Source organism: Equus quagga, chromosome 11 (genome assembly GCF_021613505.1).
Source record: "Equus quagga isolate Etosha38 chromosome 11, UCLA_HA_Equagga_1.0, whole genome shotgun sequence".
Taxonomy (NCBI): Eukaryota; Metazoa; Chordata; class Mammalia; order Perissodactyla; family Equidae; genus Equus; species Equus quagga.
Genome location: NC_060277.1, coordinates 114,374,178 through 114,649,533, shown reverse-complemented (window position 1 = coordinate 114,649,533; position 275,356 = coordinate 114,374,178). Strand labels below are relative to the sequence as shown.

Sequence of the window (275,356 nt, the reverse complement as noted above, 5' to 3'; positions counted from 1 at the left end):
TGGGCAGCCCCTCAGGGAAGGAACAAGAATGTTCCTGCCCAGAATCCAGGCAGACCTCTGGGACTTTGTTGTCAGAACTGCAGGGAGCAGGAGGGACCAGCAACAGTGCTTTGCTTTCTGACCACAGACTGCTCCTCTTTCTGGGTCCCATGACTGGTAGGTGTCGCCAGCAGTCCCAGCTAGAGCAGCAAGCTGGGCCACCAGTGGGCCACCCTCAGTGTTGGCTACTGCTCGCAGCAAACGGGTCAGGTCTGCCCTGGACGCAACCCTGCCTGCAGGGCTCCCATTCTAGAGTGAGGCCACCAAGCCAACTGGGCGCAAAGGAGCTGGGCCAAGGCCATGTCGGCCTCCACCGAGCGAGGAGGGAACCCCAGTGGAGCTGAGTCCTCAGTGAATTCAGAGGCCCTTGCCTGAGGGCCAAGACAGGCGAACGGCATGGAGCCGCACATGATGAGTTCTACGCGATGACTGGCTGTAGAGGTGGCGGAAGTTGTCTTTGCTGCACCCCATGCCAACTTTGTCGAACTCCCTTCTATAAATGTAGTCTTGAAGATGAAGTGAGTTGGGGGAGGCCAGAGGAGCAGGGATGAAGGCCGCGGAGGTCGGAAGGGAGTCTGACATGGAGTGCGGGCTGGCCCTGTGTGAGATGTGAGACGTGGGGACTCCATCTGCCCCAGTGGATTGGAGATTGAAAGGACGCAGGAGACAGCGCCTGGGGGGACAGTTCTGGAAGGGCTGGAGTGGGTGTGCCCAGCGAAGATACGGGAAGCTCTAGCCGACAAGCTGTCAAGGGTCCGAGTGGAGGGCAGGAGGGTCGGGAAGAGAAGTCTGCCCAGGAAGGCTGGGTGCGCCAGCCGGGTGGCAATACGTGGCTGGGCAGTGGAGACTGCACAGCTGTGCTCGGGGGGCTCCTAGGAAGCCCGCTTCCCTGGCTCACCCCTTCCTCCCGTGGGCCCTCGAGCTATCTGGGAGCCTCCCGTCACCCCAGCAGGGGCAGGGGGGTCGTGTCACCAGTTTCTGGACCTTAATTCCAGTGGTTCCCGTGAGATGTGACTCTGCCCAGCAGGACAGAGCCCTTGATAGCGGCCAGCTTCCCCTCTTCACTGAGGCGGACGCTCACGTCTGAGATGTGATGCTCTCCGCATGGGGGGAGTCAGGCTAATTGTGGAGTCGTGTTCACTTGAGGAAAAGGGAGTGCAGACCTCGGCTCCTGGCAGGGGGCTCTGGACGCCAGGGGCTGGGTGGGCCCAAGGACAGTGTGCCCTCCAGGTCCCTGGGAGGATGCTCTTTGGAGCACAGTCCCCATGCACCCGGCAGGTGGCGTTCAGGGCAGTGGGCACTGAGGGCACTCCCCGGTGTCGCGGGGCCTGCCTGTGCCCGTGTGTGTTGGGAGGGGCGGTGCTGCACCCCTAACCTTATTCTCAGGACAAGCGGGGAGGGGGGTGTGGCACTAGGGAGGCTGGGAGCTGTGGCCCGGAGGGGCTTGCACTGACTCCGAAGGAGGCTGTGGAATGGTGAGCAGCCAGCCCACGCGGGGAGGGGAGCCTGCAGCTTTGGCCAGCCTCACTGGCTTCCTAAACCAAAACCCCTCTTGGCTCACACCTCTCTTCACTGCCTTAGTCTAGAAGAGCATGCCTGGGTATGGGATTCCTCGCAGAGCGGATCTCTGCCTCACGGTGTCGCTGTTGTCTCTGGTACATTCTGTCAACTGAGATACATCTAGATGCTCCATTGGATTGAGATGACATACTGGTGAAAATGCTTTAAAAAGTGAGAATCAGGAGGCAGCCTGTTGCCAAGGCCCACGCCCCGTCAGCTTCTGCAGGGAGAGGCCAGGCCCACGCACACTACGTACCACAAAAGAGGGATCCCGCGTGATCTGCTGCCATCTTTATTGTTGATTCACGTCTTTATTGTTGGTTCACGGCATCTTATTCTAATACAGAAAACCGCTTCCTCTTTGCCTTGGGCTCAGCCTACACATTGAGGTCCTTTTAGCCCTAAGAACGTTAGATGTTTGCCCCTTGGGACCGTCAGGACAAGGTGCCTGGCTCTGCACCCTTGGGCAGCAAATGGATGTCAAGCACAGTCCTCCTCCTTCCTAATGGCCTCCCTTCTGGGTCTTCTTGGCCTGAAAGAGAAAATATTTTATCTGAATGTGTTGTTTCCAAGTTAGATGGGGCTCTGGAAAGAAGACTACCACACTAAATGCCATCTTCTAGCAAATACCTTACAAAGAGCCCCGCCCCGGGCCAGGGGCGTGTGGCAGGGGCCCGGCTGGCTGGAGCATGGGGCCCTGGGCCTGGGTCTCTGCTTCAGCCTCCACAGGCCCAGGGGCTTGATCTGCTCCATGACACTGAGGACAGGCCTCAAACCCACGCCCGCCCACACCAGGCACTGTGCAGGCGCACCCTCAGGCAACACGTTCAGTCCTCATGAGGTGGCAGGAGCCCCTTCTTACAAAGGAAACTGCGGTCACAGATGCTGAGACCCATGCTTAGGGTCAGGGCTCACAGGGACAGAGCTGGAATTGGAGCCCAAGGCCCCTTCTGCTTCCTTATGCGGCCCCCACAAGTGCCTTGGATTACAGGCAGAATAGGCAGAACCGGGTTCATCGGCATGTTTCCTCGTGGTGAGAAACACTCCGGTACCCTAGTCCTGAGCTCCCATTCCCTGGGCCTGCAGCCAGGCTGTCTCAGCGAAGAAAGATGGCAGGCAGGGCAGGCGCTGCGGGATCGTCTCTACGTGATGGAGACAAAGGAGTGGAAGCACGTCTGACACGACCAGAGACCTACAGCAGCTGCTGACCAGCCCAACAGGTGGAGGGAAACCCAGGGTGTCACACATGCAAAGTCTTCCAACCAGGAGCCACAGGGTGGAGGTTTGTCTCGTCCCTTCCTCCCCTCGGGGAGGGCTGTACAGCAGGGAAGCTGCCACTGGGCAAGACACAAGTCCAAGGGACACGTGCACCCTCAGGTGAACAGCCCCATCACATCTGAGGTCAGTGACAAGAGCCAATGGCGGGGGCGGGGGTGAGGCCTGTGTGTCCGGGGCAGAATAATGGCAAAGATTAGGTGCGGGGCTGGTCTGGTGGCACAGTGGTTATGTTCACACGTTCCGCTTCTCAGAGGCCCAGGGTTTGCCGGCCTGGATCCCGGGTGCAGACATGGCACCACTTGGCAAAAGCCATGCTGTGGTAGGTGTCCCACATATAAAGTAAAGGAAGATGGGCACGGATGTTAGCTCAGGGCCCGGCTTCCTCAGCAAAAAGAGAAGGACTGGCAGTAGTTAGCTCAGGGCTAGTCTTCCTCAAAAAAAAAAAAAAGATTAGGCGCAAGTTCTCTGAGCCTTCTGGGAAAGGAGTGTGTGAACTATCTTCCTAAACTAAAGAAGCAGATATTCCTGTCCCGTGTACTCGCAGACGTCCTGCCTAGGAGGATCCCGGAACATCAGGAAACTCCACCTCGGGTTCCCTGAATTTGTCGGAGCTGCCCCAACTGCCCTCTCTCTGGTCCAGTTCTCTAGGTCAGCAGCTCCGGGGAACAGAGCTGGTCTCTGGCATCATGGCCCACCCCAGACCCATCAAATCAGGGGCACCAAGGGTGGTGACACCTTGGGCACCAGCCGAAGACCTTTGTCATTAAAGCCTCCTGGCGGGCAGCGCCTCCTCGCGCGCTCTGGAACTCCCGCTGCGGCCAGCTTCTCCCACTTCCCGTCACGTCTGCATCTCCTCCAACCCTATGTTCTCCGAGTCCTTTATGAAAACGTGCGACCCCGACACTCTAATTGTTGACTCGGGTACAGTGCTTGGCGATTTTCATAAGACTTTCACTGGCACAGCGTCTGATCAGACGAGGACCACAAGACGCCCCAGCTCAGAAACAGAAGGGACTTGCTGCTCAGGGTCAGAGGCAGAATGGAGTCCAGAGAGCAGACTGCTGCCACTACAGCCCAGTTCCGCCAGTGAGAGGCGGCCAGCGCACTGCGCTGGAGGACTTAGCCTGTCAACCTCGGTGATAAGGGCGCACCTCGGATCCGTGACCTACAGACTCCCCTCCCGCAGAAAGGGGGCTGCAGCGCGGGGAGATCGGGGTGCGTGGCGGCCGCCGTCGTAACCTCCTACGCATAGCACACGGCGCTCCAGAACGCCAGCGAGGCTGAGACGCGGCGGGTGCGGGGTGCCAGCTACCTGGGTCCCGGGTTGGGGTTCGTTTGGGCAGCACCGCCCAGCGACAGTACCACGTAGAGCGACAAAGCGGTTTCGCGCACACACCGCCACCACCGTCACCCCCACGGTGAGGCTGGTGCCCCACTTGACGGACGCGGCACACGGCGGCGGGGGTGGAGCGCGCGTCGGAAGCACCCACAGGCGCGGGCTCGTGGGGTCCTCCCCCGGGTCCCCCTTCCAGGCGGGCGGCGCCCACCTACCGCGGCGAGGAAGCAGCTCCGCAGGGCCTCGAACTCCTGCGCACAGAGGTCCTTCCTCAGGCGGCCGCCCGGGGCCGTGGACGCCTGCACGCACCGGCCGTAGGCCGCGGCCTGGGGATAGGGAGAGGACCGGGCCAGATGAGGGTCGCGGCGGCCCCGACTCCCGCCGGACCCCCGGAGAAGGCCCCGCCCCGCCCCCCCCCCGCCGCTGTCAGCGCCCCGCCCCGCCGCCCGCCGCCCTCCGCGCGGCCCTTCTTGCCTCGCAGGCGGTTCCCCGCCCGGTGCTCCTCACCTCGGCCCCACAGGCTGACAGGCGTTCGGGGAAGGCGCGGAGGCGGCTCCGCACCCGCCCCCACACCGCTGCGTTCCCCGACATGAGGGGTTCTTCCCGGCACCTGTGGGCGCCGCCATCTTAGGTCCGTCCTCTTCCGGCACCCAACAGCTGGATAGGTCGGCGCTTCGGCCCATAAACTTCTCCGCGCTTTTTAGTTGGCCAGGCTTCGGCTCTCGTCTCTGCCTCTCTCCGAACCGCTCCTGGTCTCCCAGAGCCCTGCAATTGGCTCGTTGCCTTGTCTGTCTTTAGTCTGGGACTTCGGATTGGCTCAGGCTCAAATTGTTTCCCCAATAGGCCTCAGGGCCCGCCCCACACGAGCGATTGGCCAGCGGGGCCAGACTCGAGCGGTGATTGGAGGGGGACCGGGGCCTGGCGGAAGCGGGGCGGGGCCGGGAGGTGACCGGCATCATGGCGGGCACGCCGCCGCTGCGCGACCGCCTGAGTTTCCTGCACCGGGTGAGTGCGGGCGGTCTCGGCCCTGCTGCGCGCCGCCTCCCCGGCTCGCCCTGAGCCAGAGCCGCCTACCTCCCTGGACCCGCTCGGCCCCCGCCAGGTCACCGCGCTCCGGCCCCTCCGGCTTCTCCTGGGCTCGGTGTCCCCTCCGGCCCCTCCATCCTCGCCTGGCCTCCTCTGGTCCCTCCGACCCACCCCCACTTCTCCCCCCTTCAGCCCCTCCCAAGGTTGGGGGACCTCACCTTATGTACGTGGCCAGGACCCCAGGTCCACTGGGGTCACTCAGGCCCCTTGAACAGAACCCGAATTGGGAAAGATAGCGGTGGGACCCGAATTTGCTTTCTTTCCCAATTTAAAGTAGCTTTACAGGAAAAGAAACATAGTGAGCCCCGAACTGTGTCCGAGGTCAACTCAGCCAGACGCTAGTTTGGGAATCGGGGTCACCGTTTTACTGGGTAACTCTGACAGTAGGGAAAGCTCTGAGCTCCACTCGGATTTGTGCTGAGAAGACTGGCGTTTTAAAGGGAAAACAGGGGAGAGTGGGGCCCAGTTGAGAAATGTTGAGGGGCTGAGCAGCGCCCATGGATTCAGCCGGCTGTGTCTGCTAGCTGGCAGTTATGGAAGATAGGGTCCTATCGCCCCGGAGGGACGGGGAGACAGGCCCTGTCCTTCCTGATGGCTGCAGTTTGAAGAATGGCCCTCACGTCCTTGAGAGAGACGTTCCTGAGTTGTAGGAAACCCATGTTCACCATTGTGAGCCCTTTTTAGTACAGTCACGTGTTGCTTAACGATGGGGATGGTCCTGGGAAACGCGTCATTAGGCGACATGAACACAGCGTGTGCTTACGCAAACCTAGGTGGCATAGCCTGCTACACACCTGGACTGTATGGTGCTAACCTTACGGGACCACCTTCGTATATGCGGTCTGTCGTTGACCGAAACATTATGTGGCGCATGACTGTAAATGCTCCAAGAAAGGGAGGTCGGAAGGTCAAGGAAGGTCAAGGCCTGTTGCCAGGTGTTGGCCAGCATGAACCATAAATTCTCCCGGCGCCTTGAACCTTCTCAGGCAGGCGCTGTAGGGGGCTGAGAGCATCCTCGTGCTGTTAGAAGCCCCTAGTCAGTCCTCTCAGTGCACCTGCCGAGAGTTCGGGCCTCTCCAGCTCGCCTCTGGGTCTTGGTGGACAAGTAGTGTAAGTAGCGGGTGCATAGGCTCACGTGACACTAGACAGCTGCCGTTCAAATTCTAGTCTGTGGCCAGCTCCTGACGGAATTGTTCTCAGTACCCCAAGGTCTTCTATCCTGTCTGCCCCGAGGCTCACGCCCCCACCTGCTGAATGTGGGATCAGTGGGTTTCTGGTTGTCATGTCTGGAGGCCCTCTGTCTCTGTGCTAACGAGTCAGCACATAAACTAAAATGTGTTTGTGCTACAAATAAACATGAGACACAACATGAGTCGGTCATTCTCCCTGTGGGTTGTTTCCACGGGGTCTGTCCCCAGAAGTGGAGCTGTGGGTCGGTTGGGCCAAGTGGTTATGTCACACTGCCAATCAGTGCTCTGGAAATACGAAACATCCCCAGTCCCCTGCGTGGGGGGGCTCACCTCACGCCTTCTCTTTTTTGCCAGTCCATAAGTAGGTACCTTAGGGACGCCTTGAAGTCATCTTGCATGTCTACAAATGTAGAGGCCTTGGGGCCATGCCACATCCTGACCCAAACATACCGGCCCGTCACCACGGAGACCACTACTGAGTGTCTCTTCCTGGGCCTCCATCCCCACTGGTCCAGAATGGAGGCTCCTGCAGGCTCCCTGTGGCCAGTGGGACCATTGCCGTGCCCTCTGGCCCCCTCACCAGGCAGGCTGCCAGCAGCGAGATGCGTGCACAGTGGCTCCCTCAGGCACCCGGAGAGCTAGGGCTCCCACAGCCACTCTTGGGAATGGGTGGCCCTTTGTGCAACTGTCACTCATCATGGCCCGGGGCTCTCGCTCACTTTCAGCTCCCGATTCTCCTGAAGGGAACATCAGATGATGACGTCCCATGCCCCGGCTACCTGTTTGAGGAGATTGCCAGTATCCTTCCTTGTTGTCCACACATGGGGCCTGGAGCAGCATGCGGGTCTCCTGGGGCCTTCCTGTCCTGAGGGGCCCCCAGTATCTTTAGCATAGTACCAGGCGTGGGTGGGGTCTAAAAGCCACATTACCAGTGACACAGGGCCCAGGAGACCCAAGGAGCCCGACGCTCCTGAAACCAGGGCCCAGGGTGGTACCTGCAGGGAGGATGCAGCGAGAGGTCCAGTGGCAGCGAGGCCTGATTTCCCTCCACGGCCACCGAGTGCAGCCCGGGGTCAGCTCACTCCTTCCCTAACCCAGTCACCTCCCAGAAATCTCCCACGAGTCCCTGGGCAGCAGCCAGTGCCTCCTGGAGTACCTTCTGAACCGTCTGCACAGTGGCTCCGGCCGTGTGAAGCTCAAGGTGAGTCCAGCAGCAGCCCTGCAGCCCCTGCCCGGGGAACAGGTCAGGGACGGGCAAGGTGGGAGGGGAGGGACACAGGCTGAGGATGGCAGGTGGCGCGGTGCCGGGTGGGTTGCCCTCTGGCTCAGCTTGCCCCACATGGCTTGTCCCCCCAGGTGCTGAAGATCATGCTCCACCTGTGCAGTCACGGCTCCCCGTCCTTCCTGCTCATCCTCAAGCGGAACTCCACCTTCATCCAGGAAGCCGCAGGTGCTGGGCCAGCACAGCTCCGAGAGAGGGCTGTGGGGGGAGGCTGGCCAGCGCACGGTCAGCCCGACACTCGCGGTGCCCCTCGCTCTGTGCCCCGGCACGCAGTTCCCCAGCCCGGCACCGCCCTTTCCTCCCCCGTGTCTTCGCCAGTGGCGCCGTGCACATCCTTGGGTGTGATTCCTCATTCCGACTGCGGCCCTGTTGGGCCTTTGCAGGCGCAGTGGGTGCACCGCCCTCCCCTGCCACCAGCTCTCTCTTCTCCCCAGGGCTGCTCCTCAGGGCCCGAGACAGAGGGAGCGCTTGTGAGCCTCCCGCCCTCAGAGGTGTGGGAGGACGGGGCTGGTGAGGCCGTCGGGAGAGGTGGGGCTCTGCCTGTCATGGTCCAGGCCACAGGTGGGTCTGGGTGGGGCCCCATCCCCTCATCCCCCCACAACCAGGGGCCATCGTGCATCTCTTGCTAACAAGGACTTGTGGGGACGTGGCCTGAGATCCTCGGGTGGGGCGGCAGTCCTGGCTGGGGTCGGTCTCGGGGGCAGGCTGTCCCAGACCCCAACAAATCTTTGGAAGGGTTCGGCCTTCCGGCAGGAATACACCCACCCGAGCTGTTGCTAAAGGAGCCCCGCCAGTTAGGGGACTGCGTCACTCTTGGCCACCACTTGCTTGTAGGACCTCCTCAGCAGTTGGTGAGCTTGCCCCGTCCGCCAGGCACTGGGGCTCACCCCCCACACTCCAAAACTGCTGTCTCCCTTCCCGAAGGCGGGGCGGAGGCCCGGGCTGCCGTGCCCACACCTTGGAGGTGCAGAACTCACTCTAGACGCCCAGAGGTGTCAGGGTGACTCGTGGTCACGAGCATCGTCACAGCTGAGTGCCCGAAGCTGTGGAGCGAGGCAGCTTGGCCCGGTTCTTCTCCCCAGCCGTCCCCTCATCCTCCTCCTCGGGGAGGGCAGGTAGCATGGCTCGGGGTGCAGCAGGCCGTGGGCTCTGTGGCATGGAAATCTCTGCTGCCGCACACAGTTACACTTATCCCTGTGGCCCCTTGTGCTCTGGGCTTGTCCCCCAGGGTGACAGGTGCCCCAACAGGTTTGCAGGGCCATGGGGACAAGGGTATGAGAGAAAGTGCTGCTGGGGACAATGGGGGCTATGCAGAGAGGATGGCCTGGGCACATGCAGTGGAGGGGGCTGTGCGTCTGGGGCCTGGCAGGTGGGTCCCAGTGGGGAAGGTGAAAGCTGTGGTGGGAACAGCAGGGAGGCACACGCAGCCGTTCGTCCACTCATTTGGCTTCTGGCTGCCAGCCCTGGCTGGGTGTGGGGTCCTATATCTGCACCATGGGACTGGCTGCCAGGTGGAGATGGCACTGAAGGGATGAAAAGTGAGATACATTTGTGATAGAGGAAACAGGGAGGCGGCTGCTCTCGCTCTCAAATGGAGTCCTGAAAGAGGAGGCAGAGTGAGGCACATGCAGCAGATGGGGGAGGGGTACTCTCCAGCATGTGCAAAGGTCCTGAGGCAGGGAGAGCCTGGGCGATGACTTAATGCCATGTAAGAAAACCTGATTTGCCACAACTGAAGCTTTCTGAGCCAGGAGCCTGGCACGGCTGAGGTTGAGGTGGGGCAGCAAGGGGACTTTTTGGGCCAATGTGAGGAACTTGGGTTTTATCAACAAGGCCCTAGGAAGTGGACAAGACCCGAGTCATGTGGCTTCTGGGTGGAGAATGGGCTGAGGGAGGCAGTTAGGTGGCTGATGCGGGAACACAGGTGAGAGACTGCCGTGGGGCTGGAGAGAGGAGCACCATGGAGATGTTCTGGACGTTGATTCACAGGTCTTGCCTGGGGGCATCGGGCTAGGGGAGCCAAGGGGCTGTGCGGGCAGCAGGCTCACCTCTCAGAAACCGCATAGGGTGGCGGGCCCTTCGGGCTTTGTCCAAGGAGCAGAGGCCCCAGGCTTGGCGGCGCGGGAGGGGGTGGCTCACGGGCCGTGGTAGCGACTTGACCTGGAAGTGATGTCACCCCAGGGCGTTTGAGGTCAGACCTGTGTTTTGGAAAGCTCACCCTGACTCTGGGGGTGCCGGGGAGTGGAGTGGACTGCTGGGGGCCCATGGGGGCCCAGCCACAAGGGTGGGGCCAGGGTGGGCTGAGGCCAGCGACCCTGGGGGAGCAGACTGACCGCAGTACCCCACGGGTGGTTGGCAGCACCCAGCTCAGCTCCGCTCCCCTCTGCCTCTGTCCTGCAGTTTTCGCGGGGCCCCCAGATCCTCTCCATGGGAACAGCTTGTCCCGGAAGGTGCGGGCGGCCGCCCAGGTGAGCCCAGGACCCAGGTCCCTCCCCAGGACAGCCCAGGAGCCCAGCTCCACTCTTGCTGGGTGACCACAGCTCCTGGGTCTGGCCCTCCGAGGAGAAGCGTTGGCGGGCGCCGGCGCAGAGCTGGCCTGGGGGCAGGGGAGGACTGCGGCCGAATGTGCCGCAGCCCTGAGCGACCCCCGCCCCCCGGCTCTTGTCTAGGACTTGGGGACGGCCTTGTTCTCTGACACCTCGTCCCCTCCACCTCCCTCCCAGCCTCCCAGGGCCTTGCCTCCAGCAGGTAGGCAACCACATCCAGCCCCATCGTTGGGTCTCCGTTCTGGGGAGGGCTCAGGGCCTCCTCCCTCCGCGGGTCCTGGGCGAGCGAGCTGCCCTGCCCGGGGCTGACGTGGGTCCTCCCCGCAGGCATGGGCTCCCAGTCCAGGCCCCAGGGCACCCTCCAGGGCTTCGGCTACAGCCAGGAACCGGGCCATACAGGTGAGCGCTGCATGGCCTCTCGGAGTGCAGGGACGAGGGCCGCTGCTCTGGTCAGCCGAGGGGTGTAGAGGGCGGGCGGGCGGTGTGCCCACGTGTTGACTCCTCTCTGCCTTTGTGGTCTTGTTCCGCTGCCGTCTTCTCTGCACCGTCCTGCGGGAGAGCATGGCAGGCAGCCGGGCCTGCTCAACAAAGCTGAGGTCAGCCCCGTGCTCGGGCCCCTGCCCCTGGCTCCTTCGAGGGCTGAGAGCAGAGGACAGTGGTCCTGGCTGTGACCGAGGTGACAGAGCAGGAACGATGCTGGTCGTTTCAAGTGGAAACAACAGGCCCCGTTGGCTGGAGCGCGGCAGGCCCGCAGCAGGGCCCCGTGGGCCTCGTGTGGGCTTCGGGCCTTGTCCCTCTGTAGCACTGCCCATCCTCGTCACAGCTCTCGGGCCCCCTGGCACTTCTGAGGCGCTGCTTCCTCAAGCAGGTCTGCCTCAGGCCTCGTCTGCTCTTCACTGGGGGGTGACGGCTGGTCCACCCTTCCATGGGGTGCTCACGTAGGGAAGGGCACCCCCAGCGCTGGACGCGAGTAGCTCTTGAGAGGCCATGGAGGTCAAATTCTCAGGACAAGCTCCTTAGGAGGCCTTTTGCTCCGAGGTGGGGACCGTGGGAACCCAGGGACAGAGCTCTACTGTAAGGTGCAGAGCGTCCCGGCTCCATCGGGCCTGGGAACATAGTCATTGGGGAAGCTTCTGGAAGGGCCTGGGTTCTGTCGCGCAGCCTGTGCTCTGTAACTGCAGCTCGTGTCCCGACCTCCTGAGCCCTGGGCAGGGAGCAGCCATGGGAGAATGTGGGGGACGGGACCGAGGGAGGCCAGCGCCATCTCCCTTCTCCCTCTGCGCAGGCTCTGCGGGGGAGGCCTTCCTCTCCACCATCCAGAAGGCAGCAGAGGTGGTAGCCAATGCTGTGCGCCCTGGGTCTGAGAGCCCCAGTACCAGGAGGCCCCCGCCTCGGGGTGATGCCTACCAGCCTGCCATGGCGCCTTCAGCCAGCCATGCCCACCCAAGTCCCGGGAATCTGCTCCCCGGAGCCGTCCCGGGTGCCCGAGGTAATGAGGTGCCACTCCTTCCTTGAGGGGCTTTCCCTTCCTACGGTCTGGGTCCGGGCAAGCAAGCTCCTTCTTGTCGTCTGCTGGGCCCACGGGTGGAGCACATGACAAGACCTCCATACCAGCAGGGGCTGCAGGGTGCCAGCTCAGGCTGCGAGCAGACATAGGAGGAAGCAAGCAGCACACCCATCGGGGTTTTGTGAGCCTTGCTCTGCTGGTCTTGTCACACCTCTCAAAGGCCAAGTGCCGTCAGTTACTGGATGGGCCATGTGGGAACCCCGCAGAGCCAGCCGCCGACGCAACGTGCGTTCTCCACGGCCTCTGCAGTGGCTTCGCACAGACCCATCCTGCCTCATGGACCAGTGTCCACACACTGTCTAGATGCCTCTGCTAGCTATGCCAAGTGGGAGCGGGATGTTACGGCCCCGAGAGGGCCAGGGTGTACCCGAGAGTCCCCGCTCCTCCTGTGCAGAACCAGCATTTGAGCTGGGACAGGGGCCCCAGCTCCAGCTTTTGTCCCATCATCCCATCACTCAGTGCATCTGGGCGGCTCTACGGCCCATGGGGCATTGGCAGCAACACCCTCGGGCACGGGCGGGCCTCCACGGTGCCTTCCTCCCAGGGGGAGGAGCAGCCAGTCAGTGATGCTCGGTTACAGAGCCACCCACGTACGTGTTTAGAGAGGAAGGTGGAATAGGTGTCGGGTGGACCTCCACTTCCGCCTCTACCAGAAGCTTCTATCACAGTCACGTGGCTCATAAGATTTGAGAGCTGCTGTGCTGGCTCTGCCCCATCCCAGCCTGGCCGCCTCGCACGTCTGCCACGGTCCGGTGCCCCCTGGCTTCTGGTGCCTGGTGCTGCTGTGTCCCCCTGACCCGAATCTCAGGCCGGCTGTGTCCCACCTCAACCCCTGTTTGAGGGGGTGCTCCCTCGGCCCTGCCCTCCTCTGCTGCTGGTTTCTGGAGCTGGAGCTTGGGACCCAGCCCCTCTGGCCCTTCCCTGGGTCTCTGGTCCAGGGGTCTCAGGGAGGTGGGCATGAGGCCGGTCTGAGGCCCCCAGGTCTTACCTCGGTCACTGGTTCTTCCAGCCCTGAGACACCAGCCCGGGCAGGCCGGCGGGGGCTGGGACGAGCCAGACAGCAGCCCCAGCTCTCAGAATTCATCCCAGGAGAACGGCAACCTGGGCAAGACCTCAGACTCGGGTAGTCGGTCAGGCAGCGACAGCCCCTCCGGGGCCAGCTGGGCCCCCAGCGACCTGGCGGAAAGGTGAGCCCGCGCCTCAGGGCATGCCTCCCCACCCCTCCTGGGCCCCACCTGGCAAGGGAGGCCTGACCTGGAGGACCTTGCCCCTCTTGGTGGCGGTGGAGCCACCCTCTGCTCTGACCCACCATGCCCCCCACAGGGCCGAGGCCATGACTCTGAGTGACTGCCAGCAGGAGCTGAGCCTGGTCCAGACCGTGACATGGGGGTCGCGTGCCTTCCTGAGCAGAGAGGAGACCCAGCACTTCGTCAAAGAGTGAGCCCTCCCCCGAACTCCCAGACCCCCACCCCCCTGTCCTCCGGCCCCTCACCCTGGCCCTGCGCCCCCCAGCCTTGCCCGGGTGAGGGGGTGAGGGGAATGGCCTCGCTGCCCCTGCCCCGACCCCCTGCCCAGAGCCCCCTCGTGCAGGTGTGGACTGCTCAACTGCGAGGCGGTGCTGGAGCTGCTGATCTGCCACCTGGGTGGGACCAGCGAGTGTGTGCAGATGGTGAGGGCCGGGCCGTGAGTGCGGGCGAGTGCGTGCCTGTGCCAGGGGAGCAGGCGGGGGTGGCACGGTGGCCTCCTCAGTGGTGGTCTGCCTGGGGGAGGCAAGTGGGAGCGGGCAGTGAGCGCAGGATCCTGGTGGGGCTGCTGCAGGGGCTTACTGGGGCTCAGACTGGGCCTCAGTGAGCAGGGAGGGAGCTGGCCAGACAGGCCTTCCTCCTGGGTGGACCTGCCGACCTCCTCTCTGCCCTGCAGAGAGCCCTGGGTGCCATCGCCTCTCTCGGGTGCACTGACCTGCTCCCCCAGGAGCACATCCTGCTCCTCACCCGGCCACGGCTGCAGGAGCTCAGCGCGGGCAGCCCCGGACCTGTAACCAACAAGGCCACCAAGGTGGGCAGCAGCCGTGGCCCAGAGAAGCCGGCACAGGGACACCTCCAGTCCTACACCCTGTCCCACCGTCCTTTCCCAGACACACACTTGTGCCTGTCCCTTGCTGCCCAGGACAAGTCATGCCCTGAGAACTGCAGTCGGGGTCCTCGCCTCTCACTGGCTCATGGCCCTCGAGGCTCACTGGTTGCTGGAATACCCCCAAGCTTGCCCACCTTACTGCTCAGCAACCCTGCTTCCACGTGGCTCAGCTCACATGGAGCTTCCTGCAGGAAGCCCTCCTTGACTGCTTGGAGAGATTTATCCCACTGTTCTCCACCCCACAGTTCACGGGTCCATGCTTGGCTCCTGGAGGGCAGAAATGTTTCCTTCATCTGAGTCCCGTTCCCACATAGGCTTGAATTGTGTGGAGGCCACCGGGAGTCTGTCACTGGGGGACCTCTGGGCAGCGCCTCTGGGCTGCTGGCCTCTCTGCAGCTGAGCCCTGGTGCCTTCACTGCCTGTTGGCATCCTCTGGCTTCTTCCCTTTTTCTCTGGGGCCACTGAAAATTCAAATTCTCTTTGGTCAAAGTGTCAGTGACTCTGTGATACACAAGACACACATGGTGGCACGTCATGGGGGTATTCCTAAGGACAGGAACACTGGGAGAACCCAGGTGTCCGGCAGGTGGGAATGACTGGATGGGCTAAGGCACCTTTTTTTCTCTCAGTCTATGTCTGGTGGTTGCATGGTGCCCGACAAGGGGCCACCTCTCCCTGTGCTGGCTCGTCTCGCAGCCAGGTTCAGTGACAGGGAAAACGTCCGTGTGTAACAGCAGGTGTGGGGCAGGACACATGGCCGCAGGTTGGGCGTGGACAGTGGGCCCCGGTGTTAAAGCAGCCAACACTGGTCGGTGGGATAGCAGCGAGGAGGCACTGGGAGGGGCAGGCCAGTCCCCATGATTCCCGGAGAGCGTGGAACACTCACTGAGTCCCCTTTCCTTCCGTTGTCCAGATCCTGAGGCACTTTGAAGCTTCCTGCCGACAGCGGCCCCCTGCCCAGAGGCCCCCGGCCGAGCCAGGCACTGCAACTACCCACGCGGGCCCCTCCGACCTGCTGACCGACACTGTGCCTTTCGCCGGGGGCCAGGCATTCCTGCAGCCTCTGAATTCAGCCCTGTTCTCACCCAAGGGCCCTGCACAGCCCCCTCCCCTGCAGGGTTCCCCACTTGCTGGGCCCGGGGACACCAGGGAGGCTGAGACCGGACTGGCAGGTTCCAGGGAGCAGGGGCCTGCATCTGAGCCGGGCCCTTCAGGCACGGATACCACAGAGGGAGTGCCAGAGCTCGGGCCAGGCCCCAGCGGCTGCCCGTGGAGCCCAGTGGCCAGTGGTGGCTGCAGCTCCTTGTTTGCCGGCATGGAGCTGGTAGCCTGTCCCCGCCTGCTGGGGGCTGGGACTGCTGCAGGGGAGCCTCCCTCGGCCCCCCAGGCCCCTTGGACGTTGTCACAGAGTGCGGCAGCAAGAGAGCCTCCTGGCTCAGAGCCATCAGCTTTTGCATTCTTAAACTCGTGACCGTGTCAGGTGGGCCTCGTGTGGAGTCTCCACATCCCTGGCCCACGATTCCCAGAACCCCCTGACTTCGTGCTGTCCCCTCAGCCCACAGCCCCTCATGTCCCACCAAAGAGTGGTTCCCCTCGGGTGTCTGTGGTTGGCCTCAATCTCTCTCTGGCCTCTTCCACTCACCCACTGAGGCCTTGGTGCAGGCAGCTGCCTCGCTGGGCAAGCTCAGAGTGGATGACGACCCATCCAGTGAAGAGAACAGCCAGCAATAAACTCTGGGTGATGCTTCAGGAGTCCAGGAGCCAGCCAGAACCAGCACGGCACTGCAGAAAGGAGTGGTCTTTGCCCACAGGGCTCAGCTCCCCAGCAAGGCAGGTTCCCTGTTTTCCTGCTGGAGGAGGCAGGACCCCCCCCTCCCCCCCCCAACACAGGCTCTTTTTGTGGGTGTGGTGGCTGTGGGAGCAGCTCATCTGAGCAGCCCACAGGACTTGCAGGGGCCCCAGGATGGGGCAGAGCTGTGCCGGTTTCTAGGCAGAATTAGGAACTGAGCTGCTTGGTAAGACTGACGGCTGCTGGGCCTGGCTGCCGGGTCTCCTGCCTCACAGCCATCTGGTCAGATGGGCTGACACACGCACATTGGGTCCTGTCTGCAAAGACTGTCAGGCCCCTCTCCCCATGGCCAAAGGCATGGGAGGGGAAGCAGTGGCGGGGGGGTGTTACACGGCCTCTCTGGAGGGGATGAGAGAGGAGGCATGGCGACCTCTGGAGCTGTCCAGAGTCCCCGGGCTCCTCAGGCACAGCAGAGCAGGGCGCCCTCCTCTGAGGGGCCAGTCAGGAGGAGACAGGTCACACCCATGCCTCTCGGCTGAGCTGCCACAGTTGCCAAGTGACGACCTGAGAGGAGGGCTCCAGGCCACCTCGGCCCCCTGTCTCCTTTGCCAGAGGCTGGCCAGGTGGACTGGAATGCTTACAGCAGCGGGCAGGCATGCAGCAGGGCCTCAGAGATGCTGACCCTGGGGTCCTCTGGGGAAACGCTGCCTGCCTTGCCCTCAGAAACAAGGTTTTTTGTGTGGATTTGGAACCAGTGCTTGGGGCTTACTTTGTTTTTGAGCTCAAATTCCTCCCTCAGTGTGGGGTTGGAAGCAGCCATGCGTCTCCTCATCCATCAGAGTGGGCCTGTGCTGTCCGGCCTGGAGCTGTTTCCAGTGTCGGATCCCTGTGTGACAGTTCTGTGCCCTCGACGCTGGCCTCCCAGCGAAGCCTCTGGGCCTGCAGAACCGCAGAAGGTGCAAGGGTCAGCTTCCCAAATAAACACCTTTTGCACAAAGCTGCACCCTTTTTTTCCTTTTCTTTCCTTCCTGTATGTGTGTGTGTTTTAATGAGATTAGCATTACTAAAGGGCACGCTGAGAGAACTTCTTTTCTAAAAGTAGGGACAGCATTATTTCTCCCTTGCATGTTTGGGAGAACTTCCCAGTGGAACTGTCTGGTCCTGCAATTTTCTTAATTGCAAGGTTTTTAACTGAAATTCAATTTCTTGGGTAGATAAAGGACTATTTGAGTCATCTATTTCTTTATAAATGAGTTTTAGTAGTTTGTATCTTTCAAGGAATTCATCCATTTCGTGTAAGTTGTCAAGCATGGCCACAAAGTTGTTTTTGTAGCACACCTGTAGTATCCTTTCAATTTCTGCAGGGTCTGTAATGCTATTCTGTCTTTCATTTCTGATATTGATAAATTTTTCCTCTCTTGGTTAGTCTGATTAGAAGTTTATTAATATTAGGGGCTGCCCCGGTGGCGCAGAGGTTAAGTGTGCACGTTCCACTTATGCAGCCTGGGGGTTGAGGGTTTCGATCCCAGGTGCAGACATGGCACCACTTGGCACGCCATGCTGTGGTAGGCGTCCCACGTATAAAGTAGAGGAAGATGGGCATGGATGTTAGCTCAGGGCCAGTCTTCCTCAGCAAAAAGAGGAGGATTGGCGGCAGATGTTAGCTCAGGGCCAATCTTCCTCAAAAAAAAAAAAAAGTTCATTAATATTATTAATCTTTCCAAAACCTAACTTTTGGTTTTATTTTTTCCACTTTTATGTTTTCTTTTTCATTGATTTCTGCTCTTTATTATTTCCTTCTTTCTGCTTTGGGTTTATTTTTCTTCTTTTTCTGTTTTCTTTAAGGTGGAAGCTCAGATTATTGATTTAAGACCTTTCTTTTCTAATATAGTCATTTTTAGTGCTATAAGTTTTCCTCTAGACACTGCTTTGGCTGCATCCTATGAATTTTTATATGTTTTTATTCAGTTCAAAATATTTTCTAATTTCCCTTGAGGCTTCCTTTTTTCCAATGGGCTATTTAAAGGTGTGTTTCTCTGTTATTTCTATTTTAACTCTGACATAGTAAGAGAACCTATTGTGTATTACTTCAATTATATTTTTAAAGATGTCACACTCTTAAAGTTTGTTTTATGGCCCAGAATATAGCCTGCTGTGGTGAATGTTCCATGTGCACTTGGTCTAAGAACTACAGAATATCCTTCATGAATAGGAATGAAAAAATCCTCAACAAAATATAGCAAAATTAATCAAGCAATATATAAAAAGGGCAATACATCACAATCAGTGGAGTTTATCCTGGGGGTGTGAGGCTGGTTCAACATCTGAAGTTCAGTGTAATTCACCATATTAACAAACCGTAGAGGAAAATCACATTATCCTTTTATGCAGAAAAAGCAAGACACAAAATTCATTGTTCATTCCCAAAAACTCTCAGCAAACTAGAAATATAACAATTTCTTTCACCTGGTAAAGAGCATCTACAAAAACCCCGCAGCTAACATACTTGATGAAGGACTGAATACTTTCCCCCAAAGACGGGACAAGGCAGAGCTAAGCAGTCTGACCACTTCTGTTCAGCATTGTACCAGAAGCCCTGGCCAGTCATTAAAGCAAGAAAACAATAAAAAGCAAACACACTGGAGAAGAAGAAATAAAACTGTGACTATTCACAGACAACATTATTGTCTATGTAGAAAAATCCCACAGAACCTACAAAAATTCCTAAAACTTACAAGTGAGTTCAGCAAGGTCACAGGCTACAGGATAAATTATACGATCAATTGTATTTTTGTATATTAGCAATAAACAATTGGAAATTGAAATTTTCAAACCATCATTATTTATGATAGCACCCAGAAATTAAATATAAAAATAAATATAGGCGGAGCAAAATGGCGGGGTGAGCTGACCCGGGATTCTCTCCCCTCCAAAATACAACAAAAGATTGGAAGAACTGAATTTCAGAGAATAAACATAATGCCAGATAGTTAGAGACCTACAATACCAAGAAGGCAGAGATCATAAACCTTGCTTACACCCTCGGAGGCGCTGGAACTGTAGGAGAGGACATCACTCCCTCCCCTAGAGTCTGCGATCGCTGTGGCGCCGGTCGGGAAGGAGCGGGAGAGGGGCCGCGTGACCCGGGGATCATCCAGGACTCCTGCCGCTGATTCAGTGGAGACCCGCTGACAGGGGGGAAAGCTTCCCTCCGTGGGGACCCCATAAATCAACGGCCTTGGGAGACCAGAAAACAGAACTGATCTGAACCCAGACCAGCGGGTGTAACAGCCCCTCCCCCCTAACAAAGCCAGTGGGCGCAGCCATCTTGCCCCGAAGGTGGAGAGCTAACATGCCGCTCTCGACCCCCATCTAGTGGCGACAGGCTGTAACTGCAACTGAATTCTACCACCATGAGAAAAAACCGCTCCACTACCATCCAGCAATTTATAAAAGCCCCAGACCAGAAGCAAAACAATAAAAACACAGAATTAAGTCCTGAGGACTTGGAATTAGGTAAACTAAGTGATAATGAGTTCAGAGCAGCTATAATCAAAAAACTCAATGAGGTAGAGAGAAAGATAGAGAAACAAGCCGAGTTCTGGAGTTACTTCACAAAAGAGATTGAAATCATAAAGAAAAATCAAACAGAATTACTTGAGATGAAAAACACAATGGACCAGATAAAACAGAATACGGATTCCCTGAATGCCTGTGTAGACAACATAGAGGAGCAAATCAGCATAATCGAGGACAGACAGGCTGAATGGCGCCAGACAGAGGAAGAAAGAGAACTAAGAATTTTAAAAAATGAGGAAAATCTCCGAGAGATAATGGATTCAATGAGGAGTAAGAACATAAGGATCATAGGAATTCCTGAGAATATGGAAAAGGAAAATGGAGCAGAAAGTGTGCTTAACGAAATTGTTGAAGAGAACTTCCCAAATCTAGGGATCAACGGAGAAATGTGTGTAGAGGAGGGTTTTAGATCTCCTAGATTTGTCAGTGTAAAAAGAGCTACCCCAAGGCACATAGTAGTAAAGTTGGCAAATAGGAATGATAAGGAGAGAATACTCAGGGAAGTAAGGAAAAAAAAGAGAGTAACCTATAAAGGAGCCCCTATCAGACTGTCAGCGGATTTCTCTACAGAAACCCTACAAGCTAGGAGAGAATGGAGTGATATATTCAAAGCTTTAAAGGAGAAAAATCTTCAGCCAAGAATACTCTATCCAGCAAGAATTTCCTTCAGATATGAGGGAGAAATTAAATCTTTTCCAGACAAACAAAAGTTAAGGCAATTTGTAACTAAAAGCCCTCCATTACAAGAAATCCTCAAGAAGGCTCTCATACCTGAAAAAAGAAAAAAGGGAGAAAGGGGACACAAGCCACAGACTAGGGAGACCGATGGATAGAACCACAACAGGATAGCAAATATTCAACTATAGCATTAGGGTAAAAATAAGGAAACTACCAAAACGAGGACGATCTTAGCACTCTAACTACAAATTAATAAGACGAGTTGGAATAAAAAATGAAAGTAATTATTTAGGAGGGGAAGAGCAAAGGGTCTATATCAGTATTGGTAAAGCAGGTAAGAGACCACCAGAGAATGGACTATATTATACACGAGATTCTAAATACAAACTTCAAGGTAGACACTAAAATAAAGTACAGAACAGAGTCACAAATCATAAATAAGGAAAAATCTAAGAAACCCAGCATAAGAAATTGCAGTATTAAATGGGTAGTCTAAAGCAAACAGGAAAAGAAATGCAGGCAAACAAGATAATGAGTGACAGATTGACAGCACTAAGTCCACATGCATCAATAATCACTCTCAATGTGAACGGATCGAACTCTCCAATAAAAAGACACAGAGTGGCAAAAAGGATTAAAGAACATGATCCAACAATTTGTTGCCTCCAGGAAACACACCTCAGCCCCAAGGACAAACACAGACTCAGGGTGAAGGGGTGGAGGACAATACTTCAAGCAAATAGCAAGGAAAAAAAGGCAGGTTTTGCAATTCTCATATCAGACCAAGTGGATTTCAAAATAAGACAGGTAAAGAGAGACACAGAGGGACAACATATAATGATCAAAGGGACACTTCATCAAGAAGAAATAACGCTTATAAATATCTATGCACCCAACACAGGAGCACCAAGATTCATAAAGCAACTATTAACAGACCTAAAGGAAGATGTTAAAAACAACACAATAATAGTAGGGGACCTCAACACCCCACTCACATCAATGGACAGATCATCCAGACAGAAAATCAGCAAGGAAATAGTGGAGCTAAATGAAAAACTAAAACAATTGGACTTAATAGACATATATAGATCACTCCACCCTGAAAGAGCTGAATACACATTCTTCTCAAGTGCACATGGAACATTCTCTAGGATAGACCATATGTTGGGAAACAAGGCAAGCCTCTACAAATTTAAAAAAATTGAAATAATAACAAGCATCTTCTCAGATCATAGTGCTATAAGGCTAGAAATTAATTACAAGAAAAAAGCTGAGAAAGGCACAAAGATGTGGAGACTAAACAACACACTACTGAACAAGCAATGGATTGTTGAAGAAATTAAAGAAGAAATAAAAAAATACCTGGAAACAAATGAAAATGATAACATGCCATACCAACTCATATGGAATACAGCAAAAGCTGTATTAAGAGGAAAATTCATCGCAATACAGGCACATCTTAACAAACAAGAAAAATCCCAAATAAGCAACCTTAAAGCACACCTAACTGAACTAGAGAAAAAAGAACAAATGAAGCCCAAAGTCAGCAGAAGGAGAGAAATAATAAAAATCAGAGCAGAAATAAGTACTATTGAAACGAAAAAGGCAGTAGAAAGGATCAATGAGACAAAGAGCTGGTTTTTTGAGAAGATAAATAAAATTGACAAACCACTAGCCAGACTTACAAAGAAAAAAAGGGAGAAAGCTCAAATAAACAAAATCAGAAATGAGCGAGGAGAAATAACAACAGACTGTGCAGAAATACAACAGATTATAAGAGAATACTACAAAAAACTATATGCCAACAGAATGGATAACCTAGAGGAAATGGATAAATTCTTGGACTCCTACAATCTCCCAAAGCTCACTCAAGAAGAGGCAGACAATTTGAACAGACCAATCACAAGGAAAGAGATTGAAACAGCAATCAAAAACATACCAAAGAATAAAACCCCAGGACCAGATGGCTTTCCTGGGGAATTCTACCAAACTTTCAGAGAGGATTTAATACCTATCCTTTTCAAGCTATTCCAAAAAATTAGGGAAGATGGAACACTTCCTAACACATTCTATGAGGCCAACATCACGCTGATACCAAAACCTGACAAGGACACCACGAAAAAAGAGAACTACAGGCCAATATCACTGATGAACATAGATGCAAAAATTCTAAACAAAATTTTGGCAACCAGAATTCAGCAATTCATCAAAAGAATCACACATCATGATCAACTGGGATTCATACCAGGAACACAGGGATGGTTCAACATCCGCAAATCAATCAACGTGATACACCACATCAACAAACTGAGGAATAAAAACCACATGATCATCTCAACAGATGCAGAGAAGGCATTTGACAAGATCCAACAGCCATTTATGATAAAAACTCTGAACAAAATGGGCATAGAAGGAAACTACCTCAACATAATAAAGGCCATATACGACAAACCCATAGCCAACATCATACTCAGTGGGCAAAAACTGAACCCCATCCCCCTGAAAACAGGAACGAGACAAGGATGCCCTCTATCACCACTCTTATTTAACATAGTACTGGAGGTCCTGGCCAGAGCAATCAGGCAAGAAAAAGGAATAAAAGGAATCCAAATAGGGAGGGAAGAAGTGAAACTCTCGCTGTTTGCAGACGACATGATCTTATATATAGAAAACCCCAAAGAGTCCATTGGAAAACTCTTAGAAGTAATCAACAACTACAGCAAAGTTGCAGGGTATAAAATCAATTTGCATAAATCAGTAGCATTTCTATACTCCAGTAATGAACCAACAGAAAAAGAACTCAAGAATATAATACCATTCAGAATCGCAACAAAAAGAATAAAATACCTTGGGGTAAACTTAACTAAGGAAGTGAAGGACCTATATAATGAAAATTACAAGGCCTTTCTGAGAGAATTGGATGACGACATAAGGAGATGGAAAGACATTCCATGTACATGGATTGGAAGAATAAACATAGTTAAAATGTCCGTTCTACCTAAAGCAATCTACAGATTCAACGCCATCCCAATCAGAATCCCAATGACATTCTTTACAGAATTAGAACAAAGAATCCTAAAATTCATATGGGGCAACAAAAGACCCCGAATTTCTAAAGCAATCCTGAGAAAAAAGAACAAAACGGGAGGCATCACAATCCCTGACTTCAAAACATACTACAAAGCTACAGTAATCAAAACAGCATGGTGCTGGTACAAAAACAGGTGCACAGATCAATGGAACAGAATTGAAAGCCCAGAAATAAAACCACACATCTATGGACAGCTAATCTTCGACAAAGGAGCTGAGGGCATACAATGGAGAAAAGAAAGTCTTTTCAACAAATGGTGCTGGGAAAACTGGAAAGCCACATGTAAAAGAATTAAAATTGACCATTCTTTTTCACCATTCACCAAAATAAACTCAAAATGGATTAAAGACCTAAAGGTGAGATCTGAAACCATAAGGCTTCTGGAAGAAAACGTAGGCAGTACACTCTTTGACATCAGTATTAAAAGGCTCTTTTCGGACACCATGCCTTCTCAGAGAAGGGAAACAATAGAAATAATAAACAAATGGGACTTCATCAGATTAAAGAGCTTCTTCAAGGCAAATGAAAACAGGATTGAAACAAAAAAACAACCCACTAACTGGGAAAAAATATTTGCAAGTCATATATCTGACAAAGGCTTAATATCCATAATATATAAAGAACTCTCACAACTCAACAACAAAACATCAAACAACCCAATCAAAAAATGGGCAGGAGACATGAACAGACATTTCTCCAAAGAAGATATACTGATGGCCAATAGGCACATGAAAAGATGTTCATCATCGCTGATCATCAGGGAAACGAAAATCAAAACTACACTAAAATATCACCTTACACCCGTTAGAATGACAAAAATATCTAAAACTAATAGCAACAAATGTTGGAGAGGTTGCAGAGAAAAAGGAACCCTATACACTGCTGGTGGGAATGCAAACTGGTGCAGCCACTATGGAAAACAGTATGGAGATTCCTCAAAAAATTAAAAATAGAACTACCATACGATCCAGCCATCCCACTACTGGGTATCTATCCAAAGAGCCTGAAGTCAGCAATCCCAAAAGTCCTGTGCACCCCAATGTTTATTGCAGCACTGTTTACAATAGCCAAGACGTGGAAGCAACCTAAGTGTCCAGCAACAGACAAATGGATAAAGAAGATGTGGTACATATATACAATGGAATACTACTCAGCTGCAAAACAGAACAAAATCATTCCATTTGCAATAACATGGATGGACCTTGAGAGAATTATGTTAAGTGAAATAAGCCAGCGAGAGAAGGATAATCTGTGTATGACTCCACTCATATGAGGAATTTAAAATTATGGACTAAGAACAATTTAGTGGATACTAGGGGAAAGGTGGGGTGGGGGGTGGGCACAAAGGGTGAAGTGGTGCACCTACAACATGACTGACAAACATTAATGTATAACTGAAATTTCACAAGATTGTAACCTATCAATAACTCAATAAAAATAAATAAATAAATATAAAAAATATACGTAGGATCTGTAAGTTGAAAAATAGAAAAGACCAGTGAAAGAAATCAATGAAGACCTAAATAAATAGAGAGATATACCATGCTCATGGATTGGATGACTTGACATTATTAAGACATCAATTCTCCCCAAATTGATGTACAGATATAATCCCCATCAAAATTCCAGCTGGACTTTTTTTTGCAGATGGTGACATGACAAGCCGATACTAAAATTTATAGGAAAAGTCAAATCAGAACAGCCAGCGTAATTTTGAAAAGGAACAAAGAGGACTCATTGTACTTTGTTTGAAGACAATGTCAAGCAGCGCCAATCAAGACAGCATGGAGGAGGCTGGCCCCATGGCCGAGTGGTTAAGTCTGCTTTGGCAACCCAGTGTTTCGAGATTTGGATCCTGGGCACTGACCTACACAACACTCATTAAGCCATGCTATGGTGGCATACCAGCTAGAAGAACTAGAATGACTTATAAAGAGGATCTACGACCATGCGCTGGGGCTTTGGGGAAAGAAAAAAAAAGAGGAAGACTGGAAACAGATGTTAGCTCAGGGCCAATCTTCCTCACCAAAAAAAAAAGAAAGTGAGGGATCTGTGAAAGGTCAGGCACGGATCAAGGCACCAGTACAGACAGTTCAGAAATAGACCCACAGAAACATGGTTAATTGATTTTCCACAAAGGTGTCAAGGTAATTCAATGGAGAAAGGATAGCCTTTCAACAGATGGTACTGGAACAACTGGACATCCGTGTACAAAAAAGAAAAAGAAAAAACTTCAGCCCACACCTCATGCTTTACACAAAATTGAAAGTGAGCCATAGGCCTAGGTGTGAAACCTAAACTATAAAAGTTCTACAAGAACCTATGAGAAAATGTTCTGTCATTGCATTAGGCAACGGTTTTGATCTGAGATACAAAAAGCACAAAGCGTAATAGAAAAAATTGTCCTTTGTCAAAGTTTAAGAACTTCTCTTTGAACGACACAGTTAAGAGAAGGGGAAGACAAGCCACAGAGTGGCAGAAAATATTTGCAAGCCATATATCTCATGAAGGACTTTCATCAAGAACACAAAAGGAACGCTCAAAATTTAACAATAAAACAACCCAGTTTACAAAGTGGGCAAAAGATTTGGACAGACCCTTCACCGAAGAAGCTGTATGAATAGATGGGAAATAAGCACATGAACAGATTCTCCACATCATTAGTCATTGGGGAAATGCAGTTTAAAACTGTATGTGATGCCACTAAACACCTATTAGAATTACTTTAAAAAACCCTGACAATACAAGAGCTGCAGGCGCTGAGGAGCGACCGGAACTGGCACGCTGCTGGGGGAGTGCAACATGGCACAGCTCCTCTGGAAAGCATTTCTTATTTTGGCCATTTCTTATAAAGTTAAACACATACCTACCATATGACCCAGAAGTCCCACTCCCAAGTCTTTATTTACCCCAGCGAAATGAAAAGTCCTAAAAGTGAACGTTTACAGCAATTTCATTCACAGTTGCCCCAAACCGGAAACAACCCCAAGTCCTTCAGTTGATGACCCGTAAATGAAGGGTGGTTCACCCGGCCCCTGGAATACCCCTCAGCAGGTGGAGAGGAATGCGGATGAATCTCAAAATGCCAAGTGAAGGAAGGCTACATACTGTACAATTCCATTTCCATGACATTCTGGAAAAGGCAACCCCATAGCGAAGAGAACAGATTAGTGGCAGCCAGGGGTAAAGGGTGGGAGAGGGTGCGCCTACAAAGGGGAAGCCCAGGGGTTTTGGAGAGGGGAGAAGGTCCTGTACCTTGTTCATGGTGGAGGCCACACAAGTGCATGCATTTGTCAAAGCTCAAAGAACTGTACCCTCAAAAGTGTGAATTTTATTGTATATAAATTTAGCATTTTTAAATTTAGACACATTTTAAGAAGTGGGGCGAAGACCAGCAATGTGCTGTTATTTTAAGGGGAAAGATGACTTTTGTTGGGGAGATCAGAGGCTTCATGGAGGAGAGGGCATCTGAGGTGGATCTCAGGGGAACGCAGCATCGGGGCTTTCCAGGTAAATGGAGCACAGCCAAGTGACATCCGGGCCGAGGAGCGCGGGGGTGCTGGGCGCACCGATTGCACCTGCAGCGCCAGGGCCGACGGCGTAGTGCCCGCCTTGGGACACGCAGGACACCCAGGAGGGGAGGCCCTGCCCGTGGGGCCCGTGGTCTGCACATGCTTTACTAGTGAAAACAACCCAAGGAAGAGACGGCGCGGGGATGGGGGTGGGGGCTTACAACTTTGGAGAAGGAGGCGGAAAAAAAAGAGTGAAGGAATGGAGAGGAGAGTCAAAACGGGGCGCACACCACCGCGCGGTCTCGGGAGATGAAAAGGGTTAGGGGGCTTTGGGTGGGGGTCGGTGTCCGGGTCCCGGGAGCAGGGCTGCCTGAGGAAGGCCCCAGCGCGGCCTCCGGGGAAATGCAGGTCTGGGCCCCGAAACAGAGCTTTGCAGTGGGGTAGGCGGCGGGGCTCCTGTGTCCAGACGGGCACAGGAGGGATCCTGGGGACGGCGTAGGGGCCCGGGATGGCGTGGGAGCCCGGGACGGCGGGGGAGCCCAGGAACAGAGTGGGAGCCAGGGATGGCGTGGGATCCCGGGACGGCGTGGGAACCCGGGGACCGCGTGAAGGCCCGGGACGGCGTGGCATCCAGACGACTGCCTGGTTACCGACGCAGACCGGCCAGGTCCGGGAAAAGGAGACACGCGGAGCCGCCCGCGCGCCCCGCCCTAGTCTTTTGCCCACGCCCCGCGCCCCCGCCTCGCCCCACGCCCCAACCCCCGTTCCCACCAAGGCCCCGCCCCACGCCAGACTAGGCCCCGCCCTCTTTAGTCGGATCCAATCGGCAGCCCGCTGCCGCCGCGCGGCCCAGGCTCTCGGCGGCTCCTCCCACGCTTGAACTTCTGAAGGACAGCCGAGTGGCCCAATGAGTTTCCGGAACTGCTGGAGCCGGCGGCAGCAGGGCCAATCCGGGAACGGCGCCGGCAGGAAAGGCGGGCCTCCGTGACGGACACGGGAGGAGGTGCTAGGTTGGTTGCTGGTTGCTAGCTGCCGCCGCCGCTGCTAGTCCAGCCGCCTGGCCGCTTCATTGTCACCTGGGCCCGGCACTCAGGGCCAGGGGCGCGAGGTTGCCGGCCCGAAGCCTGGGCCTCGCGCGTCCCAGCTCGGCAAACCCCGCACGACCGCCGCCGGCTGACGCCGCAGGCCCGGCGCCCCAGGCCCGGCCCGCGCAGGTGAGGGGGTCCCCGCGCAGATGAGAGGGGTCCCCGCGCGGGTGAGGGGGGTCCCCGCGCAGGTGAGGGGGTCCCCGCGCGGGTGAGGGCGTCCCCGCGCGGGTGAGGGGGTCCCCGCGCGGGTGAGGGCGTCCCCGCGCGGGTGAGGGGGTCCCCGCGCAGGTGAGGGGGTCCCCGCACCGGTCAGGGGGTCCTCGCGCAGGTCAGGGGGGCCGCGCAAAGGTAAGGGGTGGTCTCCATGCAAGTGAGGGAGTCCCTGTGCAGGTGAGCCGTGGTCTCCACGCAGGTGAGGGGGTCCCTGCTGGTGAGAGGGGTCCCCGCGCAGGTGAGGGGGGTCCTCTCACAGGTCAAAGGGTCCCCGCACAGGTGATGGGGTCCTTGCGCAGGTGAGGGGTGGTCTCCATGCAAGTGAGGGGGTCCTTGTGCAGGTGAGCGGTGGTCTCCAAATAGGTGAGGGGGGGGGGTCCCTGCAGGTGAGAGGGATCCCTGCACAAGTGAGGGGGATCCCTGCACAGATGAGGGGGTCCCCGCACAGGTGAAGAAGGGGTCCCTGCAGGTGCCAGGGGCCCTGCCCCCTCCACAAGTGAGGAAGGGCTTGTGCCCCAGGCAGGGCTGGTGACCTCCTCTGGCCTTCCCTGGAGGAGTTCAGAGTCCAGTCAGCAGTCTCAGGTCCCACCACCTTGAGCCAAACCCCAGGGAGATGGGGAGCTGCTGGTGAAGAAGCGGCTGGGGGTCCTGGGTTAACCCATCCTGAGGGGTCCACCTTCGGGTCTGGGAGGGACGTCTCTACGCAGATGAAGTCTGGCCTAGAGGTTTCCACGGAGAGGCTGTGTTTACCATCCCAGAGCCCTGCACGCTGCTGCTGCTGCTGCTGCCTCTCCCGAGACTGGGAAAGGGGGCCAGCCTGGGGCCAGCTGGGAGTGGCCGGTGCCCCGAGGAGAGGAGAGTGTTAAGTTTCACCCACACAACCGGAAATGCATAACTGAGGACAGGAGCCCGTGCAGAGCCTCTGTGCTCCGCTCTAGAGAAGAGAGGCCTGCAGCACCCTGGCTGGAGGAGGCCGCAGCATTGACCTTCGATGACGATGGGTGTGCCTGCTGGCCCACCAGAGTCCTCGGAGGTGGGGAGGGCCATGCCCATTCCTCCATGGTCATTTCTGATCATCCTGGCTCATCCATTCCTGTTACCTGAGTGCCAGCCACTCGCCAGGTGCCAGGGCTATGTGGTCCCTGTCCTCGTGGAGCTTATGTCTTATCAGGGGGTCAGACGGTGCACTGGGCAGCCTGTGTGGCCAGGGGAAGGAACAGAAAGCAGGATGAAGGGACGAAGGGTGATAGTGAGACGGGCTGCGTGACATCCGGGGAAGGGGCTTCTGGCAGAGGGGCCCGCAATGCAAAGGCTCACCTGGAAACAGGCTGGCCAGGTGTGAGGGCCAGCAGGAAGGCCGGTTTGGCTAAAGCAGAGTGAGAGGGCGCAGGGTGGCAGGGAGGAGTCACAGAGACAGCAGGGTCAGACCCGAGGAGTGTCAGGTGGCCGGACTTCATTCTCGGTGCCGGGGGAGCCTTCGGAGGGTTTTCAGTAGGGCCCAGGGTACTCTGAGACTCGGTTCACAGAGACCTGCCCTGGCCCCCTGCGGGCAGGGGCAGGGGGGGTCCCCCAGACGGGGCGGAAGAGGGGCTGCTGCATTTGTCCCCTAGTGAGGAGATGGTGGCTTGGGCCTGGGTTGTGGAGGGAAGGGATGGACGGGGCAAGGGCCCCCGCTGAGTTGCTGAGGGAGCAGGTGTGGAGGTGAGGGGGAGGCTGTCAGGATGAGGCCTGGGTCCTTGGCTGGAGCCAGTTACAGAGAATGTCCACTGGGGAGGGCCAGCTGGGGGTGGAAGGCAGGGCTCTACTCTGGCCTCGTGGGGTCTGAGGTGCCAGGTGCGCAGTCGTAACCTGAGTCTGGAGGTGCGTGTATGGGAACCGGCAGCCTGTGGACGTGTTTGATCCAGGAGGCCAGAGGCAGTCCCCCAGGTGAGAGGGTGGATGGAGGAGAGAGACCCGGGGCTGAGCCTGGGGGCCCTCGGACTTCAGGGGTCGGGAAGAGGAAGGGCCAGCAAGGGACACCTCGAATGGCAGCCACCGCCAGGAGGGGTAGGAGGGGACCCCGAAGCCAGGGAGCAGATGCATCCCAGAATCTCATGGATGTTCCAGGTGTTTCTGAGGAAATGGAGGGGGTTCCGCGGCCAGATAAGTGTGGGGACCCTGGGTCGGGCAGCGTTAATCAGAGCGAATCCTGGTTTGAGCATTGCCTGTGGAGTGCTCGCCTCATGCTGGCCTCACGGCTGCTTGTCTAAACCTCATGAGGACCCCGGGGAGAGGCACCTGTTAATGCCCACTTTCACAGATGGAGAAAGTGAGGCTCAGACAGCTGGAGTCCCTGTCACAGGGGTGGGGGGTGAATGGCAGAGCCAACTCACACCCACGACTGTCTGCTGCCCTGGGCCACCCTTGGGCGGGGTCCCTCCAGGGAGCTGTCCTTGTCCCCAGGAGGACTTGTCTGTGCTGTTCATCACTCGGAGTCCTGCTCCGCCACTCACCTGGTTTTCCTGATGAGGAGACCGACACCTGGCGAGGGCAGCTGGGTGGTCGCGGGCTTCTCGGGGGAGCGTGGCAGCAAGCAGACCCGGGTGCCCTGGGCCCCTTGAGGCCTGGCGGAGGTGGCATGTGTGGGGGAGCTGGTTGCTTGGAGGGCGTCTCATTGCATCTCTTCCTGCTGCTCAGAGCCTCCTCATCCGCCATGAAAGGCTCCCGGACTCTTGCCGGCCCCCCTGAGGGCAGCCCGGAACGTGTGGACCTGAGTCTCACAGGCTTCCCTCCGCCCGTGTCCCGGCGCCCCAACAGCGCCTCTGCCGCCAAGCCCGTCACCCGCTCCATCTCCGTGGTCACGGGCAGTGAGCCGAGGAGGAAGGCGCTGGTGAGTGGTCGAGCTGGGGCGTCTGGGCCCCCACCTCCTGGGGAGTCACCATCAGGGTGGCATCTGACTGCCCCACCACAGCAGCCACCTTCACGTCTGCCGTCCGTCTGTCCCTGTGGCCGACCCGGGGACAGGAGGGCCTTCATCTCACAGACCAGGGAGCTACCTCACAAAGAGGTCAAGGTCAGGACCGGCTGGCCCGAGGCAGAGCCTAGATCCTGCCGCGCCAAGCGCTCTGTCCCTCTTGCGCCACCAACATTTGGATTCATTTGAATCCTCCAGAAACGGGGTTGACCTGTGGGCAAGGAGATGAGCCCCTAGTGGCCTGGAGAAACCCGCATGGGCAGGTGGGCAGGTGGGCGGCTGACAGTGGGAGCCGCGGGGCGAGAGCTGCAGTGGGGCTGGGGGAGCAGCCGGCCAGGCTCGTTGGTTAACGAACGAGAAGGGGGACCAGCAGCCTTTGCTGCGACTCCCGGGCCAGGCCTCGCGCCCTTCCTCTCGGACCTTCACCTGCCAGGGGTGAAGGCTCTCGCTTCTTAGGAGGAAGCGGGGGTCATAGAGGTCAAGGACCAGCTCCCGCTCAGCGGGCCTTGCCCACCTGTCCTCATGCCGCCTTGGGGCTTTGCTTCACCCGGGAACCAGGAGACCCTTCTGGCCCCACCCCCCCGAACTGTTCTCAAAGGCCTGGCCTGGCGCCGGGCAAACTGGCGGGCGTCTGAAACCTTCGCCAGGCGATTGGCCGTTTCCTCCCCTGCGGCAGGAAGCCACAGGGCCTGGAGGCTCCCGGGCTATCAACAACTTGCGAAGGTCTAACAGCACCACGCAAGTCCACCAGCCGCAGGCCAGCCAGGCGTGGACCAGCCCCTTCAGGTAACCCCAGAGCCCTCCTCTCCTCCCTGCCTCCATCAGCCCTTCTAGCCTCTGCTCCATGCACTCTGGTCGGGCAGTGGGGCCTGAAGTGACCTTCACATGGGGCCAGCGCAGGCCAGGCCGGCAGGCAGGTCTTGACCTGATGTACACGCGAGTAGAGATGTGGGCCTGGAGGCTGACGTCGCCTGCCTGCTCCTCTCCCTTTCCTTGCTGAGCTTTTCCGGTGGGTGTTGGGGTGGCCACAGAACGGAGTGTGAAGACCTCTTCTAGGCGTGGCTGCCAGATCAAGCTAGGAAACATTATTTTAAGCCTCAGGCTCGGGAACAGAATTCCCTGCTGACTGGCCAGCCCCTCCCATGTCCTTGTAAGATATCCCCCGTCTGTTCCTGGAGTCGGCCTCCCCAGGCCAGGTGACTGTCCCTGCTTGCCATCCCCTCTCCGACACAGGCCAGTGGAGACCCCCGACTTCCTGAAGCTCTTTGAGGACAGCCCCAGTGGGAGAAAGAGGCTGGCCAGTCTGAGCAAAGCTTCCAGCGAGAAGGGAGCCACATGGAATGTCCTGGTAAGGGCTGGGGGCTGAGTCTGAGCGGGCGGGACATCAAGCGGCTCCTGTCCTGTGGAGGGTGACATGGTTCCTCCTTCGTTCTCCCTGCCCCTGCAGGAGGGGCTGGCGGTGGGGAGGGCATGCGTCAGTGTGAGTTAGCCAGCCTTGACCACAGCATTGCAGCGTGAGGAGGAGCCCTCTGGGCCATCCCATCGCCCCTGTTTGTGGGTGAGGCAGTGGGGGACAGGGAGGGCCTGGTGTCAGTGGTATGTGCTGGCGGGGTCATGGCTGAGATGGTGTCTAATGTGGTAACAGGCTGACCAGCCCAGGGCCTTCACCTTGCCACCTGATGACGCCCGGAGTCCCAGCACCCTCGACGTGCCAGTGGGCCCACGGAGGAGAGAGTGCACTGTACCCTTGGCACCCAGCTTCACTGCCAACAACAGGTGCGACCCGATGCAGGTGCCTGGCCTGGGCACTGTCTTGCAGTTCCTGTCTTGCTCGTGGCTGGACCAGGGTGCTTTGGAAAGAATAAATGAATGAGTGAATGAATGGCTGGCTTTCTCCACCCAAGGGCCGAGGGAGGAGACTGCAGGGTGGTGTCTTGCACACGAGGAGCTCTGCTCTGGCCTAGGAGAGCTCAGACGGAGGAGGTGCCTGCAGGCCTCTGCCCGCTGTCTCCTCCCACCCCTGACCTGAGATGCCTGGCTTTGCTCTTGGAAAGATCGGCCCGGGTGAGGCTCACGCAGGGTTGCGAGCAACTTTTTAAGACTCGTCAGAGGATCTTGAGCTTCGAGGCTCAGCCTCTGTGTCAGGAGGGGAGGAGCACGTTGTCTCGGGCCATCCCTGCTTGCCATCTGCAAGAGCTGGGCTGCCTCGGTCACCTCTCAGCCGTGCCACCCACGACGTGGCAGAAGCCAGCAGGTCCAGAGCGACGGCCAGGATGGTGGGGTCTGCAGAGGGCCCCAGGCAGGCTGTGGCCTTGGCGGACGAGGCGGGTGGCCAGGAGTCATCTGGGTGGGCATTCAGAAGAAAGCAGGCTTGGGACCACCACCCTGGGCTGCAGAGAAAGCTTGTCCTCCTTGCTCTCGGCCTCAGTGAGGACCCGGGGGCAGAGAGACAAGGGGACACATCTGCCTCAGCACCAGGAAGAACTCCCCGACGTTTAGAGCCGTTTAGCAAAGGACTGGTCTTTGAGGGGGTTTCACACAATCGTTGGCCAGAGTCGGCACAGGAAGAATTCTTGGGTTTAATGTGAGAATTTAAATTAAAATTTAATCTCAGTTTCTCTCAGAGTGATACGTGTACACCGCTAAAGAGTCAGACAGTGCCACAAACTTAAAAAATAGCAAACCCGCTACTCTTCCCTCCCCCCACTGCTCCCCAGAAGCAGCCCCTTTCAAGCTAGTTCTTCTAGCATTTTCTAGAAAACAGTTATCAAAATATGCTGAGGCTGCTCATTGTTGACTGTTTTTTCCATCTTAGACCTAATCGCTGTGGACAAAAGGGGTTTGCTATCTTGTGCCCCCTGCCCCCAACATCACGCACGAGCACACCCTCCCTCCATCCTGACCGTCCAGGGAGAAGCACGTCTCAGTCACATCAGCGTCTGTGTCAGTGTCTGTGTCGCTGGGCTTGCACTTCCACGTGGGCCCCCCGTTGCAGCACATCCTCCCGTAGATTCCTGAGAAGGGATCTGTGGGAAGTAAGGTTTTTGAGGCCGCGAGTGTGTGATCATGCCTCGGGCCTCACGCCTAACAGTTTGGCTGGTGCTGGGTTCTAGATCGGAAAGTGTTCCTGACGTCTTGGAGCCATGGCTCCGTTTCCATGGAGAGCAGTTGAGAAGTCTCACTGCTTTCCTGATTCCCAGTCCTTTTCCGTGTCTGTGTCTTCCTCTTTCTAGAAGCATCTTGGATCATCTTTTGGTCTCTCTGTTGTGAAGCCTCAGGGTGTCGGGCCTCCAGCACGGCTCCTGTTCCCTCTTGGCACTGGGCCCCTTTGTCCTGTCCATGTCATTCGGTCCCAGGGACTTGGCTCTTGTCATTTCGTGGACAGTTTTCTTCCCTTTAGGTTCTCTGTTCTGTCTTCCCATGACTCCCACTGTGTGCAGGTCAGGCCTCCTGGATCAGTCCTGCACAGCCGGCATCCTCTCTTTTATCTCCGTGCTCTCTGGCTGTGGGATGCGCTTTCCGACAGGTCCACTGCACTGTGTCTTTCGTCCCTTCGCTCACCTCCGTTCTCTCCTAGAGTCTCAGTTCCGAAAGCTCTCCTTCTTCCTGAGTGTTTCTTTCCTTCCTCCCTGTTCGGGAGCATCCTCTTCTTGCTTCATCTCTCACGTCTTTGAGGATACCAAGCCATGGGGGGCTGGACCTGCCGCACCGGCTCCCAAGACTGACTGACCTCCGCTCTTCCCAGCCTGCGTCTGCGATGTCTGACGTCAGCCGTGGTGGGCATGTTAACACCACTGAAATGGGCGAACCCTACAAATACCAGCTTTTCCCCCTCGAGCCCTGGCTGTTAAACGTGTATCAGCACGGTCTGACGCTGAGTGTAGACATTTTGAAATGTCCTAATTCTCCACTTAGCCTCATTTCCATCCCATTCTGTTTGCTGGTCTTTCCTCGAATGTCTGGAATACTGGCTCTGTTGGAATTTAATAGGGAGGCCCCAAGCGTGGCCTGGGAGCCCGTTGCCTGGTGGCCTCACTGGGGTGGTTGGGCAGGGACCGAGCTGCTGTACTGGGTTCCCCACCTGTCAGTGTCGGGGACTCCGGGCTGCTGAGTCTCCCCAGGAAGAGATCCTCCAGCCTCCACCTCGGGGTCAGAGTCCCGCTCGCCAGTGCTGCGGCCAAGAAGAGAGGTGCCGGATGGACAGACTGCTCCACCTGCAGAGCAGCCTCTCGCCCTCTGTGGGGGGGTGGGCCGGGGAGGGCTGGGCTTGCTGCTGGGTGCTCAGGGGAGGAAGGAGATCCGGGGTGCAGCTGCTCCTTCGGAAGGGCTGGGTGCCTCCCCTTCCTGCACCTCCCTGAGGTTCTGGGGTGCAGCCCAGCGGCCCCCCGCAGCAGCCAGGCTTCCCCTCTCTCACTTTGCACGTCACTGGCTGTCTGTTTCTCAGCCTCTGGAGCTTTGTGGACATTTCTTTGCTGCTGTCTCCTCTCTCCTCGTCCTTGTGTGTTTACTCCGTTTTTATGCCTTCCACTGGGTTTGAGGGGCAGAGGGAGAGCAGCGCTTATTCCCCCATCTTGTTTAGGGGCGTGGAAAAGTCTTTCCTCCATTGACTGACGGTCTGTGGCCCTTCTCCCTGTCGCGGCCGTATCCACCGTCAGGGTGGTGGTTTTCACCGCTCACACCTGGGCTCTGCGGGGCGGAATGCCCTGGGTGGAGCATTCCCGGTCTGAGAACGGCCCTACCGTTAGGCACGGTGGCAGCGGAAGGAGCCCGCAGGGACAACACCGAAGTGAGCAGACTCGGGTCTGTTACTGCCTCCCAGAGCCTGACGCCCTCCCGTCTGTTCTGGCAGGAGCAACAAGGGAGCCGTGGGCAACTGTGTCACCACCATGGTACACAACCGCTACACCCCCTCAGAGAGGACGCCGCCCCCCAAGAGCTCCAACCACGCGGCTCCCTCCCTCAAGTAAGGCTCTGCTCCATGGAAACGCGGCACCAGGGCCTGCCTGGCGGGAGTCCACAGCCCTGGTTGCTGCCCTCACTCTGGGGGGCCAGGGAGGGGACCCCAGACCAGACCTGGGTGGGCACCACGGGCAAGCCTGGGGCTCACCCCCAGCGCAGGGGCCCACTGAAGAAACCAGAGCCCCCTGGGGTCTCGGGCCCCCGACCACATCCAGAGTCAAGGGGCGTCTCAGGTGGGCTGCACTGAGCAGAGCGGCTGTGCGTCCCTCCCCCGTGCCCACCCATGGCTCACTCAGTCAGGGACGGCCTCAGTGGTGCCTTGAGTCACCATCTGGCTCTGGCATCCTGTGGCTTTTGAGACCTTTATGCTTATTTATTTATCTATTTAAAAAAAATTTTTATTTTGGGGGAAGACTGGCCCTGAGCTAACATCCGTGCCCATCTTCCTCTACTTTATATGTGGGACACCTACCACAGCATGGCTTGACAAGTGGTACATAGATCCACACCCGGGATCTGAATTGCGAACCCTGGGCTGCAGAAGGGGGACATGTGAACTTAACCGCTGGGCCGGGCCCTGCTTTTTTAAATGTAAAGAACTCATTAACTGAGGCTGCCACCAGACAGGCCCTGTGGCCCTGGGGACTGACCAGCAAGTCGGAACAGGGAGAGGCCTTGCCTGCTCCTGATGTCAGGCAGGCACCTCCTTCCAGGCCCAGGGCCCCGGGACAAATCTGGGTGGGCTCCCCGTGCCCGCGGGCAGAGCCATCCCTAGGGCCAGGAGGGGGGCCGGTTGGGGGCGGTGGGAGCAATGGTGGCTGTGAGCCTTTCTCTGCCTTCTTGTCAGCAACATCATCAAGGCGGCCACCAGCGAGGGCGAGGGCAGCAGCTTCGGGAAGCCACAGAAAAACTTCACTAGCAGCAACCAGGTGGTGCGGAACAACGCCGGGGGTGCCGTGGGCCTGCTCAGACGGAGGGAGGTGACGGAGGAGGAGGCCGAGAGGTGACTGCCGGCCGGGGGCTGGGGAGGGGCGTGAGGTGCCAGTGACAGGAATTTCCATTTAATGATGGGTTTCCCAATATGGAAAAATCACCTATTGAAAAGATCACATATTTCACGGGTCCGTTTATACAAAACTTCCGGAAAAGGCAAGTCTGTAGAGTCAGAAATGAGAGTGGCGGTGGCCTGGGGCCGATGACCACAGAGCAGGGGTCTTTTGGGGGTGACAGAAATGTTCCAAAACTGTATCCCACTGACTGTCGTACAACTCTGTGAATTTACTAAAACTCATGGAATTGTGTACTCAAATTGGGTAGATTTTATCACACATAAATTATATCTGAGTAAAACTGTTAATTAACAAAGCACTAAGTGAAAAGAAAACATAAAACTAAAACAATCTGAAACAGCCTCCGGGGCTGCCGCTTGAAGCATGCCCCAGGCGAACGTGGAGGGTAGGGAGAGGCGGGACCCGCTGTTGTGGCCCCACGTCCGCGATGTCGCTTCCGGCCGAGGACCGATGAGTGCTGGGAGCGTAGGCTTTGAGAGTCTCCGCCTGGCTGGGCGGTCACCACTGCTGTCCAGTTAGAGCCTGAGGACAGGGCCCTGGAAGTGAGCAGACGGGAGGAGGAGCTGGGTGCGGTCAGGAGCCGGCAGCTCCGGGCACCTCCACCTGGCTGCCCTTGGGTGGTGGGTGGGCCCCTTGGGGGAGGGCACTCTTGAGCGTGAGGGTCCACCAGGCGTGTCCCCTGGCAGGTGACCGTTTACCTCCTGGACGCTCCGTTAGCACTTTTGCTGAAAGAATCGACAAGTGGTCCCAAGAGCCAAGGTTAAGGCTTTTGTTTAATTATCTTTCCTGAGTGTAATTTGCATACCGTAAAATGCCCCCATCTTAAGTGTAGGGATCCATGAGTGTGACACGTGGGGAGTGCTGTCTACAGATCCACCAATCCAGGACACAGCGTCCGTCGCCCCCAAGAGTCCCTTGCACCTGTTACCCTGCTCCTCCCCAGCCTGACCCCGGCCACACCCATCTGTCCCCAGGGGCTTTGCCTTTTCTAGAAGGCCTGTGACTGGAACACTCGGCCTGTGGCCTCTTGGGCCTGGCGGACGCTCTGGTTTGTTGCTTTTTGTCTGTGAGCAGCGTTCGCCGGCAGGACGGACGTGGTGTTTGCCCACAGCCGGGTGGTAGGCTGTGGGTTCTTTCTAGTGGTTGTGAATAGTGTCTGTGCCGATGGGCGTTTTCGTTTCCCCAGGGAATGTGTGCCACCTGAAGAAGGGCTGTGCACACGGCCGCCAGCTTCTTTGCCCACAGGGCCTTCGGGGGACCTGGGGTGGAGAGGCTGTTGCTCAGCCACCTGGATCCGGGAGGGCGTGGGGCCCTGCCAAGTCCTGACCCCCACTGTCCGGGCAGGTTTATCCACCAGGTGAACCAGGCCGCCGTCACCATCCAGCGCTGGTACCGCCACCAGGTGCAGCGGCGACAAGCTGGGGCTGCCCGCCTGGAGCACCTGCTGGCATCTAAGCGAGAGGTCAGTGTGGGGGTATGAGCTGCCCTCCAAAGGGGTAGGCGAGAGTCCCAGGGTCCCAGCCACGTGCATTGGAGTTTCGGGGACCAGTGGATTGAAACCTAGAATTGCCACGTGGGTCCCCCCGATCTGGGGGCACAGTTTCCTCCCTACTCGAGTCACTCGGGCAGTAGACCTCGGTGTCAGGAAAGGCCTGCCGGGTCCACCCTGGGCTGAAAGGTCTGAGTGGGTCTCCCGCGTGGGGCCCCTGCCCCTGCTCCACAATGCAGCGCCGTCGCCCCACTGGAGGGAGCCCTGGCCGCCTGGGAGGAGGGCTTGTCCTCTGGAGCAGAGAAGTGGCAGGCTGGGGGCCCAGTGGGGGCACTGTGGAAAGCCAGGTCTGGGTGGGGGACCCCACCTTCCCAGTGAGACCCGCGTGGCTTTGGCGTTGGCAGGAGCAGCGGCAGCGGCTGGGAGAGGGGAACCTCCTGGACCTGCACCAGCAGAGGGAGGCCGCCAGGAAGAAGGCCCGGGAGGAGAAGGCGCGCCAGGCCAGGCGGGCAGCCATTCAGGTACGGGGGGCCTGAGCAGCACGGGAGCCAAGGCAGGACCCGCGTGTCCCTGAGAGCGCCTGTGCTCCTAGGGGCCCTGCCCGCTCCCTTCCCAGCCCTCCGTCCTCAAGCCCCTGGACACTGGGCCGAGGGGCAGCTCGGCTAGGGGAGGCCGAGGGAGGCCAAGGGGCCTTGCTGTCCCTTGGACGAGCCTGCTCAGAGGTGCTGCCCCGGCAGGAGCTGCAGCAGAAGCGAGCCCAGAAGTCAGGTGGCGCTGATGGTGCTGAGCATGGGCTGCTGAAGGAGGCCTGGGAGGCAGGGAAGCCCCGGCCTGCCCAGGAGCTGCCCCCGAGGGCAGGGAGCGCCACTCGCCAGCCACACAAGGCCAACAATGCCGGTGAGGAGCGAGGCCGGGATCCCGGAGGCTGACCCCCACCCCCCACCTCCGTGCATGGGCATCTTGAGTGTGGACCTCCCCGCCCCCTCCCTCGGGGAAGACTGTGGCTGTGGAGGAGGTGCAGGCTCTGCCCATGTGCCCTGGCCCCCTGTGCCACACTCAGCTGGTGGCTTCCACCCACAGAGGAAGGGTCAGCTGTGCCTCAGACACCGGGCCCTGCTTCTCTGCTCCTGCTTCGCCTGCACTGGAGCTGGACACAGGGGACCCTACAGAGCAGGGAGGCCGAGAGTTCTGGGGTCGCAGCAGCTCCTCCAGCCTCTCACCACGGGAGGTCAGGGCTCCTCAGTGTCCCCTCTGCTCTGTGAAGTCCACTGTGGCACGTGCTGTCACCCTCTGCCTCCCCTGGGCCTGGCCTCTTCCAAGGGCTCCTCCCGATTCACTACCCCCAGGCGGCCAACGCCATGTTCTGTTGCACAGGGGCCGGCTTCCGTACTGCAGGCCCGGAGGACCCCTGTCTGCCTGCCCCCGCCTCGTCCACAGAGCCCTGGCAGTTTCCGGAGGACAAGCAGCAGGTCTCACATGGCCCCCCGCCCACCCTCCCTGGCTTTGGCTCGGGGGAACATCCATGCTGGCTGGCCGAGCCCTGCCCCTTCCCTGCCCCTCCCTGGCTTGGGGTCACTCACACCAGCAAAGGCTGCCGGGACAGGTCTTGTTGCTCCAGTGCAGGAGGGGCCTCATAGACTGCTGTGGAATCAAGTTGGGTTTTCACAGACACGTAGGGTGGGCCTTGTCCGTGCCCACAGAAGAAAGCTGGAAGCTCAGAGGATAGGTGACGGCCAAAGCCACCAGGCTCGGGGGGTGAGGGGGCCAGGCCCGGACGCATCCCACCTGCCGTCCTTGTGTTTGCCTGGAGAGGGGTCGGGGCGACCACAGTCCACGTGGCAGAGCTGGGGTGGCCGCAGTGGACCCGCGCCAGTCAGAGGAAGCTGAGACCCAGCCTCACACCCGCGCTTCTCTGGTGGCCTCAGCCTCTAACGGCCTCACCGGCTTCTCCCACCTGCCCATCTGCTGCAGGACGCCAGCTCCCAGGATGCAGCTGGTGAGGACTTAGAGGTGGTGGGCCCCGCCAGGGACAGGGCCAAGTCCAGGGCAACCCTAGACGAGCTGCTGGACACGCTGAAGCTGCTAGAGGAGGAACCCGAGCCGCTGCCTCGCCCCAAGGCCTACCACAAGGACAAATACGCCTGGATCGACGAGGTGACCATGGGCGCGCCTCCCTCGACCCAGCCCTGGGCAGTGGCACCATCCACACAGATCACGGGGTGCTGCGGGTGCCGGGGAACCCCACTGGGCTCTTCCTGCTTTAATCAGGACCGTAATGAGGGCCAGATGGGGCCTTATTGAAACCCCAACTCATCTGAGGGCTCATTAAGGTTCAGGGCCCTCAGAATAACCTGAGGGCGGGGGTGGGCACCACCTCTCTGCCAGCGGTGTCTCTGTCCCCAGGCGACTCCCTCAAAGGTCTGGGCAGCCTGAGAGGCCTTCCTTCCAGACCAGGCCCAGCCTCCTGCCCTCCCCTGCTCTGCTGTGCCCTCTCTTCTCCCCGCGCTCCTCCCCTCCTCTTCCCTCTTTCCCCCCCTCTCCCCCTAGCTGCCCCTGGGGTCCTTGAGGAGCTCCTGGAAGGCTGGCCCAGAGTCTTTGGCTGCCCTAACAGCTGCAATGCTATTCCCCCTTCCTTGCAGGAGGATGATGCCAGCTCCCTGACAGCCGACAACCTGGAGAAATTCGGGAAGCTCAGCGCATCCACCGGCCCCCCCGAGGACGGGACGCTGCTCTCGGAGGCCAAGCTGCAGAGTATCATGAGCTTCCTGGACGAGATGGAGAAGTCGGGGCAGGACCGGCCGGCCTCAGCCCCCCAGGTGTGGAGGGGTCCCCAGGGAGGGACAGCAGGCCATCACCAGGTGGGCGGGGCCTGCCTGACACCTGCCGCATCCTCAGGGGCTTGTGCTGGAGGAGGGGCCGGGGCGCCTGGAGCCCACGTCTGAGGGGAGCACATCCGTGATGCGGCTGAAGCTAGAGATGGAGGAGAAGAAGCAGGCGATGGTGCTTCTGCAGAAAGCGCTGGTAACGGCACCGCCCTGGCAAATCCTCAGACACCCATGGTGGGGCCATTACTGCCTTCGTCCCGGGTCACGAGCTAGAGTGTGGCCGGGCAGCACCACTGCCTGACTGGGCTTCATCTTCTGTCTCCTCCTCTGGCTCTCGTCCGGCCTGCTCCGGTCTCTCCTCCTGATGTCCCCCACAGGCACAGCAGCGGGACCTCACTGTCCGGCGGGTCAAGGAGACCGAGAAGGAGCTGGGCCGGCAGCTCCGGCAGCAGAGAGAGCACTACGAGGCCACCATCCAGCGGCACCTGTCCTTCATCGACCAGGTGACACTGCCTGGGAAGCAGGGCATGAGGGCAGAGGTGTCAGGACCTGCCGGGTCTGTGGGGTTGGGGCGAGGGACAGGCCCAGGTTCCAGTCCGTCTCAGGCCTCACGGAAACTTCTAGATCCATCGCACTGGGCCACCTTCTCCTCTCTGTAGAAATGGGCAGCGTGTGGGCTGAGACACACCAACCCCATTGGGTATCCCCCCAACCTGAGTGGTGCTGCCCCCATGGCCTTAATCCCCCCGCGGCCATGCTTCCCAGCCCAGCATGGTGGGCAGGTGACAGGGGCAGGTGGACAGAGCACATCCAGGGTGGGGTCCAGCCGTGTGGGGTCACTCAGAGGACCAGTTGGCCCTCTGGGGGTGGGGTGGGGGTGGGGGTAGGGGTGGGGGGCGTCTGGTGGGAGCTGTCCAGCAGGATGTACGCCCTGAACCTCTCTCATGCCATGGTGGGGCCGTCCGTGTCCTGGGCAGGCTGATCCTACTTAGCTGAGGCTGGTGGGGCAGCCAGAGCTACCCCAAGTGAGGGCAGTGGAAGCTTCCAGCTCACTCTGCGCTCAGCCACGCCCCTATTGGGTCATTTTCGGAGAAAACTCTAGGTGTGGGGTCTGTGAGGAGAGGAAGGAGCCCAGAGGAACAAAGTGGCCTGCAGTGGCCGTTCGCAACACTCTGCTTAGCGCTTATAGGTGTGTCCAAACCGGGGTCCGCCTGGAGCCCTCGGTGAGACTGGGTGCCGTCCTGGGGGTTTCATGGAGAACCCTTGGCAGGCGATGGGCAGGCCCTTCTCCATAGGCTGGCGATGAGGATGGCAGAATGACCCCCATCCCAGGAAGATCCTGATGTGGCTCCAGTGGGGGGCTGGTGGCCGAGGCCACTGTGCCCACTCGGGCTTTGCTGACATCACCTTGGCCCTCCGGGGGGTGAGGGCCAGCAGCGCCTTGTCCATGCACACATGCCCTCCCAGCCCGAGGGTCCCCCACAGACCAGGGAGGGCAGGGGCTCGGGATCGTGGCCCTGGCCTTTTCAGTGTGCTGGCCTCCTTTGGCAAGACGGGTAGGGTCTCCTTGCAGTTAGGGATCACGCCGGGGTGCCTCATCTCAGCACAGCAGCTTCACCTCTGGTCTTCTGATCGCAGCTGATCGAGGACAAGAAGGCCCTGAGCGAGAAGTGCGAGGCCCTGGTGGCTGAGCTGAAGCAGGGGGACCGGAGGCTCAAGGAGAGGGAGGTCCAGATGCAGGAGCAGCATGAGCTGGTGAGCCCCTGGGGGCAGCGGCCAGGGGCTCGGCGTCCTCTCCCCACTGCCTGACTCCAGCTCCAGACCTGGTGTGAACCTCAGGACCCTGTGGGAGGGACGTCCTCACTGGGCCACCCCAGAACAGGGCAGCCCCTGCAGCTTCCTTCCCCAGCCTCAGAGTCGTGGGGGCTTGTGAACAAGATCCCTGGTCCCACCGTGGAGCCTCGGAGCCCCGGAACCTCACGTGAAAGCCTCGGGCTTGTGCCCCACACCCAGGATGCCGTCCAGCAGGCCGGGCAGGGGAAGGGCCAACCAGCACCAAGCTCTGCCCCTCCTTCCACCTGAGCTGCTTTCCACATGCCCGTTAGGTTCCAGATCCTGGGGTGGAGGCTGAGGCACTCATGTGGCCCTCCCGTGTCATAGATGAGGAGGCAGGACTCAGTGAGCCGCCACCTGCCCACCTGCAGTGATGGCTGCGTGTGAGCCACACCTACCCCAGCTCTGGGTCCCTGGGCAGAGGGACCTCACTTATTCTTCCTGGGTTTTGTCAATCATGGACTGTACCTCCTGCCACTTTGGGCTTTGCCAGTGGTCGCTGTGGAAAGGCTGCCCCCCTGGGCCTCAGCCTGCCTACCGGCACTCCCATTGCTGTGGGTCATGATGGCCCCCGAGCCGAGACCCCACTCTGGGAGTAGGGGTGGCACTGGCGTGTTTAAGGCCCCCCAGTGACCACAGTGGACAGCCAGAGTCGGGGACTGCTGGTCACACGGGAGAAGTGCTGGCTCAGGGGCTTCCCAGGGGGCCTCTGCAGACCAGCTGCCGACCCCCCATCTTAGGCCTCCAGGGAGGGTGGGGCCTCCACCCTCTAGGGAGAGCTGAATAGGATGGCTGGGCTGTGCCGGGAGGGGCTGGCACGCTGCCCCCGGAGAGAACCCTCACCTCCTGAACCCTAGGGGGGTGGCCAAGGGTGAGGGTGTCCCTTGCATCTTCTTGCCTCTGACAGCCCCTCTGTTAACTTCTTGTTTCCTTGCTGTTAGGAGATTAAGAAACTCAAAGAATTAATGAGTGCCACTGAAAAAGTCCGCAGGGAGAAGTGGATCAATGAGAAAACCCGAAAGATCAAGGAGATTACAGTCCGAGGTGGGGGCCGGCCACGCCCCGGAGCTGGCCAGATGCTGAGGACCGCAGGCCTGGAGGCACTCAAGGGGGGCTTGGCAGAGAGCGGTAGCTTTAATTACGTACCTAGCAGAGAAGGCCTTCCTGGGGAGTGGTGAGGTGCTCAGATGATGCTGCCCAGCTGACCCGCGGCCGGGAGAAGGGGGAGGCTGGCGGGCACCAGAGCTTGGCCACAGTCTCAGTGCCCCAGACAGCAGGCTGGGTCCAAGACGGATGGGCCTCGCCTTCTCTCAGGCTGGGCTCCCTTCACTGGACCCCCCATGTCCTGCAGCTTCTAGGGAAGCGAGCCATGTGGGAGCTCAGGGTCGGGGTCCCAGGGTTCCCTGCCACCTGGCACTGTCGCTTCTCTCCCACTTAGCAGGTCTGAGGGCTGACAGGGCATCCCCAGCTGTGCCCACCAACATTTGACCCATGCCCAGCCCTCCTGCCCCAGGACACCCTCCTCCTCAGTGACTTCCTCCTCCAGGGGGGTCTGGGCATCACCAGGGGGAGACCCGTGGGCCGGAACACCAAGGGGGGAGCTCCCACGCTGCAGGCAGGGGGAGGGGCTGTGCTTCCTGCTGGGGCCCCTGAGGTGGCCCAGGGTGGGGGAGTCCCCTGGCTGGACTGCAGCCCCCCTGTCACAGTGGGCGAGAAGTGGGAATCCCCTACAGCACTGGGGGCGAGAGGCAGGGTCCCTGCAGCACGGTGCCCTGCCCCCTAGGCCTGGAGCCCGAGATCCAGAAGCTGATCGCCAAGCACAAGCAGGAGGTCAAGAAGCTCAAGAGCCTGCACGCGGCTGAGCTGCTGCAGGCGGACGAGCAGGCAGCACAGCGCTACGGGCGCCAGGCGGAGGAGCTCCGGGAGCACCTGGAGCGGGAGAAGGAGGCGCTGGGCCAGCAGGAGCGGGAGCGCGCCCAGCAGCGGTGGGTGCCCCGGCTCTGGCAGGCTTCACTGGGCACGGGCACGGGGTGGAGGCCCGAGCACAGCTGGGGATGTGCCCGGACCTCCAGAGTGATGTTGTGACCCCTGCGTTTGTGAGGTCTCCCTCAGGAGGGCAGAGGATGAGGGATGCTGCCCGATGCTGAAGACGGTGCCGGGACAGAGAAAATGGGGCAGGTCACGGGGCTGAGCTGTGGCCGCCACACGGACTCAGAATGGGCTTGTTGCCTTGTAACCAGCGGGTCTCCTGGGGACTGCGTCCCTCACCGTGGCTGGGATGGACGGGGTGGGGCTGCTGTTGGGCTCTGGCCCTCAGCTGACCTGGCGCCACTGTGACATGAGCAGCCTCCCCTGTCCCAGCCGTTCCCCTGAGCTGGCCTGCCGTCCTGCAGCTTCGAGCAGCACCTGGAGCAGGAGCAGCGGGCCCTGGAGCAGCAGCGGCGGCGGCTCTACAGCGAGGTGGCCGAGGAGAAGGAGCGGCTGGGCCAGCAAGCAGCCAGGTGCCCCCGGGAGGGCCTGCCGCCGCCCCCGCCCTGCTGTCTGGCTGCCCGCACGACTGACCCCGACTCGTACTGCAGGCAGCGGGCCGAGCTGGAGGAGCTGAGGCAGCAGCTGGAGGAGAGCAGCTCGGCGGGTGGCCGGGCCCTGAGAGCCGAGTTTGAGAAGGGGAGGGAGGAACAGGAGTGCCGACACCAGGTCTGCACCCAACCCGGTCCCGGTCCCGTCCCCTCCACCCGCCCCTCCTGGCCAGCCCCTTGGGGGGTGAAGGGAGTACCGTGTCAAGGCCATCACTGTGCTGGGGCGGCAGCCGCTTGGAGCACTGGGCCTGGCCTGTGACGGGCCCCCAGCCAGCTCCCCCACAAACCCTCACCCTGCTTGACCACAGGCCCCAGCAGGCATGGCCCTGGGTGGGGTGTGGCTGGCAAGGCCTGCCCTTACGCTCTCGCCCGCCCCCAGATGGAGCTGAAGGCCCTGAAGGACCAGCTGGAGGTGGAGAGACAGATGTGGGAGGCCAGCCGCACCAAGAAGGAGGTGGGAGGCGGGCATGGCCAGGGTGGGCGGCCAGGGGGCCAGCCTCATCCCCTGCTCCTGCCCAGCACCCCAGGCTTCAAAGCCGGCCGAGTGTGGGCTCACTCTGGCCTCCCCATGGGCACGTTTCTAGGTTCACGATCCGGCCGCTCAGGTTGGCAGTTTCGTCCTGAGCCTTGCTTGTGTGTGCCACTTCAGTCCTAAGTGGGATGAAGGGAGAGACCAAGGGGCTGGGGCAGCTTCCAGACAGTTGCTCTCGACGTTAACTGACTGACACTTAGCCAGTGTAAGGAGTATACACAGGGGGAGGACTCCCTCCCCTTCTGGTGCCTTCCACGGGGCACGTACTGCCCCCCCCAGGCTCTTCTGTCCTTCCGGAAGGAGGCCGTGGTGAAGAGGTACACAGGGCCGGACATGAGGCGAGGGTCGGTGCTGCCTGGCCTGTCGGCCTGGTGCCGTGGCCGTGCACGGAGAGCTCGCCAGATTAGTGGGACGTGTTCCCCTCTGTGGGCTTGTGGATCAAAGGGTGCGTCATGTCAGACGTGGTGGAAGTTCCCAAACTGCCCTCCAAGAGACTGCCCCATTGAAGCTCCCGCCCCCGTGTGGGGCGCCCGGCCCGCCCTCAGCAGCAGGACCAGGTCCCTTCTCTGGGCCGGTCTGGCAGCAGACCAGGCTGTGCTAACCCCCACCCCTGCCGGGTCCCACCCTGGGTCCTGATGACAGGACACGGTCCCCTCCCCTGAGGACTGATGGGGCCTGGGGCAGGGCCTCTGTCCACACGCATCTGTGCTCCTCTCCTGCCACCTTCGGCGGCCCCGCCGAGCCCCGTGCACCTCCCTTCCAGGAAGCATGGTTGCTGAACCGGGAACGGGAGCTGAAGGAAGAGATCCGGAGAGGCCGTGACAAGGAGATTGAGCTGGTCATCCAGCGGCTGGAGGCCGACATGACGCTGGCCAGGGAGGAGAGCGAGAGGGCCACCGAGAGCCGGTGAGGCCTTTCCCACAGGCGCCTGGCGCTGCCCTGAGTCCCCTACAGCCAGGCTCAGAGACCAGGCCAGCCGCCCGCCCGGGGCCGAGGGGCTGCCCCTGACCTGCCCCTCCTGCCTGCCAGCGTCAAGCGCGTCCGGGACAAGTACGAGACAGAGCTTTCGGAGCTGGAGCAGTCGGAGCGGAAGCTCCAGGAACGGTGCGCGGAGCTGAAGGGGCGCCTCGGGGAGGCCGAGGGGGAGAGCGAGCGCCTGCAGGGCCTGGTGCGGCAGAAGGAGAAGGAGCTGGCCGAGGTGAAGGCGGTGAGTGGACCGGCCCGGGACCTGGGGACGGCGCCCCGCCCACCCCTGCCGGCCGGCTCACACCCTCCCCGTGCCGGCCCAGGTGAACGAGCAGCTGGCTGGAGAGCGGGGCAGCCTGGCCCAGGTGATCCGCCAGGAGTTTGCTGACCGGCTGGCGGCCTCTGAGGAGGAGACCCGGCAGGTCAGGGCTGAGCTGGCCGAGCTGCGGGCCCGCCAGCGGCTGGAGCTGGAGCAGCTCACCCGCGAGAAGCAGGCGGAGCTGGAGGAAGTGCACGGGAGGTGGGCTGCGGGCCACCCGGATCCTCAGGGAGCGTGGAGGGGAGGCGGGCAGGACCTCGGCTCTGGCGAGAGGGCACGGGGCTGAGAGCGGGTGGGCTGCGCCCCCTCTCTTCTTGCTGACACAGAACCGGGGCCCGTCAGCTGCCCCTGCTGTGGGTCCAGCTTGGAGGCCCTGGAAGGTGCCCCACTTGTGGGTCTCCAGGGCGGCTGCTCCCCCGGCCCCCAGGCCCCGGGCCTGGGTGAAGCAGGTGCTGCATGGAAAGGGTGGAGGCCTGTGAAGAGCAGTGAGCAGGACCCCCGAGTCCTTTCCCGTCACCTGCCACCACGGGCGCTCCTGGCCCCCGTCCCAGCAGGGAGCCCTTCCCGCCAGGGTTCCCACTTGGGTTCTGACTCTCATGCAGCCTGGTTCTGTGGGCAGTGGCCTGGGGCCAGCGCTGGGGGTCCCGGCTCCTGTCATGGACCCCTCCGGATGGCCCAGGGCCCACAGTCAGCAGGGCTGGGCCGGGGAGGGCAGGACAGCTGCCTGTTCGGCTCTTCTGGGGGCGGGTGGAGGCCCCTCACTGCCGCCCGCTTGCTCAGAGCTGCTGGCCTGGGGTCTGGCGGGGATGCCTCACAGAAGCCCGCCGTGCGCCCCCTGCAGGGTGAAGGCGGCTCTGGCAAGGAAGGAGGAGGCCGTGAGCAGCCTCCGGAAGCAGCACGAGGTGGGTGCCCGCCGCTGGCCTGCCTGGGGGGTGGGGGTGGCCCGGGCCTGACCGCAGCCGGACGGCATGTTGCAGGCCGCAGTGAAGCGGGCCGACCACCTGGAGGAGCTGCTGGAGCAGCGCAGGCGGCCGCTCCCCAGTGCCCAGTGACCGCCCAGTGCCACGGATGGACAGGCGACAGCAGCAGGGCTGGGGGTCCTGGCGTGAGGGGTCATGGCCCGGCCCCATGGCTCCCCCTCCTTCCCTGGGCCCTGTGCTCGCGCATCCCGTGGGTAGAGCACCGTCGCTGCTTTTTAACAGTAAAGAGCTGTTTTTTAATACTTCTTGTGACCCTGCCTCATCTATCCTAGGCTGGGGCCCGGGGTGGCAGGGACTGGAGGCTACTTGAGGGCCCCTCCACAGAGCAGCCAGGCATAGGGTGTCTCTAGCCCAGCTCTGCTCTTGGCCCGATGCCCCATGCTGCCTGCCTGGCCCTGCAGCCCCCAGCTCAGGCCCCAGTTCCTGAGCAGAGAGAGTGGCACTCTGGGCCAGCCGGGCCTGGCCGAGCTCTGGGGCACCCACACCCCTTCGCCCGCCCACCACACCCCTGGAAGGAGCTCTGAGCCTCCTCCCCCACCCCTGCCGATATCCTAGCCCACAGGCTGTTGTATCCCCCACATGGCCAGAGACTGTCCCCTTCCTTCCCCCACTTAGGGACAGCCCCTAGAGGAGTAACAGGCGGGAACCCTCGAGAAAGTGCGCTAGACCTCACCACAGGAGGGTGGGGCCCGTCCTCCAAGGTCCCAGCAGGGGAGCAGGCCGGTGCTTCTCCTCAGGGCTCGCCACCCCCTCCCTTCCACCGAGTGCCCTGTCACTGCTGCTGCCCTGGCCCAGGGTGCTGGGTCCAAGCCGCTTGCAGGAACCGTGCTGACCAGGGAGGCCCTCCTCTCCCACCAGTCACAGTCCATGGCCGGCCGGGCGGCAGAGCCCCTCCCTTGCCCTCTGCAGCCCTGGGGAGATGCTTAGGGGGACCTTCAGAGAGAGGTGGGGTAGGGGGCAGATGGCTCTTTCTTGACAGCCAGAAAAGCCGCCAGGAGATGGACAGTGGTGACTTTCCGATCAGGGCGACGGTGCCTGACTTCCTGGCTCTAGTGACAGCTTTCCTCTTCGTCTGTTCGTGCGCCCGTTCATTCATTCCCTCATCCATTCATTCGTTCATCTTTTCACAAGCCCGGGGTGGGCGCCCCTGCTGTCCCAGTCTGCGCTCCACGCTCCCACCTCTGCTGTCGTCAGAGCTCTTTGAACTTTACTCGAGATTTAGTTGTCAGAGATAATAAAGATAATTGGCTTCTGACTTTAAGTGGCTTGGAGTTTCATGTCATCTCTGGTCTCTGTGCTGCCCGTGACCTGCCCACCAGCCATGTGGTGGCACTTCACACGTCCCAGCTGGGTGAGGAACATGTCCCCAGGAGGCTGGAACGGCGGGGAGGGCTGAGGAGCCTGCCCCGCTGGGTGCTCCCCCTGGACACGTGCCCTCCGAAGAGGGGGGCTGAGACTCCATCCCTGCTCCCTGGGGGGCAGGGGCAATGGGCGGGGCGGCACTGTGCTCTTGGGGGCAGCTGTTAGGCCCCAGCCCCCCAAGAAAGGCTGCCTCGGCCTTCCAGCTCCTTCGGCTGCAGGTAGTTCTAACTCTCGGTGGACGAGAGGACAGGCAGGGCGAGGCAGGACTGGGTATCACCCAGCAGGAGAAACAGAGGGCTCCCTGTGGCCAGGAGGGGTCTCTGATTCATGGTGGGGGCGCCCCGACTCTCTGGCTCCCCTCACCAGCTCAGTCCCTTCCCCGTCTGGCTGTGGGTTGTAGGGGTGGATTGGGGGGCCCCACAGGGAGCAGAGGGCTGCCCGCACTGTCCCCATAGCCCGCTGTATTCTTGGGCCCCCGTGACAGAACCTGCTTCTGACTCATAGTCCTGTTTAGAGACAGGTGACAGTGCAAACCAATCCTTGAGAATTCTGTTCCATTCGTGCTGGGCAGAACCGGGGACAGCAGACCGACACCCTGCCTGGCGGGTCTGCCTTCTGGCAGGGGCCGCATGTCTCTGAATCCTCGCACCGCCCTCTCTCGCCTCTCTTCGAGTCTCGTTTTCTCTTCTGTAACTTCCGGAGAAGGATTCTCAGATCACTGATAGTCGGTCCTTTTTCCTTTCAAATCCATGCATTTAAAACCACAAATTTCCCTCCAAACAGAACTTGAGCTGCACCTACACTTTTTGGTTGATTGTGTTTTTTTTACTGTTCTCAGGTTCAAAATGTTTTCTAATTTCCGTGGTGGTTTCTCTGGACCATGTGGGTTGTTTAGAACTGCAGCGCTTTTCTTATATCTTTTGGTTGAGTTTTAACTTGACTTCCCTGTGGTCAGAAAATGGGTTCCCTACTATTTCAGTCCTCTCATTAGATTGAGGCTCACTTCGCTGCCCAGCATTCCGTCCGTTTTGGTAAATGCTCCATCTGTGTGTTTAAAGAGAATGCGGTTGGTTGTTGGATGCAGAGTTGTGTCTTTGCCATTTGGGTCCGGTTAAGTCCTTGTTTTTCGAGTCTTCTCTGCCGTTACTGATTCCTTCCTGCTCACTCTGTCAGCTCCCGAGAGAGGAACGCTGAAATCTCCCACGTGGTTGTGCGCCATCTCTTTCTCGTTTAGTTGGCTCGTCTTTGCTTTGTGCATCCTGAGGCTGTGTTAGTAGCAGCATCTGCGCGTGGAGCTGTGTGTTTCCCGGCAAGGTGGCCCTTTATCTTCATGAACTCTCCCTCGCTGTCTCGTTCTTCCTGGCTTCAAGTCTCCTCCATCTGAGAGTGACAGCCGCACCAGCTTTCTCTACGGAGCGTTTGCGTGCTGGGTCTTTGCGATTCTTTGACTTTCGGCCTTTCTCTGGCCTTCTAGCTCAGCATAGCGCGAAGCCAGCTCAGACGATGTGCAAACGAGCACGGCCAGGCTCGGCCCGCTTTGAGCCGGATTTGGCTCCTGGTCCAGGGGAGTTATTTTTGCTCTGGCAGCAGTTAGGGGAGGGACCGGGCTCCAGCCTACGTGAGAACTGGCCGTGTTCTCCTGTCCTCACTTCTAGCCCCAGAGCCACAGCAGGGCCCCCCTCCCTGCCGGGTACTGAACACCCCGGAGCCTGGACGCCCACCTCAGCCACTCCACCTCTCAGCCACCGTTAACGGGTGAATGCCTGATGGGAAACCTGTGCCAACATCAGGCTCACCCCTCAGGGCTTTCCTTCCCCAGGATCTCAGAACCTATGTCCTTGATGCTTCTCTTGCTCATAATAAACAATAAATAAGTGAACATTGTAGAATATTAGAGGATGGTAAATGCTCTGGGGAAAAATAGAGCAGGTCAAGGAGACAAAGGAGCTGGTCTCGCAGATAGATATCTAAAGAAGGGCATGCCAGGTCCAGAAAAAGCTGTGCAAAGGCCCTGGGACAGGGTGGTGCCTGGCTGTGGAGGAGTGAGGAGACCAGTGAGGCTGCAGTGTGGGGCGTGGGGGGGGTGTCTGAGGTCAGGGAATGCATAAGGAGCCAGCACATGTGGGTGTCCCAAGGACTTGGCTCAACTCTGCATGAGAGAGGAGCCTCGAAAGGGTTCTGAGTGGAGTGACAGGTCTGACTTCTATTTTACAAGGGTTCTCCTGGCTACTGTGCTGAGAGCCAACTGTCAGAGGATTGAGGCACGGAGGCCAATTCAGGGCCACAATCGTCATCCAGGCAAGAGGTGGGGGTGGCCGGGATGGGGGGAGAGGCTCGATGCCATTTGAGAGAAGAGCTGGTGGGGTTGCCTCGCAGGCGGGTGATGGCATGTGAGTTCGGCTCACGCTTGCTGCTGCAGGTGGCCCCTGGCGAGGTTCACTGTTGCTCCTGCAGTAGCCCAGCTTCTGAGCGACAGTGCCTTCACTTCTGGGGTGGTCCAGCCACCTTTGGCCCCTCCATCCTTGAGGGTCTGGGGTCCTGTGTGGCAGCTGGAGGGAACCCACTTCCTATAAACCACACCACAGGTGACACACGCCTGACACATGGACACAGGGGGCAAGGAAGGGGCCCAGTGCTCTCCCGGCCACCAGCCCCCAGGAGGGAGGGGAGAGCGCAGCCAACACCCTGTGCATGGCGCCCTCAGGGCTCCTGGTGTGAGCAGTGACACAGCTCTAACAGACGGGAAGGTTGGGATGATGGAGCTTCGGGAGGAAGGTCAGAGCTCAGCCTTGGGCACCTTGAGGTTGAGATGCCTCCTTCCCTGAAATGAGGCGTTGGGTAACCAAAATGGGCGGAGGAGTCTGGAGTGCGGGGAGACAGGTCTGGCGGGAACTGCTGGCTCAGGCCCGGCACAAGGTGGGAGCCCCCAGGCGGGCGGGTGTGGGTGGAGCAGAGGCACAGGGTGAGCCAGGTGGAGGGGAGTCTCCTGCAGGAAGAGCTTAGGGAGAAGGGGGGCGCCATCAAGGAGAGGGAAGAGGAGGCAAGGAGGCACAGGCAGAGGACCGACCCCTGGATGCGGCCGCTTGGAGGGCACAGCACAGAATGTGCACCAGGGCCTCCCTTGGCCGCACCCTGGGGTGCAGGCGTCCCCGTGCTGTGTTCATGCAGCTGCTGTGGGACTCAGGGTGGCTGAGCAGAGCCCAGCTGGAGTTGGGCAAGGGGGTCCAGGCCCAGAGAGCACTGTGTTGGGAGGGCAGTGGGACCACCCTCCGTGGGTACCTGCAATGAGGTGGGGACAAGGGAGGGCAGAAGGGCAGAGGGTGGACACACCCACCCGCCCCACCTCCCATTTCCTCTCCTGCACCCCCACACGCCCACCCTGCCCTCCAGCCATCACGGAGACCCTCGACTGTGCCCCACCCCAGCTCACACGGCACAGCCCCACAAACACGCAGCTGCGTCCTTCACTTGATGCTGTTTCTCTCCCATTTTCCTGTGTCCACCCCACAGCCTCCCTGATTGGACACACGCATGTCCCACGATGCCCCTCGGGGGACCCTTGGCTGGGCCAGGGCTGGGCGTGGTGTTACTTCTCCTTGGGAATTTTCTTTTTTATCAACTCAAAAAATTCTAGAGCAAGAGACAGATTTCTGGTACATAATCCCCCTACCTTGTGGCCCCTTTTGTGAGGGGGGACCCCACAGTCCATGGGGGCCCTGCGTCCTGCCCTCCTGAGCCCTGGATGGGGAGCAGGAAGGACCAGAACCTCAGTGCCTCGGCACCCCCCACCGCGGCTGTGTGCCCTGGGCTCGGCCCGTGGGGTGGTGGTGAGCTTCCCGCCTCCGGGGGCTTACGCTGGACTGGGGCTCTGTGGGGACCCTCAGAATTCCCGCCAGAGTCTTCTGAGCAGGCACTCCTGTGATCATCCCACTTTCAGTGGGGAAACTGAGGCACAGGGAGCCTAGGGGGCTGAGCCCTAAGCAAACCCCTTGGCCATGCTGCCCCTCTGTTGAGCCTTGCGGTTGCCAGCATTTGTGGACAGGGAGTGGAGGCCCGGGGTGAGGATGGGCCCACAGCTGGCAGGGTCATCTGGAGGCCGGTCCCTCTGGGGATCTGAGCCTCTGCTGAGTCTTTTCCTGGGGACCTCACTGCCCTCTGCCCTCCAGGCCTGGGGCCAGCAGCCGGGAGGGTGGAGGTGGCAGGATGATGCCAACCCGAGGGCCTCGGTGGAGAGCCTCCTGGAAGGACTTCAACCCTCAAATGCCACTCCTCCCTGGCAACCCCCTCACCCCCGCCGTGTCCCTCCCCTGTGTCCACCTCTGCAGCTCCTCAGGCCCTGGTCCCTGCCTCCGAGCCTCCCTCCCCACCTCAGAACACCTGCCACCACCCTCCCCCAGGGCTCACCTACCACCGACCCCGTGGCCTCTGCTGCCCGGTCGACCTTCCCCAAAACTGGGTCAGTCACCTCTCCTCTGCTCAGAGATCCACAGTGGCTCCCTTTGGCCCAGTGGAATGCCCTACCCCACTCAGCGTTCCCGAGACTTAGTTTCCCCATCTGTGCATTGGGGATAACGGTGCCCACCACAGGTGGCTGTAATTTGAGGGGTGGGGTCTGCGCCTGGAAGCAAACTGCCCCGAGTGCCAGTGACTGTGGGGGTGGGGTCCTGGAGGGGCGAGGCCAGGAAGGTCCTGAGAGGTGTCCCTGTCCCCGTGTGTGCTGCCCCACCTTCACTGTCAATCCTGTCGGCCACCTGGATTATGGCCTCAGCCTTCTCGGCCATCAGCAGGGCGGCAGGCCCACTGCTGGCGATGTGGACAGGATGTACCTGGGGCCAGGGGTGGACTCAGGTCAGAACTGAGGGAGCATCTGGCCAGTGCCCAGTGGTTTACAGGTGGAGAAACTGAGACCTGACCCAGCTGGAGAGGGGGTCTGGTGCTGTCCCTGGGGGCCTGGATGGCCTGGCCCTGCCTCTCGCAAGGCCAGCCAGGGACCCACTGGGGGTGCCAGGTCCACTGGGGCGGGCGAGATGGCTGAGGGTGGGGGGGGCCCAGACTCAGTCCCCTCCCCCGGCCACTGGCCACTGGCTGTTACTTGATTTCATTCCACTTGATGAAGCAGCTCTTGTCCTTGTCCAGGGTCTGGAAGGCCTTGGGGATGACGCTCTCCAGCTGCCCCATGGCCTGGAACTCCTTCATGTACTCAGAGAACTTGAGGTAGTTGAAGGAGCCTGGGACAACCAGGCACGGGTCACTGGGACACCTCACACAGGGCCGGGCAGCCCTGGCCAGCAGGGCCGGGCCCAGAGGGAGACTCCTGCCCTGGGGTGGGCGCCAGGCCCCGTGCCCTCCCCTGTGTGTCCTGGGCTGCTCAGCCAAGGGGAAGGGGAGCTCACAGACAGGCTCCTGTGTCCACTGCTTCCTCGGCCACAGCTGGGCCGCGCTGGGTGTGTGCGTGTGTGTGTTGTACCCTGGTCTCTGGTGTCTGTGGGCAGCAGTCTTTGTCCTTGTCCAGCAGGGAAGTGCCTATGGCCAAGGCCATCTTCTTCACCTGTGGGGAGAAGTCCTCGTCCATCCTGGCCCTGCGGTGGACAGGGAGCTGGCTCGGCAGGTCCATGTAGAGCGGAGGGGCACTCTTCTGGGACCCTGCATGGCGCTGGCTCCTGCTCCCCGAGTGGGGTCCCCAGGGGCCCAGACCAGGCCCCCAGCTGGCCTCAGGCAGCAGACGGCAGGGGGAGGAGTCAGCTGTCCTAGCACCCTTGGGGCCCTGGCCACACGGAGACCCCTGTGCCCAGGGCCCCAAGGAAGACGCAGCTGAGCCCTCACCACTTGCTGGCTGGCCAGCTTGAGGTAGTCCCCCCACTTCACAGAAGAGACTGAGGCTCCGAAACCATAAGTGATGTGAGCAAGGTCTTTCACTTTGCTCTGAAGAGGCAGAGGTGGCGGCCATCTGACTCCTCAACGCCACCAGGGAACTTCCCTCTGTCCTTCAAGGCCACCTCCTCTGGGAAACCTTCCTGGGTGCCTGAAGTGCCACCTCCTCCCACGGAGACTCAGGCCTCACTCTACCAGATCCCAGACGAGTGGGCCCTGGTTGTCCCAGCTGGACACTGACCCCTCGGGGAGAAAGATACAGGGCACAGGCCAGTCTCTAGGTGGCCGGGACGGAGGAAGGCCCAGACGCTCTCTGAGCAGGGATGACCACCACCCCTCTCCAAGCCCTCAGGAGGGCTGACCTAGGGTGCGTCTGCCCACAGCCCCGGCGAGGTGTGCATGTCACTGTCCCCACCTCATGGAGAGTCACAGTTGAGCAGGAGCCACCGACCAGGCTGGGACTACAGCCCAGGGGGAAGGGGTCGGCACAGACCAAGGGACCAGCAGGCGTCAACCAGACCATTCTGTGCCCCTCACGGCGCCCGTGACCCTCTGGGATCTCAGGTTCCTGTCCCCAAGGGGGGTTGGGTTCTGGGACTCAAGGCAAAGTAGCTATTTCAGAGGCTCCTTTCTCCTCTCAAAAGTTCACAGGGTTGTGGAGCCTTCCAGAACACGCTTCCATCGCCAGGAGGGGCAGCCCCATGGCCCATGGGTCCCGAGAAGGGCTGGGCGGTGGCTGGAGGAGTGTCTACTTTCCTCCCCATGGAGAAGCCACAAGTCAAAGGTTGCAGCTCACCCCTGGCAGCCTGGGGAGCAGGGAGTGTGGGCCCCGACCGGGTCCTGCTTCCATGCCCTGGGTGTGCCCCCAGCTGCTCTGGGCCTCCAGCTCCTCACCTGTGGAATAGGGAGACCCCTGCCCACCCTGACCCTTCATAGGGTCGTGCGAGGAGCCAGGAGGGAAGGAAGATGGTGGGGAAGTGGCTTTGGGCCCTGCGGTGGGCCCCCCCACATCACCACTAATGGCCGACTCTGGCAGCCAGCACAGGCGGTGGGGCGGGGGTGGTCAGCCGGGATCAAGGGCAGGCCTGGACTCCTGAGGCCCACTGGACAGGCCCCCCACCCTACATCCTCAGCTGAGACCCCGACTCCCCTCTCCCACCCCAGAATCTTGGGTTCCCCCGGGAGGGAGGGGATGCCCTGCCTGACATTCAGGGCCCCGCCAGACGCCAGTGTCATCCCCTTCATGGAGGAGGGGCTGGACCAAATTCCAGGCCTGGTTTGGCCGAGCCTGGGGTCGACATCCTGTCTGCAGAGCGTTGTGGGCACCCTGGGCTGTGCCGATTCACCACTCCCTCCCACCCCACTCTCTCTGAGGCGTCCGCCCGTGAAGGCAGGGGAGCCTGAGATCACAGCTGAGACAGCGGGGGAGGCAGAGTGGGAACTTGCTGGCGGCGTAGTTATGGCTCCTGATAGGGCCTGGGATGGAGTCCCACTTGGCATGTATAGTGGGGGCAGTGGGGCTGTGAGGAACCACACAAAGCCGGCCCTGCGGCCCCTGCCCAGCCTGCTGGGGCCTGCTCAGTGCCTGAAAGGGCCCCTGACCCTGTCATTACCGCCGCCACCACTGCACCTCCCCCACCACCACCTCACTGCCCTCCACAGCCAGAGCTGGCCAGAGCTTTAAGGTCTGGCTAAGAACCCCTAGCCCCCACATGTCCCCAGCATTGCTGTGTCCTGGATGCTCCCCCAAGGCTGGCAGAAACCTCCCCCACCCAAGACCCCTCTGAACCACCCCTGTGGCCCTTCTGGGGACTGTGGGCTGCATCTAGCTTCTGCCCGTGAATCACCAAGTTCAGGTGCTAAGATGAGAAAAAGGCCTCGTGGCCAGAGGGAAGCGCCTGCCAGAGTTGGTGTGTCTGGGGGCCTGGGACACTCTTCTCTCCCAAGCCCCCCACCCCCACTCAGCACCGGGGGCCCTGAGGTTGGTGAATGGTCTCAGTGCTCCCCGCTCAGAGGCTGGCACAAGCACACGCATGCACGCTGCCCACACCTGCAGACCCACGCACACAGCTGCCTTTGGACTGGGGCTCCCTCGGGGCTGCCCCCCATTCCTCCTCCTCTGCCTGCCCCCATGGATCTCCCTGGGATACCCCTGGCCTCCGGGGCCTTCCCTCTTCCTGCAGGTGAAGACGAGGCCCCAAGCTCCTGCCAGGCAGCTTGGGCAGCTCCGGCTGGGCCTGGTGCCCATGCCACCGTCCCCAGGCAGGGCTCCCCTCAGCCCGGCTTCCTTTGAGCGCTCTGGGGAGGCGAGTCCAGGTTGGATGTAGGGAGAAGCTGTGGGGGGCTCCAGGTTTTATACCTGCTGCCATTCGGCCTGTTTACAGCTTGAGGATGAAGCTCTCTCCCTGCTCCTCCCGGGCCCTCCAGCCTGGCACTGGTTGCCCCCAGGGGCTCGTTGGCACTTGGCGTGTCCACACCGGGTGGGCAGACTCGACTGTCAGCAGCCCTGGCCTCCCCAAGCCCAGGGTGGGGGTGGGGAGAGCCGATGGCACTGGTGATGGAGGGAGGAGCTCTAGTGAGGAGGATCCTCGAGGGAGGATCGAGTGAGTGGGAGCCTCATGCTGTCATCCTCATGGCCCTGCCAGCTGGAGCCCAAGGTCAGAGGGGCCTGGTGACTTGCCCACGGGCATGCAGCTGGAACCCAGGCATGTGGGCCTGTAGCTGCGGCGGCCGTCTATGCTCAGTGGGGCTCAGGGAGCATGAGGCTGGTCCCCGCCCCAGGCAGCTCAGTGCGCAGGCAACTGTTGCAGGCAGCATGTGAGCGGGGCTTGGAGGGGCCCGATGAGGTGGGGGGGGGGGGGGGGGGAGGTGGGGCTGAGGGGTGGTCCTTGGCTGGCTCTGAACACCAAATGCATGGTCACCTTCTGCTCCAGGAGGTGGCTTCACCCTGCCCAGTGCCCAGAGCCCGGCCCGGCTTGTGCACGGTGGTCAGGCCCCGGTCAGTGGCCTGTGAGCTGGGCCTGGGGCAGGGCTGTGAGTTGGGGCTGTGGCTTTCTCTGGGACCCTTACATAGACTTGGTGGCCTGGTGGTGGGGATGTGAGGGTTTTGCCCCTACTAATGAAGGTGACATTCAGTGGGATATGTGATGAATGACAACGAAAGCGATAAGCAGTGGCGCCTGCCATTGGGTGGCTCTGCCTCTATCAGGCCCCAGAGGGTCCCAGGCAGCCCCCATAGCAGCCCCCAGGCAGGTTATTCAAGAAACTCCAGGAAGGTGAGAGCGCAGACCCCAGCGCATCTGCCCGAGGAGACCACAGGGACTGACCTGCCAGGGGCCGCTGGGCAGAGCAGGCACCACTCAGAGGCCCAGGCTTGGCCCTCAGGGGGATGTCCCAGCCCAGGATGGCCAGGGGGTGCTGCTGGGGACAAGTTGGTCCTACCGGCTCACTTCCCCAAAAGGCTGAGTTGTCCTGTCTGTGGCAGCGACTGCGGGTCAGTTGAATTCTTGCCCATCTGTGGGCTTTAGACGCACGCCGTCGATTTAATTAGGGCGGTGGAAGTGTTACCGGCAGGAGATTCTCGGATCAGATGAAGAATGGTGTTTTTTGCAGAATGTTTGGAGCATGCAGAAGGACCCAAAGGAGATGACATCACGTCCATGGGGATGTTTGATGACAAGGACGTCGGGGCTGGGCGTGTGGTCCTGCCCATGTTCTCTGCTTTTCTGTAGCATGTGACACAGTGAGGGGGAGGCCACCTGTCTGGGGCTGCGGGGCCTGGCTCTCCAGCTGCAGACTCCTCGAGTGGGGTTTCTGTCTGTCGCCTAAGATCCCGCCTCGCCTGCTGGCCTCATGAGGGTGAGAGGGTGTGGCAGTCCAGGAGACGGTACCCCAAGCCTGCCAGGGTTGCCCAGAGGGTGCAGGCTGGCCAGGGTGTCTGAGAAGCCAACAGAATACACTGAACAACGGGGCCTCCTCTGGTAAGCAGCCAGGGCAGTCATTTGTCCCTTGGTCATTTGGGGGGTGGTCAGTGAGCCATGCCAGGGCCCGGCCGTAAATGGGACAGGGGGAAAGAGAGGTCTCTGTCAGGCCAGGATGGCTCCTGCGGGCATGGGACCCCAGGCACGGCTGTGTGGCCCCAGGCAGGGGCCTCCCTCCCTGGGTAGGGCCCTCACAGGGCAGTCTCCAGGGTGAGGATGGGGGACCAGAGAGGGACACACCACTGAGAGTCCCTCCCAGTGGTGGCCTGCCTGGAGGAGACGCCTCACCGTGTTCATGGGTTAAGCCTGCGCGTTGTGCACACAGTGCCGCGTCCCATTGGTGACAGCACAGAACTTCCGGGCGCCCCTTCCAGCCTGCAGCGCCAGCTTGCCTTCGCGAGGGTCCCTGCTGCCCGCCTCCCATGCGGCGCCTGGCGGCTCCACGATTGACTTTCCTGAGTGCAAGTTTATCACGAGCAGAGCAGCCACCGCGACTCCGCAAGCTGCGCTGTGACCCGGCTCCGCGTCAGCCGGCGGGCTGAGAACGTTCCCGTAACTTCCTTGACTGGCCACCTGCTGCTCGGCCCTGAGCAGGTCCCAGCATTCTGTCACTAAAGATGCTGTTCCCATGTGTGTCTCTGTCCAAGGAGCCCGCCCCCTCCTTAGCTATGTTCACAGGATGTCACAGAATGACCACAACAAACGAGAGTCCGTGGTCCCACAGAATCCCCCTCCAGAAGGATTTACCAGAAAGCTTCCCCACCCCGCCTGGGTGTCCTGTGCCCCTGCGTGGGCCGAGCCCGGCGCCCTGCACACCCACACTTACACTGCAGCCTTGTCCCCAGCAGGCAGCACCGACGTCCCCTGGATGTGTGTGTCCCTACAGTGGAACAGCATCCCGCCTCGAGAGGAACAAAGCACCGACACAATATGACACCACAAACCTTGAGCCCCAGATGCTGAGTGAGAGAGGCCAGTCACAAGAGGCCACATCGTGTGTGATTCCATTTGTCTCAAATGTCCCGAAGAAGCAAATCCGGAGGCAGAAAGCAGATTGTGGTTGGGGGGCTGGGGGCTGGGGAGAGAGGAGAGTGTCTAATGGGTACCGGGTCTTATTTTGGGGTGATGAACACGTTCTGGAACTCGATCGAGGTGATGGCTGCACAGCATTGTGAATGCACTAAATGCCACTGAATTGTTCACGTTAGAATGGTTTGTTTGCTGTTATATGAACTTCACATCAATTACAAAAAGAAATACGTGGAGTGGGAAACAATGCTTTTAATAAAGCGTAAATAAAACAGAAAACACAAAGAAATGAGCAGCAACGCAGGGTCTGCAGTGTGACCAGTCTGGCGCTGAGCCCCCCTCCGCCTGGCCCCTGTGAGGGAGGGAGGTGTTGTTGGCATCTTCTGGAAGGCCCTGTCTGTGCCCACCCTGCCTGGGCCACGAGACAAGGGGCAGGGAGCCTGGGGTTGGTCCTTGGAGTGGGGAGTGGGGGCGGACTCCTGGAACCGGCACCTGCCCTGAGCTGACAGTTGGCCAGTCCCCCGGGGCAGCCCTGCGGTTCCACTTCTGTCCAGAGTCAGGCTGCCCCTCCTTACCCTAAATCCTGGCCCCAGCTCGCTGGCCCCGCTCTGGGCTCAGCTGGCCTGGAGGGGCCACTGTCGTCCCCCCTGTGCCCAGGAGTGGCAGGCACTGCCCCCTCAGGAGGCTCGGGTCTCGAGGGCCCTTGCAGGGCTGGCCCTGCCCCCTCCTGCCTGGAACATCTTTTATCGAGGGCCTGGCCTGCTCGGGGCCCCTGCTGCAGCCTGGAATCCCCTGCAAAGCCCGCAGCAGCCCAGCCTTGCCCTGTGATGCAAGGACTAGAAATATAGGAGGAATTAGCTCCTCTTTTCCTGGGAGCCACTTTTATGTACGGACGAATCTCTTGCAAGCCACAGCCTCCTCCAGATCCTGGCATGTCCCCCGGGGGTGGGCTGGGGGGCCCTGGACGGCCTGGAACACCAGGCAACATCTTTCCCTTCCTGGGGAGGCCGGGCACCCTTGGCGGCTGCACACTTCCTTCTGCGGTCTCTTTGGCAAATGCTGGAGTCCCCCCTCACCCCCGCCCCACAGAGCACAGCTGTGGTGGGCAGGCCTGTGTGGGAGGGGCTCTTCTGAGGTGGGGGCAGCTCTGCGCAGGCTCGGGTGGGGGACAGCCCTTCCCCTTGGCAGTTACACTGTCCTGTGTACACACAGGAGGGAGGGGCAACGTGGGCACAAGGGGCACCTGTCCCCCTCCCCTACCCCTAGGCAGGGGCCACAACCCAATGGCAGCAGGCAGGGGTGGGCTGGGGGAGCAGATCTGGGGATGTGGGTGGGGGGAGCCTGCTGGGGTGTGAGTCCTGGCAGGCTTGGGTGTCCCCGGGCCCCGTGACGCCCATTGTGGTGCCTAGCACCTGGGTTTGTGGGCTGAATGCAGGGCAGCCTTGTGTGCAGAAATGCTAATGTGGCTTATTATTACAGGAGGGACCCAAGAGGTGCTGACCCTGTCCCACGGCCCTGCCCCGTGTCCTCTACCTCTGTCATGGGGGGAATGGTGCCCCCAAAAGATATGTCCATATCCTAATCCTGGTACCTGTGCATGGGACCTTATTTGGAAATGGGATCTTTTTTTAATTATTATTATTTCTTTTTAGGAAGTTCAGCCTTGAGCTAACATCTGCCACTCAATCCTCCTCTTTTTGCTGAGGAAGCCTGGCCCTGAGCTAACATCCGTGCCCATCTTCCTCCACTTTATATGTGGGACGCCTACCACAGCATGGCTTGCCAAGTGGTGCCATGTCCACACCCGGGATCCGAACCGGTGAACCCTGGGCCGCCAAAGCGGAACGTGAGCACTTAACCGCTGCACCACTGGGCTGGGCTTGGAAATGGGATCTCTGTAGGTGTGACCAAGTTAAAACAAGGTCACATTGGATTCCAGGGGCCCTAATCCAATGACTGGTTCCTCATGAGAAGAGGAGAGACACAGAGAAGAGGAGAGGCCATGTGGCCACGGAGGCAGAGATTGGAGTGATGTGGCCACAAGCCAAGGGACACCTGCGGCCACCAGAAGCTGGAAGAGGCAGGAAGGGGCCCTCCCTGGACCTTCAGAGAGAGTGCGGCCCTGCCGACGTGGTGATTCCAGACTCCCAGGCTCCAGAGCTGTGAGAGGACACATTTCTGTTTTTTTTTTTTTTAAGATTTTTAATTTTTTTTTCCTTTTTCTCCCCAAAGCCCCCCAATACATAGTTGTATATTCTTCGTTGTGGATCCCTCTAGTTGTGGCATGTGGGACGCTGCCTCAGCATGGTTTGATGAGCAGTGCCATGTCCGCGCCCAGGATTCGAACCAACGAAACCCTGGGCCACCCGCAGCGGAGCGCGCGAACTTAACCACTCGGCCACGGGGCCAGCCCCGACATTTCCGTTGTTTTAAGCCCCCAGTTGGTGGTCATTTGTTATGGTGGCCACAGGACACTCTCATGACCCCTCCCGGGGATGCTGTCATGCCCCCTGCTTCCTGCCCTCCCTCCCTCCCCCAGGCTCCCCCAGGCCCAGCCCTCACTCTGACCTCCTCCCTGAGGTGTAGAATGCGGGGGACACTCGCCCCCAGGGGCCATAGGCAGCTGCTGTCCCCCAGCTGGCCAGGCTCCTGGGCACCCTCCGAGCCCAACAGGGCCGGCCCAGGGTGCTCACCTGTGAGGGGTGCCAATCGTCCCCTGGCTCTGGCTCCAGACGGCTCAGCTGTGTTCCTGCTTCTGCTTGGATTCGAAATTGTGACATTTTGCTTATCATGGATTTCTCTCACTATTTTTGACTCTTTAAGAGTCAAAAACCTACCTTGATCACTAAGCTTATTTCTGACAGCTTTCCTGAGATGTAATTCACACACCATATAGCTCCCCCTTTCAGAGCGTGCAGGTCAGTGGTCTGTAAGTATACTCACAGGGTCGTGCAACCATCCCCTCTAGCTAATTCCAGAACATCGTCATCACCCCAAAAGAGGCCACGTACCCCTAACAGACACTCCCCCTCCCCCCTCCCCAGGGCCTCTGGCACCACCAATCCCCCGCCTGTCTCTCTGGATTCGCCTGCTCCAGGGACCTCACACGAGTGGAGTGGAATCACACAGTCTTTGTCCTCTTGTGTCGGCTTCTCTCACTGAGCATCACGTTTCTACGCTTCTGAGGTCCGTCCGTGTCGCTGTGTGTGTCAGTGTGTCATTCTTTTCACAGATCCATAATATCCCATTGTGCGGCTGCACCACATTCCCTGTACCCACTCCTCTGTCGGTGGATGTTATTCCTGAGTTCTTGGGGCCACTTGGTGCCTCACTCACCTCCCCTGAGTCCGGGTCCAGCCCCCACCAGGGCCCCCCTGCTCATACACGTGGTGACCTCTCTCCCCTTGCCCCACTTATACCTAGGGGGGCTCTCCTCGATCTCTTCTAGGCCCGCGCCCCCTCTGTGGACACCCCTCCCAGCTAGGCCCAGCCCCCTTGGGTCAGCTGCAACTAGGGAAGGTGCCCTCCCCACACTGCCCCTGGCGGGGGGCAGGCAGGGCTTGCCCTTGACACCATCAGCTGTCAGCTGGGGACACCTCTGTGACCCCATACTCTTGGTCCCCAAGCTCCCGTCCATCCCCCGGTCTCCGTGGACCTGGGTGCACTCTGAGTCCTGTGGCAGAGAAGACAGGAAGCAGCCTGGCCTTGGAGGGTGGAAGCACGTGGTGACCAGCCAGCACCCCTCGGGCAGTGGTCACTCAGGTATATGGCACCCCTGCCCCCACTAATGTCAGGTCTGGTCCCTGCTTGGGCTGTGGCAGGCTCTGAGGTGTCCTGCCTCCACCCAGGTCAGCAGAAAGGGGGGCACATCTTCAGGGACCTCTTGCCATTCTAGTATCAGCAGAAGCCAGCCCTGTGGGAACCCCGGGATGAGCTGGCCACTGGTCACCCCCAGACTGGGAGGTCCACGCCGTACACCGTGTTCACAGAGACCTGTTGCTCTCTCTGCCCCTGCCTCTCACAGTGGACAAGCAAGGCTGGGTGACCCAGGGCACGCAGCATGGGGGCTTTGCCACTGGGGCTGGGGCCGTCTGCCACCTTCCCTGCCCTTTCTCAGAGGCAGGGGGCCTGCCCTCAGCCCCCAGGTTGAGGAGAGAGACTCATGCAGCCCGGCCTGCAGGTGACCAGCCCCAAGGGCCAGCTCTGGCCTCCCCAGGGCCACAGAGCTCTATCCTGCCCATGTGACCTTGTCATGCAGGCAAGGGAGGCCAGGGGCCTCGGGCTCAGGGGACCCTGGAAGGGCAGGAGTTCCGAGCGCCAACTCCAGAAGCACGTGGACAGACCCTCCCCTGTATTCCTGCGCCAGTCCTCCTGGCCCACGTCATGGTGAGCAGCGAGTGCTTGGCGACCGGGCACGCACAGGAAGCACTGGTCAAAGTGACAGATTAGTGGTGGGGGGCCTTGGAGGACCCCAGCTCAGCGGTCACTCTGCCAGGGGAGCGGCAGGGCTTCGAGGACCCTGGGGCGTGGAGGAGAAGAGGCGTCACTCCGATCAAATGGAGCGCTGGACCTGGAGCCCGGAGGAGGATCCCCATCTCTAAAGCCCCGAGACCTGGCCCTTCCGGGTGTGCACGCGTGTGTGGTCACAGGCAGACCACTGTCACAGAAAGCCGGCTTCCGACCCGGGCACTGAGGCCAGCCGTGGTGGCACAGATAGTCTGGACACAGGCAAGTTAGGGCCACTGGTCATCTCCCCTGCCTGTCCCCAAAGAGCCCCCCTGGCTGCGTTGGGGTCCAGATGTCTGGGGCACCTTCCTGGGTGGGGCAGAGACAGGCCCTCCACATGCAGGCTGGCAGTGTTGGCCCTGCCTCCTGGGCAGGGATGGGAGCCCCTGACTGTGGAGCCAGCCCCCTCACACTGGGGGCACTCCTGGACCACAGCCCCCAGCCTCTCATGCCACGGTGGCCTCTGACCCTCGGGCCCTGACATCTGAGCACCTGCCACGGCTGGGCCCTCCACTGGCCACTGGACCTGTGGCTCCTGCCTTTTCAACAGCCGCCTGTGGGCAGAGCCACTTACAGCAGCAGCTGCAGGATCCAGGCCTGTAAGAAGGTTCTAGATGCCCCATCCTCTTCTACAGGCCTGAGGGGAGGTGGGGCCACCCCACCCACAGCAGGGGACCCCTAAGGTCTGAGGGGAAAGGAGGGGACCCCGGACTCTTTCTTTGCCCGTTAGGGGGACTTTCTACACAAGGGGCCGCGCTAGATTCAGAGGGTGCATCCGGGCACCTCTCCTGAAGGGGCGGGCCCTCACCATCCTTCCTTTGTCCCTGCCCACCCCTCTGCCAGGAACACTGATCCTCATTCTGCCCAAAGCCTTTCGGGCCCTGCTGCCGGGGCTGCCCCTCCTGCTCCCACCACCCCCTCCCTCCCGCTGGGCCCTGCCAAGGGGTTTTGCTCATCTGGCCAGAGAATGAATGGATGGATGAGCAACCGAGTGAGCAACCCAAGTTACATAAAACTCAACTCGGCAAATCTGGCTACACTGTAACTCTCCCGACTCCCACTGGGGGGGAGCCGGGGGAAGGGGCCTTGGTCCCCGCCTGCCCGTCCCCAGCCTCCTGCGCGGCCCCGCCCGCCCTCCTGCAGCGCCACCGCATCGGTGCAAGATGGCGCGGCAGGGCGCGCGGCGGGCGGGGAGGGGACGGTCCCTCGGTGCCCGGCGCCGCTGCGCCCGCCCTAAACGCCCGGCGCTGTTCACTCCCGGGCGGGGGCGGCCTCTCCTTCTGCACGGTTGTCGCAGCGTGGCACAGGCGCGGGCGGTTCGTGCACAAATAGTCCCCCCACCCCACCAGGGCCGGAGCCGCCCAAAGGGCGCGGGGACCAGACCCCGAGCTGCCTCCCAAACCTGCGTGTGCAGGCCGCGTGCCGGCCCCGAGCCCCGTGCGCGTGGGCCCCTTGCGCGCGCCTCCGGCCACCCTGCGCGCGCTTTCGTATTCCTCCTGCGTGACACGGTGCCCACCCCCGCGTGTGCCGCCGTACCCCGCGGGCCGCGGTGCCTACCCCGCGCCGCCGCGCACCCTCCCGCCTCCGTGCCCCCAACTCCGTGCACCTTCCGCCTCCGAGCGCCCCCCTCCCCCCGCCTCCGTGCCCCCCCTCCTCGTCTCCGAGTTTCCCATCCTGCGTTTCTGTGCTCCCCCCGTGCCTCTGTGCCCCCAAACGTCTCCGCGCCCCAACTTGCCTTGGTGCTCCTCGCGTCTCCGTGCCCCCCCAGCCGGGGGGGGAGTCCCCCCCCGCGCGCGCTCCCGCCAGTGTTTTCGGACTGCACCAGCCCGGAGCCCCGCGGCGCCGCGGCCGGCCGGGCGGAGGCGCCTCGTCTGTCGCCGCCGCCCGCTCCGGCACCGGCCCCGACCGCCGCCCGCATCCGCACCCCGCACCCCCCCGGCCCGGTGGCTGTGGCTGGGGCGCTCGGGGGCGCGGCAGGCAGGGCGCGCTCCGCACCTGCGGCGGCCGCTCGGGCGATGGCGCGGCGCGGGCCGGGGCCGCGGGCGTCCTGAGCGCTGCGCCCGCCTGGGGATGCCCGCCGCGCTGCTGGCCCTGGCCATGTCGTCGTCCTTCTTCAACCCCAGCTTCGCCTTCAGCTCGCACTTCGACCCCGGTGAGTCCGCTGGCCGCGCCCCTCGCCAGCCCTCTGCGCGGCCCCAAACCTGCCGGTCCTGCTTCACGTCCCCCCACTGCGGACATGATGCTTCCTGAGCCACTGGTTTCCTATTTTGCATGGAAATTAACCCTTTCCCCACCCTGAGCGGAGCCCGCGGCAGAAGGAACGGGCAGGGTCCCCCAGAGGCCCGGATCTGTGGAGGTGGGTACACCTTGGGGCTGGCGCCGGTACAGCTGAGGCCTCCGGCAGCCTGGTGGGCAGTGGAGGCACAGCCTGTGTCTCTGTGGATGCCTCCAGGTAACTGGGCCAGGAGGGCCAGGGTTGGTCTCAGGTGTCCAGGGGAGGAGGAGGCCAGCACTGAGAGCCCTGGGAAGGTGTGGGAGTGTCCCCTGGGGCCCAGGCCACCCTGGCCCCTGCTGTCCACAGCCTGAGCATGGGAACCTCCTTCCCAGGCTGGGAGCCGGTTCCAGGGAGCCCTGCCCCACCACCAGGCAGCCTGCATGGGGAGGTGGGAGCAGTGGCTGGCCCCCCGGACAGAGCCCACTGGGCAGAGGCTCAAGGGACAGGCCTCAGTGGGTGCCCAGATCCCCCTGGACAGTGGGGGAGGCCGAGGTGGCGCTGTCAAGCCAGCTGCAGGGGACCTCTTACCCTGCCAGGCCGGTGGCCCTGGCAGCGTGTTTACCGGTGGCTGCCTGGCCTCCTGGCGGCAGTGCGCAGCCGGGGTGGGCAGAGGGAGCCCCGGTGGCTGGAGGCCTGCATCTGTCACCAGGAGGTGGTAGGCTTTCTTCCCCTTGCCTCGGCCAGCTCCAGCCCCCTGTTGGCCTGAGGGGGAGGTAAATGCCTGCCCTGGCCCAGGGGCCCAGAGTCCCACCCACTTGTCACTGGGCCTCTGGCACAGGCTAATCCAGCCAAAACAAAGCTGGGCGCCCATGTGACGGGCTCTCCTGGGTCTCGCCTTGGAGGAGGGCCAGTGTGTGAAGCAATGCGCAGGGTCCCCTGGGCACGGCCTCATCTGAAGGCATTTGCTCCTGGGGGAGGGGAGCTGACGGGAGGTCTGTCTGCTGGGCTTAGGGTGTGGGTGTCACTCGTTCAGAAATGACTTCCCAGGCAACTCCCGGGACTTGGAGAACATGGTGTCGCTAGTGGATGGCCCAGAATCCAGGCGGCTGCAGCCCTGGCTGGGCCCTGAGGGCGGGGGCTGGAGGTACCCTGCTGAGCAGCCCCAGGACCAGACAACCCTTAGGGACAGGGGGCCAGGAGGGTCTGGGCTGGCGTTCCAGGCAGTGAGCCTGCTGGGAGCGGGGGTCCAGCCTCAGGACTGCCGGCCTTGGAGCTGTTGGCAGGGGGTGGTGCCAGGACTGACCCAGCATGGAGGCCTCCCCATGCCCTGCCTGTTGCACTCTTCGCGGTGCCCACACTTGCCCCATGTGGGGGTCAGTTACCCCTCCCTACACCCAGGTGTGGCCGGAGCAGAGACCCTTCTTCCACCTTAGAGAAACAGCGGGCCTTCGCATTTCTTGCAAGTGTTCGGGTAAACAGGTGTGATCAGTGTAATTATAACGTGTCGGTTTAATGACTTACAGGGGAGAAAGTTGTCAGGAGGCCAGGGGAGGTCTCCTGTCTGCAGGCCGAGCAAAGGGGAGAGCTGTATCCCACGGCGGGCACGGCAGGAGGGCCTGCCCTGGGTAGCAGGCTGTAGGGCTGGGGTGCAGGGCTCTGTGTTGGCCCCCACGTGGGTGGCAGGGAGGAGGAGGGGTTGGGTTCGTTGCCCCCTACTAAAGGCCCGGCTTTCAGAGCCTGCTCCCACCCCCTTGAGTCCCTTTGCCCGCCCTCACTCTCTGAGCCTCAGCTTTCTTATCTGTAAAGTGGGATCAGGACGCTAGCATCTGCTCCTCCCCCACATACCAGGCCCTGGGTGCGGTTGTGTGCCTGGGGAAAACTGGACCCTCAATAACCCGGGACTCCGTTGGGGAGGGGGACACAGAGACAAGGCCACAGTGGCTTCGTGGCTTTTTTCAATCCCCTAAGGGAGAGAGATGGTTCTTTCTGAGGTCTGCAGTATCTGGGGGCGGTGGGGTGGGGGGGCCCGCTGGGAGGCCACCAAACCCAGAGGGCAGGAGAGACTCATGCCCACGGCTGTCTCGGAGTTTGTTTGTGTGGTTGCTCACAGTCAGGGGTGGACAGAGGGGCCGCGCCTGGGCAGAGGGTCCTCACAGCATCACCAGGAGAAGCCTTGCTGCCCACGGTCGGCTCTGCATCCGTCCTGGGATTCTGTGGCAGTCTCCATAGAGGGGGTGGCATTGCTGGCAGTTATGTCAAGAGAAGTGGGCTGAGTTTGAGGACCATGCTCAAGTGTGACCTGGGGGCTGAGGGGCCTCATTTAAACCAACGCCCCCCCACCTCTCAGATATGTTCGGGCCAGGGCCCTGGAGGGGGCCAGGCCTGAGTGCGTGCTCCTGGGGCTACGCGGGCCGGTGTCGACGAGCATCTGGAAGGGCTGCCTCCTCTGAGGCCCAGCTCTTCCCCAGGATGTGGGTGACTGTGGGGATTCCTTGGCAGTCCTAGTCCCATGACGTCAGCACTGTGTGGCCTTGGGCTGGTCACTCAACCTCTCTGAGACTCAGCCCTGTATAGGTGAAACCTTACCTTGGGGAGACCAGGTAGGTGGGGCATGGAAGCCAAGAACTGAGTGGTGATGGGGGTGCCATGTGGGGGTCAGGAACAGCTGGGCCAGAGTAGGAGGGAGGGATGGTGTAGCCTCAAGGCAACCGGGGTTGCCTCTCCCACCAGAGCGCCCCAAGGCAGGGGGCTGACCTTGCTTCTCGCCCTCTTCAGCCTCGGCTGACCAGATGCGACCCCTGGTCTCAGCAGGTGCTGGGCAGGTAGCAGGTCAGGGCGCTGTGCTTTCTGGGCAGGGGTCACTGTTGACCGGTGGGCAGGACTTGAGTTTGGGGAAGCTCGGGGAGGACCAGGCAGCCCCTGCCCTGACCCCGCCCGCAGGCGCTCTTGGCTGGCATTGTGCCCGGCGCACGTCCTCAGCCGGCAGCCTGCTCACTGGTGTTGGAGCGTGAGCGGTGCCAGTGCAGGGCTGGGCACGCCGGGCCTTAGGGTGACAGCGTTGACAGGGTGAGGCGGAGGGCGTGTGTGCCAGCCAGGCTTGGTCTGAGCTGGCACAGGCACAGGTGCACTTGGGGGACTTGAGAGCTGAGAGGGCACCCTGGGAGTGGGCTTGGGGGGGGGCCTGGAAGCCTGCTCCCTGGCTGGTGGAGGCGCCCTGGCAGCGGTTCTCAAGCCTGAGGGCCCACGCTCACTGCCTGCTGCCCGGGCCTGGCTGGGGGCACATGCTGCCGGGCCCTCCTGGACTGTGCCCTTTGACCTCTGCGGCCCCGGCTGGAAGCTGTGGCTGTTGGGTGGTCTGTGGGGTGTGGGCCAGCGCGGGAAGGGTAGTAGTGGGAGGTCATGGTCCCCTCTGGGCATGGGGGGAGGGAAGACAATTTCTTTGCATTCCAGCACATTCTCCAGGAAGCCAGGCTCTGCCCTTCCCTCCATGGGGGCTCTTTCTCCCCCACGGGGCCCTGCACCCACGTGCACCTGTGCAGCTGCGCGCACACGGGTACTCAAGTGCACACATGCACTCGCACGTGAATACACACACGAATGCACACATGCATGCACACATGCTCACATGCCATCATGCACGTGTAAACATCACACCTACGTTTGCACAGTGCTCACACACACTCCTGTAAACACACACATCTACACCCCACACGTGCATACATACACCTTCACATGGGTGAACACTCACACACCTGCTTTGTGCACACTTGCTGGCGCAGAGCCCACTGTTTAAAGTGTGCAGTCACCTCCTTGCGGGTGGGGGGGCCTCCTGGGGCTCAGTTCCCTCGAGCATGGCCTCCTGACCCGCTGGCCCCACACCCCCGGGCTGGCCGCCCCCGTACTCCTCCTGTCTAGCAGAGCCTGAGCTTGGGGCTGGCCTGGACCCTGGTCCCTCCGAGGCCACACCCTTTCCCCGGCCTTGGGTGAGTTTGAACCAGGTGTGTTGATGCCCCTGGCTTTCATGTGTGGAAGTTCCTGCTACCTTGTCTCTGGGGGTCCCAGCCCATGAGGCCCACCTAGTCCCGGCCCAGGGCTTTTGTGCTGTGGCCCCCAACCTCCTGTTCGGCCCTGCTTCATCCAGCCATGGCGTGGTCATCACCTCCTCAGCCCTATCCTGACATTGACTTTCGCTGCCCTAGGTGGGGGTCAAGGTCATGACTGGGGAGGGGGAGCCAGATCCCCCGCCGCCTTTCCCTTGGCCCTCAGCTCCACCTCTGCTCTCATTTCAGTCAGGAGCTGTAACCACCCCGAAGTCTCAGTGGGCAGGGATGCCTGTGCCCTGAGCAGGTGGCCTGAGGCTGGGGGGGCCTGGAGCTGTTCCTCCCAGTGGTTGGCCCGCAAAGGCTGCCCCTGTCACCTGGCCGCAGAGCTTTTCCTGAGGGTGGGCCGCGCCTGGCCCCTTCACCCGCAGTCATGGCCTTGGGGTGTATGCACCCATCCTCCATCTGCAAAACGTGCTCCTCCTTGCACCCCACCTTCCCCACCTCGGTGGGCTCCTGGGGTGTGGTGGCATAGTGTCCCCCTACAATGCAAGCCCATCTGAAGCCTCAGAACGGTACCTTGTTTGCAAAGAAGGTCTTGGGAGATGTTATAAATGAAGATGAAGTCCTGCTGGACTAGGGTGGGCCTAAATGCAGTGTCTGGGGTCTGCACGAGGGAAAGCGGAGGGAGACCTGGGAGCGAGCAGGAGGGGCCGTGTGCCAGTGGAGGCAGAGACTCAAGTGATGCAGCCCCCAGCCAACGGACGCCTGGGCCTCCAGGAGCCGGAAGAGGTGGGATCGTCCCCTGGAGCCCTGGGGGGAGCACGGCCCTGACATGGGGAATCCGCCCATAGCTGAGACCCTGCAGGGGTCCCCCAGTTTGTGGTCTGCTGCTTGGGCAGCCCACACGCTCCTACAGGGCGCTCTGGGCCCTGGGGACTGTCCGGGGCCACGCCTGCCTGCCCCTCCTCTGTGTGAACCGGGCAGCCACCCCCCCAGAGGCTTCTGGAAGAAGGTGAGGTGGCCACAGGACCTGCCTGCCTGCCTCTCTCAGAGGAGCCTCCTGCCCTCGGAGGAAGCGGGGAGGGAGTGAAGGCAGGGGGGCCGGGCTAGGGTGCCCAGCATGGGTGGCAGCTCCCGAGGGTCCCTCTGGGGTTAGGTGGCTGCCTGAGCCGGGTAAGTGCACGGGCCTTCTGGGCGGATGGACACTGTCCCCTTGGCCCGGGCTGGGGGCTGTAGTCCTGAGGCTGGCCCTGCTCTGGCTCTGTCGGGGGGAGGGGCAGCGTGGGAGTGGGCAGGGCCAGCCAGCGCCAGGCTGGGGGCACCTGTTGCAGGGGGTGTGAGGTGAGGCAGCAGGATGCTGGCCAGCTTCTGGAGGGCCAGGCGGGGCCCTGCAGGCCACCTTTCCCCGAGGGAGAGGAGTGCGGCTCCCACTCATCCACTGGCTTGGGCACATGGCATCGGGCAGCCCTGACCAGCTGGCCTCGGGCTGGCCAGAGAGACAACCTGCCTGTCCATGTGGGCCAGCCAGGGACACGGGAACCTCGGGCCCAGGCTTGGGCCCTGCCGAGGTCACCCCTGCACTGAGGCTGGTATGAGATGGGGAGCAGAATGGTGCATCTTGCGGGGGGGTTCCTCACAGGGGGCCTGGCTCTGGGGAGAGTCCCTGCAGGGCTTCGTGCTCTGCTCCTGCCAACTTGAAATTCTTAACGATTTTGAACAAGGGGCCCTGCAGATTCTGCCACTAGTCCTGGTTGGGGCCACCAGTCCAGTCTCAGGGCCCAGCCAGGATGGCACCGGGCAGACGGTCACTTGTCAGGGGATGTGGTGGTTCCCGTCTGCGTTTGCTGCCTGGAGCCGTGGAGCCGCTTGTGGTCCCTGCAGGTGGTCGGGCTCTGAGAGCTGTGAGACCCACTCAGGATTTGCTCGCAGCCTCCTGGAGAGAAGGCTCGACTTTCCGTTGGATGCAGCACATGAGGAGAAACGCTGGCTGCTCGTGCTCAGCCTCACGCCTGAGGTGGGCTCGTGTGGAGTGTGTCGGGGTAGCCCGCTCCCTCTGCTGGCGGTATGCCACCAGGTGCGCAGCTCACCAGGTTCTTCTGCTGCGCTGTGGGTGGACATTACCTTCTGCCCGGCCCTGGGCTCCTCCACGCAGTGTGGCCGTGAGCATCCTGGCTCAGTCCCTCCCTCGGTCTCTCTCTCTATTCTCTCTCTAACAGCTTTATTGAGATATGATTCACATACCATACGATTCATCTGTTTAAAGTGTATCCTTCAGTGTTTTACTTATTCTCAGACTTGTGCAACCATCACCACTGTCAGTTTTAGCACTCTTGTCCTCCCAGTAGTAACGCATACGCACCTGCCGTCACTCCCCATTCCTCCTCCTGCTAGCCCTGTCGCCACTCCTCCACTTTCTTACATTTTTTTTTCTTGGTGAGGAAGATTGGCCCTGAGCTAACATCTGTGCCAGTCTTCCTCTATTTTATGTGGGATGCCACCACAGTGGCTTGACAATTGGTGCTAGGTCTGAGTCCAGGATCCCAACCTGCAAACCCTGGGCTGCCGAAGCAGAGCGCGTGAACTTAACCACTATGCCGCTGGGCAGCCCCATCCACTTTCTGTCCCTGGAGGGTCGCCTTGTCTGGACGTTTCACATCAGTGAATCGTGCCCCCAGGGTCTTCCGTCTCTCTCTCCACCTGCTCCTGTTGTGGGCACACCAGGAGTGGGCCTAGGTCTTGGGGCAGCTTTAGTGGGCACCCTGGGCTATGACATTCACAGCCCGCGTCCCCAGCGCTTGGCATTGTCCCCCTTTGCACTTCAGTGATCTTGGGAGCATGGCGTCTGCCTGCCTTTCCCACTGCCTCACACGGTGGGGCGCCTTTCCGGGTCCTGGAGGTTTGGGGTCCTCTCCTGTGAATACCCTTTGTGCTCCTCCTTCTGTGTTTGTGGGTAGTACTTACATATCCTGGGACCTGCCGCTTCGTCAGATATGTGTGTCACGGCTCGAGTTTTCACTTCGTGGAGGTTACGCTCGCCTGGTGCCGTGGGGCTGCAGGGTGAGCTGGCACCGACGGTGGACAGTGCACGTCTTTCCCGACACTGACTCGGGGCACAGTGACGTCACGCTGGTAGCTTGAGATGGTCCATGGCGGGAGCCTTTGCACCGCGGGAGCTGGAGAACGCTACACTTCGGGACTGCTACCGACCTCTTTCCTTTTTCCGGAGAGCCGGTTGTCAAGCATTTACAGCACACCAACGGTGTAGGCCATCCTGTTTGTCCCGGGAAGCTGCCTGAAATCTTTTTGGCACGAGGTAGGCGTCCGAGAGGTGGTTTCTGGCCCCTGGGGATCAATGACTAGAGGAATGATCCTGCTTGGACCCCTGGACTAGCACTCGGGCCTCTGGGGGCCACTGGGTCTGGGAGGGAGCTGTCCTGGCCCCTCGGTGGGGCCTGCTCTGGGCGGGCAGGGCCACCGCCGGCTCCTTCTCCCAGACCCCTGGGTGCATTCCTGCCCACGCAGAGGCTGCATCTGGCCCGGGCACTGTCCCCTCTGCCCTGCTTCCTGGGCAGCTTTGCCCCACTCCCCTCCCCCTGTGGGGGTCCAGGCAGAAACTCGGCGGCGAGGATGGCAGGGAGCTCTGGGCTTGGGTTGCCCGCCACCCGTCCTTAACAGCCGGGGGTGGAGCGGGAGCCGGCACGTCGGATTCTGGTTTCTGTTCCTTCTTGTGGCCAGCAGCCCTCAAGTCCTGTCTGAAACTGACTGTGGTCAAGGTGCGTTCAGAGACCCTTCCCGGGTTGGCTGTGCCCCTCTGGGTTTCCCTCGGGTGAGTCTGAGCCTGGTGGCTCCTTGGCCTCTGCCCAGCTGTTCCTCCAGCGCTCCCCTGGCCCACACACGAGAGAGGGACTCATCTATCCAGCTTGGGTCCCTTGAGGTGACCTGGTGCCTGGCAGGCGTCAGGGCAGATCCCCAGGTGAACGAAATGGGAAGGCCCTCCAGAGGCGTCACACACAGGGGAGTAGGGGCCGAGGGGTGTGTGTGTCTCTGAAGGACAGGTGGCCAGAGGCTGAAGGCCAAGTGGAAGGAGCATTCGTGCAGAGGGGACAGTGTGTGTTGGTCGGGGGGGTGGCCCCAGGAGTGGAGACACAGGGACCGTAGCCCCCGTGTCACCCCATTCTCATCCAGACCCCACCAAGCCGCCCCTGCTGGCTGTCCCTCGGGAGCTTCTCAACTACTGGGGACTGGAGATCGGGGGCATCCTGGACACCCACACTGCCCCAGGACTGGCCCTGGGGCTGGGCCCCAGTGCACTGGGGAAAGTGTCAAGGAGCCTCTGGTGTTGGTGGTGACCAGGCCCCGGCTTTCTCACGTGTCAGCAGGAGGATGTCACCAGCCAGAGCTGAAGTTGGGGAACTTCCTTCTGTCCCTGTGCTTGTGTCCAGCACTGGCTGGGTGGGAACTCGGGAGACACCAGTGGGGAGTGGACGCTGGTCCCAGCACAAGGGGGATGGGGCTGGGTGCCCCCCCCACCACACTGCCCGTGCGTGTGTGAGAGCACATATCCTGGTGTGAGAGGTGTGTGTGCACACGCGTGGGTATAAACGTGTGTGTGACTGCTGGGAGTGTGAGAGTAGGTGTGTAAATGTGTGGGTGTGCAAGTACGGTGCACATACCTGTGTGTGTGAGTGCATATGCCTGTCTCGAGTGCAGGTGTGAGGACGGAGAATGCGCGTGGGAGTGTGGCTGGGTGGGAGCATGTGAGTGCACGTGTGAGCGTGGGAGTGTGTGAACATGTCTGTGTGTGAGCCTGTGTGGCATCCGTGTGTGCATGTGTGCGTTTGAGCACAAGCCTGTGTGTGTGTGTGTGTGTGTGTGTGTGTGTCTGTGTGTCCCACCCCTGCTCTGGGGGGGAAGCCCCCCCAAGCCCCCACTGCGGGTGGCGGGATGCAGAGCCTGAGGGTTCCTTTCTTAGGCTCTGGGTGATGTTTTAGTTCCTGACCCACGTTGACGGCAGGAGGGAGGTGACAATGGCCACACCGACTACCTAGTGCCCTCTGCGGACCTGAGGTCCCGGGTCTGGGAGAGGACCCTCCTGTGGTGTGACCCACATGGCCCAAGGCTGCGTTGCCTCGGGGGGCCCTCTGCCCGGTGGAGGGCCATGAGCACGTGTGCCTTTGAGCTGTTTGTCCGCGAGTCCTGTGGCCTTTGCCGGGTCTGGGCCTGGTGCTAGGCTACCCTTAGCTGGCAGAACAGCTGCGGCCTCTCCTTGGCCATGGGACACTCAGCTTCCCTCTCTGGGGGAGACGGTGCCTTCAGCTCGTGCCCACCCGTCTGCCCTGGGGGGCGAGACCGTCCCAATTACCTTCTCCCCTGACCCCGGTCCCTCCCAGCACCGGGCCGGCCCTGCACGCCCCCGGCACCCACCATCCTCCACGAGGCTGACGGTGCCCACATACATCCGGGCACATTAGGGGACTGGAACATTGGGGTGGAGGGGTTTGGAAGGTTCTGAGGTGGGGGCAGCAGGGTACCGGCTTCCCTCCCAGGCGCCCCTCGGGCCCCTCTCCCCTGCTGGGGGTGGAGCCAGGCAGCTGTGGGCATGGGGTCTGTCTGCACCCCTGCCTGGAGCTGGGTTCTGATATGGGGAGGGTAGGCCTCGGTTTCCCTGCTGTGACCAGGGCCAGAGGAGAGCCTGGGTGGTGGCTCAGCTGGGACCGGCGATGGTCCGTGACTGCCCCCGATGCAGTGCCAGCTCTCAGGATAGGGGACATCCTGCAGATGTGGCCTTCGTCCTGGGAGGCTGAAGGAGGAGGCGGGTGTGCTGGGGCCAGGAGGCTGGTGTGTGGCCACTCCTACCCCAGCCCCTGGGAGTCTCGCTTGTGGACAAGTCAGGGCTCAGATTTCAGTCGCTGGGCCTGTCCTTCCGTTTCTCCACCTGACCCCAGAGATCTTGGGGGAGAAGTGAGAGGAGACAGGTGGGCTGGGCCTGGGTCGAGCTCGGGAGGCACCCGGCCTGGCCACACGGGTGCTGAGACCTGGCTTCTCTTTCTCCACCCGGCGAGGGCCACCGTGTCCCCACTTGGGAATTCTGTTCCTCTAGGAAGAAACTTCCATGTCTGGGCCCTTGGGACAACCCTTGACCGGAAACTCTGCCCCACAGGCTCCCCAGCACTGGATCTGCCCTCAGGATACTCGTGGGGTATGGGGCGACCCCTGCTTGTACCTCCGGTCCCGCACACCCCCAGAATCCTGCTGCTTGCTTCAGCTGGGGGCCGGGAGGTGGAGTTATCAAGACAGATGAAGAGCCGTTCCGGGATCCCCTGGGACGTTGGCCCCTGACACCCTGGCCAACCAGACCACCATCCTTAGTGCTGTTCACTCGCCTCACCCTCTTAACTCAGCGAAATGCCTGCTTGGGTTACACAGTTCCTTCCTGCATGAGATCCTGTTTGCATCACCGGGCAGGCGCGGGGGGCAGGGAGCTGGTGCCAGGATGTCCTCAGATGCCCGGCCAAGGCCCCGCCCCAGGCCTGCTGGTGACCCCTGAGCATGAGCCCCCGTGGGCTGTGCCGGCCCTGGGCAGGACAGCTGGGGCACTTCGTGTAAAACTTGGTGCACCGGAAATACCGGGGTGTGGCTGTCTCACCCGGAGCCCAGGGCTCACTGACCGGGCTGGGGAGGGGCCCCCCTCGGACGTCCAGACCACTCGCACTGGAACCACAGGCTGGCGGGGGTTGGACCGGTGTTTGGTGTCCATGCACATGGGGTGGCGAGGTGCTGCGGGCCAATGGAGCAGCTCCTGGGGCCAGGAAGGAAGGCAGTGGCCTTCAAGGCCAGCTCTGACCAAGTGCGTTACAAGGTGGGGGAGCGCGGGGTGGGTGTCGGGCTGCACAGAGCAATGGAGCTGGCAGACAACCAGCGCCTGGAGTGGGTGCACCAGTGCTGACCCCGTGGGTGGATTCAAAGTGGCTCAGCCTTGGGAGGGGTCTGAGAACTCCTCTCCTGCAAGGGGGCAGGGAGGGCGAGTCGGGGGCCAGGACAGGGTGCTGCACCTGGTGGTTGGTGGGCACAGGGTGTGTATGGGGGGTGGGCGTGCAGACGGGGTCCTGGCCTCCATGTTGTCCTGACTTGCAAGAGGGGACCGCTCTCAGCCTGGCCTTTGACTATAGGAAAGAGCATCCATCGAATTTCAGGGGTGGGACGGGGTGTGGCAGGGAGACTGGACGGGCTGCCCCACGTCTGGCCCTCCTGCATGGTGACACGGCGTGCCAGGGCTGCACTGGGGGTCCCGCGGGCCTGTCATCTGCTCCAAGAGGGTTTGGGCAGCTCCCTGAGGAGGAGGAAGCCTATGGGCACCTAGTGGCAGAGCGGAGAGGGGCTCTGGGGAGAGAGCAGCGAGCCAGCCGGGGGCACGGACATTGCGGGGTATCAGACTACTCCCTTAAGAAGTTTTTTCAACTGAGGTGAAGTTCTCATAATGTAAAATTAAGCATTCCAAAGTGGACGATGCAGGGGCATTTAGTGCGTGCACAGCCTTGTGCAACCACCTATCTAGTTCCAGAACATTCTGATCACCCCCCAAGAATGCACTGTGCCACCAGCAGTCCCTCCTCATCCCCCTCATCCCTGCCAACCGCCCACTAGCTTTCTGTCTCTGGGGACTTGTCAGTTCTGGACACTCCTCGTCAGCAGGATCATGTGGTGTCGCAGCGAGGAACCGTCAGACTTCCTCACGGTGTCTCCACATCCTCACCAACACTTATTTTCCATTTTTAAAAATCATGGGGGCCGGCCTGGTGACGCAGCAGTTAAGTTCACATGTTCTGCTTCAGTGCCCTGGGGTTCGCTGGTTCAGATCCCAGCTGCGGACGTGGCATTGCTTGGCACACCATGCTGTGGCAGGCATCCCACATATAAAGTAGAGGAAGATGGGCACGGATGTTAGCTCAGGGCCAGTCTTCCTCAGCAAAAAGAAAAAGAGGGGGATTGGCAGCAGATATTAGCTCAGGGCTAATCTTCCTCAAAAAAAAAAGTTAAAAATTAAAAATCATGGCCATCCTAGTGGATTAGATTGCTATTATCTTCAGAGTAGCTGCTGGGCCAGACGGCAGGGTGTGGCCCCTCCAAGTAGACTGGGGAAACTGAGGCACTGGGCACTGAGGCTGGAGAGGCTGATGGGCCCGCCCTCTCTCCCCAGAAGTGGTTCCTGGGTGCTGTGGGTCTCAGACCCCCAGGGGTGCTGGGACTGAGCCAGGCCGAGGGGACAGTGAGGATGGAGGCAGAGTGGGGGAATGGCCAGCAGTTGGGCAGTTAGGGGTCAGCTTGGAGGGCTCAGAGTGGGCGTTGGTGGGTGGTGCTTTTGGAAGATGGCTCCTGTCCTGGGTGATGGATGTCCTGGAAGCCACAGACACCCCGAGGAGGCTGGGCAGGGGTAGGCCGTGCAGTGGAGGCTGGTGGCCTGGGTGGGGCTGGACGTGGGGAGGGGCAAGAGAAATCCAGGGACAGCTGGGGTCTCCCACTTGAGGAGGGCATGGGCAAGGGTCTGGCGACTGCACGTCTGGTTTGGTATGAGGTGTTCAAGAACACCCAAGGGCAGGCCTAGGGCTGGGTGGCTGCCGGGGTCTGGCGCCCCAGAGGAAGTACTGGGCACCAGGGTAGGAGTCAGGGTGGGGTCAGGAAGGGCCCTTTCGGGGTTGGGGGAGGAGGATCCAGCCCAGGATATGAAGGGGGCTGCTGAGAAGATGGAGGGTGTGGCGGGGCCGCCCCTGGACCCAGGCCTGAGCTCAGCGTGCTGTCCTGTCTGCATTCTGGCCACAAGGTGGTCAAAACTCGAGTTCCTCAGGGTGGGTCTGGCGACCACAGGACAGACCTGGAATGGCTGCCTCTTCTCTTGCCTGCTTAAGGCCACCTCTGCCTTCCACCTCTGTGGCCCCACCGCTTCCCTGGGGAGGCCTCTCTGACCTCTGGCCATGCGGCTCCCTCTGTGGGGTTTGAGTGTGGGAGGGGGGTGGACAGAGACGCAAGGAGACCCCAGGACCCATGATGCCAGGATGGAGTCTGGCTTTATTCTGTGTGTGGTGGTCCCGTAGGGGTCTTTAAAGATGGGCGTGATGAGATTAAGCGTGGGTGATAATTAAATAAAATTATACACGTCTGATTCTAGACGGAGCGCGTGCTTATTGTAGAAAATATGAAAAGTGCAGACGACTAGGAAGAAGGAACCACCCAGAATTCTACCACCCAAGACACCGCTGCTCACATTTTCAGATGTTTTCTTCCAGATCTTCTGACATAGTTGGGATCAGGATTTATGTACAGTTCTACTTTCTGCCTCTTGTTTTCAGCTTTATCGCAGTGTAATTGAAATAGACTAAACGGTGCGTGTTTAAAGGCTATTAAACTAAAAAAACTCCAACTGAAAAACTGAAAACTAAAGTTTGCCTGCTCATGTGGGAGCTTCGGGTGTTTTCTTAGTTTTTGCTGATGACTGCCCTCTGTGGTGATGACGCCAGTCCCTTGACACGTTCTCTGTCAGTCAGTTTTCCTGATTCGTTGTTTCCCTTTAATTTGGGGCTTTTTATTGAACATATATTTTTATGTGGCCAAATCCATTGATATTTTGTGATTCCTTCCATTGCTTTTAGCTTCAAAATCCTTCTCCGTTAAGAAAGCTGATCCCTACCTATTTTCCTGTAAGACGCTGTCACCGGACTGACAGACGTCGGGCTGCCGTTCGGTCACCATGTCACCGTCACCGTGTCCCCTGTGTTCCGCACTGGCTCTTCTCTGGGGCTGGGCCTGGATCTGGGCTGTTCATTGGGCTCCTGGCCTGTGGGTCTCGCCTGGCCGGCGCCCTGGGGTTTTAATTACTGTAGTTCCTCGACGTGTTAATAGCCACGTTAATAGCTCTGCTCTCTTTTTTTAGCTTCTTTCGCCTGTTTAGAGCTTCGTCCATTGTAGGGTCACAGGACTTGGCAGGTGTCTGGGGAGGTGGTGAGGGAGTTGTGGTGACCCAGGTCGTGTGACAGCCCCTCCACGCGCACCACTCACCTGACCCTCACCCGCACCCATTGGCAGAAACAAGTCACTTTCCCTTTACAAGGAGCCCAGCCTGGCGCCTGGTTCTGTCCCGAGCCGCGCCCTCCCCTTCTCCAGCCCAGCCCCCCATCCTCGCAGCCCCCCAGAAACGCTCCGTGCCCCCTCCCACTGGCCCCTACAGCCCTCCCTGGGAGACAGGCCTGAGGCTGGAGGCGTGATTTGCACTCACCGTGACGCCTGGGCAGAGAGCGCCCGCTCTGCGGGGGTCACCCAGCGGAATCGTCTTGGGGCTGATGTCTACTCCCTTTGGGGTGCACAGGATCCTGTGTCAGCCCCCCATGTCACCTGCAGGGTAAAGACCCCTAAAACAGGAGCCCCGTGAAGAAGGGCCCTGAGGCCTCGAGGAATCCTCCATCCCCCAGGGGTGGCCGTGGGGATCTGCCTTCTGCTCATGCCCCTTCAAGGGACACCCAGGTCTGGCTCTGCAGCCCTCTGCCCAGCCTAACCGCATCACCCCCGCCCGCTTCCACATCCATGCCCTGAGGCCCGTGGCCTGGCTGTGAGTGGGTGTGGCTCGGGCCCTGGCCCCTGGCGCTGGACCCCACCCCTGCCCTGCTTACCTGCCATCCCAGCAGGACCAGGCCTGGTCCTGGAGAAGCTTCTAAAGAGGGCTTGTCACACAGCGGGCAATTACTGTCACGACTTGGGAGACAGGGCAGGGGGCAGTGTCCTAGAGCCAGCACCTGGCAGGTTTTCCAGGGGGCTGTGGGAGGTCCAGGAGGCGACGAGGGGCTGAGGACTTGGGACTCTAGCCCTGAGGGTCTGGCACGAGGCCCCAGGCCCACTTATCTTCCCTGGGGGCGACAGAGAAGGTGCGGCGGTGGGGGAGGGGGGGGACCCTGGAAGGGTGTCTTGAACTTGAAAACAAATCACGAAAGGAAAGAAGAGGGGAGGGAGGAGGGGAGGGGGCGCCATCGGTGGGGGCTGTTTTCCTGCCCGGGAGACAGTGCCGGCTGCAGGGTGAGGGTGGCTGTGGCTGTGTGTGGGACATCCCCTGACACAACCTGCTGTCAGCCCCCCGCATGTGCCTGGCTGAGCAGCCTGGGGTGGTGGCAGAGAAGGCGGGGTCCAGGGGAAAGCCGGGCTTGGGGGGGAGATTTGATCTGTGAGGCCAGGGGAGGGGGGTCTCTGAGACCCCCTTTGCTCATTGTAAACTGGAAAGTGGCCCCTCCCTGCGGGGAAGGCGTCCGTGAGAGACCCTCGTACACAGCAGGCGCCCAATAAGTGTGAGATGCTGTTCATAAGCGTGCGGTCTTCTGGAATGCTGTGCCTCTTTTGGAAATGACACGGCTGCACCGGGTACAGCCTCAGGCCAGCAGGCCAGGGCAGAGGGCAGCGCCCCAAAGGTCCCAATGCGGGGGACAGTCGCCTGCCGGGTCTGGAGGGGGTTTGTCGTCTGTCTCGCTCTGTGCTGCTTCTGCAGTGGAGACAGTTGTTTCCTTTACATCTAACTGGTGAAACAGGGCCCTCTGCCCTAGGTGGTCCCCGCAGGAGAGCGCCCACAGAGGTGGGAGCGCAGGGCGGGTCTGGTCACAGAGCAGAGCGTGTCCAACACCTGCTGCTGCGCCTCAGCGCTGGCGGCCCAGGGCGGCGGAGGGTCAGCGGTCCGAGGCAGAGGCGGCTGGTTGGCCAGCCTGTGTAGCGTTTGCCACGCCCCAGCGTGTCCCTGAGCGGGGCGCGGTGCAGGACGGGGTGGGGGGCGCTGGGCACGTGCTACCTGCTCATGGCAGCTCAGGTTGTCATTCTGAACGGGCGTGTTTATTCCACAAACACGCTGGCTTTCACACCTTGTGTTTCACACGAGGGAGCTGGGCTCGGCAGTCCCTTCCCGTCTGAACGCGTCTGATTGAGGCAGAAACCTTAATTACAGGGAATGGGAGCCCTCTCCAGCCAGCCCCACCCGCTGGGCACTGAGGGTGCTGGGTGAGCTCTGGCCACTGCCCTCAGGGAGACCCCTGTGGGGTTTTCCTGCAGAACCCTCAGCCCAGTCCCCGGCCTCCGCCGGCCACCGCCCCTCCCCTGCCCTGGCTGCGGCCCCTGGAGGGGTTTGGGCCCAGGGTTCACCCTGTGCTCTCGGCTGCCCTCAGGCCCTGCTTCTCCCTGCAGTGTCGCCTCTCTGTTCCCAGTGTCCTGGCTCCCTGCCCACAGTTCTGTCCACAGAGTGGGCTGGGGGCAAGGGGGAGCGCAGGGAGGGATCTGGGGCGAGGGGCCCCGGCCTCTGAGGCCCAGGTTCCTGTCTGCAGCTTCCTTAGCCCAGCCCCTTTGTCTGGGTGAAGACAGGCTGCAAGCGTGCAGGGTGACTCTGGCCGTGGGTGCTGCCCCAGGTGAAAGGGGCAGCTCGGGGGGAGTGAGTCCCGCGTCAGTGGAGGGGTGCACGCAGACGCCCGCAGCCACTTGGCAGGAACCCAGCCTGAGGGACCGAGCGGGGGGTAGGGTGGCCCCAGAGATTTGAGATGCCACCCACCCTCCTCCTGGTGGTGGGGCCACCCTGGCCACCTGCCTCTGCCCAAGGGGGCTCAGATGGAGGAAGCCTGCAAAGTGGCTCCCAGGGGCTGACCGCTCTGCACAGCGGCCCTCCAACACCCAGCTCTGATGGAGTGGGGCTGAGGCGCCCGGGGCCTGCTGCTGGCTGAGCGCAGGCCAGGGGACCAGGAACGCAGGCACGGACTGCTCCCCAATGAGGCCATGGGGGCGGCCACTCCACCTGCCCCATCCCTGCTCCCCCCCACCACCAAAGACCCTGCCAAAGTTCTAATAATAATCCTCAGACCCAGCTGACGACCCCGACCACCGGGACAATTTGGGGAGTGACTCGGGAGAGGCAGAGGGTGGCCCCAGCACCTGAGCCCTTGGCTGTTCCCCATGCAGTGAGCTCCCCGCTTCTGCAAACTGCCCACCCCCCAGGCAGGAAACGCAGCCTCCGGTGGACACCCAGGTCCCAGGGAAGCCCGTGTGGTGCCCTGGGGTCCTCAGAATCCCCTGTCAAGCCCCACTTTCCTGATAGGTGACCTCAAGCGGGTCACCTGACTTGGTCCAGCTGGGATGGGGGGAGGGCTCACTGAGGGCAGGGCAGGCTGTCATGACTGCTGAATGCTGGAAAGTTCTCTCAGGGTCGGATTCCACCCCCTCCAGACCCCGTCCTGTCCAGCTCTGCCCTCAGGTTGTGCAGGCCCCCCTGCCTTCTGTGCACAGAGGGGGATGGGGCACTCCTAGGTGTGGCCCGTGGGTGGGTGGGGCCCACGGGGTGGGACGGCTTCCACTCCTTCAGATCACCCCTCCCTCTTGTTGAACTTTGGGCTCTGCCTTCCGGGGTCTTCGGGGTCTGTCATTCCTAAGTGCTCAGAGGGGCTGAGTTTACAGGGGCTCCGGCGGGTGGGGCGAGGTGCCCGGGGTGGCTCACGGCCCTGCAGGGATTTGTCCCTCACACGGTGCTGCGCTGTGGGCACACGGTGGCGGGAGGGAGAGCCCGGGGCCCCAGGCCAGGTCACTCCACACACAGCCACTTGCAGGGTTCAGGCCTCAAGCTCAGAGACGTCTGGCCTCTGCCCCCCTCACCCAGGGCTGGACTGAAGTGTAGAGGGCAGGGGGGCAGGGTCTTGTGGTAGGGGGTTGTGTCAGGCCCAGCTGATGTCCCTTTATTGCCTACTCAGTGTGGGGTGTCCCCACTTTCCAGATGGGGAAGCTGAGGCTCAGGGTGACACAGCCGGTGAGGGGCAGGATTTTCAGCCCAGGGAGGCCCTGGTGCACCGATCACTGTCCCTCTGGTCCCCTCCCAGCCTGGCCGGGAGCTGCCCCAGCCCATCCTGGGGAAGGTGAGCGGGTGGCTTCTCCCTACCACTGCCAGGAGCCCCCTGATAGTGGCACAAGGTCACAGGGACCTGGTGCATGGCAGCTGCTCGCTCAGGGTCTGCAGATATGCCAAGTGTCCGTCTCCTGTAGGGAGGACCCCGGAATGAGCAGAGAGGGTGGGGCCAGAGGGCTGGGTCCCACAGTGGCCAAGTGCCCCCCCCAGTGTGGGGCGTTAGGGCTTCATCTGGTTTGCAGGCGTGCCTCACTCCTGCCACTGGCATCTCCCCTTCCCACAGCGGGGGTGATCGGAACACTGGGCAGCCAGCTTGCAGCCCCTGACCATGAGCTGACCTGGGAGCCGCTGCCCCTTCCCAGGGCCCTTATAGGTGGTGTCTGTCCCTCTGTGGCTGCTGCGCTCTGCGGGGCTGGGCGGCACCTGTGGGTGCTTTTGGGGGTCTGGCCTTCCTGTCTGCATTGAGGACAGCATCCAGGAGCAAGGCACAGGGCCTTGGTGATGATGCTGCACACATGCGTCCTGGGCAGCAGGTGAACAGAAATGCCCGTGGAGGCCTGGGTTCCCCTGAGTGCCCAACCTGTGGGGCAGCGTCACGGGGAACCCTTCTGCCACACGGGTTGTTAACTGAGGCCGTGTGCCAGGATGCTGGACGGTCCTCCGTGCAGCAGCCCCAAGCTTTGGCCCCCTAAGCTGCATGCGCCCCCTCTGAGCAAGCCGCACCCCAGACCCTGCTCTCCACTCCCACGGCAGGGCTTCTGTTCCCCACATGCAGGGCCCTCCCTGGGCCACCCACAGAGGGAGCCTAGTGCCTGGCCCCTGTCCATGCTCACCTGCCTGGGTCCCTGGGGAGGCTCTCCGCACTGGACAGAAAATGGCCAGAGAGCGCCACCTGGTGGGGAATGAGGGCCACACAGCTGAGGCGTCCATGGCCAACCATCCCGGGGACGCTGTGGTCACAACTAAAGTGGGCTTTGCGGGAGCCAGGACTCCGCTGGCCTGCCCACCTGCGGGCCCAGTGTCATCACTGTCTCCCTGGGTCAAGGGCAGCGGAAGGCGTCTGAGGTGCGGGGGGCTGGTTGGAAGTGAGCCTTCGGGGCTGGGGTTCGCGTTGGCCTGAGTGTGAGCTGTGCTGGGATGGGTGGCCCCGCGAGGTGAGGGGCTCAGGTCAGGGAGAAAGCTGGACGCTCTGTTGAGGGTTGAATGGCGTGAGGTTTGTTTACATGGGCTTTTCAGCAAGTTTCTGAAACTAACAACAAAGCTGTCTGCAACTTCATCTCCTTTGACACCACTTTCTGGGACTACGGGTATCGAGTCGGTGCCGTGGGAGCCTTCCGCTGTGAGTGGCCTGTAGGCTGTACACACCTCTCTCTCTCCACCTGCGGATGTGCAGTTTTACAACCTGGGGTCCCACTGACGCCCACCTGCCGCAGGACCCTCAGGGGTCCCTCTGCCCCCGTCCGCGTCTGTAACTCCCTTCTCCAGGAGAAACTGGCCCCTGCTATTCAGTAGATCGGTGTATTTGCTCTGAGGAACTAAGTCCTTGCCTGCTGCCCTGTGCCCCATCTAGGTGCCCCCACGTTCCCTAGTGTCAACCCCGAGGGGTGCAGCTTCCTCCCGCCGTCTACTCTCCTTGGTCCCTCAACATGTGCCTGTTGTGTCTCCAGGCCCTGGGGGTGCCCTGGGTCACTCTGGCCCTTGAACCGAGCATCCCTGGGTGGTCACACCACTGGCTGAGGTCGTCACCGGAACGAAATGAGGTGCTGACCCGTCTCGCCCTCTGGAAAGAGGCGGCATCAGGGGGCAGGACACGCGGGCGGGCCCCACGCAGTCTTCCCTGACTGTCAGTGGGAGCCGGTCCTGAGGGAGTGTGGAGTGGGTTGTAGGGGCAGCGAGCAGGGCATCGGGAGCAGCCCAGGAGCCAGCTGGGCCCAGACCCCGCCCCCAGCCCTGTCAGCATTCCGAATGTCCCTGAGCCTGTTTTCTTACCTGTGAAGTGGTCACGTGTGCATCTGTGCATGCTGTGTTGGTGCAACAGGAGTCTCGGTGCCCCAGGGCCTAACCTGGCCCTGAGCACCCAGGGGCAGCCCCTGGTCTGTCTTAGGAGCTCAGCAGGGTCCAGGCAGCAGGTGCCTACCCCCAAGGGCAGAGAACGGCTCCGAGCGTCCAGACCAGGGCGGTTCCCTTGGCTGAAGGTGCTGGGGTGCAGGACTTGAGCGCCTGAAACTGAAGCATGCACAGTGGGGAGCAGACCTCCCTGCTCGGCTTCAGGGGTCTGAGTCTGCCTCACGGAGTGCAGGTGGCTGGGTGGGGGCCTGCAGGCAATGCTGGAGGGCACGGGTCAGCCTGCAGCTGAGGGGCTGTCGGAACCCTCCTCCTCCAGCCGGGGTTGTCCCGTTGGTGGAGGGTGGGGCCCGGGCTCACCGGTGCCCGAGAGCGGCTCCTAAGTTCCCTGGGCCTCTGTGTCCTCATCTGCAGGGGGGTCTGTAGGTGACACTCCTGGCGTGGCAGCCCTCTGAGGGGGCTGCTCTGGTTTCTGCTGTGCCAGCGTTGCTGGGGGCTCCAAAAGCTGACGTGTCTTACAGATTTGAAGGTTCAAGTCCGCAGCCTCTCTCTGAGCCACCCTCTGGCTCTGCCTGTCTGTGTGGTCCTCCCCGCACCCCTGCAGGCCCATCTTCAGGGACGTGGGCGTTGGGTGACGGGGGAGGCCACTCAGTGCTCCATCTGCCCCCCTCCTCTGCTGCTGAGTCCAGCACATCACGCTCTGTGGCCAGGGCCTGCTGTGGGTCAGGAGAGGGCTCACAGGGGGGTCACACCCAGCCGGGTCTAGCACTGTCAGGAAGGTTGAAGACAGAGGCTGAGGCTCTGCGGTCGTCCTGGTGCAGCAGCCCGCGAGCCCTGAGAGGTGCGTGGGTGATGGGCTGCGGGGCCTCTGCCTTCTTCAAGGACCTGGGGGCCAGGAGACCTGCCCCAGGCCTGCCGACCAGCCGGAGGGGGAGGCGCAGGAGTGCCCACATGGGCGGAGGTGGTGGGAGGGGAGTGTTGAGCACCCAGGGTCACCACGGCAACGGTGCATCCTCGAGGGCATTGGCTGCTGCCTGGGGGTGCCCTGTGAGTGTGCTCCTGGTGAGGCCCATGTGCTGTGTGTTGTTTAGGTGTGAGCACAGCACAGGGCTTCCATGGCGGGTGCGGGTGTCCACGTAGCGTACCCGAAACCTTGCCTGTGGAGGCCCCTGTGAGGGTATCTGCTCACGTCCCCGCGGGATTGGGGGACATGGCCTGCAGCCACCCTGCACACAGGTTTCTTCCAAATGCAGGCTGAGCTGGTTTCCCTGCTGAGGGGACCCTGTCCTCTGGGCCCCCCAGCCCTGCCAGGCCTTCGCTCTGTGGGTGTGGGGAACGGGCGCCAAGACCTGAGCAGGAGTCCACGCTGCGCTCAGCGACTTCCTAGGCCCTTGGGCTCACACCACCGCCAGGCAGCCCTCCCAGGTGCCCCGTTAGCAGGCAGCCCTGGCTTCCCATGTGGGCACAGAAGGCCTCAGTGGAAGCACATCAATCGGTCAGCTGTGCCGCTGCGGGCAGGCTCCACACCGTTGCTGAGCCCCCCTTTCCTCCTGTTCAGTGGGGAAGGCATGGCAGCCACCTCAGGGGCCAGTTAGAACCCAGGAAGGTGGAGCCGGCTCCGTGGCTGAGTGGTTAAGTTCGCGCGCTCCCCTGTGGCGGCCCAGGGTTCAGATCCTGGGCGCGGACATGGCACCGCTCGTCAGGCCACGTTGAGGAGGCATCCCACATCCCACAACTAGAAGGACCTGTAGCTAAGATATACAGCTGTGTACGGGGGCAGGTTTGAGGAGATAAAGCAGAGAAAAAAAAAAGAACCCAGGCAGTGCTGCTGAGACCCCCTCTGGTCTGAACTCAGGGACCCTCAGTGGCAGGTGTGCTGGTCGGTTACGGGCTCTGAGGGCTCAGCTGCTGGAAGGTGAGGGGTTGGGGTGCTCATTGGGCAGAGGAACTGGGGGCAGGCAGAACACCCCCAGTGGCTGGGTGGAGGACCGACAGACAGAAGGTCCTCGGGGAAGGGGCGTGCGTTGGATCCTGTCTGGAGGGACAGGAGTGGCAGGCTGGGGGTAGAGTTGCCAGCCCCGCTGCCCCTCCTCAGTCTGGGGCATGCCATCCTGCGGGCACCAGATGGACCAAGCGTCCCCAGAGCCGTGGCTCAGCTGGGGACTGAGGGCAGCTCGGAGCCCTGTTTGAGGGCCATGCTTCTGTGTTGGGGGCCATGTTGTGCTGTCCTGGGCACCTCAGTTTCCCCATCTGGTGAGGGTTAAGCATAAGGGGCCTCACATGGACCAGGTGCTGCGGAAGGGAGGTCCCCACAGTCCCCAGGACAGAAACAGCACTAGGGGGGCCCTTGGTGGTTGATTCAGCAAGAGGGCCACTTGGAAATGCCAGGCCACATGGAGGAACTCTGCTGCCCAGCTGATGCGGTGCCACCTTCTTGGGGACAGTGGGGTCCCCAAGCCTCAGAGGCCAGACAGGCTGTATTTCTCATGGTCCTGACCCCCAGCTGCCCCGAGCCTGGCTGTAGCCAGCAGCCAGCTCCACAGTCTCCCCCACTTAGTGGGGACGGAGTGCCCCCCCAGCCCCCTTGGCGTCTCAGCCTTTACCAGTGCCAACCCCATTGCTCTGGCAATGATAGCCCCTGGGGCAGGCTCCAGAGGGGTGATGTGGGGTGACCAGAGTCTAAGAGAGATGCGGAGGGGGTCCCCCACAGCCCTGAGACCCTGACCTCTCGGAGGAGTGTCCGTGAACCCCCAGAATTGGGAGCTGGGCGGGCTCTGGCCACTCTGCCAACTCTGTCTGCTGGGTGAGACCAGAGTGGCACCTAGTGGCCGGCCTTGGGACTGCAGGCTCAGGCCATTGTGGCCGCCCAAAGTGTCCACCTGCCCTGGGCTGAGCACCTGTGCCTCTGCTTGTGGGGTCTCTGAGCAAAGGTCAGGATGCTGAGTCCCAGACTGTGGCGAGTCGGGGTGGGCCAGGGAGCCCGAGGCAGGGCTGGGGGTCCGGTTGGCCCCTGAGTGCACCTGGGGGACGAGGCATGGAGGCTGCCCTGTGACCGCTCTCTCCCTCTGCAGACGGCGCCCCACTCAGTGAGCTCTCCTGGTCGTCCTCGCTGGCTGTGGTGGCGGTGTCCTTCTCCGGGCTCTTCACCGTCATCGCCCTCATGCTGGCCTGCCTGTGCTGTAAGAAGGGTGGCATCGGGTTCAAGGTGAGGGCTGGGGGTCCGTGGGGGCTGTGGACGGGCTCCTGAGGGCAAGGCCCTCTTGTGTCCACTTAGCACTGAGCTTCCCTGTCTCCTGGGGCCATCTGGGGGCCATGCAGACCCAGGCCCGGATCCCACAGCCCTGCCTCTGGGGCTGCCGACAGCAGAGCTGGGGGCTCTCAGGGACCCCAGCCCTCTACCTCTCCGCTTTTGGGTCATGCCGTCGTATCCCACCTCAGGGTCAGGCCTGTGTGCTGGGTATGGGTTGGGCCTTTCAGGGGGCCTCCCGGGGCTCCTGAGCCAGCGTGGGAGGGGACTCGCCTTCCTAGAGGCCCGAATTCTTGGTGGAAAAGGAGGGGCCCTATGCCCAGGGGGTCCTCGGATCCCTGCTCATGGGAGTCGGCAAAGGGAAACCAAAGCCGCCCACACACACTTCCCCGACACCAAAACCACCTCCCTGCTGGAATCACCTGACTTTGGGCATCTTGGGCCCCATGAGGAGAGGACCACTTATGGGCACGTGCAGCTGGGGCGGCTGGGGACAGTGGTCATAATCACTGTGATGTACGGAGCATCAACCGGGCCCTCAGCCGCCCTCCCCAGGGCCAAACTCCCCGCGGTTGTCCTGGGCTGGGTTCTCGGGCTGAGGCCTCCCCCTACTAAGGATGGTGGCCGAGGGGCATCCCTTGGGGTGCTTTCCTCCATCCTGCAAACCCCACGGCTGCCCCCCACGTCTAGCTGCAGCTCTGAGCCGGTGGGGTCGGGGGACCAGGCAGAAAAGCTGGGAGCTGAGAACCCCAACCAGAGCCGCCCCCCACCCCAGCCTGCGTGGGCTCAGTTCCTGCCGACTTAGCAAATAGCAGCCTAGCCTCTGGTTGTTCACCCACCCACGCGGGCAGGCCAGCCCCGCCCCTGGGCTGGAGGTCAGATTCCTGGGCCTGGAGAAGTCGGGAGAGGAGGGGCCGTCCTGTGACTGTGCTCGGCACCCTATCGGTCTCCATACTAAGTGGCCTGCACCCCAGCTGTGTGGCCCTCATTTTAGAGAAACAGCACCCTCCCCTCTTGCCCTCTGGTCTCACATCACAGAGGGGCCTGGGGAGCTGTCACCTGCCAGTTGGGGACAGTGAATGTGGCACTGCCTGTATAGAGCTCACGGTTGACTGCTCGGCCATCCTCCCAGACCCTTGGGGTGGGGCAGGCAATGCTGGCATTTTCCTGGAGGATCCTGCGAGGTCGTGGGGGGCAGGGGTGGGGACAGGGGCCGAGGGGTGGGACTTTCTGGCCATTGTATAAGTCAGCCCCTCCTCACAGTGCTGTGAGAACAAGGCCCCAAACAAGGGCCAGCAGCGGCCCCTCCCACCCGTGCCTTCCTCACCTCCTGGGGAACATGGTGCCCACAACATTCCAGAGCCAGTGTGCCTCGTGGGAGGGCCTGCCTGCACAGTGGGCTCCTGCCTGGGCTCTGGGGGCCAGTGCTGGGCTCCCCGGCTGGAGCGGGGCTGGGGGAAGGGGCTGGGAGCCATGCTCACACTGTCGTACCTGATCACCCGCTGTGCCGGCAGAATCCAGCGGGCCTCCAGGTGGCACCGTCAGGTAATGGGCTGGGGCCAGGGCCAGGCCCTGATGGGGGTAGACGGGCATCTGTGCCCTCTGCAGGGCCACAGCTGGGCTCACAGGGCTGAGAGGGGGTCCCAGGCCCCAGGCCCCCTGGCTGGTCATGCGGGCCCTGGAGAGGGGGCGTCGCTGCAGTCACCAGTGGCTGTGTCCTCTTTGGGCACAAAGAGGGACTGGCCTGTAGGGACATGCTTCCATCTTACAGCTGAGAAAATCCAGGCCCAGGGAGGGCCTCCTGGCTCCCAATCCAGCTGCTGCTCCACACGGGCGTGACCTGGGGGGCAGCTGGGCTCCAGCTCCTCAGAAGTCCCTCGAGCCTTCTGGCCTCAGTTTCCCCACCTGGGCAGGGCGTTGTGGGCAGACAGTAGGTGAGGCTGAGAGAGGCCGGCAGTCCTGCTCCTGCCTTTTCCTTAGGTGGCTGTCTTACCTCAGGCTGGGACTTTGGCTCTGGGCTCAGGAATGTGCTCTGGCCCTGGGGGAGGGGTCTTCCCCAGACACACAGGTGTGACAGCTGCATTTCAAAATAGCAGCCCAGCCAGGTGGGGCCCAGCCCCAGGCTGCCCAGGGCCAGGCTCTTAAGGAGTTCTGGGAGCGGACGCCAGCCTGCCTGGGGTCAAGGTCCAAGGGCGGCCTGCTGGCAGATGGCTGTGGTAGGTGGCCGGTGTGGCCTGGGGGTGAGGATGGGGGTGGGCTCCCTTTGCTCTCGGGAATGTTCCTTGTCCGGGAGGCCGGGGCACTTAGTTGCTTGTCCTCTGGGGCAGGATGGGTGGGGTGATGGAGCCCCCATCCCTGCTCCCCAACCCTGACCCTAGGCAACTGCCCCATGGTGGGCGGGCAGGGCTGCTGGGGGAGTGGGGTGGGGAGGCGCTGGGGGCTGGCTCTGGACGGGCAGGGGTGGCCAGCCTGGGCTGCTGGTCCCCTGCCTCCAGCCCCACCCACACCCTGCCAGTGTGGGCCAGCACTGCCTACCCCACCTGAGCCAGGATGAGTTGGTGGGGGTGGGCTGAGGCTGGCAAGGGGCTGCTGCCCTGTGGCTTGTGCCCTCCCCCACCTTGAGGCTCTGCAGTTTGGGAGGAAAAGGCCCCCACTACAAAACAAATCCTGGCTCTCCTGGGACAGCAGGTGTCCCTGGGGGGGGGCCGGGGTTAGGAGTGGGGTCTGTCTTTGCCCTGAGGCTCGAAGAGATGGCTGGAGGGGGTCAAGCCCCCCACCCCACGGCAGGATAGGTGGGTGCTCCACCCGTCCCTGCCCCTTCCCATCTTGGGAGCCCTGGAGCTCACAGCCTGTCGCCTGCGCCCAGGAGTTTGAGAATGCCGAGGGGGAAGAGTACGCGGCCAACTTCTCGGTGCAGGGCTCCCCGGCGGTGGTGGCTCCGAACGGGCCCGACGTGTACGTCCTGCCGCTCACTGAGGTCTCCCTCCCCATGGCTAAGCAGCCGGGGCGCTCAGGTGAGTGAGCCCCCCGTAGGCCCGGGTGGTGGGTGGAGGGTGTGGCTCGGGGTCAGCAGCTAGCGCTCCTAGGGAGGGGGTGGCAAGGGGCTGGTGTGTGTCTCCTGCTGGGACCTGGGCACTTTGAGCAGGCTCCAGGACAGCCCTGCCCCCATCACCTCTCCCACCCCAGGGCTGCTGTGCAAAGGGGTGGAGACAGGCACCAAGGGCAAGGGGTGTTCCCTCTGGTGCTGGGATGGGCCACTGTGTGCTGGGAGGAGGGCTCCTCTGCTGTTGACTTCTCAGCGCTGGCTGGCCACACAGGGACATGGGCTCCAGTGTGCCGTGGGCACCGCCCACCCACTCGGGGAGGAGGTTCTCTGGGGCTCCCTCTGTGGGCTGGGCTGTGAATGAGCCTTTCACTCAGGCCCTGGGGGTGGGGGCAGAAGGGGGCCCAGGGCCAACCCAGCACATGCAGGTGCAGGCAGGGGCAACTTCCTGGGCTTCCTCGCCGCGTTTCCCATTTGCCCCGAGCCGGGGTCCCCCCACCAGGCTGACCACCTACATTCGAACATGCGGGGCCCGAGCTCAAGAGGTTGCAGGTCAATGACCCATCTGGGCTTGGAACCCACGTCCACGTGATGCTGGTGCTGTGGGAACCCCGAGTTCTCTTTGGATCCCTGTCCCCCATGGTAGTCTGACCTCAGGCTCCCTCCCAGGAGCCCCTAGGCAAGGCCTGTGCCCACCCCAGCTCCTCCAGGAACAGAGGGAGGGGTGTCAGGCCCTGGCGGGGCTCTGTGGGCCCCTGGGCTGGTTACTGCCTGGACGAGCCGGCCCGCCACACCTGCTGTGCGCCGGGCTCTGCCAGCCTAACCACGATGCTGCCCACCCTGGCCCCAGCCTTTGTCATGGGCTGGAGCTCCCGAGGCACTGGGCTCAGCCCCCAGAGCAGACCTGGGGGGAGACTAGCTGCCAGCCCCCCGGCCTAGGACTCCATGAGTGTCCCCCCCCCCCCCCCCCGACACACACACACACCAGCATCTCCTGAAGGAGACGTCACCAGTTAGGCAAGAATCAGGGCCTGGGGCTCAAAGCATGCCCACATTTGTTGCCTGGCCCAAAGGAACACCCTATAAGGCCTGCAGGTGGGCTCTCTGCTGCAGGAGGTCCCCTGACCCTCCCGGGTGATCGTGAGGGTCTCTGAGCCCCTGACACTGCTGGACACTGGGAGCTGGTGGGGAGCCAGGGGCCACCACAGGGCCCACTGCCCCCCAGACCCAGACCTGTTACTCCCTGGGCAATGTGTGCCTGGGACCCCACAGAACCTTTGAGACCCAGCTTCCCCCACCCTCTGGGGACTGTCCCTGCAGAGGACAGGGGGCAGGGACCCACGAGAGGACAGCGATTGCTTGTTTCTCTATTTGTTAGCTCTAGTCTCAGCTTTCTGCGGGTACCCTGCTTCTGGAGAGGAAAGGGAGAGATTTCCGGTGATGCTAGGAGGGCAGCCCACCTGGAGGTCAAGGGTCAAAAGCCTGGACAGCAGGTCCCAGCCCTTGAGACTGCGGAGAAGGACAGCACAGTCAGCCAGGCCCCGTCTCTGGGCTCCCCTGTGGGCGCTGCCCCTCGGGTGGACCCCAGCCCCCCAGCCCCAGCTCGCCGTGCCTCCTACAGCTGAGAGGGGAACTTTCCAGTTGGCTGGCAGGTGGCATGTTCCCGCCTCCTTCGCTGGCCCAGTGTCCACTATCAGGACGCTGGAGAGCCTGCTCAGGGAGACCCCAGGCCGGAGAGTTGGGGGCATCAGTCTGGGGCTCAGGGAGAGGAGCCCTGGGACACAGCCTAACGGGACCCGCGCCCTAAACTGTGCTCAGCATCAAGGTCAAGGTTCCCTGAAGTCTTGGGTCCCTGGGAGCAGCCCCTCAGCCCTGGGCTCTCCTGGTAGCCAGGCTCAGGCCCTCTCCCCTGGGCCCTCCAGGCACTTGGCGTGGGAGCAGAATTTAGGGAATCCCTCGGGGCACAGGCAGGGCGTGAGTGGGCTCAGCGGTCCTGGCCGTTCCTCCGGGGCCCTTGCTGACCCTTTCTCCCTGCTGACCTCACCCAGCCCAGCCTGCAGGAGAATGGGCCCAGTGTGTTCCGTACAGGGCTGTGCCAAGCAGACCCCAACAAAGGGGCCTTTGGCGTGCCTGGCGCTGGAATGCCAGCCTGTGAGGGGCGAGGGGCGAGGGGCGGGCCGCCCCAGTGCCCTCCTCCCCATGGCCTTGGCCCCACCTCCCTGCCTGCCAGGCATTGCCTGTGGACCAGTCCCGGCTCCAGGCCCTGCCGTCTCCTGCCTGGCTTGACCCTGTAGCTGGGGCACAGCCTTCCCAGACCCGCCGGAAAGATGCCCGAATGCAGCCTGCAGGTCCACGGCTTTCCAGGGCAGCAGATGCCCTGCTCCTGATGGCAGCCTCTAGGTGTGGCCCCAGCTCTCAGGGGCTCAGGGCGGCTCCCCAGAACAGGCCATGCAGGCAGCCCCTCGAGGGACCAGGTGAGGGAAGATGGGGGCAGTGATGGAGGCTGAGGTGGGGTCTCTGAGCCCCCTGCCCTGTTACAGTGCAGCTGCTCAAGTCCACAGACCTGGGCCGGCACAGCCTCCTGTACCTGGAGGAGATTGGCCACGGCTGGTTCGGGAAGGTGAGTTGCGACCTGGGTGTCAGGGTGGGCTGGCACCGTGGGCCCCTCTGCAGGCCTCACCCTGCTGGGCCCCTCCCTGGGGAGCTCAGGGTCCACAGGGTCCACAGCCCCTTCTCTTCAGGTCCTTGTGTCAGACACTGGGAGGTGTCTTTCATTGGGCTGGGGGCACAGGAGGTGGGGAGCAGCATCTTGGTCCTCGCTCCCCCTACACCCCGGCTGGGCAGGGCAACCGGGTCCCTCTTCCTCCCTGCAGACCCCCAGAGCTAGAGCTGAGAACAGCTGGGGGCGTTGGGGGACACGAACCCATAAGACTCAATGTTCCAGCCAGCCGGGTTCACCTGGGAGGGATCCAGAACCCATTTTGCAGATGAGTAAAGCAAGGCACAGAAAGAAGTGCCTTGTCCCCAGTTGCAGGGGAGAGAGGAAGAGCAGGGGCTGGAGCGGAGCATGGGGAGAGTGGAGGCTGAGGTGCTGCCCGCCCCACAGGTGTTCCTGGGGGAGGTGAACTCGGGCATCAGCAGCTCCCAGGTGGTGGTGAAGGAGCTGAAGGCCAGCGCCAGTGTGCAGGAGCAGATGCAGTTCCTGGAGGAGGCACAGCCCTACAGGTGGGTGGCACCTGGGGACAGGCGGGCGAGGCTGGAGGAGGCAGCAACAGGCTGGGGAGGGGGGGCCCTGTAAACAAAGGCCAGCTCTGTGCTGCCCCCACTGCTCCCCCACCCCTGCAGAGCCAGCCCGGCTCCCTGCTCGCCCGCCCCCTCCTGTCCTGAGTGTGTGTCAGGGGGCAGCCTGTTGGCTCCCGCAGGGCCCTGCAGCACAGCAACCTGCTCCAGTGCCTGGCCCAGTGCGCCGAGGTGACGCCCTACCTGCTGGTGATGGAGTTCTGCCCAATGGTGAGTTGCCCCTCCCTGGCCCTCCAGACCCTCTGCCCCTAGTGTCTGTCCACGATGGGCGAGTGGGCCCAGCCTCCTCAAAGAGGGGCCTCACCCCGACCCTGTGGGCCCCACAGTCCCCCCTAAAGTGGGGCCTGGGGCCCTGCCCCACCACCTCCCAGAGGTGGCCTGTGGGGAGGAGCTGACCCCATGCCACTAGGGAGGGTGGCTGTTTGGGCTGGGACCCCACTGCACCCTGGGGAGGCCCCAGCTGCTTCTCCATCACCTGCACTGCTGAGGGAGGTCAGTTTTCCTGGGAGGCACCTGGGCCAGCGCAGGAGGCTCGCACCCACTCACCTCTGCTTCTGTGGCATTTTAATCTTGAGGTCTGTGACTGTGCTTGCAAACTGCGCCCTCAGGGCCCCTTCCCACATGCATGGCTCCGGCACTACAGAGGTGCCCTCGGCAGACATGGGTCCCTGCAGTATGCAGGACCCCACTGTCTGGTTTCTGGACTCCTGGCCGTAGCCATGATCTCCTGGGGCTTCCCCAGGATGGCTGGGCCCTTCCTGGAGCTGGGTGGTGTCAGCAGGTCAGAGAGTTGCCAGCTGACCCTCTGGTCACCTGCCCTGGGTTCCATCCTGGCTCAGCGTCACGGCCTGTGTGGCCTGTCTGCTGCTCACCAGCTGTTAGGTTGTGGGCATCTGAGCCCCAGCGGTCTGTATGAGGGGTGTGGCAGGGGTTCTGGCCCCGCAGGGCTGCCTGGGTCCATGGGGGTGGTTTGGAGAAAGTGCCCCCTGCCTGTGGGGTCGTCCTGTCAAGAGCTGGCCACTGAGGGATGGCCACAGCGGCTGCTCTGGCCTTTAGCGGATGCCTTGCTCGCCCCAGCAGGCCCCACGTGGGGAGGGAGGCCCAGTGGTTGGTTTGCACGGGCGCCGGCTCCGGGCCAGCAGCTGACGGGGCTGCCCCTCTCGGCAGGGGGACCTCAAGGGCTACCTGCGGAGCTTCCGGGTGGCAGAGTCCATGCCACCTGACCCCCTGACCCTGCAGCGCATGGCCTGTGAGGTGGCCTGCGGCGTCCTGCACTTGCATCGCAACAACTATGTGCACAGGTGAGGGCGGGGGTGGGCCCGGAAGCCCTGGGGGCTCCCTGGGCTGTCTGAGGGCCCCACCCCGGCAGAAAGGGACACCAGCAATTCCTGCTTCCTGGGCGGTGGGAAGGTTCATCGGGTTGGTCTTTATTGGGCCTCTAAGGACCGTTGTGCAAAGGAAGTTTATCATGTGATAAGCACCGGGCACATGGGGTTGGACACCTGTTTTTATAGGACGGTTAAGTGAAGCGATGCACACTGTCCAGCTGGCCTGGGTGGGCACACAGTAGGGCCTGAGGCTATCCTCTGTCCCCAACATGGTCAGTGCCACCCCGTGGCCCTATGCTGACCCCTGCTCTCCTGTCTCCCTCGGGCCCAGGGGGAGGGATGGCTCTGTCCTGCTTCCTGCCCTAAAGTCGGAAAAACCGGCCAGGGTGCGCAGCGTAGGGGGACATGCCGGAAGAAGTGGTGATGGATGTGGCCCCTCCAGCCCCGGCCGCCGCACGGGCCGTCCTCCCCAACAATATCCTGGTGCTGAGTGATGACACACGCAACTCCAGCATCAGTGATTTTGTTGAAGAGGGCAGCTGCCAGCCTCCTGACCTGCCTGCCGCGCCCACCCAGCCCCGGTGCCTGCTCGCCCCCACGTGTAAGCGCAGCTGTAGCCCCTGGCACAGCAGCTGTGTGGCAGATGTACGCTGACCCACGTTTGCCCCAGTGCCCTACGCCCCAGACACCCACCCGGCCACCGGGCAGCCAGGGCTCTGCTGCTGGTGGGCACTCCACGCCCTGCCCCCTGCCCTGGGGCCCTGTGTAGGCAGGGGCAGGACCCCTGGGGACATTCGGACCTGTTTCGCCAGGACTGGTTCTTGCTTCCCAGGGAGCTGAGGGTGACGGTGTGGTGGCTGGAAAGGCTGCAGTGTCCCTGGGCTGGCTCTCCCCTGAGGGACGGGTCAGCAGACTGGTGTCTGAGGAGAAGCAGGGGCGTGGGCCGGGCAGGGGAGGGGACCCAGTGCAGCTGGGCCACGTCTTCGAGGAGGGGACCTGGGCATGCTCTAGCCCTCGCTGGGCCCCCTCTTCCTCACGTGCGTTGTAACGTTTGAGGCCCTGTCCCTGCCGACCATCTGAAGTGCCCAGTCTGGGGAGAGGCCGGGCCTCTGGGCATGGGGAGGTGGGCAGCCTCTCAGATGCCCCTTCCCACCCACCCACTGAGTGAGCCCAGGACACACTTGGTGACAAGCGGTCCAGCTCCCTCAGGGCCCTGACCCTGCCCTCCTGCCCCCAGTGACCTGGCCCTGAGGAACTGCCTCCTCACGGCTGACCTGACGGTGAAGATTGGTGACTACGGCCTGTCTCACGGCAAATACAGAGTAAGTGGGCCGGCTGGAGGGGCAGGGCTGGCCAACCGGGCCCCAGCGGGTGACACTGTCCTGTGTGCCCACAGGAGGACTACTTCGTGACTGCTGACCAGCTGTGGGTGCCGCTGCGCTGGATCGCGCCCGAGCTGGTGGACGAGGTGCACTGCAACCTGCTGGTGGTGGACCAGACCAAGGCCAGCAACGTGTGGTGAGTGTGTGTCCTGGGGGCCCACGTGAGGACGCGGCCCCTGAAAGTCGATGGCTGTACTCCCACCTGCTGCCTCAGCCCTCACGGCTGCCCTGCCCGGAGCCCGAGTGAGTGCACGGTGAGGACGCAGGGCCTGCAGGCCCACCGGGTGCTCTGCCAGCCTGAGTCCCCACTGACGGCCTGTTCCTCCATGTTGGAGGGGATGCACGTTGGCCACTCAAAGAAAGGCCACGTGTACAATGACATGCTCCTCTGTCCAATCTCATCACTCTGTTGGAGGGGGCCAAACATGTCCCTAGGTGAGGTCATGGGGGTGCTGGAGCCACCCCTGGCTGCCCAGTGCCAGTGGCCCACAGTGGCTGAGTCGGCAGGCCAGCAGGGCCTGTGGAGACCGTGGAGGAAGTCCCATCCCTCCCAGGACCCATAGACATCCGGGTCAGAGCACACGTCAGGTTGCAGAGCCTGCTGGGAGCAACAGACTGTACCCATGAGACGGGGCGGGGGTTCATGTGGCACCTGTGCCCATGAAGAGGGGCTGGTAGGGGCCAGGGATCTCCAGGACTGCAGCCTGGAGGCACCGAGCTGGGCACAGAGTGGGCATTCAGACCCAGCACTGCAGCCTCCACAAGGCCAGGCTCCGAGCCGGCCTGAGAGATGGAAGGTGTGGACTTCTACAGGCTGTGAGGGACATCTCTGCCATGGTGCTCCTCTGGCCCTGTCCTTGACCAGCTTCCGCTTCCCCTCCCCACCTCCTCCCAGCCCCCAAGGCCTCAGTCTGGCCTCCCCTCTGCTCCTGATGAACCCTCAGAGCCTGGATCCATGGACCAGCCCGCCTTCCTGAGCTTTCCAGGGGCCCTCCCCTGAGCCATTTAACCATGGCCCTGTCATGGACACTGCGTTGCCTCCCTGAGCCTCGCCTCTGCATCAAGCTAACCTTCCCTTGCCTGCCTCCCCTGCTGCATGCTGGCTGCGGTCCCCTAGATGGCTTGAGCCAAGGTCACTGTGACTTCTCCGTTGCCAAATCTGCTCTGTCCCTCATGACCCCAGCTTCCAGGGACAGCCCGGGGTCCCAAGGAACTGTGTGAAGCCACCACCCACCAGAAGGAACCCAGTCACCTCCTAGCTCCACGTGCTCTGGCGGCCCCTGTGTGTTCCCCAGGCCCACCCCTGCTGGGCTGGGACCTCCCTGGGCTGACCCCTCCCGCAGCCTCACCCCACGGCTGGGTTCCCTCTTTCCAGCCTCTCATACCTGGTACAGTGACTGGTCTTCACCATGGCAAGAAATGAATGAATGAACGAAAGGATGGACCTAGGTCCCTGTAAGGCCAGGCTGGCCTCGATTTGCCTGGGCACCCTGGGTGCGGGCTTGGTCTTGGTCAGGTGGCCCATGCTGCCCGTTCACTTAAGGAAGGCACCGTCTTTTGGGAGGGGCATCCCAAGAAGCTGGTGTGATGATAGGAGTTGCCCCTTGGTGCCCAAGGCTCTGAGGTGCTGGGTTCCTGTGTGGCCCACGCCATGGCCGGCCACGCCAGCCCCTCTGATGGCGGTCACCCCTGCAGGTCCCTCGGCGTGACCATCTGGGAACTCTTTGAGCTGGGCACACAGCCCTACCCCCACCACTCCGACCGGCAGGTACTGGCCTATGCTGTGCGGGAGCAGCAGCTCAAGCTGCCCAAGCCCCAGCTGCCACTGACGCTGTCGGACCGCTGGTGAGGACCAGTGATGCCAGGCGGGGCCGGGGGGGTGTCCCCAGCAGGAGGGCAGAGGCAAAGAGGGATGCTGAGAGTCCCTAGGGTAGAAGCGGCTCCTCGTGACTGGAGACGCCCGGGTTTCCAGCTCCCCTGGCTCCCCTCTGGCCGGCAGTGACGTCTGGGCCCCACACTCTCCCCAAACGGAAATGGCCTCTTTGCCCAAAACACAAATTCACCTGCAGGCAGGGCAGGGATGACTTAAGGGAAAGGTGCCCCGGCACGCTTCCAGTTCCCACACCGCTGAGCCCACCTGGGGAGATGTGGGGTCTCCTTTAACTAAGTGGGAGATTCCCTTAACTGCCCTCAAGCGATTTTGAGGGTGAGGAGGAGAGGACGCACGCCCTCCGGTTGAGGGCAGATGGGCTCACTCCTCCGGGGGCTGTGCACTGCCACCCGTGGGGGGCGGGCAGGGCCCCGTGGGCGGGGACTGAGCCCGGGGCCTCCCTCCCCGCAGGTACGAGGTAATGCAGTTCTGCTGGCTGCAGCCAGAGCAGCGGCCCACGGCGGAGGAGGTGCACCTGCTGCTGTCCTATCTGTGCGCCAAGGGCGCCACCGAGGCGGAGGAGGAGTTCGAGCGGCGCTGGCGCTCGCTGCGGCCGGGCGGGGGCGGCGCGGGCCCCGGGCCGGGGGCTGCGGGCCTGGCACTGGGGGGCGCTGGCGAACTCGCGGCCGCCTCCTCCTTCCCGCTGCTGGAGCAGTTCGCCGGCGACGGCTTCCACGCGGACGGCGACGACGTGCTGACGGTGACAGAGACGAGCCGCGGCCTCAACTTTGAGTACAAGTGGGAGGCGGGCCGCGGCGCGGAGGCCTTCCCACTGCCCGGAGGCGCGCCAAGCCCTGGGCGCGCCGCGCGCCTGCAGGAGCTCTGCGCCCCCGACGGCGCGCCCCCGGGCGTGGTGCCCGTGCTCAGCGCGCACAGCCCCTCGGTGGGCAGCGAATACTTCATCCGCCTGGAGGAGCCTACGCCCGCCGCCGGCCACGATCTCGACTGCGCCGGCTGCGCCCTCAGCCCCCGCGGCACGGCCCCGCACCCTGACCCCGGTGACCACGACTCCGACTCCGACGGCAGCACAGCCACCTCGCTGGCCATGGAGCCGCTGTTGGGCCACGCGCCGCCCGCCGACGGCCCCTGGGGCCACTGCGACTACTACTCATGCAGGAGTGGCGCCCGGGACCCGCCCTGCTCCTCGCGCTCGCCCTCCCCCTCCTCCAGGGCCCTCATGCTGGCGGAGCCTGGGGCGGAGGACACCGACTGGGGCGCAACCGCCTTCTGCCCGCCTTTCTTTGAGGACCCGCTGGGCACGTCCCCTTCGGGGAGCTCCGGGGCCCGGCTTTCCCCGGGTGCGGAGGAGCTGGGGGAGGCAGAGGCCCGAAAGGCCGCCCAGCACAGACACTGGAGTTCCAATGTATCGGCCAACAACAACAGCAGCAGCCGAGCAGCCGAGTCCTGGGACCCCGGCTATGCGAGCAGCTACTCGGACTGCTGCCCTGGCATGAAGCAGACCCTACAGGCTGTCCCTGAGCTGGTCCATCCCCTGGCCCCAGAGGACCCCAGAGAGCCTCTCCTTGGGCCAAAGGGGGCCTCCTCTGGCCAGGAGCCGGGCTGTTGCCTTGGCCTCCCCGATCTGTGTCCTGCTGAAGGCCTGGCATCTGCCACCTGCCTGGTCACAACCCCCTGGACAGAGGCAGCTGTAAGCGGGGGTGACAGCCCCCAGGCAGAGCCCAGACTTGCAGAGGAGGCTGAGGGCTCTGCTGGACTCCAACTGCCCCTTCCCTCCATCCCATCCCCATCCCAAGAGGGAGCCCTGCTTCCTGCTGAGGAGGCCAGTGCCCCCGCCGCCCTGCCTGCCTCCCCGACACCCGCCGGCAGTCAGTTGACTGCCACGGAGCCAGCCAAGACCCTGGACAGCAGCAGCAGCTCTTTGGAGCTGGAGGCACCAGGCAGTGAGGATGAGGACACGACCGAGGCCACGTCTGGCATCTTCACTGACTTGTCCAGCGATGGCCCGCAGGCTGAGAAGCCAGAAGTGACACCGGCCTTCCGCTCCCTGCAGAAGCAGGTGGGGACCCCTGATTCCCTGGACTCGCTGGACATCCCGTCCTCAGCCAGTGATGGCGGCTGTGAGGTCTTCAGCCCGTCGGCTGTTGGCACCCCTGGTGGGCAGCCCCGAGCCCTAGACAGTGGCTATGACACAGAAAACTACGAGTCTCCCGAGTTTGTGCTCAAGGAGGCACATGAGCTGTGCGAGCCTGAGGCCTTCGGGGAGCTGGCCTCAGAAGGTGAGAGCCCCGGGCCTGAGACTCGGCTCTCCACCTCCCTTGGCGGCCTCAGTGAGAAGAACCCCTACCGCGACTCGGCCTACTTCTCTGACCTGGATCCTGAGCCTGAGCCCTCCTTGGGCCCCGAGGAGAAGCCAGGAGGTGTTCAGGCCCCGGGGCCAGAGCTGGACCTGGAGAGCCCGCATAGCCCTGGGTTGCAGCCTGCACAGCCCTTCCTTGAGCCTGGGGTGTCCACAGAGGCACAGGGCGCTGGCCCCAGGGAAGTGCCGCCACTGCCGCTGTCTGAGGACTCTTTCCCAGAGCCAAGCGCCTGCCCCACGGGCCCCAGGCAGGAGACTCCCTGGGCCCTAGGCCCAGCCCAGGTGCCACCGGAGCCCAGCTCCGGGCGTTCCAAGATTTTCTTGCTGACCCCGGTTCCACTGAGCTCAGAAGGCCACCGCGCTGAGCTCCAGGAGGCCCCGGGACTGCTGTCGGGCCTGGCCCTGAAGGAACGGACAGGGGGGCCGAGCGCCCCCAGAGCCCCACTCTGCCTGGCCGTGCCGGGACTCCCCACAGCCCCAGAGGGCCGGTCGGAGGAGGAAGAGGACGACAGCGACGACAGCGACGAGTCGGACGAGGAGCTCCGCTGCTACAGCATCCAGGAGCCGAGCGAGGAGAGCGAGGAGGAGGTGCCGCCCGTGCCCGTGGTGGTGGCCGAGAGCCAGAGCGCGCGCAACCTGCGCAGCCTGCTCAAGATGCCCAGCCTGCTGTCCGAGGCCTTCTGCGAGGACCTGGAGCGCAAGAAGAAAGCCGTATCCTTCTTCGACGACGTCACTGTCTACCTCTTCGACCAGGTAGGCGGCCGCACGGGGCTCTGCACGGGGCTGGGGGTCCCTAGCGAGACGGGAAGCTGTGGGAGTGGCCGCTGCTGGCGGCCCGAGCCACGTGCTGCTCTGACCTTCCAGGAAAGCCCCACCCGGGAGCTCGGGGAGCCCTTCCCTGGAAGCAAGGAGTCGCCCCCCGCGTTTCTAGCGGGCAGCCTCAGCTCCCCCAGCGCCCCAGGCCGGCGGCGACGAGCGGACCGCTCCCCCGACGGCTCCGCGGCGGAAGCTGGTGAGCTGGGGGCGGGGCCCGCGGGGCGGTGACTCCCCGGGTGGGCGGGACCCGAGGGGCGTGAAGTCACGGGCAGGCGAGGCCTCGCCCTCTTTCCCCCAACCCCCACCTCCCCTGCGCTGTCGCGCACCCGAGTGACAGCGGGCGGCCTGCAGGCGCAGCGTTCGAATGGGACGACGGCTTCCCGCTGGCGCCGGCTCCGGAGCCCGCCGCGCCCGCCCCCGCAGCGCCCCGCAAACCGGCCGCGTCCGGCCCCTTCTCGCGCTTCACCGTGTCGCCCGCGCCCGCATCCCGCTTCTCCATCACGCAAGTTTCCGACTCGGACGCCGGTTCCGTGGGAGGTGAGGCTGCGGCGGGGCTGGCGGGAGGGGACCTCGCGGAGGGTAGTGGAGAGGGCGGCCGGGTGCCCTCATTATTTCTCCTCTTCTGGACAAGCTGTTTTCGGACGTGGAAACTGAGGCTTGGAGAGGTCAAAGTCGCGGCAAGCCTGCCTATCCCGGCCCCCTTGGCAAGGCCTCGCCTCCTTGCCTTTCAGGGAGATGCAGTGTCCCAGACACAGCTGGCCCGGCACATCCCTGGGCCCCAGGGCCTAGACTGCACGCTGCCTGGCCCTCAGGCCTCACCCTCTGCTCCCTCCTCCCGAGGCACCACTGGACACTGAGCGCCCCCAGCCTGCTCTCTACCTGATCTTAGCCCCTAAAACCTGCGGCAGCGTTCCCACCAGAACCTTCCCAGCCCCTGCTCATCTGCCTCAGCCGCTGCCGGTGCCTCAGGACCTGGCATGTCTCAGATCTGACAGCTCTTGCCCAGAGGCACGAATGGTGGTGGCTCAGGTGCCAGGTGGGGGCCCTCCTCAGGGCCTTAGCTCACCCTCCCTCCGTGCTCCTCTCCCATCACCCACAGACCAGGCAGGCCCATCCCTACCAGGCTGACCGCACACACAGACCCGACCCCTGGGCCTGACAAATCCTTTGCTGCCAGCCATTTCCCTGAACACCCACCTCCACCGAGATGCCTCCCGGCCATGTTGTCCCTGGGCCAGACCTAGCCCCTCCCCTGCTGCCCTTGGCCTGTGGCTGCAGCCTCCAGAGAAGGGCCTGTCAGCCTGTCCTTGGCACTACTCGGCCCTTAGTGGACATCTGAGCAAACAAGCAGGTCACAGGAGGCGAGTGCGTGACCCTGGCCCCATCCTGTTGGGACCTCAGTTTCCCCACCTGTAAAAGGAGGACGTGGAGGGCACTTGCTGAGCTTTGTTGGGCCTGGGCCCTGGTGATGCGGTGGAAAAAAAATGGGTCCAGCTCCCTCCTAGACAATAGGCAGACCTACTGCAGCGAAGGGGCCTGAGGACCACAGCCCCAGCTGGTCAGCGGCCTCTAGGCCAGGGATCCAGGCCAGGTGGGAGTCCTGGGGGAGGAATCTCTGGCTGTCCGTAGAAGGCAGGGTCCTCTCAGGAGTCCTTGTGTCTCCAGTCACTGAATGCTCACGTGGCCCCTCCTGTTTGCCAGGCCCTGCAGCAGGTGCTGGGGGCAGCTGCAAAGAGGCCTGAGGCCCAGGCAGCTCCCGCTTGGAGGCCAGTGTCGCCAGACCCCCTGATGGTCCTGCTCCAGGAAGCAGCGAGGATGGTGATGGAGAGAGAGTGGGGACCGCAGCCCTGTCGGCGGTCGGCAGCAGCTTCCGGTGCCTCAGTGCCCCACGCAGCGCCCCGGAGCAGGGCAGGATAAGAGGCCCCGCTCCAGCCAGGACAGTGGAGCCACGGTGCACGCCAGCCCATGCTGCCCCGGGGGCAGGATGTGTCCTGGACACTCGGGTTTGCTGCTACCCCTAGGGATGCCCTACCGCCCGGGACCCGGGCGCTACTCCCCTTGCAGCTGCCCCTCCACCCTGGACGCTGCAGTTGGACTGGTTGGCCTCTGAGGCCAGGGGACCTGCTCTTGGCTGGGGGGCCTTGCACACCCTGCCACCTGGCTCCTGCATGCGCTGCAGGATGCTGTGTCCCACCCCACGCAAGAGCAGGCACAAGCCCGCTGGGACGGCCTCTCCCCGCCCCCTTCATCCCTTCTGCCTGGTTCTGCGTTTGCTCAGTAATAGATGAGGACTCTGGGCTCGTGTGCCCCCCCTCCGCCACCCTTACCTCAGAGTCTGTGGCTGTATTTCCCCTTCACTGACTCGGCTAACCCCGTGAGCGCTCCCTCCCCAAGGGTCTGGGCTGGCTCATGCACCTGGGTCCCGCTGCTGGAGCCCAGGCAGGTGGGCCAAGCTGGGCAGCCCTGCCGCGGTGGCCCCGTTCTAGAGGTGCCCATGGCTGGCTGGTGCAGGCAGCTCCCCTCTTCAGGGCACTGCCCAGCCTGGCCCAGCTGCCAAAGGACAGTGGGGGCTGTACCCCCCGGTCACTGTCCGGGGCTCCTGCCGGCAGGGATGGGGAAGGCTGGAGCTGGGAGGGTGGTGGGGGCGGGGCAGCACAGGGACTATTTTTGTAACCGAGAATGGAAATGGGCTGATCTTAAGTTATTGTTGCCAAAGAGATGTAAAGTTTGTTGTTGCTTTGGGGGTGTGGGTGGGGGACTCATTTGGGGTTTGTGGTTTTTGTTTTTTATTAGTTTTATTAGTTTGAGGCTTAGGATGCTGGTGCAATGATTTTCCTGTTCCTTCTTTCTTTGTTTTTTAAATCAAGCTAAGGAAAAAAAAGCCTTCGTGCTGCGTATGTTTCCTTTGGGGTCTGCAGATAAAACTCTGGGCAGGAGCAGGCATGGCCATGCTGGGTGGGGACCCAGCTGCCAGCTCTGCCTGGGGGGGGCACAGTAGTCCCTCCTGACCACAGGGAGTGGGGTGCAGGAGGGAGTGGCCCTTTTCCCCACACTGTCCTTTGTACACCTTGGTGGCACAAGACCGTGATGTGGGTCCCCAGTATGCCTGGTGGGGGTCTGTCCAGAGCAGGGGGGTCTGCTCCTGCAGCTGTCTCTTCCTGCCCCATAGCTGGCTCTGCCTAGGTAAGGATGCGGAGGGGGACCCACAGACCTCCCCAGGAAGCTTGTCCCCCTGCCTTCCCAGGGGCCAAGCCTGTCCCCCAGCACAGGGCCGGGACGGAAGCTGGGAGGCAGGGTTTTGAGGAGTTGGGGCTTCTGTGCGACACCACACCAAATATCTGCCCTGTGACCCTGCCTCCCCCACTGGGCCTGTCTCCAGCTTCTGTGAGGTGAGAGGCCTGTGTGCCCCTGGCCCCCCATGCCATGCTTCCCATCCTGGGGAACGGGCAGGCACCTGAGGGCTCCAGAACCCCTCCTTGAGGGCCTGGGAGGAGCGAGCTCGGCCTGGAACTTCTCCCATATGAGGACTGCTGCCACCAACGCGATCACTGTGGCGGTATTTCACCAATAAACGTCAAACAGCAGGATCCATAATAAAGTTTCTAAAATCTGTATTTCAGCTGAAATATGGAAGCAGCCGTAGTGGGGAGGGGGACTCCCCCTCAATGGCACACAGCTCGGGGACCCAGAAAGTTAAGTGCTCATAATAAACTCATCTTCCAAAGAAGGGTGGCAGGCTCTCCGGGTCCCTGCACCCCAGGCCTCTGCCCCCAGAGGCAGAGATGACAGATCACAGCTGGGCACAAAGGGGCAGCCCATTTATTGACCACTTAGGAGGCATGAGCAGTGGGAGCTGGGCTCCCCTTCCAGCTACAAGCTGACGCAGTGTCCTTCCCTGCACCCTGGTGGCTTCATGCCTGCACAACCAGAGGCGCCTACCCTGTGAGGCCGGCCCCATGGCCCAGCAGCAGGTCTCGGCTCCAGGTGCCAGGTGCCACCTCCACAGGAACAGCCGGGGTCCAGCCCAGGCCGGACTGATGTGAGGGTAGAGCTCTGGGCAGGTGAAGGGCTCGGAAGGAGAAAATTCTCTAAGCAGAGACCACGCAGGTTGTAACAAAACAGGTTACTGGTGGAGGTGGGGGAAGAAGGGCCCAATGGGCAGCGGGTGCAGACGGGGCCATCAGCTGAGGAGGGGGGCAGACCTGTCATTGGTCACTGTCGGCTTCAGCTGGACGTTGGCGAAGGGATTCCTGAGGAGAGGAGAGAAGAGTGGTTTTAGTAGGGGCGGGGGGGGGGGGGGGGGCGGGGAACTACCTTACAGCCCGTGGGTCCCCAGCCCTGTGGTGGCCTCGACCTGGTGACCCGGCCGATCTTGATGACCCAGCCTCCAAGCTCAGAGCCAGTGAGCAATGGAGGCTGCATGGCAGTCAGGGAAGGGTGCCGTCCACACGGCCAGCTGACCCCCAATATGCCACGCTCGGCTCACCCCCACTGCCCCCACGCCTTGAACCACCAACCCTCCCAGGGCAGGGTGGTGGGTGTGAGGGAGGGGCCCCACTGCAGCCTCCACCTCACACTGGGGGCCCAGAGCCAGTTCCTTCTCAGCAACCCGAGCAGTCCCAAAAGGGCCTGTGTCCGAGTTTGGTGAGTGGCCCCACAAGGCCAGGCAGCCCACCCGCCATGTGCCCGAGAACAGCAGCTGAGCCCTTGGCCAAGGACACGCCTGTCGACACAGAGACACAGCTCAGCAGCCACATGAGCCCGGCCCATGCATCCCGGGGGCCGGAAGGTGGCCCGGAAGGTGGCCCAGAGCAGACACGGGCCTCAGCCCGCCCCACGCCGACATGACAGACACGAGGTACAGGCACACTGGCAGCGACAGGGCTGGCAGGGGTGGACACCTGCAGCCCCCCCAGGGGGTCTGACCACCTCCTTGGTGAGAGGTCAGCCACCTGTCACCCCAGGGGAGCTACGCCCTCCCCTGCATGCCCAAGGCCACAGCTGACATACAGATGGACTCGCCAGACAAGAGGCTGAGATGGAACGACATGAGCACGGAGGGGCTGGGTCCTCACGGAAGCCTCTCCTCCTCGAATCCCCGCAGGCTCGGGAGGCCCTGCCTGGGCAGGGAAGTGTAAGACAGCGTGCCAGGGGACGTCAGACAGCCCTAGGAGTGACAGCACGGATGGCAGGTGGGACACGGAGGGCTCGGCAGGGACAGGACGGCACTCCTGGCGAAGCGCTCAGCTCCGGAGCCGTTACCTGGACAGGAGTCGCCTCTGGCAGAGCGGGGCTGGGCGTCCACGGGAGCTGGGCAGGCGGGCGGGCACTCCCTCCAGTGTGCCCAGGCAGACAGCCCTGTGTTTTCCTGAGGACGTGGGGTTTTCTAAAAAGCGGAGACTCCCTGGATTGAGTTTGTAAAAGGCTAAACTACTGAGAGGCAGCTGACCCTTGATGCGCAGCTTCTGCATCTCCTTGGGGACATCTGAGAGTCCGGCGGCTCCCATGCACACGGATGACGAGCATCTTCTGACTTAGCGTTCCGGCCCCAGATTAAAGGCGCCTCCAGCCCCCAGGAGGCCTCAGGCTCTGCTCACTTGGGCCTCTCGGCTCTGATGGAGCAGCCGAGCTTCAGCCACGCCGGCCACAGGCAGGGGCCACCTGGAGGTTCTAAAGGCGAGGTTCTGCCATGCACACGGACATCCGCCCCGGGGATGGAGGGTGGAGGACGGCCCGTGCCCTGGCTGCTACCTGAACTACAGACTTTGGTTCTAGAAGAGGGCTTTGTGCCCTCAGCTGTGCCCAACCACAGTAGAGGCAGGAGGTCCTGGGGGGGCTGGAGATGGGGCACGTGAGTCCGTCTAGGATCAGGGACGGAGCAGAGGGAGGAACGCAGACCCTGTGCCCCAGAAAAGAGAGGACAGCACTGTGCTGGCCAGAGCCGGGGCAAAATGGCCGAGTGGGTTTGGGCAGCTCACACCTTACTCCTGTCCTGACACACTTGAATTCTCATCAGAGAGGCCAGTGGCAAAGCGTCATCGTCAGCCGGGGCCAGAGGGAGCTGCGGGATGGGAAGGGTCTCCCCTGCCAGGGGTCTGGCTTCTGACCCCCCCTTTTCTTATTTCCTCCCCCAAGAACAGTGTGACCTGAACCAGGGAGCGCACTGCCTCCACACTGCAGGTTCTGAGGGATCGGGTGCGGCCCGCAGTCCCCTCCCCCTCGCAGCTCTGGCCAGAGACCCCTGGGCAGGACCCTCCCACCACTCAGCAGCAGAGGAGGGGTGTGGCCGCTCAGGGGCCTAGCACCTTCTGGAATGTTCTGTGAAAGAACGGGTTCATGAGCTACCCTGGGGAGGGTACCTGTGTGACCGCCGACCGGATGACAAAACAGAACAAGATTTTGACCTAAGGCCACTGCAGATTCTCTCGTCCCCAGACATTTGTCCCTGCCAAGAGGCGGACGCCAGGCACCGAGCCTTCTCCCAACAGCACTGTCGGCGGACGATTGATTGACAACAAACCAAGACACAAAACACGCTCCTTGTGCCAGCAAAGCAAGTCAACAAGAACCGCCCAAGTGCTTGGGGCCCAGAGGGGCTGTGTGGGGCTCTCCCCCTGGGGGCACTGGCTGAGGAACGCCAGGGGTGCAGCTCTGTCCCCTCTCCAAGGGACTCCTGAGCAGGGACGTGGGAGGACTGGCGGCTTTACACAGAGAACGGATTTCCACTCACAGCACGGACCAGGCGTGAAGCCCCTGGCTCAGGAAAGCACAAGCTGGACCCCTGCTGGGGGAGGGTGGGTCGGGCTGCAGTTCAAGGGGGCAGGGCTGCCCTGCACTGCCTCCTGGACAGCCAGCCCTCAGGGACCCCGGGCAGCACAGGGGTCCTGACCCCACTGCCTCTGCCCCTGGCAAACCCCTACAGCCTAAGGAGGGTCGAAGGCTGCAGTCGAGCAGCGTTCAATTCCAGGCTCACGAAGCTTGTGTCGCTGCGGGTTTTAGAGAATCATCTAAGGCGATTTTGAGTCCGCTACTTGAGTAAGAAATTGTAATTCTGAGAACAGCCAAGTCATGGCAAAGTGCGACTTCCATCCTTTGGTGATTCCAGAGCAGAGAGGAGCAAAGACAGCAATTACCGCATACGTCTCCACTTTCTCCTGAACTTTCTCCTCCTAAGACATAAGTGGTTTTTCCATGACTTCAGAATGTCAGCCTTTCTGGAATTGAGTCGTTCTCATTCCCAGCCCCCCATCCCAGGGCTGTAAGCTCGGGCAAAGCTGGGCAGGTCCCTCAACCAACCAGTGGTGGCTTTGCATACTCCATCCCCAGCTGAATAGTCAGGCTGAGCAGACTCGGAACAGCCAGGAACCTAGCTGGTGGCGCCGTGCTGCATGCTCCTGGGGCCGAGCACCCCCTAGGCCTGCCTTATACCAAGGGATGGAGTCCTGGAGGCTTCAGCCCTTCCTGTGCCTCCCTCACGCGAGGAAAGCTTGGCCCCACCAGCTCAGAGGGACCAAGGGGTGGCAGAGGTGGGGGGTTTGTACTGTCTGCAGGTGGGGGATGCAAGCCTCTTAGAGACACCTTCTCAGAAGAGGAGGAATCTAAGGCAGGGAAGGAGGCTGGCCCAGGGTCACCCACTGCTAAGCCAGGGTCAAAGGCATTTCCACCCTGTCCGCAAATTTCAGGAGTTATTCCAGAACTTTCCAGAACTCACACTGCAGCTCACCAACAGAAAGGCGGTGAAAGGAGACTGAGAGTCCAGGATCTGTTTAAGTGGTCCAGCTCCCCACAGGTAGGATGGCGTTGCTGTGACGCCCAGTGGGACTAAAGTGATCACCATCCTTTATAAAGGATCGAGGTACCAGCTTCATGTAGCAACCTCTTCAGTGATCTGGGGCTGGGAGTAGGGAGAGATGGGCAGCAGTGTTGCCTTGACCCAGCATAGGGGCCCAGGGCAGTAAGCTCCCCCTCTCCCACTAGCCATCAGTGCTTACTTTCCAAGGACCCAGGGGACAGGACAGTCACCAGGAGGGGCCTAGAGGAAGCTAGCAAGGGCACCCACATGTGGCAGCCAAGGGCCTGGTCTGGAAAACCTGGCGCAGCCCCTTGGAGCCACGTCGGGGCAGAGGTGAGTTGACCCGGGCAGAGTGGGCAGCAGAGCCACTGTGTCCACCTGTCCCCAGGGGGGCAGACATGAGCGCCTGCTCCAGCATGCCTGCAGCACTCATCTGGGCACAAGCCACAGAGCTGTCCCCAGGACCCCACCCTGGTCTCCCCAGCCCCCACGGGGCTGCAATACTCACCAACCCAGGAGCCAGCCAGGCCAGGCTCAGACCTTTACCCACAGGGGCCCGTCCAAGAAACACTCAAGGGCACCCAGAGCCAGCCTCGCAGCTGATCACAGCCTCACCCTGATGTGGCCAAAGCACTCAGCAGAGGCAGGAGAAACCCAGCAGAGGGCCAGGGCCAGACCCGTGCCCAGCAGTTGGGGAGGTGCCACGGACAGGGGACACAGTGGCAGGGCAGCGAGTCAGACCCACAAGCTTCCAGGCAGAAGGGGAAAATCTGAGAGCCCAAGGAGGGATCCGAGGGGAAGCAGAGGCCCCGAGCCAGAGCAGAGGCAGGCTCAGCAGACCCTCAGGCCCCACCCCCTGCCCGAGGCCAGAGGGTCTGTCCAGAGCCACAGGGAACACAGAATGACCAGCACAAGAAAACCAGGGCAACTTACTAACTCTAGTCAGGGCGCTCAAAACCTGGCCACTTCCACCTCGGCGCTGCAAGGAAACACAAGGGCTTGGTTGGTGCAGGCGGAGGGCTAGGTGTGAGGACTCTGCGCGGACGCGTGGCCGGAGGATGGGGGACACCTGGCGGCTGGCCCTCCAGCCCTGGTAAGGCGTCTGCAGGGAGGAGCTCGAAGGGCAGGGTGTCCCTGGGTCACGCCCAGTGGCCCTGCTCTCTCCTCTGGGTGGGGCTGCCCGAGGTGCCCCTCCCGGCAAGCGGCGTGGGCCGGCGCTGTCTGCCAGCCAGTGGTTCTGTGGAGGCCGCCCGGCTAGGGTGGCCAGGCTCTGCATGCGGGGCTGGAAGGAGGCTCCACACCCAACTCGATGCAATAAATAAAACTTTTATTCCAACAACTGCGGCACAGGGCACAATTCAGATTAAAAAAAAAAAAAAAGGAAGAAGAAAGGAAACAGGGAATATAATTTTCAGCACTTTACATCTTCATACAAGTTCTGCGGTTTTGTGTCTACATTCTTCCATTGAGCATGGAATCCCCTGGATTTGAAATCTTTTAGCAAAATGAGAACACCAACACAGAGGTTCTTTTTACATAGGTCCATGTTCTGGCTTTGTTTCTCCTTAAATATAAAAGGGGGTCTGTCTGAGTCTTGAGCTGCTTCTCTCACAAACACTACCAGCCACGTTCTGGTCTGCGGGGGACCGGACACTAATGCACAGCAGAGGAGGAGCGTCCACAGCTGCCCAGGGCTCCGGCAGGAAGAGCCGGGCGGGCTGCACCCCTGGGGCTCACTTCCCAGATTCAGGGTGCAAACAGGCAGTACCAGTAGCCAGAGTCCAGTGCGTCTGTTTCTGAAGTCACCGAGACACACAAAAAGACGAGAGCGTTTAGGGACGACGGGGCGGGGGCTGCCTGCTTCCCCAGGTGGGAAGAGAGGGGCACCGGTCCAAAGCCGCTCTGCCCCAGGCCAGCCTTGCTAGGCCCGGATGCGCCCCTGCCCTGTGCAGCTGCCACTCTTCACGAGGCTGGTTAAAGAAATGATTTCCGGAACACGTTGGGGTGAAGGGTGGTCTCTGGAGGTCTTTGGAATGTCCGAGTGTGGTCGGGCAGCGCCTGCTCCCGACCCCCTCCCCGCCAGTGCACTGCGCGAGGTCACAAGGCCCAGCTAACGATGCCTGTGCCCTGGTCTCTGACCACCATCCACCAGCATTTGCAGAGAAGGGAGCCCTCAGGAGCCCGGCCTGGTGGGCCGGGCAGGGCCAGGGGCCACAGCCTCCCTCACAGGAGCGGCCAGCTTCCTCAGGAGGCCCCCTGAGCTCGGCACGAGCCCCTCCCTGGGTGTGGCCCTCGGCAGGGCACCCATGGGGCCGTGAGCCTCTTGCAACCCCCAGCACCTTCCCCTTCCTGACACAGAGGCCAGCGTGCGCTGGGGGAAGTCAGATGCAGAAATAACAGTACGTACACCGGAGTCCATGCATATCTGTTTTTGTGTTTCAGGAAAAAAAATGTGCTTTTCCTGTTTTTCATTTTTTTTGTTTCTTTTTTTTAAAGATTTTTCTTTTTCTTCAAACTTCAGACCTGGCTCGCAGTGAGCCTTCAAAAAGGGACAGTGTGTCATGAACACGGCAGATGGTGAGCAGGGGTGAGGACACCCGCCCGTGGCTGCCCGGCTGGCAGGTCCCGCCTGGCGGGACACACGGGGTGGGGCATGTAAACACGGGGAGCAGAGATGGGGCAGCACCATGGACCCTGGGGGATCACAGAGTCTGGGGTCACCAAACAAAAGGCAGGGAGGGAGCAGGTAGAAAAGAAAAATAACCCGAGAACAAACCACCAAGAGCTGAGGAGGAAACGATGGAGACCAGACAGGTGGGGGGGGCAGAAGCTCTTCCGAGCAGCAGCTGCCCGTGGTCAGCGTCCTCACACTGTGGACACCAGCGTGCCGCTGCTGCTGTGAAACAAAGCACAGGACAGCTGCCGGGCCGCACGCCTCCCCTGCGGCAGCCCTCTCAGCAGCTCAGGGGCAGCAGCCACCTGGCCACCTGGCTCTGGAGGAGGGGAGACGCGAGAAGTCGCGGAGCCAGGACGAGGGCTGAGCCCAGGCGAGGGCACAGGGGGCAGCAGTCCCCAGCCGTCTGTGCTGGCCAGGCTGGGGAGATGAGCCCAGGGGCAGGAGGGCCCCCTCCTGGCCGTGAGTGGACAAGGCAGCACTGGACACTAGCAAAACGAGCAGAGCTGAGAAAGAACTAGGCCGAGGGGGTTCCTGCTGTGGCTGTGGGCAGCCCAGGGGGCCCCTTGGAAAGAGCGGGAGCCCCTGGAGTGGCTGGGTGGGTCCTCGGCTCTGGCACAGGCACCAGGCCAGGGCCCCCGCACAACCACTGGTGAGACACGAAGGCAGCGCCCGAGAGGGGCTGCTTCCCTCCTGGCGATAGCCCAGGACCCTGCACCACTGCCTCAGGACAGGGTAGCCAGCTCTCAGAACCCCGGTCCTTCAGAGAAGGTTGGGGGGCTGTGGGGCAAGAGACAGAGAACAGGGCCCCTAAACCCTACTTGCCTGGCCCGGAGTGGATGCCGCGGGCTCCAGCCAGGCCCCATGGAGCAGGCCTCAGAGAACCCGGCAGAGCGGCCCAGCCCACTAGCCTCCAATGGGACTGCTCCCCACCTGGCCACAACACCCTACCCCCCAGCTTCCAAGGACAAGTCTGAGAGCCCCTTACCTGCTCACAGCCCGTGCCCCGTAGTCATCCAGACCCTGGGGAGGAAAGGCAGGAACAGGTCAGGCCGGGGGTCCTGGGGGTGATGGGGGTCTGTAGGGCAGGAGCAGGCTGGGCAGGTGCCCCTCCTGACCCCAGTGTGTTCGGTGCTGCCTGCAGCCGAGGGCATGGAGGATCCTCCCCAGTGGTGACCTCCCAAAATCAGGGGGATGCCTCCCCACGTGGCCAGCTGCTGACTGTGAATGTGTGAGCTCACACAGACACATGCAAGAGAGGTCAACTTGGCCCCCTTCCCCACCAGCAGGTGGGCGGAAAAGTGCCTGCAGGTCACATGGTAGGAGCACCCGGTGGGGGAGATTGGGGCTATCTGGCAGACTCAGGGCACATGGTGGGGATCCCCAGGATCCCAGGGCCTGAAACAGTGACATTTGCAGGGAGGTGGCGATGGACGGGTGGCCAGGTGGAGAAGCCAAGCTGGCAAAGGTCACTGGCAGTGCACAGTCACCTGCAGGCCCACCTCATCCAAGCCTGGGCTGGCCCCTGGGCCGAGCATCCCCTGAGCCACCAGAATGCAGCAGTAGCTTCCCACCCTAGGGACGGTGCCGCTGCCCAGGAGGGGAACCCTTGGGGCGAGGAGCTGCGGGCTGTGCTCTGGAGAGCTGCCCCATGTCTGATGGCCTGGCCTGGCCCCAGGGCCATTGAGGGGTACTGGGCACGCCCTCCTCAACTTTCTCAGCACCAAAACCAAACCCACAGACTGGGAAATGAGAGCAGCGAGCAGTAGGCAGACCCCTCCAGGTGTGGCCAGCTAAGCCATGAGACCGGGTGGGCTGGCCCTGTGACCCCAAGGTGCCACGCTTCCCCATGGCTGGATCAGCCTCTCCCTGCTGCCTCCCTGAGCACCAGTTCCACCTCACCTCCTCCAAAAGGTCCCATCCAAGCGCCCTGTCACACCACTCCAGGTTTGCCACCCTTGCCACTTGTCTCAAACCACATGTTTACGCTGCCTAAACCATAAGCTCCTTGCAGACAGATCCTTTTGCGGCACCTCAGAAAGCTTGTGCCAACAAGGCCGTCTGCACAAGGTGGGCAACGCTGTTTAGTGCTGGACAGGGTGAGCTGGCCTCCAGTACCCAGGCCCTTCCCCTGGACTTCGCCCACCTAAAATGTCACTTCCACAGCCTCAGGTCATGCTGTCAACATGGAAGCCCTCAGCCGTCGGGTCAACCCCGTGGTGGTCACCCAGGCTGCTGAAGCCTCTTTTCTCTCTCTCCTTCCTGCCTGGGGAGCCCCCGACCCCAAAGCCAGGACCCAGCCCTGGAGACTGGCCCCTGGAGGAAAGCTGCTGGCTCCTGCCTGCCATGCAGCCACAGCAGACCAACGTCCTTGAAGCCTTGTCTCCCTCCCACCCCGCGAGCCTCCCAGGGCAGAGCCATGCGGGACCCAGTGAGCACTGTCCACACCTACACCCCGGTCCTGCCTGGACCTCAAGGCCACCATGCACGCCAGAGACTCCGCCAGGGACCCACACCCAGGACCCAAGCCTTGAGCTTCTGCCCCTGGCCACGTCGTACTGGACAGCCTGACAGGTATGCCTGGCCCTGCCTCCTGAGGGTCCCAGAAACATGCTAACTAGAAAGTTCCAGCCACGTCCCAGGCCTGAGTGCAGACACTCATGTCTGCACTGGGACCCAGGATTGCAGGGACCCCCACAGTTCTCAGGGAGGGGCTCTGGATACTGAGTCCTCCCTGATGCCCAGGCTTGGTTTCAAGGCCAGCGATGCCCCAGCCCAAGGGAAGGGCAGGCAGAGGGGCGGCCGTGCTCCCTCTAGAGCCCTGAGGTCTGCAGAGGGTGCCCAGCAGTGACCTTTAAGGTAAGCACAGCAGGTGTATAGACTCAACGCCCAAATCCCCGAGCCTTCCCCAGGCATATCCTATGGAGGTGCCAATGTGGGTCTGTGGCCGAGCCCACCCAGCAACAGCCCCTTCCAGCCCAGGCCCCTGCCCTGTGCTCACCTGGGAGAAGGCAGGCACAGCCACACTGTAGGGTCTCTGCTTGAAGGTACCAGCCGTCTGGGCGGGGAAGGCGCGGGAGGCCGTGCCGTAGTCAGGGGGTGGGATAGCCAGGTCCTCCTTGTCCAGGAGGTTGCCTGTGCTGCTGCTCTTCCCTGGCTGTAGGCTGTGGGGACCAGGGCTCAGGGACCGAGTCAGCAGGCCCCCAGCCCCCATCCAGCCCCTCACCTTCCCCCACACTTTGCTCAGCTCCTCACAGAGGGCATGACAGCTGGCTGCTCTTAGTGGACTAGGCTGCAGCCACGCTGACCCCACGGGCCTCCCTCCCTGCTCAGAATCGAATGAGAAGGTGTGCCACGAGGAAACTGCCGAAGCCCATGTGGAGCTGAGTCCTACGGCGACCCCGATCCTCTGAAAGCCACTCAGCCCCCGCCTCTGTGGCTCCATAAGGGACTCTCTAGCTCTTCCAAGGGCCAGGGGTCTTCCACATACCCTTCCCGCTGGAGACAGCAGCTGGGGTGTGAGCCTGGGCCTACTGTGGGGCAAAGAGAGCCTCCACCATGATGGGCCAGCGAACGGGCTCCCAGACCCCCTCCTCACAAAGCACCACCACACTCACGCACCCCAAGGGCCTTGACATGCAGCCCACTGGGCTGGGGTGGGTGGCACTGTAGGGGTGGAGAAAGGACCAGAAGCCCAGCCAGGCTCTCCATGCTGAGGGCCTGGGCTGCTCTGAGAGGTGCCTGTCCACAGGGCCCCATTCTCACTGCTACCTGGCGGGCCAGTGCACTCACCTCATGTGCAGCCGGTCACTGCCGTCGCTGTCCAGGACCCGGGTGTAGGAGAAGGGAAACCAGCCCCGCCTGAAAGAGAAGACCCAGGTGAGAGGGCACCAGGGCCCCCAGGGCAGGGCCCCCAGTCCCACTAGTTCCCTGGCCTGGCTGCACGCATCTGTGGAGGGAGACCAGGACATGCCGGCCAGCGACCCGGGTGTACATCCAGCTCTGAGCTGCCCCTCCCTTGATGGGAGCTCCGGCGGCCTCCAGCGTGAGGGTGGGGGAACCTGTGGGGACCCCAGGCAGAGCTCCTGACGCTTCGACAGGCAGGGATGGTTTCCTGCCACGTGACCTGGCTGGGCAGGCCCTCAGCCCCAAATGGCCACGCTGAGCCATGGCGCCAACAGCAGAGGAGCTGTCTAGAGGGAGGCGGGTGTGGCAGTGCTCAGGAACAGAGGTGGCCCACCAGTGTCCCTGTCCCTCAGAGCACCCTTCTCAGGGCAGCAACTGCCTGGAGGCCAGAGTGGAGCTCAGTACAGCAGCTCCCTCCCTGATTGAGGCAGGCCAGAGTGTCAGGGCTGGCTCTGCTCCGGGGTGGGGGTCTCCCTTCTCACCAACAGACACACCCAGACAACAATGGTGGCAGTGGGAAGGGGCAAGGTCCCTGACCTGGGCGGCCCCCAGGTCGAGCAAGAGAGATGCTGACACAGCCTCTCGGCAATAGGTGTTAAATTAAACCATGGAGGTACAGCTCATCTGACTCAACGATGTGACTTCTAGAACCCAAATACGAGGGCTGATCAGACATGTGGAGGAGACGTGGGGGCGGCAGAAGGGCTTTGGGGTTGAAGGCTGGCCTCTACCAACAGGGAAGCCACACACCCGACAGGAGGGAAGGTGCTAGACATGCCGCAGTGCACACACACAGGGCCCCAGACAAACGGCAGGGACTGTGCGGTGAAGCCTGCTGCGGTGTGCAAACAGCCCTCGCCACACATGTCTGTAATGCCCGTTTTTTTCTACAGTACGACCTCGATGATCAGTGGGAGAAAGGACCCAGAGCTGCCAGGACATCCGAGGGCCGCAGGGTCAGGAGGCTGATGTCCCCAAGCTTGATAAAGGGCAGGACAGGCCGCCTCGCCCCTGTGGCCCCCAAATGGCCATCGCAGGGATGGGCACTGGCCGTGGCACTCACATCTTGGTCTTCTCGCTCTCGCCGTAGTGCCAGCCGTCGCGGGCCTCAGGCACCAGCAGGGTGATGAGGTCGCCCTCCTTGAAGCTCAGCAGGGTGCTGTTGTCCCCAGCTGCGTGGGAGAAGATGGCCTTCACCCGCATGCGGCCGTTGCGTTCCAGGCCGGCTGCCATGGAGCTCGAGCGGGGCAGAGTCTTGTTCTCAGCTGTCGGGACGACAGGGCAGGTGTGAGGGGATGCTCTGCCCCAAGTGGGGAGGGAAAGGGTGCAGCCACCCACCCATCAGCTGAGCAGCCTGATGGTGAGATGCTAGGAGGCCCTGGGCAGGCAGAGGGGGACTATCCATCCTGGTGGATTCTTACCAGGCCTCCAGGGCTGTTTGGACTCAGACTCTGGAAGAACCTGGGTACTGGGGATATGGATCCAGCCACAGACCTGCCACCCATCAGCTGGGGGCAATTCTCTGGGTCTGAGCTTCAGCTTTCCCATCTACTCATCAGGACACCCTCATGGGCTGAGAGCCCTGGGGGGCGTAGGGGAGGGAGTGAGGGTGCTGTCCATGGCACATGGAGAGGCAGAGCCCAGGGAGCTGGATGGGGAGTGGGGAGCTATCCCATGGTCAACTAAAGCCCTCTTGAGCCTCATCCATCTGCTCCTGTCACTGGCTGCGCTGACAATCCACCGCTTACTAGACAATGGGGGAGCTGCGCAAAACCCAAGGGTCCAAAGCTCCAAGGATGGAAACCTCAAAGGGGTGCTGTACACAACATGCACACACATGCTGGTGGGTCCCCCGGACCTCCCCCCAGGCATGGCATCACTACTGTGGGCTCAAGAGAGCAGGTCTGGGGCCCCAGCCCAGCCCCCAGCGGAGCCCTTACTGGTGGCGTAGCTGTTTTTCGGGGCCACGCTCTTGCGCACGGGGAGCGTGTTGGAGTAGGAGTCGCTCAGCTTGTTCTGAGACTGCGGAGGAGATGAGGACTTGGGCTGGGCGGCCTTTCGGTCGGCCCAGGGGCTGTAGTCCTCGCTGTCCGGGCCCGAGACACCGTTCATGACGGGTGCATTCTCCTGGGCAGACAGCCGCTGTCGAGAAGAGGCGGCAAGGGCGCGGCGTTGCAGGAGGGGCCTGGCCCGGGCAAAGCCAGCGTGGAGAGCCCCTCACCCCGGCAGGAGCGCCCTGGCTACCACAGAATGACAACCAGGGGCCATCCTCCCTCACCCATAAAGCTTTCAGGAGGCCAAGGACTCACCCCTACAAATGGGGCCAGCTCGGGGGGCACCGGCAGGGGCTTGGCCCCTGGAATGGGGTCTGAGATGACCAGGTTGGACTTGGAGGCTGACAGAGTGCTGGGGAGGATGGAGCCGTTGCTGTTGGCCATCTGTTGCATGAGCTGCACGGCGCGGTCTGGAATCTTGTTGGGATCGGCACACGCCTGCTGCCACAGCGGCAGCTTCTGGGCAAGCAGCTCCTTGCCCTGAAGTGGAGGAAGCAGAACAGGGTGGGAGTCAGGGCTGAATGCAGGCTCCCGCAGCCAGGCACATCCCAGGGGACCTGTTGCAGGGCCAGGAGAGGCCAGGGCCTGCTGCTGACAGCACTGATGCAGCCCAGACCCCGAGCGGCACCAAGGCTCCTAGAGACACACCCCCTGCCTCAGGAGCGTCTAGCTGGAGCTGAGAGCTGCTCTCCACCAGCTGGTGCCTCACAGCCAGACAGGCCACCTGTGAATCTCTGACCCCCCCACAAGGAAAGTGGCTAGAATGTGGCTGCAAACCATGCAGTCGAGGGACCACCAGGAATGAGATCAAACCAAGGCCCGACCCGGGCAGGGGCCTCCCCAGGGGCCCATGGAAGGAGAAATGAACAGAGACTCATGTTAGCCATGGAATGGGCAGACCCTTCGTGGGTGAACCACAATATACTAGGAAGAGTGCTGTGCCAGCAGACCTGAGGACCAAGAAACCTTGGAGGGACAAGGAGGGGACCATGGGCAAGGGAGAGAGCCACCCCAGGGGCCCAGGTGAGGTCAGACCAGCTTGCTGAAGACACAGGGAGGGAGGGCCCTGTTGGCACCCGGCAGACAGGACGCTAACTGCTCCTGCCCCCCACCCAGGGGCGCGAAAGCCCAGCTGTCCCTCTGGTGTGCACCAGGGCCTGCCTGGGATAGAGCCGGCCAGATGAACACAGGGGTCTCACAAAGGAGGAGAAGCCACAGGCTTGGCGGAGAGTCCTGGGATGGAGGAAGCAGCCAGAACTGAGGAATCAGCCTGAGGTTCCCTGCAACTCACTCAAGGTCCTGTGCCCGCAGCGTGGGCACACCCAGGGCCTGGGGGCAGCTGTGCCCTACCAGCTCCTGGCTGTTTGGCCAAAGTGGGCTACTTGACCTGCAGCAGGTGCACAATCCGTGTCCTACTGCAGACCCCGGGCCCCTCTGGGTGAAGCAGCCCCCAGCTTGGGGCAACCCTGGTCTCCAGGACCTCCACAGGGGCTGTCAGCCCTCACTGCCTCTCCCCACTTATCTTCCTACTTCTAGGACCCATGTCTGGGTGGGGAAGGGTGCCTGCATGGGGAAAGTGGAAGATGCCAGACAAACTGCCCTCTGAGCAGGCTACAGCCCCTCTTCTGCTGATGGTTTAGACTAGGGATCAGCAAACCACAGCCCAAGGGCTGGCGGCCCATTTTGTAAATAAGGTTTGAGTGAAACACGGCCATGTCTGTTAATTTACACATCTCTGGCCGCTTATGCACGCAATGGCAAAAACCAAAAGTATTTACCATCTGGCTCCTGGTTGAGATAAATGATTGACGGGCATGGGGTGGTGGTGAGAAAGCAGGCCAGCAGGGACCCAGCGCCATCAGGGATAACCCCAGGGTCAGGGTGTGGCCCCTGTTGCTGTTCGGCCTGAGCCTACACAGCAGGAAAATGCCCTAGGGCCTGCGTTTAGGAACAGGTGGTGGGGGGGGGGCGGGGGCGGGGGCGGGGTCCTGCCCTTTGTGCCATGGTGCCCAGCCTGGGGCTTGTGCCTCTCTAAACCCACCCTGGGGGGCTGGGTTCAGCTTCTTGGAAAGTCAGCTGTCATCACTCCCACCTGCAACACTAGGCTCCCTTCAGAGACAGAAACGGCAGTGTCCTGGAGGTCGATGGCTTTCTGCCTGCGGCACCAATGGGCCCCAGCTCTCCCAGACCGGCCACAGGGCCTGGCCACCGCCAGAGGGCGCAGACAACTGCCGCAGCACGGCCCAGAGCCGCGTGGGCGGGGCGGCCGCCCCTGCTCCGAATACTGCAGCTTGCAGCCGGCATGGTGTGCAGGTGGAGGTTGCCCGTTCCCACGCCCGGGCTGCCAGCGAGCCCTCCCAGCACAGGACCTGGATGGCAACGGCATAGCCAGTGGGGTGGGGTGGCCCCACCCCCAATCCCAAAGGGGATGCAGGTCCCGTCACAGTGCTTGTTCTGCACCTGCAACAAAAGGCCCCCAACAGGCCCGGGCAGGCAGGAGCCTCTCCACAGAGGGAGGGCAACCATATCCTTGGTTGCCCAAGGCGTGGGGACCAGACACTGAGTCTCAGATCAAGTGTGAGTCCACAGAACCCCTTTAGGGAAAAAGGACATGAACTAGGGCCTGCCTGGTCGGCTCGGCTGCCAAATCACAACTTCTAGACTGTCAAACGTTCTGGAATGTTCCAGTGGACAGGTCTGATCCCACCCCAGCTCCTGTGGACTATGGGGAATGGAGGCCCCACAGACACTCCCTGTCCCTGCACGGGAGCCTGTGGCCTTGGGTCTCATTGACCCGGGGGCTAACCCAGCCTCTACGAGGGGTCTCCCGGCACTGCACTCCTCCTTAGAGGAGACCTTCTCAGAGCTGTCAGTGTAACTGTTCTCAAAAATGCACGCAGCAATTTCCAACAGGACTCTTAAAAACACCTGCAGCCTTTGACCTGCTAATTCTCCTTCTAGACTCCACCCCTGGGGAAATCCAAAACACACAGGGACGTTTAGCACAGTATTGCTTTTGTCACAGCTCACGGGCTTGGCCCGCCTCACCTTGGAATGGTAGGCTGCGGAGTTCTTGGCCACGGCGCACTGCTTCTCCACCAGGAAGCAGAACCTCCTCCGCTCCTCGGTGAGGGCTGTCTTGTAGCCGTCTGACACGTAGTTCTCCAGCTCACCCTGTTTGTTGCTGATGGCATCGATGTACTGAGGGGTGGAAGAGAGGGTGGGGAGACAGGACAACATATGATCAGGTCTAGTCTGGCCGCCCCACTGGAGATGGAGTACATCTCTTGGCCAGCCCACTGGTGTGGGGCTTGGCCGCATGACTCACTTTGGTCAATGGGGTGCAGGCAGAAGTGATGGGGCAGCCCCATGCCTCACTGTGCCTGTTGCCCCTGGGGGAATGTGTCCCCCAACCCCCTGCCCTCTCCGCATCTTGGCAGCTGCACATTCGGGGACCATGCTGGCAGGTTACACAGCAAGACCTGGTGGCAGTGTCTGCCAGAGTGGCATCGCCTGTGGATCCTGATTCCAACCATCTAGAACCACTCTGACAGTGGACTGGGAAAGCTCAACCACACGTGTGTGTTCAAGAGTGACTAATTCACACCCAAATCCTGTGGGGGTGGTTAGAGAACACAGACACAGGAGATACCGCGTGACACTGGGGCACGCTGTAACGCTCTCTGATTTTGCAAGTTAGAACCTTTACGTAATAAAGCGCCAGCAAGACTGTGGGCCACCATCATGGGGAGGCAGGAGCACTCTAGATGCACACCATTGGTGTCTGCAAAGCCCCTGGGCAGACACCCACCAGAGCCCCCTCTTGGTGTGCCTGTGTGTGGGGCCTGCAGGGTCCGGCTGCTTCAGCACGGCACTGCTTCTCAGGTGCAGGAAGGCCCTTCCAGCCTCGCCTCTCCTCCCTGCCCGCCCCAGGCCCGGAGGAGACCATTCACAAGGAGCGCAGACCTCCAGTGGCCGAGATCGCCGTCCCAGAGCAGCTTCTGCAGCATCGGCTCTGCTCTGGAGCAGCCCCATCCTCCAGCAGGGGCAGGCCCAGGCACGTGTGGGGGCGGCCTCCCCCGCCAGCTCTGACTCAGTGGGGTGGGCGACAGGAGGGGGAGTGCAGAGCAGGCTGTTCCTGCCACCTCCCCTCACAGCAGCGCTCAGCTGGAGGGGCGAGGACCAGCCTGCCGGGTGTGGGCTCGTCCCCAGTGCTGGCACCCGTGCACCAGCCCTGCCACCAGCACTGGGGCCCCTTCTCCTCCTGCCCCGTAGACCTTCCCACACCGAACTCCAGCGTCTCCCCACTGGCGAGGGCAGCTTAAATGGACCTCAGAATAGCCACCCCACCCCCAAAGCAACGCTACAGCCTCAAGGAAGACGCCTTGGCTCTCTCAAGCTGCCGCAGGGCCCCGCTATGGGGGTGTGCTGAAGGGGACACAGGATGGCGCCTGGGCAGGAAGTGGGGCCAGGCCAGAAGAAGAGTCTGAGCACAGGGGAGGGGCTCTCCGGGGCAGCTCCGCTCCCTACCGCTGCCACCGCCTCCTCCTCCTCCTCTGCTTCATCCTCCTCCTTGGCAGCCTGAGCAGCTCCGAGTACTTTTCCTCTGGTTATGAAACATGTGCCTACCAGTGCCTGCTGCCCCTGTTCCCGCAGAACTTCCATTGCACTGCGGCTCCTCCAGCCTGCAGATTCAGGGTGCCCCTGGGGGCCTGTGGAGGGCACAGTGGGAAAGGCCCTACAGTGGGGGGAGGACTCTTCAGATGCCACCTGGCCTTGGCTGTGGAGGAGGGCACCTGCCAAGGGGACTGCTCACACCCCACACTCCCACCTAGAAGCCCCACAAGGCAAACATGAGGACAGGAAAACACAGAGGCCTGGGGGCCAGGAACATCCTCTGGATAGAAAAGCCTGGAAGGAGCAGAGCTTACTCAGAGACAGAGGGGGCATGTGCACAAGTAGGGGACCACAGATGCACACCCCCAGCGCACCCCCCCCCCCCCCCCCCCCCCCCCCCCCCCCCCCAAACAACCCTCAGCACTCGACTGAAGCTGCTTAGAGGTCCCACGGCTGCTCCCTGGCCGTCCTGTCCCTACAGGGGACCGTCATGGACATTCGCCACGACCTTGCAGGCTTCAACCAGCCTGAGACAGGGACATCTCCCTGTCCTCATGCAAAGGGGCACACAGAGGCTCAGCTTGGTGCCCCGCAGCCCCCTAAAGGGGCCATCTCTAGAGAAGTCTCTGCAAGGTTCCAGAAGGGGAAGACCTGGGTTTAATCCTCTAGGAAAACCCCTAATCCACCCCACTCCTTGTGTCACCACCTCCCGCCCTCCCCGGGGGCTGCTCCAGCATCCCAACTCCAACAGGGGCCAGGCCTGAAAGGGTACGTGGGCTCAAGGGAGCCAGGCATGCAGAGACCCCAAGCCTGGGCGGCCGGCAGCCTTGTGCAAGAAGGTCAGGGAGGGTGGGGAAGGGCTGCCCAGAGCGATGGCCTCCACACCAGTTATCACCTAAACGTAGACTTTGCAGAAGGAAAGGTGCCACTGTGAACGGTCACCCCAGGACAGCAGCGTAAACCGGGACACGGGGCCCCTGGGTCCGCTTGCCCTGAGAACGCTAGTGAGAATAGCTCCTTCCAAACCCGGCCCGGAGCGGGCCCAGCTATCTGTCCTGCGAACGGTTTCTGGGTTTTTAGGCTGCGGTAACATCTTTCACATCCCTGGACGTAAGTGCGGTGCAGGCCGCTGGCCTCATTAGCAGGGTCTGGGAGGAGAGGGAGTGGTGTTGTATTTTTAAGATTTCCATTTATTCAAAGGAGCCCTGTGAAGGGCCGGGAGCAGCACAGGCATCCGGGGGGGATCCAGGGGTGGGGTGGAGAGTGCCAATCAGGCAGGGGCTACGGGGCCAGTGAGCGGCTCCCCAAGGATCACGCGACCTGGGGAGCAGGTAGGAGAGACATAGCCCCTGAGAAGCGGCCAGCCCAGGTTGGGGCCGAGGGGACTGGGGAAGAGCTGACACCTTCCACTAGGGGCCCTGGATGTTCAGCTGTCCGAGCCCAACGCCAAGCGCTCTGGCCAGGGCAGAGCCCCAGCCCGCCAGCACACGTGGCTGCCGCTTCTGTCGAGGAACAGCCAGCTTTCCTGACCTCATTTTCCCGGACACCAACTCCTTGTGAGAGAAACCACAACTTCACCATGCAGATCCTGGAAATCTAGGCCAAGTGATGAGCTTCACCCCAAAGGGACGGGGAGAGGACACTGTCTCACCCTCACAGACCCAGGCCCAAGTGTGGAGGAGTGTTTGGATTCTCTGGAAGAGCGCAAAGGACAGAAAATGGCCTGGCCCTACACCTCTGATGACTTAGCAACAGGCTGCTGGAAATGGCCCCGAGCATGTCCCACCATGGCCAGTGCTGCTCCTCGTGTCCTGCCCTCTGCCGCCTCTGCCTGCTCCTTGCTGAGTGGGTGCTATGGTGACGGCGCTATAGAAACCCCCCGCTGACAGCATTTAAGACCCACGGAATGCTCCCACTTAGTCACCCTGGGCTGAACAGCCCTGTAATCCGGGGAGACAAAAGTGATCGGAACATATGTCTCCTCTTCTCTCCAAAGCCAGCCAGTGACTCAGAGGGGGGAGGGGCGTTCCAGAACAATGCGAGCGGTGTGCTTTACCTCATCTGATACGGCCGCTGTGGCTGTCTCACGTTTCTCAAAAACCTAACACTGCCCCTTTGTGTCCCTGCAGGTTGTGAATGCGAGCATGATCTGTGGCCCTTAGCTGCTGGTAACTACTACTCCAAGGAGGTGACAGGGGAGCCCTATTAGCTCTTATGTACAGGAAGGGGACAGCAAGAATCTGATGCCCCTTACTTGCATTCAGTCACTGGGGACCTGCTGGCTGTGGCTGGTGGCGTCCCTGGACCCCGCTGACCAGGCCTGCGCCCCACTCCCTGGTCTGATGGGCCCGGCACCCAGGCCAAGAACAGGAAGGCCAGTCTGGGGTCAGCGAGGGAGGCCTCAAGCTGCTGGGTCACGGCGTGGCAGGGCCATTGCAGTGGTTCAGCGGATTGGAGGGCCCTTAAAATCTCAGTTAAACACGAGAGCTCTGGAGAGAGTTGAGGCTGGGCTGAGCAGCCAGCAACAGCACCATCCAGCCCATGGGCCAGGAGGCGGAAGAGCCGGCCAGTCACCTCTACAAGGACTTGTTGTGGGAACGTCCTCAGGAAGTAAGTTGGCGCCTCTCTGGCAGGTGTTAGGGACCCACGAGCCCCGGGGTCCCATTTTCCTGGGAAAGGGCCCACAGCAGTCATCAGATTGGCAAGGAGTCCACAACTGACAGATCCCATTGCCCACACCCTGGCCCCACACACTCACATGCCGGCACTCAGGATGGACGTGCTGGGGGTGTGTGCCCACAGCATCCCCATGTCCAGGCTTCATGGGCCTGAAAGGGAGCGTGGGGCCACTGTTGTCCACACCAGTGGGCTGGACATGCTGACAGAGGCTTGAGGCTCACACCCCAATGTGTCCCCAAGACTCAAGGGGAGGGGTCTTAGCAAACCATGGGCACACTAGAGTGGACGCCTTGGGTGGCTGCCAGGGAGCACACCACCCTCGAGGATGAGGATCCACACTGTCCAGGCCTGGGGTCTGCTCTGCTCCTCCGCGACCTGGGGAGGGCCTGGGCTCTAGCGCTGCTTTGCTGAGCGACCTCTGCCAAGCAGTCAGGAAACCCTCCAGGTCTCAGTTTCCTCACCTGGGACCCAAAGGAGCTGAAGCAGATCGTCCAGACGGCACTGCCGGCCACGGCGGCCCCGCCCTCTCTCAGCCACAGCTTCTGCAGGTGCGAAATTCACACCCAATTTCCAAAACTTAGTGGGAAAAGAATGTTAAATACCTCACTAATGGTTTTTACAACGTGTCGAGATAACATTCTAAATCTATTTGGCTAAATAAGATCTACCAGAACCAACTTCACCTGTCTCTTTCGTTTTTAACGTGGCCACTTCTATGTGTGAAAGGACAAGAGTGGTGTGCCAACACTGCCCTCGAAAGCCTCTCCCTGCTCCAACAGCAGAAGATGCTCCAGTCACTCACTCAAGCGCTGTCTGAGTGGGCGCCCAGGTCGGCAGCCTGCCAGCAGCTCAATCTGGCAGTGGAGGGGTGGAGGGGGAGCCAGGGTGCGGGGAGCTAAGATGGCCCAAGTAGCTCAGTCCTGAGGGTCAGAGGAGGAGGGTGTCCTTCCTGGCTGCCTGTCCCATGGGGCAGAGTCCCCCCCGGGGGACCCTGAGCATCCGATGCAAGCTCTGGACACAGAGGCCCTAAGAGGGCGCAGTGCCTCTGCTTTCTCTCACTTGCTTCCACCAGTGAGGACCCCTAACTGACTTTACTCCAAGGAAAGAAAACGCCGCACCACTGCGACAGGCAGCTTGTCCACAGACCGCCTCTCGTGCTGCAGCTTACACTGAGAATGGCGGACGCAGAAAGAGCTGAAACCACCAGTGCGCATCACACTCCACGCGGTAATGGGACCAGCCTCCGCCACGATCTTTTCTGAAGATCTAAATTATGGTTATTTTGTTTTTGCTTTGTTAATTACACATCCCCTTAAATAGAATGAATCTCTCCCCTTTCTCAGACCGCAATCTGGATAAGTGCGCCTTCCAGAACAAGCAAACGCAGCAAGGGGGCACAAACTGACTGAGGGCCACAGAACCACCTGATCGGGTCAGCACCAGGCCCCAAATGAAACCTGCGTGTGGCCACTACGGAGCCCCGCCTCATGGCCTTCTGAGGCAGGAGCTCGGCCAGCCCCCACACCCATGAATACTGGAGAACCACCCTCCCTTGCAACCAGCCAGCTGTGGCTGCATGCTCCTCCTCCCACGGCCGGCATCTCAGAGAGGGAACCAGGAAGGTGGATCTGGGCCGGAACTGGGCGCTCCCTTGCAGCTCCGCGCCTCCTCGCAACCTCGGCCCCCAGGGGAAGCGGAAGGGGGTCAGGCCCTCTGCCTCCTCAACCGCACGACCCTGCCTGGCTCAGCAGCTGCAAGTGCTGAGCCACCCGAGAAGCCCAGGTGCTGGGCCTACAGGGACATTCTGGACCTTGGCCTCTGCACTCAGGCCGGCAGGCTTGGCCCACACCCAGGGTGACTGAGCAGGGGCCTGGTCCTCCCTCCCCACACACATTCATCTGTTTTTTCTTCCTAGGAGCTCAACCCTTCCTTCCAGGCCCCAACACTGCTTGGGGTTCAGTGGCCCCTGCCAGCTCTCAGAGCCTCTACGCGGGTCAGGAAGGACACCCTACTTCCCCATGACCCAGTTCGCCACACACCCAACGTACAGGCCCAAGACTCGCAGGACTGCTGGACTTCCCAACAGTCATGACGGCCCTCGGAGGGTGACGGCTGCTGCCTGAGTTCAGTCTTGTTCTAACCAGGCCTGGGTTTGGGGTGGGGCCATGGGGCCAAATGGAGCAAAAAAAGAGAAGTCCTACCTGAGTCCCACACGACCTACAGAAGGGAGAATGTGCAGCCGGAACTGGACCGGCTCCACCAGCACTGCTCCTGAAAATGTTTCTGCCCAGAACAGGAGCTCTCAGCACCAGCCACACCCAGCCCAGACCCTTCGGTCAGAAACCCTGGGGACCACCGGCTGGCCGGCAGGACTGGCTGCCCATCAGAGTCACCTGGAAGCTTTGAGAACCCTGATGGTCAGGCTGCAGCACAGCCACTCACACCCACATGCCTGGGAAAGAGGACACAGGCCCAGGCTGCGGAGACAGGCTCGCCAGATGAGGCCTGTAACCACACCCTGCTGGACACATGGCACGTCCTCCACCGACTACGTCCACCACAGCCTCTCCACACAGACGGGCCCTTCCATCAGTGCCTGGCCCGGTGACATGGCAATGGCTGGAGGTTTGGGGAGTGACCTCGGCTGGGAGGGCAGCGCTTGGTGCCTTCTCTGCTTCTAGATAGGACTCTCCGTCCTAGTTAGCGCCCCAAATGCCTCTAAGCGCCTGTTCCGTGACCCACAATTAAAATCAATTCTCTCCATGGAAATCCCAAAACACAGTCTCAATTATCAGCACCTCCTGAAAACGGCCAGCTTTGACCCAGTCCCACTCATGGGGAACCCATCACAGACAGACAGATGGAATGCTCTGATCAACTGACCACCTTCCTCCACTCCCGCCCCCTGTGCCACCCCATGGGCAGTGACCACCACTCCAGGTACAGCCTGTCCTCAGTGCAGATTGGGTCACTGGCCTGGCTATGAGGCCCAGGTGGACGAGGCTCCGGCAGTGCCCGGCAGCAGAGTCCACGGGGGAGGGCAGAGCAGGTGGGCGCCCTCTGCCAGGTCAGCACCCTGAAGGGCGTGCAGCTGTCCCCGATGAGCTCTGAGGGTCGATCCCCTGCCCGGCAGACTCCTGGAAAGCCTCCCCACCCTCCCCGGCGAGTGTTCTAGACACATGAAGCTGAAGTGCGGATGGGGGAACGCGTGGGCTGGGGGCTCCAGGAGGCACACAGTGATCCCAAGATTGACTCTCATGGAAGACTATCCATGTCTCAGGAGCACTGAGGAAACGCATGCCTGAAGCCACACGTCAGAGCCTCTCGCCACAGCATCCACACCTGGAGAGCAGAGCGGTGTGGGCTCGGGTGGTCTGGGCATGCCACCTTCTCCTCCACCAAGAGGAGCCTCCAGTGGCAGCTCGTGTCAGAACAGGGGCTTCATTACAGCTTGAGGACCCCCAAGCACAGCCCCTGCGCCAGCCGTGGGATCCAGAACCTACCTCCACCTGCAGGCACTGCCCACAGGGCTGCACATGGTGATGCCCCCCAGCGAGGGCACCTGCAGAGTGCGAGGCACCCCGGGCACAAATGTCTCCAAAGGAGCAGGGAAAGGCCACGGGCCATGCCTGACACTTCCCCTGGAGGGGCTCACAGTCCAGGTCACTCCCGCCTCCTGGGGTTGTTGCCCACCTCGTGGTCGGCTCAAGGACACAGGCCCAGGAACCCAAACGTCAGAATCCTGCTCCCACCCTGGTGACAATGCAGGGGCACATCAGCCTCTGCCAGCTCTTCTCCAGGGTTGGGGGACAACCGCGAAAGTCCCCAGCATACCACCAGGGGCGCACACAGCTCCGTGACCACCGGGACCTCAGTGGAACCTTCACGCTCCAAGGCAAAACCCCCTTCCTTCTAGCTGCGAGATCGGCTCAGTGCACCTGCAGGGCCTTTCCCTCAGAGGGAAATGGAAGGGAGGTGAGGCACTGCCACATCGAAAGGTCCTCAGGACCCTCCCAGCCCCCAGTAACCACACCTTGAAGCAGTAAGACACTGGCTGCTGGCCAGGTTTACAAAGGCTCTGAGAACCACAGGAACAGCCCCTGGTGCCGAGGAGCCCTCAGCTGCCCAGGCAGGCTGCGTATCTCACCCGGACAAGCAGTCGGCCTGCCTCCTGCCAGCTTATAGCGCTGGCCCCATGGGCAGCCACACACCAAGTACCCCATCCTCCCAGCACAGACATGGGATGAAGGACTCTGAGGGCGCCCGAGCCGGGCCTCCTGGGGTTCTACACCATGGCGGAGCAAAAAACACACTGGTTGGACCGGTCCCCGGCTTCCCAGCCTCAGAAGAGTGACTGAAATGGCTGAGCCCACGCTGGCTGTCACAGTGTAACCCACCTGTGCCGTGCGCCGAAGGGGACACACGTGGGACACAGGACCAGACTCCCCAGAAGGAAGTGACTTATTCGGGGGAAGTCATCGTAATAAAGCCTCAGATGGTTAAGGGTAAAACAGAAAGTAAGCATATGTAGGAAAGCAGAAGACAGAGGGGAGGGCCTGAGGAGAGGAGCTGAGCGAATGCACAGGACGGGGAGGGGCCACCCCTCTGTGGCTGTGTGTGGGCCCCGGGGCCCTTCCCATCTGTGCTCGGAGCAGGGAGAAGGTGGAAGGACCCCGCCTCACAAACAGGGAACCTGAGGCTGGGAGAGGATCTGGAGCTCACCAGGCCCACTGGGCTGCGAGGGGCAGAGCCAGACTACCAAGGCCTCACAGCGGTGCCCAGGCAGGGGACCACACGATGGGTGAGGAGGAGCTGCCGCAAGTTGTGGGAGGCCGTTCTGTGACAGCCCCAGGAGTGGGGAGCTGCCGCCCGGCAGGGGCAGAGACCAGGAGGTGTCCGGGCCTTGCTGGGGGTCAGTGAGGCTGAGCTGAGGAGGCAGGAGGCAGGGCACAAGGGAGCCTCAGTAGCGGGGTGACTCTCTGACACAGAGAGAAAGGTCAGTGTCAGATATCTCCCAGGTGAGGCCCAAAGAGGCCAGGTTGGACGTGAGTGGCCTCACCAAGCTAGGGAACTGCCAGAAGGCCCTCCACAAGGAGAAGAGGACTTCGAACTCCCCGTACGGAAAGAGCAGGGGTTGAGGGCCTGTGCCATGTCCCCCTCCAGCCCTGCATGGCTGATGGAGCAAATCCCACCTTCCAGGATCTGCAGGCCCAGGGTCCAGAGCAAAGCGGCAAGCAAAGGGTGGACGGTCAGGGCTCTGCTGAAGAGAGAGGGTTCGCAGTGGGCAGAGCAGAGTGGGTGACTGGGAACCAGATGCAGCAGTCTCGATGACTCAGCGGAGACGGGATCTGAGGCCTGTGTGGCTCTGTATCGTGTGGGAGTGAATACCATTGATGCCGCCAGCCCACATGGTCCGACCTCCATCCACCCTCCATCGGCCCTCCACCCTCTCTGCCCTTTCCTCAGCTGTAAGGTGTGCTGGCCATGACCTCTACCCTTCAGCTGCAGACCCTTTCGACGGCTCCCAGCGAGCTGGTCACAGCAGGGCCAGCTGGTCCAGGGAGAGGGCCCTGCTCAGGACAGAGCCCCAAGTTTGCAGCTGTACAAGAAAAGGAAGCACCAACACTAACAGTAAAGAGGAATGACACGCTGACATGCTACAAGGTAGATGAACCTTGAAAACATGCTGAGGGCGAGAAGCCACGTACTGTGCGGCTGTGTTCACGTGAGATGTCCCGAACAGGGAAATTCACGGAAAAAGAAAGTAGACCAGTGATTGCGGGAGAGGTGGGGTGGCAGCAGACAGGAGTGACTGCTGACAGGTGCGGGCTTTCTTTTTGGGGTGCCAAAAATTTTCTAAAATGGATTGTGGTGACGGGTGCACAATGCTGTGAACGTCCTCAAAACCACTGGGCTGTGCACTTTAAATGGGCGAACTGCACGGAATGTGAACTATATCTCAATAAAGCAACACCAACAAAAGCACCTGGAGAAGAGAAAGGTGCGCAGGCTCCCGGCCGCTCCTGGCAGGCGGCTGAACCCTGGACAAGCCCATCTCAGTGTCCCACCACCCAGCCGCCCAAGCAGCCCTAGGGGGTCCCCTTCAGAACAGCGGGAATGCAACTACAGCTGCGCTGAGATGCTACTGCCCTCCCAGGCAGCAGGGGTGCTGGTCGCGGGCCAAGGCTTTCAGGACAAAACGAATCAAGGCGGGGACAGGAAAGCAGATAGCCATCACTGCGGGTGCTTCTCCTTCTCTGTCTCACGACCCCCTACGGGGCTCCTTCAGGGAAATGACTCAAGGAAGGCTCGCTGCAGCAGCATCGGGCAGCGCTGCGAAGGCCTTCGGGGCCCACGCGGGTTACGACTGTCACTGAAGACATCTCAGCGAGATCGCACTGAGGAAGACAGGACTTGTGTTCCTGCCACTCTGTAAGAAACCACACGAGGAGGAGGCTGCAGGGAGCTGCCACGACAGTGCCACGTGAGGATGACAGGGACTTCCCACTGCCACGTGGCTGCTTTCACACAGGGGTTCCGACTCTCACCTGCCGTTGCCCAGTCCATCCTCTCCCCCCGTGACCCACACGCGCAGAGGGGCGCGGGTAAGGGCGGTTGGGACTGGGTGGGCCTGCTCATCTGCATCATGCTCAAGCAGGGAGTGCGGTGTGTGCTCCACAGGCAAGAACAGCCTCTCAGTCCGGGGCTGAGGCCAGACAGGGAACACTGTCCCGGCTCCACGGGGACACGTGTGTGCATGTGTGCACACACACGAGCCACACACACACAGGCCCAGAAGGTGATGGACAGGGGTGTGGGGCATTCCTCAAAGCTTGCCAACCTGCCAACTCGCAGGAAGGATGGGGCTTGGGGAGGCAAGCAGGCACCCCAAGTGCCCTCGAAGCTCCCACTCCTGACCAGCAGGCAGGAAGCCGTTTTCGCCCTGTTTCCTTACAGACACCTGGGTGTCCTGTTCTGGTTTTCCTCCTTATCTGAGTTACATAAGATCTGAGAGAGCGGGTGAGGGTGTTTTGGGCCTAATCTGTGTCAACTAGCCAGGGAGCTCTGTTGAATCAGTTGTTTTGGGGCCAGGCCCATCACAGGCCATGCTGTCCTAAATCCTCACCCGACTCAGCACATGATGCCTGCAGCGCTGGGCACGATGTGAGAGAACCCACACGAGGGCTGGCCCCTCCCGTGACCCCCAGTGCCATCTGCCTCTCACTGCAAGGCTGCTGACCTGCCTGACCAGCTGGCGTCTGCCTGCTCACAGGCTCTGGGCCCAGTCTCGGGGCAGAGCAATGATGAGTGGATTAGAGTAACGGTCTGGGGTCTCTCTTCAAGGCGGGATCCAGAGGGACAGGTGAGTCTCTGTTCCTTTGGCAGAGAGCCTCCCAGCACCCCACCAAGGCTGCGACAGCAAAGCAGGGAACCGTAGAACTGCGCTGGCCACCCTGCCTCCTCTGGACGTTGGGGCCCTCGCCACCCCGGAATCTACCAGCAGAGCAGAGCCTGGCTCTGCCCAACACTGTCAAAAGGGCCGACCTCAGTGCTGCAGACGGAGGGAGTGCTCTCCCTTCACTGCTTGCTGAAGGCACGAGAAGTCCCCACGCACTGGAAGAGTCACCACAGGTGCCCCCACGTGTCCCCCAGCTAGAGTCCTGCCCTGGCGCCTGGGCCGGGTCCCACCTGCAGCTCCTTGTCCGAGTACTTCTGGGGGTTTTTGCTCCCTTGGCTCTTCTTGCGCAGCTTCTTCAGCTCGGCCTGGCACTTGTCTAGCGCATCGCCTTTGCTCCTCTGCTCCGTCTGGTATTTCTTCAGTGCAGCCTGAGGTTCAAAGGACAGACCAGCAGAGGCTGATGAGCTGATGTGCCCGTCCAAGCTCTCCCTATGGCGGCAGTGGCCCAAGCCCCACAGGACCGCAGGAAACACCTGGCTGCAAATGCGAGCGGGGGCACATGGAGGCCTCAGCCCCCTTGCCCCTGGCTGTCCCCTGCTCCCCAGAGATGAAAACGGGGCCTGGGGGGCTGGCCCCGTGGCCGAGTGGTTAAGTTCGCACGCTCCGCTGCAGGCGGCCCAGTGTTTCGTTGGTTCAAATCCTGGGCGCGGACATGGCACTGCTCATCAAACCATGCTGAGGCAGCATCCCACATGCCACAACTAGAAGGGACCCACAATGAAGAAAATACAACTATGTACTGGGGGGCTTTGGGGAGAAAAAGGAAAAAATAAAATCTTAAAAAAAAAAAAAAAGAAAACGGGGCCTGGGAAAGCCAGCTGAGCCTTGCTTTCCCATCCCAGCAGCAGTCAGATGTGCCTCATATGAATTCGTGTGATAAACACCAACAGACCCCTTCCACTCCCTCTTCCCGTCAGCTGGCTGGGAGAGGCGAAGGTCAAGGACAGGGGCACGAAGAATTTGATGAAACTACAACAGGTCAGAGAAGGCATGTGTGTGGGTTCCACCGGGTGGCAACATCACATCATCATCTCTACGAAAAGCAACTGAGAGGGGGGACAGCGAAAGCAGGCACGCGGGGCATCCGATGTGACGGTTCACCCACAGGACTGCACGCAGTCTCAAAGGACAGAAGTGTCAGGGCCCCAGGGCACACACTGGATGGGAAGCTCATAGGAAGCTGAAAACCCTTCAGACAGAGGGAAGGGTTTAAACACAGTCGCCAGAGCCAGAGCAGGGCGAGGAGATCCAGTAGGCGCGAGCTGGGACTACTTACACTCAGGTACCTGGAGTCCAGCTCCACCTTCTGCTCCAGCTGTGTGAGCAGCTCGTTGTGAAAGGACTTCAGCTGGACAGGGAGAGAACACATATCAGCAGTCAGCCCAATGCGCAGGCCTGGGAGCAGGAGGCGCGTCAGGGGAAGGTGGGCAGGAGCTGCCACAGGGAGAGGCAGGGGATCACCATGGCGCCTTGGACACTGGGCACGTCAGTGTGAAAGAGGAGCCCGTCTGATCCCTGGGCCGGTGATCCTGCATGGACAGGTGGGCCCCGTGGAGCCAGGAGGCTCTGGGAGTGCTGCACAGAATTCTGGAATGTCAGACCACCTCGGTCTTCGACAGACTTAGAGGCTCCATTTCCCATGAGGAAAACAGACACAGCCTCCTCACTGTCCCCACTCTGCCCTCCTCCGCTGGGGAGTTACTCAGGCACAAGGTGACACGAGCTGTGGACTTGAACGTGAAGTGGGAGGGACCTGAGGGACCTCTCACTTTAGACTGCCTAGGTCCAGGCTGGTCCTATAATCAGGCCCTCATGTGCTCCCTGGGACCTGCCACCCAGTGTCTCCATCTGGCCCCGCAGCCAGCTGAGTGTGAGACCCCAACTGGCCCATGTCCTTTCCTCCCAAGTCCCTCTGTCCATCCTCAGCCCCCATGGTGAGTCACCGCCCTGGTATGTGACTTTTGTTCTGAGCCCAGGCTGCGTCCTCACATTTTTGAGTGTGGCCATGTGACGGAGCAATGTTCCCAAGTGGATGCCCCGGCAAAGCACGCAGATGGCTCTCCCCTCACCTCTGATGGTGCCTGCCCACGTGCATTTGCCTGTTCCTCCCCGGGGGCCCCCACCGGAAAGCTGGGACTCACCATTTCCTCCAACTGATTTTGAATCTGCCTGTGGACTTCGGCCATCTGGAAGAGAACATCTCCTGGACAGCAGGAAAGAAAAGAGAAGAAGAAAGTTAAATACTCCTAACACTGTGCCTGCCACCCTGACCCATGGCTGAAGATCAGGATTGGGCACCAGCAGGCCAGGCACCGGGGGCTGCCACAGTCTGGACCGTAGGAGGCTTGCACCCAGCGAGGCCCCGTGACCGGCAGGCAGAGGTGCACTAGGGGCGGGGGAGAGGGGTGCTGCTTCTGGTGACGCCCCCAAGAGGAAACAGAAAATTCCAGAATGACAAGGGACATTGGACCTCAAACGCATGATACCTTGGTGTCTGTTGGGGTGGCCAGGTGGGGGTCCTCAGGTGTCTGTATCAGAGTTCATGTTCATGACAAAGCAAAATGACAGAAAGAGCCCACGTCTGCATGTCGAGAGCCCGTGTGTGAGCCCATGAGTGCACATGCATATTTATAACACGTCTAGCTCTCGCTCACAGATGCCAACAACCACCAGCCCTCCTGGTCTGGGAGCAGGTGACACCAGAGTGAATAAACCTCCTTCAGGACATGTAGGTGCATAAGCCTGTGCGACTCCTGGGGAGGCGGGAGAGCAGGCTCGTCCCCCAGGTCGCACCCCCGAGTTACAGAACAAAGGGGAGACCTGACCAGCTGCAGGCCCCACGGTGCTCCTGGGAGCAGAGTTCGGCTCTAAACCCCAGGGAGTGAGGAGTCTGAGGGGGCCGGTTCCCTAGACGTGCATGGCCATCAGCTGGCTCATCAGGCAGCCAAATCCGTGCACTAAGGCCTAGCTAAGGCCACCGAGGGCCTCTGGGGACACATGGAACACTGGGTACAGCTCTCCAAGCATTTCTCCAAAGCAGGGACACTTCAGGGACACTGGCATTTCCTTGGCGCACTCGCAAGAGACAGATTAAGAAATCAGAGTGTGACAACACAAAGATGCAGGCTGTCACCCTGAGGCCATTTCCAGCCAGGACATCAAGGAGCATGGGTCCGCAGAGGGAGGGGCTGGCATGGGCGGTCCAGGCCGCGTTCACTCGATCGCAGGTATTTGAGGAGCGGCTATCTTCTGCGGCAGGTGCTGACCACATGCTGCAGACAAATGGAGCAGTAGGCCCGTCCCTGCCCTCCACAGTGTTACTTTCTGACAAACCTTGACCTCAGGGTGCTGCCTTTCCCTGGACAGCCCCCTCCTGCTCATGGCTGGGACGCCTGGGGGTCACACAACCCAGAGGGTCCTTTCAGGGACAGCTATGAGGAGCACCCCTGGCCCCGAACAAGGCCAGCCAGAAACCAGAACAAGTGCCTATGGACCCCAGGAGACCCTAATAGGATGACACTGCCCTCCAAGACCATGGTCACCAGCCACGCAGATAGTCCCCTGCCCGGAGTCACTTTCCCTCCCGGAAGCATGGCTGGGCTCCAGGGGAGGGCAGCTTCTCCTGGTCACCTGGCCGTTCCAGGAGCTGCTGGTGCTGCCCTAGCCCTGACGACGAGAGGGGGAGCTGAGCACTGACCGTGAGCAGGAGCCTCACGGACGCATCTCCTTTACCCGGCACAGCCCAGGGGTCCACCAGCTCACACCCCGAGTGGGCAGGCTAGGCTGCCCGAGGCCAGGGGGCTGGCAAGTGTCATGGAGCCAGACTCCCTGCTGCAGGGCCCAGAGCTGCACCTCCCACGATCACTCTCTGTTGTCAGAGCGACACATGAGAGCCACTGCGAATGCTGTCTGGGCGCCTCACACGCTGCCTGAGTTCTGAGTGACTCTGGCTCTCAGTGCGCTGCTGGGCCAGGCTCCCAAGAGCCTGGGCTTCACCTTAGACACACAAATTACGTCCAGGGAGGAGAAGAAAGGGATGTGAGCGCTTCCCAGGGAGCCCAGCGAGTCACCCAGCAGCTTTGACCAGGCCATCACGTGCCACGGGACTTATGTCCTATCACAGGCCATGCAAGGCCTGATCACATCCCTCCTCAGCCATGGAGGGAAGACAACGGTATCCTGGGCTCACCCAGTGTGCGCTGAACATCCACCCTACTCCCTCTGCCCAACTGGTGCAGAGACCCCCTCCTGGGCGGGGCCTGCCATGAGAGCAAGCACAGACCCCTGGGGGCCAGGGTGGCAGGGAAGAACTAAAAGGCCCCGCCTGGCACCAAGCTGCTTGTAGCTGTGACAGAAAAAGCAAAGACACCCACACCTCAGTCTGAGGCTGCTGTGCTGCGAAGGGTCGCTCAGCAGGAAGGGCTAGTGCCACGCTGAGCATGAGTGTGTGTGCACACGCATGTGTGGGTGAGCATGCGTGCAGGTGTGTTTGAGTGCACAGTGTAGGACTGTGAGTGTGCATGTGGGTGAGCGTGCATGGGTGTGAGTGCACAATGCATGAGTGTGGGTGCGAGTGTGTGTGGCTGTCAGTGAGAGCAGGTGTGTGGGTGTGCTGAGTGTACACATGTGGCCATGAGAGTGTGTGTGTGAGCCTGAGTCTCCCTTCAGTCTTCCAGCAGCTCTGGGGTGCCACCATCCCCCCATGGACACACATGGCTTTTGAAAGCCAAGTAGCCGGGTCATGACATGTGGCTTACAGGGACCGGAGACTGGGTCACACCAGGTCTGTCTCCAGGACCGTGCTCGTCCACAAGCTGGGAGAGGGAGAAGGGGGGACATCCATGAGCAGGTGCAGACCCCAGGAGCACAAGTCCTCTAATTCCATGTGGTAAACATCTACGCCGCAGCGTGCCAGCACCTCCAGAGATGCCAGCGCCAAAATCACAGCACAGGCGATGCCCACTGGGGCCGAGAGTCCCCGGAAATTACTTCCACCCCAGCTCCAAATACTGGCCAGATGAGGGCCTGATGCTGCTGTAGGGTATGGTGGGGCGTCACCTGGGAACAAGAAGGCCCCACCTCTGCGTGGCTTCCTGTGGGTGGGATGGAGCCGTGACATGTGGTCAACCACACGCTGATGGGGTGAGCTGAGGGTGACCAGCCCCAGCAGGAAAGGAAACCAGTCTCACTTGGCTTCTCCTGGCTCTAACCCTACTCCTACCTCATCCCAACCTGAGGGGTTTGAGGTGTCAGGGAACAGGCCAAAGATGACGGAGGACAGAAGGTGGCATGAAAGAGCCTGGTCCCTATCTTTGGCTGAAAGGAAACTGCAGGGAAAAACACAAGTAGGCACTGCCCAGGGGACAGGCCAGGCTGCTGCCACCTGCCCTGCCTGGTACAGACCCACAGGGGACCTCCAGCTCCATCAGCACCCCTTGGGGGGCTGAGGCTTCTGGGCATCTCCTGCCGCCATTTATCGCCCCCAATCCGACCTGCATGGTCGGGAGCTGTCCTGCCGTCGAGAACAGCGCACACGGGAAATGGAGACCCACAGGTCCAACCTCTGGACACTTGAATGAGACTGAGAACGAAGAGGGCTTCACTCTGCCTCTGTGTGCTTTTCAGCATTCTGTAAATTTCCCAGGACAAACACCTACCACTCTGAGGTCCAGAAACCACCTGGGGTCTCACCTGTGTTCATGTGACTTTGGGGTCTTCCTTTGTCAGGAGCTCTAGGGAAGCTGGGCATCCAGAAATTGGCTAAACTAAGCCAAAGGGATGGCGGTGCCCAGACAGCAAGAGGTCTGGCCAGTGTCGGGGAGCAGCCTCAGTTGTCAGCCTTGCAGGCACCACCTCACACAGCACCCTCTGGCCCCACTGACCCTCAAGAGAGGCAGCAAGTTCATAAATAAGATGTGAAGTAAGTGGCGGTGGGGTGGTCACGCACAGGCTGCCCTGCTGCCGAGACAGCTGGGCACCAGGAAAGTCTCCTCCCCGGGGCAGCGCCCATGCCGTCTGCCATACCCTTTAGGGCCTAGAATTGTAAGTTAACGTCAAGACTAAGTTGAAAACGTGTATCTCCTTAAAAGGCTGCATACAACTACTTCAAGGAGAACATTTGAAAACAAGAACAACAACAAACAGCAAATCCTTTAGAAAAGGAATTTCTGATGCCAAAAAAACTCTGTGAAGCTTCTCAAGGAATTCTGGCCACTGCACCAGTGTCTCCACCCAGCTGGAGCCCCAGCCCTCAGGGTGCCACCTGCCCCCCCAGGCTGACAGTCATGTGGTCGGTGTGCAGCCAGCCACGGGACGCACAGCCAAAGCTTGCACAGGGCTCTAAGCTGCAAGCCGGTGGCTGCACAAACCAGCCCACACAATGAATTTTAAGCATATTTTACAAGCAGCTGCAGGAAGGCATGTGCACATGGAACGTGCAAAGCGATGATATGAGCGTGTGCAAGCCCTCAGGCACTGGACGCTCCGAGCACTGCAGGGTGCACTGGGCAGGCTGCAGGGGATGGTCACTCCCACCACGGGGACAAGGCTGTGCCCCAAACTGGGCTCCCCGAACAACACTGGGAACCTCAGGCATCAGCAGTAACAGTCACCTGTCCTCTCGTTCCTGTGTCCTTTCCAAGTCCTGGAAGGAGGGCTAGCGAAGGCTCTCGGAGCCAGCGAGCCAGCCGGAAGCCTCATTCTTGGGCTCCATGGCCTTCCCACTCCTCCTCCAGGCTCAAGGGACAGCAGGAGGCACGGACACCTTCCCAGGTACCTGGCCTCTCTGAGTGCAGAAGCCACAGGCCCCTGGGAATCTGGGTCCCAGGTCCACAGCACAGGTGGGCCCTCAAGTCGGACAACCAGGTTTAAGATAGCAGCTCAGACCCAGTCTTGCACATCAGCCAGTGAGTTGGGATAACTCAGCATGGAGAGTCGCCACCTCACAGGACCTCCAGGGCTCAGACGAGCGTCGAGAGGGGGCGGCAGTGCAAGGGCAGCCCCTGCCACACCCGGGGCAAGTCAGTCAGCACACCCTGGAGCCTGATGGTCAGGCCTCGGAGGAGGGACTGAGAGTGAGGAAGGGGTAAGGGCCATCAGGAGAAGGGACAGGAGAGGACACAGGCACATGTGGGCACCACGAGGCTTCAACAGGTACAAAAGTGTGTCAAAAACATGGTGGCATCTGAACATGAGGCCACACCCTCTTCAACCCTCTCACCAAGTGTTTACTCTGCAGGTTAAGCAGCCAGGTCAGCGCTGAGTCATCTCCAGCTGCACACCCTTCAGCTCTTGAGTTTTAAACCTTCTGGTACTCTGTGACCTCTGACATGGCAGCCTCACATCTTCAGGTAAAGAGTGGAACTCAGTCCATGTGGCAACACCCATCCCCAGGGGACAAGCAGGGACAGGGCAGGCAGCACACACACAGGTGCACACACACAGAGACACATACGTATACACATGCACACACGCCAACACACGCGCACATGCGTGCACACACAAACATGCACACAGACACACATGCATACATGCACACACGGGCAAACGTGCTTCCTCATGGACACATGGGGGATGCGCCAGGCATCTCCTTCCCATTCCAGCACAACCCATCATGGTGAGCGAAATGTGCAGGAAACGTGTGGCCGGACACAGGCCAGTTTTGTCTCGTACACTTAATACAGAACAATGGTGATACAGTCACTACCACCTTGGCTCTATATGACCAGCTGAGACCTGGGAGTTCGAGCATCATGTAGATGCATCCGTGTGCAGCTGCAGAGAGGCCAAGTGGCCTCGGGAGCGAGGCTGGGGCCCTTGTCCCCTAAGGTGGTGACCCAGCCCTAGGTGACAGGTGCAGAAGGGACTGATTCCTTCCAGCAGGGAGGAGTGGCACCCAGCCCTGGCATACCGCCCTCAGGAAGAACACAGCACTGGACCTGGGATGGCTGGACAGGGAGCTGCTGGAGTCCAGGCCCTGTATGTAGCCCGCCCCAACCCCTGCCCTGATACGCAACTCCGTCTTAGAGCACATTCACAATGTGGAGCGACCACCACCCCTAGTTCCAGAATGTCCCATCACACTAAAGAGAAACCCCATCCCCATTAGCAGTCACTCCCTATTCCCTCCAGCTCCTGGCAACCAATATTTCACTTTCTGTCTCTACGGATTTGCCTGTTCTGGATGCTTCACATAAACAGAATCACATACATCCTTTTGTATCCGGCTTCTTTCACTGAGTGTGTTTCTGAGGTTCATCCATGTCATAGCGTGTGCCAGCACATCTCCCTTTTACAGCTGAATGGTATTCCAGTGCAAGGGCAGACCACACTTTGTTTCTCCAGCCTTTCATCCATGGACACTGGCTGCTTCCACTTGGGGGCTATTACGAATAGTGTTGCTATGACCCCCAGCTCTCTTCAGGAAGCAGTTTTATTTTACAATGACCCTAAACTCTATTTGTATATGATCAGTCTTCACAATATGTGTTTTGAGGTTTTACCATCTGCTTTGAGAAAAACAGTCTGCAGGCCAGCAGACCCCGGGGGAGCTGAGCAAACTGGGGGTCGCCCTGCCAGCACTATGACCTTTGGGGGGGGGGTGGTCAGAGCCTCAGAACTCCAGAGTAGTGGGGCCCTCTCGAGGTCCCTCCTGATCCAGACGGAGCCCTCCACTGCTGGGAAGGAGCCAGAGCCAGTGGCCCCTCCCAGGCGGCCCCCACCAGCTCCATGGGGACGGCTCCTTGCCCCAGGCTAGTGTGAATCCCCCGGGAACAGAAAATAGGAATCCCATCAGCCAAGCTACCAATACTAATGGGAACTGACTCCATAAGGAGGAGCCGCCACCCAGCAGCTCTAGGTGACTCAGCATTCCTCCGGCAGAGCCCAGCAGGCAAGCACAGGGAGAGGGGCTGTTCCCAGGGGAGCCTCTGCCTGGCTGGCCCCCCAGCAGGCTGGCTTCTGCCAAACCTTGGGATCATGAGCTCTCAGAGGCAACACTAGGACTGAGTCGCTTCTGCTTCTCTTCCTTACACACTATATTTCACCACGGCTCAAAAAAAATCCCAACAAAGCCTGGAAAATGTGCACAGACCCTGGCAAGAACCTCGAGGCCAGGACAAGGGTGGAGAGGCCCGGCCAGCCCCACACAGAGGCTGGAACTGGCCAAGACAATCACCTGAGGACCGAAGGTAGCCACGGAGGAGGAGCAGGCGAGAGGATAGCAAAGATGTGAACCAACGCCGCCCCTCCGGCCCAAGCAATCCTGACTCGGGAGAAAAGGCAGAAACCAGAGCAAGTGGGAGCGTGGCAATGCACTCAGAATACACAGGGTACAACTGAAGACAAGGGGCGCTCAGATGGAGGAGGGCCACACAGGGAGGACAGCCAGGCAGGGCAAGCACTCGGCACAGGAGCGTGAGCTGGACCAAAGCTCAAAGGTGGGTCATTCAGAGGCAAAGGCACAGAGATGCTCTGGCTCAGAGCTCCAGGCAAGGTCAGGAGCATGGGAAGGCAGTGCCACGCTGCGACAGGGCCACGTCCTGGTGGCAGATGGCAGAGAAGGATGAGACACTCATCCCCGGGTGCTTCCAGAACTTCCAAAGACAACGCGGAGGAGCAGCAAATGGTGGAAGATGGCGAGACATCTTCAACCACTTTACACACCTTCAGGGATGTAGGACCACACAGATGACATTTCAGAACTAGAAAAACACAAATGTTTCCCCCAAACTGGGCTCTTTGGGAAAAGATAAGATTCCAGAAGACTAAAGAAAATTACATACACCAGATTTTTAAAAGTTACAGAATCTAGAAATCATAGGCTGGTATCCTGGTGCAAGAGCCATTACCCAGATCAAGGTGACAGCTCCGGGCCTGCAGCACCGGCTCATGTTCCACCCTCATGATGCTGACCGTTTAGGGAGCACCTCCGTGCCAGGGACCATTCCAGGCGAGAGGACTAACCAGGGGCCCTGCCTTCACGGCATCTGCACAGTCTCCTGGGAAAGGCAGGCAGATAAACAATGCACCAAGTGGAGGAAAGGAGGCAGAGTGAAGAGCAAGCAGGCCAGGCAAAATCAGGAAGGAGTCGGCCCAGACAATGGACCAGGAGGACACAGGCCAGGGTACGGTGTGCTCACAGAAGACTGCGAAGGCCAATGAGGCTGGAAGCAGATGGGGAGGGGAGGAGAAGGAGGTGGGAGATGGGGGCAAGAGCACAACCTGCTTCGGTGTTCACAGGATCCCTGTGGCCACCGTGTGGTGCAGAGACCATGGGGAGTGGGCCAGCGGCCCCTATCTTGTTGCTTCTCTGAGCCCTGGACCAGCACAGGTACAACAGACCCGCCTCCCACTTGAACTCAACAAGGCACTTGGCAGTCTCCCATGACAGTGAATGCTGGCGTGACAAGGACTCAAATGTGGCTGGAGGACGGTGTGGGTGTGGGTCTAAGGACAGTCCTCCAGCCACACTCAGAGATGTCCACCACTGGCCCCGGGTGAACGGGGTGGGAAGTGCTGGGAGATCGAAAGGGCTGTGACTCATGGCTTTGCCAAGTCTGTTCTTTTCTGTGGCTCAGAAGATGGAACACGTTCTCCGCCCAGCCCAAGCTTCCAAATCTGCCTATGAGAACAGCCGTTCACCCATCCCCCAGGCTCCTAGTTGTGAGCATCTTGCCACATGTGCTTCAGCTCTTTTTCTGACGTGTGTGCACACACACAGGCATACTTGCTCTAGCTCTTTCTCTGACACATACGTACACGTGCACATGCACACACTTTTTTGCTGAACCATTTGAGATTTGGTGACAAGCGTCATGACATGGCCCCCCAACACGTCCACTTGCATGCCGTAAGAGCAATGATCATCTGCTGCGTCAGCACACGGCCATCCTGACGCTCAGAAAAGTGACGACTGACACAGACCCTCTTCCAGTCAACAGTCCACCCCAGTGTCCCAGAATGTCCCAGCATGCATCCACGTCCCCCTCCAGGATCTCACCATGTTTCTTCAGTCTCTCTCTCTCTTAATAAGTCAGCATTCAGTTTATTTGAATGCTTCTTCACAAGCATTCGGAACAAGTGAATCATGCACAGGCCTAAACGTGGGTCAAGAGGGATGAACATTCAGGGCACCGGAATTCCCATCCTTCCTCTCTGGGTGGCAGGTGTCTTTAGTCTCTTTAACCTAGTCAAGTCCTCTCGCACTGTGTCTTCCACAACACTGATATACTAAAATTTAGGCTTTTCCCCCCCTGCAGAAAGTATGACATGTTCTTATAACGTGCACATGACAAGAAGCTGAGAGAGAGCATGAATCCGGAAGATTGTGAAAAAGATAGGGTGGGGAGAGAGACCTGGGCCCTGACGTTTGGCCACACACACGCCAGCACATCTCCCAGTGGAGCTCCCATCCTTACCGGTGAAGGCGGAGCATGGACCAGATTCCACCCGAGGGCCCACCCCTCCAGGGCGTAACTGGACTCCTAATCCCAAAGGAGTGAGGCTGGCATTTCAAAAGGATTTAGCACCTATTTAGGCGTAAAAAAGAAGATATTTCTGCCAAAGCAACACAGGCCTGAGGAGACCAGCTTGGCAACAACACCCATGAAGAAGCCCAGTGGCCTGAGCTGACCCCACAGTGACGGTGAGCCACCCGATGCAGGATGAAGCAGCTAAGGAGCCAGATGCCAGACCTCAGGGCTGGGTGTGCTCCATGGAAGGCCAGGCCCCCGGAACACCGTGACCATCAGAGGGGAGCATCGTCTCCAAGATCAGTGTCCGGAGGGTAACCCAGTGAAACTTCTACAATCTGACTAACCCAAGAAACCAAGAGGAAGCTGGAGATCCCGGGGAGTGGGAGCCTGAAGAAGGAAATTTCAATCTCTGAAGGGCACAGGCAGGCTGAGCCCTGGCTGGAGGAGAGGTGGGGAGTGTGGGACAGGAAGGAGAGTCCAACACACCACTTACGGAGGGGCCTTCCAACAACAGGGTCTCTGGAACCCACTGTCACACACAGCGGGCCAACGCCCAGGGGCAGAGACCAGGCTCCACTCTGACCCCTGTCCACGGGCCAGAAGATGTCCATCAGGCAGGGCTCTCTGTGGGGTGACAGGTCCCAACAGAGCAGAATTCTGTGGGGAAAGGGCTCGAGGCCTGGGCTCCAGGACGGTAGCTCCTGGGCTGACCTCATCACTCATCGGTTAAGTGTGGACGTTGGTCCCTCGTACCATGATTAAATCAATAAGACCCCGTCTCATGATTTGGGGGATCAGGCTGGTAAGGCACATGGCACAGTCCCTGCCCAGGGAAAGGACAGGGCAAGTGTTTGCCTCCATCTGTAACAGCGACAATGATAGCCAGGAATGTGGGAGCAGCTCCACCCTGATCTTTGCGGCCCCTCCATGCACACCCTCCTCCTTTTAAGCAAGAGAATGGTGCGTGAAGTGGTTAAGAAAAATGGGCAAAAAGACAGGAAGAACCCCCAGCCCACAGCTGCGTTCTGTCTCTCTGTGGAGCCAGGCCCTGTGCCTGCAGGAGGGCCACCACCTGCTGGTGGTCAAGGGGTGGGCATCACCAGCGCCCCCTTCACTTCCACCCCCGATGTCCTTCATCCCTGATGACAAAGTCAGGCCTGAACAGGGGTCCCAAGTGGTGGGAGTCCCAAGCACCAGGTGTCTGCCTCACCATGCCCACTACACAGCTGTGTCCCTGGCCACGAGATGACCATGCTGGTCTCTCACCCAGGCCATAAAGATGACTGACTGCACAGGGCCCTGTGGACAAGAGCCAGGGAGCTGCCCATGAAGGCGTGGTGTTGGGGTGCATGGGGAGCGGATGCTGTGAGAAAGTGGGGTGTCTTCAGCAGCATTACCAACGTGGAGGACATTGATGAACCCCTGGCTCCCCAGCAGCCTGGATCTGAGGAACACCCAGCACTGTCAGACCACGCCGGGCGTTCCAGAAAGCACTGGGCTTCCAGGATGGGATCCAATAATGTGCTGGAAGAATGGGGACATCCAGCAGTAGAAGTCCATGCTCTGAGTCCCCACCCATGCACGAGCCCTGGTTCTTGGCAAGTGGCCCCTGGGGCCCTGAGTCAAGTTCGGTCACCTCTGAGGGCTCCCTGGAGCTGCCTGCAAGCCCTAAATGTGAATCCCATAACCTGTCCGCCCGTGCCCAGCAAACAGACAACCCCAGTCACCCCACAACACAGGCACCACCAGCCAGACTCTCTCAGCCCAGACGGGCCCCCAGGAGCAGCCGGGATGATGCGTTGGAGGAGGATCCAGCATGCACTGGCCAACCCCCCAGGGAACAGGAGACTGTCAAGGAAGGTTTGGGAAGAGCTATGTGCCACCTGCTGAGGCCCCCAGCTCAACTCCACAGTGGCTGATATTACTCCCTCCCAGAGGCAAAACTGTGTGACCAGTGAAGGGGCAGCGGTACCCCAATTTGGCCAGAAGTGAAGATGTCTCAGATGGCAGGGCGGTCCCAGGGCTGTTGTCTATACCCACGAAGGTCAAAGCTCTCTCAGACCCCAGGGTTGCAGCACCAGGACCCTCTGAGGGAAGGTAGCCCCTTCTCTGACTGCCTGCACCCCCAATATGCCAGGGAGGGGCTGAGGGTTCACAGAAACACCAGACTGGGGTGCCCACGAGGCCACGGCCAGGGTGGGAGTGGGAACAGAGTGTTCATGCTGGCAGACTGGGGAGGTCAACGCTTCTTGGCGCAGAGGCTAGACTGACAACTGAGGGTGTCACACAGAGCAGAAGGATCTTGGCGGGACTCTGAGAACTCGCAATGCCACGAGGCACGGCCATAGGAGTGCCAAGAGAATCCCTCTTGCTCCCTGATCAAGATGGGTCCAGGCAGGCCACGGCCAGCCTGCCTCACTGGAGGAGCCCACAAAGCCTGGGGATGGTGAGGGCGTGGAAGCCTCGGGAAAAGGAAGTGTCGGCTGCCCTCGGGCCAGTGGAACCCATACTTGGCTGGCCCCTCCTCACAGGTCTGGGAACTGGAGCTGCAGATAAGGACCATGGCAAGGACCATGGCAGCCACAGGCCTGCCGGGAACTTCAACCCTTCCCAGGCACTGACACTGGGTATTGGATGACCAGCTCGGGAAAAGCGAAGCTGGAACCAGCACAGCCATGACTGGTGTGCGTGTGTATGCGTCTGCCGTACTGGGGTGGGTGGGATTCACTGGTGTTCTCCACCTCCTCCCAGGCAGAGCCACATGCTGGGAGATTCCTCAGCAGCCCCAGATGGTGCCAGAGCGCACAGAGAAAGCATCTGACCTTCCTTCGATATCTGACCTTCAGCCATGTCTTCCGGGGGCTGGACTCGAATCTGGTGGGCAGGATGCGCTGTTGATGCTCAGTGGTCATGGCATTCCTTTTGGACACTAGTGGCCACCAAGGGCACCAAAACACTCTTTTCTCCAGTATCTGTCATTTCAGGAGGTTGGGGGAGCTCCCGTTCCCTACTGGTGGCAAAGGGGCTCTGAGTTAAGGGGTCAGCTGCTCCAACTTGGCTGGGAGTGCACACCAACCTTCTGAAGCAAATACCCATAATGTGCAATTATTCTGGTGGCTTCCAGAGCGGAAAGGCGCCTCCAAGAGCTAATTAGCATATGCCTGAAGAAGGCACGAATATAGAGCTCTCATTACGGGAAGATGGACAGCTGAGGGGCTGCGAGGGTATCATGCCGTCAGAGCCATCAGGACGGGACACAGAGCTCAGAGAGCACAGAGGGACCCTGCCCTGGGATCAGCTACCAACCCCAGCGTCCTCTCTGCTGGCCTCAAAGCCACCAGCTTCTTCCTAGGAGAAGTAGGGTTCTTCTCTTACCTATAAAAAGGGGCAAAAATGGAAGGTGGCTGCGGAGGGGTAACCAAGAGAAAAGTGGATGGCTGTGCTGCCATGGTGATGAGAGACAGCGAAGTGCTGTTCTGAAACAAAACAAGACCAGAGACTTCTAGTGTCAATGTGTCAACAGTCAGTGCCTGGGCACGGGACCTCCACGGAACCAGGGAGAGGACATGCGGCCCCCGTCCGTCCAGCTGGCTTCCTTCCCCTCTCTTTACTGCCCACAGCCTCCACCCCCATCTGCTCTGGTCAAGTCCTTGCTTGGTGTCGGCCATGCCTGGGAGCCTGTTTGTGTCTCAGAACGTCAGGCCCATGCTGGGCCTTCTGGAGTCAAATCTGCATTTGGATGCCATCCTAGGTGATCTGTACGCTCTCAGGCGTCCACAGTCACACGGAAGGGTCTCGGGGTTGCCAGCCCGTCTTCCAGGGTGGCTGGCGGCTGCTTCAAAGGGACTTGTTGGCAGGAAAGCGTGAGCAGTGGGCTGAGCCCTGGGTGACACACAGAGGTGGATGCAGGGTTTGGCAGGGACTTCGAGTCACTTGGATGTCTTCTCTCACAGGACAGGAAGGCTGGGCCGGGCGCCCAGAGAAGCAGGCAATGGGCACAGCGAGACGCTCGCTGAGCTGCAAGGCAACAGAGGGAACAGCGAGCTTCCCCTGTGTGCCTCTCCCGCCTCACTCGTCTGTGGGACTCATCTCCAGCAGACCCTCCACCCACCAGCCACAAAGATTTTCAAAATGCCATTTTTAATTCTGCCTGATGTGATCTGCAAGGAAATGTAAGGTGTGAACAGATGGAGATGTTTTCTTCCCACATTTTCACTCAAAGGAAAGACACGAGTGGCAAGACGCACCCGTACACCTGGTGGAGCACACCCCAACACAGCGATGGGACACTTCCTGGACCTCAGCGGGGCGGGAGACCAGGCCCGAAGCCTGAAGGCGTGTAGATCTCTCTCCTTCCCTAAAGGTGTGTAGATCTGCTCCCTTCCTGAAGGTGTGCAGACCCCTCTCCCTCCCTGAAGGCATCTGGATCCTCTCCCTTCCCGAAGGCATCTGGATCCCTCTCCCTTCCTGAAGGCATCTGGATCCTCTCTTCTTTCCTGAAGGCGTGTAGATCCCTCTCCCTTCCTGCAGGCGTCTGGATCCTCTCTCTCCCTTCCTGCAGGCATGTAGATCCCTCTCCCTTCCTGCAGGCATCTGGATCCTCTCTCTCCCTTCCTGCAGGCGTCTGGATCCCTCTCCCTTCCTGCAGGTGTCTGGATCCTCTCTCTCCCTTCCTGCAGGCGTCTGGATCCTCTCTCTCCCTTCCTGCAGGCGTCTGGATCCTCTCTCTCCTTTCCTGAAGGCGTCCGGATCCTCTCTCTCCCTTCCTGAAGGCACATAGATCTCACTCCTTTCTTGAAGTTGTAGATACTCGGCCCCCACCGCCCCCCCGACTCAACCCCCAGCTCAGAGCAGCCCCATGAAGCCTCAGGCCATGGGGAGGTGCTGCTGATCAGCTCCTTACCAAGTGCCATTGAGAACCCACTACTGTAAGCGATGGTGGCTCTCTGTTAACTCCGCCCACTCATGCCCCCTGATTCACTGTCCAGGTGGACACCAGCTCTCCTGGGGACGGTTTCTCTGGCACCAACTTACTCTGAATCTTTCGAGACTCAAAGAGGAAGAGAGGCCAATAGGAGAGGACCGGTCATCAGTACACCAGGCTGTTGCAGTCAGAGCATCAACGGTCTCTCTAATGTGCCTGTCCTCTCACCAACGCCGGGCACTCAAGGGACCGGCACCCCTTGGGATGGTCGGAGACCTGCCACAGAGGATCCTGAGCCAGCACTTGAACTCTCCCCATGGCCACTGCCATGTGGGGGCCACACTCCAGGGCAGCCGGTTCCTGGCCAGCTTCTGCTTGAGGCTAAATGAGGGTGCTGCTGTTCTCCTCAAATACTTTCACTGGGAGGATTGTGGACAGCACTGAGAACAGGGTACACACCGTCAGTGGTGCCTCAATTCCGCAGGAGACACGGGGGGGCATCACAGGATTGGGGGCCCCCGGGTCCCTCTGGCCGTCCAAGCACTTGAGGCTAGACTGGCTAGGGTGGGAAAGACGTCCTCCCAGGACTCTTCATGCTCAGTGCCCCTGGGGCTCTGGGCCCAGCGAACACGCTGCTGCAGGAACAGGTTTAAAAAGCCTCAGCAGCCTCCTGCTACATGCCAAGACCCAGGATAGGTCCTCACAGACTCCACCCAGACCCATGTCACTGCCAGGAAACAAGCTCAGGTTGGAACCAGAGCTGAAGTCTCCTCCGCCTCCTCCCAGGCAGGAACCCCAGTAGCCAGGCCAGAGGCCCTGTGGCCACCAGCCCATCCTTAGGACAAGACCCGGCCATGCACTGCTCTTCCCCATCGACATTCCTGCCCCAGAGTGAGCCCTTAGATGTCGAGGCAACATGAAAGCACCCTGGTCTGTCTCCTGCTATCACCAGAGCTGCCTCGTGAACACACAGGCACAATTACGATGTTTATTAATCTCTCCCGACGAAGGTTCAATCCAGCACCATAACGCTCTCACCGGCAGCACGGGCAAAGCCGGCATGCTGGAGGCCTCAGGCCCTCCACACTGGCCATTGAGCCCAGGGGGCCCTGGGAAGGCCCCCCTACCCCCGACCTCCCATGTTCTGCCCCAGGGCCTCGGCTGCCCAGCTGGGTGGAGTAAACGCAGCCCAAGACAGATGAGGCTGTCCTACCTGCCCACTGCCTGGCTTGAATTTATTTAGTGTCCACACAAAGCTGAGCATGAGGACAGAGACTCTGCAAAAAAGCTGTCTGTGCCAAAACTCTGACAGATCACTACTGCCTGTGGAAAGCCAGGAGAGCATGGTCTTTGTTCCTGAGTTTCCAGTGACTGCCTGTGCACCAGCCACCTCTTCTGCTTGTTGTTCAAGGAGTGCTCCCACCTCCAGGTGCTATAGGAGGGGTGAGGGCAGGAGAAATAGTCGGGGGGCCTTGGTGTTATTAGCCGGAAGGAGAGGTCAAGGCAGGTTGCAGGCAAGGAGTCCTGCTCCAGGCTGCCATGGGGACACCATCTGCCGACAGCTGGCTGCCACGAAGGCCTGTGGCCATCACCGGACTGTAGTGTTGGGTGATGTGGGGGCTCTGAGTCAGACCCCTCAGGGGTGTGAAATTGACACAGCTCCCACTGCGTGGGTCTAATTAAGGCCTTGAAACAGCATTTGTCAAGAGGATTAGCACTCAAAGATGGGTCCTGCTGTTAGGGTCTGACAGCAGGTGGCATATCAGACAGACTGTTGTCATATGTCCAAAGGGGAGGCTGGGACACACTCAAGCTCCTGGGCCAGCTGTGGATGGCTCTAACTTGGGAGGGGCTGGGATGACGCCAGACAAACCCCTGGCCTCACTGTGAGCACAGCAGCCCAACCAGGTGAGCAGCTGGACCAGATGAACAGCCCCTCAACCAGGTGGGCAGCCTGACCAGGTGAGCAGCTGGACCAGCCTAGCACACCATCTCAGAACTACCTCTGCCAACAGGAGCCACCGGCAACAGTCTCAAAGGCTCCAGGGGTCATGCAGCCAAGGGCGTTCCCTTCTCCCGGGGTCCTGCATTTAGCGACACCACACACAGGGACAAGCCACCCTGTGCTTCTAAGCATGAAGCCAACTTGGGAAAGTCAGCGGGTGCCTGAAGGAACAAGAGGAGGTGCCCGCATCCCACAAGGCGAGTCTCCAAGGCGGGCATGGGAATATTTGCCTCTGTTCTTCACTCGGGTAACCAGGTGTGGACGGCAGCCAAATGCCAGGGGCTGTTCAGGCCACACCTTAATCCAGTGACTCAGTGACCAAACCCAGCCCAGTTTCAGGTGCGGGGAGCTGCCTCCTGCCGGCCCGCATCCCGCCCCAGGCCACGCCCAGTCGGAGATCCTGCCGCTCTCAGGGGTGCAGGGCGTGGGCAGATGGCCGACTGCAGGCCCAGAGGCCCTGCAAGCACACACATGCCCAAAGATCACAAACAAGCGGCCTCTTCAAAGGCAGAGAACACAACAGAGGCCTCGGGAGACGGTGGGGGCCAAAGAAAACAGTTGCTAAGCGCCAGCCCTCAGCCAAGCAGACAGATGTGAGGCCCCAGACAGAAGCTCCAGAGGGCACAGGTCCAGCCACGAACGGGGAAACGGAGGGCACGGGGAAGGCTGTGCCCTGCTCGCTATAACAATGCCTTCACTTTAAACAGTGCCACCTTCCTGAAAAGTCTAGAACTCTCCAGAAAACTAAGAAAACAGTCTCCTTGCAAAGCCACGTGACCCTCTTCTCACATGAGTGATTCCAACGACACAGAGCACCTGAGTCACCTGCCCACGTTCGCACACCGTCCCAGGAACCCAGGTGCATCGGGACTCTGGCCTCCACCTCCTACTCCCGTTGTCTGGGGCTCAGCTGGCTCTTTGGACAAAGTCACTTTGGAAAGAAGAGATAGGGGCTTGGCTGCAGGTGGCCGTACAGTGAGCCAAACATGCTCAGGTGCGCAGTACCCTGGGGGTACTGCGATGACAGCACAGCTGTTGGTGGACAGCACCCTCCACTGCACAAAGAACCAGAGCAATGTCCATGGTGGCGCCCCCTCAGCAGCAGGGCATCCCAGGAGCAGGGCCTCCTCAGGAACTGGGTACCCCAAAAGGCTACTACACCCCAGGAGCCAGGATGCCCTGAGAAGCCAAGACATCTTGAGGAAGCAGGGCACCCCTAGGAACCAGGCACCCCCAGGAGCCAACAATGGGGAAAGAAATCAGCAAGCACGTCAATGCAGACTGTGACCCCTGGCGTGATCCATTCTTGATTGGTGTAACAGTGGAATAGAGCACTATTGTGGTCCAGCCCGTTCACCAGCTGGACCACAAACACATGTGCTTTCAGCCCCACGGCCAAGGCCAAAAATGCCCATGGTGCATACGGAGGCTGGCACAGAGAAGAAACAAGGTGACACCGGAGATGCCTGGGGGCAGCAGGGATGGGGCACAGACAAGACGGCCACAACTTGGTCTGTACCCGGTTGGTGATGAGCACCCGGGGTTCTTCACACTGTTCTCTCTGCTTTTACAAGAATTGAAATTTCCTGTAACTTAAAGCTTAAAGAAGCAGCAGAGAGCCTAGAGGGGACACAGCCACCGCTGTGAGTCCTCCTCGGCTCAGCTCTCTGCAGAGCAGGTGTTCAGATGGCCCCCAGGATGGGAGACAGATGCTCACACTCAGCTGGGCTTGGACGGCTTCTGCAGAGCCAGGAAAACACTGTCCTCCTTCAGGGAGAAGACATCCTGACTCGAAGACCCCACCTCCCGGACCAGCCCCAAAGCCCACGTCAGAGCATTCGAGAAACATCCGCCATTCTCTGCTGTGCTGCCCCATCAGGTATTCTGACTGCCTGTGGACAGGAGGAATGGGGAGAGACAAGCGCACCCTGCTGTGGCTGGCAGCAGGGGGGGCCACCTGCCCACCCTCTGCCTATGGTCTCTGGGCTGGGCCCTCGCTGTGCCCGCCGCTGCCAAGGGGCTCAAGAGAGTGGGGAGCAGGGGAAGAGATGCGCTCACTCCCAGATCTTAGCAGATGCCTGGATCCCTGGTCTATCAGCAGATAAGCACACAGATGGGGGTCACCCTCCCTCTAGCCACTGTCCTGGATCCATGGCCTCCAGGAAGGCATGTGTCTGCACACACAGGGAACTGGCATGAAGCCTCAGATCCGGGCTGGATACCCTCATCGCCCTGAGCTGCCAGTCAGTCCAAGCACAGAAAGCTGTGAGGAAGATCAGCAGAGTGGGGCCTCGGGAAGGCTGCCCCCAAGTACACAGATCAGATGAGACAGGCAGGATCCGCCTCCATGATTACCCACCGCGGGGTGAGGGGGCCCCTGAGGCGCGCCTCGGCAGAGACGGGGGTGAAGGGCTGAGAGGCTGAAGTCAACCAGCATGCAGTCGAGTGTGGGTGGCTGCTGGCCAGGGGGTTAGAAGGGCTGTGAGAAGATTCCGGAACTCCCTGACTAAGCAGCCTGCATATCAAAGCAAACCCTGAGAGCGGGCCATAGAGACTCTTCTCTGCAGGGAAAGAAGTCAGAGTAAGGATGAGAGCATGTTCCCTCTGTGAGGCCACGCCGCCCCAGCACAGAGACTGAAGGGACAAAGGCAGAGTTCCTTCCACGAGGAGAGGGCGGAACAAAGGGGCAGGGGCAGCCCCTCCCACCACCTGCTTGTTGAAAGCACAACCTGACTGGCCTTCGACCACATGGCTCAGCGGCTCTCACTCAGAAGTGGGAAACCTTGCATCTGAAGTCTGTCTACTCTGGTGACTTGGGGTTTCCCTCTGAGCAGTCCATGGTAGGCTAATGTAGGAGGACATATGCTGCTCAAGACCCTCGCTCTTCAGAGGGTGCAGGCTCAGCAGGAGAAGGGGGGTGTAGCATCTCCTGCAGCAATTAGACACGGGTCAGTGCAGCTGAATCCTACATCATCCTAACGGCTGTCGCCCAGTGAGCAGAGCAGGAGCCACAGAAGATTTTGCCCTAAAGGGAAGGAAAAGGCAAGAAGAACCAGAAGAATGGGAAGCGGGGACGGGATCAGAACAGAAAAGGAAGGACAAACTAGGAGTGGCCAGGGTCTCTGCCACAGCTTGCCCGACAATCCCTGACCCCTCAGCCACCAGGGGCCACACTCGGAGGGACCCGGGCACTAAGTCAGTAGCGAGAGGGCGGATGAAGCCCTGGTTTGCTGGGCATCGAGATCACGTCTCTGAAAACAATCTCTGTTGAAAATGCTCTGGCCTAGGACACCATTGGTTTGAGCAGAGCACCCTCAACGCTGCCTCCGAGACTCCCCAGAGCCCCAGCTCCGTTCACCTGGGGACAGCAGGGACATCGCATCTCTCCCTCCTGCCCTGGGGGGTAAAGTCTGCTGGGGAGAAAGTGATCAGAAACGAGCAATTCCCCAGGGCTGTAGACAGGAAGAGAAAGAAGAAACCAGTCAACAGCAAACAAAATAGACTAAAAATGGGATCATTAGGGACAGAGGAGGTCACTGCATGATAGGGCTCAGGTCATCAGGAAGACATCGCTGCCCAATGTGTAGTTTACACACTCAGTAACACAGCCTGCACACACGTGAAGCAAAAGCTACACAGAGAAACCAATGAGCCCACCATTCTAGGGAGTAAGATGAATGTCTCCTTCACTTATTAACGAGCAGATGAAATTACTGAAGACTTGAACACAATCAGAAACTCTGCAGCTGTAATCAGGAAATATATGTTCTTTTCAAACATAACAGATACCTATAAACACGGGCCACATGCCAGACAGAATAGACCGTCAATGAACATCCAAAACTCAGATTGTTCGGGATCAGCACAGGCCCCCTGCCCGGTCCTGACCAGCCTTTGGGGAGGGGGAGCTCACAAAGATGCCCACAGATGCAGACGAAGTTCATGAGACCAAGGAACTGAGGAACTGGGAGGAAAACATGTCCTGAGAGAGTGACCTCAATATCTAAAACCCCAATGATATTCTTCCATGAGGACAGTGGCCAAAATGTCCCACTAAACTCCAAACCCCTCTACATTCAGGTAAGAACAAAAGATCCCAAATCTGAATTTCCACCAGGGTCTCACAGCAGGGAGCAGAGGTGAGTGGCCCTAAGGGCCCGGAAGACCTCAGCTGTCTCAGCAGGTGACCACGCACAGCAGGCCCAGGGCCGGATCACACGCCTGATACACTGGCACCCAAGACACTCCAGTTACAACAAAGTGAAAACAATCTGTCCACTGATATCCGAGGTGCTGGGTCCCGGTTTTGATTTTCCCTCCCCTCCAAGAACCAGGTCAGCCAGAGCTGCCGCTTCTCTGCCTGGGGATTGTGCTGGCCTGCCGGGCAGGACTTGCCCACATAGAAGGTGGCATGAGGGAACAAGAAGAGAAGGCAGCTATGCCAGGCCTCATTCAGACAGGAGCATTCCAAAACCTCACAGGCCGGGTGCCAGCCCACTAGCTCACTCCTGTCGCTGAGGAGGACAGCAGTCCAGGAGGGAGAGCCCGGGGCTGCCTGCCCCAGCCCTGGTGCCACATCGGAGGTGGCCTTGCAGGGTGGCACCAGCCCCTGGGCAGTGCGTGGAGTGGCACTCCCACAAACAGCTGCCGTGGACGCTGCAGAACCATGTGGAGGTCACCCTGAGGCAGGGCTCAGCGTCATGGTCCCGTGGACCAGCTCATTCAGAGCAGCAAAACCCACCAGGAATAACCCAACTGCTGATGGAAAGGAGAACAAAGGAATACGCTGTGTTTATCATGTGTTCACGGACTATTCTACAGCAGCGAAAACAAGCGGGCCCCGCTGCTGGCGACGACACAGATGGGTCCTAATTCCAAGTGCAAAAAGAGAGCTGCACAAACCCATCTTCCTGGGGCCCGAAGCCCAGAAGCCCTGCCAGGCACTGCTTGCTCCCAGCCCTGCCCCCTCGCCACCCTCCTCTGCTCCAGACTTCTCACTTCAGCAAAAACGCCTCGTTTTTGTCCATCTCACGCCTTTGGATGTACCCCTTGCTCCTGTTCTCTGCCCCTCCTGGCGCCCCCTCAATCCCTCCTCACCTGGGGTCGGAGCTTCAACACCAGCCCCTCCTTGGACCCTCCCCTCAGATCTATGCCTGACACACGTAGGCACGGGATCAGGGAATTTCACAACACCCACCAAGGACAGAGATCTCGAAAGCTTCCCCAGGGGGGAACAAAACTCACATAAAAAAAAAAAAAAATCAGCGTCAAGACAGCATTGAAGACGACGAGACTGGGAATCAGAGGACAGTGGGTGATGCCTTCCACTCCGAGGGAAGACCGGCCCCCGCCCGGAATCCTAAGGCATCGGTGCCAGGCAGAGAAACAGCTGCAGACAGACACGGGCTCCAGGAACACGTATTTTCCATGTACCTGCTGAGGAAGCAGGCTGTATCACAAAGTATGACCCCCTAATTGAGGGAGAAACAGGGCCCAGAAAAAACAGTCCCAGGGACACAGACGACACGTCCCACGCACGGCCGAGCGGTAGCCCAGAGGCAGCAGAGCAGGAGGGGGCTCCAGAGGACAGGCTCCAAGAGAAGAAAAAGCCAGACTGACTGGGAAGCTGCTGGCAGTGCAGTCCTCGTGAGCTGGGGGCTGGGAATAAGTTAATAACTGGACACTGAGAACCAAGCAAATGAAAGTGAGGCAACTGTTGACTCCAGCAAAAACAAAGATGTCATAATAAAAATCATAATCAAAGTCAAAATAATAAAAATGCATGAACTATAATTGAAGAGAAAAATAAACCAGACTTCATTAAAATTAAACTTTTTTGTTCTTCTAAAAACACAAAAATGAAATTGCAAACCAGACCGGGAGAAAATATCTGTGAAACATCTATCTGACAGTGCACTTTTATCTAAAATACAAAGAACTTTTATCGCTCAATAGTAAGAAGACAAAAACCAACCAAAAAAGGGGGAAAGATCTGGACACACTTCGCCAAAGAAGATAAACAAGTGGCGAATAAGCATGAAAAGACGCTCAGCGCTGTCAGTTCCAGAGAAACGCAAATGTGGAAATGCCCCAAACTGGAGACAACCCAAATGTCCACCAACGGAAGACGGATAAACAACTGGGCACGTCCATGGAGCTGACACAGCCCCCAAGCGCCGCAGACTGTTGACATGTGCAACAAGTGGATGGATTTCTACATAATTATGCAGATGAAAGCAGCCAGACAAAGAGGAGTGCAGTACACACAATGTGACTCTGTCTGGAGGAAGCTCCGGCAGATGCACACGAGATTACAGTGCAGAACGTTCATCGGTGGTGCCCGGCTTGGGGGCAGGGGAGGGGGAGAGGTGGGAGGGCTTTCTCGGGGGCCCAGGAAACTTTGGGGGCGACAGAGCTTTTCAGTACTCTCACAGGTGTGTACACATACCCACGCTCATCACGTCGTCCACTTGAGACGTGCAGTTTACTGCCCTTTGATCACCCCTCAGTAAGCTGTAAAGACAGCGGTTATAATACACTACATTTCTTAGCTGTGAACGGGATTCATGCCATTGTTACATAAACGCCAGATACTGATTTAAGCAAAAGTTGTGATCATTATATTGGGTGGGCCAAGGGGACAGTACAAAAATGCTAAATCCAAATCTTCTATAATAAAAATTTATTAGACAGTATCTAAAAAGAACAGCATAAACCTACCTTTTTAGACAAATGGGAGCAAACAGCAAGAAAACGCCACGCAGGGCCAGCCCCAATAGCCTAGTGGTTAAGTTCAGTGCGCTCCCTTTCCGTCGCCCAGGTTCGGTCCTACGCTGCTCAGTTAGCAGCCATGCTGTGCTGGTGGCCCATATACTAAAAAATAGAGTAAGACTGGCACAGATATTAGCTCAGGACGAATCTCCCTCAGCAAAAAAAAACCATGCAAAGCTGTAGGTTATTGCCTCAAAAAAGTGGGGCTTGGGCATGTGCACGGGGTGGGGCAAAGGGATCAACTTGCTCTTAGCCCAGGATGAGTGTTGCTTTAATAAAAATTCAACTCCGGACCACGTGACCCAGCAGTTCCATTCCCAGGCATCCATGAAAACAAGTGTCCACACCAACACTGTACAGGATTACAGCTTAAATTACAGCACTGCTTAAATTAGTCAAAAGGTGCAGACAACCCAAATGTCCATCAACTATAATGTATAAATAAAATGTGGCCCATCCATACAACAGAATATTATTCGGTCATAAAAAGGAATGAAGTACTGACACATGCTACAACATGCATGGATCTCAAAAACATTATGCTAACCGAAAGAGGCCAGATGCAGAAGGTCACATATGTATGACTCCATTTCTATGAATTGTCCAGAGAAGGCAAATCCAGAGACGGAAAGCAGATGAGTGACTTCCAGGGGCTAAGGGGAGGGGAATGAGGAGTGACTGCTTAATCGGTATGGTTCTTTCTTGGGGGTGATGAAAAAGTTTTGGAACTAGATCGTGGTGATGGCTGCATAACTCTGTGAATATACGACAGACCGCTGAATTGTACACTTTCAATGGGTAAGTTGTATGGCACACGAATTATGTCTCAATAAAACTGTTACTAAGAGAAAAAAATCCAACTCCTGGAGCAGGGCTGGTGTGACACAAGAGACAGACAGTGGTCTCTGCCCCCCAGTTCCTGACACCCAGCTCCTAAATCCTTGGCAATTCCTGGGTGACAAGTCGCTCTAACCAGGCGACTCTGGGTGGGCTGCTGGGTAGGGGATGGTCACCAGAAAGACCACACCATGATTAGAAGTTGGAGCTTTCAGCCCCACCCCCATTGTCTGGGGAGGTGCAGGGGGCAGAGTTTGAGTTGATAACTGATCATGTCTACACAGCAAAGCCTTTATAAAAATCCCTAAACCACACGGTTCAGAGAGCTTCCAGGTCAGTGAACATATCCACATGCCAGGAGGGGACACGCAGACAGAAGCTCCTGAGCTCGGGACCCTCCCAGACCCTGCCCTGTCTATCTCTTCATCTGGCTGTTCATCTGTATCCTTATCACACCCTATGTTACATAATAAACCGGAAAACCCAAGTGTTTGCCTAAGTGTGAACCAGTCCAGCAAACTATCAAACTGAGCAGAGGATCATGGGAACCCCTGATTTGTAGCCAAACTGGACAGAAGTGTGAGTAGCTGGGGACCCACTACTTGCAATTGGCCTCTGCAGGGAGAGCAGTCTTCTGGGTGGAGCCTTCAACCTGTGGGGTCTGCAGCCCCTCCAGGTAGATATGTCAGAGCTGAAATGAGCTGGAGGACACTCACTGGCGTCTACAAGGAATTGGAGAGCTGGCTGGTGTGGGAAAATCCCATTTGCTGTCAGAAGTGTTGTGAGTAGAGAAAACAGGGTCTTCCTTTGGCTGGCACCTTGCCAGCCACCTCTGTAGACGCACACAGCAGGAACTCCTACTTGGTGACGGACCCCATGCCCCAGATGAGCCCCAGCAAACAGTTCAAAACCCCAGGAGCAAACCAGAAGCTCCCTGATTCAAGCTGGAGCCCTGAAGAGCTCCCAGAGTGGTGAAGGGATGTCTTTCCCACAGCGCCCTCCCCTTCCGCTGCTTGCCCACTTCGTCCATCCTGCTCACCAGGCCTGCTGTAGCAACAACCCCCAAGGACTCTGCCAACAGGATGTCCTGGAATCTGACCACCATTTCAGACATGCTCACCCTCACTGTGGGGCCACACGGAGACTGGATTTTCCAGTGGGCAGACCCTCGCTTGTCTGCGTGTCTGTGACTACGTGGAGAAGACATGCCTGGTCCCCACGGCCACCATATCATTAACCACAATAAGAAAATGTCCCTTTGGAGACAAACAGGAGCCCGTGTGCAAACGCACACCATCAGACTTTCCTCTGAGAGCTTGGGGGCCCAGACTGTGGCTGCAGGAGCTGCAACCTGGAGGCCAAGGGGCACTGGGCAGAGCCCAGATGTGGTCTCTGAGCCCAGAGCCCACTGGTCGACAGCCACGTCTATCACAAAAGAGTCCAGGCCTCCGTCCACCCAAACGTCCTACACGTCACAATCAGGCTGAGCCCGCAGGCCTGACCACCACAGCACCCCTCAGCGCCTCCCTGTCCTCACAGGGCTGCCAAGGGCAGGTGAGCTCTGCGCCCACAAGAGGCTGGGGCTTTCCCTCTCAAGCCACAGAGATAGGGAGCAGTACTGCCTCTCTGACAGCAAGCAGAGCCCAGCCTGCGTGAGGAATCTGGCCCTAGTCACTCGTTCTGCCCACCCAGCCATGTCCCTTGCCTTCTCCTCCCAGCCCAAGAGGGCCCATAGTTGCAGCTGTCAACAGAGCAGCCTCATTCTCACACTGGTCTCACGGAAATCTGGACGCCACTGTTGTGCTGCCCAGCAGCAATCACGGTACACACCTGGCAGCCCCGCGAGGAATGACGCTGACCCAGGGCGGGGACACAGGGGCCAGCTGGGCCACTGACAGGCTCAGGCCTCCGTGTTCTCAAACAAGGGGTGGCAGAGGCCACTGGAAAGCCCCGCAGCGGACAGGCCCGACTTCTGGTGCAGGACAGCAAGGAAATTGCGAAGGGAGGAGAGCGAGTGTGAGCGGCAGCTGTATTTACAGGACCTCTGCTTGAATACCACCACATGCCTGAGACAGAGGCCACTCTGGGAGCTGGAATTAATGGACACAGAGAGAAATCGAAGTTCCCAAACCTGCCAGCACAACCCAGGGCCTCAGGTCACTCAAGGGCAGCCCACGACTCCTCACGTGTCATACTGTGTGCCTTGATTATAAACGTAGCATGAGTTCATTGTAGAAAACTCGCAAAACATACAAAACGCATAAAGAATAGACTCCATCCCAGGAGTTCCACCTGTCACACTTCTGGGGTCTCTTCCTCTACCATGAGATGTGTGTGTGCCCAAAGTCTTTATACAAAATTGGGTCACCCCATTCTATGCCATCATCTGAGTCCAACTTCATACACGGCTCCCCTATGTCAGCCATTTGAGTTTTGCCACGACACCCATAAACATGGATCTGCCCATGTGCCCTCCCAAGCAGCGCTTCTCAGGGAGACGGACCTGCCAGTGTACACTCTGAGCAGCACTCTGGGGCTGCCTGGTGCACCCACTTTCAGGGGACGTGCGCCTCACTGTCCTCGCTAGCCCTGAGGGTTATTGTCATTTTAGAAAATCTTTCCTTATTTGACAGGAAAACATGATCCCAAATCAAAGAAGGACCAGACACAAACCCGCCCCTGCACATCCGACGACTTCAGGGGTCTCTGCTGCATCGGGGGTCTTACCGAGTTCCTTGGAGCCCTGGCTCTCGCTGGCCAGCTCGCCCATCTTCACGAGGGCATCGAAATAGCCTTTGGCTGCATACGTCACACCTGAGGGAAGAGAGAATGGAGTGGTTAGTCCCTTCACTAGGGCCTGCTGAGACCCTGGACCAACACAGTGGCTGTGGCGCATGCCGGCCTCCCCGGGGCCTCGGCCTCAACTTGACCCCCTTTCTTGTTGATATTCTTCTTTGGCCCAATCACGAGGACTCCTTTTCTCCATAAGAACACAGTGTGCAGTTCAGGTCCAGAGCTACTCAAGTCAAACTGCAGGGTGCCGTCGGGCCACGTGGTCTCTGCCAGGGGGAGGAGGGAATCCTGAGTGTATACAGGAGACAAAGGCCAGCGCTGCACAAGGGACCAGCAGGTCGGAGGGCAGGAAACCAGGTACTCAACGATCCCGGCAGAGCTGGAGAGAGAACTCTCTCTACGGTTCCCTGGTCTCAGAGAAGACTGGGAGGGAGTCACCTGCTCGAAGCAGGCTAAAGGCATCGCTGCAGGGGGCTTCCCACCGCGACTTCAGACCTATCACAGGTGGATCCGACTTCTCGTTGAGCCTGAAATGCTCGGTGCCAGCTCAATTCCCAGGACCCACGCCCCATGCCTGCTGCCTGGGGAGAGCTTCCTCCTTGGGGAACACAGGTGACCCTGTGGGACCCCGGGTGTGCCTGGCAAACTCCCTCCTCTGAGAAGGAGCCCGCCCAGCCCTGCAGGCTGGAGGGAGGACAAGGACGCCTGGAGAGCAGGGCCTTAAGGAACAGCCACCAGTGGCATAATTACAATTTCTAATCAATTTTCTACACAACCCAGTTAGGGGCTCATAACTGGGCGTTTATCCAGTTTTACTTAGGTTGTTCTCAACTAAGCACATGCCACTGGTCTGCAGCCCGAGCGCATGCAGCATCTGTGCCCCAGAGGGCGCCTGCCGACGGAAGGGGGTGCTCCTTAAAACAAATGGATGCAAAGTCAAACTGGGCTCAAGTCTGGCGCCGGGGCGGCCGAGTGCAGCTGAGATAACGATGGTGATGTGGCCAGCTGAGCTCTGTCCTAGGGCACAGTCCAGGAAAACAGGCAGAGGAAGGAAACCTCTGATTCTCCAACATGGTTCCCAGCAGGACCTCATGAGGAACCCAAGGGGGACAGAAAGGCCTGGAAGGAAACCTGTGCCTCGCAACAAAGAGCCAGGGCGCACAAACCAAAGAGAAGGCAGGCGGCGATTCTGACCAGGACTCAGTGCGAGAGGCACCGACGCAGCGCGTGCGGCAGTGCGATTACAGCACTTCACGAGGGGCAGGCGGTGTCCTACAGAGGTGGCTTTCAGAAAACGACCCCCACCAGTCTGAGACACGCAAGGCCGCTGTCTCCATGGGCTGAAGAGTCCTGGCACCTTCGGGTCCCACATCCAGGGTGCACAAGACTCAGGCCCAGCCCAGAATGGATGAAACCAGCCTTATTCCAAGGGAACAGAAATGACTTTTGCTTGGAGAAAGTGACCATCACATGCTGCACCTGAGGTGATGGGAACACACAGGGTCTGAAACCTCTAAGCCAGTCTCAGCCATGCCTCGGCCCTCCCACCTCGGTTCAGAAGCCCCTTCCTGTCCATCAACATTGCAGACAGGATGCACAGTCAGCCCTCAGATGACACAGGAGAGCCTGTCCTGCAAATGGAGTATTGCAGGGGAGGCGACCCGAGGCCAGCTGTCCAGAGGCCATGGACCCTGCTATCAACTCCCGGTGGGGATGCAGGTCACCGCCACAGCCTGGGATCTGCTGTTGTCATTAAGACCCCACAGGCTGGGTCTCAGCTCCAGGAAGGACAGCTCCTTCAGACAAGTGTGATGCGACAGAAGCTGCAGTGGACGACCAGGAGCCTTCTTTCTTGCTTAAGACCTCACGGGCCCCCTGCGGCAGTGTCACAGGGTGCCAGCTGCAGAACATTTGGTGCCCCCACGCCTCCACGCCCACAGAAACAGAGAGACAGCCAGGGGCTGCCTGTTGATGCTGTCGACTCCCGAGAGGTGAGACAGAGGGGCACAGTCCTCCCGCACCCCCAGCACGGTCTGTGTAGGTCACTGCTGCCTTTCCCTCCAAACGGTCAGCCTGCAGGAGTGGTCCTTAGAAGGAAGGATCAGGGCACAGGGGGCCACGTGGTACGACTCAGGCACCACAGGAGGCCCTCTCTGGTCCCTGGTCCTGGCGAGTGGGCAGGACTGTTGCGAGATACCTCTACCTGGAGACTAGCAAGGCCACTACCCAGGGACAGGGGCGTTCTGCTGGGTGCTCTGTCCCCAAGTGGCCACAGGGGCAGAAGAGAACAAGAGCTGACCAGCTCCAGCCCTCTCCTTGCCTCCCTAACCTAAGGCCGCATCCAACAAGCCCCCACGGGGCCGTGGAGGTCCCAGACAGCCAGCGGAGGCTGGTGCACATTTTGAAGACACAGGAGTGAAGCCTTTGCCCCCAACGATGGTGTATGTAGAGCGACAGTCTGACACCCAGCCAGGAGAGACACAGTTAAGGGTCTGAGATACCAGAGGTTAGTGCCCAAGAACAGGGTATCCCCAACCACGGCATGACTCAGCCGGCCCCTGCTGGGGTGGAAGGGCCCAGATGCACTCCTGCCCCCACTGCAGTGGCCAGCACTGACGCCCCTCTCTGAGCTGGACAGGAGGGGGTCTTGAGAAGATGGAGCAGAGTGCCTGCCCAGCCCCCATCGCCCCCCGTCCCTCGTGAGCTGCAGGGAGTTTACTCACCAGCCAGACCCCTGACCCCACACCCAAAGCCACCGTGGGCACCGACTGCTTTGTTTCAGCCCCAGTCCTACAGCATCAGGACAATTCTGGAGGACAAACATCCGCATCCCACCCATCTTTAGGTGCCGCAGACTAAAACAGAACCAGACTCCGAGCTTTCGTCACAGCCACCACACAAGACCAAGGGCGCAGCTGTCCCCGTGATAGTGGGGACAGATTTCAGGGCTCACAGGCCTCTGAGGTGCGGCACCTACACCCTCCCTCTGCTGAACTCTGTTTCGGGAACAGAACACCTCCCTCCATTTCTAATGAGGGCCCACGAGCTGCCCGTGCACTGAGAGGCCATTGCTCCCACCCCGAGGCCTACCTGCCAGGGCTTTCTCGTAGTTCTTCCCCATGGCGATGAAGTTTCGCAGGCTGGGGTTAAACTGCTCCATGATGGTCTGGAGGAAAGCAAAGAAGAGAAAGAATGAGCGTCAGTGCGACCTGGTGACTCTGGGAGTGTCCCAAAAGCGAGGAGAAAATGGCAGGTGTCACCTCCTAGCTGGAGACCAGGAAGCCACGGCCAGGCTCCCCAAGTCCGAGTGCCAGCTTTGCCCTTGCTGAAGGATCTGGCAAAGAATGCTCCTGAGCCTCAGTCTTCACATCCGTACAATGGGGATAAGAACAGACCCTGCTGCACGGGGCTCTGTTTGGGGTAAACAAACGGAGGACAATACCCAGACCACAGGGCAGCACTTGGCCCGCGATCAGCACGCAGACGGTGGCTGCTGAGGCGCCATCGCCCCATCTGGCAGGGCTGAGTCAGCCGAGGAAGGCCCTCCTGCCGGCCATACACACAACACGGTGCTGCCCGCCTGGCGCCCCCTCCCACTAAAATCTTCCCTCAACACATCAATTACCAAACACCAGCTCTGATTAGAGCGCTCCACGGGCTGATTTGCAAACACCAGGCTATGAATAATCCAACACACTCCAGATCTGTTTGCCCGATGGACTGAAGTCTCGGTGCCAATATCAGCAGTTCTTAGACTGAAGAAATTAGATTTTCAGTGCGAAGGCCAAATGAATGTTTTAATTACAAGGCATAAAAACAGGCACGCACAAACAGCCGCCAAATGTGAGTTCTACCGGGTAATACGCACTGACTGCCGACAGCTAACCCCAGCCAGTGAGAACACCGGAAGGAACTTCCAAAGAAAACTCTGCCGTGGCCCCAGCCTATGTCTTCGGGTCCACTAGTATGATACGCATCTGATCTTTCCTGAGGATAAGAGACAAACACACCTGGGAGGGGAAACAGCCTGGTCCTGCCACACACCACGGAGGCCCCAGACGCTTCTGCCAGAACAGAGGCCACACGGCCCTCACCCTCCCAGCCCCAGCCTGGCCTCAGGTGACGCCCCCCCATTCCCTGCTCCTTGCCCTCCGCCAGCATGACCAACATGGTGGGTTCGCAGAAGGGCTGTGACAGCTGGCTCCAGAAATCCTGCCACTTGGCACCTGCTCCATCCACTCACCCTGAGGGTGCAGCCAGGAGCATCGGCCGAGAGAAACTGAGACCCGTGTTTACAGGGGACGAGGCCCTGTACCTGAGCTACCCCCTACTCCTCTGAGGCTGGGTGGGCAGCTTGTCGAGGGGATGCCCACTGGGCTTGACTCCATGTGGGGAAGCTGAGAGGGCGAGCCCACAGGGCAGATGCACCTTCCTTCCCAGATGCAGCAAAGATGAGGGCACCTGCCATGTGCTACAGCAGAACTGAGGCCACAAGGGGACATAGCAGTGATCCCACCTGAGCAAGTCCTGTCCCCACAGGGCTGACGTCCCAAGAGGAAAGGCACACCCACACAATACACCAGGGAGTATCCTGTGCGTTTGGAGAACAAGACAGCAGGACATGGGCTGGGGTAGAGGCGGGGAAAGGAGTTCTTAGCCAAGTTCGGAAAGTAGGGGAGTGAAGCATGTGGCCAAGTGAGGAGAGCCACAGGCAGGCCAGAACAGGCAGAGGTCCTGAGGCCAGGGCCCGCCAGTGCATCAGGGACAGTATGACAGCCTACAGGGAGAAGGGGTGCAGTAACAGATGAGAGCCTACTGCCTCACCTTGCAGCCCACGGCAGGGAAGGCCCTACTTCACACCCCCCAGCCCCGGACAGGACGGGAAGCTGCAGGAGGTCTGAGCAGAACCAGGCCAGTTGACTACATTTCAAAAGGTTCCCTCTGATGGCTCGGGGAGACCACACTGTAGCCAAGGGCTTGGCAGACACAGGGAGACCTTCAGTGATCTAAGAAGTGAGGCGAGGGTGGAGAGGGGTCAGGCCCACCTGTCCTGAACATGAGGTACTGCAACGTGGGGCCGATGGGGCATGAGCCGGGGGGAGGCAGGTAGGACATGGGTTGTCGGTCTGGGGGCCAGACACTGTGGTGGGGAACCCGGAGTGTGGACATGTCACATCTAGGGAGTGCATGGGAGCGGGGCAGGGATGTCACGGAACAGGGAGCAGGGAGAGGAGGATTCGAGTGGGAGACCAGGTCTGGGCTGAGCAGCAGACGGGGAAACGAAGAGGCCTGCTGAGCCCTCAGCCATGGCTCACGTTCCCGCGCAGACCTCAGGCCAGAGAAACGCTGCATGGGTCATGCGGTTTGTTCAAATCAAACAGAAGAGAGACAGGTATACACCTTGGAAGGGTGGATTCCATCCGATTCTGGTGTTCCAGGTGTGCGTGTGTGTGTGTGTATGCTCGTGTGTGTATGCATCTGAGTGTATGCTTGTGTGCGTGGGTGTACGCACGTGAGTATGTTCCTGTGTGCATGCAGGTCCATGTACGCACATGAGTGTATGCTCGTGTGCTTCTGCACAGTGTTTCAGCATTAAACGTGTTTCTCACTGTAGTGACAAACACAGGTCCGAGACACTGCCCAAGTGGGTGGGCATGCAAGAGCAGGACCCAGTAGCAACATACACACACACACACACCTCCCCACCGCTCCAGGGAGGAAGAAAAGCCTCCACCCGAGCTCATCCTTTGAACCCCATTAACATCCTGAGCGACAGCAGGAAACAGACCAGCATCCGCCTAGGCCAACAGAGGGGGTAACCGTGGTGGCCCGCCCATGCTCACCCAATGACACATGGGGACAGCCGCCAGGTTTCGCTTCCTTAGTGCAGCAGCTGAGCTCACGTACAAGGAATGCGGGAGTGAGTGGGCAGGGCAGGACCAGTGCTGGGGTGCCAGCCAGGCCACCTGGGCAGGGCACAGCCTCTGCTCCGCTGAGAAGGGGCTGGCGGTCAGGACACTGGGCCTGGTCACACAGATGCCGCCGTCCCTCCTGGAGGCACTGGCAGAGGCAGAAACGTCATGGAGCATATGTGCACAGGGAGGCCCTCCTTCCCTGTGGAAGGGCCAGTTCTTCCTGCCAGCTCCACACACAGGGTGGGCCTGCTGTGGAAGCCTGTGGTGGGTACTCCCGGTTAACAGTCACCCACCCACCTCTGGGTCACTGGATCTCTTGGAATCTCAGCCGCCAGAGACCATCCAGGTCCACAACAACTTTTTCAGGAGGGACCCTGGTGACCTAAGAAGGACCCAAGCCCTCCAGTAGGGAAGTCTTCTCTGGAAGTGGGGGGCCTCTCTGGCAGGGACCTCTTAGAACCCTTGTTCAGGCCATTCTAAGGCTTACACAGAGTCATTTGGACCCAGTGGCCTGTGCCTTCCCTAGGCCCGAGATGGGCCCAAACCCACCCCTGGAGGCCTCGAGTGGGCTTCCTGCCACTGTCCCCCCGGACACAGCCCGCCACGGGGTGAGCACTCTCCACGCCCACCCCCCACCACCAGCCAGCTCCCCTAACAGGGCCCTGTGCAGCCTCTCTGCACACAGGCAACGGCGGGGGTCCCTGGGAGGCAGGGGCACTGCAAGCTTCCACCCAGTTATCGCTCAGACAGTGCTCCACGGGCTCCCTCATGCACCACACGGTACTTTTTCGGAAATGACAAAACAACTATCTTTCTGTGGGACTCCTGCAAACTCCTGAACATCCTCCCGAGCAACGCCCGCGGGCCTGTTTCCTTGAAAATGGGAGGGGAGTATCTTTTCATTATCGACACCAAAGAGGGTTCAAAATCTGAGGCCAGGAGGGAGCCTCCCTGTGACCCAGCACTGAGCAGAGGCGGCCTCTCCCTGGGTCGTCTTTGTGTTGTGGACACCCAAGCACATGATGCTGTCATGAAACGGGCACCCGAGGACCACACACTCCAGGGGCCAGGCTCCCCCAGCCAGGGCAGAAAACCTGCAGCATGAGTAACGACCAGCTGCTTCTTCAAACTCCAACACCCGCGCTTGTGCAGATGAAATGCCGCCAGTCGATCCCATCCCACTGTGGCTCACGGCGACTGAGTTTAGTCCTCTGGTAGCTTTTCCATATCCACCACCCGGACGTGCTTTCCCTTGTTAGTTCCTTCCACGTTTACTAGGGAACACCTTCAGGGTGCCTGCAAAGGACTCCTGGACATCCCACAGAGTACCCACTGCAGAAGGGTCGGGGTGACGAGGGTTCTCTGCCAGAGACACAAGCTCGGCAAGGTTCATGGTCACCCTCTTGCTGGGCTGTCACAAAGCTGAACGTCCCTGCCCCCGTTGGAGTCACAGGAATCCAGGCCTTAACCCAATCTCCACGGCAGGGGTGCCCGGCCGCCCCAGCCAGCCCTGGGACCCCAGCGGAGCGTTTCCAGGTGTGAACGGGAGCGGCCGAGTCCAGGGGCACAGGGCCGTGAGCCCGGGAGGCCTGGCTGCCTGGCCGGCGACAGCCACTTTGACTTACTCTCCTCACGGGTCTGCCCGTGCAGCAAGGACAAAGGGCAGCAAGGCACCCCGTGTCCAACTTGGGGGAGGAGGAGAACGGCCAGCGCGTTTCTAGAAAGGAGCCCTGACAAGGGACTCCGCTCCGGCCCCTCAGCTCCGCTTCCTAGCGCCGGCCGGCCCCCTGTAGCCCTGTGCTGGAGGACCGCCACCAACAGCCAAGTCCCTCCGGGAACCACGGAAGCGACGATCCCCCTGCTTCCCCGGGTCCCTCACACGCAGCCCTGGAAGGACACGGGGCTTGTCCGCCGGCATCCTGTGCGGACACGGTGACGTGTGCGCATGCGTATGCCCGGGTAGGGACACGTACGTGCGTATACCCGCGTGGGGGACGTGCAGGCGCATGCGTATGCCCACGGTGGGGGGGGGGGGGGGGGGGGCGGGCGCGCGCCCGCCCCCCCCCGCGGGGGGGGGGGGGGGGCGGGCGGGGGGCCCCGGGGGGGGGGGGGGGGGGGAACGGGACGTGCACGCGCATGCGTACGCCCGCGTGGGGTGGGGAGGACAGGCACGTGCATGCGTGTGCCCACGTTGGGGGGCGGGGGGAGGCCTGCGTGCGTGCGCCTACCCATGTCGGGATGTGCGCGTGTGGCCGAGCAGGCTGCATTTTCCCTACACACTCGACACCCGGAAGAACAAACAGGGCGAGACGTCAGACTCCACCTGGCCGCCAGGGCAGAGGCGGCCTTTACACCACATCACCCTGAATTCTCACCCCACGGGCCCATGAGTGCCGCTGCCCCATTTTACAAATGCACAAAGACAGGCTCGGGGAGGTTAAGGGCCGGACTGTTGGTTCCTGGGGGAGCCAGTTCTGGCTTCAACCGCAGGCTGGCCGCACAGCTGCGCTGATCCTGCTCTCCACACAGGCCTCAGTGCCATCCCGATGGGCTGTCAAGGCTGCAGGACAGGACACAGCAACTCCACCTGCCCTGGGCTCCCTCAGGAGCCACGTTCCAGCCACGTCAGAACAGAGCCCGCTCCATGCGCCCTCCAGGAGGGCCAAAGCCCCATCTGCTCACCCAGGGCACACCATCTCCAGCCTCCAATGGCCCAAGGCCTGAGGTCATGCCCCCGACCACCAGCCCTCATGTCCCCACCCTGTCTCAACGCAGGAGGCACCAACTTTAGGGCTGACAGCCCAAGTCCACTGGTGCCACTGTCCAGGCACTGCCAGGGGAAGGAAGCAGCCATCCTCCAAGGGGGGCCCTGCCTGCTGCAGCTACCCCCATAAGGAGCACCCACAGGCTGGGGCCCTGACCCGAGGGCCCCACCCACAACGCAAGAGGGACAGGTGTGGGGCAGCGGGGAGGGACAACCTAACCTGAGCCAGGAAGCCTGGCTTCTCAGGGCAGCCCTGTGTGACTTGGGCCTGGGAATGAGGTGGGTGGAAGGCTCTGTCTCCCCTCTAAAAACTGAGACATCTATCCTGAGGACCCTTCCGGAAAGAATAAAACCAACTCCAGGAGTTCAGTGAGTGCTGGGAGGGCTTCCTGGAAGAGGCAGATCTTGAGCTGGATCTTGGTTAGAGCTAGAGCAGGTAAGTGTTTGCACTCATTTAGAAAATGCGTGGACATACTGGAAGCTTCCAGGCTGAAGTGGCCTGGGAGGTAAGGGTGGGAGAGTGAAGGCTGGCAGGGGCTAAAGAAAAGGTCCCCAAAGGAACAGGGACAAACGGAGAGGTGCTCCACACACATCAATTATATTTCAGCAGCACCAGGGTCCCCTCCCACACCCTTCACGAGACTCCCCCCACAGACCACGATCACCCTTTGGGCCACAAGACCCTCCCATGGGCACTCACAGCCTCAGCCCGACAGCCTCCAGTGGGGACAAGGGCCTGGGCCACAAGAGTGCATGGGGAGGCCAACCCGAGGAGGGTGCGTGAAAATGCACTCTGTAACAGAACCAAGCATTAGGCAACTGAGGCACAGACTGTTCCAGAACAGACAGGGCTCGAGCCCTGCCCCCGAGCAAGGGGTGGGCAGGCAGGGGCACAGCCCGGCCCCTTCAGGAAGTAGAGGAGAGCCCTGGAGGGTGGCTGCAGGTGGGCCTCATGCTGCAGGGGACTCCAGCCCCCCAGCAAGGGTGGCCCAGGGGTGTGAGGCTGAGAAGCCGCCCTGCTCAAAAGCGGTGGTTCAGAAGCCGCCAATGTTATAAAAAAGTGACAGCTCGTGTCTTTGGCACAGTGCACAGAGTGACACCAGGAAGTATGGTGGTCTCCCATCAGGAGGGGCCAAGGGTCGGGTGCCCCTTCCCATCGACCCTGGCCGGCCCTGGGAAAGGGGATGGCCTGAGCCACAGCCTGAGCAACACTAGGATAAAAGACAAAATTCCGGCCCACTCTCCCAGACCTGGCTTTCCGCGCTCCCCGCAGGGGATGGGCACAAGCCCACACACAGACGAGGAAGGAGCAGCCTAAGCTCCCAGGCCCCCCCCGAGGCCCCCACTCCCTTTGCAGGGGTCACAGACCATCACAGATTCCTTGGGTCTTAGACACCCACATCCCCACTCCCAGCTCTCTCAGGGCCTGCAATCCTCAAGTGCCCCAACCCTGACCCCTCCTGAACAAAGTCCCGGGGACAGGGGAGCCCCAAATCGGCTCATGCTGAGGGAGCAGGGCTGGTGAGCACCAGGTGGGGTCTGTCCCACTGCGAGAGCCACCCCCTGCAGGAACCAGACAAACCCTATCAGACCAAGGAACCTCACACAGCAGGGTCCAAACATGGGCCCCACCAGCCTAGCCACTTCCTTCCTGGCTGAGAAGCACGTCCTGTCCATCCCAACTCCAGTGGGGCATGTCCCCGTGAGGCACTGCAGACTCCTCCCAGTGTCCAGGCCACGGCTGCACTTGCCCTGACGGCTCAGCATCGCAGGGGCGTCTGGCCTGGACCAGGCGGGTGTATGCAGCGCCAGGCTGGAGCACATGCTCCCACTGACTGCTTTCCTGATGAAATCACAGCGTGTCCCTGTGGAAATCTTCATGTTGTCATAAACTGAGGATTGCCATTTGATTGAGGTCAGAGAGAACATAACTGCGGGCCTGAAATACACGATCGGCCTGGAAACATTGCTGCAATTCAGACACACAGCACCCAGGACGACCCCTACACACACCGGGGACCAGCACGCTGCACCTTGGGGCAGGGGCCCAACTGCTCACTGGGGTTAGGGGCTGAATTTGTCCCCTAAAAATTCATGTATCAAAATGCTGACCCCCAAACCTCAGAAGGTGACTATATTTGGAGAGAGGGTCTTTATAGAGGTGATCCAGTTAAAACGAGGTCATATGGGTGGGCACAGATCCAATCTGACTGGTGTCCTTCAAGAAGACGACGAGATTAGGACACACACACAGAGGGACAACTGTGTGAAGACACAGGGAGGTGACGGCCATCAGCACACCACCGAGAGAGGCCCTGGAACAAACCAGCCCTGCCAGCGCCTCCATCTGGGACTTCCAGCCTGTGAGGAAGAAGCGTCTGCTGTCCGGGCCGCCTGGGCGGTGCTTCAGCACAGGAGCCTGGCTGACTAAGACGTCGGGCCAATCCCACCTGCCGTGTGGAGGCCCCACCATTACCTCTCTTGTCATCACTGCCAACAAAACCAAGTCTGGTACTGCTTGACCGGTTACAACATTCCAAGGCCAGTGACCTGTCCTTGTTCCTGTGAATGCTCGGACCTAAGTTTCACAGGGCTGGGCTCCCCACTGGAAGAGAAACCAAGGATGAGCAAGCAGGGACACATCCTCGGAATGCTCAGGAACTACCCCTCTTCCCAGCGCCCTCATGTCAGGTGGGATGTGCTGGCCCAGGAGGCTGTCACACTGACAGGACCACAGGCCACTCTGCACCCAGAAGTCAGACAGCAAAACAGAGGCCTGAGCTGGGCCTCCCCTCTCTGACCCTGCCCTCCTCTTCCCCGCAGAGCCTCCTGTTCTGAAGCCGAGAGTCACAGCCACCACTTACCCGAGACTTTCGATGTGCCAGCAAGTATTCTCTCATCCCACTTAATCATTAATGCGAACGCGGCGCCACAGAAACCAAAAAACATTCAGGCTTGCCCGAAGCCCGCGGGGCTCCTGAGAGGACACGCAGAGCAGCGGTTTGGAAGCCCTGGTCCCACGCCAGCTCAGCCAGGCCGGGGGACAGGACACACTGGCTCACTCCACCATGCGCCCCTGCCAGCTGGGACACCCAAAGCCCCCTTGTGAAGCAGGTTTAGGGATGAACGAGGTGGGGCGCACACCACTCTCAGCACAGCGCCAGCCCAGCAGCCACCCAAGGCTACTCATGATTATTCACGGCTACCAGCAGACTGCAAGGCCCAGCCAGGACAGTCTGCCTCCCCGGCAGAGAGCCTGAGTACGAAAGAGCGTGAGACCATCCAGACCCAGGCACCGACTTCACAGCCCCCTCCCTCCCCAGGTGGGGGCCTCAGCCAGAATTCTGAAATCAGGACTCCTGCCACTGGCTTGACCACAGCCCCTGGCTGAGAGGTGTGTCCAGGCCACCTCCCAGGCTGTAGCCAGCAAGACCCTGAACTCCCCAGGCAGGTCCGGCCAGGGCCTGAGCTCTCTGGGTCCCTAGACTGCAAAGGGCGGGCCTTTTCTGGGAAGGGGCAGGAGGAAACACATGGAGGTGTGGACCACAGGCCTCTGCTGCCAGCATGCCATCCAGTGCAGAGGCGGCTTGAGCGGCCCCACCGTGGGCTCAGAGGGGCCCCAGGTTTGCGCACTTCTGCTTCCACCACACCGCCCTAGTTTAGAAGCCCAGCTGGGACCAGCAAGGCCACTCCGCCTTAGCAGGTCAACTCTGACCACACATGGCTCCAGGCGATGCAAACACCCTGCTGGGTGGAATTCTAGCTCCACCCCACCAACCATCCTCACCCCCTCACTCCAACGTCAAGATGTCAATGACTTTCACAGCACAAAGACCTATGAAATCCCAGTGCATTTCACCGTCTCTGAGTCTCGAGATCAGCAGCAGTTGCCACCTGTGTGTTATCACCTGGCACAGGCCCACCTGGAGACTGTCCCTGGCATGGCTGGGCAGGGGCAAGCCTGGATGCTACATCCACAAGCCTCTTAGCAAAGAAGAAAACAGGAGTCCTGGCTGTTCTTGGAAATCCATCTTTGATCAAGAAACAATAAAGTGCCAGCAACAAAAACAGAACATGGCCTTGGAGAAAAATCCCAGAGCTGTGAGGAATGCCCATGACCAACGCAGACGCTGTGGGGCAGGGGGACGGGATGGGACACCCGACCCTGAGAGCCAGGAGCTGAAAGGAAGCTCAAAAGAGCCAGACCCTGAATGCAAAGTGGTTTGGGAAAACCCTACCGATTTATTTCACATATATTTGATGTATGATTTTTTCAAAAATCTCTCCAAATGATTCTGAAAGAACTACTCCAGTAAGTAGAAAACAGAAATCCCAAACAAGGTGGCAGTGTTTGGATCAGCAGCCTTCTTTCCTCCCAGTGGTCCATGACATCCTTGGTGTCTCACAGTTCAGCCTGCAGGGGTCCAACGGCACCTGTTCAGGCACCCCCCACATACTGTCCCAGAGGGCATGCGGCAGAACCCTCGAGATGCTTGCCTCACAGCCGGTGACATGAGGACTGGTGGCCCAGGCAGGCACAGGAGCCACAGGGGAGCCTGCAGCGACCCGGGACCATCCTGATCATCGGTGCACGCCACGGAAGGAGCAAGACTCTGCACAGCCACAGCCAGGGGCGGAAAAGGCGCAAGGAGATTCCTCTGACCTCCATCAGGAGCCTGAGAACCAGACAGGTTTTCCGGGACAGGCAGAGGTTCCCGCAGTCTAAGTCAGGAGAAGGGGTTCACCGAGGCCCCAAGGGCCCATTGACAGGTGGAGCGCAGTCATGCCAACAACACAGGTACAGACCCCTGCCTGCCCCCAAGGTTTCCAAGGTCACCTCTTAGAGACAGGACTCAGTGTCGCATCAGGCCCCACCTTCACACGCCCACCACTCCCTTCACAGGCCTGACTGTCCCCTTGAGCTTTCTGGTCCCCTCGGTGGGGACCAACACCAAGGCCCCCAGGACCAACTGCTTCCTGGCTAACACCCGAGCCTGCCTGCAGGCCCTGAGAAAGAGAGACTCCATCTGCTTAGGAACACAATCCTGCCACCATCTCCAGAACCCACGGGGGTCTTGGGTGGCTGCTCCTGGGGCAAACAGCTAAAGAGAGCAGACCCCAACAGAGGCAGTGATGGCGATGCAAGTGCAGGCACTCCAGAACCCAGAAATGGGCTTCATTCATTCCCAAACACTGACGCTCACAGGCCTGCCATAGTTCTAGGGCCTGGGAGGTCCCCACAGTCAGGCAGCCACATGGGTCCTGAGTCAGCACTCCTGGGTCCCAGGGGAAGGCCGGGTTTACTTGGGAGCACGTCACTTGGGGGGATGGAAAAATTTTCTTCAAAAAGCCTGAATACCAACCTCTCCCAAGATGGAGCTGCTGGCTGCCAGGTATGGGACACCGGCGCACCCCCCCAACCTGCCCTGCCCCCTCTGACTGGGGCCCCTTGGGACATCCACGGCTGTGCAGCACAATCAGGGCCAGGCATGAATCAGAGCTGGGAGGCGGGAGGACACTGGAGGAAGATGCCAGCTCGGTCCACGCCCGTCTGTAATTACTACGGCCGTAGGCAGCAGATGGTAGCACAGCACTGCAAGAGGGAGGCCCAAGTGCAGTGTGTCCTGGGGACACAGGTCTGTACCTCCCCATCCTGAGGCCTGGGCAGGATGGCCAGGAAGGCAATGCGAGGTGGGCCCTAGCTTGGTGCACCCAGGAGCCAAGGAAAAAGGACAGGAACCAGCCTGGCCAGCAGCACACGGCATCCCCACACCAGATCCACTGCCACGTGTGCCCACTCAAGGGTGACAGCACAGGGAATGCCTGTGCAGGGCAGCCACACAAGGCCGAGTGGAGATGGGTGGCGAGGTTAGCCCTGCCTGGCACCGTCTGATCCTACAGTGACATTGTGGGGCTTCCCTGAGCAGGACCCAGATCGAAAACTTGGGGAGTGCCAGCTGGGCCCCAGACTTCCTGGGGCCTTCCTCCCCACGCTGAAGAGGAAAAGATGGGGCCCTCCCATTCAGCGGCCAGTCCTCTCCAGAAAGGCTGCCTGTCCTGGGCAGCCCAACCAGTACTGCCTGTGCCCAAGGAACCAGGCTGGCCCTTAGGAAGCTTCGTCTAAAACTGGGTGTCAACAAGAAGGCAGCCCGGGCAGCACCTGCCTGTGCCTCTCCCTGCTGGCCGTGCCCCACACCCCGGAGCAGCACCAGCTGCCATTCTGACCTGGAGCCTCCAGGTCAGTGCCACCAGCCAAGCCAACCCTCTGAACAAGGGACAGATGCTCGGGTCAAGACCCATCGGGACAGCAGTGCAGGTAAGATGCTCCCCACCCAGCTTGGAATGCTGCAGAACTGCCACACCCTGGGCCGAAGTGCCCCCGAGCCTCCCCCATCACTTTTACCAGCAAACACTGGTTGTGCCACCATGTGAGCCAACGGCAAAAGTCCTGTGCGGTGGCTGATGATCTGTGGGACGTGACCTTGGGACAAGGAGCTGCTAAAGCCAGTTAGCTCAGAGATCATCACGACAGAGAAAAGGCTCTTCACCGCCCTGACTACTGCAGAGAGAGGAGAGGAGAGGCACTCCTGCTAAGATGCTGGCGTGGGCGAGGGCAGGCATGGAGGGGCATGCTCAGGGAAGGGAAGTGCATAGTCCAGGGGGTGACAGCAGGCCCCCCCATCTGATTGGAAGACGCTACCCCAGTGGGGCGCCCCTGAAAGTACCTCTAAAGCAGACCAAAGCAAACAGCACATGCACACACATACACACTATTCCTGTTTACACTCTCACACACACCTGTGTTCACGCACACATGCACACATGCTCACATGTTCATACAAACACACATCGCACACAGCACACACATGCACAATGCTCATGCTCACATGTTCACATGCACACGCACACATGTACACACATGCACACACATGCACGCACAGCGCTGTGACTCCTTACCTCCTTAGCAGAGCAGGCACTGGGTCTGCTCCCCCTAGCAGACATTTCTGTTGCCAAGGAAGTGCCTATCACAGATTCCACTTCACCATCTCCAACTGGGGGCCTGCTGAGTCCTGTTCACTCCAAACGCCAGGCCTCCGCCAGCGGCCAACAGTTTGGTGTGACTGCCCAGCCGTGGGTGAGTGTGCAAGGGGTCCGAGGTCAGCAGCATAGGGCTTGGAGGCCCCATGCTTACCAGCGCTCCCCCAGACACCCACCTGGAAGAGGGGGTGGGATGTGGCAGAGGGTAGTGGGCAAGGCCCGGGCAGCTAGGCCTCAATCAGGAAGGCCAGCAGTGGGCCCTCACCTGTCCAGACGGGCCCCCTCCTACCAGCATCCGACACCCACCACCTTGTCCGAGCCCTCACCCACAGCACCAGAGGTGGCGAACCTGATGCCCAGCTGCGGGAACCTGCTGCGCCATGCCTTGGAGGACTGCTGCAGCACGGCCCGGTCAGCTTCCCCACAAAGGCTGCAGGGTGAGGACCACCAGACAGCCGCCAGTGACCAGCCCGCTGTACTGACCAAGGCCCGAGGATCACGACACCACGAAGAGCCACGCCCAAGCCTTTCCTAGGGACTTCCTCCTCCTCACGCTGTCGGCTGTTTCCACCTCCCTGCACCCCCAGGACAGGCAATGGTACTATTCCAAGAGAAGCTGCTGGGGTCTGCCACTCTCAAAGGTCATCAGGTTGCCGGGAGCCAGAGCTTCTCTTGGGATATGGGACCACCAGAAGAACATCAACTTGACAGTCACTCCCTGCAACCACTTGGAGTTGAGATCAGTTCCTAAAGAAGCTTCTCCCCACCATGGGGGACGCTCAGCGGTCCCTCCCACGAGGTCTGCGGTCAGCACAGGGAACACTTGTCAGCATGGGGGACACTTGGCGGTCTCTCCCACAAGGGCTGCGGTTTGGCCTTAATCCTGAGCATAGACGCCTATCTACCCCCTGCACTCTGCCCCTCACCCTGGGGCAATTACCCAGGGCTGCCCCGAGGGCCGGGTCCTGGGCTCCAAGCTCTGCTGCACGCAGCCCCAGCCCGTGAAGGGCCCAGCTCAGTGCTGGTCCTCCAGAAGCCCCCAGAGAGCTGCCGTCCCCATCTGTCTGCCTAGGGTCAGAGGATGAGTTCTCAGGGGACATCAGGGAGCCATTCTACTCCTCGTCCCTTCATCTTCCATGAAATTTCCCCGAGGACATGGCTCCCATGGGAACTGGGCCATGAGAAAAGAAGTCAAACTCTGCATTATGGATTCTTCCAGGAAGAAAATCAAAACTGTACGTTTTATTCTCACATTTTTAATCAACGAGGCCAAGGACAAGCGTCCCTGCCGTCTCTTCTTTGCCAAGACAAACACCACTCAGAACTGCAGCTGAGGCAACACAGGAGCCAAAGCAAACGGCTGAGCTGCAGCGCAGGGTGACACCGAGCAGAGCCACATCCCGGCCACTCTTGCACAAGTTGCCCCCCCAGGCACAGAGGCAGTGCCGGCCCCAAGCAAGATGGAGGACCAGCCGGACCGGCCGCGGTCCACACATGGGCGGCTCTCATGGTGTCCTGACTGTGCCTTGGTGTGCACTGGTTTCTGCCTGGCCAGTGTGCCAAAGATGCTGGATCTGTGCTGGCTCTGCCGTGGAACTCGGGCTCCCCAGTGACCAGACAAAAAGGTAACCACGCCAGCACTCGAAGGCTCGGCAGTCAGCCCGCAGGGCGGCAGGAAGAGCACCGCCTCCAAACCCAACCTGCCACGGTGCAGTGCAGGCCGCCCCGAGAGGCCGGGAGCCTGTGCAGGGGCCACAGCCCGCAGACTCCAAAGCCCGCTGTGTCAGCCCCGCAGACGCTAGGTCTCACTGCCATACCTTCCACCGGAGCTCATGAGCCACGGATGGGACCGGCGACCACAGACTCCCCTGTTGAATGTGTGCCCCCAACCCTCCAGGCTGCTTCCAAATGGGCTAAAAGTCCCCAAACACTCAGATCCTGCGTCTCCTGTCACCATCCTGCCGACAGATCTCACTTCAGACGTCCAGATTGCAACTCCATCTAGGAGAAGCTGCGGAGGGGGAACCCCGCGCCTGACCGCCCAGGTTACAGGAGTTTTATTAAGAAGGACCGCGGGATTCCCCAGAACAAAGCCACACCCTGTACCCCTTGGAATTCTTGCCATGGAAGTTCCTGTTTAATGGTTTTGGTGCAGAAGCAGGAAAAACAGGGAAAAAAAACCACTGTGACGGGCACTTCTCTCCCACTCCCTGCAGTACTGAGCAAATCTAATGGAACTAATGACTAATAATTTAATAAAGCTCCCTCCCCTGAGAGCATGTGCAGAGCAACACGACTACAAACGTATGCCACAGATTCCATCTGACACCAAACAAGAAAACCCCAACGGCTGTTCCTTTTACGCGCTGATTCCTCTTCAGTCTCCGACTGCTGTTTACCGGCAGCTCTAACATGGCTTCAGAACTGACTTAGTCAATGCTGACCCGGCTTCGGGATTCCTCCAGATGACATAGCCGCAACTTTAAAACCTTTATTAAAGCTCTTAGAGTACACTCCGGCCCCTGACTCCAGCTGAAAGCAAAGGGGCCACTCCCGGAGCCTCCCTCTGGCTTTCCAGAGCCTGAGCGAGTTAAGAGGGTTTCACAGGCCACTGGCTAGGGAGGCACAACCACAGCTGTTTAGTACAATTAGAAACTGTTGCTCTGCCAGCGCCTGGCAATCCCATTTAGCGGCCATGAACCAGCAACTGCCATGTAAACACCAACTACCCAAATCTCCCAGCCTACTTCACCTTCAGATACAGTTTCGAAATAAAGCACAGCTTTGTAACAGGCCCGCCGCGGGCCGCCCAGAGCACGAATCTCCCTCGTGAGAAAATGCCCGCCTGGAACCGCAGCGGGCCTTGAGCCACCGGGAGCCTGGCTCTGTTTCGTTGGGGGGGGGGGGGGGGGGATCCAAACTGAGAAAATGGATGCTGATGAAGTAGAAACCGAAAAGCCCGTTAACGTGCAAACAAGGCACAGAAATGACCGGGGAGGGGGCTGCCAAGGGGCTTCCCTGGAGCCCGCGGTCCTCAGATGTGACACTGACATTCTACAGAGAACGATGCGAATCCGACTCTCAACACACATGAGAAGCAGAGGCAGGCGCGCCAGCCTCCTACACGATTAGTCTTCTCTCTCCGCGGTTACATAAGACGATGGATTATCTGTCCACCCATCCAACCTGCCCGCGCGCGACCTCCTACCTAGGCCAAGTCCACCAATTCCCGCGAAGGAGTTGTGAAAGGGACGCCTGTTGAGAAAAAAGTGCCCAAGGCTTGTGTAACCACGGCTAGAGGGGCCACCACTGAGCCGCCACGCCGACCGGGGCGCAGGACGACGGGCAGCGGCGGCCTCGGACCCCGGCAGCCCCCGGACGCAGCAGCCCCGCGCCCGTGCCCCTGCTCCACTCGGGTCCGAGGACTCCGGAGCGGCGCGCGGAGGGGCGCGCGGGGGCAGCCTGGGGCCGTCGGGGCGGGGGCACCCGCGCCCGCCACCGGTGACCGGCCCCGCCGAGGAGACCCCCGAGGGTCCCGCGGCCGGCCGGGTCGGGCCCCAGCGCGCGGCGGCGGGGGGCTCACCTTGTAGACATTTTCCGTGAGACGGTGCATTTCCTCTGAGCGCGAGAGAGACATGGTGCTGGTCCGGCGGCACCACGGACCAGAGCGGGGGCGCAGGCGGCGGCGGCGGCGGGAGAACAAGGCAAGACCAGCAGCGAACGGAACCGGACCAAAAGCGCGGAACCCGGGCGGCCGCCGCATTTATAGCGGCCCAGGCCCCGCCCCCCACGGGCCCCGCCCCCCCGTGCTCCCGCCCCCGCCGCGCTCGGATCACCACCCCCGGCCGTCCGCCCCCGCCCAGCCCGCCGCTGCTAGGCAACCTGCAGGCCCCGCCCCCGCGCCGCCCTTCCCATTGGCAGGTTCTGGAGCTGGAGAAGGAGGCGGGGGCATGGGGTGGGATTTGCGGGCCGCTGCCAGGCAGCGATTGGCCAGCAGCACTGTCGATCGCGGGGGAGGAGGCGGAGGCGCGGCGCGCGCTGGGGCCCTGGGAACAGCCTGGGGGGGCTCCGGCGACAGCCGGGCTGGGGGCGGGGAGGCGGAGGCGGGTGGCTCGGGAAGATGGGAGCAGAAGCTGGGGGGCGGGGGGCGCGGCCGAGGCGCGTGCGGGCGGTGCTCCGCAAAGTGGCGAGTCTGGGCGGTCGGGCCCTGGGCGCTGCTCCCCAGAAGGGGCCAGGGTCGCGGGCTCAAGCGGGACAGGGGCCTCCCTGGGCGCAGGCCGTGCGGGCATGGTGAAGGATGGGAGAGGCTGGCGCGCTGCCCGGGGTCTGCCCCGACCCGGCACCTTCGGAGGTAAGTCCGCGGGGCAGGCGCCGACCCCCGGGCCGGCCCTTCTGGGGAGGGAGGACGGTGGACCGGGGAACCGGAGAGGGAGGGCCCCAGGCGAGTGGGGATCCCAGAGACAGATGAAGGCGGGAGGGCAAGGGGGGGAGGGTCCTGGGGGGAAGACTTGGAAGAGGACACTGGAGAGGGTTGGATCCTGGAGAGGGGAGGACTCTGGGAGGAGGAGGGTGCGGAAGAAGACTCTGGCGGGCGGCCGGGGGGGCGGGCGAACTTGACAGGAAGATTCTGGAGAAGGGCGGAGAGAGGATCCTGTGAGGAGGATTGAGGGGAAACCCTCTAGGAAGGAGAGGACCCTCGTGCTGCTGGAAGATCCTCGTGGGAGGGTGAAGTTTCCTTGGGGAGGAGAGGACCCTGTGGAGTGGAAAAAGCTAGGGAGGGGAACCTTGTAGATGGGATCAAGAGGTGCTTCCTGGAAGGTTCTGCTGAGGAAGCTGAGCAAGCTGGCACACAGGGTTCCCAGCACAATTCCCTTGGAGAAATATTTGCATAAATTAGACTAACATAGAGGAATTATTTGCTTTACATTGTGAAACACCAGATCTGAGTGTTTCTCTTTGATTAAACCCAACATTCTGTGTTAGCATCCCATTCCTGGACAGTCATTCATTGATCTCTTTAAGCGCAGGTGCCCAGGGAGACATAGACCCACAGAGACTGGCAGGCCCCCCAACAGACAGCAGGGGACTAAGACAGGTCTCAAGCTTGCAGACTCTGTGACTGGAATGGGCCTCGCTGCTCATCACGTGGATGCGAAGGGAAGGAAAGCGATATTCAGGAAGGCTTTGCCTTCCTCCCTAACCTTGAGCCTTCCTCCACAGACAGATCTTCTTTGGTTTAATTTTCTTCTGGCTACCGTGCCTGGTTTCTTCCTTTTTCTTTGTTGCTTGCAGTGTTTTAAGGTAGATCCCTGTGTATGTAGTCTCTAGGATTCTTTTGGTTGTGACAGACGACCAGCTCAAACTGGCTCTAACAATGAGGGCATTTATTGGCTGGCATGACTGAAGTCAGGACGGACTTCCTCCCCATCTTTCCCTTTCCTCCAACTGGTGACATCTATTGACCGAGCCAGGTCACAGGCCAACTTGGAGCTGGCTGGTGAAGGGGAAGAGCCATGGCTCTTCCAAAGGGATTTGGAGTGGCTGGGATCAGAAGAAGGACAGGTGGAGACCGGCAGGCACAACCCGGTCTCACGGCTCGGGAAGGGCCAGCAGCCTGCGGAGAGTTCTTCTGGGCCATCTGCTCCCATCAGCCATGAAACAGGAGAGAGAGGAGAGGTACCTCTCCAGAGAAGCATCCATGATCCCGAACCCTACTCCACCTTCTAGAAAGTCCTGCTCGTTGACCGCCTTCCTGTTGCCCAACGAACATGCACATTTGGTAGCGGCCGAGGTGGGGGACCCACTCAAGCTAGTCTCCCTTCCAGGTGGGCTAATGGCTCAGCAGCCTCGTCCTAGGTCCGCTCCTTCCACCTGGCAGCTGGGCAGGAGGTGAACAGCTGGGAGGGAAGCCATCAGTCAGAAAAACATGCACAGAGCATCTGCCGCAAATGAAATGAATGAGCATTGTGCCCTGAAGGACCAAGAAAACGCACTGGGGCTGACGGCAGGCGCAGAGTGGGACGTGGGTGAGGTAGTCGTACTGAGGCATGGAGAACTGAGACAAGAAAGTCAGCACCCTGCTGGCACTTCCCCGAGCCGCCAGCCTTGTGAGAGGTCTCCAGCCCGGGCATGCAGACCCCTTCAGCCATGAGGAGGAGGTCTGAGCCCCAGGCCAGGACACCACCTGTGTCCTCTGAGGCCTTTCTTACTGACATGGAAGGCTCTTCAAATGGCATCATCTGGGGTGGCTGTGGGTACCAAGGGTAAGAACCTAGGGCCCAAGCAGTGGACAGGGCTGGCAGTGGGCTGGGTGAGGAGAGGTCAGTGCCAGCTCCCCAGGGCCAGAGGGCACGTGTGTCCTGCCCCCTCGTTATTTCAGAGGTGTCCAGTGCCCTTCATGACCCCCACCTTGTTCCTTCTGCTCTCGACTCTGAGAGTGAGTCGGGAGGCCGTGGGATCCAGCGACTCGCCTGGAGGTTGGCAGTCAGTGCAGCTGGGAAGTCATTGCCCACACTTGAGGTCTGGCCCACCCCTCTCCAAGACCAGCAAGAGGAAGCCATTGTCACAGTGGAGAAGCTTTGCTCTTCCCGCCTTCTCTGCAAAGGACTAGCAGGAGGGCCAGCACTGGCCAAGATGGTTAGCCACCAGCACCCCCAGGCCCAGTGTCCATGCCCCAGGCCCAGGTGTTCTTCCTGCGCTTGGGGCGGGTGGGGAGCAGGTTTCTATAGCCGGGCAGCTCCTCAGGGCTTACTGAGGAAGCGACTCTCCCTGTCACTTCTTTCTTTTTTTTTTTTTTTAAGAATTTTCCTTTTCCTTTTTCTCCCCAAAGCCCCCCAGTACATAGTTGTACATTTTTAGTTGTGGGTCCTTCTCGTTGTGGCATGTGGGATGCCGCCTCAGCATGGCCTGATGAGCGGTGCCATGTCCACGCCCAGGATTCGAACCGGCGAAACCCTGGGCCACCAAAGCAGAGCGCGCAAACTTAACTACGGGGCCGGCCCCCTCCCTGTCACTTCTGATTGCCCCTCCCATCAAGGTCCCTGCGACCAGGAAGGCGTGTAGCCATGGTGATCTTCAGCACCCTTGCTGGGAACCAGCAGGTCCCCCGCGACTGGCCCTTGAGCATGCAGGGTTCTAAGCCGGGGTTGGAAGTAAGACTGACCACACTGAGCTGTGACAGTGACCCTGGGCCAGCTGGCCCCGGCTTGGGGCAGCCCGGGAGAAAAGGAGTGGAAGCAGTGAGAATGAAAGAACATCTCTTCATCAGCTTATTTTTAGTCACGTTATGTAAGTGGCTTCATCTTAACGTCACGTAGGGAGGGGGGGGTCTCAGATTTAATTACAGGATGACAGCCTTTGCTTTTCAAGCAAGCTGTTCTCCTGGCAAGGCAGGCACAAGGATTTGTGAATTTTTGCTAAACAGAAGGAGCCCTTTCTGAGGTGACCGCCCAGCAAAACTTTGAAGGGTTTTCACTTCCATCTCTCTTTCTGACCAGCCTAACCCCGTTTCGGGGGAGCTTGGCCTAAGGGGTAGTGATTTGTCTCAGATCACAGGGAAATTTCGAGCCTGTCGAGGGAGCTGTCTCCCTCCCCTCCCCTCCCCTCTCCTCCTGGCAGCCTCCCTGTCTCTCCAAGAGGAGGACCCACCCAATCAGAACTCCTCTTCCCTTTCTCCTTCCTGGATTAAAGCACTTGTAAATCTGTAACCAGAAAGTTCCAGAGCAGGAGAGACGGGAGGCGCATCCGGAGTGAGCGGGCCTCCTCCTCCCCACCCTCCCAGCCTTTGCTGCTTCCTCCCTCCACGCCGGGTGCTCTGGGCAACTGGCCTGGGCTGGGGTCACGGGGCAGAACTGTCCACATTGTGTCCAGAGTGCTGTTTCCTGGTTCCTGGCCAGGCCCACATTCTTCACGATCGTCAGCATTATCGGCACGAAGGCGAGGAGGCTCGCGGGCTCAGGGAGTCCTGCCTCCTGCCAGCAGGGAGGCCACCTCTGCGGCCTCAGCACTGTGGCCTGTCCAGTGTCGAGGGCAGAGCCCCAGTTCCTGCCTTGGGTGAGGGCTGGGTGTGCTGTGGAGGGAGTAGCGCCATGTGAAGGAGGAGCCAGGCACTGGGACAGCGGCCACCAAAGGCCTGGGGCAGGTTTCACCTCCGAGCCCCCGGTGAGTGGAGGCGGCATGGTACCTGCTGCGGCGTGTCGGAGGAGGGGTCAGGCGTAAACAGGGCAGGAAAAGCTCCAAGAACTGCACCTGGTGTGTGGCAAGCCCTCAGTATGTTTAAGAGATCATTGTCATTAGCGACCAGATGGGACATTTCTAGGACACACTCAGATGCTACGTAGAAAGGCACGTGAGATGCTGCCCTTTACAAAGTGGGGCCCTTCAGTGCGGCTTCCTTCCGGAGAGCACAGGATGGAAGGGGAGAAAGAGTGGCTTTACGTGGGACACTGACAAGCACACCTCAGCCAGGTGAGCCAGGTCACATCAACAGTGTGAGTCACGGTGACCATATGTAGCCTTGACATGATGAGAAGGACATTCACCGCTGCGCTCTTCCTCCTCCAAACCCACAAGCCCGCGCCCATCGTGAGAAAGCATCAGACAGATCCCAGCAGAGGGACAGTCTGCAAAGTCCCTGAGCAGCGCCCCTCAAAGCTGTCGCGGTCATTGGGACCAGGAAAGTGTGAGACCATCCCAATCAAGAGGAGCCTGAGGAGAGGGGACGACTAGATGTGAGGTGGGGTCCTGGATGGGGTCCTGGAGGAGTAAAGAGACACTAGGTAAAAACTAAGGAAATGGAACAAAGTGTGGACTTTCTTTAATAATGATGTATCAGCGTTGGTTCGTCACTTGTAACAAAGGCACCACACTAACGTAAGACGTTAACAGCAGAGGAAACTGGGTGTGGGGTATCTTTGCCATAATTATATAAATCTGAAACTGTCCTAAAGGTAGAAGTTTCTTAAAAGCGGGGCACTAGCAACCTTGGCACAAGCCTCTTTTCGCCCTGCAGGTCTGAGGCGAGTGCCTGCTCCTCAGAACCTGGTCCCTGTGGGGTCAGCGGTGGAACAATGGCCCCGTTCCCATGAAGAGCACCCTGGGCTGCCGCGTGGCTTCCATGCAGGAGGCTGGCGCGTGGGGCCCCAGCCTGCAGCCGTGGCCCGCTGCCCGTGAGGGAGCCTAGAGCCGAAGGAGCAAAGGGGGTGAGGGGTGTGGGCCGGCAGATGCCCCGCTTGCCTGCCACCCCAGATGTGGCTTCTCACCCTCCTTCCCCCCCAGACTTTTACTTAGATTTGCCATTTCCCCCAAACCCTGCTCCCCCTTGATCTGAGCACCGTTCAGAGGCTGTCTTCTCTATAACCAAAGGCTCAGCCACGGTCAGGACAGATTCCAGCCCGTGCTTGCAGGGATCTGTGCTGTTACCTTCACTGCTGGCCTGAGGGAGTGATGGAGCCTGCCTGCAAAAAGGGCTGAGCGGAGCCAGGCTACCCACCGCCGGGGAAGCAGGGCTCTGATCTGGAAGGCCATGGGAGCTCTCTGAGGCTGTCCCCCACAGAGGCACGTAGGGGAGCACGGGCGCAGGCATGGCATGGGCATGGCCTCCCTCAGCCCTTCCTGGCTATTTGTTGCTGTGGTCTAGCTTCAATCCTCTCAGCAAGGCAGCCTAGAAAGTTCCCTGCTTGCTCGTGGTCAGGCTGGGAGGGGACTGAGGGGGCTTCCTCGGAGGGTGGAGGGCACGAGAGGTCAGGGCCCAGGCTGGGCGCTGGGCGGGGAGAGGTTCCGCAGCAACCGGCCCCCTTACATAATCTGGGCCCCGGCTTCGGCGTGACTCCAGGTGCCCGTGGGAGGCAGCGTGGGGGTGAGCGCAGGGGCGCGAGCGTCTCAGAGTTTCTCTCGGGCGTTCCTCCCCCTCTCATTACATTTCAGCGTCACCCTGCGTCTGCCAGCTCCGTCACCCACTTGCTTATTAGAATACACTAACTGACAAGGCAGATTTAAATAACTCGGGCAGGTGACGAGGCCTCCGGCCGAGCCCCCTCTACCTGGGCCTCCTGCATGGGCCGGGGTGAGGCCGTGAGGGCCAGGTCGGAGGGAGAATGCCAGCGCCGCCTCACGCACAGAGCTGGGCAGGGCGGGTCTGCGGCCCAAGTTGAGGGGCCAAGGCCAAGTTTGGGATGGGGTGGGAAGGGGGCCTCTGAAGGCAGGCGAAGAACCCAGGCAGCAGGGGAAATCAACCCAGTCACCCACTGCACCTCGGGCACCCTCGCCATCTTACACACAAACCCAGCCTGTGACAGGATTCTTCAGTGAGCTGGTGAGCATGAAGTCTGGAAGTGAAGGAAGCCAAGAGCCGGCAGTCGTGCAAGCTGCCTCTGTCCTGACAAGACCGTCTTTTAGGTGACGAGGCCGAGGCTGAGAGATCAGCACTGGCCCCGAGGGCGGAGGGGAACTGCCAGTGCTGTGTGCCGGCGGGCCCGCCCCCAAGACTCAGTGGTCACTCAGCTTCCCAGGAAAGATGAGGAAAGAGAACTGGCTTCACACTCAACGCCGTCACTCTTCCTCGTTTACCCCTGAAATGCCGTCTTTGTCTTCTTAGCACCCTGCCTCTTAAGTGACTTAAGCTGCCTTGAAAATGATCTGAAAGGTATTTTTGGAGTGGAGAGCAGAAAATCTGTTCTTTGGAACCCGAGCTCAGAGGACAGGGTGGAGAACAAGCCCTGGCTGTGTTCTCGCGGGTCCCTCCCACCGGGAGATGGCCGGGCCTACCTGCCCTCGCCAGCTTCTTAGTGCTGCGAGTGAGGCTGCAGACGCTCCCGCTGCTGCGAACGCAGATGGCTTCCCTGCCCAGGGTGGCTGCTTCTAATTTCAGCTGCTGGAGGCTCCGCGCGCTCTCTTTTTTTTTTTTATTCCACGTTTATTTAAAGCCAGATTTGAAAATGCTGTCTTCAGCTGTGAAATCTGACTTTTCCTTCTTGCTGCAGATCCTGAAACCCGACTTAGGACCCTGTACTTCCCAAAGGAGGAACTCAAGCCAACTGGGGCTGGGGCTGGGGGTCGGCTTGCCAGTGGGACAAAGAGCCCCCGGCTGTCCCATGTTACGCAAATGAACATTGAGATGATCGGCTGATGTTTCCCATTGGAGCAGTCCAGTGTCCTCTCAACACAGCCAGAACAGAGAGCCCCTCTGGACGGCCTCGGTTCCCAAGTGCAGGAGAAGTGGCGTGCAGGTCTCAGGTGAGGGGCGCATGTCCCCTACAGTGCCAGTTGGTGCACGTGAGAGGGGGTGTCTGGGGCCGACTTCCCAGTTGTCCCCTGTCTAGGGTGGGTCCTAACACAGCAGGGCGTCTCCCGGACCAGGTATGTCCCCCAGAGGTAGAACAGGGACAGTATCGGCAGTTCCTACCTGGGGAGGCAGCTGCGGCGAGCCTGCGGTGGGCTGGCTTCTCTCCCATCTCTGCTCTTCCTGGCACGCCGGTCTCACACGTCTTCTCGCGTATTTGTGAATCAAGGACATCCAGAGGGGCTCTGCGTGCTCTGGCTGTGTTGACAGGACACTGGACTGCTCCGACAGGAAAGCGCGAGCCAGTCATCCAAGTGTTCATTTGCACAACGTCGGTCAGCGGGGGACCCACAGACACAGCCCAAGTGGGCGGCGGGCACTCGAGAAACGTGAAGTCCTGTTCTCTTTGAGTGGCACATAACTACCCTCATCGCCTTCTGTGGCTTATGCTAGAATGTGCGAGAAAGACTGTGATGAAACTGAGTAGGGAGAAGGGAAAATCAGCTGAGGGGCCAAGCTGGGCTCCAGAGGCCCCCAGAGGGTGCTAGTTGGGCACCTGTGGGGGATGGAGTGTGTTTGTCTCACTACAAGCTCCTGGAGAAAATGGTGAGGAAACCTGAGAAGCAGAGGAGCCGGGAGTCTTGTGAAGATCTGCGATGCCCAAAGTCCAGTCTGCAGCGGAGCCAGACAAGAAGCCGCAGAGCCGCCCTCTGGCAGGGGCTGGGCTGGGGAGCCGGCTGGAGACAGCTGGGCACGTCTCAGCAGGAGGCCCACGGTGGTCCGGCCGAGAGACTGGCTGGAATTGATGCCGGAGCTGCAGGGACCCGGAGTGGGGGTTCCGTTTCTGGGGAAAGCCAGGCAGTTGTCTGAATAGAATTGAAAACTACGGCCAGGACTTTCGTTTTCTAAAGACATGTGGAGTGTTTCTGAATTGCCTTACTGGCAGCTCTGGTCAGAAGGTAATATGATTTCGAGAAAAATTACTTTAGCATCAAGCTCGAGAATATCATTTGCCCCATCAGGCTCTTTTTTTTTCCTCAAAAGTTGGAAGAAACAGACATCTTTGTAGAGGCCCATGGAAAACTTTAGCTGTTCCCTAGCTGTCCAAATGAAAAGAATATTCCATCCACGGGGGCAAACAGTTTAAACAGAGCTGGGCAGCATTTAAGCCCTAGCCCAACCAGACACGGGCTCCACTCAACCTTTGCAGAGTGTCGCTCTGCTGCCAGCAGAAACGAGGCCCCTGTGGAGTTCTGGCAGCCTGGCCCCTGGAATCTGCTGTTAATTCTCGCCCAGATTCTGAGATTTTCTCTGCAGCCGCAGGAGCTGACAGAATCTTTTGTGCAGCCACAGGCCTCGTTTTTCAGAGCCCCTAAGGCCGGCAGTGTTGGATTCAGTTGTAATTTCCCCTCATTCTTTGGTGCGTAGTATTCCCACTGGGACAACCCCAGTGACCTTGATTCTGCATCAGGAAAGTAAAAGCCTAGACTCTTCTCAGCCGGGGCACAGGCTCCTGCTGGAAAGCCACGGTGGGCCTTCAGTGCAGCTTCCCAGGGAAACTGAGTTGGTGACGAGCAAGCAGCTTCGGCCAGGTCAGGTCTGATCTGGAGTGTCAAGGGGAGGAGGATAGCCCTGCTATCGGGTTTTTTAAATTTTATTTTTTTGAGGAAGATCAGCCCTCAGCTAACATCTGCTGCCAATCCTCCTGTTTTTGCTGAGGAAGACTGGCCCTGAGCTAACATCTGTGCCCATCTTCCTCTACTATATATGTGGGACGCCTACCACAGCACGGCTTGCCAAGCGGTGCCATGACCGCACCCCGGATCGGAACCGGCAAACCCTGGGCCACTGAAGTGGAATGTGCACACTTAACCACCGCACCACCTGGCTGGCCCCTCTGCTATCCGTTTTGCTGGACAGGCACCTGCCCTCATGTTCCTTGGTATTGGGAGCTCAGCCTCATGAGGTCACAGAGGCATTTGGGTTTATAATAAGCTTTGCCCTTGGGGAGAAGTGACCCTGGCACCTCTGCCCCGTGTTCTGCAGAGAGGGCATGGAGTGCCGGCCTGGACGGGCGGGCAGGGACTCCACACTGGGGAGCCTTTGCTGCCACCTGGTGGACAGCCCAGAGAGGTAACGTGGACACGTGGCAGCCACAGAGAGTGGTGGCCTGGGCGCGGAGAGGCCTTGTAGGGACCATGCAGAGAACAGCTGGGGCGGAGTGGAGGGGGTGGTGACAGGCAGAGGGGCAGCCCCTGAACCTGGGCAGTGGGCAGGTGCCTGCAAGGGCACCGGGTCTGTGGGACTAAAACTCTCCTATGACGTGTGAGACCTGGGCAAAGCCACAGACCTCCTCTGAGCCTGTCCCCTCGTCTTCAGAAGGGGAAGAATGACACCCTCCTCCCAGGGCCCAGCGAGGAAGAAAAGCCACTTGGTGTGAGAAGGCTGCCTCTCCGCGCGGTGCAGACGGCGCCCGGAGCCTGCAGAGGGAGCGTGTGCAGGAATGTGCGATCTCCCCTGGCAACTTCAGCTCTACCAGGAAAACTGCTCGCCGTGATATGTATGCATTTCCAAAGAGCCCTATGATATCTTTTTTAGAAATGGAGATAAAATTCACGTAACATAAAATTAACCATTTTAAAGCATACAATTCAGTCCCCTTTAGTGACATTTAGTGCATTCACAATGTAGCGCAACCACCCCCTCTGTCTGGTTCTAACACATTTTCACCAACCCAAAAGGAAGCCCTGTACGCGCTAGCAGTCAGTCCCCACCTCTCCCTCCCCCAGCCCCTGCCAAGCACCAGTTGCTCTCTGTCTCTGTGGATTTGCCTGTTGTGGACATTTCACGTAAATGGAAGCAGGCATATGTGGCCTTGTATGTCTGGCTCCTTTCGCTGAGCGTGATGTTTTCAGGGTTCATCCATGCTGTAGCGTGTCAGTGCTGCATTCCTTTTCGTGGCTGAGCAATCCCCCGTTGCACGGATGGACCGCCTTGTGTCTGTCCACCGTCAGTGATGCTGGGTGGTTCCCGCCTCTCGGTGATTGTGAATTGTGCTGCTGTGAACATTCGTGTACAAGTTTTTGTTTGAACACCTGTCTTCAGTTCCTTTGGGTGTGTATATCTCAAGGAGTGGAACTGCTGGGTCATATAGTAATTTTATGTGTAGCTTGTTGAGGAAGCACCAAGCTGTTTTTCCTAGCGAGTGCATTATTTTGCATTCCCCCCAACAATGCACAAGGGTTCCGATTTCTCCACAGCCTCAAAAACGCTTGTTCTGTTCTTTTCAATTCTAGCCATCCTAGTGGGTGTGAAGTGGTACGTCATTGTGGTTTTGACTTACAGTTCCCTAATGCCTAATGACATGGAGCATCGTTTCATGATTATGGCATCTTTTTTAAAGGAACGAGACCTCTAGAATTTCAGTACCTTCATTTCAGAACTCCATCAGGGAAGTGAGCCTGGGAGATGCCGTGGAGGCCAACCAGCCCGTGCTTGGCCTCCTCTCAGAGGCTTTTGACCAAAACTCAGCTCCTCTAGCTAAACAAGGGGCTCCCTGGACCCAGTTCACCTGCATCTTCCAGCCCAGGCAGGGTTCCAGAAGCAGCAAGGACCACCACAAGTGTATCTCTGAGTTGCGTAATTCTTGGTCGTCCTTAAGATGAGGCCCTGTGGTCTAAGGGGGTGGTGTGTGTGAACTGAGGGTCCCTCAGCTGACCAGCCATCTAACTGTCAGTCAGGAGGCGCTCTGGCCAGTAATCTCGGTGAAGAAATAGGGCCTCAGACACATGGAGTGAATGGAAGGCCTGACCTGCTGCCTGCAGACGCTTTGGGTGGGAGCCCAGACCATCCGTGGCCCTGGCAGGAGGACTGTGCTGCCAGGTGGTGGCCAGGAGCCAGGGAGCCGGGCTCAGCAACCTGCCTGAGGCATCTGACCACCAGCCCAAAGGACAGGTGGGGCAGGACCCAGAGCTGGGAGGGGCTTTCCCGAGGCCACGAGTCTTGGCAGGGCCTCACTCCCTCTCAAGGCCTCGCCCCTTCCCGGGGCACTGGGCAGCGGCCCCTGCTAGTCCTGGCTGTCGAGAGTCTCAGAGACTTCAGCAGAAGTGGGCTTTGTTGAAAGGAGATTGGGTAAATTATTGGGTTTCCAGGAAGCCTGGAGAGCCAACTGAGAATGCCAGCAGGGGCCACCTGGCTCAGCAAACAGTGACCCAGTGCTGGGATTGCGTCCCTGACCTGGAGTTCCTGCTGTCGCGGCCAGCTCTGCCCATCGCACCCCCTGTTCTCACTGCCTCCCCGGCCCCTCCCATCCAAGGCCCAGCCCGCCCCGCCCACTCCTATGAGCTGTCTCACTAAAGCCCCTGTGCTGAGGAACCCCATGACTGTGAGGGCGGCTCTGATACCTGGACCCCCTCTCCCTCGTCCGCCTTCCGACCCTGCATGGCGCAGTCTCCAAGATCACACTTGGGAACGCACGTGTGCGCCTGTAGGAACGCACACATGGTGTCTGGACAGATGTCTTTAAACTCTGGAAACCCCTAGAGGCCTTTTCTCCTCTCCATAAGCCCCCATCCTCCTAAGGCTGTTTATCAGAGGGAGCCTGTGCCTGAAGGTTTCTGACCTCCCACACCCAGGAAGGGGTGCCAATATCGAGTCAAATTCATTTCTCAAAACAAGACAAGAAACCTGTTTCCAGACGGAGGCACCTGAGAGCCCAGAGCAGCAGGAACTGATACTGTTTATCATCTCCTGGTGCTGTACTGGGCGCCTCTCCACAGCCTCCGAAGGTGACTCAGTTGTGACCTTCCTCTGCAGGTGAAGAAACTGATGCCTCAGGAAGGAATCTACCCACGGGGGCAGGCGGGGCCGACGGAGATGCCAGGCCGTGGTCCAGAGGCCTGCTCCATCAGGACCAGAGTGTGAGCCTGGGCGCTGGGCCTGTCCTGCAGGTCCGCGCCTCGCTCACCCCTGGCTTACAGTGCAGACCACTTCCCTCATTTAGACTCAGATGGCTCCCACATTTGTATCTCCTGCCCAGACCTGCTCCCTAAGCTCAGCTCCACCTGCCTACGTGGTCCTCCCCCAGCGAGGTCCCTTCTGGGACCGTCTCAGCCCAGCCCCGGGCAGTGGTCCCTCACTTGACACCCCAGTACCCCCAGCCCACCCAAACCAGTGCCCGCTGCAGCCCAGGGAGGCTCTCAAGTGCGGCTCTGACCCCACTGCCCCGTGCAGCGCTGCGCCGGCGTCCCACTGCTCCACGGATGGAGACTGGCTCCTTGCATGGTGGCCCCGTGATCCCTGCAGCGTCACTGTGCACGAACCCCTCGCTGACCCCCAGCCGCTCTGGCCTTCAGCTGGGCAGAAGGGACTGTGTGGCACTGAGCTTCTGCCTTGCTGTGCCCTCCCCCAGGGGCAGAGGTCAGAAGTCCCTTCCTTAGGGCTGTGCAAGAGACTTTGGACACCCGTGTGGTCCCACGTCCTTGATCTCCACACACTGGGCTGCTCACAAACCACTGCCCCGCAGAAGGCACACAGGAGAGGGGGCAGGAAAGGGGCCTTGTGACCGTGTGAGACAGGCTCAGCTCCAGTGAGGCCTCCACTCCCGCCCCTACAGGTTCCAGGGCCTCCGTCCCTCTTGGGTAGTAAATGTCCACTGGTCACTTATGGTCACAAGAGCAGCTTCCTTTAGCACGTGAAATACCCGGTTCTTGCCCGGGATAAAATGACGTGCTCAGACCTGTCTGGGCGGGGAAGCTTAGGGTATGCAGAGATCCTCAAATGTTTGTTTATACAGATTCCAATTCTCCTTGAAATTCTCCATCTGTTAATCTACTTTCTTCATTGTTTCCTCTATTAAAAAAAACGACGACATTCTGGTCACAGATCTTTCAGATTCTTTTCTACTACCCCCAGTACCTGGAGTGCCTGTGGCTCGTTGCCACGGATGGGTTTTTCCTCTTGGTTTTCAGTCTTCTGGTCCTCTGGTTGAATGCTGGTGTCACATGTTCAGGAAGGTGGAAGTGTCTGATCAAGGGTCAGCAAACTACAGCCCGAGGGCGAAGTGCCCGTTTTTGTAGACCAAGTGTATTGTAACACAGCCGCGCCCATTTGTTTACACAGCATCTCCATGGAGACGGCGCCCTACAACAGACCCCATCTCCTGAAACAGTTACTATCCGGCACCTTAGGAAAAAGTTCGGCAACTCCTCCCCCAGAGGATGCGTTCCAGCAGGTAAGGTCCGACCTCTCCTCTGTAAGGAAGACTGTGTCCCAGCCAAGACTGAGCTGAGTGGAGGAGCGGTGCGGTTTTGGCAAGTCCATCTCTGGTCGGCTCTCTTTCCAGGGGCTGGTCCTCCAGGACATTAACCAGAGAGCCTAGTGTCATCACTGGAGCCTCCCTTGGTGGGTCTTTGTCTCCTCAGCCCTGAAGATGGGCAGACAAGCCTGCTTTCCAGAGGTTTTCACGTTGGCTCCAACTAGCATCCTCACACATCTCCCAAACTTGTCAGCCTTGAAGGGGAGAGCAGCCCTCAACCTCCATCCTTGTCACGATTAGACGCCCCTTAAATCTCCAGTTTGGTCATTAAACCCAGCACGAACAAACACTTGGCAAGTGCTGCCTACAGATGGTCAGCTCATCTTTCTGTGGCTCCGCGTGCTGTGGAATCTCACCCCCCTTCGTTTTCATTGCTTCTGCAGCTCTCCCATGCCTTTGAAGAGATGACGTTTGTATTTTGTGTAGCTTTTCTAGTTCTTAGTGGGAGCACTGATCTGCCACACGCTACTCCATCCCCGCTTGGGAGTGGATTCTGTTTCCCATGTTTAAAATTTTAACTTCAGTTGCCACTTGTTCGCTGTCAGTAAGCAGAACTGTGTGGAATTTTGTGTGTTGGCCTAGCAGCCTGTGACCCCCTAAACTTACTGATTAGTTCTAGTGGATTTTCGACAGATTCGTTTGGGATATGCACAGAGGCACACTGTCCACAAATAGAAACAGTTTTATTTCTTCATCCCATCATGCGTGCATTTTCTTTCTTTTGTTGCTTACTACACCGATAAGGCCCTCCTGTGAGGCTGACTGGAGGCGGTGAGCGGGCCCCTCCTACCTTGCTGCCGGCCTGGGCCAAGCTTTCCGCCTTGGCATCATCCAGTGTCCTGAGCTGTCGGGTTTCTGTAGATGCCTTTTATAAAGTTGAAGAAGTTCTCTTTTATTCCTGGTTTCCTGGGAGTTGTTTTAAATCATACATAGATGTTGAATTTTGTCAGATGCTTTTCCTGCATCACTGAGACATCTGTCATAAGGTTGTTCTTCTTTAGTCTGTTGATATGGTGAATTCTTTCGATTGCTCTCTGAAGGCTGAGCCAACCGTGCATTTCCAGGACAAACCCCATTTGACTTATCCCAGAATAAACAGGTTATTCCAGGCTAAAGACCCCTTTTTACATGTTGCTGGATTCCGTTTGCTAATACTTTGAGGATTTTGCGTCTATATTTATGAGGGATATTGGTCTTCAGGTTTCTTTTCTTGTGAGGACCTGTGGTTTTCGTATCATGGTAATGTTGGCCTCATAAAACAAGTGGAGAAGTAGTCCCTCCTTGTCTACTTTCTCTGAGTTTATGGAGAATTTGCATTGTCTTCCTTTAATGTTTGGTAGAACTTAATTTCTTTAATAGATGAGTGACTATTCAGTTTATCTATGTATTCCTTTTTTTTTTTTTTTTGAGGAAGATTAGCCCTGAGCTTACATCTGCTGCCAATCCTCCTCTTTTTGTTTGCTGAGGAAGACTGGCCCTGAGCTAACATCCATGCCCATCTTCCTCTACTTTATATGTGGGACGCCTGCCATGGCGTGGCTTGGCAAGCCGTGCCATGTCCACACCCAGGATCCAAACTGGCAAACCCTAGGCCGCCAAAGTGGAACTTAACTGCTGCACCACTGGGCCGGCCCTATCTATGTATTCTTTTTTTGTTGTTGTTAATAAAGATTTTATTTTTTTCCTTTTTCTCCCCAAAGCCCCCCGGTACATAGTTGTGTATTCTTCGTTGTGGGTCCTTCTAGTTGTGGCATGTGGGACGCTGCCTCAGCGTGGTTTGATGAGCAGTGCCATGTCCACACCCAGGATTCGAACCAACGAAACCCTGGGCTGCTGAAGCGGAGCATGCGAACCCAACCACTTGGCCACCAGGCCGGCCCCTCTGTCTTCATTTTCATTCAATTCAAAATATTTTCTAATTTCCCTTTTGATTTCCCCTTTAACTCAGGAATTATTTAATACCTGTGGGTTTTCCAGATATCTCTTTGTTACTGATTTCTAAAGTAATTTCATTATGGTCAGAGAACATACTTTGTATGATTTCAATTCTTTTAAATTTGTTAAGGTCTATTTGATGGCATATCTTGGTAAACATCCCCTGTGCCCTTGAATAGGATGTGTGCTCTGCTGTCGTTGAGTGGGATAGCCTATAAATGTGAGTTAGGTCAGGCTCATTGATGATGTTGTCTGGTCTTCTCTATCCTTAATGACTTTTGTCTGCCTGTCTGTCACTTACTGTCGGAGGAGCGTCTAATCTCTAAGAGACTATTTGTCCTTTAGTTCTGCCAGTTTTTGCTTCCTGTATGTTGAAGTTTTATTCTTAGGTGAATACACATTTAGGAGGTTAAGCTGTCTTTTATTTATGTAATGTCCCTCTTTATCCCTGATGATACTTTGTTTTGAAATATACATTGTCTGATATTAATATAGCCACTCCAGCTTTCTTTTGATTAATGTTCCCCGTCTTTTTACCTACCTCTGTCTTTATATTTAAAATGAGTTTCTTATAAACAGCCTATAGTGAGGTGTTTTTTTAAAATTCTAATTTGACAATGTCTGAATTTACTTGGTATTTTTAGACCATTTCCATTTAATGTAACTATTAATATAGTTGAATTTAGGTCTACTGTTTTATTGTTTTCTGTTTTTCTCTCCTTTCTTTACCCTTTCCTGACTTCTTTTGGATTATTTGAAAATCTTTTTAGCATTCCACTTAATCTATTGGCTTTTCTGGTTGTATCTCTGTATTTTTTTAATGGCCACACTACGGATTTTCAATACATACACCTAACCTTTCACACTTTGTTTAGAGGTAAGTTGTACCATTTCAATTAAAATGTAGAAGTCTTACACCCAGATAAGTTCCTCTGCCGCCCCCTTCATGTTAGAGTTGTCGTACATATACGTTTACCTACCTTAAAAATCCCACCAGGTAATTTTATAATTTTTGTTTTCAACAGTCATGCATATTTTTAAAAACTGAAATGGAACAATTATCTTTTGTATTTACCGTTTCTGTTGTTTTCCTTCATTCCCGAAGATACAGATTTCCATCTGATAAATTCCCCTCCAGCCTACCTACTATCTTGTAGTGTTTCTTTTAGAGCAGGTCTGCACAACGAATTCTCTTAGTTTCCCTTCATCTAAGAATGTCTTGAAATCTGGGTTGATAGTTCTTTTCTTTCCGTAATTTAAAGATACTGTTTCACTATCTTCTAGCCTCTGGTTTCTGATTAGAAATCTGTTGTCATTCAAACTGTTCTTCTCTGTATGTAATGTTTCATTGTTATCCAGCAGCTTTCAAGATCTTTTCTTCGCCTTTAATGTTTAGTAGTTTAATTGTGATGTGTCCAGGCACAGTTTTTAAAAAATTGCTCCTGTTTGGGGATTGCTGAGCTTCTGGAATCTGTAAATTGATGTCTTTCACCAAATGTGAGACATTTTCAGCCATTATTTCTTCAGATGTTTTTTCATGCTTTTAACATTGATGATTTCAATAACACGTTAGACCTTTTGATACTGTCCCACAGGTCCCTGAGGCTCGGGGTTTCCCCCCTAATCTTTTCTTTCTCTGTTCTCCAGATTGGATCATTTCTCTTATCTATCTTCAAGTGCACTGAGTCTTTCCTTGGTCATCTCCTTCCTGTTATTGGGCCTGTTTGGTATTTTTTAGATTTCTGGTATTGTATTTTTCAGTTCTAAAATTCCCATTTGTTCTTTATATAGTTTTTACTCCTCAGCTGAGAAATTCTACTTTTCCATTTGTCTCAAGTGTGCTTAGCTTCACCTTCTGTGACATAGTTATAATAATTGCTTTAAAGTTTTTGTCTGATCATTTCAGCACTTGGATCATCTCAGAGTTGGCATCTGTTGTCTTCTCCTTGGAAAACGGTCATATTTTTACAACTCTTTGTATGTCAAGCGATTTTGGATTGTAAATTTGACATTTTGACTGTTACGTTGTGTAGACTCTGGGTCTGTTATAATCCTCTGGAGAATGTTATTTTTCTGTTTCAGCAGCCCATCAACCTGGTTAGTTCAGACCACAAGCTCTGCTTGCCTTCGGTGGCCAGTAGCTCTAGTCTAAGTTCAGTTTTCAAGGCCTCTTTGTGCTGCTTTGGGTCTGCCCTGTGTCTGTCTAACCCAGAGGTGGGCCCAGGACTTGTTCATACACAGAGTGCGGGGGCCCTTTCTCCAGCTGTCTCCTCTCTGGAATGTCCTGAGCTTTCCGGACCTCGGTTCCTCTTCAGAGCTCCTCTGCCAGAGAGAGGTGCTGTCAGAGTTTTACCTCTGTGTTGCTCTGCACCCCTGCAACTGAGGCCTGCCCAGGGCAAAGCCATGAGAGGAAAGAGAAGATAAAACCAGGAACTCCCTCTGCACATGGGTCCCGTCAGCCTTTGCCTCGCTCCACGGTCTGCTGCTGTGTTCACTTTGCAGAGTCCTTAGGGAGCTTTTGTGTTCACTTGAGTTTTTAGTTGTAATGGTGACAGAGATGGGCTCAAGTGGGCTTATGCCACCATAACAGAGCTGGACCCTTCCGTATATTACTTTAAAACAAGAAAAATAACCTGGAGATGATGTAGTTTCTCCGAAACAATTAATTTGTAAACGTTCCTATTTTGCCTGAGGATTCATTGTTACTCCTCAGGGCAGGGAAGGTGACAGACAAACAGGATCAGCCACGCATCGCCTCGCTGGTGGACAGGCATGTGAGGTGTGCCCAGCGGTCAGACAGATGGTCCCGGGAGACTTCCTGTGGCAGAGCAGGGATTTCTGCTGGGACATCGCCGTTGAGATAGGCAAGTGACCACTTCCCCTTGCATAGACGGACGTGTTCTCATGGCTTCTTTAAATCCACAGCTAAACTTACGTAAATGCTACTGATGTGGAACTAATGTAGAGAAACTCGGATGGCTATATTTTTATATTATTTATGAAAAATGTTTCCTAAGAAATAAGTGGCGTAAGTAAGACCACAAGGGGGATACTACAATACTAAGACCATATTGCACTTAAGAACAAATTGTTTTTAAATACCTCAGGAGGACCAATATACAAAGGAAGATGTGGACCAACTCTCCGGCCGGCAGCCGGCAGCAGGGAATCACGTGTTCTGCATAAGGAAGGCTCCAGTTCGCCTGTTTAGCCAGTGGACACTTGAGAGATGTAGATCGTTTGTTCCTTTAGCAGAGTTTTGGGGATACCTGTTGTATGAGCGAATCAGTCCTCTGGAAGCGGAGATACCACAGTAGGTAAGTCTGTCCTTCTCCACAGCACTTTCTGACCTTAAGCAGAATATTCTGAATCTAATTTAGGCCTTTGCTGTGGACTCAGGGACAGCACTGTAGGTATGAGCTGGTGAGAAGGCTGCTGCGTCCGGTCAGGAAGATGCTCTGTGCACGAAGCCTAAGGTTGCACGGCAGACTTAGCCGCTGCCTCCCACAGCTAACCTGCAGAGACTCTGCAGGCAGGCAAAGTCCGCAGATCTTTTTCAGATCGCTGCTGCAAACAAGGTTTTCTTTGAAGCCGTCTACTGAGCTTACCGGACTTTACATGTGCTTTGCTAACACATCGTCTGGTTGGCTCTGGCATGACTGTGGCCACCATTCTGCGTGGTGTTCTTTGAGTGTTCTGCTGTTTATTCACTCTGCTGCCTCTCCTCCCAGCTTCGGATCATTTAATGAGAGATCTAGCTCCCCTCTGACACTGAGCTGTTAGTCAGTTCTCTTTGGGAACAATTACTTGCCTGACAGCAAATCCACCTTCAATTGTGCCATCATGGAGCTCATGTTTCATGATCAAATCCACAAGGGTATCTGGCAGACTGACAAGTGCCGCTCTGAAGACACAGCAGGTCAGGCATGATCTGGTCTATCAAGACTGCCCCTGTCCTGCCCCAAAAGAAAAAGGAGGCAAGAAAGAAGAAAGGAAGGAAGGGACAATGGGAAAGGAAAAAGAAATGGGCTGAATTTTGCATAAAATGCTTTTTGTATGGACTTTGTTCTTCCTGTTGTTAATATTTTGGGGGTGGCAGTGGAATGGAAACATGTAAAGTGAAGATATCCACTTCTAGTCAATACTATACTGGAGATTCTAACTGGAGGGCAATTAGGCAAGAAAATGATATAAAAGGCATCCAGGTTGGACAGGAAGAAGTAAAACTATATTTGTACATGACATGAGTTTGCGTATAAAAAACCCTAAGGATTCCACTGAAAACCTACTAAAACTAATACACGAGTTAAGCAAGGTTGCAAGATATAAGACCAATATACAAAAATAAATTCTATTTCCATATACTAGCAATGAATAATTCAAAATTAAGAAAAAATTCCAGTTACAATAGCATCAAAAAGAATAAAATACTTAGTAATAAGTTTAACAAAAGAAGTACAAAACATACTCTGAAGACTATAAAACTTTTTGAAAGAAATTAAAGATGACTTGAATAAGTCAGAAGACGCCTGTGCTCACAGATCATAAGACTTAATCTTGCTCAGATAGCAGCCTTCCCCAAACTGACCCACTGATTTGATGCAGTCCCAATCAAAATCTCATCAGGCTTCTTTTCAGAAATTAACAAGCCAATCCTAAAACTCATATGGAAATTCAAGGGACCCGGAACAGACAATGATCTTGAAAAAGAACAAAGAGGATTAACACTTCCTGATTTCAAAACTTACAACAAAGCTACAATAAGGATATAAGGATAGGCATATAGATAAATGGGATAGAATTGAAAGTCTGGAAATACACTGTCACATTTATAGTCAATTGATTTTCTTTCTTTTTTTTCTGCTTTTTCTCCCTCAATCCCCCCAATACATAGTTGTATATTTTAGTTGTGGGTCCTTCTAGTGGTGGCATGTGGGCTGCTGCCTCAACATGGCCTGATGAGCAGTGCCATGTCCGCGTCCAGGATCCGAACTGGTGAAACCCTGGGCCGCTGAAGTGGAGCACATGAACTTAACCACTCGGCCACAGGGCCGGCCCCAGTAGAGTCAACTGATTTTCAATAAAAGTGCCAAGGATTCAATGGAGGAAATAATTGTCTTTTCAGTAATGGTGCTGGCACAACTGGATATCCACGTGCAAAAGAATGAAGTTGGACCCCCGACCTCACACCATATACAAAAATTAACTTGAAATGGAACAAAGACCTAAATGAAAGAGCTAAAACTATAAAACTCTTAAAGGAAAAGACAGAAATAAATCTTCATGACCTTGGATTAGGTGATGGTTTCTTAGATATGACACCAAAAGTACAAGCAACAGAAGAAAAAACAGGTAAACTGGATTTCATCAAAATAAAAAATGCTTGTTCTTCAAAGAACACTATCAAAAAAGTGAAAAGACAACCCATAGAATGGGAGAACATTTCTGCAAAACTTATATCTGATTAAAAGTCTAGTATCCAGAACATATAAAGAACTCTTACAATTCAATAATAAAATGACAACCCAAATAAAAAATGGGCAAAGCTGGTTGCATAGTGGTTAGGTTTGTGAGCTCCATTTCAGTGGCCTGGGGTTTGCAGGTTCAGATCCCGGGCGCAGACCTACACACCACTCAGCAAGCCATGCTGTGGCAGTGTCTCACATGTGAAATAGAGGAAGACTGGCACGGATGTTGGCTCAGGGCCCATCTTCCTCATCGAAAAAAAGGGCAAAAGATCTAAGTAGATTTTTCTGGAAAGAAGATACACAAGGCCATAAAGCACATGAAAAGATCTTCAACATCATTAATCGTTAGAGAAATGCAAATCAAAGCCACAATGAGACACCACTTCCCTCCTACTAGGATGATTATAATGAAAAAGTCAGAAAAGAGCTAGTGTTGGCCAGGATGTGGAGAAAGTAGAGCCCTCTCACACGGCTGGCAGGAATGTGAAATGGGGCAGCCACTGTAGGAAACGGTCTAGCAGTTCCTCAAAAAACTAAACACAGAGTTACCATATGACCCAGTAATTCCACTCGTACATAGGTTTATACCCAAGAGAAATTAAAACATGTCCGCACGGAAACTAGTACAGAAATATTCACAGGAGCACTGTTCACAATAGCCAAAAAGTGGGCACTCCAATGTCCATCAGGTGATTAGCAGATAAAGAAAATGTGGTCTAGCCACACAATGGAATATTATCCAGCCATAAAACGCGACGAAGTTCTGACACATGCTACAACATGGATGAACGTCACAACGTCACACTAAGTGAAAGAGGCCAGATGCAAAAGGTCATTGTGTGACTCCATTGATATGAAATGTCCAGAATAGGCAAATTCAGAGACAGAAAGTAGATTAGTGGTTGCCAGAGCTAGGGGAGAGGAGATGGCAACTAACGAGTGCAAGGTCTCCTTTGGGATGATGGAATTGTTCTGAAATTGATTGTGATGATGGTTGCACAACTCTGTGAGTGTGCTAAAAATGACTTAACTGTACCCTTTCCGTGGGTGAACTGTATGGTATGTGAATGATCGCTCAATGAAGCTTTTACATACAAAACACAAAGTGAAGCCATCACTGTTGGGGACATCCAGAGCACCGTCTGAGGACACTTTGTGTCCCGGGCGCAGCTTCCACGGTTCTCATTTCTTGTGCTAATTTGTTTGAGCTCATTTCAGAACTTCTGCTTCTTGAGCAAGCTTCACTCACCCCGAAAGCCAGATCAGAGGCCGGCGCTGCTGAAATGCCTCCCCTAGACTAGCCTGCGCCTCCTCAGGTGCAGGTGGGGGAGAACATCCCTTCCTTCCCTCCAACCAGTTGCCAGACTCCTCAGGGACAAGGTCACAGGTAGTGAGGGCAGCCCTGGAGGACACCAGGGTCCTCAGCATGAGATCTGGTCCTTGGTGAGGGCTGGACACGAGAGACGGGATGGGGTTGACTGCAGGGTCATTTAGGAAAGATGTGGGGAGCACATTACCAAAGAAGAGCCATCTGGAGTACTCCCATCCCCACACTGAGACCCCCAAATCCTGGGAAGGTGCTGGGGCTCACTGAAAGGGCAAGGGACATGCCAAGGTTCAAGGTGTCCCTGGCCAAGGCTGCAGGTGTCCACTAGGGAGGTCCCAGGCAGAGGGTCTTAGTCACGCAGTCCAGGCCCAGCCCGACCTGTTGACCCACTGCCCCTACCCCTAAGGCCACATGGGAGATGCACAAGGTGGCAGGCTCTCCCTCCTGTGTTTGGGGTGTGGCCAGTGACCCAGCTCTGGGCCTCTTCTGGGAAGAGGAGCCATCACTGCTGGGAGCCCTGTGTTGTTATGACAACATCCCACACACCGCCAAGTTCTCCCTGTGGGTGGGCAGAGCGGGGACACTGGGAGACCCCACAGGCAGCAGTGGGTGGGGAGGCAGCAAACATTTCCCCAGGGCAGGGCATATTGCGGCCCGCCCCCCCTGCCTCCTCCACCCTGAGGCCAGATGCAGGTCACACAGCAGCAGGGCCAGGGCACCCACTACCCTGTCCTGGGGTGCCCCTCCCAATTCCATGCCCAGTTTTCTACTTTCCTGCAGGTACTGACAAATGTGCATCCAGTGAAGGGTCCTGGCGCCTGGGTCATTTCCTCACCGTGCCCAGCTTGTCTTTTCTGGGTCCGGGGCCTGTGCTGGCTCCCCAGGAAGTCCTCTGTGGTCAGATGGGCCACCCACCTGGCATGGGCACTGCTCTCAGGCCCTCGTGCAGGCCGGCTCATTGCTGCCCTCTCCTCCTCCAAGTCGCCCCTCCAGGCCCCCAGTGACCTAGGGCAGGATGCCAGCTCTGCCACTAGGTTTTGCACTTAATTGTGACTGTGATGGTCATGAGTCCTATGCACCCCCAGATTAGAAGGAAGTCGGGTCAGGCTCATGAAACTGGTGTTTTAGGACCAGGGCTCAGTACTGATGAGAGTCTTGTCCTGGCAGGAGGGGCTGCCATCCTCCCCCAACACATACATGCACACACGCGTGCACACAGCCTGAGAGTCAGCTCAAGATCATGCTGGGTGTCAGGAGAAGGCCTCCCTAGGTCTGTGGGATGAACTTGTACAAAGAAAAGGCAGGCTGCTTGGTACTGGAAGTTAGACCTAACTTCCTGGACAGTGAGAGAGAACACGGCGCCCCCCTCCTACCCCGCCTCTCGTCGTTCCAGGAGATGAGGGCGCCCCCTCGCCCAGGGCAGGAGGGAGCTGGTGCTGCTGCAGGGATGTCTGCTATGTCCCCAGGCGTAGGGAGTGCCCCACCTAGGAAGTGGGCGGTCCCCAGGGAGCACACTCCAGGAGGGTGGTGGGGCCCCATGGCCCACCGCACAGCCCCCAGTGGTGAAACCGTCAAGGGGACGAGTCAGTGTGCAGTGAATGGCAGGCTGAATGGACAGCCCTGCGCTCCGGGGTCCTTGGGAGGCAGAGGGAAAGGAGAGGGGTCCACCCTGCTGGGGGCATCTAGAGAGGCTATGGCCATGCTCTGCACCTCCCCTGACCCCTTCAGGTCCTCTGTTGCCTCCACGCCCACCCTTGGCCTGGGACCTGCCGCTGGACAGAGACAGGGTCAGGGCCCAGAAAGGCAGCCCGCTCAGGTGAAGGCGTGTCACCAAGAGCAAGCAGGCAGGGCCCAGCAGCCAGGCTGGTGCTGGTGGTACCAGTTTCCTGCAAAACCCCTGAAGTCGGCTGGTGGGGAGCGTCCTCCTGACTGAGGTGTGCCCTGAGCCTAGCGACGTGCTTTCACACTGACACCCAGGCTGCCAGCTCCTCTCCAAGAACCCCGAGCCGGCAACACAGCAGCACCCCACCCTGCCTCTTGGCAGTGTCTGTGGAGACCCCCTCAGGTGGGAGCCTCTGTCTCTCTCCTTGCCATTCCTGCTCGCTCCCGGGGGCATCTTCCCACCTGGGCATCAAAAGAGTCCAAACCAGCCTCCCAAACCCCGACCCTGGAAGCACCAAACCCCCCGGCTCCCTCACCGTGAGGGGTCTGAGCACAGCTGCCAGCCCTGGGAGTCACACAAAACCACAGGAATAAGGAGCGGCCGCCAGCACCCACTAAGGGAGGTGGGGCCAGAGCACCGCCCCGCACCTTGCTGCAGGCAGCGGCCCAGAGGAGCCTGCCAGATCCCAGGGTGTGCTCAGCGCTGGAGCCCGGGCTGCCTTCTGCCCCAGCCAGCCAGAGCTGGCTCCACCTGCTCCTGGGCCCCAGCCTCCTTGTGGCACTGCCTGGGCAGGTGCCCTCAAGTGAGTGCCCCGTGAGGGCCAAGGGACACCAGAGTGGGGAGCCACCTGTAACCCACCCTGGCATTCCCACGCACCCTAGACCACAAGGTGGCAGGCCGTGCAAGCATCGACTTTAATATGGGCTGACCTGTCTGTGGGGCGAGGAGGGTCCCCTTTTTGTTCTTGTTGGGCCCTGAAAGATCATGAGGCCTCTGAGGGACTCTGCTTCTGCTTGCTTCTCACAGACAGAAGTGAAATCCCACTGAGATTGTCTAATTCCAAAATGAGCCGTGAATCAGGGAAGTCATTTCCATCGTCTGGAGCCTCACCAGGCTGCTGACAGCTTGGAGCCGGCAGATCAGGAGAGTCCTGGGTCTCCCACAGGTACCCGAGCCCCAGATGCAGCGACTCCCCTGGACAAATGGGGGGTGCACCTGCTGGAGCTGGCTTCATCAGCACCTCTGGAAGACCCAGCAGGACCTGCTGGCTGTCCTGGAATGTCCCTTCTCAGCAGGCTGAGCCTCTGTACAGACCCACGAGTGACGAGGGGTAGTTAGGGCTTCTGAAGTCATTGATCCAGCAGGGACACACCCCTGCCAGCCTGCCAGCCCACCACCCTCGAGACTGACACAGAAGCACAGAGAGGTTTCCATCCCTGAAGCTACGTGCAAACTGGGCATGTCTGGAAGCCCTGCCAAGGTAGGGACCCTTTAACTGAAGCCCCCTGCCAGCTAGTGGGAGCAGCCGGCTAGTGGGAAGAAGTGAAGAGGAAGTGCGGGGCCCTGGGTGTGCTGCACCTTCCCAGAGAAGAGAGTGCGCTGCGGGGCCACGGCCTGCAGAGCTGCACAGGGCTGGGCCAGGAAGTGTGACCCGGGCCAGGAGTGTCAGGCTGGGCCGTGGTCCCGTGGGAGCCACAGCCTCAGAAGCCGCGTTTGGCTGGAGGGTTTGAATGTTGCCATTTAATCCAGAAATGAGAGCAAGACAGCGGCGCCACAGCAACGCTCCACGGTCATCCTGATGGTGAGCCCCGCGTGCGCCGCACTGCTCCATCAGCACCGGCCGGCCTGGCCTGTGCCGGCCTCCTGGGAGCCCAGTCAGGGCTGGCCGCGTACCCACTCTCTGGGGGCCCAGTCCTTGGGGAACCCCCACGAGTCCCATGTGAGGAGGCTGAGTTACGAGGCTGCCACTGGGTCTGCCTGCCTGGGCCTGGCCTTGACAGCGACTTTCTCTGTGGAGAAAACAAAGAGATGTTTGTCGAGTACAGAGGACTCCATAGGTGGAAGCTTCCAGAGAAGGACAAGAGGAGACAGGGAGCCAGGTCCCAGGGCTTCACGCTCTGGGAAGAGCCTCCACACTCCGGGGGAAGGGAAGTTACAGACAGAAGCCAGGGAGGGCCAACAAACGGAGCCGGCACACAGTGCGAGCACTCAGGATGGGCCAGCAGGTACGGCCCCGCCTCCAGGGCCCAGAGGAGAGGAGCGCCAAGGAGCAGCACGGGGCAGGAAGAAACGTGGAGGAATTACGAAGACAAGTCAGGCCCTGTGGAGAATTTCTGCAGGTGTGTGTTAAGTGATGCCACAGGGAAAGTCATCCCAGGGCTGTGACATTTAGAGGACGGCTGGACCCAGGATAGCCTGCATAGCTAAACTGGCCTTTCCTGGCTCTAATTTTGGGACACACCTCTCCAAACGGGGTTTGGCTCTTACGAGGTTACCGAAAGCCCTTGGAAACCTGAGCCCAACCCCAGGGCGAGGCCCCGAGCCCTGCCTGAGTGGGCGCCAGCAAGCTTGCCCACCAAGCTGAGGAGTGGGAAGCGACAACTGCCAAGCAGGGAGGGCAGGTCCCGCAGAATTCACTGTTCTCCAAAGACAGAACAAGGAGGGTACCTGGGATCTTTTCAGGAAGGGGCTCTGAGGGAACTTCTGGCAGCTCTATTTGTTCCTGCAAGAAACAGAGGAAAGGTCGTGAGACACAATCCCTTAGACGGCCTCTGTCTTTCTCTAGGAAAGGATCCTGTTCACTTACCTGCTCTCAGTTGCCTATAAAACGAACAAGAATCTTCCCGCCCAAAAGCCCCTGAGTGCATCCTTCTTAGCTTCCAGCATCTCTGAGACTCGCTCCAATCACCCCAGGGGCAAAGTGGCCACTAAAGGGTGGCTCCTCCCTGCAGTCTGGACCTGAGGGGCATCCCCGGAGTCCCGGCTCAGTCAGCCAGTGCTAAGACCACGGGCTTTGAGACGGGCGCCCGGGTCGCTCTGGCCTCCACACGGGTCCAGGAGCCGCAGCGGCACCTCTGCTATGGCTTCCCTGAGGTGGCAGCACTCGGGGCTGGGTCTGTGGGGAGCTGGCTGTCCCAGTGAGTGCCGGGCTGCCTCTTGGGCAACATGTGGTGGTTTTACCTCTCAGCTGGCTGCTCTGGCAGCTCACGAGGCACTTGGGCCTTGGGAGGAAGTAAACCAGAGGGCACACAGGGACAACCAAGGGCAGCGAGCAGCAGCGCTCAGATCTGCTCCTCCTGGCTCAGTCTGCAGGACAGGGGCGGCGGGCTGGGGGCACAGCGGGCTGGTGGGCACAGTGGGATCTGGCATGCTGAGCCAGTGGTCCAGAGATGAAGACGCCCTCTGTCAGGGAGCAAATACAGACCTCAAGGCCTGGACGTGACGGTCCAGCCTGCTAGGGGCCTCCAGGGCTGACCTGTGCAGGCCAGGTGCGCAACAGGGAGCAACCCGGACACAAGCGCAGAAAGAAGGCCCACAGGATCGGAAACCACATTAGGGCCCACCAGGGAAGGCCCACCAGGGGGGCCAGGAGTCGGCACGTCCACTCTGTCCAGGTTCACTTGGCCACAGGTCAGTCCAACTGCCTGGAACACTCGGTGGACCGCCCCCGACTGTTCTGTCCAGACCAGTCTCTCGCTACTGTCAGCCAGGTGGATGTGGAGAACCGGCCTCAGTTTGGCCCGTTTCAGGAAGGAAAACCAGCTGCAATACCAGGACTGTGTGCTCAAGTGAAACCCTGTGCAGGTGGTTGCCCAAAGCCAACAACTGCAACAGGCAGGGGCCTCCTGGGGGTCCCGTCACCCGAGTGCCTGCGCTCCGTCCTGGGCGTCCCGTCACCCGAGTGCCTGCGCTCTGTCCTGGGCGTCCCATCACCCGAGTGCCTGCGCTCCGTCCTGGGGGTCCCGTCACCCGAGTGCCTGCGCTCCGTCCTGGGGGTCCCATTACCTGAGTGATTGCATTCAGCTCCTCCAGGATGGCGTCTTCGTCCTCCTGAGTGAAGCTTCCTGCCAACAGCTCATCTATTTGCTGCAAAAGGAGGAGCCAAGGTGAGGAGCATGGCCAGCTGGGGCCGAGGGAAAAGGTGGCCCCTTGTGGAGGAAGGAGAGAGCCCATGGCTGAAGGTCCCTCTCACTTGAGAGAAGACAGCCGCCACGTGCCATGGGATGACACGGCTCTCGTGGGCGGCCGGGGGACATTCACTAAGTTGTAGCTGTACTTGCTGGCTGGCAGGAGCGAGCCCCGGGACGCAGCCACACCTACCCGCTGGTACTCCACCGCCTCCTGCGTCTCGTCCAGGATCCGCTCCACTTCTTCTATGGACATCACCTATTGGTTCAAAGTTTGTGAGTCTTGTCAGTGAGGCAAATGGTAACACCACCTGCATTAAGGCCACCTAGATTGTCAGGGCACAAGGCCCCACCCCTCTGCTCCTGCTTAAATGAAGCCTGACCAAGTGGGACATGACACACCTCTGGTCACTTCTGTCCCAGGCAGGGCTCCACCCAGAGCGGCTACGGCGCCGTCGGACCAGTCTTTCAGAAGCCTCAAGTACACGCCTCAGATTCCTGCTGGCCCTCTCACCCACCTTCGGGCACCCAAACCAACCCTGGCAGTTTCAGGTAAAAGCAAGCAAAAAGTGTAAAAAACTTTCTCTGGGCAGGTGCCTTGATTTATTTTGGGTGGCAAGTTCAAAGCAGCGTCTTTGCTTGACAGGCAGGCACAATGCCACATTCAACACTCAGAAAAGCAGCGTAACCTCAGCTCTCTGTCCAGCCCCACTTACCAAACTCGCCAGGAGGGGTGGGGGTGGGGGTGGGGGCTGTGGCATGGCTCCCCTGGGCCTCGCCTCTCCTTTGACCATCCACCTCCATGCTGCTTCCTGAGACCAGGCTGAGCTCGCCTCCTCCGGGAAGCTCTCCCGATTAGTTCACCACCCCGCTCCCCCACCATAACCCGGCTTTCCCTCTAGTTATCTTAGCATCTGTGGACCCAATTTACAGTTTGTGCCTGTCACCCCATTCAGCTCAACATCCTTGAGTTTGTCTGTCCCACTAGACTGTCACCCTCTCCCAGTAGTGACTGGCTTTCCCATGTTCCTGTCTAGCACAAACACCTCCCAGCTGATGGCCTGGGCACACGTGTGGCCTCAGGGACAAGCCCCCTCTTGTTGCACTGGACTGCCCCTCCTCTCGGCCCCTAGCCCCGTGGGGACCTACCTGGTGCATCTTATTCAGACACTCATTTCCAAACTGCAGCCCTTCCATCACCTTCATTTCAATCTGGGTAAACTCAATACTCTGGACCTGAGGAGGAAACCAGACCAGACCCGCGTGCTCAGGGCCCGCCTCCCACTCCATCCAGATCCACCTACGGGTTACCGACAAAGTGCTTCTGGCCTTGGACAGACTGTCCCGCGCCTCCCTCCTCCCTCTTGCCCTCTCCCGCTGCCCTCACCACTCCTGGGGCCTCAGCAGGACTGACAGGAAGCTGGGAGGGAGCTCAAAGTCCCGCCAACTGCTTACCAGCAGCTCTGGACAACAAGAGTGGAAGCGGAGCTTGGGGCCCTGCTGCCACGGAGCCTCCACGAGCCAGGCACCTCCTCAGTCACCAGAGCAGACCCGCCCACCCTCCCCACCCAGGAGCGGCCCAGCCCCTCAACCACAATCCTGCAAGAGCCAACCTGCCCCAGCCCCTTAGGACTGTCAGGTCCCGTCAAAGATCCTCCTCCACTGCCAGGCCTGACCCTTCCTGAGCCTCCCGTGAGAGGTCCAAGAAAGGACAAGGATCCGTTCCAGTCCTGAGGGGCCCCGTACCGCCCACACAGCCCTGCGGCCCTGGCTGAGTGCTGTCCCCCTTGGCCTACCATTGTCTCCAGGCTGGTGATCTGGTTTTCCGTCTTGTCCAGGAGCTGCTCCCGGTATCGCTTCTTCTTGAGCAGCAGCTTGGCCCGTCTGCAGGGGGAACCCGAGCAGTGACCTGGCAGCCGTGCAGACCGGCTGGCCCGCGCTACCCAGCCTCCCGGGGCGCCCTCACCCCCTGCTGCAGGCCCCCTCGCACACAGCCTGGCCCCGGTGGGCACTCACTCCTTACGGCCATCCCGCAGGAGCTGCCGGGCAATCTCCCGCTCCCGTTCCAGCTGCTGGGTGATCCTCTTCTGGTACTGTTTCAGCTTGTCCCGCTGCTGCTTCAGTTGCTGCCGAGAAAGTAGGCCTCATGTCAACACTGAGCAGACGCTGCACTGGACCCTCCCCAGGCCACCGAGTGCCCATCTGGCCAGCCTGGAGGCTGCAGGGGTCACTGAAGGGACCCTTACAGGCGAGGCAGCCCTAACCGCCACCACTGGAGGTGCACCCTCTGAAGCAGCCCTCTCCATGGGGACAAGACTGCCCCACAGGGGACAGAGGGCAGTAGCTGGACGCAGTCCTGGCTGTCACAGCTGCGGGGTGCTACGGGCATCCAGTGGGTGGAGGCAGGGATGCCACTCGACATCCTGCAAGGAAACAGGGCCGCCCCCCGCACAGAGTCCGCCGGGCCCAATGTCCACAGTGCCGAGCGGAGATCCTGCCCGCAAGTCCACCGCCGCCATCAGCCCGCCCAAACGCCCTCTGCAAGGAGTGAGCGACCACGGGCGGGTCAGGGAGTGCTGCCAGCGCCTCGACAATTCAGAGACAACACAGAAGACGCGGCTGACAGTCTCAAGTGCCACCATCCCACCAGCCACGGGAGGGTTTGGGGCCTCCCCTCCCGGCTTTCCTCCGCTGTGGGCTTCAGCCATTTCCCTCAAGTGTGTTCAGCGTCCCTTCTTGTCACTATCACCGTATCTGAGTGGACAGCATGGCGCACTTGGGTGACATGTTCGCATGATCTCGCCAAGTGCCTTGGACCCGTGTTCTGACCCAGAAAGGAAGCAAGACCATTTACACATGGCAGTCAGTCCTTCCTACTTTAGGCCGTTTACGTTTCTTCCAAATTCCATCATTTCAGGCGATGTGTGAGCAGCCGCGGCACAGGGCATGTCTCACACGTGGGACTCTATCTTTAGGGTCCATTACTGGGAGTTATTTAACCCTGGTCTCCAACACGGTGAGAAATTATGCCCAGCACAGACTCGGTCGGCGCTGTCTGAGGAGTGCTTCACAGCTCCCCCCACACCACGTTCTCTTGAGCGTCTCCCCAGTGCCCCTCACAGCCTGCGGCTCAGGCTCGGTGACGACTGCGTGTCCTCTCCCTGCTGCAGTGTCAGGCGCCCAGTGTTCCGGTCCCACAGCCCGCATGCCCCACGGGCAACCTACATGCCTGGTCCTCCCACCTGTGGCTGCCTTTCCTCCCCGGGACACTGGGCACCCGCCCCCGCAGGGCCCAGCCATGCTGGCTGTGTACAAAGTATCAGAGAGGAGCCAAAGGGAGGCAGGTGTGGCCAGACTGTGTAAAACATAAGGTCTCAGCAGAGGGTCACAGGACAGCACACCCGACCCTGAAGTTTCCCAGCTCAGCTTTTCATCCCAGGACGACATCAGGCACTTGAACTCCAACAGGGAGAACGAGCAAGCCCTGCATTGCCTGCAGAGCCCCACATGAGCGAATCCTGGGCAAGTGGAAAAGCCTCCTGGAAGAGAAACCCTAAGGGGAGTCTTTAGAGAAGACTCGCCTAGGAGGCTTCCTGCTCAGCCAGAGGAGGTGCTGTCAGCCAGGAAGTGGAGGGGGGAGCTGGCACCCTGTGGGGCAGGCCAGGCGGGACCTTGCTGTTCCCTGGGACCCGACCACTAGCTCCGGAGCGCTTCCTGACCCTCTTCCCATCAAGCACCCAGACCTGTGCAGATTTTCTCTAGCGAGAAACACGCCTGTTATCTCTTCCTCATCTGGGGAACCTCGGCTAAGAACCGTTCCTAACTTACGGTTTCACAAATCAACGTAAAAAACATGTCATTTGAATTCATTTGTCTCAGTATGAAAATAGCGTATTTTTGCTGCAGAAAATTTAGAAAAGAGAGCATGAGCAAACGTGACCTCTGCTCCCCTCTGGGACCATCTCCTTCCCGACAGGTTTTTCTCCTTACAAAAATGGGTTCATCGGGACACACCGTTTCACTTAACACACCATCCGACTCTTTCCACGGAAACTAACTTTTACACGGAGCTCTCCCGGAAGAGACTCTCGAATCTACAAGTAGGAACATCGCCACCATCACCAGAGACCCGCGAGGGCGCGGTCGGCACAGGCTCCGCCTCGGGGACAGAGCAGGACGCCGAGATTAGAGCGCGGACGGCGGCAGACGCCGAGCCCACCCCGACCCGTAGCCGCAGGCCGCGGCCGCCCCTCGCCCTCTTTAAAGCCCCGTCGCGGGAGCCCGGCCCCGGTCCCCAGGCCTCCCGCCGAGCCGGCAGCGCAGGCGTGGACGCCGACCCGGGGCCCGACCGACGGCCCGGGGGGGCAGGACCGCAGGACCGCGCGACGCGCCCCCGCCCCGGAGTCGCAGTCAGGGCGGAGCCGCCGCCCGGGTCGCGCGGTCCACGAGCGGTCGAGTTCGACCAGGTCCGCGGGAGCGCGGCCCGCGGAGGGGTCCTGGGCGGCCGGACGCGCACCCGCGAGACCCCGGCAGCCCGGCCCCCGCGGGCCCCGAGGCCGGGAGCAGCCGCCCGTCGGCCCTCCCCCGGGGCTGGGCAGCGGAGGCGCCGGCGCCCGCGGCCGGGCGGGAGGACAGCCCTGCGCCGCCCTGCCTCAGTTTCCCCGCCCCGCCCCCACCCTGCCCGCGGGGCTCCGCCCCTCACCAGGATGGCCTTGTCCTGCTCCGTCACCCGGCTCTGCTTCTTGCGGCCGAACAGGTTGCCCATGGCGCCCCCGGCCCGCGCCCCCGGCCCGGCCGAGCCCCAGCAGCGCCCTCGCCCTCGCGGCCGCCGTAGTCCCGATCCGCCCCGCTACGGCGGCCGCGCGGGGCCAGGCGCCGCAGAACGCGAACCGCGCGGAGGGCGGAGCCGCGCGTCGGAGCCCGGGTTCGAGTCCACCCCTCACCGTCTCGGCGCCGGCCGCCAACACAGAGGCGCCCTTGGACCTGCACAGAGAAGTGGCAGATATAAAATGACAGTAGGGCCCGGACTGCTCTCGATGGTGTATTTCATGTGCATTGCCAGAATGGCCCCACCTGTGCAGATGGAGACTAAAAGTTCCAATCTCCTGTTTAGGTGGGATCTTTTCAAGTTAACCGGGTGGACAGTCTCCCGAGGTGGCCAGAAATATTGTGCATGAGGCAGTGCCCCCTGGCAGGTGCTGGCCACAAAATGCTGCATTTAGTTACGTACAACTGTTTGGGCTTAAAAGTCCGCTGAAATGCTTCCTGGGCAGCACATGTCCACCCGGCCATCCTGCCCAGATAACTTCTTTCTCTCACCACCACTCTGTGTCCTCCTGGCCTGTTGGTCAGTGCCCGGCTTTGTCCAGCATGGCCCCATCTAAACTTCTGGCTCCATGTCCTCTGGCAGAATCCCCCTGCTCTTTGGGGTAAGAAACATTCATGGGGCTTTGGGGGTTATAGGGCGGGAGCCACTCACACCTGCAGCCCTGGTTCCCACCTGTGTGTCCCAGCACACAGGGTCTCTGGTTCAGAGTGTACACTGCACCTCACAGGACAGCACCCAGCTCTGTCTGGTCAGCCCGTCCAGCCTCCTTGGCAGAGGATGCTCTTTAGTGAGGCTTCGCCCAGGACGCAAATGTCTGTGCCCACTCTGAGAGGTCCATGCACATACCTCTTCCTCAGATTTCCTTGTGACCAACCTTCCAGTCCTGTTTCTTCCAAGTCCCTCACCATCCAGTCAAACTGTTAGCAGCTGTCTATGATTCAACACAGATTCATACTCCTCACCATCTCTCACTCCACGTATAGTGGACAAACAAATGTACCATTCAAAGTTCTATCCCCTGGGAGGATTTTCCTTCATCGCTGCCCTTCAGGGTCGCTCCTGAATGGGCTCGTAATGCTGCAGCCCTGCACACCAGCGTAGTGTGCAGACCATCTGTATACAGGCTGGAGTTTTTTCTTTGTCAGTCGAGCGGACATAAGGAGTACCCAGGAGGCCACAGGCGTGGCTTGCGGGAGAGGAGTTGATGTTGAAGAAATCTGAGCCACCCGCTCAAGCAGCTTCCTTGTCCCTTCCAGACCTGTCCAAGCCCAGTCTCCTATTCTGCTTCCACGTGATGGCAGAGCGCTGCTGTGCATGCCTGACTTCGTGGCTGCAAGGGTCAGACAACACCCAGATCACAGTGTGACGCTCAAGCTGCATGATACCCCTTATTAGGTGTTCGGACTCTACTAAGGCCAGCAGCAAGCCAGAAACTGCTGCTCAAGAGAGTAATTGTGACATGCTCCTGACTTTGGACCCCAGAACCTTCACCGAGATGAGGGGCCCCTGCATTTTCATGGGGCTTACCTCCCATCCTCTGGTTTGCGTCTGTCTTACTAAGTCATATCAAGTCCCGCCTCCTCCCTGCTCCTCAGGTCCAATAAGCGTGCCGTCAGTGGATCAGCGAGACGTTTGTGGAATTGCCGCTGTCTCATGGAAGACAGCAGCCCAGTGACATGACTCTGAGTCAAGACTGTGAGGGTGTACGGTTGGCCAGCCCAGGTCAAAGCAAACCACTTCTCTTGGTCTTTGCAAATTGGCGTGGAGGGAAGAAGCACTCGCCAGGCCGACAGGTGCCGGGGGTGTGTTGGTTTGCTCCAGAAAAAACACTCCTTGTGGGACAGCAGCTGCAATTGGACTCACCACCTGATTAAATTTACAGTGACCCATCTCCTGAGCCCTGCATGGACCAAACAGGCGAGTTAACTAGGGGTGTGCTGGGTGTCGCCACACCCGTGCCTTTCGCAGCCGTGGCGGCGTCACCAATCCCGGCGCTCCCCCAGGGCCGCAGCATTGCTTTGAGTTTATGGTCTTGGCAGGGACGGAAGTGGCTCCTCTGAACCCTTCTTACCATAATCGCCCTGATGAGAGGCAAAACGTGGATTCTGCCAGTTGCCAAGTGTTTCTGGTCCAATTATACGTTCGAGAACTGCAGGGTGGGTCTGCGGGCTAACTGGACCCAGTGTGAGTCAGCCTGGGGCTGAGACTCCACATGCCCTCTGACCACTGTGACCCCCCTGGGCTGGCGGCTCTCAGTGGTGTCTTGGGTCCCCAGGATTTAGCATCTGTTTAAAGCCAGTGTCTCGGAATTGCTGACGTGCTTGGGTATTTCCTTGCCCCCATGCACAGTGACTTCAGTGAGCAGGTGCAGGGCCCTCTGGGGATGGTGTGGAAGTGGATTTATGGTATTACTTGCGGCAATGCTTCAGGGTCCTTCCTCAGGAGACCCCCACCACCACCACAGGGTGCTGGGGAGTGGGACCGACTGGAGGAGGTCTGCAGGAAGCAGCCCACGGGTGGTGGGGAAACTCACTGAAGAGCCTCGGGCATGCCCAGCGCCGGCAGCTGCAGCACAGGAGGAGGAAAGCATGCTGGAGCCAGGGAGGGAAGCCCCCTCCTCTGCTGGGCCTGGTGGTGTCGCCCCAACGCTCTACTGATGAAGCCACCATTGGGCTGGCAAAGAGAGATGTGTGCAGGGTCTGGCTCCATCATCACAAGCCAGCTGAAGAAGGTGAGTCCCCGGAGGGCCTTTACTTAGTGATGTTCCGTGACTTCTGAGACCAGGTCATCAAAGGTGACACTTGGGATGTCTTTTGGGATGCTCGCTCTTGGAACTCAGCCATCAAGTCAGAGGAGCCAGGCAGCCCCTGGGGAGGCCTGCATGGAGAGGAGCTGCCAGCCAGCACCACCTGCCCCCATGTGAGTGCCTTGTCTTGGAGGGGGGATCCTGGTCCCCATCGGCTGGGCCCCCCAGCTGACATCGCACGGGGCAGGGGTGAGCCGCCCCTGCTGACTCCGCCTGAACTGCAGGTCTGTGAGCTGCATGAATGGTGCTGGTGGTTTTAAGCTGTGAAGTCTGGGGTGGTTTGTTTCACAGCAGCAGATACAGACGATGGTCAGGCACCTCGGGAAGGCGGGGGCAGGTGTGCGGTGCAATCTTCTCCGACTCCTTCCCAGGGGAACCTGTTCTCCGCTCTGGTCCGGGCCCGCAGTCCTGGAACTGTGAGTCCTGGGTGCTAGGTCACGACTCTCTGAGGTGTTTCATGTCAGATCTCCATTTGCCAGATCTGGACTTCTTCCTTAATAATCAGTTTCAGCTTCCCTAGGCTCTCCTTATTTTTCAGTTCTGGGGGCGCTTGACCAGCTGGCCAGTGGCCGGGGGCCCTGAGTGCCATGCATCGTGAATCCTGCTCTGACTTTGCTGCCCTTTTCGGTGGCCCTGCCCACCCTCTCTGGGCCGTGCCCCTCCCAGTCGGGGGACCAGTCTTGATGGCAGCACCTCTGCCGTCGGTCCTGGTCTGCTGACCTCGCAGAGCTGTCCGAGAACCTGCATCCCCACAAGGAGTTCTCAGGGCCTCTGTCAAGCGAGTGTGCTTCGTGCCCACGATGGGAACTCAGCAAGTGAGTGGCACCTGATAAATTCATGCCCCGTCCTTCTCTCCCTTGGGGTCTCTCTTCTGCATTATACCAGGAACCTCGGCAGCTCGGCTAGGCCATGTGAAGTCCAAGTTTCCAGTAACAAAGGAGCAAACTGTTAAGGCTTCTCACAGATGGAAGCAGACAGTCGGTCCCAGAGTCTCTGGAGAGCATGTTGTGTCGCCATGCAGCTCGGTTGGTGCTGGTTGCCCTGCTCTCCTGTGAGGTCGCTGCACAACTCTCCAGTCTGAGTCAGCAAATCTTCGTTTTTGTGGGTGCGACAGAGGGCCGCTTAGCTCCCTGGGCTCACCTGGGATCTCACCACAGCTGTGGGCCTGGAGGCAACGAGGGGCCGCGGGGTGGGGTGTTGAGGAGAATCCGCCTCCCCTTCGCACAGAGCTGCTTCAGGTGTGGTCTCCCCGAGAGGGGGCCGCTTTGGACAGGGAGGAGGGCCCCTTCTGCTGGCAGGCAAGCCTTAGCGGATTATTGGGGGGGGCGTCAAGGTCAGTCCACTCAACTCTCTGCGTTCCAACTCTTCATACTCAATGTTCTGACTTGGTGAGGCTGAGAATTCAATCTGCGTTGTAATCCTACAACCCGCAGGGTGAAACCTAGGTAATGATTTCCAGATACGATGGTCCTGCCACAGGAAACGAGATTTTCTTTTACAGCAGTCCCACACGGCTCCTGAGTTTCTGACTCTAGCTTGAGCTGAGAATTTAAAGCCCCTTGCTTGTCATTTTGAAAAATGTAATCTTCCCAGTACAGTCAGAAACCACCAGCCCTCCCACGGCTCCCCCAGAATGTTGCTTTGCAGCTGTTTCTTGGGCTCCAGAAACTGGCTTCAGGAGACACTTCGTTCTAGGCGATCACAGAAAAGGGTTTTGCCGCAGCTCGCCTCGACTACCTGACCCTGTTTCTCACAGACTGCGTTAGTCTGCTCGGGCTGCCAGGACAAAGTCCCACAGGCTGAGTGGCTTAAACATCAGAAATCTATTCTCTCACAGTCCTGGAGGCTAGAAGTCTGAGATCAAGATGTTGGCCGGCTGGCTCCCGCTGAGGCCATGAGGGAGAATCTGTTCCAGGCCTCTCTCTCAGCTTCTGGGGGTTTGCCAGCAATCTTCGGTGCTCCTTGGCATGTGGAAGCATCACCCTGATCTCTTCCTCCGTCCTCACGTGGCGCTCTCCTCGTGTGCAGCTCTGTGTCCAAATTTGCCCTTTCACAAGGACACCAGTCATATTGGATCAGGGCCCACCCTAGTGATCTCAGGTAACTTGATTACCTTTGTAAAGACCCTATTTACTGGGGGTTAGGACTGCAACATATGAATTTGGGGGTGGGGCATAATTCAACTCCTAATGCAATAACGAGATCATCACTTCATATAACCAGCTCTGGATTTCTGTCTTCGCAGATTGTCTCCTGGAATGACTTCTGGCACTAACTTCCGCCTCACTCAGGGTTTGCACAGGAAAGCAGGCACCTGTCTGGGCATTTCAAGCTGCAGGTGTTGTAGTAATACAGAGGTTCAGCGCTTCAAAACAGTCGACAGGCTGCAGGAATGAAGCTTAGGGGTCCCATCCCTGCTCTTGGGGGCACAGTGAGCTTTCAGACTCAGGAGCGTGCAGGAAACACTCAGTGACGGTGCTCACTGCCTTCAGCCCTGGGCATGCTGTGCAATCGTACCTGCCAACGCCCCCGGTCGGCCTGCTAACCCGGAGGAATGAGGATGTGGATTTTGCTCCCTTTCCACGGCTTCCTATTGGTGGAAATTGGCCTGAAACCCCCATGCGAGGGCTTCCAGAGAAGGTTTCCTCGAGGAGGTGCCATTTGGGGTGTCCATCACGTGACTCACAGATCCAGGGGAAGGCAAACCGTGTGAAAATGTGGTCCTTGTGGGGGGCCAGTAATGTAAACAGGACGTCGTCATCAATAGGGCCACTGGAGGCCTGGGGAGGGGGTGCTGGCAGCCGCTCGGAGGTGACCCCAGGCCTTTTGGGTGCAGATGACATAAGCTGAACCTTAATCAACTTGGGCAAACTGCAGCTGGCTGCCGCAGTGACCAGCGTGGGAAGCCATCCTGGACTCTCTGTTCCTCATCCCTCCTTCCCTGGCCACCTTGTCTTCCATCTCTGGGGCCTCATCCTCCACAGGCGCCCACCTCCCCGGGCCTCCATTCATCACTCCCACACAAGGGCTCTGATTGGCTTCCCTCCCTGGGCCAATCCGCTGTTGCCGTGGCGGATAAGGAACGATGATTGGCCCAACCTGAGCGTCGTGCCCGCGCCTGAGCCAATCCGCAGAGGAGAGGGCGGGGCGGGGTCCGCAGGAGGCGGGCGCTCCCGTTCACACTGCTGGCCGAGTGGAGGGAATTTCCTCCCAAACAGGCGCTTTCCAGGGTCACGAAATACCGGTTGTCCCTGGGACAGGCCGTGTGTGAGTGCGTGGGTCATGCTGATACCTGGCTCAGGCCAGGACACCCCAGGGGAGGCTGAGTTGGGGGGCTGGCTGGTGGGGTGCAGGCGGGATGTAAGGGGAACGTACGCAAGAAGGCTGAGTTGAGGGGTTAGTGGGGTACAGATGCAGCTTTAACACGTGGCAAGACGGCGTGTGAAGAGTTTTCAGTGGTTCTGGTCAGGGGTCCTGAGCGTCAGACCAAGGAGGTGGTGACAGAAGAAGCAGAGAATGCGGGATAAGCCAAAGAACATTCTGAAAGAAGTCAAAAGACTATAGGCAAATTCCCAGGGGAAGTGTGAGTGCCCAGGAAACGGTGCTGAAGACACGGATGAGAGTGTTATCGGGACCTGCTGCGTGGACACCACCATGGGAACCAACAGACTGGGGGAGCCCCGGGGCCTTGGGAGGGTTGGGGAGGGGTCAGTTCTGAGAGGCCCGGGCTATAACGAGGAGACCCAGGAAGGAGACCCAGGAGGGGCTGCAGTGGGGAGGCCCAGGAGGGGCTGCAGTGGGGAGGCCCAGGAGGGGCTGCAGCGGGGGAGGCCCGGGAGGGGCCCCAGGGAGGCCTGCCCTGCTGGTGACCCTTGAGGAACCTGGGTGAGTGGAGACGCTGGGCTTCAGAGTCAAGGGCTGAGACATATCTTTTGGGGGCTTGAGAGCAGAAGAGACGGGGCTGCGGGGGCATCCACCTCCTTGCTGGAGGCCTTGCGCTGATTGCTCCACCGGCCTGCTGTTGGGCAGCAGCGAGCCCCGCGGTGGACACATGGTGGCGCTGCAGGACAGCCTGGCGGCCACGCGGCAACACCAGGACCAGGGACCTGGGGCGGCTCCCTGCAGGGTCAGCACTGCCAAAGAGCTAGCACTCCAGCACCGTGCACCCCTATAGCCTGCACTTGGGCATCCAGCACCCCGCATCCTGCACTCTGCAGCCAGCAACCCAGCATCCCGGTACCCCAACATCCTGCGCCCGGCACCAGCAGGCAGTGGCCCCTGGGAGTCCTTGCAGGAAGGCGGGTCCAAGAACCCTGGGTCGGGTAGGGAGAGGACCTGGATGGGGGCAGGAGGAACTGCCAGGGATCTTCCCCGGCTGGGAGAAGTCATCCTTCTGCCCATCCATCCACTCGTTTGTTCCTTCATCCACTCACTCGTTCACTCATTCATCCACTCACTCACTCATCCATTCGTTCATGTATCCACCCGCTGATTCACTCATTCGTCCACTCACGCATCTGTTCATCCATCCATCCCTCCATTCATTCCTTCGCTCATTCAGCACTTACCAGGTGCCGGCTCTGCTCGGGGTGCTGGGGTCCCTGCTGCCCTGGGTGTGCATATGGCAGGGGTCACAGAGTGATGAGGGTGGAGGGACATCAGGTCAGTGATCAGGAAAGGCTTCCTTGAGGAAGCAGCATCTGATCTCAAGAGCACTGCAGACAGAGGGACAGTGAGGAGACCATGTAGGGACAGACCAGCGTGCAGGATGGGGGTACAGGGCCCCGGGCTTGTCTGTTTCTGATTCTCTGTGAGCTGGAGGCTGCTGGCCCTAACTGGGGAGGCGCTGATCTAACCTGGATTTTGAAAAGTGGCTCTGGCCGCTCCCTCGTGGAGAGAAGGGGTCGTCATGGGAAACAACTCGGAGACTGAGGGTCGTCTGGGAAGAGTAGGTGGGCAGGGAGGGTGGCAGGGGCCGTGAGGGGAGGGGTGTCAAGAACGAGCAGCTGGGTGGATGGGGTGGTTTTGGGGATAATCGCAGCAGACACACACCTGTCTACACCACTCAGTCCTCATAACAGCCCATGAGGGGAACACGGGAGAAACCGAGGCACAGAGGAGTTTGTCACTTGCCCGAGGTGGAGGTGGGGTTTGAACCCCCGGCCGTGGGGGTGGGTGGGAGGGGAATGGACTGAAGGGCTGCTGCAGCTGCAGTGGTCCCCAGAGGAGTGATGGTGGCCTGAACCAGGCAGGGGAGCAGACAGGGCGACATGAACCTGGAAGGCCAAGGGCAGGGCTTGCTTCCTGTGGATGTGAACAGGCGAGGCTGGTCCTGAGCTGAGGATTTTGATCTCCTTTGCGTTGTGCTGTGGCTGTGCGGTGGTCTGAGGCCTGAGAAGGGTGCCGGGGGATGGGAGAGTGGAGAAGGGGGACTTCCTGGCAGGGAGAACCCTGGGTGTGGGGCACAGAAGCCGGGACAGGGGGTCGAGTGCTGGGAGAGGCGGTGTCAGCTGCTGCTGCAGGAGGCTCGAGTGTGGCCAGGGTCCAGAAGGGCCCTTGGGTCGTCCCCTCCCACCCTGTGCCTGAGCTGGTCTGCCTGACCGGAGGACCAGGGCGGAAGTGATGCACAGCACTTCCCACACTGGGTCATGAAAGACACGGGGCCTCCAGCCTGACAGCAAGCCCACAGGAGGCCCCCAGCCAGAACCACCCCACTCGGTGGCTCCGGATTCCTGACCCTGGGCTGCTGTGAGATGATGAACGTCTGTCCTGTAAGCTGCTGGGTGTGGGGCACTCTGTCATGTGGTGGTGGGTGATGCTAAGTGCACTGTGACAACCCACCCCCAAGCTCAGTGCCCAGAGTGGCTTAGCTGCCTCAGGGTCAATCATCACGCGGCTTGAGTGGCCGGGGACCCTGTCCCCAGCTGGTCTCGTGGCTGTTGGTGGGAGGGCTCCCACGGGGCTGCCCACTCACCATGTGGCTCCTCCAGAGCCAGTGATCGGGGCCTGGTGGCCGGGGCTCCTGGCTTCGTGCCCCCTGGAGCGCAGGGCCCTGGGGCTGCGCAGGCTGGCCCGGCCCGTCGGAAATCCTCCTGGCCGTCGTTATCCCGAGAGTCCTGGCCTTGTCTCTGCCGAGCTCCTGCATCCCTGTCCTTCCTCTTGACTTATGCGGAGTAAAGAGACCTGTTTCCCACGAGCAAAACCCCCAACTCAAACCAGACCAACCCGAGGACACGCTCCAGAGCCACGTTCCCTGGCATCGTTTTGTCTTTTCTTTAACCGAGGTGAAATTCGCGTAACATACGATTAACAAAGTGCACAGTTCAGTGGCCTGTGGTGCATTCACCACGCTGGGCAACCACTGCATTTCTCTAGTGCCAGGACATTTTCATCTCAAAAGGAAACCCCGTATCCATTAGCAAGCACTCCGCATTCCCCCTCCCCAGCCGCTGGTGGCCACTGATCTCCTTTCTGCCTCTGCGCTGATAGGTGTATGTCCGTACGTGTTCTGGACAGTTCACATGAAAGGAATCGTGCATCCTGGGGCCTTTTGTGTCTGCTTCTTTCACTCAGCAGCACATTTTCCACGTCCACCCATGTTGTTGCGTGTGTCAGGACGCGGTTCCTTTTGTGGTTGAATAATATGCCACTTTGTGGATTTACCACGTTTTGTCCACTCGCTGCAGGATGCTTGGGTTGTTTCTACCGTTTGGCTATTGTGAATAGTGCTTCTGTGAACATTTGTGTACAAGTTTCCGTGTGGACGTGTTTTCATTTCTCTTGGGTATAAACCTAGGAGTGGAATTGCTGGGTCAGATGGTAATTCTATGTTTAACTTTTTAAGGAACCCTCAAACTGTTCCACAGCAGACGCACCATTTTACCCTCCGCCCAGCCGTGTACGAGGGTTCCAGTGTCTCCACGTCCTCGCCAACACTTGCTATTTTCCGTTTTCTTGAATAAAGTCGTCCTGGTGGGTGCGAAGTGCTATCTCACTGTGGTTTTGATTTGCGTTTCCCTAGTGACTAATGAGCCAGCCCCGGTGGGCTAGTGGTTAAGATCTGGCGCTCTCGCTGCCATGGCCCAGGTTCATCTCCTGGTCCGGGAACCACACCACCCGTCTGTTGGTTGTCACACTACAGGGGTTGCACGTTGCTGTGATGCTGAAAGCTATGCCACCAGGATTTCAAACACCAGCAGTGTCACCCATGGTGGACAGGTTTCAGCGGAGCTTCCAGACTAAGACAGACTAGGAAGAAGGAACTGGCCACCCATTTTCGAAAAAACTGGCCATGAAAACCCTGTGAACAGCAGTGGAGCGCTGTCTGATCGAGCGGCTGGAAGGCGAGAGGATGGCGCAGAAAGCCCAAGCGGGTTCCGCTCTGCTGTGCACCAGGCGCTAGGTGTTGGAATCCACTCGACAGCACTAACAACAAATGACTAATGACGCTGAGCATCTTTTCATGGGCTTGTTGGCCATTTGAACCTCTTCTTTGGAGAAACGTCTAGTCAAATCCTTTGTCCATTTTTTAACTGGGCTGCTTGTCCTCTGGTTGTCGAGTTGTAAGAGTCCTTTATATGTTCTGGATGTTAAACTCTTATCAGACACATGATTTGCAAATATTGTCTCCAGTTTTTCTAGAGGTTGGCTTTTTCGCATTCTTGATAAGCTCTTTTGGTGCATAACAGTTTTTCATTTTTATGAAGTCCAATTTATCTATCTTTTCTTTTCTTGCATGTGCTTCTGGTGTCAAATCTAGGAATCCATTGCCGTACTCGAGGTCATGAGGATTTACCCTGATGTTCTTTTCTCAGGAGCTTTATAGTTTCAGCTCTATTTGTATTTAGGCTGTTGATGCATTTTGAGATAGTTTCCGTATGTGGTGTGAGGTGGGGTCCACCTTTTTTCTTTTGCATGTGGGTGTCCCGCTGTCCCAGAACCATCTGTTAACAGACTATTCCTCCCCCGCTGAATGGTCTTGTCATCGTTGTTGAACATAATTGCCACAGATGTTCGGCTGTGCTGGGGGCTCTGTGCTGTAGTCCGCTGGTCTGTGAGTCTGTCCTTATGCCAGGACCGCACTGTCTTGATTCCTGTAGCTTTGTAGTAAGTTTTGAAACAGGGAAGTACAAATTCTTCAACTTTTTCTTTCTCAGTATTGTTCTGGCTAAATAGGGGCCCCTCGCAATTCCACATGAACTTGAGGGTTGGTCTTCCATGTTGATGGGATTCACTGAACCTGCGGATTGCGTTCGGGATGTTGCCGTTTAGCAACATTAGGTCTTCTCATCCATGAACGAGATGCCTTACCGTGTGTTTAGGTTCCCTTTGATGGTTTGAGCAGTGTTTTGCAGTTTTCAGTGTAAGGGTCTTTCGTCTCCTTGGTTAAATCTGTTCCTGTGTATTTTATTCTTGTTGATACTACTGTAAAGGGAACTGGTTCCTTAATTTCCGTTTCAGATTGTTCACTGCTGGCGTGCCGTCTGTTTTCTTCTCCAGTCCAGTAAGTTCCGGTAAATAGCAAAAAAGAAGGAGAACTCCACATGATCCCAGCTTTGTCTTTGTTGTGGTTGTCGCTGGCCTCTGCCTCCTTCCTTGAGGGGCTGGGGCCGCTCAGCTCACAGGCCGCAGGGGTGGGTGTCCTGTGTGTGGCTGGGGCTCTCTGGTGGCCAGCTGGGTGCTGGAAGTGCCTGGCTGGCCCCTCCAGTTGAGGGGAAGCTGGGCTCACCGTGCAGGATGGGGTGGGCTGTCCTAGTCCCCAGGCCCTTCCTCCTGGAGGATGGGGCCACAGCATGGCGGGCGACATGCTCTGGACCTGGCCCCTACCTGCCTCACGCCCTGCCCCTTCTGCCCACGGTCTGGGAGGCCTCTCTGGGAGCCCTTCAGTCTCGTCTCCTCTTTCAGATTCCTCCTCCCACACACAGTGGGCAGTGCCTGGGTTGGTGAATGGGGTGCCTCACCTGGATTCCAGATCCTTCGCTGCTTGTCCCAACTGCACACTTTCAGGCCCCACGTGGACCTGCTGCTGCCCCTTCCTGAGGCCGACCAGCTGGCCAGGGCTCCCTGGAGGCCCTTTGGGCTGAAACTCTGGCAAAGCCTCCCCGGCCCTGCATCTCACCCCCAGCTGGGGGATGACAAGAAGAATCATCAGGGAAGGCCTAGGAGAAATTCCTGCAAAGCCACAGAGGTGCCCCTCTGCCCCCAGAGCCCTGCTCCCCGCCCTGTGGATGTGGCTGCATCAGGATGTGGGAGCCTTGGGGGCGCTCCTGGCTGTCTGGGTGGCATCCGACCCCCAATGCTGCTGAGCCCCAGGTGACACCAGCCCCTGGCCCAGGTGATGGAGATGGCCCCAGAGGCCTAGCCGTCGCCTTGGGGGCTCCTGCTGGCAGGACAGTCCCTCTGGCCCCAGAGAGCCAATTCAGAACTTGCCAGTGGGGCCTCAGGGGTGTCTGGAGGAAGCTGCAGCGATGACTGCCCCCAGGGAGTGAAGAAGCAGGTCCCCTCCCCCAGCTCCCAGGGGGAGCTGAAACCATCTCGTCCCTCCACCCTCTGGGTGGCGACTACCTGGAGCCTGGGAGGGAGGGACCCACGGCCTCCGGGGCTGGGCTGCGGCAGCCCCCTCTCCCCACCCCAGGGAGGAGCTGTTTGGACCATGAGGAGGGGCTGGTGGGAGTGTGGACACCTTGATGGGAGGAGGAAATTCCCCTTCTTCATGAAGATGTGGCACCTGCTGGGGTTCTGGATGGTTCTACTGGACCAGAGGGGATGCTGCCCCCCAGGTGCCAGGCTTGTTGCCACGTGACCGAGCAGAGCCTGCTTCCTTCCAGAGATGGGCGGCTGTGCTGCACCCTGGCTCCCGAGGTGGCTTCATGTCAGCCCCCAGGGCCTGGGGACTGGTGGTGGTGGTGGTGGTGGGGTCCTGGGGACAGCCCTTTCCAGGACATGCACGCTGGCCCTGGAGGTGGTGGGGAGCAAAGGGCGTGCCCTTGGGCCCGTGTTGGGAACATGAAGCCCACCCCCTCACAAGTGGGCAGGGTCCCACCACCAGGTGGAGGCCAAGAGACCTTCACTCCAAGCAACAGATCCAGGGGCTGCAATCGATTTCCAAGGGTTTGTCTCTTCTAGCTGATGCTGTCGAGAAGGAGAAACTGACAGCATGCCACAAGTGTCGCCTGGAAATCAGTTAGCTCAGGAGCTGACAACAGGCTGTACTTTAACCATTCTCTCTGCGGCCCCACTCTGACCGCAAGGCTGGGCCACCTCCCGGGATGGCTGGGCTCACGAGGAGCCTCCTCCCCCTTGCTGGGCTGGGTGTCCCACCCGCTCCAGGGAGAAGGCAGCTGGTGGCTCCAATTCCTGGCAAAGCTCTGGCGTCAAGCTCGCAGGCCGCTCCCCAGGAAGGAATGAATGTGATTAAAAAGGCGAGAAGAAATAGGACTGCTGGGGCTGTCCCCTGCTCACACCTGGTTCTGTGACTCTCGGGGCTTTCCCCAGAGTCCTTGTCCTCCACCCACCCAGTGCTGCTGTCCCCCTCTGGCCTCGCCGTCTGCCCAGCATGTGGCAGGGGCTGTGCTGACTTGGCTCCGCCAGATGGGGCCACTGAGGCAGGGGTGGGGGTTAGGACATCAGCATACGCGTTTAGGGGAACACAGTTGGGCCTATCACAGTGGCCAGCCTCCCGTGTCTCTCCTCTCCCTTGTCTGTCCTCCTGGTCTTACCCCATCCTCACCTGCCTGAATCTGTGAGGCACGGGTGACTTTTTGGGCCACGTGGGCCCCTGTCCAGCCTATAACTGATGCTGAGAATGGGACGGGACTTCCCACCCCAGTGTCCACCCACCCCCTGAGAAGCAGAAGGACCTTGAGAGGCCAACCCCTCTGACCCCCCCAGAGGGCTACCTGCCGAAGTCCCAGGAAGGAGATGGTGGACAGACGTACATGTGATGGCTACCCCCAGCCCTTGTCTGAAATGAATCCCCAAAACCACCTTTTCCCAAACTCGCTCTGCAGAGCTTCCTGTCCCGAGACTGGACTCGCCATTGCACACAGGCCCGCACACACGTGCACTCCGTGTCCCACATGGACAAGTGGCGGCTGGGCCGTGACCCCCAGGTGAACACGTCTTTGCTGCAGAATTTGGGGAGCTTCCCACGTGCTGGAGCGCGTCGTCAGCACTGAGCTGGGGACTGGATGCTTCTCACATGGTCCAGTGCCAGAAACTCCTGCCCCGGGAGAGACCTTCAAGCCTCGGCAGCCCTATGTGGTGGTTCCAGGTGACCCGCTGAGCAGAGCCCCGCTGAGCCGAGCCCCACCGAGCAGGACGACCCCACGAGACGCCACCTCCCCAAGGAAGCTCCCATCCCTTCTCTCCTTGGCTGGACAGCTGTCCCCACACACTTGTCCCCACCTGGTGGTCCCTGCACAGCCGTCCCTTGCCTGTGGGCTGACACAGCCATGTGGTGCAGCTGGTCTCTCTCTTCCAGCCCTGCACCGGGGCCATGCTGGGCAGCAAGTGTCGGGTGTGGCGCTGGGCCTGGGATAGCGAGTTGGCCAGGCTCGCCCCTGGGGGCCAGCTCCTGCCACGTGTCCATCTTTCATTTTTATGAGCACTTGATTTGTGCTCTAGTCCCAGTGACAGAAAAGCTGATGCTAATAGGAAAAATATTACTCTCTCTACTGAAGCATGCCAGGCACAGCCGTGTAAATGCTGGGCATCCTTCTTGTTTAAAACAAACTGTAATTTAATTCGGGAGTTCCAGCTGCTTAGACCCTGGGTTTCCATGGCGACGGCTCCCCTCCCTACCTTGGAGCAGGCTGGAGGTGGGAGCAGGTGCTGTGCTGGGGAATCCACCCGCTGACCCACAGCCCGGCTCAGGCAAGCCGCTCCTGGGGACCCTGGGGCCTCCCGGGGATGTGGGGGGCAGCTGGCCACTCCATAAACGGCTCTGGAGGGAGGGACCATGCCCTGATGCCCCTCCCCATCTTCTCCCTGCACTCCTTCCCCTCCCAGCATCCACCCTCCTTCTCTTGGCTGAGCAACCCCCGGGCACGTGGGGGCTTTGCTTTGTGCAGGGGGAGATCTTTGCTCTGTGGCTTGTAGACAGAGGGAGTGGTCAGCAGAATAAAGGCCTCCAAGACGTCCGTGTCCCGATCCTGGGAGCTGTGGTGAGCAGGGTCACGTGGCAAAGGGAACTGAAGTTGCAGATGGGCCGACTTAGATGTGGGGAGACTGTCCTGGGTTCTCCAGGGGGCCCACTGTCATCACGGGTCCTTGAAAGTGGACGGGGGTGCAGACACAGTGTCAGAGAGAAGTGACGTGAGGAAGACTCGCGCCACTGCTGGCTTTGAGGGAGGAGCGAGGGGCCACATCCAAGGATTCTAGGAGCTGGAAAAGGCAAGGAAACGGATCCTCCCGGGAACCCCCAGCAGGAGCCTTGCCGACACCTTGGTTTTAGCCGGTGAGGCACATGGACTCTCCGGAGCTGGAGACGGGACGTGTGTGGTTTGGCCACGTGGGTGGTGATGTGTGGCAGTTGCCACAGGAAGCCACACAGGGGCTGCATTAATTTGGGGGCCAGGGCCGGGAGCGACGTCCTTCCCAGGTCCTGGCTCCTTTCTTCCCCTGGTGCCCCCGACCCTCGAGCCCCTTGCCACAGCCCGCTGGCCTCTCTCTGGCCCCTGGTGCCCATCCGTGGGCTGCTGCCCCTTGTCCCTTGGCCAGGACGGCTCCCGTCCACCCCAGTGACCCTGTCCGGAGCCTCCCGGGTTCTTTCCTGCCCTGGCTGGTGCCTGAGCCCCTGCGCGGCCATGGTGCTTGCATCTCTTCTGGAAAAGGAACCAGAACCACGTAAAGCGCCCCAGAACCCCTCACCTCAGCAGTGCTGACCGGAGCTCAGTGGGCGGTGATTTCTCCAGGAAGCCGACAGCCCCTCACGGGGAGGGCCGTGGTGGGCGGTGATGGGGGACCTCGTGTCCCAGGGTCACGTGGCCCCTCCTCCACGGTGGCTGCAGCAAGGCCGGTGGCTCAGCCAACCTCAGGGGCACGTGTGTGCACGGGCACCTCCCTTCACCGCACGCCAGTGCGTCCAAATCCCTCTGGGGGTGCTGGGCGCCACCAGTACCTGGGGCGCTGCCTGCCCGTCCTGAGTGACCCCTTCCGTGCCCGGCCCCCACCGCCCTTGGTGGAGTGAAGGTCTTTGCGCAGGACCTTGGGGTCAGGATGCCCGAGCTGGGACCCCAGTTCCTGCCACCACCCAGAGTGTGGCTTGGGGCAAGTTACTTAACACCAGGGCCCCCATTTCCTGTCCTGGGGGGTGACAAGACTGTCCCTAAGCCATCTCCAGGAAGCTACAGCCCTGAGGTGTGAGACCCGGCTGAAATGAGCTGGCCCCTCAGCTGCCCCTCGCCCTGCAAGCCTGCTGACTGTGTCTTTGGACATTCCCTCTCCCACCCCAGCCTCAGGGAGGCATCGAGGGGCGCGGGGCCTGCAGGGCTGTGCGGAGTCCCACGGCAAATAGGAGCCTTTTCAGAAATGGCAAGAGGGACCTCGCAGCTGTGAGGAGGTAAAGGGCCTGGTGGGGCAGGCGATCCTGGGTCGCCAGCTGAGCCCATGGAATCTCGGGGTCAATGGCGAGGACGTTTCCAGGCCAGGGTCAGACAGATGTGAGCTCAGGCTTTCAGGATGGAGTTGGGGGCCCTGAGCTGCGGGAAGGGGTGGCCTCTGGAAGCTGGAGAGGGCGGGGAAACGGACCTTCCCTCTCAGGCTTCCAGAACCGAAGGAGCACAGCAGCCTGGACACCTTGACTGTGGCCCAGCGAGGGGACAGATTTGTGTCACTTACAAGAAACAGGTGGTGGCAGTGGGGGTCCCTATGGAGCCTGGGCTCACAGACACGGAGTAGGACGGCCCCTTCACCGTGCACGTCTGATCCCAAATTTAGGTCCTTCTCTTGGACAAATTGTCCAATCCACAGGCCTGGGGACAGTGCCTGAGGAGGACGGAGGGGCCTTTCTCGTGTCGAGTGAGGCTGCAGGCATGAGAACCACCAGCTGCGGGCCACGCGAGCCTCCCTGGTCTGGAGCTTCCCACAGAGCCTGGAGAGCCACCACGACACACGGCTGTGACAGTGCCAGGTGGGCCTGGTGGCTCCAAGGGGGCCCTGGCAATGTCCCCTGGGGCCCTGCGCTACCGGCTGGAGTGGAGGTGGGCGGCCTCAGCACGGAGCCCCCACTGCCCATGCTGCGCTCTTAAAGGATGAAGCCGCCGCCGCCATCCCTACACGGGTTTATTTTTACGAACAGTTTATTGTTGTCATTGCTCTTACTTTCACATTACAATTCCATGTTTCGTCAAAGTCTTTTTCAATTCTCATTTTGGTAAAATAAATAGAGATAAATGAACCTTTAGGTGATGCTCTCTCGAGCCTCGGTTACTCCATGATTGAGTTTCGCATCGGGCCTGTGGGGACACAGCCCCGTGTGCACAGGGGACGGCGCCGGGTGAGGCGGGAGGGCCGTGCTCCTCCGCTGGAGCCTCGCACGTGGCAGGTGATGGTTTTGTCTCAAAACAAACAGAACCACATGTCAGCTCAGAATCTGGAGTGGAACCACTCCATGAGTCAGCTAGCGGTGGGGCACATGCTCTCTCAGTGTCTGGGTGGTGCTCAGCTTCCAGAAGGTTCCGGTGTCACCACCTGGCGGGCCGTGCAGAGCTGACAGGCGGCTGTGTGGGAGGGTCAGGACTTTCTGCTGCCCTCCTGACCCCACGCTGCTCATGCACCCAGAACACAGTGGAAGCAGTCACTGGGCCGGGGTGGGAATTCCATCCCAGAACCTTCCTGGTGGGAGCACGACATCCTACGCGCAGCAGAAGGCTGCTTCCATCGCCATGCCCCGTCCAGCCCTGTGAAGCCCCAGCACAGACCCTGGCCCAGCCCACCCAGGCCACCTGGAAAACGCCCTCTGCTGAGGCAGAACCTTTGTCTGCAGCACAAGGGGACCTCAACTTCTGTCACAGCTCTTACATTCCCATTATTAGTGGCCTCTTATTGGCAGAATTAGTTAAGCCAGCTCTCCTCTATCGCTGAATAATCCTGATTCCCAAGGAAAAATGGAAAAAATGCCTTTTAAAATATCATCATTGTGGTTGTGTTTTGTTTCCCAAGAGCTGTGTGTCTGCAATTGCTCAGCACGCTCTCTGTGCCCTTCCCGGGGCCACAGTGCCCCCACGGTTCGCCTGCCATGCACTTGCACATGCACAGACACGCAGAGGCGCCCTGACCCGTGCTAAGGCAATCACCAAAGAACTCTTCTGCGTTCCTCGCTGCGAGGCGCAAACTCCAGTTGCACCAGGGTGTGGGGACAGGGGCTGGAGCTGGGCCGCTGGTTCCCCACAGATACTCGGGGCTCCCACTGCCCCTCACATATGCACGTGTGTGACGCGTGTGTGCACCCGTGTGCGGGCACAGGCGGGGAGATACGAGGCTGCCCAGGGAAGAGCAGCACTTCAGAGAGAAACAAGCCCCGTGGCCCAAGGCGGCGGCCGAATCGTGGCGGCCCCGCCTGCTAACTGATTTGCAGTGAGGGGGCCCAAGCTCGAGTCCAGGGCTGCGCTGTGTTGGGGAAGGCGGGCCGTGTGGGGAGGCTGAGCCGTGGTCCTCCCACCATTTGGCCGTGATGGCCCCCAGTGGGCGAGGACAGGCATCGGGGAGGGAGGACGTGCCCAGGCAGAGGCCACACCTTCTCGCTCGCTCTCGGCCAAGCCATGGCCAGAGCCGCGTGTGCCCCACGCTGCCTGTCCACCAGGGCGGCCGAGGCCTGGAGAAGCTGGCTTCCGTCTGGGAGCCTTTGTGGAGCTAATGCTTGGGTCACTGGGAAGATAAAATGAGTGTGTTTCCCCTGTTAAAAATCTCAGAAGAAAATCAGCATGGGAAGGGCGAACTGCAACTGTGTCCCCAGTCTGGGAGCTGTGTCTCAGCAGAGAAGCAGCTGTCACACCACAGGACTCCGCCAGGGCCCCCTTCCCCGGGCTCCTGGGCACGACAGTGAAGACAGACAGACGGCCTTCCTTGAGCCCTCAGCAGCCAGGTCAGGACCAGTGTTCACGGGGAGTGCGGCGGGTCCACTATGTACAGGGTGGCCTGGTGGGGAGCAGGGCGCCCGCTATCTGACGCGCTTCTCCACCGAGTACACGGAGATGTAGTAGTCGTTGCTCCCCACGGCCAGGTGAGGCTGGAGAGGAGAGCAGACGGGGTGAGCGGGGGTGAGCAGCCAGCTGCTGGGGGGAGGGGACGGGGGAGGGGAAGCTACGAGGGGGAGGGGGTGCTGCGGCGCAGAGTTTCCCCCCCTCCACCCGGCTCCAGAGGCGGGCTCAGAAATGACGGGACCCCTAGCTGCTGCCTTTCAGCAGGGATGCATCCCCCCACGGCAACACAGGGAATTTGCATACTACCCACAGTTCCCTGCGTTCTGTGCTCAGGATTGCCCCACAGGGACAGTTCTGGGAATCTCGTGTCGCATGTTTCAGCAGAGAGCCACACGCCAGTTCCCCTGGAGCCCCATGCTGCACGGGGGCACATTGGCAGCATCCTCATTTAAAATCCAACAGCCCACAACCACGTGGACTGCCCATAACTGAGGACAGGCACGGTGGCACAGGGATCTGGGCTGCTCTCCCGCAGGGAGCACGGGGGGTGGTTCCCCAGCAGACTTTCCCTGGAAGGTTTCTCCAGGGGCGCCAGTGGTGCAGGGGCCGAAGGGGACAGAACTGGCGGGGCGATCACACGCCTTGTCTGCACAGCCCACTTTCCCTGGAGTGACAGGGAATTTGTGCTGCTTCTGGAGTGCACGCAGTGTGGGGGCCATGACCCCTGGAGACTCTGGGGCCCTGAGAAAATGGTGTTTCAGGATGTCCCTGGGACGACATGGGGTGGACCTGGCTTCAGCACCACAGTTCCCTGCTGCCAGCCCCCCATGTCCCCCGTTTCCTCCCACATCCCCCAGCCCTGGTGCGGGACACAGACCCAGTGTGGGTGGAAGGCCAAGCAGCTGATGGCTCCGACGCGCTGGCCCATGAAGCCGTCGTAGTACTTGATGTTGTTGATCAGCTCCCCGTTCCCATTGTAGATGGCGGTGAACTGGTTCATGGAGCCACTGCAGACAAGATCTGGCTGTCAGCTCCTTTCTCTGTTTGGGGCGGGAGAAGGATGGGCCCAGGGGCCAACAACCACAGGATGGGGCTGGCTCAGTGCCGGTGGTGCCACTGGTCTGCACTGGGTCAGAAAAGTGGGCGCGTCCGCAGGAAGCGGTGGCTTCTCTCTAGTCACCTCACGTGAGGACTCGGGCCACGGCTCCGTCCCAGAGATGGGGCTGCCCCCGTGGTCCTGTCAGCCAGCCTTGAGGGCCGGGAGGCCAGGCCAGCGACGAGCAGCAAAGGGGCCCCACAATTATGCTGCTCCAACCTGCTCTCCTTCACAGGCATGGGACGAACTGCGCCCGCTGTTTACCCGCAGGCCCAGGGCTGACTTTGGGGCCTCTGAGACGGTCAGCGAGGAAAGGCCTCTCCTTTTCTCTCTGGGGGCAGGGAAGAAGGTTGGCACCTACCACGCGATCAGGTTTGCCTGGGGGTGGATGTCGAGGGCCGTGAGCCCCTTCACGATCTGAAGGACATTCACAGACTCCGGCATCCGTGGATCGAAGAAGCGCACGTCTCCATTGACGCTGCCGAGAGAGGGTCACAGTGATGCCAGACTGGGCCATGCCAGCCCAGGTCTGGCTGCATGGAGTCGGGGCCTGGCTGCACACACGCTGCTCAAGGGCAAGGTGCCTGGACCCTTGGAGTGCCCAGTGAGGCCCCCTAGGCAGCCCATGAGCCCACCCACTGACCCCGGCAGTTGGACCCCTCCCCAGAGCCAGAAAAGGCCCTTCCAAAAGGCATGAAGCCTGCAGTCAGAGGCCGTGGGAGGCGAAGATGTGGGGGGAGGACGTGAGTTATCTGTTCGTTTCCAGGCCCGGGGATTAGATTTTGTGCAGCTGGGGATGCAGGGACGGGACGGGAGGGGAGGCCCGGGAGGCTGGCACGCCACCCTGGAGGCCACCTCCTTCCTGCCCTCAGCCTCTAGCAGGCCTCGGTCCAAGAGCTATGCTCTGTTTTTATACGACAAACAAGGAAAAGAGCATCTCTTTGAAGAAATGGTACTTTGTGACAATAAATTACATTTTCCTGTCCCTTTAACGGGCAAATAAATATTCGCTGCTCTCAGCACAGGATTTATTTGGCAGCAGGAACGGATGCATGGGCAGACGACCCCACAGACAGAGACCCAGAGCAACGCAGCCGGCAGATGTCGCCGGCCCCGCCTCCTCCATACCAGCTGTGCCCCACTGAGCACCTCACCCACCCCAGGAAGACTACTGTGTACCCTGCCCTCATGCCGGCCCTGACCTTTCTGGTCAGTCCTGGAGCAGAAGTTAATTACTGCCCAAAATGCCATCATTTCCCAGCTGTTTAAATACCAAGAACATATTTTAAATGGAGGAGAAAATAATGTTTTTGCAGCAAATGTCTCATGAATATCCCGCGCTCATTACCTCACGCTCATGATGTGGCCCTCGGGGTGCTTCTGGAGGTAAGCCTTCACCACCCAGGCCGTGTGCTCCCGGTACGTCATGACGCGGCTGCAGGGTGAGATGGATTCAGAGCCCAGGGTGGCGAGGGCTGGGGGGGGGGGGGGGGGGGGGGGGGTCGGGGTGGGGGGGGGGGGCTGCTGGGCTCAGGGACAACTGTGAGGTTTCACTGACGGGCTCTGAGGCATGAGGACTGGGAGACAGGGTCTAAGCAGCCACGGTGTGAGTTCATTTGGAGCAGAGGGGAACGGAGCATCTGTTACACCTGTCCTGGGTCTGCCTGTGCCTGCCGGGTGAGCTGCCTCCACCCGCATGTTGACCATGAGTGACTGCCTGATGCTGGGGCACAGCGGGGAGCCCTGCCAACATGCCCCCTCCTCTGGGATGCTGCCCTGGGAGCACAGCAGTGCCACACTGGAGCCCCCCAGAGGCAGCCTATTGCAACCCTCTCAAGACCCTGGTCATCCACCAGCCCCTCCACCAGGACTTGACACTGAGCATCTCCCATCCTGCGGACTTTTGACTGTCAGGAACGTCAGGACTGTGTCCCAACTCTAAAGCTGTTGAGACAGGGACACAGAGACCTTCCAGGAGCCCCAGGGCAGGGTCCTTGACCAGGAGCCTAGAACTGCCGAGTGTGCCTGCCAGGCTCGCCCAGGTGGGGTCTGCAGTGTGATGTCTGAGGAAGGTGATGGAGGACACACGCCACACACAGCAAGCCACAGGTCAAGGCCCGGTGATAGGTGGGCACACCTACATCATTGCTCTCATGTGCCAGCAGGGGGAGTGGGAGACCCCACCGGGAGACCCCAGCCCCATCCTCAGGGCTGCTCTATGACTCTAAGCTCTTTTTGGGATAATTTCAGAGTTTACTGCCTGCTCAGGGTAGCTTTTTAAAACAGCAGTTTGATTGAGATATAATTCACATACCATAAAACTCACCCTTTAAAAGCATACAACTCAGTATGTTCAGTCTGCGGCTATCACTACTATCTAGTTTTAGAGTATTTCATCCCCCAAACAGAAACCCCGCTCCCCCATGCCCACGATGGCTGCTCTGGGTGGGTGGGTCTGTCTTCTCTGGGGGACCCTTCCACAGAGACCCTGCAGGGAACACACGAGCCAGGGGCGGCCTTGCTGCGGGGGCCGGGGGGCCTGGGGCCCACTCCTCGCCTGCAAGCCTCAGGTCCCAACTGCTCCCACGCCAGGAGCTGGCGCCCCCACTGCCTGCCTGTTGCACTGGTCCCAGCACTCGCCACCCCTCTGGCCAGACGGCGCCTGGCTGCCCGCAGTGCATTCTGCCCTCTCCTCTCGACCGAGCCGCCTTCGCCTGCCTCCCAGGCCCAGCTCAGTTCTGTTCCCCGTCCTCCGTGCCCCAAGGGCTGCCCTCAGCTCTCAGCGGCCGACACACATGCCCACTTGCTGCTCCCTCACCCTCCGCAGGCAGGGCCTGATTTTCTGGACGAGGTGGGTGTTTGACAAACACGTTGTCCCAGGAGCCCAGGACTGCTGGCCCTGGGTTCTAAGGGCGCTCTGTCATTTATCAGCCGTGGGGCCTCGGGCAAAGGACTAAGGTCTGGACCTCAGCTCCTCACCTGCTCACACCCAGCCCTTGGCCTAGGGCAGCCATGACAACGCGTGTGGCTCAGTTGCATGGCGCCCACCTGTGCGTTCTGACGCCAGCTCCTTAGCTGTTCACATGCAGGACCTGGGAGGCGGCAGGCGGCAGCCTTCCCAGTGCTCACGTAGGAAACTGAGCTCGAGAGGCGGTGCCTCACCAGGACCCCCACCCCGCTGGCTTCCCACATCACAGTCTGTGGGCATGTTCCAACCGGCCTGTTCTCAGCTAAGGGACGCTGTACTCCTCCACGTGCCAAGGGAATGCGGCCTCTGGGGGGTGTGCCCAGCTAGTTTGGGGGCTGTCTGTCTGGCCCAGCAACCTGGTAGCAACATGACCACTGGCATGTGGATGGTGCCTGCACCCGCAGAGGGGAGGGAAGGCTGAATTACCACTCGCTGAGTGCCATCCTTCTGTCGTAGACACGGACGGAGCCGTCGCCGAGGCCGGCCACGACGAGGGAACGGTGGGAGTCGCAAGACAGGCTTGTCACGCAGCTGTCAGCACCTGTGGGGATGTCCTAGGGCCGAACACAGAGACCCCGGTGAGGCCTCACAGTGTGGAGCCCACCCCACAACTGCGAAGACCCCTTCTACAGCCACTGTGGGTGGGTCTGTCACCCTAGTGTGGGACTGCTGCCTTTTTCTCCTCCAGGGAAGCCATCAAAGGCCCGAGGAGCTCGAGGGACCAGCAGGGTCCCAGGAAACTAAGTCAGACCCACATCTGCCTGAACCACAGCCTGGCTGCACCTGAGCCCCCAGCTTGGAGGGCAGGGCCCAAGAGCCAGGTCCCCAGGGCCACAGCCAGCAAACACCTCTGGTGACACCTGGCTTTCGGGGCCAAGTAAACTTCCCAGTGTCTCCCTCTTTCCTACAAAGAAAGACGAAGCACATTTCAGCAGGAGGCATCCTTGTTAGCGTCCTCTGAAAACTCCTAACTAGTTTGGGAAGGATCAGGGAGGAGTTCTGCCGCCCATAAACCATCCCCTCGCACTCCTCCTGGCGGCTGTGAAGCTGGAGAAGGGCAAGAAGAGCGAGGAACGTGCGCCAGCAAAGAGCGGGAGAGATAGGTGGGCCCCAGAGGGCAGGAAGTGCTTCTCCAGTCACAGGAGGTTCTGCTGCTGTCGGCATGTGAGGAGGAGATCCAGCACGCACGAGATGGAGTGAGTCAGATCCACTTAGAAGGCGGAGGTGGCCTACGAACCAGCCCCTCCCTCTGCCCCGGGCAGCCAGACACCTGACAGGGGGCTTCAGCCCGCCCCTCTGGGCAACACTGCCTGTCAGAGGCCTTGCAGGTGGCGGGGCCACGGGACAAGACCTCAGCTGGTTAGATACTGGCAGTTGCTGACTCCCAGGTGACTCGAGCATCAGGGTCTCTGCTGTGCCAGTGAGAGCTGTACTGGCCAGCTGGCCAGCTGTATTCCCCAGAAAGAAGTGTGATGGAAGCCGACTGTGTGGTCAGGACACGAGAACAGGGCAGAGCAGGGGTCACTTCTCCCAGGGCCACAGCCTCCTGCCTATCTGCTCTCTCGTCCCTTTTCCAGCGTAGATCTGGGAGCTGGTCCTGCACCTCCCCCTGGCCCCTCAGCTCTTGTCTAACTGGAGGCCTGGAAGTTCTGCCCTGGGACTCCGGGAGGAGAGAACTTCTGGGCCAAAGCCACAGGCAGCATTGCATCCCAGACCATCTGTGGTCTCCCCTCGCTGCTCTGAGCAAAGTCCGCACGAGCTCGGCTCCAGTCTATTGTCCCCTTGGCCCTCTGTCACTTTTCCAGGATGTCTTAACAAACAAAAAAAATGTACTCCCTTCCCTTTTTATTAAAATTGAAAATAAAAGATGCTTTAAGAAGCACACAGTCAAATAATTAGTCATTCTAATTTAGAATATTTTCACCCTACTGCTTTCTGATATTCCCTAATTTGAACAGATAAAATAACATTTGAAAATAATTAGGATCGGCACAGGCTTAATTACACCACAGTGCAGGTCAGAGTGTCATGACTGATACGTGTCCAGAGAGCAGTGTTTCTAGCAGCTTCGGAGACAGCCTGTGCTGCCCCCGGCACTGAGGCACAGCCCCTCCAGAGCTGCCCCTCCTTGAGCCGTGGCGTTCAGGCACAACGGCACTTGCTCAGTGACCTTCATTCTTGGTTCTCTGCCACTCGGGCTGGGCCTCTTTTGTGGGGTACGGCGCTGGGGACGACGGGAGGACGGGCAGGGTGTGCACTCACTGGCCTGACACCACCCCCTCCAGGCCCTGCGCGGGACCGCGTGGTTACCTGCACCTTCATCTCCCGGTCCGTGTCCCAGATCCGGATGATCCGCACGTCCCCCGAGCTCATGAGAAGGCCAGTCTCCTGCTCCCAGTCCACCACCATCCCGGCTCCTGGAGGGACACAGACAGATAGCAGCGTCACAGAGAAACCTCTTCCAGCCTACCAATGCCAAGGAGTGCCACACCACCCAAACCCACAGGTGGATCCCAAACCCCATGCAAGCTTGGGCTGGGGCTCCCAGCGCACCCCAAGTCCCAGTCAGGGTGACAACTGGGGCCTTCCCCAGATCCCTGCTGTCCCGGCACCTGCTGGAGGGACAGCACAGTCCTAAGACTGAGGGCACAACCAGCAGGCCTGGCCACTTCAGAATGGGCCTCAGAGGCACAGAGAGGCAGTCCTTCCTCGGGCCACGGGAAAGCTCAAGGACAGCAGGTGCCTGGGGATGGACAGGAGCTCTGCAGCTGCCACCTCGAGGGGGCAGGGGACTGGCCACGGATGGCTCAGTGTGAACGAACGAGGGCTGCCCTTGCTCACTGGGGCTGAACGGGGAAGCAAGAGCCCTCAGATTCCTAAAGGTAGCACTGAAAACTCACGGGGGGCCTCTACTTAAAATAAGACAATTTAAAAATGTTTAAACACACAGAGAAGATCACAACAGACAGCACTGTACCTACCACCCAGATCTAACAGTTGCTAACATTTCATCATTTTTGCTTTTTGAAAAAGTAGTAAAATTTCAGACACAGTGACAGCCTCACTTGCCCTGAGTCCCCGCAGGCCAAGGGCATCTTCCTGAGCCGGCCTGCGTGCACCCCCGCAGGTGCCTGCGTCCACAAACTGGCAAACACGTCACCAGTTTCCAATGGAGCATATTTTCAAGCAACTTCCTTTTTTCCTTTAATATTATGTCTTGAGGATTTATCCAACCCCATAGATACAGGTCTGACTAGTTCATTTAGACATCTGAGTAACATTTGTCGTGGAAGGAAACCCGTCATTTTAGCTCCTCTACCTGGTAAACCACGCCACAACTGATGACATTGTCATGGGTCCTTGTGCGTGAGAGGGAGGCACCCAGACGGGGACAAGTGAGTCGTGTTGCGCATTTTCACCTTTCCCACGTGGCCACACCGCTCCCTGTGGGGGGGGCTGATCTGCCGTCTCGCGGCCCTGCCCCTGGACATGTGCTGTGGGCCGTCTCCCCACTGCACCAGCCTATGCACGTTTTACCGTATGTTCTGATACTAATCCTTCAGCTCACGTATGCCACAAATATCCTAGCCGTCCTGTCACTTACATTCTGACTTGTTTTCCTTCTGGCCACACAGAAGTCTGAAGTCCAACTTCTCACTGACTCTGCTCTTCCTCACGGCAGCTCCTGCGCCCACCTCTGTGGTCTCTCTCTCCTGCTTTCTCGGGTGTTCTGTTCTCCCAGCCTCTGTAGTTGGGTGACCTAACTTTCAATTGTTCTTTTTTCCTAACATATCCTCTTAAGGCTGTGGAGTTCGCTCAAGTCCCAGACCTCTTTTGAACCCCAGACTCTCATATGTACTTGCCACTTGTACTCTCTGCTCAGACGTCTGCCTGGCCACAGAAGGTCCAAATGGACCCGGTCCTCTCCCACCTCGATCCACTGACAGCCTCTCTGTTAGCAGCAACTCTGTCTTCTTGGTGGTTCGGGTGTAAACCTCAGAGCCACCGACCCCTTCTGATCCCTCATGCCCTACTGGGAAATATACCCAAGCTCCAGCAGTGTCTCGCCACCCTGATCTCAGCCCACCCACTCTCACTCCTATGACCCTGACGGCCACCCAAGGGTCTCCCTGCTCTGCCCTTCCTCTGCATGGCCTGGGCTCAACACACGACCAGGGTGGTCCCTCAGGACGCAGCCAGTTCACGTTGTTCCTCGTCACTGGCAGCGGGTCCCCATGGCACCCTGAGTCTTGACCGCAGTGGGCATGCTCCCAAGAGGCCTTTAGGCCAGTTGTTCCGGACGTCTGCGCTCAGTCTCCCTCCCAGCCGTTGATGCTGCAGCCTCACCTGCTCTGTCCTGTCTTCATTCCAGAACATCACCTGGTGTGCGCCCTGTGCTTACTGCTTTGTTTCGCTTATTGCTGCTGTGTCCGCCCTGCCAGGAAGTAAGCTCCACATGACAAACAGACGACAGCCTTCACTTCACCTTTCAGGACGCAGTCTCCCTGTGGCGACGCATCCGACCCCAGGCAGAAAGAAACTCCCCCATGTGCCAGGAAGGCATCTGCTAAGTTGACCAGGCTGCCGGTAGTGCCCTTTCAGCCCTGCCCCTTGGTGGGAGACGCTGCCATGTCACGATGAGGAATGTCAGATGCCTCCCCATTTCCGTCCAGAAGAGCCCAAGTGCCCCTGTGACCAGTCAGCCCACAAGGAGAGCCTGGGACTCCGAATCTGCCTTCCCTCCCTCATGACGTTCCCAGTGCGTGTGTACATAAACGAATCCCAGCAGACGCGCTGCCCACTCAGGACGCTGGACTTGGAGACGGCAGCAGGTCACCGAGGAAGGCACCGCCTGAGGTTCCTGTGCACCTGTTTTAGTGGCTCATTTCCACCAGCACGTCCTGCCTAGAGCTGCACAGGGCTGCCCGCCTGTTCTCCTGCCGAGCAGGGCCAGGAGGCCAGGGCCCGCGCTGAGAAGTTGGGAAAGATTTATGAGCACCAACAGCTCGCCGTGGCTGTTGGTGTAGGAGAAATCTTCCAAGTTCCATTCCGTTTATAAAAGAATCTGTGGGGAAAAACTGAATTAATGGGCACAGGGTTTCCTTCTGGGGTGATGAGAATGTTCTGGAAGTAGAGGTGGCATGTGCACAACATTGTGACTGTACTAAATGCCACTGAATTGGACACTTTAAAATGGTTAATTTCATGTTATGTAAATTTTACCTCAATAACAAAAAAAAAAAAAAAGAAAAAGACAGAAAAAAGAGAAAAGAGAGAAGCAGCTCCCTGCTCCAGTTTTGTCTCCTTGACCAAACGGTCACCTTGGAAGCAGGACCCCCGGGCCTGGATGGAGCCAATTCCAGGACACATTCCCACTGGCTACTCTGTGCCAGACACGATGCTCCAGCTCAGCCAGGACTCAGAGAGGGGCCCTGGGACCAGAGGCATAGAGCCGACAGGGAGGTGAGAGGCGGCCTGGGTCCGAGGGCAATATTCACGATGGAGAGACAGATGCTGTGCTGGGAGCGGCCCAGACCAGGCCAGGCATGGCAGGGGTGACGCCAGGAGAACCGGGCCTGCGTGTCCCGCCCAACAGAAGTTCTTCTGATTGAGAAATGATTCAGGAGAAGAGCAAGCACAGAGGGGTGATGCCAGGGAGGGCATGCTTTCTGACTGCTTCCGAAACAGGCCCACTTGCCAAGCCCCCATTTCTAGGAGGAGGATGACATCTCGGAAGTTCCTCTGCTGTCCGATCCCCATTTTTAGATTTTTAGTTTTGATGTCTTTGGTAAAGTCCTTGTTAAGCAGGAGCTAAAGTTAAAAATGGAGAGCACAATTTCTGTGTTTGGCCCCTTTGCCATTAATTTTAGTCACCTCTTCCTCTGAATTTAACCTTTTGCAGTGAAAAACCCAAAGCAACCCACTAACGTATTAACAGATCAAACACCCACCCGGTGCCCGTATCTCGGCAGGGGCCCCCGTCCTTTGTCAGCACTTGCTTGTATTCACCTGACTACCCCAAGTCGGTCACAGTCAGTCATTCAGGAGCCAGTTCAGAAACCCCTGAGTGACCCTGCTGGGGCTCCCAGGTGCCCTGGGACGGAGGCAGAAGCCCTGACAAGGCGACCTGCTGAGGTGATCTGCCGAAGCCAGTGTCCCAGGAACCACTCCCCCTGCTGGCTGGGTTAGGGAGGGAAACAGACCCCTGCCCGTCTGTGAGCCTTCTCTCTGGGGGCCCTTGCATAACAGGGGACAGACGACCTCCTATGGTGAAGAACGGACAATCTCACATAATGGAGAGTGGACGACCTCGAATAACAAGGAATGGATGACTGCAAAGAGGGGGGCATGGGCAATCCTGTACAACAGGGAATAGACAGGGCTCCAATGGAACCTCACTCAAGGCCCCTGAGCCCCAAGTTTAAATGCAGCTGGAGGTCAGTGTGCAATGTGAGAGAAAGATGAAGTTGGACAGACAGAGGCTGAACAGGTCACACAGGATGATATTTATGTCTGTCTATTTATCCAACAGAGGAAAACAGGCCTTGACAAAGCAACCCCTCTAGATCCTCAGGGTAAACAGGTTGGCAGATACAGCAGAGCACACGATGTGGATGCAGCCTATTAATGCAATAAATGGAGATGGGGTCAAGAGGGTGAAGGCTGGGAGCGTCCACATGTGTGAGAACTCACTGAACCAGAGAGCAGGCGAGGGGTTTTTCCAGCAGTGACTCCTGTGGTTGACTCAGCTCAATCTGACGTCCGCTCCCTTTATGCAGTTGCTGAGCTTACTGGGGTAGGAGGCCTCTGGCCAGAGCAGTGATGCTGCCACAGTCCCCACAGAAGAGGGACAGGGCCTTGCTGATGGAGGACAGCCACTTCACACTAAGTAACATGCTCTCTCAGAGTGTGACTGATGGGGCAGCCCGGCGATGAGTCCACGTGACTATCCTCAGAAGGCACCACTGGGCTCCACGGCTAAGCTGATGGTTCGCGTCTGCATCCTGAGACACACAGACTGTCTGGGATTGCCTGGTGAGCCAAAGCTGCTCTAGGACTGGGACCTCCAAGTGTTTGCACCTGTCATCCCATTTGCAGGCTATGTGACAAGACCCCTTGGCAGGGCTGGGATGGATTCTGCCTTCACCCCACTTGTCAGGGGTGGGCAAGGCCCCAAGGCATGGTGTGAGAGCTCCCACTTCTGCTTGTTCCATGTCTTAGCTCAGGCTGCCATAACAGAACATCATAGACTGGGCAGCTCAAACAAGAGGCTGGAAGTCTGAGATGACAGTGTCAGCACGGTCAGGTTTTGGTCAGGGCTCTTTTCCCGGCGTGCAGATGGCTGCCTTCTTGCTGTGTCCTCACACAGCTGGGGGGGGAGGTGCTCTGATGTTTCTCCTTATGAAGGCACTGATCCCGTCATAGGGGCCCCACCCTCATGACCTAATCTTACCCTAATCACCTCCAAAGGCCCCACCTCCTAGTACCATCACAGTGGGGGGTTAGGGCTTCAACATGAATTTTGGGGGCCACAAACATTCAGTCCATAACATTCCTCTATTTGAGGACAATGATTTTCTCTGTTTGATCAGCTAAAACAATTACACACATGTACCTGTGCACCACCCCCCGACCCTGGGCCTGCAGAATTCTCTCTGCTAAAAGGCTGAAGGAGGAACATTTCTGGGATGTACTTTAGTTTTGGAGAGAGGCAAGGCCTACAGAGGGCTGTGTGAGCCAGCAGGGTGGGGCTGAGACAGGGCCCTCCCGGGGAATGCAGTCTGCAGGCGGCTGGGCTGGGAGCAGCTAGGATCTGGCCCTGGGCAAACCTACACTCTCTCAGAGCCCCTGGGTCAGTTGAGTCCTGGGTTTTCTGCAATGGCTCCAACTTTAAGAAACATTCTTTGTAAAACTAGAAGCAATTTGCTTTGTATGGACTCTATAAAGGTTTTAAAAAAATAAGCAAATTCACAAATCAGAAAGCATCATGGTCAGACCGCATGCCCTGGACTGTGGTGTGTGCGCAGGAGACGGCTAGTGGGCCGTGGCCTTCACGGGAGGAGAGGAGTGGAGTGCGAGCCGGGTTGGTGCCTGGCTGCCTCTGATCCACCTGAGAGCAATGTTCCCAACCTCTCCTGGTGACAGAGCTCTGAGAATCTGAGACTGGAAGTTCTCTCCTGGAAGCGGACACGTGCGGAGTCCCACCCGGCTGCGGAAGCTGTGGACCACTGCTGGGGTGGCGCTGGAGCAGAGAGCACACGGCCTGCATTTTCAGATGTCCTTCACAGCCCCCTTCACACTCCGTGTCAGCCCCACGGGGCATTCAGGAGCAGTGTAATTAACCAGCGAGCCTCTGATGAAATCGAGGCCCAGGCGACATCTGGAACATGGCACTCACACTGCGGTGCCACACTCTAGGGTCACGGGGACAAGCTAGAGAGGGTACGGGGTGGGGCACACAAAGATTCGAGGGGTCTGAGACCCATGATGATAGTGAGTGCAGAGCTGCAGCTGCTCCAAACTGGGGGTGAGAGAACAGACTTGTTTCGGATTGTTCTAGAAGGCCAACCCTGGCCTCCGAGTGAGGGGCAGGGCAGCTTCCTTGCTGCACTTTCTTCATGGTGGATTCAACAAAGTGCTTCAGAGCCAGTAGGAGCCCACCCAGGATCAGGGCCCACTCTAACGACCTCATTTTAACTTAATCACCTCTTTTAAAGCCTCTCCCTCAAACAGTCACCTTTAGTGCTGCGGGTTAGGACTCCAACTGTGAATTTGCAGGGGACACCACTCAGCTTCACCGGGCCTTAGCATCTCCGCCTGCACCAGTGGCTCTGGCAGGTGTGTCCACTTGACCATCGAGTATTCTCATGGTGGAGGGGACATGAGCACATGAGCTATAAGTCTTTTGTTTAAACTCTAGACTCTCTGATGCTGACCGAGTCCTGGCTTAGCCTGAAGCTTAGTTCCGAGCACGTGGTGAAGCCAGCATGCCTAGAAAGGTGTCTGGGTGCTGCAGACATCTGGGTTTTCCCAAGTCTGCGTACCACGGCAGGGACTGGGGCAGAACACATAAGCACCCTGCTGGCCTACTTTTCTGTGACAAGGGCCCCAGGCCACAGCTTTAATGACCTTCAGGACCCACAGCTCTCAGGTCTGGTGAGACCCCGACAGTGAGAGGTGTGTTCTCTGACCCCATCACCCCAGGAAGCACAGCACAGAGGGACGGCTCTGGACACAGAGCTCCCACTGCCAAGAAAGCCACTTCCCCTCCTTAATGCCGGTAGCCCGATCTGAAAAACAGGCACCTGCAGTCCTGTCCTGGGGAGAATGTGAGGGCCAGAGCAGGTAATGATGGGACAGCCAGGAGCCCCAGAGTCAGCTGCACATGACGCTTCTCTGCAGGGCTCACTGACTCTCAGCCAGCCTGCAGGGCATGGCCCCTTGTGGCTCAGGGACCCTGGCCAGCCTGGAGGGTGCATCCCCTCAGGACTCAGGGACCTCAGCCAGACCGCAGGGCTTGTCCTTCCACCACCCTATCTTCAGCTGAGGACCTGAGGCTCAGATTGGTTTGGTAACTTTCACAAAAGCAAACAAGAAGAAAGGGTGAGGTAGAGCCAGGACCCCAAACCAGGCCCACCCTGCATTACAGGCTAGTTCTTTCCATGGTGCCACCCTGTCTCTGATGGCCACCTGTGAAAACACAGTTATTTGACAACTCAATTGTTTTCTCTCTTCAATGAACAATGTCGTCACAACTGTCCTCTAAGACGAACATAGCGGCTGGCGAATGTCCTGGCCCTCTGGCCGCCTGTCCAGCTCTCTCCTAGGGCCCTTCCTGAGTGCGGGCAGGTAGGGTCAGGACCCCAGGCCGTGGTGCAGCCCTGTCCCAGGGAAGCCACCTCATTCCGAGAGGAAGGCACTCTGCCCCTCGAGAAGGCAGCTGCCCAGGATCATCGGACGCCTCGCCTGGGGTGGGGGGCACAGCCCAAGACGGAGCCACCAAGTGAGTGCCACGGGGCCTTCATGCTGCCGGGAAAGGAGGGGTGTCAACACGCACTGTCAGAGCAGCTCTTCAGGAGGTCTGGGTTGAACACGAAACCCCAAAGAGTAACGTGGTTTCAGACCCTTCAAGTCTCCTTCCTGAACTGTATTTGACTGTCGGCAGGAGCCGCTTCATCTAAGGCAGCGAGGCTCCGGTCCGTGGAAGACAATCTCTCAGATTGACGCGAAGATTGTTGGGATGAAAACAGGGGTCTGCTCTACACCCCCCCACACTTCGGAAGTGCCTCCTGCTCCTGCCCAGCCTCCCTCCCATCTCCACAGCCTGAGGCCCCGGCCAGAGAGGAGCACGGCCACTGGCCTTCTCCCCGGACACCTTGCTGACCAAGCCCTGTGTCTCGACTTCCAGACGCGGTTGGAGGAGAGATGATCGGATTCATCACGAGTTGGTAAAAGGTGACAGAAAAGGTGACATTCTCTTCCCAGACGTGATGAACAGAAGGAACAAGATGGATGGCTATGACTTAAGCAAACTCGTAAGACAGAGGCATCGTAAACCCTGAACGAGAGCGAAGATTCCCAAGCTCTGCACTCCCGCATGCACGGTGCTGCCCTCTGCAGAGCGCTCTCTCCCAGAGTGCCCGCGCTATGCAGGCAGCCCTGCGGCCTCGCCCGGACTGCTTTCTGGGCCTTGCCCAGCGGGGCCCTCCTGAGGACAGCCTGGTTCTCTGGTTTGTCAGGGGTAGGCAAGCTGCTCTGGGCTCCCCGTGAAAGACCCCTGCCGTCCTCCCTGCCCAAGCTGACACCTCCAGGACACTGTGAACACGTTCTCTGTCTTCCCTGCGTCTGTCTGATGGAGGCCGGCGGGTGTGGCTGATGAGCACTGGCTGGGTCCGGGTTTGTGAAAGCCAGGGCCTCACCCCAGCCAGGCAGACTATAACAGCCGGCACATGAGATCACAGTCCATCTATGTGTGACGGCCGGCTTCACTGCCGGGGTGTGGGGGCAGTGGGCACTCCCCTAGGACGCAGAGATTCCTAATCTCTGCCCAACTTTATCCTGGACAGAGGCGCTGGACACGTGTCCTGATCTGAAACCTGGCCAAAGAGGGAGTTTCTTCCTTAAAAGATAGATACATGGACAGGGATGCTTATAAGATAAGAAACTGGAATGTGTGAGGCAAAGACCGAACAGCATCCCAGGCCCCGCAGGAGACAGTAGAAATGGAGAAACACACTGTTTTAGAGTCTTGGGTCTCTGATGTCCACAATCAGCCCTCCAGGCTCAGTAGCCAGTCCAGACTGACCTCTGAGGACCTGCCATGTGCAACTGACCCCTAAGGACTGGCCATCTGGAGCTGACCTCTGAGGACCCATCACCCCAACCTGAAACAGCCCCTTGGGCGCTACGGTTCTGGAACTCTGAGGAGGAGGGGCCGGGCCGGCCCCCCCCCCCCCCCCCCCCCCCCCCGGCACATGTGAGAACCACAGCCCTGTGGAATGGCATTCCCCACTCTCTCCTCCTTGGGTGCAGACGCAGAGCCTCCCTCTGGGGCCCCTGAACACCTCTTGGACATCTGGCAGGCTCGGAGACTTGGGGCTGGCAACAGAAAACCGGGTTCAAGAAACCTTGCTCCTCAGGAGCAAATGATTTCACCTAAATTTCTGTTTCTTACCTGGAAAATGGGCCAAGAACATGCAGCAGCTACTCTCAGGACAGAAGAGATGGGGTGGGGGAAAGCGTTCCCTATCATGCCAGGGTGGTGCTGGGCGTGTGCCTCCTGGAAGCCACCCTGCCAGAGGAGGGAGCAGGTTGTTTCCAGCAGCCAAGGCACATGTCCTGGGCGGGCCCTGCACCAGTCGGAGGGGAGCTGCCTCCTCCTGCACTGAAAGGGCTTCCCTTCCGCCAGGTCCTGCCATTTCAGATTCTAGACCTGCCCGTGATCTCTAGAGGAAGAGAAGCACCTGGGAAGGGTCAGAGCACCCCATCAGCAACCTCCCCCACCCCGCCCCGCTCATGGGAGCACAGGCAGGCCTGGGCAGCTCAGGAGATGCCCACGCACACCTGCAGATGCCACCGCTCCTGTGGGCACTGCCCCGCTTGCTTCCCAGCTGCTCCCAGTTAATGACTGCTAATATCTAACCAAAGGCCAGAGGTCTGCATCAGGTTCACACACACCAATGCTGGACGATCGCTTCATCGCTCTCTGGGGCTGCCGAGTTGTGGGAGAACCCTGGCTCTGTCCCGTCCTGGGCTCTGTCACCAGGGTAGGAAGCAGCTTGCTGGGGGCCCCACCGTGGTCCCACAGCACTGACTCCTGTGACCAACCAACTGGCGGAAAATGACGGAACAGTCCCCGTCCGGCCTCCTGCCTCCCCCAGGCCCAACCACGAGAGGTGTCCCTGGCTCTTCTTTAGATTTTCTGAGAAAGTGACCCTGCCATTTCTCTGAGAAGCCCGAGTGGCTCTTTCTGAAAGAAATCCTCCTGGTAGCTGCCACTACCGCCACCTGCTGGGTGGAAGCCCACTTGCTGCTCTGTTTGGTTTTCCTCTCTGGAGCTTGAGGGTGAAGATAAAGTCAATCTCGAGGTTTTTTTTCTAACCGTTTTTCCTTAATTTTGAACTTTTTACTAGAAGAGTTCTTCACAAAATTCTAAAATATGAGTCCACAGGTCTGCGGGAACCTCTGTGTCCAGCCTGCTGGGACCCTGTCGGCTGCCCGGCTCTGTGTGCCTCCTGCAGAGAACGCCGTCAGCTCCAGCGAAGAGCTGCCAAAGGCAGACAGGCCGGCAGGTTCACCAAGAGGCCGGTCACACTTTATTCACGGATTCTGCAAATCCAAGGTCAAGAACGATATTTGCTGCCTGGATTCGTAAGGCTCCAGCTCTTCGCAATTCACCTCACTTGTGAGAGTAGAGAAAAGGGACTCATTTGTTAATTACGTACTTGATGTTTGCTGACCCAACGTCACGGCTGTAGACCCGAGGGCAGCGCGTGTCGGTGTTTTGGTAACGGTCAAATTTATATACGGGTTTTTCAGATGGAAATAGATGCTGCAAGAGACTTTGCATTAAATTCTGAAATAGATTCTTTTTCGAAAGTTTAGGGGGGAAAACAAATCTGGATCTGGAGCGACTTCTCTGTTCTATGGAAACTGAAACGCCCTCCTGGTGAGTCCCGCCTGCAGAGCCGGGCTGTCCTATCGGAATAGGAATCTGTGAGGTGGCGGCAGCGAAGCTTCATCTCAATAGATTTCAGGCTGGATTACTTTCCCTCCTAGGCTAAGGGAAGGTGGCTGGGAGAGGGAAGAGGACATTGGGATCTTCGTGAATGCAGGAAGAGCCCAAGATGGGGCAACGCAGAAGAGGAGGCAAGAGGCAGGTGGCCAGGCTTGAGCCCCTGCCTTCAGAACCAGGAGGCCCAGGAGGTGCAACCACAAGGCCCTGGACCGGAGGGAGGTTCCTCTCTCTGGCTTTCTAAGGATTTCTTCCCAGAGCCTCACATAGCTACCTAATTCATCCAATAAAATTTGAGTGCTTGCTGGCTGAGGTTCTTTCAAATCGAGGGGACTGCGTGGGTGGAGCAAGTAAGCAAAACCGGAGCTCCAACCCCTGCCAGCCCAAAGAACACACAGGTGAGAGTGAGAGCCACTGAGCTGGGGGGCAAGGGGAGGCGCCCTGGCCTGGGTGGTCACAGACAAGGGAGAAGGCACTCACCTCCCTGCTTACTGTGGTCAAGATAGATCGAGACCCTTCGGGCCAGACCTGCGAGGAAACAGGGTTGTGGGTTTGATGCAAGGTAAGCAGGCCAGCCAGAGCAAAAGTAACCCACTCAAACAAACCAAAAAGGGTTAGAAAAGCGCCCAAGGAGCAATGGGGAAGGGTGCAGACAGAGCGGCCCAGGCTGCAGCACGCTTCAGTCAGAGAAGGGCCAACCTCACGAGGTGGCCTGCTGAGCTCGGCAAGATGCACCCGACAAATGTGGAAACTCCATTATCAGGGTTTTTTGACTAAAACACGTCTCTAGATGGGAAACCAGAAGGTGCTGTGGTTCACTGTGAAACCTGACCACGACGGCGTCAGGGCTTCCAAGCACCTGGGCGCTCGCGGACACGGGTGCGAAGGCCACTGGCCGGGCGAGGGAGGCCTCTGAGCGGGAGGAGGCGTGGCAGCTCTGGGAGGTCAGTGGGCAGAAAGGCACATGGTTAGTGAGGTCAAACTGGCAGGCGCTGGGCTGGCGGTGACACCGGGAGGAAGAGCAGAGGGGCAGTGGGGAGCAGAGGGAGATGGCGCCTGTATCAAGGGTGCTCAGAAATGAGGCTCAGCTCTGCACTCACAAGCGGCCCCAGTGGTTAGCGAGGAGGCTCTGCAAGGGGCACTAGAGTCCAGGCGTCTCTGTCCACGCCTGTGGCTGGAGGACGGGTGGTCCCACCACTGACTCTACTTTAGAACACGATATACTCAGCTCTAGAGTGTCCCCAGGCCAACTGTGCACATGTGTGCACATGCGTGTGCATGTACATATGTGGGCCAGAGGTCCTTTAAAACGTTGACGCAGAGACCCTGCATATATTCTACAAGACTTCCAAAGAGTGGGCTGGAGCTCCTGCAAGGAACAGTGTCTTCCCTTTAGTCACAAGCCACACAATCCAGTCTCTTCAAACGAGCTGCCAAGAGAGGGACTTGGCGAGCACATTCCGAGCTGAGAGAGCTTAGAACGAAAGACGTGACAGGCAGCAGCTTTCAGCCACTTCGGTAAGGGCTCTCTTCCATCACCCAGTTCAGCTAAGTCCTCTGGGTCTGCTGACAAGGCACCCTCCCCGCCACCCGCCCTACACGCCGGCATTCACAGAAGACAAGTCTTCCCCACGCACATCATAGCTGAAGGACACGGGGGGCCAGGCTTCACGGGGTGCACGGCTGTGCAGGATCCCTTCCAGTCACAGATTCTTGGAGGAGCTGATGACAGCCGGGGCCCTTGCCAGAAAAATGCACCTCTTCCCACACACAGACAGCTGGCAGCTGCCTGAGGGCCTCGTGGGCTAGGCGGAGAACCGCGTGTGCACAGCAGAAAGCCTCAAGAGCCGGGAGGTAATTTGGAGCAGGGAGTAGGGGCGACTGCCTCTGCCTGAGAAGGTCCCCGGAGACCATGGCCGGAACTCCATAGGGTACTGCCTTGTGCTGCAGGGGGTGCCCCAGATGCCAAGAAGCAATGAGTATGGAAGCTTCTCTTGGTGTTTTCCACTCCTTTTCTCCCTCGGGTCACAGCCCAGACTCTGTGATTATCACATCAGAGGCCAGAACCGTTCCTGGGATGGGCGAAGAGAGAGAAATCGGGTGCTGAGAGGCAGAAGGCAGCTAGAAGTTGGCACAGGGGCTGAGAGTCTACAGACCTGCCCCTTGTTACTGAGATCCTGAAATGGAAGTTACAATCGGGGGGCATCTCCGGCCCTGCTGGGGCCTGTGGTCCCCGCACGGCAGAGGGAAGCTGTGGAGGCTGGGGGTGTGGGCCGGTGAGGCAGTCAGAGTGCAGGGCTCCTTCCGGGGGAACGCCGGTACTCGGGGCTGCGCCTCCGGGGCCCTGCGGCACACAAGCCCATCCTGTCCTGAGCCTTTAGACCCGCTGGTCTCCTGGGCTCCCCATCCCTTCTATCCTTCCATCCTCCCAGAAAGAACAAGGAAATCACATCTTCCTTTTTGCTAAGCCCACTGAGGCCTGGCTGAACGGCAGAGGCCATGGCCACACACACTCTGGCCGAGCACCTGGGAGAGTGCAGAGTTCCCACCCAAAGCCCCTCGCCCAGACCCGCAGATTAAGACCCAGACGGGTGACCCTCACTGGCTGTTCCCAGCCCCTCACCAACAATGCCTCTCCCGCAAGGTTTCTGAAAACCTGGGTCCAGCAGGAAGGGGGCGGGGCAAACGCAGGTCTACCCTGGTGGGACCTGCTCTCCAGTCAGGGCTGCAGTGGACACCTGGGCCAGGAGTGGCTCTCCACACACCAGGTGACATCCGCGGACCTCTAAGGGCTGGAGACGAGTGCAAGGAGCCCGGAGACCCAAAGTGTGGTTCCGCGGTGCTGGCGGTCCGGTTGTGCAGCTTCCCTTCTCCCAGCTGGTGCCTGCGCTCAGTCTCCTCGACAGCCTCTCTCACCATAACTGAGGCAAGGGGAGAGGCGTTTCGGGTAAGACGCACACGCACGCGTCATTTGTGGGAGAACGTGAGGCAGGCGGTCGTGGGATGAATAACCAAAACAACCGGTGCATCTCTGGGGCCGTCAGTGGCTCTCGACGCTCCCACCCAGGCCTGGCCATGGCCCGACTGCTCTCCAGCAGCCCCTGCTTCCCCGCACAGGCATCTCCGAGGGCCGCCTTGCATGCAGGGCCTGGAGGAACGCCCGGGGCGGCGCGTCCTCTGCTGAGACAGCAGCAGGAGGCTCAGGACTGAGAACCTCGTTGTCTGCGTCCTGAGGAGACGGTCAAGTCAGACAGCATGTGTCCTGCAGTGACACCCAAGAGCATGGGTGCCCCGAGTGCCATGGGGAGGCCACCACGACCACCTGCTCCCAGCATGGATGCTGGCCCCCAGCAGAGCCACCAGTGAGGGACTGAGGGAGTGGGGGCCGGGGGGTGGGGGCTGAGTGTAGGGGGCTAAAGAGGTGGGGCTTGGGTGTATGGGGCTGAGAGGGCGGAGCTGAGTGTGGGGGGCTGAGTGTGGGGGGCTAAAGAGGTGGGAGCTGAGGGTATCGGGCTGAGAGGGTGGGGCTGAGTGTGGAGGGCTAAAGAGGTGGGAGCTGGGTGTGTGGGGCTGAAAGGGTAGGGCTGAGTGTGGGGGGGTGAGGGGGTGAGGGGACTGAGGGTGGGGGGGCTAAAGGGGGGGGAGGGGGGGGGGGGGGGCTGAGGGGGTGGGGGGCTGCGGGACTGGGGGCCGAGGAGCTGGGGGTTGGGGCAGGGCGGAGGTGTCTCTGCGGGGCAGAGAACAGGCTTTTCCTCCAACATGGGAAAAGCAGGACACTGACTGCAGCCATGTCACCCACGTCAGCACAAGGCCTGCCGAGAGGGGCCTGGGCCACCTGAAAGTGGCTGCGTTGGGGTTAGGAGGGGTGGATATAGATGACTATTCTATCCTGAAAAAAATTCTAAAACATGGCTTCCTTTTTTAAAACAACATAGAAGGAGCTGTCCACCCCGGGGCAGTCCACGCTAGCAGCTGAGCTATCCGTCCCACGTGAAGTCGCTGGGGAATCTGAGTCTCCCCAGGACAGGTGCCTGGATGGAGGGGGAAGGAAGGAGCCACACAGACACCTGGTTGTGAGGATAAGGCTATGCAATGACAGGGCACAGATGAGGCCCCGTGGGAAGCAGACAAAATGCAGAAATCCCAGGCTGGTGGAGGAGGAGCAGAGAGGGGAAGTGCTTTTACTGTCAACGTAGCAGCAAGTAGCTTTGGGATCACGCTACAGGAAGACAAGGACTGTAGCTGCGGGTGGCTCTGGAAGTGCAGACCCTATGGCCTGTGCAAATGCTGCTGGAACATGGCACGCCCCTGAGCTGAAAGTGCGGCCCCGCAGGGACTGGCAGGTGGTGCTGGAGATTTCTCCCTGCTGTGGAGCAGCGGCTAAGCCCCCTGACAGGCGGCATGCACAGCTGTGCCCTGCCAGCGCTGCAGCCACACCAACACAGCCCGAGAGCGCCTTCCATCAGCCCAGGGCAGGCCAGAGCAGGCGGGCCCATGTGGCCTCCAGTGCCCAGATGCAGAGACACAATTGAACACACCATGCACTCATCACCGAAAGGGAGTTAATTTGGGCATAAGGAGCACAGAATATAGGTCCCCCAGGCCCCACCGGAGGCAACGCTTCTCCCAGCCACACCCATCTCAAGTGAGGCTGAAGGCTGGGGCCGGGGCACCCATGGTGACCGGCTCAGGCAGTTTGGCGCTCTGCTACACTGCCGCCCAGAAGAGCTGTGTCTCCTGAGGTGGAATCTGTGGTGACTGGGGAAGCCAGCTGGTTTAGAGTTCGGGGAATCTGAAGTGAACACGGCAGCTCTGGAACCTCCTTTTGTCTCTGGGGAGGACCCACCTCGGGTTGTTGGCAGCATGTCCGAGAGCCCCTGCCAAGCGGTCACCATTTCTGGATTCTTCTCCAAATCAGCGAAGTTCTTCCAGACTCTGATGGCACCATCATCTTGGGAAGAGAAGAGAAGGAGGGTAAAACCTGGGCCTGGTTGTTCTGGGCATGTGGTGGGAAGCCCCTCCTGGTGCAGGTGCAGCAAAGATGACACCACTTGGCCCCATGCTTGGCAGCCCAACTCATGAGGGACGGAGTTCTCTGGAGGCCTGTTGCCTCCACTGTGCCCTCAGAGTCACATCTGGGCCACTGGGGAGGGCTGCTGGCAAAGGCAGAATGAGGGACCAGTTCTTCCTCTGACCTTGGGCCTCAGGACCCTCCTTCAATGCCACTTCCCCGATTCTTCCCACCGTGAATCATCTCATGCCATGCCAAGAAGAAAAACCAGTCTAAACCAGTCTCACGAGGGGACAAAGGCCTCGGGGCCTTCTGTACTCTCTTCCCACTTCCTGCCTGCGCTCTGCTCCACACGCAGAGAAGCCTGTGGTCTCCAGACCAGGGAACAGTGGGCCATTCCTCCCTGACTATGGAGGCTCAGCACAGGGCAGGTGGGCAGCGAGGTGAGCCTGAGTGGTGCCCACCATGTGTCCTTCCTTCCTCCCGTGTGGCATGCACTGGGACCCCACTCTCTGGCCTCACTAGCCCCTCATACAGTCCCCTGAGGCAACCTCAAGCCGCCAGCTGCTTCCAGCCCCTCTGCCACCCGCCCTCTCGGAAGCCCACCTCACCTGACTCTGCTGCGGGAGGGGCAGGCCATTTGGGGAACACAGCCAGACGAGCTTGCTGAGCCAAGTCCCGCCCCCAACCTCCATGACTCCCCCCGCTCTGGAATTTGAGCCCCTGTGCTGCTTTCCCACTGGGACCCCACCCAGGAAGGACCTTCGCTCCCTCGCCTGTGCTGCCGTGCCCAGGGTCACCCTCTTCTCCTCCTCTTTGGTGCTCAGAGATGCTCACTCTGACCTGTCCTAAACCTCTGCTGAACCCTCCTGGCCGCCTGCATCACCTCTCCGGATCTCTGTCCTGTCCTTCAACTGACACCGACAGCAGAGGAGGACGGCTTTGACAGTGGCTTGACTTTATTTGTCCCTGAGGTGGCCCTGCTTGGGGGACCTCTCCCCATGGACACGCCCTTCACAGTGGGGCCCAGGAACACTTTGAAAGAAGAGAAAGGTCATGTGTCAATGCAATCAGCTTGACTACCTCAATGGCTCAGAAGCCTAGAACAGGACAGACCAGGACAAGGCAGGACAGGGCAGTACTGGGATAACGTGGGAAGTGAGGCCGATGTCTTCTGTCTCCCTCTCACCTCGTGCCCCCTTCCCCCTGCCCATCTCCCTCATCACGTCTGTTGTCTCTGAAGGGAGCACAGTTAGACAGACAGCAACGTCTCATCACGAAGAAACCGTGGAATCATATTTTTAAAACGCTAAAGGAAAATGACTGTTACCCGAGGGTGGCTTACTTGGAAAGCTACCGTTCAAGAGTGAGGGTGAAATGACATTTCAGACCAAAAAAGAAGCGTGAGCTCCACTCCTCCTACTGAGCCATCGCTGAGAGATCTAAGGCCGTCCTCCAGGAAGAGGGAGCCTGACCTGAAGAGGAAGGGGCGCAGCCACCACTGACGGCCTCCAACCCCTGCACGTGTCACTCTGGGGCCTGCCTCCCTCATCCTCTGGTGTCCCCTGAGACAGAGAAGGAGACATGGTCCCCAGGACACTGACTGACGATGGTCCTCTGCCCTCCCCCGTGCTTTGTGGGTGAAGCCCTTTCCCTCAGAAGCCTCCTAGCTCCTTGATGCTGGTGGCCTTCACTTATGAGCAGGCCCCTTTGCCAGAAGACATGGTCAGAGTGAAAGGAAGCTTTGTACAAACATGCGCTGGGCTCTCGCATCTGTCCCCTGCCACCACTGCCTCTGGCTTCAGGCCCCCGGCCATGCCGACCCCACTCACCTGTAGCTGTGAGCAGAAGCGAGCAGTCCTGGCCGTTCAGATACTCCATGGCGGTGACCCTTGTGTACCGAGGGTTTCCGTTGTGGAAATAATCCAGCTTCTCCCCTTTCTCCCAGTCCCAAAAACTTAAGGGAATAAGAGGAATAAAGCTCACAACCATGTGAATGTTCCTAATGTCACTGAACTGCACACTTAAAAATGGTTAAGATGGTAAGTTTCATGTTCTGTATACTTTAGCACAATAAAAGAGAGAAATAAGAAAACGAGGTAAGAACTACATCGACTTTATAAGCTAGAAAAAGAACCACCCCGTCCTCCCCCATTAAGCGAGTACTTTCTCCATGACGTGGGGCGTACTAGCTAAACATTAACTCGTCTTAATGCTTTCCCGTCACACACTTGCTTCTGCAGAGGCAGCAAGAGCAAGCCTGTCACATGTGTCTCTGTCACAATGTGGTCTCAATGAGCCCACGCATGCTCTGCCTTTCACGCTACGCGGGAACGGCGTAGTCTTAATATCAGAAGCTCCTGTCATGCCCCATGTGTCACCGCCCTGTCCTCAGCCCATGGCCAGGGCTCTGGACTGCCTTCAGCAACAGGCAAGAGTGCAGTACCAGGGGAGGGGTGCGGCCACATGAGGCGAGGGCGGAGGGACGTTCCTGGAGCCCCTTCCACCTGCAACAGCCCAAAGGGCCTCTGGGGTGAGTACTGTGCCCGAAGGTGAAGAAGCTGTCCTGTCTACACTGTGGGGAGGAAGGCTGACTGTTAACTGGCTGAGATGCAAATCCTGACAAGCGCCACGCGTACCAGATGCTGTCTTTGTCAGCTACGGCCACACATGGTGTAAAGGGGTGAAACTTGACCACGGAGGGGACGCCAGGGTTCCTGTTCAGAAATATCTGGTCATCCAGTCTCGTGATACCTGCCAAAGGAACACACAACGATGGGTCTTAAGTTACAATAAATATTGATGATGACATGTTCTACCAAGGCGGACACCTATACCTCGTGTTCGAGAGCCTGGAGAGGAAATGGAAAGAAAGCAGAGATCATAGGGGGGGCCCTGGCTCCCTGGCCGCAAGGCCCTGCCTTTGCGTGGACTCCCCACAGCTCCCGGCGCCAGCTGGGCGCTCTGCAAGTTTTCAGTCAATGAGTGTGAACTCGTACATTGTGACAGCACATCAGCACTATTCAGATTAGTGCAATCTGGTTATGATTTTACGAGGAAAGCACTGAATATTTCAGAAGAAAGCTCCGTAAGGCTGTGACTTGTAACTCAGACCCCAAGTTGAAACATGGGTACAGCCATCACTGTCTGCAATCCAGTCGCAGTTCGGGCGGGTCCTTCGGTCTAGAAAGGTGATAACGACACAGTCACAGATAATGACACTGAAGGGCAGATAATCACAGACTGCACAGGGGAGGTCAGGGGGAGTGCAGGGTTATTCACCAGGCCCCCAAGTACCAGCACCAGGAAATAAACCCCTCAGGGCTCCGAAAGAATCTGGTTTAGGAGAAGAGAGGCTGAGGACGCAAAGACGTCATGATGGGTTCAGACACTGCTGGTGACTAATACAGGGCTGATTCACAGCAGCCAGGTGTATGAGTCCCTTCCTTGCACGGCCGCGGAGGGTGAGAGTGAGCACCCTCCCCAGTGCTCTTGGCCAGGCCCCGGGGAACCCAGGAGAGCGTTCAGAGATTGCAAACTCCTCCTTGGCCACAAACGCGTGAGGCAGAGAAAAGCTTCCACTCATCACTGTGCCGGGGGCCGAGCAGGGTGGGGTGCTCATCACTGATAATTTCAGTCCTCCAGCTCCGCCCCTTGTTAAAAATAGCAAACCCTGAAAACCCCTTGATGATAAGGATGAGGTTAAACCAACAGGCCAACAGGCCCCAGAGGCTTCAACTGTGGTGGCAGCACTGTGTTCCCCTAGAGGCCCTCACTCGTGGTTACAGGTGTCTTTGGAGGAAACCAAGATAGCAGGCATCACTTCCACCATTAAGATAAAGGGAACACCCAGATTCTTAAGTCAGAGAATGTGTTCTGCATATATGCAGATATGGGTGATGCTGGTGGCTGAGGTCCTGACTCGTGGGCTGGGTGGCTGCAGGGGTCAGGGACTAAGAAAACTGACACTCACTTCCCCAGCTCCTGTCTCCTGGCCCATGCTTACTCGTCTGGTAACTGCTCAGCCTACAGGCATACTTGCCCCCTTCTCATTGTTACATCTTTCCCAGCACACAGCTGACTCTCAAAAAATAAAACTTCACACTGCATCCAGATGCTGAGCATGGCAGGTAGCTTGCAGAGGGTGTGGTTCATTAATGTTCCGTTTCTCTCATTGCTAAATCCATTTACACTGATTTTCCACTGTGCAATCTCATTTGCTAACGTTCCCAGCAGTTCAGTAGCTCTTCTAAGGGTGCTTTTGACAAGCAGATCTCGCTCTTTTTTTCCATAAGGACCAGAAAAGAGAACCCCTGACTCTGGTTTACAAAGATATTCTTTTGTTTTTGTCTACAAAATCCAGTTGTTTCTTGAATGCCCTGGGCTAATTTCGCTTCCTGCTCAATGCTGACCGGAAAGGAAAGCCCAGAGTCTGGCCTTCAGCGTCCGGTCCAGTTTCCCTTCAGAAGTCTCCCCATGGAGGGCGGACTTGGCTGCCAGGCCTCTCATGGGTACAGGGAAACCAACTTGTCCTGCTGTCCCCGTCTCTCCTCCTGCAGAGAGCTTCAGAGCGCCGCCCGCCCTGGCTGCACTTGTTTGAGTGGGAACGGCTGGGGCAGCAGACGCTGAATCCCAAACGCTGGAGGGCTTTAAATCTAGCTCCCGACAGCTCCCTCGTGGAGGCACAAAGAGTTATAAACAACCAAGATGACTTTTCAGCCGAAGTGACTATGTGCATTAATGAAACATGACCCCAGGGCACTTTACAGGGAGGGCTCTGAACGCAAGTGAGGCTGTGCGTGGAAGTGCTTCAGAAATGTCACTGGCTTCTGGAAGTAAACAGTCATCTGTGGCGCTCAGTGGGGCAAAGGAGTGTGCCGGGCCTTGGCAGGCTTACTCAGGATGAGACCCCGATGCCCCTGCTGTTTTCAGGTGGGCCCTTCTGCTTCAGTGGGAAGGACAGTCTCATGGGTCCTCACCCCCAACTTTAAAAAGTAACCTGTAATCATCTTTGGAATTTTACAGGACAGAGAGGCAAGGTCAAAACAGCAAACCAACAGAATAGTTAAGAGCCTGATTATCCACTCCGTGTGGGCACCCGGGCAGTGTCAGGTCCACTGCCCACAGCTGGCTCTGTGATTAAGGCAGCACTGGCCGCTCAGTCACAGACGTGAGACCATCCCACTTTGCACACTCAAAATGTGGGATTGGGTCAACTCCCAGGGGCGGGAGCCGGGTCTTCATGGTGGACCCACCCTCCTAGAGAGGGAGAGGAGAGACCGTTTGGTGTTGCTGAGGCGAGGCTGTCTGGTGCTCTCGTCCCTGTCCTGACCACACGACAGAGGCCCACGCTGCCCTCTCCCCTCCCTGCCTCAGCACCTGGGGGACACACCTTGTGCCCTAGACTGCTCATCGCCACTTTGCCCAGGGTGAGGCTGAGGGGCACGCAAAACGGGGAACTTTTGGCATCTATTGGCAAATTTGGTAAAAGGTTTGGTGAAAGTGTGACTGAAATACAGCTGTGGGTGACAGAGAAAGCGATTATTTCGAGGCCAGCTGGGGGCCAGCTGAACACAACCAGGGCCTTGTATTTTGTCTTCTGTCCCCAGGGGAAGGGCACAGGGCCCACTCTATCGCGGACTTCCAGGGCCTGCAGAGGGCTTGCTCCTTCCTCTCTGGAAATGTCAGAATGCTGAAGCTATGCTTGTGTGAGAGGCCACCAGGCAGCCAGCCAGCCAGACGGGAGCTTCCCCTGGGCAATAATCCCAGAGGGCTTCCGAATCTCCCCTGAGAGCAAAGACGCAGAGGCCTGGGCGACTCCTGCCCCTAGACCAGGCCTTCCCTGAGGCGGGTGGGCTCCCACAGGTCAGGCAGGCGCTCCCCAGGCCCTGGTCTCCACACCCCCCACACCGGCTCCCCCTCCTCTGATGACCCTGAGGAAAGACTGTATCCACACCAGCCTCCATCTCCTCATCTGCGCAGGGAGGGACACTGTTCAGTCCCTGGGTGTGGGCGGCGGTGGGGAGCGGCCTGGTCACAGAGGGCTTGCAGAGGTCCCCCTCGATCATGATGAGTCGCGGGGACAGCTGTGGATGCCGCTTACCCTTCTGGATGACCTGCTGCGCCTGCTTTCTGACGCGGGTGTTGCGTAGAAATCGCCATTCCCGCTCCTTGCGGATTTGACTCTCCAGGTCATGCTCTTCTGGGATCTTCAACAATAAAAAACACCAAATTAAGTTCAGCAACTAAAAAATAATTATTCTCCCGATAAAAAGGCTCCTCTTCCCCAAATGTTGAAGAATCTGGGTGCTCTGGTCTGGCCAGAGTGCCTAATGCCCCACTGACAAGTACAGAGCAGAGCACTGGTGACTGAGTTCCCACAGCACACCCCCCCCACCCCGAACCCCGGCCCGGCCAGGCTTTCCAGGGAGCACCTGGCTGCTCTCCCTCTGCTGGCCCCTGGGGGTTGGCAGCTGTGAGAACCGAGACCCAGAGGAGGGTTGGCTGGCCCTACTTGAGGCTGATGCAGAGCAGACTTAGGAAACAGCTCAGACCTCTCAGGGCCATGCGCTATCCTGCTCTTCAGAGCCCGACCGTGGAAGCTGAAGGCTGCCACTGAGTTCCGGCGAGGAGCAAGAGGGTGGCCGCTTTCAAAGCAGACGAGGTGCTTTTGAGAGGCGAGGTTCAGGGATAAGGACCCAGGCATGTTTTCTGCAGGAGAGGACAGACGGCCGGTGCTGTGCCCGACACCGGGCTGAGCCGACACTTCACAGATTTAAAACGTAAAACTAGAAAAAGATGGGGCGTGTTCAGAGACTCCTGCACTTTTTCTTTCTCTGATGCCAAAGAGCACTGGGGCATCTAGTTAGAGGACAAACGAGCTCATGAGAAGTGACAGAGGTGAACAAGCAGAGCAGGCTGCCCTGTGGCTGTGCGAGCGGCAGGCTGGGCCCGAGAGGGTGCTGGGTCCTTCTTGGGAGCTGCTGCCTGGCACTCCACGGGGCTGGAGAGTTAGGAAAGAGCTGAGCTGCAAATCTGGTTAGCTTCAAACCATCTCCTGGGAACTCTGCTGCCCTTCCTGATCAGCCACAGCCTCAGAGAGACCGAACCTATCTCCCCTGGAAATATGTGGATGCTAGAATGTCAGGTGACGTCCCCTTTCTCTATTCCTTCAGCAAGGTCTTTCTTGCTTCCTGGCTTGTGTGTGTGCACGCGGGTTGGGCTACATACGGGTGTGCAACGCCAATGTCTAGGAGAGGTCTACAGTTAGCAAATAATAACTAGGATTTAAGTCTACTTTATTCAGATGTATAAAATTCAGACGTATAATCACTTGTTTGTGTAATAAAGATGTATTTCCTTAATCATACTTGTCATCAAGTAAATTTGGCTGACTCTGATTCCTTACTTGAAACTCAGAGCTGTAAAGTCTGAAAATACAAAAGAAGTGAACTAAACTAGAAAAAACCCTACTTCTTCTTGGTTGAGAGTTGAGACAGTGCAGCTTGCCGTAAGCTGCCGTCTCTCAGCCAGAGACCACCGCTCAGGGAGAGAGGGACCCTACGCAGTCTTTTAAGCGTTGTTTTCTCCGCTAGAGAAGCACGGGGATGAAGAACATGCACGTGGTCACCGGCACGGGCCGAGAGGAGGGAATTTCCACACGGAGAGGAGTTTAGGTCACCTTTTAGGCGGTTATTATGTGAAAATGGTCACAGAACATTTCTGTGTCTCTTCCTTGAACGCTTTATGTTATCTTTGACTACAAAACAAAAACAAACAACCGCAAACGTCACTCCTGGTGCCTACTCGTGGGGGACCTGGAGGTCCCTGTTTTCCAGCTTTTTATCACTATGCAACTTTTTTTTTTATAAATCACAAAACCCACACCCGCTAAAACAACAAGGACATCCAAACAACAGCCAACAAGAAGAAATGGTGTCCAGTCCTTCCACAGAACAGTCAGTGGTTTAGAAATAACCTCACAGTGGTAGATGGGTCAGACTGTGGTTTTTAACAGTTGGTTTCATTTTATGACAATCCAGAGCTGATTAGAAGAGAAACCATACACGGCCAGGAACGCAGAGCAGTAAGAAAAGGAAACCCTGGGTAAGAGATGCAGAGCACGTGCAGGACTGATGCTGCGCTTCAGTGCGACTCTGCGTTCTGGGGGAGAAAGTGACAGGAAGAGGTCTGAAAAGCTCCGAGGGGGAGGGACAGGACTGGCACTGAGTTCTTGGACCACACTTGCCGTGGCCCGGGGCCTGAGCACCCACGCCTGCCAGTGAAGAGTCGGAAGGTGGGGGCAGACTTGCGAGGCTCCAAAGGAAACAGGCAATGACTGTGAGGACGGGGGAAGAGTGTGTGGTGGGGCAGGGCATACAGGCAGCCCTGATGGTGGAAGCAGCTTGGGCATCTCAGACGGACCACAGGACCTGTACCTCACAGCCAGGGGCTGTCACTTCTCCTGTGCCAAGTCCTAAGAAGCAGAGCATGGCACTCCCAGGGGAGCAGCACCTTGCTTACAGGCCCGCTGTGCTCACAAAAGGACTTTCAGAACTGAACTGGAGCATGGCTCTGGACCGGGACTATCCGCTAAGAACCACTGGGATGAACGCAAGCAGTAATACAGGGCAGCAGATCCAGCGTGAGAGGCGGAGCTGATGGTGGGCGGACGGAGAGAGACAAGGAGTAGGAAGAGAGAGAAGAGAGGATGCTGTGAAGCACCAGCAGGCATCGGACCACTGGGATGTGACAACTGCCACTCAGGATGGAGGGACCAAAAGGAGCCACTCGATAGGTCATTTCCCATTCAGCTGTCGTCTTCGTCATCCGTTCCGCTGTCTCCTCCTCTCCACCTATTTCTCTGAAGCTGAATAACAGCTTCTGAGTAAACAAAAGCCCAGACCCAGCTTCTGCTGTGCTTTCCTCTACACAGAGCTAGAGGGATGTGGGCATGGGGGGGAGTGTTACATGACGAGGATCATGACTTGCTGCCGCTTCCACACCTCCTAGCTCCTACTCAGACAGAAACCAATTACGATTCTGAAGCCTCCCACAGAGAGGTGGCGGCCTAAAGCCGATGAGGCGCATCTCCCTCAGCTCCTTGCCTGTCACTGGGGCAACTTGCGGCGCAGGAACAAAGGAAGATGAGAGGGTCCCCAGGAGCCTGACAGAGAGCAGCAATCTGGGGTTTTTCCACACACAGCAAATCCTCACACGATGAACTGGTGAATCACAGGGCTTAGTTTTACTTTCAACACCTCTGAATTTAAAGAGTTTCAAGGTGCCCAGGATAAAATTCAAAACAGGTACATGGGTATCAAGATTGGAAAAGACCTGAAGGGAAAAGGGGAGAGGAACCCGCAGAAAGGGCTCACTAATTGATGCTAAATTCCCAGAGCCAAGCCTTGTCAGCTTCTACCCAGAAACAAAGCATGTTCTGATGGCACAAAGGGAGAATAAACGTGCCTCTGGGCTTGCTCTTCACCTGAACACTTTTTCTTATTCTTCCCTCTGTTCAACAACACCCCACAAACACTGAAGGCCTCTCTCCACAAACAGAGAGAGGAGCATATGCTGGGAGACAAGTGCCAGCGACACGGGGCTGACCCCATGCAGCCAGGCCTCCTCTGTGCGGGACACCTAAGGGCTGCCCTTCAAGTGACAACAGTGTAGGCCACTGATGGGTAAAAAGCCCCAAAGTGAAGATCAGAGTTCACTATATATAGTGATACCCAAATATGGCTATTTTCATCATCTGACTACACTTCTTGTTAAGTATCAGGTTGACATAGAGATAACTCACATGCAGTAAATGTCACCCTTTTGGGGCACAGTTCTGAGTTCTGACAAGTGCTTATGGTCTTGTAATACCACAACTGAGACAGAGAACAGCTTCCCCCAAAACTGTTATGTGCCCCTCTATAGTCAGCCCTCCCCCCGCCCTGGGCCCAGCACCCAATCGTCTGTTTTCTGTCCCATAATTTTGTTCTGCTTTTTCCAGGATATTATATAAACGGATGGCACAGTATGTGGCCTTTTGAGTCCAGCTTCTTTCACTGAGCGTAGCGCACTTGAGATTAATTGGTGTTGTGTGTATTTCAGTTTACTTACACAAATTTTGTTTCGTGACTAGTATTTCATTATATGGTTCTATCTTAGTTTATTCACCAGAAGAAGGATATTTGGGTTGTTTCTTGTTTTTGGTGATCATGAATAAAGCCACTGTAAAGATTTATACACAGGTTTTTTTAATGAGCCTAAGGCTTCATCTCTCCTGGGAGAATATATAGGAAGAGGTTTGCTGAGTTGTACAGCAGTAAGTGTGTTTAATTTTCTAAGAAACAGCCAAATGTTTTCAGCGTCTGTAATATTTTGTCTTTGCACTAGCAAAGTATGGGAGTTTCAGCTGCTCTCCACCCTCTGTCAGCACTTGCAATTGATGAACTTAAACACTAGCCATTCTAGTTTTACCACCATACCAACGTGTGGTGGTATCTCATTGTGGAAATTCTCACTTTCCTAACGGCTGACTGCCTTAACGTTACACATCTTTCCATGTGTGTGTTTGCCATCTGTACATCTTTTTGGGGAAGTGTCTGTGCAAATCTTCTGCCCATTGTTTTTAATTGGGTTGTGTGTTTCCTTATTATGGACTTTTGAGAGCTCTTTACGTATGCTGGATACAAGATTTTTATCAGGTATGTGTTTTACAATTTTTTTTTCAGTCTGTGGCTTGCGTTTTCATGTTCTTAACAGTGTCATTTAAACAGCAGTTATCAATTTTGATGGAGTCCAATTTAACATTTTTTCTTGTATGGCTTGCGCTTTTCGTGTCTCATTAAAGAAACCACTGCCGAGCCCAAGGTCGGAAGGATTTTCCTGTAGAAGCTTCATGGCTCAGGTCACACACTTAGGGTTGTGATTCACTTTGAGTTGGTTATTGTACAAGGTGTGAAGGATGGGCTGAGGGTTTTTTTGGGGGGCAAATGGATGTCCAATTGCTGCAGCACCTCTTGTTGAGAAGACCATCTTTTCTCCACTGAACCGTCTCTGCACCTTTATTGAGAATCAATTGTACGAACAAATGGGGATCCATTTGTGGACTCTATCCTGTTCATTGATCTATGTGTCTCTCCTCTTGCCAATTCCACACATCTTGATTACTTTAACTTTATATTGAGTCTTAAAATCAGACAGTGCAAGGCCTCCAGCTTTGTTCTATTTCAAAAGTGTTTTGGTTATTTTAGTTTCTTTGCTTTTTCCTATAAACTTTAGAATGGGCTTGTCAATTAAAAAAAAAAAACCTATTGGGATTTTGATTGAGATTGCGTTGGTCCACACACATCAGCTGAGGGAGAACTGGCACTGTGGCGTTGCTGAGTTCTCACCCCAGGAAGATGGCCTTCACTGATTTAGGTCTCTGATTCCTTCCCTTGGCATGTGCATTTTTCAGCATTTGGATCTTGCACTTTTTTTTTTTTTTAAGATTTATAGCTAAGTATTTCATGTTTTTTTTGGTGCTACTGTAAATGATACTGATGTTTAATTTCAATTTCCAATTTTTCATATAAAATACAATTGATTTTTGTAATACTGACCCTGTATCCTGCAATCTCACTGAAGTCACTTATTCTAGCAGCATTTTGCAGTTATTTGGGCTTTCCTACAAACACAATAATGTTGCCTGTGAATGGAGGGTTTTATTTCGTCCTTTCCATTGGCATGCTTTTATCTCCTTCTCTTGCCACACTGCACTGTCTAGGGCCTCCGTAGGAGGGTGAACAGCAGTGGTGAAATCAGATGTCCTTGCTTCATTCCTGACTCTGGAGAAAAACGTTCAGTCTTCTACCAACGAGAAGGACGTCAACTCTAGGGTTTTGTAGGTGCCCCGTGAAAGGGTTAGGAAGTCTCCTTCTCTTCCTAGTTGCTGAGAGTTTCTATCATGAACGCCTGTTGAATTCTGTCAAATCCTTTTTCTGCAGCTATTGAGATGATCCTGGGGCTTTTCTTTGGTCTGTTGATACACTCAATTACATGATTAATTAAAAAATGTTGAATCAACTTTGCATTCTTGGGATAGAATCCACTAGGTCACCAGTGTATAATCCATTTTATATATTGCTGCGTTTGAGTTGTTGATGTTATGTTGAGGATTTCGGGTCCATGCTCATGAAGGATGGTGGTCTGTAGTTTCTTTATTCTTGTAATGTCTTTGGTTGGTTTTGGTATCAGAATAATGCTGCCTTCACACAATGACTTGGGAAGTATTCACTCCTCTTTTATTTTCCATAACATTGTGCATAACCGGTATCATTTCTTCCTTAAAGGTTTGGTAGAATTTGCCAGTGAAATGTTTGGGGTCTGGAGCTGTCTTTTCTTTGTTGGAAGGTTTCTAACTACAGACTCATTTCCTCTCACGGACACAGGACTACCCAGGTTCTCTATTTCATAGCGAGTGAGTTTTGGTAGTTTGTCTTTCAAGGAATTTATCTATTTCATCTAAGTAGCTGAGCTTATGGGTACAGGAGTGATGTCAGGGTGTATTTCTGGACTCTCATTCTAGTCCATTCACCTACAAGTCTCTCCTTATGTGAGCACTACTCTGTCTCGATTAGCGTAACTATGCAGTAAGGTTTGAAATAGGAAAGTGTTGAGTCGCTGTGTTTTGTCTTTTACAACATTTATTTTCTTTTTACTTTTTTTTTTGAGGAAGATTAGCCCTGAGCTAACTACTGCCAATCCTCCTCTTTTTGTTGAGGAAGACTGGCCCTGAGCTATGATCCATGTCCATCTTCCTCTACTTTATACGTGGGACGCCTACCACAGCATGGCTTTTGCCAAGTGGTACCATGTCTGTACCCAGGATCTGAACCGGCGAACCCCGGGCCGCCAAGAAGCAGAACGTGGGCACTTAACTGCTGTGCCACTGGGCTGGTCCCTACAACTTTTTTTTTCTTTTGTGCTATTCTGGGTCCCTCGCATTTCCATCTGAATTTTAGTCTCAGCTTGTCAATTTCTGCAAAAAACTCAGCTGGGATTTTCACAGGGATTGTGCTGAATCGTAGCTCTCTTTGGGGAGTACTGCCATGTTAATATTAAATCTGATCACGAACATGTGATTCCTTCCCATTTATCTAGGTCTTCTTTAATATCTTTCAACACTGTTTTGTTTAAAGAATGTTTGTTTTAAAGAAAGAACACAGCTGATTCACTCAACGATCTCAGTCCCTGATTGTTTACAATTCAGCAATGATTTATAAGATAAAGGAGGGCCGCCGCCACGGCCGGCACGTCAGGCAGAGTGGGAGGAAGTGGCTCCCAGGTGCCCAGCAGGTGTGCACGCAGTCCGCCTGGCGTGGCTCAGCAGGAGCAGGTTAGAGAACGCTGGGGAAATCTCCCCTTCCACCTAACCACGTACTCCAGGCAGCTTTCGTCCAAACCCAAATGCTCGTGCCATCGGGGATCCCTGGGGGCAGTCCACCTGTCTGTCTGATTTCCTCCTGACCTTTCCAGGAAAGGACTGGAAGCATCCACTTTAGAGATTGGAGATAGTATGGCACTGGCTGGATGTAGTGTATCAGCATCCAGACCAAGCAAAAATCTCAGGCTGTCTGTCTGGATGTTTAGGTGCAAGAATGTCACATACAGCATCATTTATCATCGGAAAAAGCAGAAAAAGTCATTTTTGTGGAAAAATATATGATGATATGAGAAAATGTTCAATGTTCGTAATAATATAAATGAAAAAAGCAGGATACAAAGCTATATAGGTAGAATAATCTCAAAGGTGGGGAGAAAACTGTGTGTGTGTGAGTGAGTGTGTATGCTATGGGTGATTTCAATTTTATTTTGTGTTATTTTATTTTATGAGTCTTTAAAAAATAGCTTAGTGCACTTTAAAGAATAGTTTCATAGATGTGCAGATTTCATAAAGTGCAGAGCACATTCACACACTCTTCTAAGTGTGAGTCAGGGCACAACAAGACCCATGCTCTTTGTTCAATGTAAATCGTTGCTTAGCTTTAAGGGTCGTGTGCAAAGAAACTGATATGCACTCTGCATGTGATATCTTAAGATGATCAGGTGGACTCAAAGCTCTTTTTGTAATTAAACATCATATTTTAATCTGTTCTAAATCACAAAACTAATAGTTGTTCTTTCTAAAAAATTCAAACAACCCAGAAGTACGCAGCATAAAAAGGACAGTCCCTGTCCCCAATTTCAATCCCACCTTCTAGAAGTTAACTGTAGTATTTGAATAGCTTGACGCGTAACCTCCTGGCCTTCTTCCGAGGCTTATTCAGATCTATAGAACCACAGCATTTGTGAAAGCATTTTGGAACGTTTGATGATTTGCCCTCTGTATCAAGGATATCAACCAAATCCTCACAGAGACAGAACTTGCCAGCTTTAATGGCTGTGCAGAATTCTACTGCACGGAAGCATCATTTTTAATTCAGTCTCCTCCTCATTAATATTCTTTTTTTCTGTTGTCAACTTTTTGCTACTGCAAATAACGTAATGAGCATGTTTGGCCATATATTACTACATATGCAAGTACAGTGGCGGTTTTAGGACCTACTTCTCAGAGTAGGATTGTTGGCTTCCAGGGCATACCCATTTGTAATTTTGATAGCTACCGCTGAATTGTGCTACACCAGGCTTGTATTGTACCTCCCACCAAGAGCATCTCTCCTCACACCCTGGTAAGCCAATCTCTGGATAAAATCAATCTCTGAAATCTGCCAAACTGAGAGTGGAAAAAAAAATCGTATTACTTTTGTAATCAGAATAAATTTCAATATATCTTTTTTTTTTAAAGCACATGACAGACCATTTTTAATATTCTTTCTAAAGTAGATGTGAGGTCTGCAACCAACACAGGGAAGAGAGAAGGTTGTTTCATCAATCAAAGGAGGACCACATCCAGAAGATAGTTCTTTTCAGTCATGCAGACTTGTAAGACATCCGACTGAACTGATAAAAAAGCTAGCAAACACTGCCATCATAATCCCGTTTTTAGGTACTCAATTTTACTAACCATTAGTTGCACGTGACTGTAAAACTGGGTATAATTTTGTTACCTGGTAAATATCTTAATTTTTTATACTTACCTTTGAAGCAGTTCAGGGTTTGGGGTTCTTCTGTCCTTTTTGAGGTATAATCCTACCCTTGGGCCATTTTTACTTTACACGTGAAGTAGGCTAATTAAAAAAGTTCCTAATGCACTTTATTGCACAAACAAGCCATTAGATGACTAATTAAATTAATAAAAAAAACCCTTGTGACCATCACCTGGAAAAGGTAGGAGACAATTTTAAAATAACAATGAGATAAAACATGTCCTCCTTCTCTTCTCAAGTTTAGAAAAGGTCTCTAATTCACGTAAAAGGAAAATCACTTCAAGTCCTTCAACCACCCAACATATTAGTTGCTGTCAGGAACTGCAGACAAAGAAGATCATAACAGAGCTCATTGTCAGTCGTAACCCAGAGCTCGCCATTTAAAGCTGCCACCGAAGGACAGTTTGTTTTCACAAACGTGGCGGGGTCTGAGGAAACCATTGTTCACTCATTTGATATTTCCTAACTGTTCCCGTGGGCTAAGGGGTGGGAGGACACCCTCCCTGGGCCCTTCCTTCCCTAATCTCACTGCAGTGTCCACATCTTGGACCCACACCGATGTATCAGGCCAGACCACTGGCTGACAGCCTGTCTTCTGCACATTGGCAACACACAGGACCCTCCCTGGCGGGAATTCCCAGACATAATCCGGGTATACAAACAGAAGAACACAAAGGCAGATGGATTTGCTGCTAGTGCTGAAAAGAGGGAGGTGCAGCATTAGCCACCGAGCAGATCTGCCTTTGCATCTGCACGTGAGTAAAACCGAGATAGATGGAGAGGCCCCTGACGAAACCCCGACGCTCGCCTGACACGCCGTGTGCCTTGGGAACTTCCTCCTGCAAGCAGCTGACATGTCCCCAGAGAGGCTCGCTCACTTTAACAGCGGTCTAGGCACAGCGTGCTGAGGGCCGGAAGGCCAATCCTTGGGGGGAAATCGAGTTCATTTTTAAGTTTAAGAGCAATGCCACTTCTCCCTCTCACCATATGTGGATGACTGAAAACAGGCATTTTTCAAAGACTTCAAGAAAAGCTGCTCATTACCACAGCAAGAAATTACCATAATTTAGAGCCACTGCCATTTCAGCAAGAGGGAAGGCCAGGCCATCTAGAGTTCTAAATTGCTTGCCTTCACTTGCCTTAAGCAGGAGACTGTATCAAGGTAAGCGCACTTCTGTTAATATTAAACTAAACCCCATTTAACTTTTAAGCAGCCTGTACCATAGTTCTACAGGACGGCTCACTACCCACAGCACCAGTGTCCACCTGTCTCCTGGTACAAACTCCAGGGCTCGCTCCTCTTTCCTCCCTCAGTGTGCGGGTGGACAGCGCACCGACAGCCCCCTGAAGGTAAGCAGGAGCTTGTCTGGGACAGTAAGGTTGGCTGACCATAACTTAACCCACAGGCCTCAACGATCTCGGTGGTGGTGGTGGGGTGTTTCTTCAAGACTTTTTTTCCTGACTATAAAGGTACTTCATGCTTAATGCAGCAATTGTAGGAAAGATAGAAACATATAAGAAAAAA

General features: G+C 58.7%; 8 protein-coding genes and 1 long non-coding RNA gene across 33 annotated transcripts in view; 3 read left to right on the top strand and 6 right to left on the bottom strand.

Moving 5' to 3' along the window:
- Positions 1–1,875: 1,875 nt before the first annotated feature.
- Positions 1,876–4,874, bottom strand: NDUFAF8 (NADH:ubiquinone oxidoreductase complex assembly factor 8). Its single transcript, XM_046675362.1, has 3 exons — positions 4,721–4,874; positions 4,429–4,539; positions 1,876–2,131 (listed from the first exon to the last, which is right to left on the bottom strand). Exons 1-3 carry the CDS (start codon positions 4,802–4,804, stop codon positions 2,102–2,104), a joined length of 225 nt encoding a protein of 74 aa, XP_046531318.1. The 5' UTR covers positions 4,805–4,874; the 3' UTR covers positions 1,876–2,101.
- Positions 4,875–5,142: 268 nt separating this feature from the next.
- Positions 5,143–16,807, top strand: TEPSIN (TEPSIN adaptor related protein complex 4 accessory protein). Of its 6 annotated transcripts, XM_046677563.1 has the most exons (13): positions 5,143–5,218; positions 7,215–7,287; positions 7,599–7,690; positions 7,846–7,939; positions 10,172–10,239; positions 10,441–10,519; positions 10,645–10,716; positions 11,603–11,806; positions 12,894–13,071; positions 13,208–13,321; positions 13,475–13,553; positions 13,805–13,939; positions 14,931–16,807. In XM_046677563.1, exons 1-13 carry the CDS (start codon positions 5,171–5,173, stop codon positions 15,486–15,488), a joined length of 1,794 nt encoding a protein of 597 aa, XP_046533519.1. In that variant the 5' UTR covers positions 5,143–5,170; the 3' UTR covers positions 15,489–16,807. The 6 variants fall into 6 exon arrangements, with proteins under 6 accessions (XP_046533519.1, XP_046533521.1, XP_046533522.1 ...); XM_046677565.1 differs by lacking the exon at positions 13,805–13,939; XM_046677566.1 differs by lacking the exons at positions 10,172–10,239; positions 10,441–10,519.
- A 10,855-nt stretch (positions 16,808–27,662) lies between these two features.
- CEP131 (centrosomal protein 131) lies at positions 27,663–48,714 on the top strand. Of its 2 annotated transcripts, none has more exons than XM_046677325.1 (26): positions 27,663–27,880; positions 30,644–30,836; positions 31,597–31,706; positions 32,154–32,268; positions 32,566–32,696; positions 35,770–35,883; positions 36,727–36,882; positions 38,294–38,411; positions 38,843–38,959; positions 39,176–39,335; positions 39,813–39,907; positions 40,410–40,592; positions 41,078–41,254; positions 41,334–41,459; positions 41,641–41,766; positions 42,902–43,018; positions 44,038–44,140; positions 44,880–45,081; positions 45,490–45,597; positions 45,676–45,793; positions 46,055–46,129; positions 46,971–47,113; positions 47,237–47,405; positions 47,497–47,693; positions 48,334–48,394; positions 48,470–48,714. In XM_046677325.1, the coding sequence occupies exons 2-26, from the start codon at positions 30,660–30,662 to the stop codon at positions 48,542–48,544; spliced, it is 3,273 nt and encodes a 1,090-aa protein (XP_046533281.1). In that variant the 5' UTR covers positions 27,663–27,880; positions 30,644–30,659; the 3' UTR covers positions 48,545–48,714. The 2 variants fall into 2 exon arrangements, with proteins under 2 accessions (XP_046533281.1, XP_046533280.1); XM_046677324.1 differs by having other exon boundaries at positions 47,237–47,414.
- A 4,706-nt stretch (positions 48,715–53,420) lies between these two features.
- PVALEF (parvalbumin like EF-hand containing) lies at positions 53,421–55,406 on the bottom strand. Its single transcript, XM_046675150.1, is given in 6 exon segments — positions 53,421–53,464; positions 54,561–54,647; positions 54,650–54,660; positions 54,927–55,062; positions 55,302–55,334; positions 55,337–55,406. Coding segments are annotated over 6 exon segments (381 nt in total).
- An 11,675-nt stretch (positions 55,407–67,081) lies between these two features.
- AATK (apoptosis associated tyrosine kinase) lies at positions 67,082–108,320 on the top strand. 4 transcript variants are annotated; one of them, XM_046677495.1, is made up of 14 exons: positions 67,082–67,372; positions 90,514–90,647; positions 93,556–93,703; positions 96,273–96,352; positions 96,839–96,957; positions 97,155–97,242; positions 98,200–98,333; positions 99,598–99,682; positions 99,757–99,878; positions 101,438–101,587; positions 102,084–104,742; positions 104,854–105,001; positions 105,157–105,342; positions 106,507–108,320. In XM_046677495.1, the coding sequence occupies exons 1-14, from the start codon at positions 67,291–67,293 to the stop codon at positions 106,545–106,547; spliced, it is 4,176 nt and encodes a 1,391-aa protein (XP_046533451.1). In that variant the 5' UTR covers positions 67,082–67,290; the 3' UTR covers positions 106,548–108,320. The 4 variants fall into 4 exon arrangements, with proteins under 4 accessions (XP_046533451.1, XP_046533452.1, XP_046533453.1 ...); XM_046677496.1 differs by lacking the exons at positions 67,082–67,372; positions 90,514–90,647 and adding an exon at positions 91,658–92,234 and having other exon boundaries at positions 106,507–108,319; XM_046677497.1 differs by lacking the exons at positions 67,082–67,372; positions 90,514–90,647 and adding an exon at positions 92,882–92,905 and having other exon boundaries at positions 106,507–108,318.
- On the bottom strand, positions 80,522–86,204 carry LOC124247802 (uncharacterized). The gene is made up of 2 exons (XR_006890826.1): positions 81,746–86,204; positions 80,522–81,460 (listed from the first exon to the last, which is right to left on the bottom strand). It is a non-coding gene; the product is annotated as an uncharacterized LOC124247802 (long non-coding RNA).
- A 79-nt stretch (positions 108,321–108,399) lies between the features above and the next one.
- On the bottom strand, positions 108,400–184,233 carry BAIAP2 (BAR/IMD domain containing adaptor protein 2). Of its 12 annotated transcripts, XR_006890833.1 has the most exons (17): positions 184,091–184,233; positions 167,881–167,956; positions 164,725–164,811; positions 138,128–138,189; positions 137,263–137,334; positions 136,217–136,354; positions 124,280–124,432; positions 121,487–121,711; positions 121,118–121,319; positions 120,241–120,442; positions 119,064–119,132; positions 118,273–118,435; positions 116,260–116,294; positions 113,531–113,576; positions 112,517–112,699; positions 110,068–111,974; positions 108,400–109,055 (listed from the first exon to the last, which is right to left on the bottom strand). XR_006890833.1 is itself a non-coding variant. In XM_046677532.1 (15 exons), the coding sequence occupies exons 1-14, from the start codon at positions 184,142–184,144 to the stop codon at positions 113,549–113,551; spliced, it is 1,566 nt and encodes a 521-aa protein (XP_046533488.1). In that variant the 5' UTR covers positions 184,145–184,233; the 3' UTR covers positions 108,400–109,055; positions 113,531–113,548. The 12 variants fall into 12 exon arrangements, 8 of the variants coding, with proteins under 8 accessions (XP_046533488.1, XP_046533490.1, XP_046533486.1 ...); XR_006890830.1 differs by having other exon boundaries at positions 110,068–112,699; XR_006890832.1 differs by lacking the exon at positions 112,517–112,699.
- A 25,156-nt stretch (positions 184,234–209,389) lies between these two features.
- On the bottom strand, positions 209,390–217,480 carry CHMP6 (charged multivesicular body protein 6). The gene is made up of 8 exons (XM_046676627.1): positions 217,324–217,480; positions 214,638–214,747; positions 214,418–214,505; positions 213,771–213,857; positions 212,815–212,880; positions 212,500–212,580; positions 211,162–211,216; positions 209,390–210,503 (listed from the first exon to the last, which is right to left on the bottom strand). The coding sequence occupies exons 1-8, from the start codon at positions 217,384–217,386 to the stop codon at positions 210,448–210,450; spliced, it is 606 nt and encodes a 201-aa protein (XP_046532583.1). The 5' UTR covers positions 217,387–217,480; the 3' UTR covers positions 209,390–210,447.
- A 17,057-nt stretch (positions 217,481–234,537) lies between these two features.
- RPTOR (regulatory associated protein of MTOR complex 1) overlaps positions 234,538–275,356 on the bottom strand; it is a 394,844-nt gene continuing 354,025 nt past the window's right edge. The window contains exons 25-36 of one of the 5 annotated variants that reach the window (XM_046674997.1): positions 264,810–264,915; positions 261,346–261,460; positions 260,539–260,663; positions 258,542–258,646; positions 254,176–254,223; positions 252,136–252,252; positions 242,772–242,878; positions 240,888–241,015; positions 238,842–238,928; positions 237,855–237,971; positions 237,275–237,404; positions 234,538–236,483 (exon numbers count right to left, since the gene is read on the bottom strand). In XM_046674997.1, the coding sequence (XP_046530953.1) occupies positions 236,415–236,483; positions 237,275–237,404; positions 237,855–237,971; positions 238,842–238,928; positions 240,888–241,015; positions 242,772–242,878; positions 252,136–252,252; positions 254,176–254,223; positions 258,542–258,646; positions 260,539–260,663; positions 261,346–261,460; positions 264,810–264,915 (1,254 nt within the window). In that variant the 3' untranslated portion in view covers positions 234,538–236,414. Of the gene's footprint in view, positions 236,484–237,274; positions 237,438–237,854; positions 237,972–238,841; positions 238,929–240,887; positions 241,016–242,771; positions 242,879–252,135; positions 252,253–254,175; positions 254,224–254,256; positions 255,768–258,541; positions 258,647–260,538; positions 260,664–261,345; positions 261,461–264,809; positions 264,916–275,356 lie in introns of those variants that run through there. The other 4 variants (XM_046674998.1, XM_046675000.1, XM_046674999.1 and 1 more) reach the window with 4 other exon arrangements.

What these genes read in the sequence shown, in the direction of transcription:
- TEPSIN (XM_046677563.1), top strand. Translation starts at nt 5,171, where the DNA reads ATGGCGGGCACGCCGCCGCTGCGCGACCGCCTGAGTTTCCTGCACCGG. An exon ending in CTTCATCCAGGAAGCCGCAG is followed by an intron (nt 7,940 to 10,171) that starts GTGCTGGGCCAG and finishes TCTGTCCTGCAG; the next exon opens with TTTTCGCGGGGCCCCCAGAT. An exon ending in CCAGGAACCGGGCCATACAG is followed by an intron (nt 10,717 to 11,602) that starts GTGAGCGCTGCA and finishes CCCTCTGCGCAG; the next exon opens with GCTCTGCGGGGGAGGCCTTC.
- AATK (XM_046677495.1), top strand. Translation starts at nt 67,291, where the DNA reads ATGCCCGCCGCGCTGCTGGCCCTGGCCATGTCGTCGTCCTTCTTCAAC. An exon ending in CAGCTCGCACTTCGACCCCG is followed by an intron (nt 67,373 to 90,513) that starts GTGAGTCCGCTG and finishes CTCCCTCTGCAG; the next exon opens with ACGGCGCCCCACTCAGTGAG. An exon ending in GAGGAGGCACAGCCCTACAG is followed by an intron (nt 96,958 to 97,154) that starts GTGGGTGGCACC and finishes TGGCTCCCGCAG; the next exon opens with GGCCCTGCAGCACAGCAACC.
- NDUFAF8 (XM_046675362.1), bottom strand. Translation starts at nt 4,804, where the DNA reads ATGTCGGGGAACGCAGCGGTGTGGGGGCGGGTGCGGAGCCGCCTCCGC. An exon ending in TGTCAGCCTGTGGGGCCGAG is followed by an intron (nt 4,540 to 4,720) that starts GTGAGGAGCACC and finishes CCCTATCCCCAG; the next exon opens with GCCGCGGCCTACGGCCGGTG. An exon ending in GGAGCTGCTTCCTCGCCGCG is followed by an intron (nt 2,132 to 4,428) that starts GTAGGTGGGCGC and finishes TTTCTCTTTCAG; the next exon opens with GCCAAGAAGACCCAGAAGGG.
- CEP131 (XM_046677324.1), top strand. Translation starts at nt 30,660, where the DNA reads ATGAAAGGCTCCCGGACTCTTGCCGGCCCCCCTGAGGGCAGCCCGGAA. An exon ending in GAGAGGGCCACCGAGAGCCG is followed by an intron (nt 47,114 to 47,236) that starts GTGAGGCCTTTC and finishes CCTGCCTGCCAG; the next exon opens with CGTCAAGCGCGTCCGGGACA. An exon ending in AGCTGGCCGAGGTGAAGGCG is followed by an intron (nt 47,415 to 47,496) that starts GTGAGTGGACCG and finishes GTGCCGGCCCAG; the next exon opens with GTGAACGAGCAGCTGGCTGG.
- CHMP6 (XM_046676627.1), bottom strand. Translation starts at nt 217,386, where the DNA reads ATGGGCAACCTGTTCGGCCGCAAGAAGCAGAGCCGGGTGACGGAGCAG. An exon ending in GTCTGAATAAGATGCACCAG is followed by an intron (nt 212,881 to 213,770) that starts GTAGGTCCCCAC and finishes TTGAACCAATAG; the next exon opens with GTGATGTCCATAGAAGAAGT. An exon ending in AGGCGGTGGAGTACCAGCGG is followed by an intron (nt 212,581 to 212,814) that starts GTAGGTGTGGCT and finishes CTCCTTTTGCAG; the next exon opens with CAAATAGATGAGCTGTTGGC.
- BAIAP2 (XM_046677530.1), bottom strand. Translation starts at nt 184,144, where the DNA reads ATGTCTCTCTCGCGCTCAGAGGAAATGCACCGTCTCACGGAAAATGTC. An exon ending in TGGACTCCAGGTACCTGAGT is followed by an intron (nt 136,355 to 137,262) that starts GTAAGTAGTCCC and finishes TTTGAACCTCAG; the next exon opens with GCTGCACTGAAGAAATACCA. An exon ending in CCGCAGCCTACCATTCCAAG is followed by an intron (nt 121,712 to 124,279) that starts GTGAGGCGGGCC and finishes CCTCCACTTCAG; the next exon opens with GGCAAGGAGCTGCTTGCCCA.